This window comes from Muntiacus reevesi, chromosome 2, assembly GCF_963930625.1.
Source record: "Muntiacus reevesi chromosome 2, mMunRee1.1, whole genome shotgun sequence".
NCBI lineage: Eukaryota > Metazoa > Chordata > Mammalia > Artiodactyla > Cervidae > Muntiacus > Muntiacus reevesi.
In genome coordinates this window covers 172,224,089-172,504,125 of record NC_089250.1, presented here as the reverse complement: position 1 = coordinate 172,504,125, position 280,037 = coordinate 172,224,089, and the positions used below count along the sequence as shown (strand labels likewise).

Sequence of the window (280,037 nt, the reverse complement as noted above, 5' to 3'; positions counted from 1 at the left end):
GAAGCCCGGGGGCCGGGCGGCCCTGCCCTGCCGAGGCCAGCTGACGTCCTCCCGCCTGGCCCCGGCCCTGCAGCTCCTGGGCCCACCCTGGCTGGCGGGCCTGTGGCTTCATGCAGCCTGTTCCCGGGGCTGCAGCTGGGGGCTGGGATGAGATGGGCCTCCAGCCAGGCCCGCGTGTGGCCTGTGTGGCACAGCCCGCCCTCAGCACGCTGATAACACGTGCCCTTGGTGAGCACCGAGTCCCCCGAGGGCTCTTGCCACCCTGACTCAGGTCCAAGCGAACAGGCATGCCCCTGCCCCAGTGCAGCGCGGAGGGGCTCCAGGGGAGTGGTGAGGTCATCTCAGGCATGGGGAGGGGGGTAAGGGGAGACCCCTGGGGGGTGGCAGGAGGGTGGGAAGGGAGGAGAGGAGGGGGCCCCGAGGCCTGGCAGAGGCAGGTTCAGAGGGCCCTGGCGAGCGTTGCTCCCTTGGTGCCCACCTTGGAGACCATGGGCTTGTCTAGAAAGTTCCGCTGGGGGTTGTGGGGGGTGCTGGTGAGCACAATGGCAACTTGACAGACAGCGTGAGCTCCGCAGCCTGTCTGCCCAGTGCAGTGGGGTGTGGTCCGGCAGCCACTGCAGAGAAGGAACCCAGCGATAGCTGTGTCTGTGATAGAATCCTGACGTTGAGAAAGGGAACCAGAATGCATTGAAACAGGATGAGGGCGGCTGGCGTTGCTCTGGGGCCGCGGTGCCCACTCCCTGGACTGGCTCCCGTGATCCCTGCCCCAGCCCTGCCCGGCCCAGCCCGGGAGGAGCTCTGCCAGTGGATGAGCAGCCCAGCAGGGGCTCTGGGCCAGTTCATGCGCTCTCTTTGGGCCTGGGCTGTCCCCGCCAGCGCTGACCTTTTCGAGGGAGGTCGTGGCTACCTGCTGGCCGCCTGCAGGTGCTGGCAGGCGGTGTGGTGGGGCCGCAGGGCTGCATCTTCTGCCTCTGCCGGCCGAGGGCTCTTCAGGGGCACCAACCAGTTCATGAGTCTTTGACAGATGCTTCTTGGCAGCCAGGAGGCCTGGGGTCTGAACCCCACACCTGCTCTAAACCCCGTGACCCAGGAGCAGCACTAGGGCAGGCCCCCTGGAGCCAGAAGCCAGGCCCCCAGACTCGGCTGGGTTCAGGAGCCCGGGCAGCCCCGGAGGGCACTGAGGCCGCTCCACAGGCTGAGGTTGGCCGGCCCCTGTCTGCTGGGCCGGGTGCATGGAGCACAGGCTCCAGGAGCTGTTCTTTGGGCAGCGGCCATTGACGGGCCACGGGCGCCGTGAGTACACAGAGCCGGGAGGCAAATAGCCTCACGCATGGGGTCACAGAGCAGACGCTGGCACGGCATGCAGTGCCTGTCCGAGGGCAGATCCGACGGAGCCAGGGCCCTCTCCAAGAGACCACGCGGGCCGCGTCCACTGGCAGACTCAGACCGGGGGCCCGGCCCACCTGCGTCATCTGGGGCTCGGGGGCGGGCTGGGGCTGCCCGGGCTGGCCGACCTCACACCCGGCGGCTGTGCTGTGTGCAGGCCCAGCTGGACGTCGTGCAGAGACTGGACGTCACGCTGCAGCGGGCCGTGCGCCTGGGCGAGCCCCGGCTCGTCCACACTGTGTGCGCCAGCCAGTGGAACACATGCCTCCCGCTGCTGCAGCACAACCTGCGCCACCACCTGCGGAAGCCGCTGACCAGCATCGCAGACGTCCTGGAGCAGGCGGACAGGTGGCGGCCCGCGCTGGCCCCGGGGAGGGGGCGGAGGAGCAAGGCTCGGGGTGGGGGTGGAATCCAGCTCATCTTCCCAGAAAGAGGGCAGGAGCCCACGGCGTCCCCCAGAGGTGGCAGCTCCGGAGGCCGCCGGCCGTGGGAGGTGCCCTGGGGCTCGGGCAGGGCCCTGCGGGGCCGACGGGGACGCCCAGGTGGCACCTGCCTGAGCTCGAGAGGGGCCGAGGGGAAAGGGCTTCGTCAGGGGGTCCCTGGGCCGCGTGGCGGGTGGCGGTGGTGGGCACAGGGGCTGTGGGCGCAGGCGCGGGAGGGGAGGGGCGGGATGGGTGAGCAGGGAGGCCTCCCTGTCTTTCCTCTCCTGCCCGGGCAGGATGCCCCCGGGGGCGGGTGTGCTGCAGGACGGTCCCTGGCAGACACGGGGCCGCGAGATGGGGCTCGGCGGAGGAGAAGCGTGCAGGGCCACCTGGGAGGGCGTCCAGCCGCAGGGAGGGGCCGTGGGGGGAGCTGCCCCGCCCCCATCTGCTTCAGAGATGAGCTGTGCTGTGCGCTGAGTTGCTCAGTCGTGTCCGACTCTGTGCGACCCCGTGGACCATAGCCCGCCAGGCCCCTCTGTCATGGGATTCTCCAGCAAGAATACAGGAGTGGGTTGCCATGCCCTCCTCCAGGGGATCTTCCCGACCCAGGGATCGAACTCAGGTCTCCCGCATTGCAGGTGGATTCTTTACCGTCTGAGCACCAGGGAAGCCCTGAGATTAATCAGGGGTGAATTTTGTCGCCATCATGAGCTCTCCCTTGGAGCAGGGTTCCCAGCAGGGGAGCCAGGGACCTGTCGTCAGCCTGTGGTCTGGAGGCTGTCTGTACCCGCGCCGTTCATTTCCTGCGGGCACTTGGGGATCTCGACTGTGAAGAGTTACGTCTTTCTTCAAATCTGGGATTTTTACTCAGAAGGAGAAGTGCCTGCTGGAAACGAATGGTGCTGGTTGTATGATTCCTCCTAGCCCAGGCTCCCGGCCTCCCTGCAAAACTTCCTTGTTCACAGCCCCACCCCCTCATGTGACTCACACCAAATTCTGGAGATTTCATGCAGCCCACTAGTTCTCTTTTATTTTGCAAATTCTCTAATTTCTTCCTCTTTAGCCTATATTTTTAAATTTTAATGACATCCTCTTCCAAAAATATCTTATTGTCATATTTGTTTGGTTTTTTAAATAACACCCAGTTGCCCTCCTTTTTTTTCTCTGACAGTTGCTTTTCTGATTTACTTTATTGTGATATAATTGCGTACAGCAGAATGAACACATTGAAGTGTCCACTTGCGGTGTTGTTTCTTAACCATGGAGGGCTGATGAGTGCTTCTTTAACTATTGAAAGGAGCTCCGACGTTTCTTGTTTGATCTTTAATGCGGTAAATTATGCTGACTGGGTTTTGAGTAGTGAACCAGCCTTGCCTTCCCCGCACGGTCTTGATGCGCGTGCTTTTTCCTGTATCGCCGGGTTTGATGTCCCTTAGTGTGCCTAAGGGTTTTGCGTGTATGTTCGTGAGGATGCTGGCCTGTGATTTTCTCCTTTCATAATGCTTTTGCCAGGATTTGACCTGAAGGTCATGCCGACTTCATTAAATGATTTGGGAAGGTGGGAAGGATTCCTTCTCCTTTGCTTTCTAAAGGAGTTTGTGCAATATTGGTGTTTTCTTCCTTAGATGTTGGACAGAATCCAGTGAGACTTATCTGAGCCCATCTGAGCTGTTTCTCTTTCCATCCTTTCAGCTCTCATGCTGTGGACCTTTCGATTTAAAGTGCAGAGCACAACTCTTAACATCATGCCTTGTCAGCAGCAGGCAGCTCGGTCTTTTTTAACTTGCGTGTGGTCGTCTCTGCCTTGTGATTGGACTGTTTGGTCCCGTTGGGTTGAGTGTGACTCCCAGCTTGTCCGCAGTCTCCTCACCTGTTTCCACCTGGCCCTGTGTCCTGCGGCGGCTCTGTCCCTGCCTTCTCTGAGGCTGCTTGAAGCTGTGCCATTGTGTTTTCCCTTCGGTTGGTCGGCTCGTCTGTCCACGGCGCCCCTGGGGCGGGAGGGGCGGCGCTGTAGGGCTAGCAGGGCACGTCCCCCTTAGCCGGGGCAGTGGGGGGCAGCCCGTCTGCCTGCCCGTCGTCCACCCCACTGTCTGGCTGTCGCTTGCCTTTTACTTCTAAATGTGTGATACGTACATCTTACAGCGCTGTATTGCTCTTAGCAGCTGGGGTTGTTGTTTTTAAAGAAAATTACAGAAAAAAACAATCTCATATTTGCCACTTCCTCGGTGATCCTGCAGGCTCTCCCTTCCTGCTTACCCTCAGATCCAGGTTCCTGCCTGCAGGTATTTCAGCCGGAGCAGCTTCCTTTATTTCTTCTTGTAACGCATGATTGCTGGTGAGGAATTCTCTTGGCTTTTGTTGACCTGAAAAATGGCTTTCCCTTACCATCACCTCTGAAGGTTATTTTCACCAGTTATTGGATTCTGGGTTTGTGGATTTTTTCTCTTTAAATACTTTGAAGAGGTTGTTTTCTTCTGGCCTTCGTAGTTTCTGCTAAAAACCCAGGAGTTATTTTAAACGTGGTTCTCCTGAATGTAATATGTCTTCCCCTCCCTTCTGTTTTCAGATTTGTATCTCTTAACTTTTGCTTTCTGCATTTTGCATATTACTTTGCCGACAAAGGTCTGTCTAGTCAAAGCTATCATTTTTCCAGTAGTCATGTGTGGATATGAGAGTTGGGACTATAAAGAAAGCTGAGTGCCAAAGAACTGATGGTTTTGAACTGTGGTGTTGGAGAAGACTCTTGAGAGTCCCTTGGACCGCAAGGAGATCCAATCAGTCCATCCTAAAGGAGATCAGTCCTTTGAATCAGTCCAGTGAATATTTACTGGAAGGACTGATGCTAAAGCTGAAACTCCAATACTTTGGCCACCTGATGCGAAAAACTGAGTCATTGGGAAAGACCCTGATGCTGGGAAAGAATGAAGGCAGGAGGAGAAGGGGACAACAGAGGATGAGATGGTTGGATGGCATCACCGACTCGATGGACATGAATTTGAGCAAGCTCTGGGAGTTGGTGATGGACAGGGAAGCCTGGCGTGCTGCAGGCCATGAGTCAGTCACAAAGAGTTGGACACGACTGAGCGACTGAACGAAACTGATTCCTTAGAGCCTTTTTTAAAAAGGCTTTCTTGGGGTTTGCTGATATACTCAAATATGTAAGATGATATTTTCATCAAATTTGGGAAATTACTGGCTATTATTTTTTTAAGTATAGTTCTGCCTCATTCTTGCTCTTTGGGGAAGCATGAATTGCAACATTGAATAGTGTCTTAACTGGTCTCTAGGCTCTGCTCGTTTCCTTCCGAGATTTTTTATGTGGACCGTTGTCAGAAATCTTGTTGAATTTGTTACAGTATTTTTTCTGTTTTATGTTGTGGCTTTTTGGCCGCCAGGAGTGTTGGATTCTTAGCTCCCCAACCAGGGATCAGACCCACACCTCCTGCTTTGGAAGATGAAGTCTCAACCACTGGACTGCCTGGGAAGTCCTGGCTCTATTCATTAAAAAAAATTTTTTTTCAATATATTCTTCTGGTGGGATAATTTCTATTTACCTGACTTCAGGTTCACTGACTCTTTTTCTGCTCTCCAATCTGCTGTTAAGCTCAACCAAGAGTTTTTTCATTTCAATTATTACAGAGTTTTTGCTGTGATATTTCCTTTTTTTCTTTACTGAGATTCTGTATCTGTTCTCTCATTAGCAATGTTTTCCTTCAACTTTTTGTACATATTTATTTTTGTACTGTAATATCTGCATTAAGGACTTACCTGCTACACCTAGCATCTGGCCCATCTTGCGTCCTGACTGTGGGTTACCTTTTCCTGTTTCCTGGCATAAACTGTAGCTGTTTATCGTGTACTGAACGCTGTGGTTGCTGCACTGTGGAGTCTGTGATTCTGTGATCTTTTCAGGAAAGTGCTGGTTTTTGCTTGCTTCCGTGGGCACTTCAGTTACTGGCTGAGAGGTGGCTCCCTGTTTCCTTGGCTGTGTCTCTGGAAGGTCATGGTATTTTCCAGCCTGCACCGTGCTCCCTGCAGACTCTGATGCACGTTCTCTTTGGGTGGGTCAAGAGCGCTCTTCCTGGGCCCTCACTCCTGGGGAGAAAGCCCGTGCAGTCTCGGCTGATGTCGGGTGAGAGAGCAACACCCAGCTGTCTCCTCTCTGGTGGGCAGGCCAGCAGCAGCTGGTCCGGTTCCAGTCCCAGTTCCACTTCTCCAGCCCCGAGCAGAGGCCCGGCTCTCTGGGCTCTCTGGGCTCCCTGCCCCGGCTCCGTGGGTCCGCACTCTGCCCTAGTGCCTCAGGACACTGTCTCCAGGAGGCCGCAAGCATGGGCCTTTTCTGAGTTTCCTGCTCCAGGGCCCCAGGCTTGCGCTGCCCAGACCCGGGGCTGTTGGGTCCAGCTTTATGCCTGGCAGAGACCTGGTCACCACTGGAAGCAGAATAGCTCTGAAAATTACTCATTTCGAGTGCTCTTCGTCTGACCCCGTTGGTCCTGTTTTGGCAGGGGCGGGGCCCCTCATCTGAGTCTGCTCTGTGTACTGGCCTCATCTGCGTGGCCTCCTTGAGCTGGGGCTTTGCTGGCTTGTTTCTGGAAGGACTGCTCTGCTGTGTTGCTCTTCAGTCACTCTTGTCAGACTCTTTGTGACCCTAGGAACTGCCGCACGCCAGGCCTCCCTGTCCTTCACCATCTCCCGCAGCTTGCTCAAACTCATGTCCATTGAGTTGATGGTGCCATCGAACCATCTCATCCTGTGTCGGCCCCTTCTCCTCCTGTCCTCAATCTTTGCCAGTATCAGGGTCTTTTCCAGTGAGTTGGCTCTTCACATCAACTGGACAAAGTATTGGAGTTTCAGCTTCAGCATCAGTCCTTCAAGTGAATATCAGAGTTGATTTCCTTTAGGATTGACTGGCTGGATCTCCTTGCTGTCCAAGGGACTCTCAATCGGCTTGCCTCAGCTGGCTCCTAGGGTGGTTCAGCCCAGAACGGGTCTCACATTGCGGATTCAGGCTCAGGCTGCCTGCCCTGAGCACACCCCGTGGCCCTGGGCCGACTCCCTTCTGCGGGCCTCCTCTCTCCCTGCCCCAGAGGGAAGGGACCCATCACTGGCTACCATCCAGGCTTCCAGGCAGACGCTGTGGACCCAGTCCCCTGATGGGAGCACAGACCTCACCCTTGGCCTCACCCGGGTGCCCTCTCCTGCCCACGACGCCCAGGTGCCCTGACTGCTGCCTCCTCACCGCCGAGGCCACAGCCCCAGCCTGTGACGCTTTCGCCTTGTTTCAGTGGGGGGTCAGCCCGTGGGTCCCCTCGCACTTTAACTGGACCCAAGTTATCGGCCGTGTTGATGCTCCTGTGCAGGGCAGAGGCTATGTGGGGACTGCAGGTGCTGCTGATGTGAAGGCTTTGGGGAGACTGTTTATTGTTTTAGACGTGGGCGGCTCCAGCAGGGATGCAACAGGAACAAGCTCCAGGCAGGGCCCACAGCCCATGGACGCATGGCTGTTCTGAGCTGGGATGTGTGAGCCACGGCCGAGGAGATGGAGAGACTCAGAGCAGAGCGGAGAGGGCCCCGCCCCCCAAGGCAAAGCCTGGGCCTCAGTTCAGTTCAGTCGCTCAGTCGTGTCCAACTCTTTGCGACCCCATGGACTGCAGCATGCCAGGCCTCCCTGTCCATCACCACCTCCCGGAGCTTGCTCAAACTCATGTCCATTGAGTTGGTGATGCCATCCAACCATCTCATCCTCTGTCAGCCCCTTCTCCTCCTGCCTTCAATCTTTCCCAGCATCAGGGTCTTTTCCAATGACTCAGTTTTTCTCATCAGGTGGCTGAAGTATTGGAGTTTCAGCTTCGGCATCAGTCCTTCCAATGAACACCCAGGACTGATCTCCTTTCGATGGACTGGTTGGATCTCCTTGCAGTCCAAGGGTCTCTCAAGAGTCTTCTCCAACACCACAGTTCAAAAGCATCAATTCTTCAGTGCTCATCTTTATAGTCCAACTCTCACATCCATACATGACTACTGGAAAAATCACAACTTTGACTAGATGGACAAATTTGTCCATGACTAGATGTTGACAAAGTAATGTCTCTGCTTTTTAATATGCTGCCTAGGTTGGTCATAACTTGTCTTCTAAGGCACAAGCGTCTTTTAATTTCATGGCTGCAGTCACCATCTGCAGTGATTTTGGAGCCCCCCAAAATAAAGTCTGTCACTGTTTCCATTGTTTCCCCATCTATTTGCCATGAAGTGATGGGACCAGATGCCATGATCTTGGTTTCCTGAATGTTGAGCTTTAAACCAGCTTTTTCACTCTCCTCTTTCACTTTCATCAAGAGGCTCTTTAGTTCCTCTTCACTTTCTGCCATGAGGGTGGTGTCATCCGCATATCTGAGGTTATTGATATTTCTCCCGGCAATCTTGATTCCAGCTTGTGCTTCCTCGAGCCCAGCGTTTCTCATGATGTGCTCTGCACATAAGTTAAGCGAGCAGGGGGCAACACACAGCCTTGGCCTCGGGCGGCACTGAGCTCACTTGCTGGTGACGCTAGGAGCCCCCGCGGTGCCGGGCACCCTGGCTTTCACGCCTCGGCTGGTTCTGGCACGGACCCAGCTGGCCCACCTGCTGCTTCTCAGCCTTGGCACACCGGTGGTCTCTGAGATCTCCCAGGGTCCGCAGGGCCCCCCTCTTCGTCCCTTGTGTGGGTCCTGGCGGCAGGGCAGGCGGAAGGCGGGGCTGGAAAGCCCGGCGCCGCCCCTGACGCCATCTGCCCCCCCAGCCTTGCGGCCCAGCTTCGCTGCCAGGTGCACCTGGAGATGGCGCACATCGAGGAGGACGCGGACCGGCTGGAGCCCGCCATGGAGCACCTGAAGAAGGCCATGCTCCTGGATGGCCTGGGGCTCTACCAGGACAAGATCAAGATGGCCCTCAACCGCCTGCAGCTGTGCGCCACCTTGTACCAGGTGCCCGCACGCAACGAGGACAAGGCCACCATGGCCATCGAGCAGGTGCCGCGGGCTCGGCTCCCGGGCGGGCGGGCCCGTCAGACCCCGAGGGCTGGGCAGGAAGCCGCTCAGCACGTCGTCTCCCCTCTGCAGGCGAAGAAGGCAATGCCCAAGGACAGCGTGCGCAAGAAGCGGGCGCTGCTGGTGAATGCGGGGCTGGCCCTGGCCCCCGACACCTTCCAGGTCGTGCTCGACAGCGAGAACGAGGCCAAAGGTGCGCAGGTGCTCTCGGTGGGGGCGCCCACCCACCCAGCCTCCGCAGCCTCCTGCCCCGCTCTCCCGCCCTGACTCGTGGGGGGCAGGGGGAGCCTGTCTCCTGGGCCGCACGGCCCCGCCCAGCGGGAGGCAGTGCCACCTGTTTCCTTCCTGTCCTGCCGGGTGTGAGGGCCTCGGCCCTGAAGGGCAGGCACCCTGGGCACACGGGGCTTAGTGCGCTGCACCCAGCGAGGGCTCGGGCAGGAGAAGCGGGCTGACGGGCAAGGGGCTTCAGCGGGGTCTCCGCCAGCCAGCTCCTGAAGACGTGGCATGGGTGGCGGGCGTTGGGGGCCGACCTGGTGGCTCGTGCCGCCAGTCATTCTGCCCACCAGCTGCTCTTGGCGCCTGGAGTCCCCTCCCAGACAAGTCACATTTAGCGAGACCTAATTCTCATGAGATCCAACCAGTCCATCCTAAAGGAGATCAGTCCTGGGTGTTCATTGGAAGGACTGACTCTGAAGCCGAAACTCCAATACTTTGGCCACCTGATGCAGAGAGCTGACTCATTTGAAAAGACCCCGATGCTGGGAAAGATTGAGGGCAGGAGGAGAAGGGGACGACAGAGGATGAGATGGTGGGATTCAATCACCAACTCAATGGACATGGGTTTGGATGGACTCCGAGAGTTGGTGATGGACAAGGAGGCCTGGCATGCTGCGGTTCATGGGGTCACAAACAGTTGGACATGACTGAGCGACTGAACTGAAGTTTCATGAAAAGATAAAAAAATGTCCATGGGAGGCTCCGCCCCACCCTGTCCCGATTCCCACGTGGGCTGGTTTCGGGAGTGTTCCCGACTTGCCGCGTCAGCACCCCATCCCGCTGTCCCCCTGCAGTTTCCACCGGGAAAACCCGGGGCCGCTTCACCTACCTGTTTGCCAAGGCGCGGCACCACACGCTCAGCGTGGACAAGGCCGTGGGCCATCTGCGGCGCCTGGGCGGCCAGAATGACAAGGAGCGGTGAGCAGCCTGGGGGGACGTGGCACCAGCCCACCCTCCCCCCAACGTGGGTGACCTTGGCCAGCTCCCCGAGCAAGCTGTGGCCTGCACGTCTGTGCAGGATACACATCTGGGCAGAGCTGGCCAAGGTGGCCCGGAAGCAGAATGTGTGGGACGTGTGCCGGACGGCCAGCCGCTTCTGCCTCCTGTACGACAGCGTCAAGGTGAAGAAGCCGGCCAAGTTTAAGCGAGGTGGGTCCCTCCAGCCGCACACGGGCTCTTCCCAGGCACTGCGGGGTCACTGTGGGGTCCACCAGAGCTCAGGAAGGGGTCATGGGGCTGGAACCTCCAGGCAGAGGCTGGGCGGGAGCGGCCCTCCACTGTGAGCACAGGGTCCGGCTGAGTCTGGCCTGCAGGTCCCTGGAAGCGGTGGTCTTAGGGATGGTGAGGACACGGGGGCATGCCAGGGGCCCCACGGGGCGGAGACGTGGGTGCTGCGGGAGCGATGGGGGCTTCTTGAGGGGCAGAACAGCACATGCAAAACCAAGAGCTGAGCTGTCTGTTGGGGAATCAGCTGGAGGTTCGCTGAGGCCAAGCTGGCTTTGGGCAGCCCTCGCCACCCCTAGGGCCCTGTGCTTGGGAGGCCTCCCAGAGACGCCGCCCCTCACCCCGCCCCCCTCCTCGGGGACCATGCCATCCCTGAGAAGCACTTCAGGCTCTGACAGGTGGCACCCTGGTGTTGCAGGCAGGAAGAAGAAGGGCTGGGACGGCCCAGGGCTGGACTCCTGGGGCCACTCGGAAGCCACCCTGCAAAAGCAGGTGTCCCCCACGCGGCTGCGCAAGTTCGCGGAGGTGGGCTTCATCAGCGCCGAGGTGCGTCCCCTGTGTCTGCACAGACGTGACCCTCAGCATCCAGCCCCGCTCCCCAAGTGGCCTGTCGCTTACGAAAGTTTTCCTGCATTCTTGGGAGGTTTTCTGGAAGAAAAATATGTCAAAATGTATCCTGAGGAGTGTTGATATTAATTGTCCTTTGAAGGAGTGTGTGAACTGTGAGTCCCCAGTGATGTGGGTCCCAGGGGCTGGTTGGTACTGGACCTGGGCGTGTCCTGACCCGTGAGTAGCTTCAGTAGCACTCTGAGTCAGGTGTGAGAAAGAAACCTGGCTTCTGATGTCATCTCGGAGGCTGCTGGGCCCACAGCGAGCCTGGCACCCTCTGTGCGCACGCAGAGACCCCAGGCCAGCCAGGTGGTGGAGCGGGGGGCCTGCACGTGCACACAGTGGTGAGGCTGCTTGGGGTGGTTTCTTTTGGGGGTGAGGGAGCAACCCAGCCTAACCCAGACAGAACGCTCCCGGGCTTGGTCAGTGAGGGCCTGCGGTCACCTCCTGAGGGCCCAGCCAGTGCTGGGAGTGGGGGCAGTTGGGCGGGCCCGGGGCCCCAGGCAAGGCATCCGCCCCCATCGTCAATCCCGTCTCAGTCCTGTCGCCCTGCCCGGGGCCTCGGCTGCCTCCGGGGCGTCTGTGCACGGCCGCAGAGGGCAGCGACCGGGACTCGGTGGGCCCTGCGGCATAAGGGGCACGTTTGTCCTGGGGGGCTGCGTCTCTGAGACGCCGGTGTGTGGGGGAGGAGATGTCCCCTGGGGTAGGGAGGGTCGGGGGTTGGGAAGGCCTGTGGGCACCGTGCCAGCCTCTGCTCAGGGGCCTCTGGCCACTCCGTCCTCCGCAGGCCACCGTCCACCTGCTGCGGTCGGAAGGCGTGCAGCTGAACGACCGGCCCACGCCACCCGAGGACATGAGCCAGCACCCGATGGGCTACATACCCGAGTGCCCGGAGGACAATGCCGAGTGGATCACGTACCGGTAGGGGCGCCGCCCGCGGGGCTGGGGGCACGAGGCGGGGGCTGGGCTGAGCGCAGCGCTGAGAGGCAGGGGCCGCCGCCCGGCATGTCTCGTGGCTCACACCGGCGCCCGTGTGGCCAGTCCTTGCTTTCACTAGTGGAAACGGGGTGTGAGGGGGGTGATGGTCACGGGGGACGCTGTCCCGGGAAGTCCGTGATCAGGACGAGGGTCCTCAGGGAACCCGCAGAAGCCTCGTCCATGTGAGAGGCAAGTGCCATTCAATCAGGAGAGCGAGGTGCTGTCTAGCAACAGTATTTTGCTGTTTTCACCTGAAGTGAAGTATAAGGTGAACGTGGCAGTGAGTGACCGTCCACGGGGCTGTCCCGGGAGCCGAGGCCCTAGCTGCCCGCTGACCGCAGGGATGGGTCTGCCCCACTGGCTCCCCCGGTGGCTGGGCCCTCATATGTGCCCGCTGTGGGGAGCCTGCATGCCCTCTGCCCAGGAAGGGCTCAGGGAAGGGCCCCGACTCTGTGCAGACGGATTTGTCTGGAGGTTTCAGAGCACAGCCTGGGGCTAGGGCCAGGCTCTCCACGCCTGGAAGAGGGCCTGGGCCGCATCTGACCCACAGCTTTTGTACAGCCCGCCAACTCACAGTGGTTTTGACTTTTTTTAGTTTGTGAAACTCAATAGCAAAAACGACACAGCAGAGAAGGGACTGTGTAGCTGTCAAACCCCAGGGTGCCTGCTGCCTGGCCCTTTACGATAAAGGTTCACCAAGCCTTGGTCTGAGGCCAGCAGGTGCCCAGTGTCCACGCGGACCGAGGGGGGCGGCCTGTGTGTGACGGGCCAGAGAGGCCGGCGCAGGCAGGTGTGGAGGTGGACAGGCAGCTTGCAGGCCTTGGCTGGGGGTCCAGCCTCACAGAGGGATGGGCAGGGAGATGGGACGGCCGGGGGGGGGCCAGGCAGGTCCTGTCCTTCAGCGAAAACGACAGGCAGCCCCTGACAGGGCAGCCTTCTGAGCCCCGGCTCCAGGGACGGCTTCTGGGTGGCGTCCTAGTGCCGGCTCAGGCAGAGTCTGGCTCTCGGAGAGCCTGACGGATGCCTCCCGCAGGAACTGGATAGAGGGCCTCTCTCAGTACGCCATGAACTGCTGGCTGCGCTCTGCCGACATCGGGCAGGAGCTCCAGGAGCCGTGGATCGTGCAGAACGCCGTGGTCTACGTGCTGAATCATAACCACCACCTCCTCAAGGCCGGGCGGCAGCGGGAGCTCCTGGATGCCTTGTACCACCTGCTGGGCATCATGAAGGCCGTGGGCCACAGCGGGTGCGTGAGGCTGCCCAGGGTCCGTCCTGCCGCTGCCAGAGACCCTGGGCTTCAGGCTGGGAGCCGGGGGGCAGATGTGCATCCCCTCAGGGGAGGAGCATGTGGGGCCACCAGCACCCGGCACCTGGCAGTGATGTGGCTTCTGTCTAACTGGCTGTGTACCCCAGGCAAGACACGCACCCTCTCTGAGCCGCAGGCAGGCACGTGGGGATTGCTCGGGCGCCCTCATGCCCACACGCGGACTCCCAGCCTGTCCCAATCTGTTCCAAGCAGAGGGATTCTGGGAGAGGTTGACAGAGGCCGGGGTCTCACAGAAACAGGGCTGGAAGCTGACCTGGGTCCCTGTGTTTCCTCATCCAGCTGAGAAGCGTGAAAGCATCAAATCAGATCAAAGGTCACAGCTTTCCCTCACGATGAGCTAGCTTTTGAAGCCCTCTTTGTGTTTTCTGTTGGTTTGACTTTTAGTCTAAACACTCAGATTTAAAGGTTTTCGACAGATCCTGAAATAGGAAGGCTCGAGTGAATCAGGACCCAGAGATGTCTGCACACGAGCACACAGCCGGAACAGGCCATGGGGCAGGGGTCTGCCTGGCGCCCTCAGCTCTCCTCTGGGCACAAGACCCCGGCAGAGTCCCCGGGACCACGGGGGTTCTGGGGGGACGTGCCTCTCCTTCTCAGGGGGGTTCTGGGGGGGCGTGCCTCTCCTTCTCAGGGCGGCATCCGTGTCTCTGCTCATACAGATCAGGCGAGTTTGCCGGTTCTGACGGTTCTGGCACTGAGACCTTTCAAAGAGAAATAGGGAGGTTCTGGCCCAAGTCCGCTTACCTGGCGCCCAATGGAGGGCCTGCTGGATGGCCCAGTGGCGGGCCTGGTGGCCAGGCAGGCCTGTGCGTCCAGGCCCCGCGGACTCCTTGGGGGTCCCGCCCACGCGACACAGAGGGTGCCCCGCGGCCAGCCGGTCACAGCGCGCCCGCGGCTCCCCGGGGGCGGCCTGGCCTGGACGCGCTGGTCTTGCAGGGACTCGCTGCTGCTGGCGATGCTGTGCAGTGCGCTCGCGCGAGGCCTGATCATCCACTGGATCCCGGCCCCGGTTCCGGAGAAGGCCAGGAAGCAGGCGCGCTCCAACCCACTCCACACGCCGCTGGACCCTGAGGCCACCTCTGAAGTCAGAGCCGCTGTGGAGGTACCGCCCGGCAGGTGGGGCGGCGCGGGGAGGGCAGCTGAGGAAGTGAGGCTGGGGGCTTCTCAACCGCCCGGAAATGGGGCTTGGGGCGGGGGGCTGGGCGGGATGTGCTTTCTCTAAAAATGAGGACTCTGTAGGGTCAGGGACACCCTGCATGGCTCAGACGCAGAAAAATGCGATGGGAAGCTGCAGAGCAGGGCCGGTGCGGTTCAGAGTGGGACGCTGCAGAACGGACACAAAGTGCGGACCCCGGTCACCGGCAGGGCAGGGGCACATTTGTCCCCTGGCTTTACCTCCTGGTGACGTGGGCTGTGGGTGGCCATCCCGGTCAAGGAGGATGGATGTTGATGGCGTTGACCAGCCCAGATCAGCACCTCCTGCAGGAGTACAAAGACCACCTCTGCCGCCTGCGGCGGGCCCGGCTGTAACATAGGACGGGGAGAAAGGACAAAGGAGCCGTCGTGTCACGCTGCGGGGGCGCCTGGGCCCTGGGAAAGCCAGGCCGGCTGCATGTCTGGCAGGGATGGCAGAGCTGGGTGGAGTGGGTGAGGGCTCAAGCAGAGGGCGGAAGGCAGCCACTTGCGAGGCTCCAGGGATCCCACCAGATAGGGAGGGGTGAGCCTGGGCTGCCCTTGCTGGGGCCTGTCCTATGGCTTCCAGACCGTCCAGGAGAGCAGGGTATGAGGCACGACTGTTCTGTGGCTGGGTATCTGTCAGGAAGGGCCAGGCCAGCGTGCCCACAGAGGGCAGGTGGCTGCATCTGGGATCAACCATGCCCTCTGCTGTGGGGCCTGATGGGAAGGGGTCTTCCCAGGCAAGCCCAGGAAGCGGGGTGTCCTCTACCAGGCTGCACAGAGGAACAGCAGGGGTGGGCCTGTCAGCCCCCTGGGTTTCTGAGCTGCAGGGTCCAGAGCGGTTCACGAAAGACAGGTGTTCATGTTACACTTTAGGGGAAAAATGAAACCTCAGAAAACATGGAGCAAAATGGGGTGCATGGTTAGTGCCTGGCATGGTGGCTCCAGGGGCCAAGCCTGTGACAGGTGATGGGGTCCCACTGTCAGTGAAAGACAGGGAACCAAGGCCTTATTCATGCAGGCGGGACAGGGAGCTCAGTCCTGGCCGTGCAGCCCCCAGAACCAACATCAGCCACTGTGTCGAGGCCGGTGGGTACCTGTGGGGGGACCTGATGGCAACACCAGGGGCTGGGCTCACCGCAGGGTGAGGGCACGAGAGGACGCAGCCGCAGCCGCCGTGCCTCATCGCCTCAGGACTTGGCCTATTTGGACCACTTTGCCGGCTGGACCGAGAGCGAGGTCCACTTGTTTTTGCAGATGGGCTCTTGGCCCAGTTTCCCTGTTTGGATTCAGGTGTCGTGAACAAGAGCCCCTCCATTTCAGATCTGCGAGTTTGCCCTGAACCTGACCAACGGGATGGAGCCCGAGGAGGTGGTGCCCGTGAGTGCCCGGCAGCAGCTCATTGCCACGTGGGTGAAGGGCAAGCAGCTCCTGCAGCAGCAGATCGGGCCACGGCTGGGCACGGAGGAGCAGGTGCATCGGGCAGCCTGGGGGCGGGGCCGTGCTGGGGGCAGGGCGGGGCGGGGCCGTGCTGGGGCCGGGGCGGGGCCGTGCTGGAGGCGGGGCGGGGCGGGGCCGTGCTGGAGGCGGGGTGGGGCCGTGCTGGGAGGCTTCCCTGCAGGAGGCTCTGTCCTCGCTGTGGCTGCCACCCCTAGGGATGGGGCAGAAGGCCTCCTCGAGCTGCGTGGCCGCAGCCTCCCCTCCTTCCTCCAGCCGATGGCCGTGGTTCTAACTGTCCAGCAAGAGGGCTGGGCTTCTGGGGCACTGTTCACCCGCTGATACCTCACTTTGGCTTATCTGGAGGCGCCTCCAGGCCAGAGGAGGCGCCCCCTTGGCAGGGCCTTGCAGCCCCTGAGCCATGAGCAGAAGACCACGGGAGTGAGGGGTGGGGAGCAGCTGGGGACCCAGCAGACGGGGCTGGGACATGGATGGAGCCCACGGGAGGCTCCCTCGGCCTGGCTGGAGCCAGGACACACTGCTTTAGGTGGAAAGTGAGGCTGGTGAGAGTGTGGCCCTCAGGGAGGGGCGTCTGATCTCAGCAGGAGCAAGCGTGGATTGGAGCCGGTTCACGGGGGTGGCCCACCTGCACAGGGCTACCTCTGTGCCTGGCCAGTTGCCCTTCACATCTGGCCGGGTCAGTTAGCTGCCCAACCGCCTTAGGGCTACAGTGCCTGCTCCCGCTTATCTCATGAGATGATAACTTGGAGACAGGAAGGAAGGAAGGGAAGGGAAAGTTGCTCAGTCGTATCCCACTCTTTGTGACCCCAGGGACTATAAAGTCCATGGAATTCTCCAGGCCAGAATACTGGAGTGGGTAGCCTTTCCCTTCTCCAGGGGATCTTCCCAACCCAGAGATTGAACCCAGGTCTCCCACATTGCAGGCGGATTCTTTACCAGCTGAGCCACAAGGGGAGTCCTTGTGGCTTCCCTCATTGCCAAGTCTTTTGCTTCCCTCATAGATCAGTCGGTAAAGAATCCGCTTGCAATGCAGGAGACCCGGGTTTGATTCCTGGGTTGGGAAGATCCCCTGGAGAAGGAAATGGCAACCCACTCCAGTATTCTGGCCTGGAGAATCCTGTGGACAGAGGAGCCTGGCAGGCTCGGGGTCATAAGAGTTGGGCACAGCTTAGCGACTAAACCATCTTGGAAACAGACTTTCACGCTAACAGCTCCTGTTGTCGCTGAAAAACTGCTGTGTCTCAGGGCACATCCCCAGTATTCCAGGCTTTCCAGCGCTTGGGCCTCACGGGCCCTCTGACTTCCTCCCACCAGAGCACCAATGAAGACATCAGCTCCATGACCAGAGTTCTCGTCGCCCTGGAGATGTACTCCTGCAATGGGCTGGGCCTCATGGACTTCACTGTGCCCCCCTTAGCCCAGGTGGGTGTCCCCCCACCCTAGAGGTGCCACCTCCTCCCGCAGATGTGTCACCTCATATCCCACAGGTGTCCCCTCCCCCCCACAGGTGTCCCCTCCCCCACAGGTGTCCCCCCCCAGGTGTCCCCTCCCCCACAGCCCCCACAGGTGTCCCCTCCCCCCCAGGTGTCCCCTCCCCCCCAGGTGTCCCCTCCCCCACAGGTGTCCCCTCCCCCCCAGGTGTCCCCTCCCCCCCAGGTGTCCCCTCCCCCACAGGTGTCCCCTCCCCCCCAGGTGTCCCCTCCCCCACAGGTGTCCCCTCCCCTCACAGGTGTCCCCTCCCCCACAGGTGTCCCCTCCCCCACAGGTGTCCTCTCCCCCACAGGTGTCCCCTCCCCTCACAGTTGTCCACTCCCCCCACAGGTGTCCCCTCCCCCACAGGTGTCCCCTCCCCCACAGGTGTCCCCTCCCCCACAGGTGTCACCCCACCCCACAGGTGTCCCCTCCCCTCACAGGTGTCCCCTCCCCCCACAGGTGTCCCCTCCCCCACAGGGGTCCCCTCCCCCACAGGGGTCCCCTCCCCTCACAGCCCAGCTGTCACCTCCCCCGCAGGTGTCACCTCAGCCCCCCAGGTGTCGCCTCTCCCCACAGGTGTCACCGTCCTCTCCCCAGCCCAGGTCGGTGTCACTGGGGTCTGGTGGGCATAGCCAGGGGCTGTGCCCTGACCAGCCTACCGACTCCGGTTGGCTGTTTGCATCCTGTTGCTGAGACCAGGAACCGGGTAGAGGGCCTAGCCCTGCGGCCGGAGCCCCACCCATGTCTGAATCACAGCACGCTCCGCCTCCCAGCAGCGCCGAGGTTCCCGCAGGGCCTCCGAGTCTGGTTTCCTGAGGGCTGTGTCGGTGCTTCTCCGCACTCCGCCCAGGGCAGGGCCGCCCGTGTGGCAGGAAGGCAGTGTGGACACTGGGACGTTTGTCCCTGACCTGCCAACCCACCCGGGCTTGGCCGAGGTTGGCAGCTAGTGCTTCGCCCTCATGGGTGGCTCAGCCAAGAGCAAGTGACCAGTGGACCTGGGGGCGGTCGGCCTGCGTGCCGGCAGCAGAGACGCCCCCACTCACAGACACCCCCTCCTCCACGCGGGCAGCTGGTGAAGATGGCCTCAGAGTGCAGCTGGTCCGACCTCCTGGTGGAGCTGCAGACCCTCATGCGGCTGACCCACTTCACCTACACGGCCCGGGACCACGAGGCCACCATGGCCTGCTCAGAGAAGGCCATCCAGATGGGCATCAAGTACCTTCGGACCTTCAATCCGTGAGTCACCCCGGGCCTCACCTGTGCCCCCATGGTGAGGCGCCTCCACCGGGGCTCACCCCCCACCAGACAGGCCCACAGCCGCCCCGCGCCTCCCAGCCCCGTGTCCGCCAGGGCGACACCTCCTCCGGGGGCCCTGGGAAGCCGTGCTCAGCCGCATCCTGGGGGCAGAGAGGTGGAAACAGTCTCGCAGCTCAACCCATGACGCCAGAGAGGAAGCTACGTTTAAAGTGGTTTTGGGCTGGTGACTTAAGAGGCCAAATAAATTCAGAAGTAATTAAATGGTGATTACAGGGAAAGGAAAATGTCCCCTGCCCCCAACCTGGCTCCTCTCTACCTGGGTGCTGCCCACAGCCTGCTCTCCAGGGCCCCCATGGCATCCGGACGCTCCCTCAAAGCCGGGTCTGTGGCCCGGTGCCCCAGGCTTCCTTCAGCTCTTAGGTAGTCAGGGCACTCAAGTCTTCTCTCTTTGCTATCATGAGCACTTCTGCTGTAAACAATGTAAGGGCCGGCTCTCTCCCGGGGAAGGCAGGCAGGGTCATTCAGGGAACAGCGGAGGAACTGCACTTAGGGAAATGCAAGCTTTGGTGGATGACAGGAAATCCAGAAAAGAAGGAGGGGAGCTTACTTTGATATTGAAAAGGGGGTGTCAGGAGGGCCTGCAGTGACCGGAGTCATTGGAGGAGCTGGGGGTCTGAAGTGAAGAAGGCTTCCTTTTGGCTGGCTCTGACCGTCTCTACTGGCTGGGCTTTCAGAGAGTGGGAGGGGTGGAGGCACTTTTTCTGCCTCCTTCTGGACAGTAAGTAGAGGCATCTGTCTGGGGCGTGTGGTGGGGCGCCCTCCCATCTGGGGCGTGTGGTGGGGGCGCCCTCCCTCTGGGGGTCTGGGGCGTGTGGTGGGGCGCCCTCCCTCTGGGGGTCTGGGGCGTGTGGTGGGGCGCCCTCCCTCTGGGGGTCTGGGGCGTGTGGTGGGGCGCCCTCCCTCTGGGGCGCATAGGCAGGGCGCCTTCCTGTCTGAGGACACCGAGGTGCCTGGCCGGCATGGGACCTCCCCCACAGGCCTGGCCCAACTCAGCTGTGCTTGAGGCCTCTGTGATTCATTCCACATATTATATGATGATCTGAATGAACATTAAAAAAGTAAATAACTTCTAATATCTTGAGAAGATGTAGCATTTAAAAATTAAAATGTAGTATTGTGGAAAAGGAATAAGGAGCAAAAGGAAAAGGATTAAAGACCTCTTGAAAATTAGAAAGGTAATTTCTGAAGTTGAAAATAAAGTCAATGAAGAACTGGAAGATGAAGTGTGAGGAAATCTCTCAGAAAATACATGGAGAAGGACAGACAGAAAACATGAGAGAAAAGCCAGAGGAAGTATGGGAACCATGCTGGAGATCCAAGACCCAACTATTGGAATTACAGGATGAGGGAGGAAAGAGCTCTTAAGAAAGGAGTTTAGAAAAGAGTGGCGCAGGGGAGTTCTCCGAGCAGGGGACGTCCTCTCACGACTGACTCTCTAGCCCTTTGACCAGTGAGAAGAGTGAAGGGATGTGATAGTCAGGTCATAAGGCTATCCTATAGCTTTTAGAAGGAAGCGATCTTCAAAGAAGTAGGAAATAGAAATGCAACAGTCTTCTCAGGAATCATCAGTTGAAGCTAAAAGAAAGTGGAGTGGTCTAAGTGGAAGTAGATTTCTACATGTAATTCTAACTCACCCAAACTTGCAGGCATCTGGATAGAGAAAGTTACTTTTAAACAGAAAACGTATTTGCCATACATCTGTTTCTAGAAAGTTACTTGAGGATACAATCTGGAAAAATGAGGGAGTAAACCGAAAAAAAGACGTCGGATGGTGCAAATAAGAGATTCAATCCAGAAAAGTTGCCCAGCTTTGCTGCTGGCTGAGGGCCACCTGAGCCAGGATGTAGGGGCAGGACCAGAGGAGGAAGAAGGGAGAAAAGGCAATTGGAAATGCCAGAAAACACGAAAGTGATAGACAGCTTGACTCTTCAGTGAAACACGTTGACATTATCCTGGTGTTTATTGATATTTCTGTGTTAGGACTAGCATTTTGACAAGGAAGATTTATCCATGGTTACCCAATAAAATGGAAGGGTTACCAGTTTTGACAGCACAAAACTGCAGTGAAAGCACAGGTAACATATTTCAGCGGCGGGAAGAGGGAGAGGACAGGGGTAAGACCCGCATCTGGGGAGCTGAGGAGTGGGCCGTCACTGGAGGGTCAACAGGGTACGCCGAGGTGCAGAGATAATAAATGGGGGAAATAAAGGAATGCCAGGGCCAGGAAAAGTGCAGAAGGATGGTCTGAGGAGGCCACACTCCGTGTTTGCCCTGGTGAGACTTCTGTCGGTTATGTGTAAAATTCACAAACGGGAAACCCAGAAGGAAGCCCCTTTTGGAGAGAAAAATGTATCCACTCGGAGACAGAGCCGAAGACTGGGGTCAGTTCTTCCTGGGAAGCAGACTGGGAGCTGGGTGGAAAGTTCTTAACCACATAGTGTGCCACCTCGATAAAAATTCAGAAGCTAATTTTAAAAGGAAGGAAAAGCTGGGTGAAGCGCCAGTGCCGCATCGTCTCCCGGGGTTGATGAGGCTGACGTCCCCGCTCGGCGCAGGCACAGCAGGGCTTGTTAAGGACCAGAGCGGCACCGGCCGGCCCACCTTGGTTTCATCAGTGGTTCTTAAATTGGGCTTTATTTTGAAACAGCAGCTCCTAGCCTAGTAAAAGAGGCTATAAAGATCAGTGTTTACATATGGTAACAGAGAAAGGGCAGGCGGTATGAGACAGTTTGATTTTCGCTTAGACCTCTGAGAACGCATTAGTAGACTACTGCTGCCCTCTAGCGGCGGCCGGTGGCACTGCACTCAGTGGGGTCGCCCTTCTCGGGGCTTGACCGCGGACTAGACCTTTCTCACCCACGCAGCACCGCTGTCTCAGGCCTGCAGCTGCGCGCTGGGAGCTGGAGAGGCAGAGGCCAGGGGTCTCTTCAGGGGTGCCACACTTCACGTGGTCCTGCTGGCCGCTCAAAGCCCTATGCCTGGCCCCAGTCAGCAAGACGCACAATCAGCTTCAGCCCTGTGGCATGTGCTGCAAGTGATTCACCTTAAAAAAAAACAAACATATATATATATATGCCCACACACACATACATATATACATACATATTTCAAATTTTTATGCTATTTTTCTATTTTGCAAGTTACATAAAGAAACTTAGAGTGGAATTGGTCACAGAGTAATTTTTATGATAGCATTTCACAACAATACTGCAAATAGTTTTCAGATCTTGGTGAAAAATAGTGCAGTTACTAGTCAACTAGTATTCTCACATGGACACATGACACACAGTGGATCTCATGGTTGCGCTCTTTGAGGCCCCATGGATGGCACCCCGCCAGGCTCCTTTGTCCGTGGGACTCTCCAGGAAAGAAGACTGGAGTGTGTTGCCTGCCCTCCTCCAGGGCAAGTGTGTGATTACCAGAATCAGTTTCATGTTTATACTATTAATGCAAAATATAAACTTCACATAGATCCCTAAAGTGAACCAACATAGGTTACCTTTCTACTTTGTTTAGCATTTTTATTTAACATAATCATCATCACTGTTGGGTCTTTATAACTTGATAAAATACATGAAACGTCTGTTTCAAGACACTGACCAGCAGATGGCCCAAGGCGGCACTTCCTACAGGAAGAGACCATCAGACGTGAACCCACACACAGCCTCTGCCTGGGGTTGGGGGACAGGGAGGTGGAGGAGCCCAGACAGAAGAAACGCTCGAGGGGGCCAGAGATCAAAGCGGGGGCCTGCTGGGGCAGCTGACCCCACAGGATGCGGGGCAAGTGGAGGTTCTTGGGGAGAGAAGGCGCGATGCATGCCTGGTAGAAGCAAGTGAACGAGATGAGGGAGTCCCTGTGACTCCCGGGAGTCGGGGCGCGCCCACTGAACCTCTCCTGTTCAGGAAGAGCAGGCCTTGGGGGCAGGGCCGTTAGGGCTCTGTGAGACCTGCCCTGAGAAGCCTCACCCACGTCTCAGTCGGACAAGGATGAGCCACAGGGAAACTCACTGGCTGCCGCTGCCAGAGTGAAACCCAGGCTCCCTTTAAAGGAGGCTGTCTCAGCCACGCTCTGAACAATACAGCCCCCATCCCCAGGGCCCAGCATAGCAGCAAAGGTTGCTAGACACATGGGAAAATGAGAAAACGTGTGGCCCAGGAGAAAAAGCAGTCAGCAGACTCAGACGTGACACAGGTGTTGGAGTTAGCAGATGATGCACTTAAAACAGTGATTATAAATGCAAGGAAGAAAGGACTTTGGTAGACAAATTAGTGTATAGGTGAGGAATTTCAACCAAGAAATGGGAACTATAATAAAGAACTAGGGAAAATTCTGGAAGTGACAAGTATGATCTCTGACATGGACACCTCACTGGGAAGGCCTGAACACCGGGCAGCAGACTGGAAACCGAAGCACAGGCGGAAAGGCCCGGAAAACAGGAGCAGCGCCTTCGGGGGAGGGGCTGCCGCAGCGCAAGTGCAGGTGGGCTTTGGAGGTCAGAGGCCAGAAAGCAAGGTGGAAGTTGTTTTGAATTAAAGATATCAACACAGAGGTCGAGGATTTTCATTTTTATCCAAGCAGGATAAACATATAAAAGATAGCGCACCTATATTTACTGTAGTCAAATTGCTGGACTACACACCCAAAGGTGACAGGAAAACCCTGGAAGGAAGGTGGAAGGGAAATAGACACATCACACACAGGGATGAGACCCACGCTCTCACTGGGAGCAATGCAGCCCATGTTAACTGGTGGAAAAGAAAAAGCCGGGTTGATCTAGAATTCTATGTACACCAAAAATAGTCTTCAGTAAATGAAGGCAAAATAAAGACATTTTAGACTAATTAAAACTAAGGGAATCCATCCCCAGGAGAGCCCGCTCGGAACAGCGTGCTCAGGAGGTTCTCCTGCCTGCAGGAGGGTGGTCCCCAGTGGGGACTCCGCTTGGGAAGCAGTGACAAACGCCGAAATGGTGGACGTGCGGCTGCGCGTGCGGTTCCTCCCCCTTCAGTTCCTTAAAGGCAGTCGACCGTGAACTGTGACAAGTCGCTTCAGTCGCGTCTGACTCTGTGCGACCCCGCGGACTGCAGCCCGCCAGGCGCCCCTGTCCGTGGGATTCTGCAGGCAAGAATGCTGGAGTGGGCTGCCGTTCCCTCCTCCAGGGCATCTTCCCGACCCAGCCATCAACCCCACATCTCATATCTCCTGCATCTCTTCACCCCTAGCACCACCTGGGAAGCCCTTAAAAGGCACATGCTGTTTTAAAACAAATACATGCTGTGCTATGAGATTGTCGACAAGTGTGGAAGTAAAGTCTGTGGCGGTGACCACACAGAGGGTGGGCTTGAGAGGCGCGCGTGTGGTGGTGTCCTGCGTCCGTGCAGTGACACGACGTCAGTTAACCAGAGTGATTGGTGAAGGGTGTACCCTGTGATCACTCGAGCGAGTACTCCAAACCCAGTAAAACAAACGCGTATGATGGAAAACCCAAGGGAGAAGATAAAGTTGGATACTAAGATACTCAATTAATCCAAAAGGGGGTGGAATGAAACAGAACATATGAGACAAAAGGCAAACAGCAAAGTGGAGATCGAACCTGACCGCACCAAGAACGGTGTTAAACGTGAGCAGACCAACACGCCAGGTACAATGCAGAGGTTATCCCACTGGCCACAAAAAGCAAGCCCCAACTGAGGTCATTTTCAAGAGAGACTCTCCAGATACAAAGACAGAGGAACAGTTTAAGGGGGCAGAGGATGGACTCTGCCAGCCTCGGGTGTAAGAGCACTGGTGGGGCTGTGGGAAGTGCGATCAGAGAAAAGGTTCAACCAGCAAGAAAATGTAAAATCTCAAGTGTGCACATACTTAACAGCAGAGCTTCAAAATTCAAAAATCAAAGAATTAGACACAGTCACAATTACAGCTGTAGATTTCAGCACTCCTCTCCAGCGGCGGACAGAACAAAAGAACACTCAGCAGATCACCCAGCTGTCCCTGACCGACTCTCCAAGACCCTGTCCTGGTCTTCATGTGTCCAGGACGCCAGGGCCCACTCGGGCGGGCTCTCCCCCACCTCCTGGGGGACGGAGCCAGCTTGCCATTCATCCCGAGAGTGGACTTGACCGGGCCCTGCCGACCCTGATCCCTGCAGGCCGAGGAGCAGCCCCCTTCTCCCCTGGACTCCTGATGGACAGGGTGGCCGAGCAGCTGGCGGCTCCTGCAGTCAGGTGCCTGCCTTCGGGGTGTCCCGGGCCGTGGGGCGGTGGGTCTCCCCAGGAACCAGTGATTTTCTCCTGGAGAGAGTCTGGTGTCCCCGGGCCAAGCTGCAGGAATGCACATCATGTGAGTGCACGAGCCGCCACTCGGCTGAGAGGAGAGTGCTCTGGCCCCTGGATGTTGCAGAGTCCGAACTGTAGGCTCTCAGTTCTCAGTGCAGAGCCACGGCCGCTGAAGCAGTCATGCTCTGCGGCACTGGGGCGGGGCCCCCTTGCTCCCGCAGGGCCGGACCTCGCCTGGGGCGGGGCTGCCTCCCATTTGCATTGCCAGCAAGACACCCTACAAAGTAGGCATTCAAACATCCGTGTATGATTGTCTCATGGTTCTGCGGGTTGGCTGGACTCAGGTTAGTTCTGGTTCGGGGATGTTCACAAGCTTACTCTGGACGCCCCCAGCACCCTCCCCACCAGGCGGCTCCTGGGGCCCTCCCCTTCGCAGCGCCTTCCTCCCGCGGAGCCTCCTGTGAGTCAGGCACTTGTCTGTCCCCAGGGTGGAGGTTCAGCTGCTGGCGGAGATGCTGAGCGTGGTGGCATGCACCCAGGGCAGGAGCATCATGGAGAACCTCAAAGGGCGGAAGCAGCTGCGCCTGGCGGCGGCCAAGGCCTTCATCGAGAGCGCCAGGTGCGCCTTGGCTCTCGAGGGCCACTCGCCGTGGGTGGAGATGTGGGCCCACGGTGCATGGCGCTTCGTGGGGACTGCCCTGAGGCCCACCCCTCCCCGGGGGCCCTGTGGCCAGGGTCATCTCCCGCCCCGTGCAGTGACCCCCAGTCCACCCCCAGGGTCCCGGGCAGCATGCGTGGCTGGACTGGGATGGGCCCAAGAAGCCGGGAGCGGAGGGTGGTGCGTGGTCGCAGCGTGACTGCCAGGGAGGAGCCCGTCCGGGCCCTGCAGAGCCGACCTGGGCCCCCACCGCCAGCGCCACTCCAGGCCAGGCCTTCCCCGCAGGTTCGCAGGCATCGCCGGGAGCAGCGCCCTGGTGATGCTGGCCGCCCGGCACCTCTGGAACACCTGGCTCCCGCTGCTGTCCTCCCCCGGCAGCCGGAAGAAGTGCAAGAGCGCCACCCAGAGGGTCATCGGCATCATCAACAAGACGGAGGCCAAGAAGCAGGTGCGGGGCCGCCCCTCGTCCCGCCGCCTCCTGGGGAGAGGCGGGCGCCGCGGAGCCGGGAGCGCGGGGAGCACGGCGGCCGCCTGGGGGCGGCTGAGGCCCAGCAGGCAGGCGGCGGCCCCACGGCCTCCGCCCCCTCACCGAGAGCTCCAGTGTGAGAGAGGAGCGGAGGCAGGCTGGGGGCCCGGGCGCAGCCTCCCAGCTGCCTGCTGCTCCTGCGGGGGTGGCGTGGCCCCGGGAAGCGCCCCTGACCGGAGGCCTCAGTGACCCGCACGGAGCAGCGCGCCGGCTGCGACTGTCTCATAGCTTTACTGCGTGGCCGGCTTCCCCCCACTCCTGGTGCTCTGGGAGATGGGGTGAAGTGTTTCTGGATTTTGCCAAGTGCCTTTTCTCCATCAGTTGCGATGACCGTTGGTTTTCTCCTGTTTTCCTGTGTTGACATGATGCATTCTTTATGTGGAACTAGCCTGTGTCCCTGGGGTAGAGCTCACTTGGTCATGGCGAAGAATGTTTTACCACATTGTTGGATTCAACTTGCAATTCGGCAGCGTATTTTGTTGAGAATTCCTGCCTCTATATTCATAAAGGATATTCATATATCATTTTCTTTTCTTGTGATGTCTTTATATGGATCCCCTGTCAAAGTAATGCTGGTCTCATAGAATGAGTTAAGAGCTATTCCTTCCTCTTCAGTTTTTTGAAGAATTGAGAAGGATCAGTGTGATTCTTTTTTAAATTGTTTGGTAGAATTCACCTTTGAAGGCATCTTCTCGAAGAATTTTCTTTATTGGGAGGTTTCTGATTACTGATTCAGACTTTACTGTTAGAAGTTTGTTGAAATTTTTTATTTCTTCTTCAGTCAGCTTAGGCGATTTGAGTGTTTGGAGGGATTTCTCCATTTCTTTTATGTTATCTAGTTTGTTGGAGTAGAGTTGCTAATTGATTGATAGTCTGTTGATATGGCAGCTCTTTTTATCACTCTAGGGTAGATACTGTTATTTCCACTTTCATTTCTGGTTTTAGTTATTTGTGTCATCTTTCTTTCTCTGTCAGTCTAGCTAAAGGTTTGTCCATTTTGTTGATCCTGCATTTTTTTCCTGTTATTTTCTGTGCTCTGTATTTAATAACTGCCCCCCAACTTTGGATTTAGCTCTTTTTTTCCACATTCTTCAAGGTGTAAAGTTAGATTGTTGGTTTGAGGTCTGTCTTCTTTCTCAATGCTGGCGTTTGCAGCAATGTCTTCCCCTGAGCCCTGCTTCTGTCGTGTCCTGTAAGTTTTCCTAACGTGCCCTTCACCCTGTTGATTCAAAGCTATAAAGCTGCCTCGGATGCTTCGTGGCACTAAAAGCCATAAGCCATGTTGAGGGGCTAGTCTGTGCGTATGTGTGTGTGCCTGTGTGTGCATTGGTTCTAAGTCAGTGAACCTCGAACTGCAAAAAAATGTGATTCCACTTCTTGGGACCTAGTATTTCAGAAATTTAGCTGTGATTTCCATAATTCGATATGGAGCCAAATGAAGAGCAAACTGATGAAATAGTAAGTTGCAGCTTTGACGTCTGTGTTGTTAATCTGTTTCTACTTCAGGAGAAAGGGGCAACACTGCTCTTGCACCAGTGGCCCACAGCCGACTTCCAAAGTGGAGGCATGACGGAAGGGAATTTCCTCCCAGGTTTGTAGGCTGGGGCGTGCCCACGCTTTTAGATGCTTTTAGAGTCTCTGTAGAGCTGGCAAAGTCACGGCCATGAACACAGGTAGTGCCAGTCCAGCGCTGAACACAGGGTGGGCGCGGGGCGGGCCCTTTGCAAACAACCAGGGACCCCCGCTGTGCTCACGGGGAAACCACCCCGGATGCCACTACCCTGGGTCTCCCGGGGAAACCACCCCGGATGCCGCTACCCTGGTTCTCCCAGGGAAACCACCCCGGATGCCGCTACCCTGGGTCTCCCGGGGAAACCACCCCGGATGCCGCTACCCTGGGTCTCCCAGGCAGCCCTGCGGTCTGCTCTCTGGGTTATTCTGGCAGGTGTGGAGATACATTTCTGAGGGAAAAAGTGATCTTAAAGCAGTAAATGCTTTATAATTTATTTCTAAGACAAGACGACTGTCTGCTAAAAAATAGAGTGGCCCATCCTTGTTCGTGTAGGGGCCGAGGTGTACACTGGGAAGACTGAACACGTGGATTCGAGCAGCAGCCGCTCCCTCACGCGCTGCAGGGTCTGTGAGCGAGAAACTCTGGTCTAAAATAGTGAACGTGAATGTGACTGTGTGTAGTTATTAAGCTGAGCGCTAGACCCAGCAGCTCAGACTGTTTGCTGGTGCGGCCGGGGGAGACGCGGACGGCGGCCCAGACCCTCAGGACCTGCGAGGAGCCGGGCTGCGGGGGAGCCTGCCCCGCCCCGCACACCCACGCCCCGGCAACACTGCTCCACGTGCTGAAATGTACATCAGATGGCTACAGTGTCAGCGGCTGTAAAAATTCAAATTATAGGGAAAATGAGAAACTAGAATTGAGCAGAGCAGCGTTTTGAGGAAAGATTACTTCCTAAAGTTTAGAGTGGTCAAAAAGGCATACTTACAGATACATGAAAATTTAAATGATGAGAGAATAGTGAGAAATGCAGGAAATGAAAAGTGAACACTGGAAAGGTATTTGCATCCAGTTTGGCAGCTAAATGGCACATTTCTGTGATGCCTGAGTAGTCAGCTTAGGCAATGCCGAGCTCATAGCAAATAGCCTTGCCTGTGAGGAGCCTTCTCGGCCCAGGCATGTGGTTCCACGTTGGGCTGGCTGAGGTGTGGGGAGAACCCTCACGGTTCCTGAGTGTCAGACATTGACCACTTTATCTGGTCATGAGCCTAAATCCACCTGCTCCTGTGGATTCCGTCCCAGCACTGACGGGAGGGGGTGGGGGAAGGGGCGCACAGGAGCCCTCAGGGCCTGGGGGCGGGAGTGGCTGCTGTCCTCTTAGCCGGCAGGCGGATGACATGCTGGCAGGATCCTGGGCATGTCCTCCCCTTTGCCATAGTGATTCGAACACAGGAAAGAGAGCTACATGGTCAGTGATGTAAAACAGGACAGCCTGAGCATCTGGGACCAGCTGTGGGGACTCTGCTTCAGCGGACAGTGGGGCTGAGGCCACTTTATTGCTTTATTGACTACACCAAAGCCTTTGACTGTGTGGATCACAACAAACTGTGGATGATTCTTAAAGAGATGGGAATACCAGGCCACCTGACCTGCCTCCTGAGAAATCTGTGTGCAGGTCAAGAAGCATCAATTAGAACCGGACATGGAATAACAGACTGGTACAAAATTGGGAAAGGAGTACATCAAGGTTGTATATTGTCACCCTGCTTATTTAACTTATATGCAGAGTACATCATGAGAAACGCTGGACTGGATGAAGCACAAGCTGGAATCAAGATTGCCAGGAGAAATAGCAATAACCTCAGATATGCAGATGACACCACCCTTATGGCAGAAAACAAAGAAGAACTAAAGAGCCTCTTGATGAAAGTGAAAGAGGAGAGTGAAAAAGTTGGCTTAAAGCTCAACATTTGGAAAACTAAGATCATTGGGGAAACAATGGAAATAGTGACTTCATTTTTGGGGACTCCGAAATCGCTAAAGATGGTGACTGCAGTCGTGACTGCAGTCGTGACTTCCAAAGACTGCTCTTTGGAAGAAAAGCTATGACCAACCTAGACAGCATATTAAAAAGCAGAGACATTACTTTGCCAACAAAGGTTTGTGTAGTCAAAGCTATGATTTTTCCAGTAGTCATGTGTGGATGTGAGAGTTGGACTATAAAGAAAGCTGAGCGCCGAAGAATTGGTGCTTTTGAACTGTGGTGTTGGAGAAGACTCTTGAGAGTCCCTCAGACTACAAGGAGATCCAACCAGTCCATCCTAAAGGAAATCAGTCCTGAGTGTTCATTGGAAGCACTGATGTTGAAACTGAAACTCCAATACTTTGGCCACTTAATTCGAAGAGCTGACTCACTGGAAAAAATGATGCTGGGGAAGACTGAAGGCAGGAGGAGAAGGGGGCGACAGAGGATGAGATGGTTGGACCGCATCACTGACTTGATGGACATGAGTTTGAACAAGCTCCAGGAGTTGGTGATGGACAGGGAGGCCTGGCGTGCTGCGGTTCATGGGGTCGCAGAGTTGGACACGACTGAGCAACTGAACTGAGTTGACTGACTGACTAAACCGACCGACTGACTGACTGACTGACCGAGGGCTGAGGCCCAGGCGGCACCGTGCTGCGTGGAGTGAGCGGTGCCCAAGATCTGGGTTCCGGCCTCCACCCCAGGCCTGCAGGGGTGAGGAAGCCTGGGGAGGCAGGGCGCCAGCAGGGCGCCTGGCGGAGGAGAGGGGTGGGGGAGGGGGGCAGGGGGCACCGTGAGGACCCCTGAGTATCGCCCCCAAAAGGACTGAGGTGTTCCCCCAAGGCTGACCCCGCGGGGCAGCCCTGCGCGTGTCTGAGGCTCTGAGGCAGGCGGCCTTGGCGGCCGTGTCCCCAGTGCTTCCTGGGGCTCCTGGTCCTGTAGATTCCTGGGTGGGGGCCACCTCAAGGTGATGGAACCCCAGTCCCAGGACCCTCACCCGGTACCCTGGTGTTCCCAGGCCCCCCTGAGCCCCGTCTCCCACCACAGGGACCGAGGACGACCTAACACTGCGGGCCGCGCTCTACGGGCTGCTCTTCCACAGCCATGCCGACCAGGAAGACTGGGAGGGCGGCCTCAAGGTGCTGGATGAGGCCATGCAGGTGCTGCCGCGGACGGCGCACCGCCTGTGAGTGCCCAGCCCCCAGGGGCCGCCCCCCCCCGCAGCCCTCCCCAGGGCACCCCCTCTGCAGCCCCCCAGGGGCCGCCCCCCCCCCCGCAGCCCTCCCCAGGGCACCCCCTCTGCAGCCCCCCAGGGGCCGCCCCCCCCCCCCGCAGCCCTCCCCAGGGCACCCCCTCTGCAGCCCCCCAGGGACTGCCCCCCCCGCAGCCCTCCCCAGGGTGCCCCCCAGCCCCCCAGGGAGCCCCCCACCCTGCAGCCCCCGGGATCCTCCCATCCTGCAGCCCCCCAGGGAGTCACCGCCCCCCTGCAGCCCTCCCCAGGGTGCCTCTCCCCCCGCCCCCCAGGGTGCCCCCTCTGCAGCCCCCGGGATCTTCCCATCCTGCAGCCCCCCAGGGAGTCACTCCCCCCCCCCCCGCAGCCCTCCCCAGGGTGCCTCCCCTGTAGCCCCCACTGCAGCCCTCCCCAGGGAGTCACCGCCCCCCCACAGCCCTCCCCAGGGTGCCCCCTCTGCAGCCCCCCAGGGAGCCCCCCCCCTGCAGCCCCCGGGATCCTCCCATCCTGCAGCCCCCCAGGGAGTCACCCCCCCCCCCCCGCAGCCCTCCCCAGGGTGCCCCCTCTGCAGCCCCCCAGGGAGCCTCCCATCCTGCAGCCCCCCAGGGAGTCACCCCCCCCCCGCAGCCCTCCCCAGGGTGCCCCCCGGCCCCCCAGGGAGCCCCCCACCCTGCAGCCCCCGGGATCCTCCCATCCTGCAGCCCCCCAGGGAGTCACCCCCCCTCCGCAGCCCTCCCCAGGGTGCCTCCCCCCCACCCCCGCAGCCCTCACTCTCCCCTTTCCTCTGGTGACTTTATTTCCCTCCTAAGAACTCAGCACAAGAAGAGAAGGGATTTAACACCCAACACACACAAGTGACAAATTAACAAGACACAACACGCCATCTCCAAGATAGTCAACTTTTGTTTTGTTTTCTCTTTGTGAGTGGGAAAATGGACAAGTACGTCCGTTTGGGTGCATTCTGTATGCTTGCGGCTTTTACTGTTCAGGCATTAATTTCTCTCTGACGTCTCTTTAGTCTGATCTTCAAACACATGGTCATCGTGAAGGCCAAGCTCGGCCAGAGCTTCCTGATGGAGATCCAGAAGTTCCGGGACCAGAGCGAGGAGTACCTGGCCCGCATGTGGCAGCGCCTGGCCCTCAACTCCAAGAGCGTGCACGGCGAACTGACCTGCTACCACAACGCCATCCAGGCCTTGCAGGTTGGCGGGGTGCAGCTGGGGGCCCGCGCTGGGGTGGGGAGGCGCCCGGTGCCTTGGGAGGAGAGTGGGGCAGGGGGCAGAGCCAGGCCTGAGACGCTGTCCGCCTGTCCGAGGGACGTGGTCCCTGCAAGGCTGCGGGGGGAGGGGCGGCCAGCGGGTCAGGGAGGACACAGGACTCTGCAGGGCTTGGGGTCCTTGGGGACAGCCCGCAACCCCAGAAGTCAAGACAGAGGTTCCTCTCGATGCACTTGGAGATCTGGGGGAGGGCAGGCACCTCGATTTGAGCACTCTCGGGTTGGGGTGTCCCCCGGGAAAGGGTCCAAGCACAGGCTCCTGTGGTCAAGCAGAGGCCTGGCTCCCCAACAATGGCCATGGGCGCCCTGCACCTCGCTCCTGAAGCCAGGCCAGGGGTCTCCAGGCCGGGTTGGGGGGTGCCGCTGGCCGAGCTTTTGGTAAATTCGCAGGGCTGTGCAGCCTCCGTCACAGTCCGTCTCAGAGCACTTCGGCACCCCAGCCCCAGGCTGCTTGGCTGCCTGTCCCTCCCGGCCTCCTCCGGCCCCAGGGAGCCGGGGTCACGCGGATGGGAGCAGGCAGGCAGGGGATCCGGCCGCCCTCCCGGGGCCTTGTCTTTGAGAAATGTCAGATCCTTTACAGATTTTTTAATTTGGTTGTCTGTCCACTTATTCAATTCAGTCCAGTTCAGTCGCTCAATCGTGTCCGACTCTTTGCGACCCCATGAACTGCAGCACGCCAGGCCTCCCTGTCCATCACCAACTCCCGGAGTTTACCCAAACTCATGTCCATTGAGTCGGTGACACCATCCAGCCATCTCATCCTCTGTCGTCCCCTTCTCCTCCTGCCTTCAATCTTTCCCAGCATCAGGGTCTTTTCAAATGAGTCAGCTCTTCGCATCAGGTGGCCAAAACATTGGAGTTTCAGCTTCAACTTCAGTCGTTCCAATGAACACCCAGGACTGATTTCCTTTAGGATGGACTGGTTGGATCTCCTTGCAATCCAAGGGACTCAAGAGTCTTCTCCAACACCACAGTTCAAAAGCACCAATTCTTCAGGGCTTAACTTTCTTTATAGTCCAACTCTCACATGCATACATGACTACTGGAAAACATAGGCCTTTGTTGGCAAAGTAATGTCTCTGCTTTTTAATATGCTGTCTAGGTTGGACATAACTTTCCTTCCAAGGAGTAAACGTCTTTTAATTTCATGGCTGCAATCACCATCTGCAGTGATTTTGCAGCCCCCCAAAATAAAGTCTTTCACTGTTTCCACTGTTTCCCCATCTATTTGCCACGAAGTGATGGGACCAGATGCCATGACCTTAGTTTTCTGAATGCTGAGTTTAAGCCAACTTTTTCACTCTCCTCTTTCACTTTCATCAAGAGGCTCTGTAGTTCTTTGTTTTCTGCCATAAGGGTGGTGTCATCCGCATATCTGAGGTATTGATATTTCTCCCGGCAATCTTGATTCCAGCTTGTGCTTCATCCAGCCCAGCGTTTACTTATTGTTGGGTTGTAGATATTTTTTGTGTGTTTTGGATACAAGCCCCTCATCAGATACATGATTTGTAAGTATTTTTTGTCATTCCGTAGGTTGTCTTTTCAGCTACTTCCTCATTTTTTTAACGATGTCATTTGTAGCACAAAAGTTTATAATATTGATGAAGTCCAGTTAGTCTAGTTTTCATGCTGCTGGAGCTTGTGCCTTTAGCTTTGTATCTGAGAAACCAGAGTTCAGCGCCATGAAGGTGTCTGCATTTCCTTCCAAGGGTGTCGTGGTTGTCAGGGTTGTCAGGTTTAAGTCCTTGCTGCGTCTGGAGTTCGGCCTTGAGTCTGGTGTGACGTGCAGGCCTGCTGTGTTCCTGGGTCTGTGGTTCCCAGTCTGCCCAGCCCCACTGTTGAAACGATGACCGTGCTCTCTTCCACGCCACTTGTCCCCGTCACCTGCCTTGCACAGCTCCTGTCAAAGCTACCAGTGGCCACAAACGCCACGGCCATCCTGCGGCCCCATCTGAGCCCTTCTCTGCACTGGTGCTCACCTGTCACCTGGCTTCCAGGCCCCCCACCTCCAGGCGTCTGCCCACATGCTAATGAAGCGGAGGACCTGCTCAGGGCGTGGCATCCAGCCCCCCCCCCTCCCCGGCAGCCCTCCCCCCCTGCCCCGTGGGGGTGTCAGGCCGTGTCTTAGGCTGGTCCATCCTGCCCTTGCATCCCCCGACCCGGCCGCCTGCCCTCCGGCTCCTCGTCGTCCTAGGCGCAGGGTGTGGGGCCCAGCCTGAGGCCCAGCAGATGGGGGGCAGGCGGGCTCCTCGGGGCGGGACGGGGGTGGGGGCAGCGCCTGCCATCCTGCGGCGGTGAGTGATCACCAGTGTCGGGTCTGTGCGGCCAGGCCTTGGGCACAGCCCCTCCCCTGCCCTCCGCGCCCCGCGGGCCACGTGCTGGAGGAGCCCCAGGGCTGAGGTCAGAGCGCCTGCAGGGAGACCCTGAGGCCGCTGTTGCCCCAGGGGCGGGCGGGCCGTGGGGCATCCGCGGGGCGCGGAGGCCAGGACACTCGCCAGGCTTCGGCCCTGCTGCCCGTCGCCCGTGGCGGTCTGGCCGAGCCTGGTGGGCGCCCTCTGCCCTCGCGGGGGAGGAACACGGCGCCGCGGTGCGCCCTGCGGCACCCGCGTGGCTGCCGCGTGTTCCAGCCTTTTGTGTTGCATCCCGAAGAAGCCAGAGAGCCAGTGGCAGAAGGTGGACTCCATCATGGAGTTCAGCGAGTGGCTGTACTACAAGCAGTTCCCTCTGGAGGACGTGGCCTTCCACCTCAAGTGGGCGATCGACATCCTGCTGCGGATGCAGCCCGTGCGGAGCGTCCCTGAGCCAGCCGGCGTGGGGGCCACGGGCGCAGGGGACGCAGGTGAGGGGCGCCTCTGGCTGGGGGCAGGCCACCCGCCGCTGGGGGCTCCGCGGTCACCCCGTCCCCCTGTGGGCACGCTCCCTGTGGGCTTGGTGAGGTTAGGTGCCCGTGCAGCCGGCAGGCCCGCCCAGCACCCTGAGGGAGGCGGCGGCTGATGCGCTGAGCTGAGCTTGCTTAGGGGAGGCCGGGGTGGGGGGTGGGGGGTGGCCACTCAGCAGCTGCTCTGGGTGCCCCCCAGGGGCCAGCAGAGGGCCCCAGGGCCGCTGGCCCGCGTTCCCAGCCCCGAGGCGGCCGCTTCCTAGGGCTGCAGAGTTCAGGGTCAGAGAAGGGCCACCTCCTGTCTGCACAAGCTGAAGGCGCAAGGGCTTGTCCGCTTGGTGTCCAGGCCCTTCTGGATGTGTCCACACACCCAGCTCAGACCAGCTAGGGGTAACCATGGTGGGCGGGGGGCTCCAAGTAGACCCCAGAGCTCAGACCCCTACCCCAGCCTGGGATGTGGCCAGTGTCCCTGCAGGCGGGCCAGGGGAGCCCTGGGAGGCCTGTCCCTGAGGCCGACCTTGAGCCCTGGGAGGGGGGCGCTGTCCCCTCGGGAAGAGAACCAGCCTCAGGCTGGGGGCCGGCGGGCCCTGGGCCGGTCAGCGGGGACACCAGCAGGGCCCTGTCTTCCAGGTGAGCAGGCGTCCAGTCTGGGGGCCCTGGAGGGCCCGGGGGGCGCAGGGCCCCCCTCCCTGCAGGAGCTGCAGAGCGTGCGGCAGCTGGAGACGCTGGCCCGCGCCTACACCCTGCTGGCCCTGGTGGTGACCCCGTGCTACGCTGGCCACCAGGACTACTGCCTCATGGCCTACGCCTTCCTGCACCGCATGTGGCAGGTGAGGCCGCCTGCCGTGCTGCCATGGGTCCCGGTCTCTCCTGGGACCATGTCCGCCCCTCCTCCCCAGCGTGTCCCGCCCCGGCCAGTGCCTTTGCGCAACCAACCCCGCAGCTGCCCTTCCCACCGCACTGCCTCTGGGCTCCCAGAGCCTTCTCTGCGCCCCTCACACAGCTGCCTTCCTACCACCTGGCTAGGGGGCCCCCAGGGCAGCGCCTGGTGGCCTCGTCTTCTCAGGGACCTCCCTGGGCTGTGCTCCCCAGCAGGACAGCGCTGGCAGGACAGGCCTCCCTTCTTGGGGCACGTTCGCCCCCCACCCCCAGCCAGCAGGGCCACCGGCGTTCGGCAGCAGGAAGGCCGAGGAAGGCCATCCTCGTCTGCAGGACTCCCCAGGCCCCCCACCCCACCACGCAGTTGCAGTTCTTTTAGGAGAACCATTACAAGTCACTTGAGTGTGTTCTCCATTAAAGACATTAATTCATTTTATGGAACTGACAAACCCTTCTTAAAGGTCAGCCATGCATCTCTCCAGAGTCCTGGAGGAAGTGCCCTGAGTGCTCACAGCCTGGCCACTCCCAGCCTTAGGGTCCTCAACCCGCCCTCAGATGTGCATGGGGGGAGGGAGACCCACTTCTGTCATTATTGTTCAGTCATGTCAGACTCTTTGCTACCCCATAGCCTGTCCTTCACCATCTCCTAGAGCTTGCTCAAACTCAGTCCATCGAGTCGATGATGCCATCTAACCATCTCATCCTGTGTCATCCCCTTCTCCTACCTTCAGTCATTCCCAACTTCAGAATCTTTTCCAAGGAGTCAATTCTTTGCATCAGGTGGCCAAAGTGTTGAAGCTTCAGCTTCAGCATCAGTCCTTCCAATGAACACCCAGGACTGATCTTTAGGATGGACTGATTGAATCTCCTTGTTGTCCAAGGGACTCTCAAGAGTCTTCTCAAACACCACAGCTCAAAGGCATCAATTCTTCGGTGCTCAGCTTTCTTTATAGTCCAACTCTCACATCCATACATGACCACTGGAAAAACCATAGCCTTGTCTAGATGGACCTTTGTCGGCAAAGTAATGTCTCTGCTTTGTAATATGCTGTCCATGTTGGTCATAGCTTTTCTTCCAAGAAGCAAGCGGCTTTTAATTTCACTGTTGCAGTCAGACATTAACATTGCAAATTTGGATTTCTTTTCACAGGTTTCTTTCTCAACAGCAGGAAAATCCACTTCAGAAAGTAGAATTTCAGCAACAGCAAGCTCACACTTGTTGTTGCCTAAAAAAGAGAAAGAGAAAAGCAGAGACAGAGACAAGGACAAGATCAGAGACAAGGACAAGGGGAGGGACCCGAAGCAGGTGACCGTACCCTCCGGGTAGACAGGCTGCACCCCAGCCGCCCCTGAAGGTCCTTGTGCCAGAGGCTGGGCCGCGAAGGGCGAGGAGCGTCCCGGCTCCTCTGCCCACTTTCCTCCCCTGGGCTGTGAGGCGATCTCAGTGCCTCTGCCCCCGGTGTCAGGAGGCTGACATGGGGAAGGTCTGGCTTCTCCCTGGTGACCAGGTGCTTTCCCGGAGCCCTGGCTGTGCGGGGCAGGGCAGCACGTTCTCTGCATCCCGTGGGGGCCTGTGCATGTCACTTCGTCAGCTGGAGGGACTGCCCCCACCCTGGCCATCCCACTGGATTGGCCCCTCGGGAGACACCCCGCCTCCTTCCTGCAGCCCTGCTGAGCTGGGGTGTCCAGCTTGGGGTGGGGGGCACGTCCAAGGCACAAGCTCCGAGTGGCTGTGGGAAGTGGTGTCAGCTATCATCTGTGGCTCAGGTGTCTCCAGGGAGCCCCGCCACACCCATCCCCAGAGGTGCTGCCTGCCCGGGGCGCAGGACCTCTATTCCCACAGGGCCCCCTGGGTGTCTGCCTCCAGATCTACCTCCCAAAGCAAAGCCTGGCTTCTTGCTTTGCAGTTCCAGAGTCCTGCTCCTGGCAAATGCCTTGAAGACTTGCCCTCAAGCCTAGAAGAGTGGGCCTCCTATGCCTGCCCCGAAGAACTCGTATCTGTATTCAAACAGGATCAGAGCGACTTTACCATCAACCCGTCAACTATCCAGAAGCCGGTGGGTGGACCGAACGCCTCTCCTGCAGGCCTGCGTCCCCGTGTCCTGCCTGCTGGGCTTTCTAGTGTGAAGTGGGTCCAGAGAGTGGCCAGGCCCCAGGCCGTCCCCAGGTCCCTCCGCAGGCACCTGTGCCGCGTGTTCCCCGCGCCGACCACGCCCCCGCACCGACCACGCCCCCCGCCGACCACACCCCCGCGCCGGTCACGCCCCCGCGCCGACCCCGCCCTCCGCGCCGACCACGCCCCCCGCCGACCACGCCCCTGCGCCTGTGGTCCCGCTGCGCCCCCGGGCGTCAGGTGCTGCTGAGCGCTCTGAGCAGCGGGAGGGTCTTCCCCACAGCTCCGGAGGCACGGGTTCAAAACTTGGGATGCCGTCGTGGGGTCTGTGGTCCATACCCCGCCCCGGCGCCCGGGAGGGTCCTCCCTACCTCCCCCGGCAGCTGGGCTCCCAGGCGTGTGCCGCGTGGCCCCCGTGTCTGATCCGTGCTCACGAGGCTTCTCCTCTGTGTCCGTCTCATCTCCTAGATGATGTTGGTAACTTATCTGCAGATTCTTTTGATTTTATGTGTGTATGCAAAATCTGCATTTCATCTGCAAACCTCTTCCCTAATTTGGGATCGTTACACTGTTTCCTCGCCTCACCTGACTCGCCAGGTCACCTCCAGCTCAACACCATAAGTAGCGAGGCCTCGCGGTCTCGGCAAGACTCCGTGTGACCGATGCTTGTTGGGGGTTCATAGACATTCTTCACTGGTTAAGCGAGTTCCTTTATTTCTGTTTGCTAAGAGTTTTAAGCTTGAACAGCTATCAAAGTGAAAGTGAAAGTCGCCCAGTCGTGTCTGACTCTTTGCGACCCCATGGTCTGTACAGTCATGGAACTCTCCAGGCCAGAATGCTGGAGTGGTAACCTTTCCCTCCTCCAGGGGGTCTTCCCAACCCAGGATCGAACCCAGGTGTCCTGCATTGCAGGGGGATTCTTCACCTGCTGAGCCACAAGGGAAACCCCATAAACAGCTATAGATTCTTATCAAATATTTTTCTCCATTTATTCAAATGATAATTTTTTCTCTTTCATTCCTTCAACTTGGTTGACATGTATTATCATTTCATTTATCATCAGGTTCAACAGGCTAATGTTTTATTTGGGGTGTTTGCCTCTCTGTTGATGAGAAAAGTTGGTGTTCAGGTTTCCTTTCACACTACATGCTTGTCAGGATGGGATGAGAAGTTACACTGACTCCAAGCTGTTTTCTGCTCCCAACGCTTCTGACCCCCGCACGTGGATTTCCACACAACAGCGAGTTCTCAGCGCCCCTGTGGACACCAGCCAGGGGCCCACCCCATTGAGCTCAGCTCTGACACTTAACCGCCGGGTCAGTGTGGGCCCCAGGGATCAGGGCTCCCTCGAGGCCTGCTCCAGCAGACGCCCGTCATGAGAACCGTGTCCCCAGGCCACCACACGTCTGTCCAGTGTGGCCACCAATCGGTGTCCCAGGCTCTTCCTCAGGTTTGATATTTGATATGACGGCCCCCAGACTCGGGGAAATTTTACTTAGCAGATACACTGGTCTGTTATAAAGGATGTTGTAACAGATAACGACAGACAGCCCAATGAGGAGGTCTGTGAGGCAGGTCTGGAGGGTCCCAAACACAGGAGTGTCTGTCCCCGAGGAGCTGGGGGCCACCAGGCCCCTCCCTCGTGGCAGGTGGACGTGCTCACCTGCCCAGGAGCTCTCCATACCCCATCCCGTAGGGGGTTCACGTAGGTTCCAGGACAGGGCATGACTGGTCCTCTCGTGGCCGTTGGTCCCTAACTTGACCTCCAGCCCCTCCCCTCCCCAAGTATCGGGGGACGGGCTGAGGGTCTCACTGTCCTGCCATGTGGTTGGTCCCTCTGGCCGCCGACCTGCCTCCTGAAGGTCTGCAGGAGCGGCCAAGAGTCCCCTCGTGGGTGTGAAGTCAGGTGGGGTGAGAGGGTTCTAGGTGCTCAGTGCTGGAACCAGGAGCAGGACCAGATGCGCGGGTCGTGTTTTCTCACAGCATCACACTCACCTTTCAGTCAATTCCAAAATGTTCCTTTTTCAAGCTCTTCTTGAGAAGAATTTATATAAAATTAGCTATTGTTTCTTCCTTAAACGTTTGGAAGAATTCCCTGGTGAAGAGTTCTGGGCCTAGATCTATTTGGGAAGATATTAAATTATGGATCCACTTTATTTAATAGTTATAGAACCCTTTACATTTTTAAATTTCTTTTTTGTAGTAATTTTGGTGGGTTGTATTTTTCTAGGATGTTTCCAGTTAATATAAAATATAAGATATACTGGTATAATGTTGTTCTTAATATCCTGTTATTATCTTTTTAGTGTCTGTAGAACCTATAAATATTTCTGTCTCCCTCCACCCCCTTTCTTGAGCGGCCTCATCAGGAATTATCAGTTAGTCCCTCAAAGAGCTACGTGCTTTCCAGGCCAGTCAAACACCACTGGGTTTGAACGTGACAGGGCGTGTTTTACTTCATTTCCCTTAAGGCTCAGACACAGACTTCCGGGACCTGATGGGAGCATTTAGCCTTTGGTGGGCCCTCAGCTCCACCCGACAGGGAAGTCAGAGGCACGAGCAGGCTCTCCACTGCCTCGGCCTCAGCCAACACCCAGGTCATGGCCCCAGTGCGCTGGGTTCACACATCTGAACTCCCCTCTTCTTGCGCTATATGATAAAAAATTAGTCATTTTTTCCGAGTTGTTCACTCCTCAGTGCTTTAAGCAGATTTTTTAAATTGTTCATCCGTATTTTCCAGTTTTCCACTGAAGAATAATTGCTTTATCAAACCTAGTCCAGCATTATAAGAAGCATTAGTGCATCTCTGCCTGTGCTTAATTTTAAAGCAATTGGTGGGTACATAAAGAAAGAAAACAAAGACTCTCTAATTTGAACGAAAGCAGGTAGATTATTCTCGTGAGGAGCTTTAGCTGTGTTTGTGCTAAAAAGTCTAGGAAGTTGCACGTGACAAGGTGAAAGCTGTTGGTGAAGCAGAGGACGCAGAGAGCAAGTCACTGGTCCCCTCAGCAGACAGGAATCCGCACCGCATGTGGCTCCGGGGAGGGGGGCGGAGCTCCTGGGGAGGACCCTGGGGGCCGGGACCCATCCTCCGCGCCCCTGACCTCGCGTGTTCGCTGTGTTTTGACGCAGACGTACAGTCTGTACTACCTGGACCACTTGGTGGAGGCCCTGCAGAAGATGTTCCTTCACGAGCTGGCAATCCCGGTCCTGCAGCTGGGGGTGCTCATCGCAGCCTCCGTGGTTGAAAGCAAGAGCCTAAAGGATCTCTACCACCTCCGGTGGGTGCTCCTGCTGTATTTCAGGGAAGCTGGGGGACGTTTATGTGGCTAAAGCAAAAATTTGCCCAAAGCAATATAGAGACAAATCAGATCTTAAAACATTAATTCTGTGGTTGACTATTTATATAAATAATAAAGTGTCTAAGATTTGTAAAGCCAAATACATCAAAATACTTGAACATAAAAATGTTCTTAATTTTTTAATTTCTACTTGGTTTTTAAGAGAGTATCATTGTTTCAAGGAAATACACGCTGAAGTAGAATAAGCAGAGGAAAGGGGCATTGTGTCCTCAACCTACTCAAATAGGTCAGGAAAAAAATGTACATATATATAAAAATTTTATATATTTACCCACACATAATTTTTTATTATGTCCTGAGCTATATATAAAATTTATATATGAAGTAATTTATATACATATATTAGTATAATTTTTGTATTATTGTATATGTAGATAGAGAACCTGGACAATGAAGGATGTTCAATAATTCCTCGTAGTGTTTGTGTAACTTTTCTGGAAGCTTTCAAATCATTTCAAAATAAGAGTGTTTTGCACAAAAGTCAGAGCAGAGCTCGTTGGCTTGCAGTTGTGAAGGGGTCAGAGCCACACTGTGCCTCGTCTCCACCTCTGGAGGTGACCCTGAGACCCCGAGACTATGAATGTGTTGAGGAATCTGATTGACAGCGTCTGCTGTCTCTCCTGGTAACTTGGCTTGGCTTTAAAGATCATTGAAAAGAGCCGCAAAGTATCTGTTCCTTTTCCGTTTGCCAATCTCTGTCGCGCCTCCTGAGTCCAGGGCAGCCTGACTCAGGGCTGACACTCCTCTCGTCCCCAGACTTGCCCTGGCTTGTTCTGACTTGAGGTTGAGGGAGGCGGCCACGTACCACGAGGAGGTGGTGGGGCAGGCCTACATCTGCGACATGGAGCAGGCCAGGTGAGCTGCTGCGGCTGGCTCGGACCCCTTCCCCACTGCGGCAGGGCCCCCTGCTGTGATGCCCCCCGCCTGGGCCCCCCATATGGCACAGACCCCCTGCTGTAGCACTGACCCCCTGCCCTCTGCCTGGGCTCGATGCCGGCCCTGCTCTCAGCTGCATCTCCTCGGGAAAACTGGGAGTCATCTGTGCTGCTAAACCAGGGGAATTTTTAAAAAAGCCTTGTAAACACGAGTGGATAGTTGCCTGTTGTGGCTTTTATTTTGTATTTTTTTGATTACTGTTGAACATTTTCAGGTGCTCTGGCCGTTCTATTTCTTTTTTGGCATAATGCTCGTTTTACTTATATTAGCTGCAGAAAAGAAATTGCCTTGAAAAAGGAGAAAAATAAGGAACCTCTATTAGAAGAAAGTCTGCCAGCACTGAATGAGCTCCCCGCTTCGGCCCCGCAGGCAGAGATGAAGCCCCTCATAGCAAAGGATAAGGTAGCCTTGCTCTGCAGAAGCTGCTTGACTCCTGGTCCAGTGGGGGCGGCAACAGGCCCAGCTCCAGCCACTCCGCTTGGACCTGTCCTAGCGGCCAAGGCCTCCTGATCCTTGAGCCGGCTCCTGGGAAATCCAGAGACTGATGGGGTGTGTCCCTGCCCCTCCGGCCCTCAGGGAAGGCGAGACTGCAGGGTCTGAGCTGTGGTTCAGAGAGGACAAGCTGGGGATGGCCAGTGGGGGGCGGGGGGGGGGGCAGGAGCTCCCACACCAACGGGAAGGGGAAGGGTGATCCCTCGCAGTGGGCGCAGAGCGTCTGGGAGGCCTGAGTGCCCCCACCCTCCCCGCGCGTGTGGTGGTCTTGCCTCTAGCGCTTGCCTGTAAGGGAAATGACCGTCCCATGTGCGGTCCAAGGTCGCCTGTCACCCTGGCAGTTCCGCCCCCTGCACCCGGCGCTGCTCCGTGGCCTGGTCGTGAGCAGGGATGGGCATCCTGGGAGGACAGCCTGGCCATGGGCCCTGGAGCAGGGACTGGGCTTGGGCATGCGGGGCCGGGGGCGGCCGTGCTGACGGCGCCCGCCCTGCACCCACGCGGCCCCCGTGGGCCTGTGCATCCTACAGATCCTGAAGGTAAATGAAGAGACCGGCAGGGGCCTGGATGGAACATCCTTCCCACTGCTGTGGACCCTCAAGGCCGAAGTCCTGCTGAAGATGGAGCTGTACCAGCCTGCGCGGCTGCTACTGTCAGAGGCCTACCTGGCCTTCCAGGTGAGGCCACACCTGCCCCGCCCACTACACCTGTGGGGCCTGCTCCCCCAGAAGCAGCCCCACCCCCAGCCCCCGGCTAGGATGGCGGCTGTCTCGGAGGCAGGGACCTTCTGTGCTGAAGACTGTTCTGGAGCCTCCATCTGACTGTGGAGGTCTGTCTGCTCCTCTAGCTTCATTACAGCCCGTTTCCTGTAACTGCGGCGGGTCTGTGCTGCGGCCTCTCTTCCTCCTGGGCCGCAGAGACCGCGTGTTTCTGAGTAGGCCCCTCATGGTGCATGTGGGTCATGGGGCCCTCGAGAGGCCGAGGGCTTCGATTTGTTCTCAGAGGCAGATGGTGTCCCAGGGCCCCGACCTGCTCCGGAGCTCTGTTCTGCTTCTCCGTGTGGGCCCTGCAGGTGTCTGTGGCCACTCGGAGGTCTCCCTGGGAGTCTGGGTTTCCCTCCAGGCCCCCTTGGAAAGGCTCCCTCCAGTGTGGACACCCAGCCCTCGGCTCAGCCTCTCAGGCCCCTACCGTCTGCTGGCTTTCCTGAGGCGGCTCGGCCGCTCCCCCAGGAGGGACCTCCTGTGTCGGCTCCTGGACGCCTCAGCTCCTGCCTCCTCTCTCCAGCCTGACTGAGACCCTCTCCCTGGGCTCCGTCCCCACAAGGATGGTGCCCTGGGGAAGGCCCAGCAACGGAGCGGAGCCAACCCATGTGTCCCTCCCTCCCTGGAGGGGGTGGCTGGGCTGCAGCATCGGCAGCTCCCAGGGCCCCCAGCGGGTGGCTCCGTCTCCGGGCGATGTTCAGGATTGTTCCCTGGGAGGGGGCGGCAAGGTTGTAGAACTGTCCGAGTTGGCCCTTGCTTTGGAACAGAACCCTCGAGAGAAACATCGCTTGCTTTCTGTCTCAGGCAGGGGGACAGCGTGGCCAGGGGAGGGACTGGGACGGCCGTGCGACTGGTGGAGGGGAGCGAGCAGGACGGGCCTTGGGGTTGCGGGGGGGGGGGGACCCGGAGGGGGCGCAGGAGGTCAAGGAGGCGGGGCTGCGAGCCCGTGACCCCGTCTCCCGGCCTGCGCCTGAACGTCTGGGACCTTCCCGGTCAGCCTCCCTCAGACCCATGAAAGGGTGGTCCACATACTCTCCTCACCTCCACCCGGCGGCCACCCGGCCCTCCTGCTGCCGGGAGGGGCTTCCTAGACTCTGCGGAGCAGGTCTTCACACACACAGGCATTGAGCTCAGCGCTGGGCCCCTCGTGCTGCTGGCTCATCCCTGGACAGGCACCAGGGCCTGGACTCCGTCTCTGCCTCTCTCTCTCTGCCTCGCGGTCTCTGTCTCTGTATGCGTCTCTCTCTGTCTCTCTCGCCCACTGCCCCACCCCATCCTCCGTCCACACGCACCTCCTTTGCAGGAGCTGGGCGATCCTCTCGCACAGTCCAGGTGCCTGCACTTGCTGGCCCAGCTCGCCAACAAGGAGAAGAAGCACGGGCAGGCTCGGCAGATGGTGGAGAAGGCCCAGCGCCTGGGAGGGAGTGAGGAGTTCTGGTACCAGTCCACCCTGACCCTGGCGGACTCGCTCCTGTCCGCAGAGGGCGAGAGGCGAGAGACCCTGGTGAGGGGCCGCTGCATGCGGGGCGGGGGGCCGGCCGGTGGGGGGGGATGGCAGAGCCATGGTGACTCTGCCAGGCCTGCCCCAGGTCTGCAAGCTGTTCCAGAAGCTCATAGACACCTTCAACGTGCTCAAGAAAGAGAGGCCAAACCGAATGCCCATGTTGGAATTCATGACCACAGACCTGGAAGCCAGGTAACGTTCTGTGAGGAAGAACATTGATCACTGTGAAAGTTGTGGTGTTCTTCTTTCTGCTATTAATTGTAAGTCGTATTTCGAGCCTGTGAAGTTCAGAGACGCGCAGGACAAGGGCCTGTGTCCACAGCTGCCTCCCGCATCCCTTCCTTGGCAGGCAGCCTCTCTCCTGGGACCAGGTGGGCTGGTGGCTTGTTTGTCCCTGGAATCTCAGCTCCTCAGAGGTGGCTTGATACCCAGGAAGCCTCTAAGGCTGGAGAAGGTCCAGCCACTCCTCTCCCCACAGTCAGTGTGGGTGCCCCAGGTGGTGAGCCTTCTCCCGGGGTCTGTCAGTCTGCCTGCCGCTCTCCCCTCCAGTTTTCGGGCCGAGCGTCTGGTCCACGATCACAGCATCAAGCTCTCTGCAGAAGCCCGAGGGGCGGGAGGCCACAGGACAGACTCCAGGCAGGAACATGTGCGCTCAGACGAGTAGTCTGTCCCTGAGCCGTCCTCCCAGTTGGTCACTGGACTTCTGGAAAGCAGCCTCCCGTGGTCTCAGCTCCAGCTGCACGGGCCTCTTTCTAGGAATGCACAGAGCCGGCCCCAGGTCTGTCTGTTAAGTCAGACTTGCAGGTCCCGCCTTCACAGAACAGCTTCTGCTCCATGACCAGAGCACCGCAGCTTTTGCCTGATGGGGGTTTTCTTTACTGCCTTCCTCTCTGTTGAACTCCTCCTGTGCTGGGACAGGGCTCCTCACGGCTGTTCTGTCCCCACCTCCGAGGGGGCCCCTTGGTCCTCCCCAGCAAACGCTCATGGACCCCCAGCTGCAGGTTTGACATGTGAACAGGCTTCACTTCCACCTGGCTTTCGTCTCTTCTCCAGAGTTCTTTGAGAGGGATTTCGAGTTTCCAGAGGGATGGAGATGCCTGGGTGGGGAGATGTTAGTTGCTGACCTCGTGGCATTGTCACCAAGGGCGTGGCTTGTGGCGTCTCCAGTGCTGCCCCGAAGGTGCCCCTCCCGTCGCCCAGAGCGAGCTGGCGGCGGGCAGCGGCCGGCCCACCAGTCGCAGCGTCGCCCCGCCCCTGCTCCCGCAGGTGTCTGAGCCTTCAGATCAAAGCCGCCGAGGAGCAGCTGGGCAGAGACCCCCAGGAGAACTTGCTTCTGACGCTGGAAATAGACCGCCGCTTGCTGGAGGTGGAGGAGAAGTTTGCCAGCATCGGCCACAGGGAGAAGTGCATGGACATTCAGCTGGAGCGGGCCCGCATAAAGAGGTGGGAACCCGCTGTGCTCCCTGCCCCGGGGAAGCGAGCGTCGCTCCGCGTCTCACTCAGCCGTGGACACGCACACCTCTTCACACTCAGCCACACGCGTGTCGCCTCAGAGGCCAGGAGCTGCCCGCCCCCAGCAGTGCCGTCACCTCCCCTGCCCATCCCCCACAGCCTCCCCAGGGCCACCCCACGTGGGGGCCACGCAGGGGTTCAAAACACAGTGAGCAACCAAAGGCCGGGCTTACAAGTAGTCTCTATGAGGGAAAGGCATGCGCCACCTGGGAGCCCGCGCAGCAGGCAGCTGTGGTCACCGAAGCCGCTGGGGTGCTCGTAGGGCGTGGGCACACTCACACACGGCCGGGAAGTGAGGGGCCCGCGCAGCCCCCCGGCACTGCAGCGGCCGCAGCGCCTGCAAACGAGCTTCAGGCTGTGCACGTGCGCTCCTCCAGGTCTCCACCTCTCTTCCAAATAGGTTGAGAGGATCTTTCCAGTAACACACCCAATTATAAGATGTAAAGTGCCATTGAAATATACATTGTAATTACATGAAAATTACATGCTACACATTTTTAGTACTGACAATGTAATGCTTTGACGGTTTTGTTCTAAATGTCACTCTTCTTCTGGTAAAGGTTGTCTGCCCAAAGTGAGAAATTTGAAGAGCAGAGAACTGCATGTTACTTGGAAGCATACGACCTGGCCCAGAGAGCCGTGGCTGGAGCGGTGGACCTGTTTCTCAGTGTCCAGAGCTTACTGTCCCTTCACGACGTAAGGACGTTATATGAATTTTACCTCAATTTTAAAAAATCCCAGAAAGCTATGGGAGAGATGCCCAAATATTTGGAAAGTAAATAGCATACACCAGAATAACTGTGGGCCAGAGAAAAAATCAGAAGGGAAACTATTTTGAACTATAGTGTGTGTCTGTGTGTGTGTGTGGTGGGGAGGGGGGCACATATCAAAATGTGTGAGAGATCTCTAATGCAACACCTAGGGGAGCTTCTGTAGCACCAAATAGTTGTGTGAGAAGAGGAAAAAACCCTAAATCAGTTATTTCAACATGAAAGTAGAAAGAGCAAATCAAACTCAAAATAAGTAGAAAAGAAATTTAAGACCACAGTGCAAACCATTGAAATAGAAAACTGAAAAATGGAAAAGTCAGTAAAGCCAAATGCTATTTCTTTAAAGAGATCAATAAATTGATAAACTTCTAGTCAGACTGATTAAAGAGAGAGAAAGGATATAAATTAACAATATCAGAAATAAGAGATGTGACATCACTATAGACTCTATATGTTGAGAAGATAATAAGGGAATTTCATGAACAACTTTATGGCATATGTTTGACAATGGAGATGAAATGGAAAATTCCTTGGAAGACACAAACGACCAAAGTTCAGTCAGAAAGAAATAGATAATGTGAATAGCCCTCAGTCTATTAAATAAATTGGATTTGTAGTTAAAAGTTTTTCCATGAAGAAAATGTCAGACCCATATGCATTTACTAGAGAATACCAGCAAGCATTTAAGGGAAAAAAACAATACCAATTCTGTACAGATTCTTTGGGAAAATTGAAAAGGAGGAAATACATCCCAACTCTTCTGTAAGGCTGGTGTCAGTGTGATACCAAAGCAAGATAAAGATATTAAGAAAAACCCTATTGACAGTTCTTCTTCATGATCATAGATGTAAAAATTCTAAACAAAATTTGGGAAATTAAGTCCAACAATGTGTAAAAAGGATAATATACCAGGTTGATCCCAGGATTTGTGTAACATTCAAAAGTCAGTCAATTTGGTTCACCAGATATTTTTAAAAATTAAACATTATTGGACTTCCCTGGTAGTACAGTAGGTGAGAATCCACCCACCAGCACAGGGGATGGGGTTTGACCCCTGATCTAGGAAGATGCCGCCTGCCGTGGAGCAGCGAAACCCACGTGCACGGCTGCTGGCCTGTGTGCTGTGAAGTTTGCGCGCCCAGAGCCTCTGCAACAAGAGAAGCCCATGCACCACAACTAGAGAGTGACCCAACTCGCCACGACTAGAGAAGGCCTGTGTGCACCAGCAAAAGACCCAGAGCGACCAGAAAGAAAGACAGGTATAAGAAAAAAGCACTTAACAAGATCCAGCATCCGTTCCTGATAAAATAAAACAAAACCTCTTAGCAAACCATTCATAGAAGGGATCTTCCTCAGTCTGATTAAGGGCATCTATGAAAAAAACTAGAGCTCACATGTTGAAAGACTGAATGCTTTTTCCTTAAGATGAGGAATAAGATAGTGGTGTGTCCTCCACCACTTCAATCCAGAATGCTATTAGGCAAGACAAAGAAACTAAAGCATCCAGGTTAGAAATGAACATGTAAAACTGTCTTTGTCCACAGATGATGTGGTTGTCGGTGTAGAAAACCTTGTGCAATCTACAGAATAATACAGCTGCTGGTACTAAGGAGTGAGCTTAGTAAGGTTGCATGGTACATGAACAGTACACAAACACTAATTGTATATCTCTATACATTAATAATGATCAATTGTATATTAAATATGACAGCATACATATGAAATTTGACCCAGAAAGTGAAAACTCATACCCTGAGAACCACAAAACATTGCTAGAAAAATTAAGCAATACCTAAATAAATGGAAAGGTATATTAAGTTCATGGTTCAGGAGACATGATGTTATTAAGATGTCAATTCCCCCCTAAATTATCTACAATCCTGATCAAGATTCTGCAGAGTTTCTTTAAACAGAAATCAACAAAGTGATCTTTAAATCTATGGGGAGTTTAAAAGGCCTAACATAGCCAAAACAACTTTGAAAAAGAAGAACAAAGTTGGGGGCCTAACATTACCTGATTTTAAGACTTACTGTAAAGCTACGGTGAATAATTTAACTCAGATAACCATGATATCTACTACTGTGGGCAGGAATCCCTTAGAAGAAATGGAGTAGCCCTCACAGTCAACACAGGAGTCCAAAATGCAGTACTTGGATGCAGTCTCAAAAATGACAGAATGATCTCTGTTCGTTTCCAAGGCAAACCATTCAACATCACAGTAATCCAAGTCTATGCCCCGACCAGTAATGCTGAAGAAGCTGAAGTTGAACGGTTCTATGAAGACCTACAAGACCTTATAGAACTAACACCAGAAAAAGATGACCTTTTCATTATAGGGGACTGGAATGCAAAAGTCGGAAGTCAAGAAATATCTGGAGTAACAGGAAAATTTGGCCTTGGAGTACGGAATGAAGCAGGGCAAAGGCTAATAGAGTTTTGCCAAGAGAACGAACTGGTCATAGCAAACACCCTCTTCCAACAACACAAGAGAAGACTCTACACATGGACATCACCAGATGGTCAATACTGAAATCAGACTGATTCTGTTCTTTGCAGCCAAAGATGGAGAAGCTCTATACAGTCAGCGAAAACAAGACCAGGAGCTGACTATGGCTCAGATCATGAACTCCTTATTGCCAAATTCAGAGTTAAGTTGAAGAAAGTAGGGAAAACCACTAGAACATTCAGGTATGACCTAAATCAAACCCCTTAAGATTATACAGTGGAAATGACAAATAGACTCAAGGGATTAGATCTGATAAGAGTGCCTGAAGAAGTATGGACGGAGGAGGTTCATGACATTGTACAGGAGACAGTGATCAAGACCATCCCCAAGGAAAAGAAATGCAAAAAGGCAAAATGGTTGTCTGAAGAGGCCTTGTAAGGCCTCTATTTGTAAATAGTTGTAAAAAGAAGAGAAGCAAAAGGCAAAGGAGGAAAGGAAAGATATACCCATCTGAATGCAGAGTTCCAAAGAATTACAAAGAGAGATAAGAAAGCCGTCCTCAGTGATCAATGCAAAGAAATAGAGGAAAACAACAGAATGGGAAAGACTATAGAGATCTCTTCAAGAAAATTAGAGATACCAAGAGAACAGTTCATGCCAAGATGGGCACAATAAAGGACAGAAATAGTATGGACCTAACAGAAACAGAAGATATTAAGAAGAGGTGGCAAGAATACACAGAAAAACTATATAAAAATGATCTTCATGACTCAGATTACCACAATGGTGTGATCACTCACGTAGAGCCAGACATCCTGGAATGCGAAGGCAAGTGGGCCTTAGGAAGCATCACTATGAACAAAGCTAGTGGAGGTGATGGAATTCCAGTTGAGCTGTTTCAAATCCTAAAAGATGAAGCTGTGAAAGTGCTACACTCAGTATACCAGCAAATTTGGAAAACTCAACAGTGGCCACAGGACTGGAAAAGGTCAGTTTTCATGGAATGAAAAGAAATCCCAGAGAAAGGCAATGCCAAAGAGTGCTCACACTACCACACAATTGCACTCATCTCACACACTAGTAAAGTAATGCTCAAAATTCTCCAAGCCAGGCTTCAACAGTACATGAACCGTGAACTTCCAGATGTTCAAACTGGATTTAGAAAATGCAGGGGAACCAGAGATCAAATTGCCAACATCCGTTGGATCATTAAAAAAGCAAGAGAGTTCCAGAAAGAGATTTACTTCTGCTTTATTTACTACACCAAAGCCTTTGACCATGTGGATCACAACAAACTGTGGAAAATTCTTCAAGAGATGGGAATACTAGAACACCTGACTTGCCTCTTGAGAAACCTGTATGCAGGTCAGGAAGCAACATTTAGAACTGAACATGAAACAACAGACTGGTTCCGAATAGGGAAAGGAGTACGTCAAGGCTGTATATTGTTACCCTGTTTATTTAACTTTTATTCAGAGTACATCATGAGAAACACTGGGCTGGATGAAGCACAAACTGAAATCAAGAATCCCAGGAGGAATATCAATAACCTCACATATGCAGATGACACCACTCTATGGCAGAAAGCGAAGAAGAACTAAAGAGCCTCTTGATGAAAGTTAAAGATGAGAGTGAAAAAGTTGACTTAAAACTCAACATTCAGAAAACTAAGATCATGGCATCTGGTCCCATCACTTCATGGCAAATAGATGGGCAAACAGTGGTAACAGTGACAGACTTTATTTTTTGGGGTTCCAAAATCACTGCAGATGGTGACTGCAGCCATGAAATTAAAAGACACTTGCTCCTTGGAAGAAAAGTTTTGACCAAACTAGATAGCATATTAAAAAGCAGAGACATTACTTTGCCAACAAAGGTCCGTCTAGTCAAAGCTATGGTTTTTCCAGTAGTCATGTATGGATGTGAGAGTTGGACTATAAAGAAAGCTGAGCACCGAAAAATTGATGCTTTTGAACTGTGGTGTTGGAGAAGACTCTTGAGAGTCCCTTGGACTGCAAGGAGATCCAACCAGTCCATCCTAAAGGAAACCAACTCTGAATATTTGTTGGGAGGACTGATGCTGAAGTTGGAACTCCACTACTTTGGCCACCTGATATGAAGAACTGACTCATTGGAAAAGACCCTGATGCTGGGAAAGATTGAAGGTGGGAGGAGAAAGGTACAACAGAGGATGAGATGGTTGGATGGCGTCACTGACTCAATAGACATGAGTTTGAGTAAACTCTGGGACTTGGTGATGGACAGGGAAGCCTTGAGTGCTGCAGTCCATGAGGTCGCAAAGAGTCAGACACAGCTGAGCAACTGAACTGAACTGTAAGGCTGTGGGAATCGAGATAGTGTGGTTTTCATGTAAAATTACACATCAGTGGAACACAATAGAGAATCTAAAAACAGACACATGCATACAGAAAGAAAACTGACTTTCAGCAAAGGTGCAAAGAGAGTTCAGTGAAGAAGGGCTCACCTTTAAAACAAAGCTCCTGGAGCAACTGGACGTCCATCCTCCGGAATTACCCTCCATTCATACGTCACACCCCGTGTAAAAACCAGCTCAAGACTGGTGGGTCACAGCCCTACATGTGAGAGCTGAAACTGTGACACCTTTAGAAGAAAACATAGGAAAACGCCTCTGCAGCCTTAAAGTTTAGGAAAGGTTTCTTACCCATGACACCAAAATCATAATCCATCAAAGAAAAAAATTATAAATTGGACTCAGCTCTTCAAAAGACACCATTAAGAGAATGCAAAGACAAGTCGCAGACTGGGAGAAAATATTTACAAATCATTTATCTGACAAAGGTCTTGTATCTAGAATATATTAATGTAAAGAACTTTCAAAACAGACATAAGCAACCCAATAAAAACTGGCCAAACGTCTGAACAGACAATTCTTCAGAGAAAATACGTGGATGGTAAATAGTCACAAGAGAAGACCGCAAGTTTATTAGTGAGTCAGGGAAAAACCACCACACAACTGTTAACAGGGCTACAACTTGAAGGACCAGTTACACCAAATGTTACCAAGACGTGAGACTGGGACGCCCCTCCCACGCTGCCGGCGGGGACAGCACGAGCGACCACCTTGGGAGTGGTTCGGCGGCTTCGTGAAGAGGAAGCACGGGCCCCCGGCCCAGCCACCCCGCTCCCGGGCGCGTGCGGAGCGCTCCCAGCAAAGCTGCAGGCCGCAGCCCCAAGCTGGGCGTGCGGGAGCAGGCAGGCAGACGGCCCGGCAGAGCGCGGCTCGTCCGCGCGGAGGGACTCACGCACGCGCGCCCCGCGCTGCAGTCCGTGGGGTCGCAGAGAGTCTGACATGGCTGAGCGACGGAACGGCTCCCAGGAGGGAACAGCCTGCAGAGAGCGGGTGCTCTGCGGTTCCATCACGTAAAGTCTGAGGAACAGCAACTGATCAGCCGAGCCGGCAGAGAGGCTCGCCTAGGAGAGGCGGGCGGGGGCGGGGGCGGGGCCCGGGCGGCGGTGGGCGGGGGCGGGGCCTGGCGGCGGGCGGGGCCGGGCGGTGGGCGGGGGCGGGGCCGGGGGGGGCGGTGGGCGGGGGCGGGGCTCGGGCGGGGGCGGGGGGCGGGGCCCGGGAGGCGGGGGGCGGGGCCTGGCGGTGGCTCCCGCGCCCTGACTGCCGGCCGCACCCTGCAGGTACAGAATGTCAGCAGCCCTGTGATGCGGAAACTGCGGTACCTCAGGCTCAGCCTCGTGGAGGGCTGTCTGGACACGCTGCAGCTCACTTGGGAGGACGCCCGGCGGCGGCAGCTGGAGCAAAGCTCCACGGACAAGCTGCTGTCCGACTTCCTGCAGAGCCCCAGCGACTACACCGCCGTCGGCCTGGTAACGCCCCGGACACGCGCTGGGGGGCCTCCCCCGTGTGCCTGACCCGCCACTGGGAGCCCAGGGTCCACAAACGTCCCCTGAGATCTCTGGGCAGAGCGGCTGCCTACCCCGCAGCTCCCAGCAGCCCAGAAAGGCCCGTCTGACTGGCCAATGAGATCGGGGTCTTCCTGGGGGAGGCGCCCCTTCCCAAGGTGGGTGCTCTGACGGCGGCGTCGTCACAGGAAGGCGTCCGTAAAGGTGAACTTCAGTCTGTTAAAAAGATGTCACCTGCAGAACAGTTCTGAGGAAAACGTGTTCTGTTGTTAGACTGTTTCGGATTTCGGGAAGTGTGGACCCAATTAACTTGACGTAACTAAATAAATCAAATGAATCCTAAATGGAACTCAGTACAAACTCCGGCCCATGTCATCCTGCCCCAAACTGAGGCTCCTCAGCAGACTCTGGAACCTCCCAGCACCTGAGCGTTGGAGACCCTCGCCACACTGCAGGGCTGTTGGGGTGTGGGGCCTGGGGGGGCAGCAGCGGGGGCCCGTGTGGGGTGACTGAGGTGGTCTGTGTCCCTGAAGAAGTGGTTCAGCCTGAAGCACAGCCTGGTCCACATGGTGCTGGCACAGCTGGGGAGCCTGCAGTCGCTGAGCGCGGACTCGGAGGAGCCTCACCCGTGGTTCCTGGGCCTGGCCGGGAAGGCGCTGCACCTGCTGGCCGAGAACTGGGACCTCCTGCTCCCCGCCTGCTACTGGGAGGAGAGCCTCTGGGTGCGTTCTGGCTGGCTCCCAAACTGACCACTTAGGCCTAAAAAACATACAATTAGAGCTCACGGGATCTTAGTAAGAACTGGGGTAGAAAACAGGCCTTGAATTGTCCGGGGTCAAGAAGCGTGGTGTGGGCTGTGGAGGGAGGACAAGGTCAGCCAAAGGCCCAACCTCCGGAGGAAGAACGGGAGGGGGAGAAGGGGCGAGCAGGACAGGCCGTCCTAAGTGGGGCATCCCACCCCCGCCCCACGGGGCGTCCCCAGGCGGTGGCTTCTTGAGCCTCCTTCCACCCCAGCAGCTCTGCGCCTGAGTACCGGGTCCCCGCCCTACCCGGGGATCGGTCCTGCCCACCCCCACTACTCCCCCACTCCCCGCCCCCACCCACCCACACGGTCCAGGGAAGCCCTCCTCCTGACAGTGCGCCAGTGCACCCAGGCCCGCCCTCTTCTCTCCAGGACCCACCCCCTGCCAGGTTGCCCTGCAGGCCTGGTGCCCCTGAGGAAGCCCCTGCCCCTAGGAAGGGATTCTGGTGACAGCTGCCACCGTGGGAGCTCCTGGTCATCGTCCTAAATGCCTCTGTAGATGCCAGGAGGCACCTGCCCAGGTGCAGCCAGGCCGGCCCCAGGGACCTGGCTGGGTGTACAGCCCTGGGGTCAGCCCAGTGGCGTCTGTCCAGGCTTCCAGGCCCTCAGACGTGACTCACATGTGGGTGAACTGGTGGCATTTTGGCCCTACATTCAACCAGTGTTCACTGGGCACCTGAAAAGGTGGTTCTGGGTCAGGTAGACACGGACCAGACATGTGGCCCCTCTTGGTGCGGGCGCCCGTCTGGGAAGCTGCACTCACCACACCCCCGCTTGAAGGGGCTGCCCACCTTCGTCTCATCCCCGCAGACCCAGGGCTCCCCCCGCCTGAGTCTCCTGGGGCTGCTGCCCCCCTGGCAGGTCCCCCTGGCCTCCCGAGGACCCCTCCAGGTGCCTTGTCCTGCAGAGGAGACAAGAGGAGCCTTGTGGTGCTTTTGGCCCCTGGGCCCCTGGGGCAGACGGGCACCTGGCTCCCCCAGGCCTGGTGCTCAAGAGAGGGGATTTGCGGACCCTGAAGGGGTGTGGCACAGAAGGCCATCCACGGGCATGCCAAGGCTCCTCCCTGCGGCATCTGCCAGGTGCCGGCTTCTCTGCCAGGCCCCCACCGGTCACCTAAATCAGTGAAGGGTGGGATGCAGCGTGCCTGCCATGCCCCTTCACCCAGGGGTCCTGCAGAGATGCGCTTCCACACTGCCCTGACTGGAGATGTGTCCTCTGTAGGGGGGCGCTGAGCTGAGCAGCCTCAGGGGTCTGGAGATCAACCAGGAGGACCCGGAACATGAGGGGCCCTACAGTGAACTGCCGTCCTTCAGGGCCACCCCCGAGGAGCAGAGGAAGGGCTGGGATCAGAGGGTACACCGTCCCCCACCCAGCCCCAGGCCGCCCGGCCCGCAGAGCCCGCCTGAGTCTGAGGTCCCCCTGCAGAGGAGGGTGGTGCTGGCCCAGCAGTACCTGGCCCAGGCGTCCGAGGTGCTGCTGCAGTGCCTGCATGGGGCCCTGGGCAGCAACCTACTGGACATCGCCGCGGCCGCCAGCCTGGAGATGGTGGAGTGCGTGGGCATCCTGGAGCCCGTGACCGCCTGCCAGTTCCTCGCGCTGTCTCAGGTATGCTTTGCTCGGGGCCCCTTCTGCAAGGCCCCCCTTGGTCCCTGGGGAGAGGGAGGCCCCCCCCCCCCCCGAGGCCCAAGTGCTCCCTCTGCTGGTGGCTCCACCCACCAGGCTGCGACTGGGCTCCGCTTTAAGGATGGCGCTCATTGGAGGAGGCACCCCGGGTACCCGGAGAAGGGGGTCTGGCCCCCCATCACAGTTCCCATGGGCGCACGAGCAGCGGAAGCCCCCAAACTTGTGTTCCTGGGGCTCAGGGGAGAGCAGAGCGCTCTCCTCCCCGCGTCCCGAGCCGGCAGCCCACGGGCTCCATGGTGAAGGTGGGCTCGCCCGGCCTGTCGGCTGTGCCAGCCGCCTGGAGAAGCGCCTGGGTGCCCACCTGCCATGGGCATTGCTCGGGCACCCCCGGCAGCCTCCACCGTCTGTTTCAGAGCTGCTCGGCCTCCGAGAGGATGCGCGATGTCCTGTTCGCAGCCACGGCCAACACCAGCAGCTCACAGCTGGCAGCGCTGCTGCAGCTCCAGGACAGGCTGAGGCGTCAGGAGAGGACATCCACCAACCTCTGTGCCAGCGTGGAGCAGAGACTGGCCGCCACATCCAAGGTAACCAAGCCGAGGCCGCCCTTGAGCCTGCCCCACCCCGCAGCTCTGCAGATGCCCTCGGACCGGGTGCAGATCCCGGGCCTGCCTCCTGCTTGCTGTGTGGTTCTGGGGGGGCCACTCACCCTCTCTGAGCTGCAGCTTCTCATGGGCCCAGTGGGGAGAGCAGCACACCTTCAGCATTGGCGAGACTGCGAACTCGCAGCAGACACCCAGGCCTGCGGTGGTCACAAAGAGGAGGGGGGAGGATGGGGCTCTGAGGGGTCCGTTTCAGTTCATGCTGTGTTTTAGGAAATATTTTATATTCAGCCAAGTCTTAGAATTTAATTTTGGAAGACATTTGCAGAGCATGGTAGCTAATAGCACCTCCTCTTTTATTTGGACTAGCAAATATGAATTGGAGACTTAAAGAAATTAAACTTGATGAAATTGAATACAGAAAACAGGCCAGAATGCTCTGGTCAAGCCCACCCTCCTCCTCCATGGGGCTTCCATGACCGCTGGTATGGGCCCACCTCGTACCCCTCGGGCCAGGCTGCCTTTCTCCTTCTGACCAGTAGGGATGGGACGACACTCTGTGCGGGCCGTCCTGTGTGTGCCAGGGGTGCTAGCGGCAGCCCTGGCCTCCAGCGCCTTCCCACGTGACACCCCAAAAATGTCTCCAGGCCAAGAGCCCTGCCGTGACCCAGGGACAGGGTGGGGCCCGCCTGGAGGAGGTGAGAGGCAGTCTGTAAACCCTGGCAAGACTCATCAGTTGAAAGCCCGGCAGTGCTCTGCTGAGACGGTACTGGAGGGGACGGACCCGCGTCCCCAGCCTGTGAGCACCAGGGAGAGTTTCAAATGTGTGAACAGAGCCGACCCAGACAGGAGCCGCAGACAGATCCTCAGCTCTGTGGGGAGGCTGGACCCATTCTCAGTTGCTGGTAGAAGGAGAAGCAGCAGCAGCAGCAACCTGCAGAAGTGTGCAGAATCGTCCCCGAGTGCGGGAGGTCTGAACAGACTTGGCCTGACGTTCCGGGAACGTGGAGCCAGTCGGGAGCGGGCGCACCTGCCCTCCAGGTGTGGGCGGAGCCTTTACCAAGCGGACCATCATTGGCCACAGCATGCCTCAGCAAATGCCAAAGCACTGAGATCATTCAGTTTGTTTTCTAACCACAAGGAAATTAAAACAGAAATCAATAACTAAAAGATACATGTGAAAAAAAGCTGCAGTTTCCTTGAAATTAAACAGTATGTCTATCATCATCAATTGATCAAAGAAGAAATGATAATGGAGTTTACAAAATATTTTAAATTGACTTAAAGAATGAAAATACTATATAAGAAAACCTACGAGACTTGTCTAAAACAGAGTTTAGGGGAAAAAATACACCCCTGAGCACAAAAAGTAAACCTTACAAAAATAGTGATTTATACTTTGATTTCAAGAAGCTAGAATAAAAACATCTAAGAAAAAAGGAAAACAAATGAGAGATAGAACAACAAAAACCATGAAATTAAATCATGCCTACAGCAGAGGAAATCAATAATAGCAAGAATGGGTTCCAAGGGGAAAACTACTAATAGTTAAATTGATAAACACTTAGGAAGACCTGACAAAGAAAAGAGGGAAGACAGAAATTTCAGGATAGGTAACATGACATCATGCGATCCTTCAGACATCAAAAAACTAGTAAGAGATTGTTTTTATAACCTTAGTCTAATAAATTTGACAATTTGAATGAAATGGAAAAATTCCTCAAAAAATATAACCTACCGAAGCTGACAACAGAAAATCTGAATAACTTAATCTCTCTTAAAGAAGTGTCTTGACACTTAAACTTTAGTGTCTTAACACCGTCACAAAGAGAGTCCCAGACTCAGTTGACTTCACCAACAAATTCTGCCAAACACTGAAGGAAGAAATGATCTTTCAGGGGCTAGGAGCAAGAGGAACACTCCGTGACTGTCCTCAGAGAGGCCCCGCGAGCCTCCATACTGAAGGCCCAACGAGGACCTCACATGCGGGGAAAATCTCTTATCACCGTGGACACACAGTATCAACAAGAAGACCCGGTAACTGTGAAAGGGATAACGCAGGAGGACCAGGTGCTGTGCACCATGCAATCTGGTATTTTAACTCATTCAATATGGTCCACCGTACTAACAGGAGGAAAAGGAGAAAACCGTAAGCCCATCTTGATAGATGCAGAAAAACCGTTGGTCAAAATTCAACACCAGCCTGTGATTTCAGAAAATCAAGATAGGAGATAATTTTTTTTAATTTATTTGTTTTTAATTGAAGGGTAATTGCCTCACGGTATTGTGCTGGTTTCTACCAAGCATCAACGTGAATCAGCCGTGGTTTACCCATGTCCCCGCCCACCTCCCTCCCCATCCCACCCCTCTAGGTTGTTACCCAGCCCCGGATTGAGGTCCGAGTCACACAGCAGCTTCCATTGGCTTTCTGGCTTACATACGGCAATGTATGTTTCCATATTACTAAGAAGATAATTTCCTCAATTTGATAAAGGATGTCTTTAAAACCCTATAGCAAAGATCATACTATACATTAATTTTCAGAAAAATTCTGAAAACTTTTCTCTTAGAGTTGAAGTGACACAAGAAAGCTATCACACTTCTATTCGATAGAACAGACTAGGAAAAGGAATAAAGGGCAGAAGCATTGAAAAGGAAGAAGTAAAACTGATTATTCAGAGTCAACATGATTATGGGCCTTAAAAGTCATCATCTCTGAGACACAGCATGCAGATGGCAGATCACGACTGACGGCCGTCCCGATGACTGCATCTCTACATGCCAGTTACAAACAAGTGGCTACAGTGTCTGAATAACACCGTTATCAGTGACATCAAACCCAATCAAACACCTAAGGAAAATCTAACAAAAGACATGTGATCTCTACCCCCAAAGTCGTAAACCTCTCTAAGGGAAATTGAAAAAGAACTGACTAAGCAGAGAGGCAGCTGCGTCTGGGGGAGGAAGACTCTGTGTGAACACGTTTGCAAGGAAGTGGCAGCTTCCGAACAAGATAGCAAGACCTGCTTGAAGCGGCAGAAGAGAAGACACGACAGAAAAAGGCCAGGAACAGGTCCACCGCACACGCCTGACGCACGTCGAGGGCGACACTCAGGTGGGGAGGGGCCGGTGCAGCCCCGCCCGGGGGACGGCTCCCCCTGAGAAGGTGACGCAGTGGAGCTCGCTGAGGATGCTTTGGGAGACGAGCCTCCTCATCACCAGGAAGGAGGCACAAACTTTACTACATGCTGCTAACCCTCTGTTCATCAGACCCACAGCCCGGGAGTCAAAGGCAAACCTCAGAGGAGGTCCAGCACACACGAGTGACCGGGAGCTGGAATCCGTGTGGAGAAAGGAGGTGGCCCGCTCTCGGAAGGAGAGAGACTGACCCTCCAAGAGAGGAAATGCACATGGCTGGATTGTCACAGAAGACGCCCAAACAGCCAGTAAACCCTTAAAACGCTGCCCAGCTTCACTGGTCATCAGAGAAATGCACTACTGGACGTCCACCAGAGGGGCGGGAGCGCCCAGGTTGAAGAGGAGGGGGCCCCGGGGGGCTAGGGTCCGTCCGCACGTAGCCCCTTGGGAAGTGAGTTCAACCCAGCACCTCTCCCTGCGGGCTGTGGTCCCCAAGAACAGACGTCACAGCAGTATTTATGCCCGCTGGCCACGGACGGATGAGAGGCTGTGCCTTCCCCAACGGGACACTGCAGGCAAAGAGGGCAACAGGGTCAGCTGCCACGGGTGCCAGCCTGGAGGGACCCGGGACACTGGGGAATGCCGCTGGAGCTGAGGAGGTCTGGCCCCTGTGACCCCTCCCCCAGCTTGGGGAGCATCCTGCTTCGATCCGATCCGTCTGCTCAGCTGGAACAGGCGCTCCCCGCGCCCCCTGCAGGGGACCTGACTGTGGACGCTGGTCAGCCCCTGCAAACCTGAAGCTCATTTCATCAGAAAGCGGGGGGAGGGCGTAAGCGGCTCCTCTCTGGGGGTGGCTTGCGGGCTGCCGGCGGCTCCTGCTGCAGACCCGCAGCAAAGGGGCCGGGGCGCGGGCGGGCTGAACCGCACCACCTACCGGCTGGGAGACTGACTGCGGGCCTCGGCCTGTGTCTGCGCGGGGGCGCCGCGGGGCCGCAGGCAGCGGAGGGGCGGAGCCGCCGGGCCCTCCGCGGGGCTGGGTCCGTGCCTGGCACGGCGGTTCCGCGGCGAGGTCCGCGCGCTTCTGCTGCCCCCTGGCGGCGGCCGCCGGCCCGCACTGACCCCGAGGGTCACCCGCAGGCTTGGCAAAACCTCCGGGTCACCGAAGAGCACTTTAACCTCTTGAGTGACATTCCTCCCACCATTCGGGTCATCTTCCTGCACCACTCCAGGGACGGGTGAGGCCTTCTCCCCTGCTCCCCAGCTGCTCCCAGGGCCCTGCCCCCTGCGCCGGGGTCACTGTGGACACAGCCCGGGCCGGGGTGGGCTGCCCGTTGGGATGGGGAGGGGGGACCACCCCTCCACCACACCCGGCGCAGGCTGACGGGTGTGACGGCGGGGGCCTGGCACCGTGCCGCCTCCTGCCAGCACACAGCCCTGACCTAAAGGCACGGTGGAACCGCAGCAGACGCCCGGTCTGCCAGCCTCTCCACGCTGCAGAGCGCTGTGGGCGGCGGGCGGGCGGGTGCCGGGTGACTCGCGTCCTCACTTGGCTGAGGTTCACGGGAGGGGCTCATGTTGGGGCGGGGGGGGGGGTGGTGGTGGCACAGAGCCGGCCTCTCCAGGGTTCCCTGGGACCCCACCCCGTCCTGCCAACAGGACCCGTCTGTATGGCGCCTCCTACGACAAAACCAAGTCCGTCCCTGCAGCCAAAGGCAGAATACCCCAGGCCGGGGGTGAGTCGTGCCACAGCACCGCCCTCTGAGGGGTTGGGGCGTCCCAGGGGGGCGGGGCAGACAGAGACCCGGGCTTCTCCTCTCCCCCGACTCAGGGGCTGCCAGCCCCCATTCAGGCATCTTTGCCAGGTAGGGAGGGGGCATCAGGCGGAAGCAGCAGAGCCTGGCCCATGTGCCTCCCACTGGGGAGACCCCCCCAGCATTCCCCCTCCAGCTCCTTCCTAAGCCTCAGCGCCTCATTCCGCCTGCCCGTTCATTACAGCCACAGATGGGGAGCCGTCTGCTCTGTCCCAGCACCCCCTGGCTACTTCCTGGCGCCCCGCTCCTGAATGCCAACAGGAGTGACACCGCCCAGCCTGAGCCATGCTGGGGGCCAGACCCCCGTTCCCTGCTGAGCCCTCACGGTGCCTGCAGAGCGGCCTGGGCACATGGCAGATGCCGAGTTTCTGTCCGCCTTCCTTCCCAGCCTCTCTGGCCGTCCCCTCTCCGGGGTTCTGGCGCTGACTCTTTCTGGGGAAGGTCCCGAAGCCTTGCCCATAGTTTGCCACCCCCATCAGTCCGGCAGCGCACAGCGTTCCACCCGCAGTGCTCTCAGCCGGAAGGGCGGTCTGTGAGGCCCCGTGTGGCGACGCGCCTCTGTCTCCGCAGGCTCCTGCAAGGTGGCTCGGGTGGCCGTGAGCCCCGCTGACTTGTCCCACCTGCTGGCCGTCGTCCAGCAGTTCCGGGAGCAGGTCCAGGCTGAGGCCTACAGTGAGGACATGGCCCTGAGCGCTGGCCTGGTGAGACCCGAGTCCATGGGCGGGGCAGGGACCACCGCCCGGCACTGCCGGACCCCAGGTCAGGCTCCCCGGCCAGACCCAGCACCAACTCTGCTTTGAGTCCTTGAGCCAAGCCTGGTGCAGACGCCCCTGCCATGCCAGCAGAGGAGTACCCTGGCTCTGAGCGGGGCCTTTCCTGGGGGTCGCCTGCAGGGTCTGGCCCCTTCCTTCTCACCGCCTGGGGGCTCCAGGGGGTCCCCTTTGACACCTTCTGACCTCGGCGGTTGTTTGGGTTGAGGAGGAGTCGGAAGGCGTGCACCCGATGGGGGAGGACCGCACTCTGCTGAGGTTCGAGGTGGTCTTGAAGTCCATGGAGCAGTACCTGCAGCCAGTGTTCCCACTGCTCAGCTGCTCCCCGGAGCCCAGGTACCGCCCAGGGTCGCCTCCCAAGGGGCTCGGGCCCCTAGTTCTAGCCGGACTGCTGGAACCCTGGGGGCGGAGGGTCACGGTGTCCCTGTCCCCACAGGTGTGCACAGGTCCCAAGCAGTGTGACGCCCAGGGTGAGGGTGGGTGGGCGGGGGCTCCATGCGAAAGCCAGCTCAGCCTGCGCCCCTGAGTCCCGCGTCGAGCCGAGCGGCTGGCTGTGGGCATGGGAGGGTCAGAGCTGTGCGGCTGAGGCCACAGCCCCGGGCTTCCTTCTGCGTGGAATCGGGCCACGGACTGACCTGGAGAGAGCACGGGCCCTCGGAGACAGAAGCTGGGCTCTGCCCGCCTGCCGTCAGGGGGACGTCTGGCCCCACCCCAGACCTTTTCTGGGGGACGTCCCTGCCACGCGGACCCCCGCTGCCCTCTGATCTGGGTGTGGTGGGAGGGAAGAACCTGGCAAAGGGCCTGGCCCTATGGATCTGGGTTTGGGGGGAAGGAAGGTGGAGGGGTCAGCGCATGGACTCCCTGATTAGCCAGCAGGTCAGAGCGTCCTGATTTCAATGTGTTCACGTCCATGCCCCGTTCTCAGGAGACGGGCCCCCAGCAGGGAACGTGGGGACCTCATGCCTTGATGCTGCCCTGGTGGCACGCTGCCCCGAGGACTCACTGCCCCTTCTCAGTGGTGTTCATGGGTTTTTTTCAACCTGAATCTGTGCCTTTGCTTTCAGAGCACCGATTCCCGTGGTTGTTTCAGATTCTGGAAAAACCAAGGGCAAAGACAAGGAGAGGAAAGCGTCCCTGTCCCAGGGTGAGTGGGGCCTGGGGCCTGGCCTGCTCTGCGTGGCGCTGATCGGTGCCCTGGCGGGCCATGTGCACCCCCCCGCTGCCCACCCCACCCTCAGGCACCCTGGCGGTGCCCAGGCAGGCCGAGGGCCAGAGACCATGGCCATGTCACCGTCACCGTCAGGGGCTGACGGCCGGAGCAGCCGTGCACCCGGGCTGTGTCCAGTTCAGCCTCCTCCCTGAGTCCCTCGTGGGGTGGGGGGTGGGGGTGGTGAGGGGCAGGGGTCTGCTGCCACCAGGGGGTGGTAGCAGCTGCGTTCCCGCCCCCCCCCCGCAGTGCAGCCCGAGGTTGCAGACGACATCATCCTGATCGCGGACAGGCATCTGTTGGAGCTGCCGCTGGAAGGGCTCTCCGTGTTCGACGACGGGCTGGTCTCCTCGCTGTCGCGGGAGTTTTCTCTCCAGATGCTGTGCAATCGCCTCCGCAGAGAGGAGCCAGGTGAGAGCTGGGCAGACACCTGAAAAGCGCAGACGGCTCTCACGGTAAGAGAGCAAGCAGCTCTTGTCAAGAGGCGGTCGTCAGAGTCACCATGCTTTTCAAGGCCCTGGCGCATCTGCAGGCGCTTAGAGAGCAACTTCCATGAGCCAGAGCTCTGACAGCTCGCCAGCGTACCCCAGGCAGGACCCTAACTTCCCTCTTGACCTCACAAACGTCTGTCTCTAAGGAGGGGGCTGGTGGTCACCGGCCAGCGATACAGTTGGTCATCGATTAGATGGTGAGAGGCAGCAAGGGAGAGGGCCGGCAGGCCTGGCCTGGCCTGGGGGCAGGGGCGGGCCAGGCACGGTCACACTCTGTTTCACGAACATGCAGGGCGTGTGAACATCCTCCAGGTGGTACATTTGTGCCCTGTGGTTTCTGGCATGTATGTTTCACTATGATAAATATCAAATTACATTAAAAATAAAGAGATTGGACTTTTATTTTCACCTAAGTTGAGGTGAGAGACCAGATATGCCCTTCCAGCTGAAACAACCAAAACCCAGACAAAAATACATGAAGCACCAGTTATCAGATATTGGCAACCAGGCGGTGGGCCCAGCGATCCCCAAGAGAGGAAAACAGGCAGCTGAGCCCCAGCTTTCTGCCCGGAGAGTCTCAGGCTGCAGCAGGTGAGGGGAGGCCCAGGCAGAGCCCAGCGGTCTCCCCAAGGTGAGCAGAGCGGGGCTTGGGACACACGGCGATCCCAGGAGGAGACACACGCAGAGGGTCCCCTCCGTCCCCAGCTGCGACTGAGTCAGCGCAGGCGCGCGTGGAGACGACGCACAGAACAAAACCTCATGGCCGCCAGCATCGGGCACAGGGGCTGAGGGTGTGGCCTCTGCCCGCGGGAGCCGGCGTCAGCCCCACCGCCAGAGCTGAAATACGCCTCAAGGCATCAGACTGTTTCCAGGTAACCTAACTGTGTCTCAAAATAAGGTTTCAGATGTAAAGAATTAAAAAAAAAAAAATCCAGGACCCAACAAGGTAAAATTTGAAATGTCTGACATCCAATCAAAAAGTACTTGCCTTCAAAGACCGCTAAAGAAAAGTCAATCAAAAGCAGCAGCAGAAATGACGCAGGTGATAGAGTCAGCCAACAAACCATCCAGCAGGCCCTGGGCCTGTGGCCCACGTGTCAGGAGGTGGTGGGAGGCGGAGTGTGGTGAGCGGAGGCGTGCAAGGCGTGAAGTGGACCCGGACTGAGCTTCTGCTGAGCAGAGACACGCCCTGGGCAGCATTGCTGCAGCCGGCACGGCAGGAGGGAAGCCTCGTGAGCTTGAAGAGGTTAAAGAAACAAACTGGGGAAAAAACAGAAGCAAAAAACTGGGGGAAACAGAACAGAGCAGCAGTGAGCTGCTGGACAAGGTAAAGCATTGAGTTTGCCTGTAGAGGAGTTCTCTCGGGGGGAATATCTGAGTTCATACTGACCAGTTTTCCCCCCAGTTTCATGAAAACCGTAACCTTCCAGACCCAAGAAGTTCAATGAATCCCAAACACAAGAAACAAAAAAAACTACAAACGGACCATTGTAGTCAGAGTGATTAAAACCAGTCGTAGAGTATTTTGCAAGCAGCCAAGGGGAAAAGAGCCAAGAAGAGGTGGCAAGAATACACAGAAGAACTACACAAAAAAGATCTTCGGGACCCAGATAATCATATGATGTGATCACTCACCTAGAGCCAGACATCCTGGAGTGTGAAGTCAAGTGGGCCTTAGGAAGCATCACTAGAGGAGGTGATGGGATTCCAGTTGAGCTATTTCCAATCCTAAAAGATGATGCTGTGAAAGTGCTGCACTCAATATACCAGCAAATTTGGAAAACTCAGAAGAGGCCACAGGACTGGGAAAGGTCAGTTTTCATTCCAGTCCCTAAGAAAGGCAATGCCAAAGAATGCTCAAACTACTGCACAGTTGCACTCATCTCACATGTTAGCAAAGTAATGCTCAAAATTCTCCAAGCCAGCTTTCACCAGTATGTGAACTGTGAACTTCCAGATGTTCAAGCTGGATTTAGAGAAGACAGAGGAACCAGAGATCAAATTGCCAGCATCCATTGGATCATTGAAAAAGCAAGAGAGTTCCTTTATTGACTATGCCAAAGCCTTTGTGTGGACCACAACAAACTCTGGAAAATTCTTAAAGAGATGGGAATACCAGACCACCTGACCTGCCTCTTGAGAAATCTGTATGCAAGTTAGGAAGCAACTGTTAGAACTGGACGTGAGACACCAGACTGGTTCCAAATAGGGAAAGGAGTACGTCAAGGCTGTATATTGTCATTCTGCTTATTTAACTTATATGCAGAGTACTTCATGCGAAGTGCTGGACTGATTGAAGCACAAGCTGGAATCAAGATTGCTGGGGAAAATATCAATAACCTCAGATATGTAGATGACACCACCCTTATGGCAGAAAGTGAAAAAGAACTAAAAAATCTCTTGATGAAAGTGGAAGAGGAGAGTGAAAAAGTTGGCTTAAAACTTAACATTCAGAAAACTAAGATCATGGCATCCGGTCACATCACTTCACGGCAAATAGATGGGGAAACAGTGACAGACTTTATTTTTTTGGTCTCCAAAATCACTGCAGATGGTGACTGCAGCCATGAAATTAAAAGACGTTTGCTCCTTGGAAGAAAAGCTATGACCAACCTAGATAGCATATTAAAAAGCAGAGATGTTACTTTGCCAACAAAGGTCCGTCTAGTCAAAGCTATGGTTTTTCCAGCAGTCATGTACAGATGTGAGAGTTGGGCTATAAAGACAGCTGAGCACCGAAAAATTGATGCTTTTTGAACTGTGGTGTTGGAGAAGACTCTTGAGAGTCTCTTGGACTGCAAGGAGATCCACCCAGTCCATTCTAAAGGAAATCATTCCTGATTATTCACTGGAAGGACTGATGCTGAAGCTGAAACTCTAATACTTTAGCCACCTGATGCGAAGAGCTGACTCAATGGAAAAGACCCTGATGCTGGGAGGGATTGGGGGCAGGAGGAGACGGGGACGACAAAGGATGAGATGGCTGGATGGCATCACCGACTCAATGGACATGAGTTTGAGTAAACTCTGGGAGTTGGTGATGGACAGGGAGGCCTGGCATGCTGTGGTCCATGGGGTCGCAAAGAGTTGGACACGACTGAGCGACTGAACTGGACTGAAGGGGAAAAGACACTTTGTGTATCAAGAAGCAAACCCAAGAGGCACAGCAGGCTTCTCAGCTGAAATGACACAAGTAGTGAAGGACGGCTTTAAATTATTACAGAAATAAAAAAAAGAAATATCTATCAATGTGGATATTTTCAAAAATAACTCTCAAGAACAGTGGTGAAATTCTTTTTCAGAAACAGATGAGTTGAATTCTTCCCAGCAGGCCTGCTTACCCCACAAGGCTGAGCATGCTCTCCAGGCAGGGGAAAAAAGGGTGGGAGTCCACGTCTACACAAAGGAGTAAACACCAGAAGCTGGAAAAGGGTGGGTGGGTCATTAAAACTTTTTTCTTAATCTAAAATCTCTTTAAGAGATGTTGACATTAAAAATTAATAGCAATGTGTGGTGGGGTTTACAGCATTATATAAATGAACGTGTGGGGCAGCAAGGGCTGTGGGTGAGAGTCATGTGCTGAGCGACCAGCGGCCAGCGACCTGCGGCCAGCGCAGCAACTGGACACGGAGACAGAAACGTGCAGCTGGGACTCGATGAAGAAGAGGAGAGAGAATCATGAAACAGCAGGACTGACCAGAAGCAGCCAGGAGGAGGGGACGCAGAGCAAAGCAGAGACAGGACAGAGAGAAGTAAAACAGCAAGATGGTGTGTTTGCACCCCGGCACCCCAGTAATCAGTGCAAGGTCAAAACACCCGTATCAAAAGGCGAAGATCCCCTCCCTGAATGGACATGCAAGGCCTGGCCCCAAACATGCTTCTTTAAGGAAATCAGCTTAAATGAAATGACACCAATGGCCCAGAAATTAAGGGTGGAAGAGACCCTGGGTTCCTGGCCCACCCAGAGCAGAAGCAGGAGTGGGGTGGGTGGGTGGAGCCTGGTACTAGCCCCGCCCATTCGCACCCCTGCGGCTGGGAGTCCCACCCCTTTCACATTTTATGGGCTATTTGATGTCTTCCTTGTGAGAATCTGTTCTAGTTTTCCGCCAGTTTTTGCCTTGGGTTTTCCAGGTTTTGTTCGTTAGGTCTGCGTACATTTTCTGATCACTTGTCTGAACTGCCAATCTCCTTCTGAAGCTCATCTCTTCACTGGTACCTGGTACCTCTCCGTGAACAAAGTATTTGAATAGAGTCCAGTGTATCCATCCTCGTGCTTATGAGGCCTTTTAAAATAAAACACGCATTTTCTCACCTGGAGACCAGGAAGACACTCTGTAATGTCCTCCACGTCTCGTTTTCTTCACCTTTCATGTTTTGGTCTACCTTCCACCTGATACTGCTTTCTGTGTACAGTGTGAGTTAAGGTTTAGTTTTCTTTTTCCTGCGGGAGGCCCCAGCTGTCTGCACACCATTATTGGAGGGCCTTCCTGTCTGCACTGCTCTGCGTTGCCAGTGTTATCTGGAAGAGCAGATCATCCTGTGGGCATTCGGCGGTGATGCAGGACAACGTCCCAGAGATGTCCCTCTCCTGATCCCCAGGCCCCAAGAGGATGCGACCTGACATGACAAAAGGGCCTTCGCGGGTGTGGTTAGTGACAGATCCTGAGGTGGGGACATTGTCCTGATTGTCTGGGTGGCCCCGTGCCTTCACCAGGGTCCTGAAAACAGCAGGGGGCGGGCACGGAGGGAGTGGAATGAGCTCCTGGCGCCTCCGGGGACTGGCAAAGGCAAGGTTGCCGATCATGCTTGGAGCCTTGAGGAGGACCCAGCCCTGAGCACACCTCGGTTTTAACCCGGTGGGGCCCCTTTTGATTTCTGGCCTCTAGAACTGTTGTTTGAAGCCCCTGCATTTGTGGTAATTTGTCACACCAGCAACTCTCACCATAAAGCAGCGAGCACACTGCGTGAATGTGAGCTGTCTTTCCGAAGCAGTGTTGAGTGGGGATGAAAAGAAGGATTCTGCACACCCCCGAGGGAGGACTTCTCAGAGCCTGGAACCCTCAGGCTGGAGGAGCGCTCTCTGAATGTTAATTATTCATGGCAAACCTTTAAGGATAACCACAAAAGAAGACAGCTGGTGTATAAATTCTAAACCAGTAAAGAGGCGAAATAAGCAAGAGAAACAAGTGAACCAACACCTCAGTCAAGTAACAAGCAGCCAGTGATGGAGACCCACACACAGAACAGCGCGTCGAGGTCCCGGGACCCGTCCATCAGATCGAGAGCCAAAAAGGTGAGCGGCCCCACCTGCCAATAAGGGCAGAGTGAGCCAGAGCATGCCAATCGGCGCTGTCTGAGCGCCAGACTCCTGACCAGAGAGGAGCCACGGCAGCCGGCAAGCAGAGGAACAGACACGAGAGGTGCCCGGTGCCGCTGAAAGGGCCGCCTTCTCACTGTGCAGGGGAGCCACCTTTATCGCCTCGGGCCCCGCGGGGCAGGGCCGTCACTTGGTGACCAAGGAGCCCCAAACAGGGGAAGCACAAGTGGCAAGAACCTGGGGCGAGGCTGGGGCCCACGCTGGCGATGGGCGAGTCCAGCCCGCGGCCAGCACTGCCGGCATGAGCAGGAAGGGCACAGACAGGCTTTGAGCAACAAAGCTAACAAACAGCTTCATGGACATGCGACCTTGTGTCTAGAAATTAGAGAAGCAGGCTGAGACTGTGTGTGACTGGGTCAGATATCAATTCCCAAAAGAGGGATTTTTTTTTAAATCCCCATATTTCAGAAATTTTAAAACAGTGACTTCTGAATAGCTCAGCTCATGGGACTCAGAAGAAGTGACCACAGAAATGTCAAAAAGACTGGATTACAGCAGACTCGAGAGGAAAAGGGCTGGAGGCTTTAAGCTGGGCATCTAATTTGGGAAGGTAGAGCAAGAACAGCAAAAACAAAAAAACAAGAGAAAAAACGAAGAAAGCAAAGGAAAGCCTACAAAAAATAGAAGAACAGACACCAACAAAATTGGGAGCAAAGATAAACATTGGTTGTTTGAGAAAATAAAAAAAAAAACCTCGTAAAATAGACACATTCTTGTGAGAATGATTCAGAAAAAAATAAAGGCACAAATATACAATATTAGAAATAAAAGAGACACAAACTCTAAAGAGCATTAGAGATTTAAGATAATAGACTATTGTGAACAACTTTGTGGCAATATATTCAAAAATTTAGGCAAATTTTTTATAACATCCTCGGGAAAAAGAACTCAAGACTCAAGAAGGAAAGCCTCAGAGCCAAGAAAGAAAGATCAACAGGTTTACATCCCCCCCCCCCCAAAATACCAGTTTCACCATTTTTTTCTGTTCAATTCTACCAAAATTCCAAGAAACTGTTCTTGTCAGTCTGTACACATCTCCCAGGTAAAAGGGAAAAGTCTATTTTCTGCTGGCCGGGGGTGACCCCGACACCTGCACTGCTCAAGAATAGGAAAGAAAGAAAAATATAACATTTCTTCACCCCGTCTGACCTTAAAACCTATAGATGTCACAGGTGAAGAGAGTAAAGGGAAAATGCACCTGTAAACATCTCAGATGATGCATGTGTTCACAACAGAAGTTCTTAGCAAGCCAGGAGTGGAGTTGAACGCCTCTTCTTGATGGAAAAATTGATCTGAATCTAGAGCAGGCTGTGTGCCCCGTAAAGTCAGGCCTCGGCAGAGAGCCCCCAGGTTAGCGCTTACATCTGTGCTCACCTGGAGGCGTCCGCAGAGGTCAGTTCCCTCCACCAGGAGAGGGACGGGCAGGGAGCAGACGGTGTAAACTCTCAGGAGGCAGAGCAGCCAGCAAGCAGTGCCCCGCCCGCGGTGAGTGGGCAGGTGGCACGCACACCGGCAGGCGCCCCGCGTGGTGTGTGAATGGTCAGGCGTGCAGGCCTGGGCGCCTCTGGCAACTGTTCCTTTCTTGAGACCTCCTGGCCCAGGCCTTTCCCAGCCCTGGGAGCTTTTACATTTGAGAAATTACTGCCATTTCAGATTTACCAAAATTAAAATCAACTGTTCACAATGCTTGTTTTTACATTGAGGTGAGATTCACATAATATAAGATTAACCATTTTCAAGTGAACGATTCGGTGGTGTCTAGTGCCCTCAATCCTTGTGCCTCTGTCTAGCTCCATGACCCCACTTCCTGCTACTGTCTCAGCAGAAGGGAACATGAGGAAGGAGAGCAGAGGCAAAGACCACAAGAAGAGAGGCGCTACACGCAAGGCCAGGAAGGTCGGTGGTCCCGGCCCCGCTGAGCCCCAGGGCCTGGGAGCCTGAGGCCCGGCCCCTGGCTGGAGGGGCCAGCTCTGCCCGAAGGCCACACCCCGAGGGACTCCTGCCTGTCTTCTCAGGGCAGCATGCCCCGGATCGTCCCCTCCCACTGCGTCCTCGTCGACTCGGACAACTTCAAGTGTATCCTTTGATGCTTCACCCACCCCAGACACGGATCGTGGGGCCTAGTTCTCCTTAACCAAGGCCCAGTCGTCGTGGACCCCTATGAGGAGGCCCAAGGCCCAGGTGAGCGCTCCCGCCACGGGCCACCCCCAGCACTGGGAACATGGAGGCCTGGGTGCTGGCCTCTGAGCCTCTGCCCTGCCTCCATGTGGCCCTGGGCCAGCTCCTGCTACACCTCCCCTGGGGAAGGGGGACGGTGGCCATGTGCTCCGAGACCCGCCCGCCCTCTCGTCTGCAGCCAGGGCAGGTCAACAGCATGTGACAGGGACCCCTGAATCGGCAGGGTGCCGCCCCCAGGTGTGGACCTATGGCAGAGGGCCGGCCCCGCGGCTCTGGGACGATTCCTTGGCTCTTTGGCTGAGCTGGTTTTCAGTATCTTCACAGAGGAGGGAAGGGGCGCCACCCCTCCACTCCCCCAGGCTCCTTGCCCGTGAGGAGCCAGGCCCCAGGTGCCCGCCGCACCCTCGACGCCATCCCATTCTGGTCACCATCCCATTCTGGTTGCAGAAATGCTGACTCCTGTCTCCGTGACCCGGGAAATTTTGGAGAGATTCCGAGACACGTTCACTGGGAAATGGACGGGGCACCTGGGCAGTAAGCAGTTTCCCAGGTTGGCCTCTGGGCCCCTCCCGCCCTGACCCCCTTGTTTTCTCAGCCCCTTCCTCCCTGCCCGGAGGCGCCTAGAGTCCCAGCGCCCGGATGGACCTGGGCCCAGGGGCTGCGCTCCCACCCGCTCAGCTTCAAGGGTCTCCAGGCGGCGCCTCGTCGAGGGGCGGGGCCTGGGAGGGGCGGGGCGGGGCGGGGCCTGGGAGGGGCGGGCCAGCTGCGGGCCGGGCTCGTCCCAGCCAACGCCCTCGGGGACGTGGGCTCCCGGGCTGCAGGAAGGTCCCTCCGCTGCTTCTCAGAGTAACCGCCCCGGGGAGGGCTGGAGCGGACCGCGGCACAGGGTGCTCACGGTGGCGGCCCTGAGTCCCGTCGCCTCCCCGCCCCCGCTTCTTCTTCCTCTCCTGCCTTGGCAGCCAGGCCGAGTGGGAGCAGCTTCTGGGCAGCTGCACAGGCTTCTTCTTCTACGGGATGGAGAACTTCCTATCGCACATATTAGTGGAAAGGCTGGCCGCCATGAACTTGGAAGGTGAGACCTCGGAGGCCCGCCTCTCTGCTACACCCACCCGCACAGGGCACGCCCCCTGCGTCTTATCAGGTGTCTCCGGTCCTCCGATGCAGGGCTGGGGGCTGTAGGACCGCACGGCAGGGCCTGGGGGTGGGGCTGAGGCCGCCCCTGCCTCCGTCCCCTCCTCCATTTCTCTGAGAGCGCAGAGCTGGGGCAGGTCATCCTTTAGGACTGGGCCTTCAGAGTCCAGGAGGGCGGGGCCGGCATTTCTGGAAAGTGCTGGTCACAACCCTCCCCCGCTCCCTGTTCTTGTACTTGAACTGCAGGCTCTGGTCCCGTTTCCCATTTTCTTCACACTGCCCACTGGCACCCGCATCACCCCACCCCACCCAGGTGCCCCCATATCCCACCCCCACCCTCATCCCCAGCCAAGCCTGTGCTCACAGCTGGAGGTTTCGACTCCACTGGGGATGGCCCCCTAGGCAGGCCCACAGTCAGGCTGCTGTGGGTAAGCAGAGGTCGGCCTCGGCCGTGGGGCTTTCTCATGCCGGCACCCACGTGCTCCATTTCCGGCCCAGGCCCTGTTTCAATGGGCACAGGAGGCGGCTGCCTCGCAGGGACAGCTGGAAGCCGAGACCCCTCCTGGAGGTCGGGGAGCTGCAGCAGGCCCCCGTGTGGTCTAGAAAATGGATTAAAGTCTGAGCCTCGGGCAGAGGGGGCTGCATTTCCACGGCTGCCTGTGCCCTGGGTGACACCCCGCCCACAAGGTTCCCCCACCCGCGGGCATCCCGCCACTGAGCCCCGCCTGTGACCACAGAGTGTCAGATGGCGGTGCTGCTGGACCTGGCCCAGTCCTGCGAGAGCGTGCGGCGCCACGCGGAGTCCTCGGAGAGCAGGAGGTGCCCGGGGCCCCCTCTGGCAGCTGACGGGAGACCTGGGGGGCATGTGGGCGGTGGACGTCCATCTGGGGCATTGGCCCTGCCCCCCACAGCGGCCAGGCCACCGTGACCTGCCCCCAGATTCTGCCTTGGCAGGTCCCGGGCCGGGGGGTGGGGAGGGTTGCTGCCAGCACTGACCACAGGCCTGGCTGGAGCCTCGGGCAGCTGGGCTTGGGACCGGAGACCGAGGGGGCAGTGGGCACCTGGCCCCAGCACCCCACATCACCTGTCACACACACCCCAGGGCTGCGGGGGCTGCGGGCAGCGGGACTGCAGACCACCGTCTGCTGGGCGTTCGTCCCCTCGCCCCGCCCGCAGGGAGCCATCCAGAGATGGGCTGGTGCCCTGAGATGACTTCCTGCTAAATGGCATTTAACTGTGTGCATAGGGGGCCTGGCAGTGGGTGGGCGGGTGGGATCTGGACTTCTCAAGAAGCTCAGGGATGGTGAGTCCAGCTACCGGGCCCCACGCTTGGCGCTCTTGGGCTGTGGACGGGAGGCTCGGGCCGGCCCGCTTGTGCCGGCCCACGATCTCGGCCCCCTGCAGTGAACTCCAGCTGTCCTTGGAGGAGCCAGTTGCGACCGCCATCGTCCTGAGCCTGGTGGGGGTCGGGAGCATCGTGGTGAGCCAGTGGGCTACGGTCCTGCAGGACAACGCCATGCGGGCCCGGGTCTTGTGGGAAAGTGAGTGTTCCGGCACTGCCGCCCCGTCCTGCAGGCTCGTGGCCTCCTGGGGCCTGTTGGGGGGTGGACGGCCCATCTCAAGGCTGGTTCTTGTCTAGATCTGTTGGCGGTTGGCAGGCCGATCGGGAGAACAACCCGCCTGCTTCAGGAGGTGGGAGCCAGTGAAACTGCCTACCACGGTAACTAGAAATGGGCTCTCCTCGTCCAGTCCCTCGGGCGTGGGGTTGGGGGACTCTCACTTCTCCTGTTTCCAGGGACCCTCATCCTCCTACAGCCCACAGCCCGTGTGAAATCTGGCATCCAGTGTCTTTAGGGAGAACACACAAATGACTAGAACTTCTTTATCTTCAAAAGGCTCAAGTCCTCAAACCCTGAAAGCCCCCCAGGGTGCTCTTGGTGGGGAAACCCACCCACTCCTCCAGCACAAATGAAACCCTAATGTCCACACGTAGCAACAGCGTCCCACATGGGTTCTGGTGTGAAAAAGCCCAGTGCAGCACAAGGTAGCTTGAGCAGCACGCTGACAGGAGCATCTGCCGTAACTAAGAAGGGTTTAGCCTAGCTCATGAGATCTTCAGAGTGCAGAAGGAGCTTAAAGTTTAAAATCCCGCGGTCCACAGTGCCAGGAGGTGGTTGCCAAACAATAAACGCTTGTTGAATGAGTGAGCAAGTGAGTGCATGAGTGAGCCAAGTGTGTGTGTACATAAGTGTGTGTGTGAGTGAGCAAGTGTGGGAGTATGCGTGTGAGGGGGTGTGTGAGTGAGCATGTAGGAGCAAGCCCGTGAGGGTGTGTGAGTGAGGGAACCGTCGGGCGGGCGAGTGGTGGGGTTGGCCCGTGGCTCCACAGCGTCCACACCTGGGCAGTGCAGAAGGCAGGGCCCGCGGCACCGTCCCCTCCGCTGGGCTGGCCCCGGGTGTCGGTCCCTGTGAGCCCGCATCGCGTGCCCGTCCACTCTCCCCAGACGAGTCCTCGCACATCTGGAAGGATCGGCCTGCGGCGCTCCGGCCGCAGCTGCAGGGCCCCGAGCGGCTCCCCATCACCCTCAACACGGTGCTCTACGGGCTGCCGCACCAGGCCATCGTGTGAGGGGCGCCCGGCCCGCTCTCGGGGGTCTTCAGCCTCCTCCTGAGACCCCTGCCAGGCTGCCCAGAGGAGCCCCACCCCGTTCTGCACAGGGTGGCGCCTACCCATCTCCACTGTGAAGCCAGGGTCCCGTGGATGGAGGGGAGTCTCTGGGGGTGGGTGAGAGTACCTGGGCCCACCCACAAGGGCCCACCCTTGTTTCTCCAGGCCCTCCCTGGGGCCCCAGGCCTCCATGCCTTGGCTCCTAATGAGGACACGGTTCTGTCCACGTGCTTTAATAAAGAGCTTCATCACCTCTGAACTGTGTTTCTGTGCCCCCAAGGCAGGGACCAGCCTGGTTCTGCCCCCTGCCTGGTTGCAGACGCCAGTACCTCCAAACTCACAGGGAGAGTGTGGCTGTGTGACCTGAGCCCCCGGGCCTCCCTGCCCCAGCTTTCTGCCTGGGGGTGGGACTCACATCCCGGGTAGAGGTGACCGTGTGTTCAGGACTCCCAGGGGCCCAGCCTGACCCACTGGCCCTGTGGGGCTTTGCCAAGGAGATGGGAAGGGCTGGGATGTCCGCTGCAAATGCCTCTCGGTGGCATGGCCGGCGTGGGACTTGACAGCCCTGATGTCCCGGCCCCGTGGCAGGGGCGGCCTGGTCTGCACTCTGACGGCTCTAGGGCAGACCCAGCTCCGCAGGCCTGTGGGGACCAGGAGGGGACAGGCTGGTGGCAGGGGCAGGCAGAAGAACCACCGGGGAGACTGGGGCCAAGACCTCTTTTCCCCTGAATCGAGGGACCGGAAATGGCAAAGCAAACACGTCAGGAATCCTTGGTCTCCCATGTGTCTCTGGAAGGAATCTAAAGTGGTGCAGCCTTTCTGCAAGTTTTCATAAACTGTGTGTGCAGTTAGCACCTGAGCCAGCCTCTGCACGGATCCCAGGGAAATGGAAACTTAGGTTCACACAAACATACCTGCATGAATGTGTCTGGCAGCTTCATCCCATTAGAGCAAAAACTAGAACCAACCCAAAGGCCTCCACCTCGAGTGGTTAAGCAGACAGTGCATTTACTTGCTGGAACGCCCATGACGGAAAGGAAGCACCCGTGGCTGGACTGGACCTCAAGGGCATCGTGTTGAGCGGAGAAGCCAACACCAACAGGGTCACTCGCCGTGGTGTCGTTCAGACAACGTCCTCAGAGCGCAGAGCAGCCGAGAGGAGGACACAGCCCACGGAAGCCCTGGGGCGAAGCCGGATTCTGCACCTGGGCTGTGACCAGGCCACAGATCTACACTCGGGGGAACACTGCACCACACCCTGGCCACACACAGACGTGCACACACACACCGACACACGCAGTCACAGGGAGACACAACACAGGCATAGACACGAGCACACGCAAACAGACACACACAGAGGCACACAAACATACAGACACGGACACACACCTCACAGACGCACCCCTGTCGAGCTGACGGCGGCAGACCCAGGTCCACGCCCGATCGCAGCACCAGCCCCTGTTTGCCTGGGCTGTTTCCGCAACTTCCTGTGACTCTATAATTAATTCACCATAAGTTTTTTAAGAGCTCATCTTTGATTATATTGAAGTGATGATTCCCCTTTTGTGTTTGATTTTTTTCTTTTCTTCAAACATATACACATATTTGTTCCAGTTTTTTTTTTTTCTTTTTTTTAAAAAAAGCGCTAACTAATGACCAGGGAATAAATTCAAATGGAGCAGCGTTGGAAATACGAGCTTCCCTCTAGAAAGATGCTGGCACCCTCCCAGACAACAAGGATAAAAGCTTCTGGAAATACTTCATCCGCGCAGCGTCGCATTTTTCACCTGGAGCCGTGTCTCTCCTGTGAGAAATGTGAGTGCCGTGCTGTGTAGCCGAGGCTTCAGTCGCCCTCTGAGTTATGTCCCGGCAACATGACAAATCACAGTATCAATTAGCTGCTGTAACACAAGTGGCATTCTGTAATATATTCAAGCATGAAAAACCGCGTAGGTGAAATTTATGTAACCCTAAAAACTATAAGGAGAGAAAAGATCACTTGGAATTTATTGGTAATAATAGGAGACAATGTAATTCCAACAGTGCACGGCCCTTTGAGAAAGGGCGGCCAGGCCTGCAAGTTGTGAGTGTTCTAGAAAGGACGCAGGTGGGTGATGGGGCGCCCCGGCACAGGGGAAGGGGACAGCGTCGCCTGGAGATCCCAGCCCTGCCCCCACCCAGCCTCCCCCTTCCTGAGCAGCAGTTGGCTCAGGGCCAGGCTGAGCTCCAGAGTCCAGACAGGCTCCCCGACCTTGAGCTGGTCGTCCAGGAGTCCCGGCCTCCCCCGGACAGCGTGGCACCCAGGACGGGGCCGGGGGGGTGGGGGACGGCGGCAGGGGCTCGCAGCAGCCGGGGATGGGACCAGTCGGTTTCTGCTGGTCAATCACCCGCTTCAAAGTTCAACTTGCTTTCTGAATTTACGTCTTGGAAATAGTGGTTTCCATATTTTTAAAGTATGGAGTTTCTTTCAGCAGTATGCTTTATTATAGGAAATTTAGGGGGGAATTAAAGGGAGAAAAGCACTCAGATTTCCTGTTTTCACACAGCGAGCTCCTGGTGTTTTCACACTTGGTAAAGGCCTTGTCATTTTGAGATGTTAGTCAGAATCTTGCTCAAAGCCTTCCTACCCTCAGACAGGCTGCCTGCAAACACGACAGTTCCAGTGCCCCAGAATAAGGGTCAGTGGGTTGGGGGGGATCTCTGAATGGGTGAGGAGCCCAGGGTCCCCCACATCGCTGGGGGTCTGTGGGCTGCGGAGCTGGGCCAGCCCAGGTGGGGGTTCATGTTCCTATGATCTGCTCCAGGGGTGGTCCCAGCTCCCCCCCGGGCAGCACCCTTTTGCTCACGGAATCCCACAAAACACCATCACCAGGCAGACCAAGGTCCGTCTCCCGGGACGTGGCCCCTGCCTTCGCCTCGAGGGAGACCCAGGCTCTGTCTGTCCTGGCGCTGATCTTGGCCCCCTGCGTCAGGGCACCTGCCTTGGTCCTCTCCGGGGGGCCGGCCTACGGTTCCAGCCAGGTCCCCTGTCCCCCGGGGCCTCTGGTGCCTAGGCCAACCTTCCTCTCCCAGCAGTTAATTCCCTTTCACAGCTCAAACAGTCCTTCTGGGTTGATCAGGATTAAGAAATTAGGTGGGTTAATAAAGCTAAAATGTCCACAGACGCTTGTATATAAATTTCTATTAAGTTCCCTCATTCAACACTGGTCTCTAATAGTTTAATTTCTGTATTAAATAATTAAAACTCTATTTTCAATTGCTGTGAACAATTGTTTTCCTTAATGATCTTCCTGGAGGAGCCAGTAATTTTATATCTTGTAAAAATGATTAACTGGCATCATTATCCCATATGTCTGAAATATAACCCAGCAACTTCAAGAAAGGCCATTTGTATTCAATTAATGCTCCCTTGCATTAAGACATACAATATTACTTCACGTCCTCTCATTTTATTATGACGATGATGGAGATAGAAACAACCAGTTTCATTATCCCATTTCCAACAGAGAAATCAATTTTCAGCGCGTCTCTGCCCTTACAAAGAAGAAGGCGGCGTGGTTCCTGGGGAGCGGCTGCTGCAAACTCCCTCCGGGCGGCAGCCCAACTGCGGGGTCCTCCCCTGGACCGGGGGCTTCTCCATGGGCAGCCCTTCTGGGGCTCTGAGAGGGGCCCGTGACCTTCGCCTCCTGGGGGTTGTCCGGGACGGGAGGGGCCTGCCTGCTACTCCTCTCCCCCAGCATCAGTCTGGCCCCCGCCCCGTGGGCCCCCATGCCCAGATGGGGGTCTCCTGAGAGATAGCCCTGCTCCCGGGACCCATGCTGGCCTTGGACAGACCAGGCCCCCATGTGGAATCGGAGGGGCCAGGGGACGCCCTGCAGTGAGCAGCCCCTTTGTCAGGGTGATTCAAGGGACGCGCCCTGCCTTGCCACTCAATCAAGGGCGCTGGCGGCCAGGATAATCTAATTGTTTGACGTTTTTATCACAATTCATTGAGACCAGAGGCAGATGACTAGATTAACACCCCGTGCTGTTGGCTGATGGCCGGGAAGGAGCTGATGGGGAGCTCTTAAATTCTCTTATTACAGATTTTAATTCTCTGACACACGGTGAGAGGCGGCCGCAGGAAAATGAGATGGAGCCTCCTCGGCCCAGCGCCCTGGGATCGGCGCGCCCGCACACCCTCCCTGTTCTTCTGGGCACCTGCTCTGAGCCAGGCTCTGGGACAGGGGTTCTGGGGGCAAACAGTCTGGGGGGACCAGGGACCTTCCTATCTGAGCCCTGGGACTCCCGCACCCGGGAAACATGCTCTGACAGGTTGCTCAGCTCTCAGGCTCAGAACCGTCCCCGGAAGAAGCTGTGGCCGGAGCCCCCAGACTCAGGGCTGCTGGAGGCCATTGTCTCGGGGGCAGTTTGGGTGGAATTTCCTTGACCAGAGAGTTGACCATCTTTTCATGTATCTTGTGACTCGGAGGCCAGGTATAGAGCCAGCAGGCAGGGACCCCCCGGGGACTCTGCCGGAGCACCTGGTGAGGTGGACTTGGGGGGCCTAGGTGTCTCTCCTCCACAGGGCCAAGTGGATGTTCTACAGAGGACTTTTGGTTTACTGTTACATTTAAGTGAAAGTGAAAGTTGCTCAGTCATGTCCAGTTCTTTGCGGCCCTATGGACTATACAGTCCAAGGAATTCTCCAGGCCAGAATACTAGAGTGAGTTGCCATGTGCTTCTCTAGGGGATCTTCCCAACCCAGGGATCGAACCCAGGTCTCCCACACTGCAGGCAGACTCTTCACCAGCTGAGCCATTTAAGTCGTGCATAACATCTGACGGAGGACACTGGATGCCGGGACGGGGTGACTGCCGTCCAGGGGATCCTGGGGGCCGCCTCCAGGGGTCTGCTGGGCCGCAAAGCCCCTCCCAGAGCGGTGCAGGCCTCCGGGGGCAGCTGTGCTGGATGGGCCCAGCTGTGGGAGAGGCTCTGGGCGGGGGCTGGGACAGTGTGGACAGACTCCCCGGGCAGGCAGTGGGGGCGGGGTGTGGAGGGGGACAAGCCTGGGGAGGGGGCGTGTCTGACCTCCGCCGCTGCAGCCGGGAACCATGTCAGGATGATGTCCGTGTGGACACCAGTAGTGGTGGAAGCTGTCACACCTGACCCCTGATCCTGGGAGTGATGGGACAGTGACAGGTGATGGGGACAAGTGAGGACAGAGAGCCAGGGGTGGCCACACGTGTGGCCGTCTGCTGAGGGCTGGCATCCTGGAGCAGGCTGCCCTCCAAAGGCTCCCACCCTGGCTGCCTATCGGCCCTCCAGCCGCTCACAATAGGCTAGCTTGGATTTTCCCGAAAACTGAGCGCAGACATCATCCCTAGGGCCGAAATCTCAGGGTTTAAGTAAAAGGGGGAAGAAGATTTGTCTGCAGCCTGAACCACCTTCTGCTGGCCTGGCCATGGCCTCCAAGCCCCAGGGCTCTCAGCTCAGCATCTGAGTTTCCTGACCACCCGGGTGTCCCAGCTGCAGGGCCAGTATTATAAAGCTACAAATCGTCCCCTGACTTGCTGGAACCGGAGCCAGTTTGGATATGCAGTGAGACATTAAGATAAAAACAAATGATCTTGCCCAGACTCAGGGCTCGGATCAGCTGGAGAACAGCAGCCTGGTCCTGATCGGAGCTGCCCCAGGCAGGGCTTGGACGGGTCAGATCAAGGTGGGGCTGTCCTCCTCCCACGCACCCCCCGTCCTGCCCCCTTGCAGCCTTCTTGCCCTGCAGCCCACGACCAGGGTGCTCCCGTGCCTGCCCCTCGTGGCCTTCAGCCTACCCCTCTAGCCGAGTCTGCAATCCCCTGGAGGAGGCTCGTAGCCGCTCACATGGCACCTCCCACCGCGGGCTGGAGCTCTGCCGCTGGCCTGCAGGTCCTCCCCAGCCTCTCCCGGCACGAGCGGCAACCGAGGAGGCTATCCTGCTGCAGGGACCAGCCCCAGGTCCCGGCACGCTCCACGGACCCTAGGCAGGCCTCGCGGTGAACGTCCCGCGTCGGGGTAGCGGGGTGGAGTCTGCGGCGGATACTCAGGAGGGCCCCAGCCAAGAACGGAGAGGCTCCTCCTGCATGAGCCTGGGCTGCAGCCCAGCAGGTCTGGCCCCTGGGTCCAGTCAGGGGGGCTTGCTCAGAGCACCCGCACGTCACGGGCACCCCACGGCCAGAACCACCTCGCCCGCTGACCGTACCACGCGGACGCCCCTGGGGCTCCAGCTTCCTCTTCCCGTGTCGCTAGTTTTGTTCACAGACCCGCAGTCAACAGGGCAGAAGACGGTCCCTGAACTCAAACAGACGCAGCCCGGCCTCATCCGTCCTGACCAACGGCCAGTCAGCTCCCAGGATGTGGACCTTTGATGTTTGAGTTAATAAAAGGGATCATGGACACAGGAAACACGGGGAAACGCAGTGGACACTGCAAAAAGGAAGGCAGGCAGTATACTTCCGCTCCCTCCTCCGCAGGCCCCGCCCCTCCGCCAAGTCCCTTCCCTTCCTCCACAGGCTCCGCCCTCCTCCAAGTCCCTCCCACTTCTCCACAGGCTCCGCCCCCAGGTCCCTTCCCCTTCTCTGCAGGCTCTGCCCCTCCTCCAAGTCCCTCCCCTTCCTACACAGGCTCCACCCCTTCTCCAAGTCCCTCCCACTTCTCAGGCTCCACTTCTCCTCCAAGTCCCTCCCTCTCCTCTGCAGGCTTTGCCCCTCCTCCAAGTCCCTCCCACTTTTCCACAGGCTCCGCCCCTCTAGGTCCCATCCCCTTCTCTGCAGGCCCCGCCCCTCCTCCAAGACCCTCCCCCTCTTCACCGGCTCCTCCCCTCCCCCAACCTCTCCCTTTTCCCCAGGCCACACCCCTTCCCCGGGCTCCTCCTCTCACAAGGCTCTTCCCCCTCCCGCGCAGGCTCCTCCCCAGGGCAGCGTTTGGTGCCATGGCTACTGATGAGATTTTTTTCTGGGTAAGTGTCCATGTGTCTAACGATGAAATGACAATCTATTTAATGAAATGATGGCACATTTTCCCCAAGTGCTATTATATTAGAAAAGCTCTCAGAGAAGGCTGCCCCCATCGTGCGTGTTTTTGTGGATGTCACACTTCACACACAGCCCAGCTCCAGGTTACTGTTCACCCAGGAAACAAGCAGTCTGTTTACTTCGGTGAAACTGCTGATATCTGCTTCGTGAATAATGTGCGGTTGCTCCCGTAACTTGGTCGTGTCTCTGTTTTCAGAACAGAGAATTCAATATATTTACTAGACCCCAGCACTGATCTTTCAGCCCTCCAGTCCCCGCATCTGACTCAGGCCATCATGGATTAGGAGGGTGAGTTAAGGTTCACGACCAAAATTTGGTTTCTTTTTGTTTCTTTGTGCATTTCTGTCGTTTTTTAACTTTTAAGGATTTTGGTGCCAGGTTTCTCTTCAGAACAGCCTGTAGCTTCCACTGTTATCAACTGTGGCTTTGAGTCAGACCTCAGAGGTCTTACTGTCTGGCCACACACGTCTGTAGGTCACTCGCGGACTGCCTGTTGGCAGGGACGCGCCCACCTTCCTCACCAGGCCCTCACAGGTGTCCCTGGAGGAGCCCCTGTGTCTCCATGTTGTGTCCTGGCCAGAGGAAGACCAAGCAAGCAGAAAAGCAGACCGGATGACAAAGGGGAGAACTGGGGGAGCCACAGGTGAGAAGGGAGGCAGGACGCAGCGCGTCAGGGAACGGAAGACCAGCGGCACTGCTGGAACCACAGCTGAACTTGAGATGAGCCACACGGGATGAACTTGAGAACCTCCAGATCTGCTCAGGGGCTCAGAGGGGCTCACCCCAACACGGCCATCAGGTTCTGCACATGTGCCCCGCGGCCCTCCCGGGACAATCGCTAAAGGTGGGAAATTGGGGAAGCCGAAGGCGCTGGCATACAGACTGTGGCACACCCACAGAGCCGCTCGCGATCCTGGGTCCTGCCCGGCGGTGCCACGCGGGTGCCGGGACACAGAGGGCCTGGACTGGAGAGTGTGTGTCAGTTCTGGGTGGGGGTCTTAACAGAGAGACCGCCCACGGGTGGCGTCTTTCATCCGCTTAGGGGTCGTGCCCCCGGGGACTGGGGCAGTGCCGGCCCCACAGGCTCAGGCTGCGGTCGTCATGCAGGAGAGCGGAGCAGTGAGCGGAAATGAGGCTGGCCACACCGTGGGGTGGGCGCTGAGCCGCGGCAGACGGTTCCTTTCCTCATCGGTTCAGTGTTTCACAACTGGTGTCTGTCACCCTCATGACCATAAGAAAAGCTCTGTTTGAGACAAAATTGCTTTCCACTCAGGTCTTTGTCAACTGTCATTTATCCAAAGATATCAAGAATGCCGCCCTGGCCTGAGGCCGGCAAGGATGCCTTGACAGCAGAACCAGAATCCAAACTGCCTTCAGTCAGTCTCCACCACGGCTGGAGCCCACGGAGCCCAGGGAGCTCCCAGCCTGCCTCCCGTGAGCCTAGTGCCCTCCTTTGTGCACAGGACCCCCATCCCCGTGTGCCTGGGGCCAGGACCCACGTGTGCCCGGGACACCTGCCGCGTGTCTGGGACCCCCGTGTGCCCAGGACTCCCCCTGTGTGCCTCGGACCCCCTCCCCCATGAGCCCAGGACAACCTTTGTGTCTGGGACACCCCCTGTGTGCCCGGGACCCCCACGGGCCAGGCAGGAGGAACTCTGGCTGGGAGGGTGGATTAACTTTCTGAGGTGAATTAAATTAGGCACACCCTCTTGGGGCCCTTTGTAGGAAGAGGCAGCCAGGCCGTGAAACGCAAGCTCACAGGGTCCCACAGACCAAACTTTGTGCTGATGCCGCGGGCCACCAGCCCCTGGGGCCGCCGCACCCCTACCCCGTGGCAGAGGGGTTTGGTGGCCTGATAGCTGCAGAGTTTTGAAGTCCTGGGGGGGCTTGGGCGAGACTAGCCTCTGGGCCCAGCTCACTGCCTCCCCAGCCCTGCGAGACCCATTTCCCAGACGGGGGGTGGCCAGGCAGGGGGCAGCCTGGGCTGGGGGTCGGAAGCCCCCAGGTATTGCAGGAGGCGTGGGGTTCTCTTTGTCTCACACAGCAGACACATTCCTCAAAGTCAGGGGGACTGTTCAGAGCCTGGCTATTCCCGTTTAGGAGCCTAGAGGAGAAGTGCTAGCCTGCGGCCAACGCCAATCCTGACCTGCGCCGGTGGGAGAGGCTTTCCGTAGACCGAGGACCCCTGCCTGCCGCCCCTTCAGCCCAGAACGGGGAGGGGACCTCAATGTGTTTACCTGAAACCCCTCCTGGTCCAGCCAGCTGCCCAGTGACCCTTTAAAAGGGCGAATAGTTTCCCATCAGGGGCAGCTCCTCCGTGGAGACGACCCCCGCCTTCCGGGATGGTCCTTGGGGTGGCCCTGCCCCAGCTCCCGCCCCCTCCAGGTAGCCGCTGGGCCCCCTCAGTGACGGTGCCGGGGTCACCCTGTCAATAACGCCAACCTGTGGTGGTTGGGCTTGGTCGTTAACTGGCCTCCTGTCTGCCGCCTCCGCCCGGAGGCATTTTAATAAAGACCTGGGGATACATGGACGCTCAGGCCTGAGTGCCAGACCCCGCCCGCGGCGGATAGAACCGACGACAGCGGCGGGGCCCAGGGGTGGGGGCGGCGCTGGTCACAGCACAGCTGGACCCTCACCCGCCAGCAAGCCCCCACGGGCTCCAGAGCAGCCTGGAGCACAGCCAGACGCCCTTCCGGAAGCATCCACTTGGCCAGCGTGTCCGAGCCATCCTGGGAGCACAGCGAACAGGCTGGAGCCGATGCCCTAACACAAATCTTGCGCTCGGCGCCCAATTAGCACGTTTGGCACGCGGTCAGACCCCCGGGAGAGCAGCCCCAGAGAGAGATCATTATGAGACTGCGCGTCTGGTGCGGGGGTCCGGGGCGGGGGGCCTGGGATGAGCTTGGGGCTGATTTACGGCCGCGCTGTCTTTGTCCTTCCTTGAAGGAGACGCGAGTCTTGGGACCCCGAGGAGGGCTTCTGAGGCGCCATGCGGCTGCACCTCCTCCTCGGGGCCCCTTTGCCTGGCATAGGGTGGGGAATGATTTCCAGCTCACGTCAGAACATTCGGGGTGCGTGCCCCAGCTGGGCCCCCTCCATGGAGGGAGTGGGAGCCTCACTCTTGGAGGTTGGAGTGCCCCCCACCCCGGCCCAGCGTGGATGTGGCTGCAAGGCACTGGGGGCCACAGATCTCCAACCAAGAGCCGAGCACCACCCAGAAGCAGAAAGCGGAGCAAAATGGCAACCCCAGAAAGGTGCTCGGAGCTGGGGGGCCTGCGGGCCTGGAGGCAGGAGGGGGAGAGGTTGAGGGGCAGGTTTGTCCACGACTTTGGCCTGGTCCAGACCCGCATGGGCGGTTCCCTCCTGAACCTCCGATTCTCTCCGCCGGTGAGGCGTTCATCCAGCCAGTCCTTCACTCGAGCTCTTTGCAGCCTGGGCCCCTGGTGGGTCGGAGCCTGTCCTGGACCTAGAACCTTGCAGGACCTTGGAAACGAGGAGGCGACCCAGCCTCGGTGCCGTTGGACGTGGAACGTGTGAGGGGGTGGGTAGCCGACCTGGGGGCGGGGCCCCGGGGAGGGAGGAAGCCCAGGTGGGCGGGGCGGCAGGGTGTGGCCAGTGCCGCCCACGTTCAGGGGCCGAGAGTCTGAGGCCAGAGCCCGCCCAGCAGATGGGGCCTCCCTGCTGATCCCAGGTGCACCATCAAGGAGGTTGCAAGATGCCACCCTCTTAAGAAGATGCCTGAGAAGAGCCTGAAAACAACCGGGCCTACGTCAGCGGAGGGTGGGCGTCTGTTCGTACGGGGGCACCTCCCAGCAGGCACGAGAGGCCTGCGGCCATGTGCCCCCGGGGAGGGAGTGACCCAGAGTCGTGAGGCCAGATGACTCAGTACCGTGGGGCCCTGCACAGCCGCAGGTCCCGGGAGGCCACGTGGTCACAGTCGCCCCGTTGCTGTGGGGCGGGCGAACAGTCTCAACCTGGGTGCTTCTTTCAGGAGAAGGAAGGCGAGGTCCGCACACAGCATGGTGAGAGGCGGGGGTCTGCAGGCAGGAAGGAATAGTGTGGTTCTGTGCGCTGCTCTGGGGATGTTCCTACGGGTATCAAGACGCGTAACTTTGAAAGAAGTACAGGAGCTGGAGAAGGGGAGCTGGGCGCGGGGAGGGGCTCTGCAAGGGGGACGCCCACCTGTCCCTGGCTGGGGGCGGGGCTTCAAGCCCAGAGAAGCCCGAGCCTCGCCGCGCCCGGGGGAGGGGTGGGAGCTCCCCGGAGGTCCGGGAGCCCTGGCCCCTGTCCAGGCCGCCTCCTGCCGGGAAGGGGCGGCAGCCCGGCGGCCTCTGCTCCTGGGTCTCTGCCGCTTCCTTTACAGACCTGCTGGGCCCCTCCCACCCGCCACGGGCCCCAGCCTCCCAGGGACTGGCCAGCATCTTCCCAGGGAAGGTGCTTGGCTCAGAAAGTCCCGTTCAGGGACACCCACACGCCCATGGTGTGACACCTGAGCACAGGGGTCTCTCTGGGGGAGCCCAGGCTTTGGGAAAACCCTCTGAAGCCTGGAACTGGGTTCATGTTCATTTCTTGACCCTGCAGCATTCAGCCCCCTGGGTGCCCCAGGCATGAGGGGCCCTTGCAACCGGGAGCCGACCTGACGGCAGGTGCATCAGTGCGGAGGGGCTCAGAGCGGACCGAGCAGAGTGAACCTCAGGACGACGAGAGCCCGCGGACGGTGGTCCGGGGGGGCGGGTGGAGGGCAGGGCGGCAGCAAAGGGGCCGGTGTGGGGGTCAGAGGGGAGGGGGCCGCTGAGGGCCTGGGTCTGAGGCTCACTGGTCATCTCATGGGGATTAGACCCAAACGGATTATGAGGGGCAGGACTGGGCTTCAAGCAGGGGGGAGAGGGTGAGGTTGGGCTGGCGCCCCGCTGGGCGTCCTCTCGTGGCCACCGTCACCCCTCCCTCCCCCCCCCCCCCCGGCCCAGGCGCACCCTCAGCCCGCAGTAACCCTTCAGGCAGTCACCCTGCGGGTGGCGCTGGGGGTCAGCGGAGCGAAGCGGGCAGGGGTTCCGCCAGCTGCCTTTCCGGGGTCGGCCAGGCGAGGGCACCAGCGGGATAGGCAGGGGTCCGGTCTTTCCCGGTAGGGATGTCTGCGGGGAGGGATGGGGTTTGCGCCCACCCAGCTCCCTTCAGCGTCTGCAGAACCTGGGAGGCCCTGCAGCAGCATAGGCACCCATCAGGCGGCCTCTCCGGCTCCAGGGCCCCGGGGGCCACGCCTCCACCCCGACATCCCTGCGCCCCCAGCTGGCAGGCACTTGGTTCTCTTGACCCGCCAACCCCTGGTGAGCAGCCCCTGACTCCGCCCCCAGGTGCGGTCCCCTCCTCTTGCTCCCAAGGTCGAGGACTGATCCCACGTGGGAGGACAAAGCCAGGGTCCTTTGCCCTTTGCAGGAAGCCATCGAGGGGGCGTGCTTGGGGCAGGGGGCAGCTCCACGACTTACCAGTCAAAATGGCAAATGTTCATTGGTTTGCCAACTCCAGAGCTATCTGCGTGGTTGGAGACGGGATCCAAGCTCCCTCCAGAGACGCACCCCCTTCCTCCCCTCCGTTCCCCGGCCCCACGCCGGCCAGGCTCTGACCCAGTCCGGCCTAGGACACCGGCTGGTCCTGGCTGGCCCTCCTGAGGGACCACCTTCCCTGACCTCCCTCTTCCCAGCTATCATTGGTCCCGTTCCTCTCCTGCACGGACTTGCGGGGTTTTTGTTTATTGTTGAAGAAGAGGGCGGCAGAGGATGAGATGGTTGGATGGCATCACCCACTCGGTGGACATGAATCTGAGCAGCTGCGGGAGCCAGAGGAGGACAGCGGAGCCTGGCCTGCTGCAGCCCATGGGGCCGCAAAGAGCCCGCCGACTTGGCGACTGAACAACACCAGTCGTGCCCGCCGGGGTGCAGGGTGGCGCTCGCTGTTCACGTGGCTCGCCCAGAGCGCGCCTGACACGGAGCATGACCCGATAAATAAACGTGACTAAGTCAAGATCTCTGCCAAACCGCGAGTTCCGCGCGTGCCCGCGACGTCAACGTGAGAGCGAGGCGAGGCGCACGGCCGCCTTCCTTGGTGGGGCTTCTCCTTCGGTACCAGGAGGGGGCATTGGCAGACCCGTCCGCTCCGGCCGAATCGGCGCCGGCGGCGGGACCCGAGGCGCTCCTTCCCCGCAGAACCCTCCCTCCCCCGGCCGACCCGGAGCGGGGAGGCGTTTCCTTCGGTCCTACCCGGGGGCCGGCTCCCGGGAGCGCCGGAGGAGAAGGTGGGGCGGGGGCCGGGCGCCAGGCGGAGGCACGCAGCCCCGGAGTGCCCGGAGATGGCGGGCCGACAGGTGGAACAGGTTGAGCCTACACACCCGGAACTGGGGCGCTGGGGTCGGGGGTGGCGGTGGGGGTTGTCCCGTCCCACCGCGTCCGGAAGGGTAGGCGGGCGGGCGTTTGGGGCTTGGGAAACCCCGCGCGCGGGGCGGGAGATGGCGTGTGGAGAGGGCACCGAGACACCCCGCGCCAGAGAGCATGGAGGTGCAGCTGCCCTCACCCCTCCTACGGCGCCCCCAACCCACTCTGGCCCCTCCAAACAGCACTCCGGCCCCCCATTCCGTACCCACAGCACCTAGCTCCCTGGAGAGCCAAGCGCGCTGCGGCTGCAGGCGATGCAGCCCCACTCGCGACCCCAAGCGTTTCGGCCGCAGCCTAGGGAGGGCCCCGGGGCTCAGGGCAGCGGCTCGCCACTGTTTCCTCAGAGGGACGAAGGATGCAGAGGACCCAGCCTGGGGTTCGAGGAGCCGAGCGCGGCGCCCAGAGCGGCAGTGTTCCTCCTGCCACCGAATCAAGGTCTCAGGGAGGATAACGCGCCCTGTGGACTGTCCGGGCACGCCACGCCTGGCCCGCCAAGGGGACTTTGGCCGCAGCAATCCAGAACCTGCTCCCCGGGGCAGAGTCGGGAAAGGGAGCCGGCCCGCCCCTCACGTGGCCCCGCCCCAGTCCCTCTGGTCCCTCCCCCAAGTCCTGACCTCCCGCCCGGATCAGAGGCTTGGGAGGCCCGGCCGCCGCCTTCCAGGAGCCCAGAGGGGCCCAAACCCGGCAGAAAAGGATCCGCGGCTGCGCTTTCGGGGCACACAAACGCTGTGCCCCAAGTAAGGGGCGCAAGCCAGGCCCGGGGCGGATCTCAGGGCGCAGCCGCCATAGTGAGCGCGGAGAAACTCGGTGTCCGGGGTCTGGCTTGGCTGGTGCGGATCGCCTGCGGGGCAGCCGCACCCGGATCCCGCGAGTGCGGCCCGGTCAAGCAAGCAGGAAGGGAGAAAGTCCCTTGAGCGCGGGCTGCACCGCACACGAAGCCGGCCGGTATCACGCGCGGTGGCACGCCGCCCGGGACAGCACGGTGCGCGCCCACGCGGGCAATGGGAACCACCTAATGCCCGCCCAGCCCCGGCGGCAAGTGGCTTTCTTAGAGGCGATCTGGCGTAGGGACTTGCAGCACCACATCCGTAGAACTGCACAAAACGAAAAGAGACCCCTGGAGATCTCGGTACCAGGGGACGCTGGGTCCCCGCCCAGAGCCGAGAGGGCTGCTCTCGTCTGCGCCACCGAAATCCTGGCGGCCCGGGTGAAACGGGAAAGTCGTTGCTAACCGGCTGCACCAGGCCCGAGAGAGGGCGGCTGGCAGACACCGCTCCCTACCCGCCCCAGCCCCGGACACGAAACAGCGGCCGTCAGTTGGTACGCGTTCCCGTTACGTTCCCAACGGGCAGTGAATAATAGTAATAACCGTCACTTAATATGTGACACCACCCAAGAGAACCTAGGAGGCAACGTCCACGATTGTACTCGGCGCCTGCTCTCCGCCGGCGCTCGCAGTTTACTGCGATCGTATTTGAATCCGCACAACCATCTACAGGGTGGGAGGAGTGCTCACCCCGAGGACGACACCACGCGCCCGGCGTGCCCGTCAAAAGGCCGCGCTTCTGCCCGCGGCCCCACACGCCCCGCTCAGTCTGCCAGGGTCCCCGACCCCAGGCTACGGCCGCGCTTTGCGAGGGAGCGGCTGCACGTAAGGTCCCGCGCGGCGTCCAGGCCCGAGCTCCGGGTTCAGGTTGCCTCCCAGGAGTGAGTGCGACCGCACGACCGGGAAATATACCAACCCAGCCGAGTACAGCCCCGCGGGCCGGGAGTGGACGGGGACCCGGTCCCCATACACACCACACGCGACCCGGAGGCCCCGGGGCAGGCCTCGCCGAGGCGCCAGCCACTGGGTTGGGAAACAGAGCGGATTCTCGCGGGCCAAGTCTAACCTTCGGCCCGTGGGCGCTGACGTCCCGCTTCTCGCGCCCTCTGCATCCCGGAGCAGGAGGTTCTCGCAAACGTTCTCGGTCCTCCCTCAAACCTGGGACCGTGACCCCGGGAGTGCCTGCCGGTTCCCCGCGCCCTCCCACCGGCGCCTCTGCTCCGAACAGGGCGCACCGCGTGTGCCGAGTGGATCCTCAAATCTGCATTCTCTCGGTGATAAAATATGCTCTCGTATTTTTTCCTGATTTCCCATTAAAACCTTTGCCTAACTAAACTCCCATCCAACGGGATTTATTTCGTCCCCGGGGAGATAAATCAGGGGGCAAATTTACGGCCCGGGAGGGACCCGCCGCGCTAATGGGCGCTTCATGGAGTGCGCGGCGGGGGCGCGCGGACGGCGGGCGCTGGCCAATGGCCGGGCCGCGGGCGCCCACAGCCAATCAGCGCGCGCGCCGCGCCAGGGCCCCGCGGTTATCAGCGCGTCCGGCCCGCGCGGCGCCGCTCCGACCGGCCCCGGGGCTGCCGCCGCCGCCGCCTCCCGGAGCGCCCCCGCCACCGCCCGCCCTGCGCCGGAGCCGCCACCCGCCCTCGAGCCCGCCCTCCGCGCCGTCGGCGCCCTCGCCCGGCGCCCGCCCGGGCCGCGCGCAAACTTCCCGGGCCGGCGGGCGGCGGCGGCGGCGGCGGGGCCCGGATGGGCGCCCGGGCCGGCGGCGGCGGCGCCCATGGACGCTAACCGCCCGGGCGCGTTCGTGCTGAGCAGCGCCCCGCTGGCCGCGCTGCACAACATGGCCGAGATGAAGACGTCGCTGTTCCCATATGCGCTGCAGGGCCCGGCCGGCTTCAAGGCGCCCGCGCTGGGCGGCCTGGGCGCGCAGCTGCCGCTTGGCACCCCGCACGGCATCAGCGACATCCTGGGGAGGCCGGTGGGCGCGGCGGGCGGCGGCCTTCTGGGCGGCTTGCCCCGGCTCAACGGGCTGGCCTCGTCAGCTGGCGTCTACTTCGGGCCCGCGGCCGCCGTGGCGCGCGGCTATCCCAAGCCCCTGGCCGAGCTTCCCGGGCGCCCGCCTATCTTTTGGCCCGGAGTGGTGCAGGGCTCACCCTGGAGGGATCCTCGCCTGACCGGCCCGGGTAAGTGGCCCGCGCGCGGGTTCGGCGTGGGGCGGGCGCGGGCGGGACCGCTGGCCGCACTCACCGAGCCCCCTCTGCAGCCCAGGCCGGCGGGGTCCTGGACAAGGACGGCAAGAAGAAGCACTCGCGGCCGACCTTCTCGGGCCAGCAGATCTTCGCGCTGGAGAAGACTTTCGAGCAGACGAAGTACCTGGCGGGGCCCGAGCGTGCGCGCCTCGCCTACTCCCTGGGCATGACTGAGAGCCAGGTCAAGGTGAGGCGGCGTCGCGCGGGGCTCGCTTCGCCGCAGCCCGCTCGCTCCCCCGCGTCCTGCGAAAGGCGCGCGAGCGGCCGCGCTGTGGCCGGGGCCGGAGCGGAGGGGCAGCCTGGGGCGGGCCTCGGCGTCCGCGCGGGCGCCAGCGGCTGGCCCAGGCCGCCGAGGGGCCGAACTGCCGCCGGCGGCTGCTCCGGGAGACCCCGCGTGATGGGCGCCCTCCACCCCAGGTGTGGTTCCAGAACCGCCGGACCAAGTGGCGCAAGCGGCACGCGGCGGAGATGGCGTCGGCCAAGAAGAAGCAGGACTCGGACGCCGAGAAGCTGAAGGTGGGCGGCTCGGACGCGGAGGACGACGACGACGAGTACAACCGGCCCCTGGACCCCAACTCGGACGACGAGAAAATCACGCGGCTGCTCAAGAAGCACAAAGCCCCGAACTTGACGCTGGTCAGCCCGTGCGGTGGCGGCGCGGGGGACGCCTCGTGAGGGCGCGGGGCCGGGCCGGACAACCAGGGTACGGACGCGGGCCGGCGCCCTCGCCAGCCGCCCGCGCCGCAGTGTGTATATATATTTTTACAGAGTAAGTTATACGGCGGCCCGGCTCGGGCTCTGCATCGGGGCCGCCGGCGCCGCGCGTCCCTGGTGGAATCACTTTGTATAATCAATAAATTATTTAACATGTCCCCGTCGGAGCTGCGGCTCCGTAGGCCCTTCGCCTGTTTCTTCCCATTCGGAAAGCCGCGGGCGAGGCGGCGGCGCGGCCTCCGCTCCTGCCGGGGACACCGTGCCGGGCCGCTGTCCAGTGTCCAGGCCCGCGGGCCCGCGCCTTCGGCGGGAAGGGCGCCTGGGGCTTGCGCGGGCCGGGCTCGGCAGCGGGCCCGACGGAGGCCGGGGGTCCCGCGTTCCGGGCGCCCAGGCGGCAGCAGCTCGCAGAAGCGAGGGCGCCGAGAGGACCCGCGCGGGGAAGGCGGCCCGGCCTCGCGGGCCCTCGGACCGTCCGCAGAGAGAAGGGGCTCCCGTGCCGGGAGCCGCGAGGAGCCGGACTCCGCGGGCTGGAGCAGAGCGGACGGCGCGGGGCGGAGCAGGGAGCAGGTAGGGCCTCTTGTTCCCCGCCCCACTCCGGCCGCCCCAGGGCTAGGGGCCTCCTTTCGCGGCTCCGATGGATGAAGTTTGGGCATGTTTAAACACATTCCCGGTGCCCGCCCCACCGCGGGCGGTAGCTTTGGGTGGGTGGGGGGTCGGTGAAGGTCGCCTCTGGGCCCCGGCTCCTGCCCACCTGCTCTGGTCTGATTATGTAGTCAACCCGCCCAGCCTTAGTAGCTGCAGACTTCGGAAGTCGTGCTAAACTCAACACTGGGTGAAATAAATCAGGTTTTAAACTCATCAGCACCATAGCTGATCTGCTGCTATTATTTAGATATTTTATGGGTAGAAAGTGTGACTTAATTCAAAGGACTACAAAGATATTTTATGGGTAGAAAGTGAGATTTAATTCACAGGACTACAAAGAGAAGCCCAAAGGAATTCTGCCAGCAGCTCGTAGTTCTCTGGGGGCCCTGGGGTTTGCAGTGGAAGCATGTCTGGCAGCCTCTTGAGCTCCATCCCCCCTCCGGGGTAGCTCAGCTTGCACCCCAGGGTGCCCGCACCGGCCAGACCCCCCAGGCCCCACTGTGGAGAGGCAGGGAAGCTCTCCTCTCTGGCGTGTTCTTCACCCCCACCTCAGAGGCAAGGATTGTGGTGAACAGCCTGGATCTCTCTGCTTCACGGGAAAATCCCCCCTGCCCCCCTCCCCAGACTGGATGCTCCCCGTGGTTGCAGCTTCATGGGCATGACTGGTGTTAATTTTAAAAGTTAAATATAAAGGGTTATATTACTGTAAGATTTATCTTGGAAGTCGTTACTGGAAATGTTAAAAAGAGTAAAAGGCTGAGTTTTTTTTTTTTTTTTCCACACAACTGCATCAATTTTAAAAACAGATGCTTTCCACTGACTGGTTTTCTTTTTAAGAGAGAACTTTAAAAAATTTTTATGTGCATAAAAACTATTCTTTCAGCTCTAAGTTGGGAGCAAAGGACTTTTCCAGTTTTAAAGTTTTGAGGAAAGCAATGCATTTATGTAATTTCGTTTAAAAAATGCTGAGGGGTAAATCCCAGCAGGTACCTATTCCAAAAGACGTTCTTTCTTTTCCCCGTCACGGCTCAGCTCTGTGACAGAATCCGACAGGACATGGAGCCTGGGTCGCGGACGAGGTGACCTGGACTGCAGCCTGCAAAGGGCCCGGAGCGCCAGAGGAGGAAACACAATCAAACGTTGTTTTCACCAAAATCAATTTTATTGCTTAGGGACCGGAGCGGTCATTTCCAAAGGCCTCCAGAGTGACCAACAGCTGAAACCCTGCTACACAGAAATCACCGTGGGCCGGAGCAGCCGTGGGCACGTGGACAGAGTGACTACAGCTTGACACACACCCCGATCATTCTGTCGAGGATGCCGGAACGGCCGTGCGCACGTGGACAGAGTGACCACAGCTTGGCACACACCCCCATCATTCTGTCGAGGATGCAGACTCGGCTGGTGGACGCCAAACCGCTCGCGCCGGTAGTGATTCACCTAAAGCAAGCATCGCCCCGGCGCCCGCACCCAGCCCGGGGGTTCTGTAGTGTTAAACAGATCAATAAACGTCATTTGTGTTTCCCCCTCGGGCCGGGCGCCACCTCTGACCGCCGTGCTGGGTGTCGGGGGCAGGGACGTGCGGCAGGGTCACGGCGGGCCGTGGGAGGCGCGGCAACCGGGGACGGGTACAGTTTGTTTCTCTTAATAGTTTATATACAGCCCATGTTAAAAGCGGTTTCTATCGGAAGCAGACTAGGCTAGTTTTATTTCTCCCATGATATTATTGTTTTATGTAGAATACTTGGCACCATAGAACAGTAACAAAAGACGGACAAAACGGTTTACAAAATTCTTGAAAGGTACACCCGAGCTAGCTATAAACTTCACATTCAGTTCTTGATATTACACAGAAGGAGGCCTAGGAGTCTGACTGTGCGCGTGAGCGCCGCGGGCCGCCCGAGCCCCACCGCGCGGCCGGGAGCAGTCCCGGCTTGACAGCCGTGTTTGGGCGTGCAGGCGGCCGGCTCCCAGACTCAGTTCTACTGCTGATAGGACACTCAAGCATTCATACTGGAAAGTATATTTAGCGTAAGTTTTGGTAAGGTTTATAAATTATTTTTAAAAAGTATATATTTATATATATTTATATATATATAAATGGAAAGCAGCTGCAGTGTGACTCAGAAGCCATGTAACATGGCACCAGAGTGACGACGGGAGGGGCCTCCAGAGCGGAAGCGGGGGCCTCGTGCCCCCGGCGTGGAGCCTGGCCGCCCGCTCAGCCCCCGCTGCAGCGTGACTCTGAGCCCCGCGGGGTTTCTGCGCCCGAGAAGCTCCTCCACGCTGACAATGATTAAAAATCGAAAACCGTGACATCTAAAATACAGATCTTTTTGCTGTCTATTAGAGTTTTGGCAACAAGACTGTGACTCGTTAAAAAAAAAACCCAATGTTTCTACTTGATGCCGCATGGACAGACACGACGGTGAGGTATGTGAGGCTTGTCCGGAGCGCCGTCCGGGGCTGAAGCAGAGTGTGGGGCTGGCCGTCTGGCGGTGGCACTCGGGCGGGTCTGGACGCAGCTGTCGGAGGACGTGGGCCCTGGTTCTACGGGGGGGTCTCGCCGGGGGTCCCCTCGAGGCGCTGGCATCGCCTCCCTGCCGTGGAATCAGGCGTTGGTTACAGAGGCACACACACCGGGAAAAGCTCAGAAAGGTGAACTCGAGGGAAGGAGGCATATTTACCACCACGTCACTGCACCACACAACACTTGTGCACACGTGCGTGAGGTTTACCTGCCCCGGGCGCGATGCGGAAGGCCAGGAACACGGGCTGCGGGGGAGAAGAGAGGCCGTCAGGGCCGACCGTCCACGGCCAGCGGGCCCAGTGCCCGACCCTGTCCTGGGGAGCTGGCCCTGGGCGACCCGAGGCGGGAGGCAGAGGGCCTTCGTGCTCCATAGAGACGGCATTATTTCCACATAGAAACCGGTGTAAAAGCTCATTTCAGAGCCACGATTCAGGCCCCAAGAACACAGGGAAGGACGGAGCCTGGCCAGGGATCCAGCCGCTGGGTCACGTGGGCGGCCGGCCTGAGAAGGGGAAGCGGTGACCATCTCTCCCGGGCTGCCGGGGACACCGGACCTGTGGCCCCATGCCCCTCAGAGGGGCTGCAGGCTGGGGGCCAGGCAGAGTCACACATCCAAGGTTGGTCCCGGAACAACCGGGCGGTTGTTGGGCATTCCCTGAGGCTGGGCGGTGACACGGACGTCTCCTCCAACCCCGGCGGCAGGGGCGGAGGCCAGTAAGATGCTCGGGTGCAGGCTCGGAAACACCTCCAGAGGGACCAGGGGACACGGTCCTCTGGCAGACACGAACTCCGTCTCGTTCTGCTGTGACCCGTCTCCTGCCTTCCTGTCCACCTGCCTCACCACCCCCTATGCACCTGCTGGTGCTCTATTAAAATCAAACACAGGCGGACTCGGCCACGTCTGTGAAGCCGGACCAGGAGGCAGAGAAGGGGGTCAGGAGGAGCACCCCGACTGCCCCGCCCCCCACGCCCCCCACGCCCCCGCACCACCCGGTCACCTTGTGGTCTCCCATGCAGACATTGGGCCCGATGTGGTCGTAGGTGACGACCTTCTCCTCACTCTCCGACTGGGAAAAGCAAACAGAGGGAGAGATGTGGGAGGCAGAAGCGGGGGGCTTCCTGGGCAGCAGCAGGGACAGCCCCGGTGGCTCTGCCACCCTCCGCCACCCTGCCCGCTCCTCCCTGGGGCTCCAGCCAGCTCAGAACTGTCAGTGAGCTGCTGGCCCCCGGGAGGGAGTGGCCGGAGGCAGCACTCGGCCCCTGCTCGCAGGGGGGGAGGGCTCCAGCCTCGGGAGGGTGGCAACCTTCCTTGGGGGCTGGAGGCAACGTTCCCTGGGGGCTGGCGTGGCCTCTGCTCATGGCCATCAGGTCAGATGGCAGCTTTCCTTCCAGGTGTGTTCCTGGCACCAGAGAGTCCCACCTGGTCTCCGTTTTCCCCCTTGGCATTTGTTTTTGACCCAGAACTCCCTGTTCACAGGAGAACAGACACCCCTGAACACACAGGGCTGAGCGCTCAGACCTCCCCGCCGCCAGCCTGCGGGCACCACCCAGGACGTGCTGCTGGTGGTCAGTCCCGACTCCAGCTGGGCAGGGCTTTCACAGCCGCAGCTGAAGCCTCTGAGACCATAAACTGAATTATCCTTAATGCAGTAGGAAGTGTAAGGTCAGCTTTACTTTCCAGCATGGTCGCCTGCCAGGAACTGCGACAACAGACCCCCGCACACCCGTGGTGGCCACAGCGCCTCCCTGGAGTGGGAAGCATTCATCAAACGCAGCGTGGTAATTTACAAAGGCAGCATAAAATTGTGGATTTCCAAGTGCATAATCGTGAGACAGATAAACAGATCACAGCAGGCTCCTCACACCTCCCTGAGCATCCATCACGGCAGCCGCCCCCTCCGAGTTCGGGGCGGGAAGCAGAACCGACATGACGCTGAGCTGACCGAGCGTGGCATGATGGATGATGCCGCGGAAGCTGCGGCGAGGTGGCTGCTGGGCCGGTGACGCGCTCCACCATGGGAGCCCCCAGGGGAGGGCCCGCCGGGGACCCCCCTGGCCAGGAAGGCTCCGAGTCCTCTCCACGATGGGCCACCCAGCCAGGCTCCGTCCCCACGAGTCTGCAGCATCAAACCTCCGGCCCGAGAGCGGAGACGAGGCCACTCGCAGGTGGCCGCCTGCCGTCCGCCTTCCTGGACTCTGCAGCCCTGGGCGCCTCCCGACACCAGGCGCTCCGGCTGCCCTGGTGACTTCACTGCAAGATGCCTTTTCCCTGGAAGATGACCCTCACCTCCTCTCTGCCCCAGTGAGCCCGCTCTGGCCGCAGCTCGGGGCTCCGCTGGCCCAGTGCACTCAGAGCCGGCAGGTGTGGCCCACCGTGTCCACTGTCCACTCTGCTTCCTCTCGGCCCATCACGGAACCCGGGGGCAGGCCTGGCAGGGGGCGCGGGACTGAGTCTGAGGCCACAGGTGCGTGCAAGGTCTGTGCGGTCAGGGCCCGCCTGTCCCTTGCGGCTTACGTTGTGAAGGCTGCTCGTGGGAGGGCCCACGGCCCGTCCTCCGTGCTGGGCTCTGGGGGCCTGCCCACCAGCTGTCCAGCCAGCCCCCCGGCCCTGTCACAGCGCGCTCAATGCAGCCTCCGTGCACCCAGCGCAGTTCAGGAGGTCTCTCCCCGGGAGCTGGCTCATAGCAGGGCGTCCAGGGCTGCCCTCCCCGGAAAGGCCAGCAAGATCTTCCGTAGGGGGGCCGCCGGGCCGCTGGCGGGGGTCGGCGTGCACCTGGCTGGTCCCAGAAGCTCTGCCCTCCCGGCTGCGTCTCTGGATGAGGCTCTGGGCCCCGGAGGCAGACAGGACTCCTCAGAGTAACCGCGGGGGCCATGCAGGCTGCTGACCAGAGCCCTGGACGTCCTGGGTTGAGGTCAGGGGACCACCCGCCCCATCCTGACTGGCTGCCCACGTCACTCAGAGGCAGGACTGCTGCCCTCATGAATCAATGCACTTCATTATTGTATTTTTTCACTGATGGGGTTGACAAAACCGGTGCAGATATTGATTCTTGAGAGCAGTCCTTTTGTGTTAAACGTGGGTATTGGAAACCCCAGGAATCGAGAGGCTACAGGAGCTGGTGCCCGGCTCCGCCCCAGGCCTGCAGCAGCCTCCAGTCCCGGGCGTTCCTGTGACTCAGCTCAGATTTACAACTTAAGGAAACAGGACAACTTCACAGCTCAGGAGCTCTTTCGAGGACAAGAGCCCATTGACTTCTCCGAGCACGCAATAAACTGAAACGACTGCTGACGCCCTGGCGACCGACAGTTTACGCTGTTTTGACCCCAGAACCTGGGCTGCACCCCAGCCCGAGGACTACAGGCGGCAGGAGGGAGCCCCCAGGCCGGCCGCCCCCCAGCCCGCCCCCCGCCGGCCCTCCGGCCTCACTCACCCTGAGGATCAGCTCCTTGGCGGACGGGGACATGAGCACGCGGTCACACCAGGCGGGGCAGCGGGTGTTCATGTACTGCCGGCCCTGGCTGCAGTCCTCACTGTACGGGTAGCTGGGGACACAGGACAGGCGCCGTCAGCAGCCGCCGCTGGCCCCCTCCAGCCCCTCCTCCACGGGGGGAGGCCCGCGGGCCCGCGCCCCAGAAAGGCCCAGCCCGTCCGGGGGACAGAGAGGCGACAGGGGCTTCCAGAACCGAGTCCCGCACTTCCCTCCCAGCACTTCAGATAAATCCCCCCAAGTACGCAGCTCGTCTTCTCAACTTGACTTTGCTTCTGGACGCAGCCTAAAGCACAAACCTTCAGGATGCCTGTGGACGGCTGGCTGACCCGTTCCTTTGCCCTCAGCATGTGTCCTGTGCCCCGTGTGTGGGAGGCCTGGACCAGCGGGACAAACGTCCTGGTCCCCTCCTAAGCACCAGGCCAGGCACACAGCCTTCTTGGTCAAATATCACCATTTTCAGTTCAGTTCAGTCGTTCAGTCACGTCTGACTCTTTGTGACCCCATAAACCGCAGCACACCAGGCCTCCCTGTCCATCGCCAACTGCCGGAGTTTACCCAAACCCATGTCCATTGAGTCAGTGATGCCATCCAACCATCTGATCCTCTGTTGTCCCCTTCTCCTGCCCTCAATCACCATTTTATATTTATCATTACAGACAAGAATCTACACATGGTCCAACTCTGAATTAGGGGCCACGGAGGAGTCCAAGAAGCACTCCCTAACCTTTAACACAAAGGTGGACCTGTCCGCTGCAGGGAGGCAGCCCCTGCGGGCCTCATCTGTGCGATGCATGCTGTCCCTGTGTTAAACGCACTTTTGTTTTTCACAAAAGTGAACCCTGGAGCTTTTTCCGTAATAATTTGTCCTGTAAAAGCATCTCTCCCCACGTGGAGCACTCATCCATACTTGGGAAGGGATGAGTCCCTGTGGAGAGTTAGACACTCTGCCTGGGCGGAGCCAGAACGTGTGCGTCTGCCCAGTGTGTTGGTCACGGTCGCCCCGAGGCACACACCTGGGCACAGCCCCCCACAGGGGGCTCAGCAGCCCACTCCCAGCCAGGGCACCCGACCGCAGCCAGCTGCCCGGGACCCTGCTTCCTGTTTGCTCCCAGACCCGTTTCAGCAGCAAACATCTATCCACTCTTGGAGGCGTTTTGGTTACTTATAGGTTTGGGGAGTTCTTGGCTGTGATGGGTGGACCCCCAGGGGCCCAAGACTCTGTTGGGAGCTGGAAGGTAATCTCTGTGCTCGTGGCCACACAGACAGTGCCCCGCCCCACACCGCACAGGCAAAGCCACGGGAATGATTCCTGGACTGGATCTCGAGCCTGTGAGACCCGGTTTAGGAGTCGGTGGGAGGAGTGGGGAGCACGTGGAAGGTGGGACCCTCAGACCTCAGGGAAGGGAGGTTTGGAAGGGGCTGTCCCGAGGGCAGGGGTCAGGGCATGGCTGCGTGGGGGCGAGGAGAGCCTTCCACGTCACGGGAAGCCGCTGCCGCGCCTCGGTGGGAGAGCTCGCTAGGCTCTCTCACTCACACTTTGATCCTTGTTTGCAAGCCAATGACAGTGTGATGTGGGGTGTGTTCACTGCTGGGATGATGAGGGCAGAGGTAGAGAGGCTCTGAAAACCAGGTATGCCAGCCAGAGAATGCCACTCAGTACCCCTGCTGTCTCAGCAGCTCCTGCCTGCTGGCACCAGCAGTGCCCATGGCGCATGATTCCCTGGTTGACAGGCTGGATGCCCTGAGGTGGCCACTGTCTCTCAGGCGGACACTGTCCACCAGCCTCTGCCCCCAGGAGATGCTGAAGCTGGGCAGCCAGTGGAGCACCTGGCGTCTCCACAAACGCCAAGAGCCCACAGCCCCGGAGCCCATGAACCTCTGTCCTGACCACCTGGCCCAAGTGAGAGGAAGAACTGTTTTCACAGAACAGTCATGAGGATGATGTAGGCCTGGGGAGTGTGGAGAGGAGCCAGCACAGCCCTTCTCTGTGACTGAGGCCACGTGGACAAATCTGGATGTGGTCTCCCTCCCTGGCCAGTGCTGCTTCTGGACAGATCCCCCGGGGTTCAGCCACAACAGAACCAACAGAGCCAGGAGGTTCTGCCTTTTAACCACAGAGGGCAGCATGGTAGAGCCCGGGCCCAGGACGCCCTGAGCTGGCAGATGTGCCCGAGGACATCCCTGCACACCTGGCAGCACACCCATCGGGTACACACCCACCCAGGTACACACCCACCAGGTACACACCCACCCAGGTACACAGCCACCCAGGTACACAGCCACCCAGGTACACACCCACCCGGGTACACACCCACCCAGGTACACACCCATCACGTACACACTCACCCAGGTACACACCCACCCAGGTACACACCCATCACATACACACCCACCCAGGTACACACCCACCCAGGTACACACCCACCAGGTACACACCCACCCAGGTACACACCCATCCAGGTACACACCCATCACATACACACCCACCCAGGTACACACCCACCAGGTACACACCCACCCAGGTACACACCCACCAGGTACACACCCATCACATACACACCCACCCAGGTACACACCCATCACATACACACCCACCCAGGTACACACCCACCCAGGTACACACCCACCAGGTACACACCCACCCAGGTACACACCCACCCGGTACACACCCACCCAGGTACACAGCCATCACATACACACCCACCCAGGTACACACCCACCCGGTACACACCCACCCAGGTACACAGCCACCCAGGCACACACCCACCCAGGCACACAGCCACCCAGGCACACACCCACCCAGGCACACACCCACCCAGTACACACCCACCCGGGTACACACCCACCCGGGTACACAGCCACCCGGGTACACACCCACCCGGGTACACACCCACCCGGGTACACACCCATCACGTACACACCCACCAGGTACACACCCACCCAGGTACACACCCATCACGTACACACCCACCCAGGCACACACCCACCCAGGTACACACCCATCACGTACACACCCACCCAGGCACACACCCACCCAGGCACACACCCACCCAGGTACACACCCATCCAGGCACACACCCACCCAGGTACACACCCATCCAGGTACACACCCATCACGTACACACCCACCCAGGTACACAGCCACCCAGGTACACAGTCACCCAGGTACACACCCACCCAGGTACACACCCTAACCATACACCCAGGTAACACTCCCAGGGAATGCATACACCCAGGAAACACACATGTATACACATACACACATGAGTTTTGTACCACATGCACAAAAACTCATGAACACATCATGCACACACCCCCACATAAAAATCTACACACATGCCAATACCTGTCTGCTCATATGTGAATATACCATGTACATGTGCACATGGAGCTCATGCACACACACACTCACACCTATGCAATGCACACCTGTACACACTCATGTATTCACACGCACATACCACACACAGGCCCATGTATACATGTACCCATGCACAAGTGCATACACAACCCACACCCCACACCCACAAGACACGCTGCATACACCCCTGCACACATACCCACATATCCACAACTGTGCCTGTGTAACCATGTCTGCATACACACATGTGCATCCCCACCATGTACATACACCCACACCCGTGCACTACGGATACCATATGCACACATGCAGACCTACGCACTGCACAAAGACATGCGATTAGTCTATAACCCGGCCACATATATCCTGCACACACGTGCACTCACACCCATGCAGGGCCACATCAGGCACACGTGCTGACAGTGCACGCAGTGAATACACCCATGCACGATCCTCTGTGCACACACCCTACACGCGTGTGCACGGGAGCTCACGCCTGCACACACACAGGCAGCTCTCCTGGGATCACTTATTTTCCGGTAGTCAGAGAACACATCTGGGTACCAAGTGGCCACCGTTTCTAACCACGTCCCGCAGCTGCTTCTGCTGACTCGTTCCCAGTGTTGGGACAGCTCTCCAGACCCGGGGCTGTGAGTGCCACCCAAGGGTCAGGAACATGGTTTTAAACATGAGGGAACAAAATGAACGGGATGGTGGGGTGAAAGTGTGACCCAGGCACTGGAGGAGGGAAGGTGGGTGGTGGGGGAGGGGATGATAAGGTGGTGGGGAAGGGGGAATGACCCGGGCAGTGCGGGAGGGGTGGGTGATCTGAGCAGTGGGGGAGGGGCTGTGACCTGGGCTGTGGGGGAGGGGCTGTGAGCTGGGCTATGGGGGAGGGGCCGTGACCTGGGAAGTGAGGGAGGGGTTGATGACCTGTGCTGTGGGGTGGCGGGGGGTGGGTGGCCTGCCTTGGAGACTCGGTCCTTGCATGCAGGCTGGAGGTCAGGCGCTGTGAGCAGGGACCCTCAGCTCAGGGAGTCCACGTCTTAATCTGTAAACCGTGACCTTTCCCACCGTAGAGAACCTGAAATGCTACTTCCCAGTTAAACGGAGAAAGTCTGACCCCTTGACCGATGGGCCTCCCAGTGGCCCCTGCCCCCTGCCCCTCCCAGACCACCTCCCCTCAGGGGGCGGCCCCACCTCCAGCCAGAGAAAGGTCTCTGGCCGAGACCTGCTGGCAGGGAGGGGACACCGTCCTTGGAGAGCTGGCACGGCCCTGACATGCCGGCCAGGTCACAGGACGTCCATGGTTCCCGGACGAGGGCAGGACGTCTCAGGCTGTTCTCCTGCCGCAGGAGCCCGTCAGGCCGAGGCAGGTGAGACCCGGAGGGCAGGTGACCTCAGGGTGCCCAGAGCCCGGGCACCGCCCTCCCATGTGGGAGTTCCTCCACGTGGCACCAAAGCATCCCCACCCCCAACAATCCGACAGGATCTCACGAGCCAGGCCACGCCCCACCTGGGGGCCACACCCCTTCCCAGAGCTTACCCCTGGGGCCTGGCTGAACCCTGAGGTCTGTGCAGGCCGACGGGTCCCTCCCAGCCCTGACATGCCTCTCTGCTGCCCGGGGGATGGGGGCTCGTCGCTCGGCCACCCGAGTGGACCACAAGGTCCTGGGGCTCCTGGCTGGTCCGTCCCCCCACACCTTCTGCGCTCTGTGCCTGGCTGAGCGTCCAGGCTGCAGGGTTTGAGAAGCTCACGGACAGCCACCTGCTCGGGCTGCTTGGGACGCGGATGCCCACAGGTCCTCCTCCTGGCCGGGCCACAGCCCGTGTGCACCCTGATCAAGTGGGACAGACGCCCGGGACCCCTGCACCACCCCCGGAAGCAGGGGAAACCAGTCCCTCAGGACGGCCGTGGCTTCCAGCGGGCCTTGGCGGCATGTGTCACCACACACTGTCGTTTCAGTAGCGTTACAGCCCGGGGACGACGCGGCGGGGCAGCTCCTGGACACGCTGCTGAGGCCGCCTGCTCGGTCCCAGCTGCTGAGTCACCGGCTCCCGGGCATTGGAGCTGGGCACCCGCCAGGCGCCCGGGGGCCACATCCCTGCCTCTCTGGCCCCTGAACCTTGAACCACTGGCCTGGGTGCCGACGGTGAGCGGCAGGCGCCCAGCCACCTCAGCCAGTCTGGACTCACAGGGAGTCCTGGGTCCAGTGGACTCGTCTGACCTCTGGAGTGAGACTTGGGAAGAAGGCTGAGCTTCACGGGGAGTCCGGGAGGACCTGTGATGCAGATCTGACGTGTTTACCTCCCGCGAGACCCGGCACAGACTTGGTGGGGGCAGACGGCGCTCTCAGCCCCACCTGCAGCGGCTCCTAGCAGCCCTGCTCCCCGAGGACGATTCCCTGAACCTGCCCAAGGCCCATTTCCTCCCAAGGGGTAAGAATTCCCACTTGGAATCTGTAAAAGGACAGAGACGGAGGGGGCAGCCGTGGGGGGCGTCCGTGTCCTCCAGATAGGCCTGGGGTGGCTGAGCGGGCCAAGTGCCCTGGGCCATTTTGTAACCGGCTCTCTTCCCCACACCCCCACCCTGCCCCTCTGCGGCCCCGGGCAGGTTAGGGAGGAGCAGGCTGCTATTGTTGCGGATTTCAAAATTCTGTAAACACCAGAGCAAAACACCACAAAAGCTCACGTACCCGAGAAAGACAGAACCAACACCTGCGTCCCAATGGCCCCAGAAAGATCCAGAGCTTGGAGCTGCCTCAGCGGCCCCTCGTAGGCTCCTCTGGGAGGCTGTGTCGGCACCCAGGAGAGCAGGCTGGGAGGGGGTGGGAGGAGGCACGGGGGGCAGGGAAGCATGGACGGGAGGTTACCTGCACGCCAGCGAGTGGGCGGTCCTTACCTGGGAGGGAACGAGATGTCCAGTTCATACAGTCTGTCCTTAAACACAGACAGCTCTTTGTCGAATTCTAAGAGCTGAGGAAAAGAAAGAAGACAAGGGTCCCTTGGGCTTGCATCCCTGGGGGCGCCGGGCAGCCTGAGCAGGGACACCGTGACTTCTGACCCCGGCACCTGCCCTGCACACCACCTGGGCCGAGCGAGGGCTGCTCAGGTGTGTGGCCGGACAGTCCTGCAGGCCCCGGGGTGAGGCCCGGTGCTGACCAGCCAGGGCCGCCTCGCCCCGCTGAGCGCGCAGGGTGCGGCCACGGCCGCGTTGGAGTCGCTATGAGGTGCCCTCGCCCGAAGGCAGAGGCCAGCAGTGGGGATGCTGTTCTGCCCCAGTGGAGCCACACTCCTGAGCGCGGACCTCACCAGGAGGACTGCAAACGGCACTGGCCTGATGGGCTCCTCAGAGCCACACCCACGGGCACTGCGCCTCCAGCAGGCAGGCCCTGCGGCCACGCGTGCCCTGGGCACGTGGTCACCACTTACGCCCTCGGCAGCATGTGGGAGTGTGGCATCCCACAGGCCTGCGGTCACACGGTCCCCTCTCCTCCCGCCACCTCAGCCCTGCAATCCGCAGGCCATGTGCCCAGCAACCCTGGGAGCCAGGATCGACCTGAGCCGCCTGCCAAGCCCGCGGGCAGCAAGCCAGCCCTCAGTCGGGCCACTCCCCTCGGGTGGGTCAGAGGGAAGCAGGCCAGACACCTCCCGGCAGGAGCTCCTGGGGGTGATTACAGGGGTTGGGGGGGGACCGAGGCTCCTTCTGCACAAACAGGACGCTTCAGACACGGCCGCCTGATCCCAGTGGCCACCAAGCGCCGGCCCTGCCTGATGAGGCTGGAGGCTGGGTCCACGGCTGCCACCATGAGCCCATGTCTGCTGCTAAGAGGCACCGGTGGCAAGCCTCGCCCCACTCAGCACCCGTCATGGCCCTGCTGGGGGCCTAGGAGTGCAGGGCCAGAAGTGGGGTGCAGAGAGGTTTGGGGGACAGGGGAGGCACATGGCAGGGGCTGTGCGGGGGTGGGGGCATGGGGCCAGAGCCCCTCAGCTCCCAGGCGCAAGCAGCCGCCTGCCCCCAGCTCTAGGGAGCAGCCGGGGCCAAACAGCTCTGGAAGGTTCCGGAGTCGGTGTCTCAGGGTGCCTGGGGTGGGGAACAAGTCTCCAGGGAGGGCGAAGCATGGGCATGGGGCCTGGACCAGTTCTGGGCTCACATAGGTTTGCACACACGTGTGCCTGCAGACACCCTCACGGCATGCTCGCAGGACGCACCCCCACAGGGCGGCGGCAGGCCTGTCATCCACAGCCTCCCAAGCGTGAATGCTCGGCCTTCTCAGCTCAGGAGGAGGATGGCCCCGACCCCCGCGGAGCCTGCCAGCATCGCTGGCTCATCGCCCCCGGAGGCCCGCCGCCAGCGTCCTTCCGTGGAGGGGTCTGGCGCTGGGGTTGCTCTCAGTCTTGGCATTTGGTGTCCTGCTCGGGACGCCCCGAGCTCCTGAGGACCGCGCCTTCCACCCCCGCCAGCTCCAAGCGTCCCTCTCGTGTCCCGCCCACGACCTGCCGCACGAGCCCCATGCCCGGCGCTCCGTCCGTCCGGACACTCTGCTCCCTGGGGCAGACTCTCCCGTCCCTGGCTGCTGCGAGAGCCGCTTATGTGTCTTCATCTGCCGGGACTTTTCAGCGTATGGTGTTTATGTTTCTGATTCTTTCCTGTTTGCTTTATAGCCTCAGAATTTTTATCAAGCACTCCGTGATCCGACCTCTTGGACGCCGACTTCCATGGAGGGCTTCCTGCTCGCCGTGTCCCTGCGGCCCATGGGGCTCCCTGCCTCGGCTGCGGGAGGCCGGCACACCGCGTTTCAGGGATGATACTGCATTTCTGTTGAAATGGTAATCTGTATCTCTTTGAGATTTTTCACAGCCTGATAACCAATTTCGCATGTATCTTAAACATTCTTCTTGATTACAAAGTGAGGAACAGCGCGGGCGTGTGTGGACAATGATGAAGCGGTCGGCCGGCCGGCCGTATCTGTCAGGCGCCGTCCGGGCCGTGCACCTTTCTCTGCTGCTGCAGAGGTGCGGCGCTGATGAAGGGAAGAGGCTGGAAAATCGATGCGGCGGAGCGGAGCAGGTGCTACACACACAGAAAACATCTCTATCCAACGGGCCGAGCGCCGGGAACACTCCTGCGCCTGCCCTGGGACAGCCGTGGAGAATTTAATCTCTCCAAATCCTCACCAGGGCACTCCATCCTGCCGCCCTGACAGCCACACTTATAATTAATTATACAATTTCGATGGGAATATCGACTAAACAAAGCTATAAATCATAGAAAAAGTCAATAGGCATGGACACATTCAATCATGTCCCGGCCAATGATTACTACTCTTAAAATACAATAATTATTTTCAGAGCCAGCTTGAATTAAATTTCTGTCAGGCGGGAACAAGACCAGGGGTTGATCAAGGATGCGATGGACCCGGGACCGCAGCTGAGCTGCACATCCATCCTCGTGGGCGTCTCACCCTGAAGGTGAGAGCTTGTCCGGAGGCCCTGGGGGTTTGCACACCCGCCTCCTGCAGGGGGCCGCGGTTACCGTGGAGCCGGCCCTTCACTGGGAGGCATGAGACCTCCACCCCTGAGCTCCCTGACCCGACCAGGGGGCCCAGGGCCCCCCAGAAACCCTCGGGGAGGCCTCATCTCTGCTTCGACTCCACCACGTCCTTTCATCTTAGGGGCAGACTCAAACTTCTCCCAGATATTCAAATTAATTTTCCTCCACATTGAAAGAGCACAGTTTCACAGAATAAATTAATACGGAAATAAAAATTACGTCTAAGGTGGTGTCTACTGTTTCCAGGTTGTGACATGCTTCCCAGGCAGTAAGGGAGGCCAGCGGGGGCTCTGGGCCCAGGGGTGCCTTCCTTCTGCCCACCCCTCATGCTGTGGCACATAGGAGGAGCCCACCTCCCCGGGACCTGAGGGTCCCCAAGGAGCCAGCTGTGCACAGGCCGTGGGCCGAGTGTCCAAGGACACCAGGCGGGTGGAAGCGGCAGAGGCGGCTCGAGAGCGCCTGGGGCCGGGGTGCACCATGCAGCGGCGGAGGCGGGCTCGCAGGAGGGCAGGGCCCCCGTGTCGGGCTCAAAGCTGGGCCTGAGCGGATGGCCGTGTGACTGGGCCTGGCTGAGCTCCAAGCTGGGAGGGGGCGGAGGGGCTGGGGTGCAGGAAGGAGGCCGGGAGGAGGGGTGGGGGCTGGGGGTGCGGCAGACTCAGGTGGTGGAGAGTCCAGGCCCCAAAGCCAAAGGACAGGAGAGGTGAGGGGTCACGGCGGGTGACAGGGGTTTCCCAGGGGCGGGCGGGCAGGCAGGCAGGGCGGGGGGCTCTGTGCAGGGGCTCGAGACTGGCAGGGTCTGCCAGACAGCTGGACAGCCCCCATCCAGACAGACATGCCCTCCTCTGGGCACCTGCAGACGGTGGACCCTGCTCGGGGAGGCGCGGAGTCCCCACGGGGCCTGAGGAGACGCAACGCAGAGGTGGCGCCCAGACCCTGCAGGTGGCCCGGCCGCCCAGGGCGCCCGGAGCACGGAGGGCAGAGCCGGGGCAGAGGGACAGACAGGGCCTGAATCCCAGCACGGCTCTGGCCTCTGGGATAAAGACGTCCCTGAGAGGTCACAGTGGTCTTGGTGGGGTAACTGGGAGCTAAAAATGGGGACCGCGGTATAGCTTCACTACACACACACACACACACCGGTGTTGGTGGCACGGGATGCCCCTCAAATTCTCAAAATGGTCTCTCCTCTTTCCAAAGGAAGCCCAGGCCTCAGTGGGTGGGCCCTGAACAGAGGGTCTGCACCCAAAGCTGTCAGCCCTCTGCCTCTCACCTGGGGGGACCCCAGTGCCAAGGGCCATGCTGACCGTCAAAGACAGTGAGGCAGGCGGCTGCAGCCTGGCCAGAGGCGGGAGGCACACCAGTCAGGGCCCAGCCACGGGTGAGGGGGGGCCCGGGGTCAGCACTGCCCGGAGCAGTGGCGGGACTCACCGCAGTGCCGTTGTCGTCCCGGAAAACCTCCTGGTTGAAGTAGTCAAAGAGCTTCTTCTCTAGCTGGAGCATCACCTGTTGCAGGGGGGAGCGTCAGAGCAGGGGGCCCTCCCCAGAGTGGGGCCACGAGGGGGTGTGCGGGGGTCAGAGCAGGGGGCCCTCTCCAGGGCGGGGCCACGAGGGGGTGTGCGGGGGTCAGAGCAGGCGGGACCCTCCCCAGGCCGGGGCCACGGGAGGAGGGGGCGTCAGAGCAGGGGGCCCTCCCCAGGGCGCCTGCCGCACCCTCCGCGCTCACCTTCCGGTCGTTGTCTGACTCGCGGAATATCAGCTTCACAACTTCATTGGTGTCCGCGGCCCGCACAGTCTGCATCGTGGCCTTTGTGCAGAGAGTCTGGGAAAGACACGGAGGAACTCGGTCTGAAACCTGCCACCCGGCCGCCCGACCCGGTTCCTCTGCCCTCACTGTCCAGCTGGATTGGGGGCTCACTCCTCCCAACTGCCCGGCCGGCCCCTCTGCCCTCCGTCCAGGCTACTCTGTGGACCCAGAGGCCCAGGAGGGCCCCACGGCCACAACGGTGAAGGGCAGCCAGGCAGGACCTAGAGGGCAGCAGGGAAGCAGAGGCCATGGCGGGTGGGGGTGGGGGAAGGGAGGGGCCCGGCCTCCCAGCAGGTACACCTGGTCCCGCCCCACCCTGGGCGTGGGGCAAGGACAGGCCACAGCAGGAAGGTAAACGGGGTCCCTCCCCAAAGTCAGGACGAAGCCAGAGCCTGGCCAGGGGTTCAGAGCAGCACTGGCCAGACCCAGGTGCAGTGGAGAGAAAGAACCGCTCAGGAGGGGCTGAGCGACGGCCAGGCTCGGAGATGTGCTGGCGAGGACCCGGGGCCACGCAGCTCCCTTCGGAATTGTCCGTCCGCAGGGTCCACACAGAGAGGCCGCGGGGGCCAGGGGCCAGAACCGGGTTTTGCTCTGTGTGTAAGTTATACCTCAATGGAACTGGTTTTGTTTTGTTTTTTCCATGGTTTTTATGAAAAAGATAAAGAAGAAAGACTGCTGCAACAGAACAACTGATGTTGACTTGACGAAACCCTTTCATCCGAGGAGCCCGTGGGGTCACCTTGGGGTGGAGCGCGAGGCTCGGGCCGGGGTGGCCGGCACTGCGGGGGGGCAGGCATTGGCATTCAGGGCGCACACAGCTAATCAGGTCAAGCCCCCGAAGTGGCTTTTGGACTCATGTGTCACAAATCAGTCTGGCCGCCTTCAAACGGCCGGATTAGAACAAGGGCCCCAGCAACCCAGCCTGGACGCGCCCGCCAGCCCGCGAAGAGGCCGCGCCATCCAGATGCTAATGTGCTAAGGGGCTTAAGAGCCATGAATGGGGAGGCCCGGCAGGCAGACGGCTTACTCAGAGGAAACGCATAGTCCTCGCCCAAAGGCGGCTGCTGCAAACTTCTTAAAAAAACCGCTTTATCGCTCCCCCTCGCACGGGCTCCCAGCGGATACACATCTGCCTGGCCGGCCCCTCGCGCTCGGCCGCCCCCACATTCAGGGCGCCCAGGCCGCCCCTTTCAGCCGCAGCCGTGACTGCTCGAGCAGAAAGCCCAGGGCAGGGCCTTTCCGGCTCCCCTTACATAGGCATTTTCCTCTTTTCAAAGGAGAAAAAAATTCCCCAAAAGCTGTTTTTGAAGAACCATCTGAGGTTTATCTCGTTATCAGTAGCCGCGCGGAGGCCCCCGCGTGTCTGTCCCCGTGGGGATGTCTGACTGGCACTTGGGGCCCCGGGCTTTTTGCTTGGAATTTGGCGATGCAGCCGCTGCCGAGGATGGGTGCCATGAGGGCCCCCAGGACGGCGGGGCTGGAAAGGCAGCCTGTGGTGTTCTTCCTGTGTGGCTGGCCCGCTCCCCTTCCCTGGCACAAACGCGGCCCCCCACCCCCCGGGTCCGAATTTCAGTGCAGGCAGAGCCCCTCGGGCCCCAGGAGGTGAGCCCGTGAGTGTGGCCTTACAGAACCTGCTCTGACCTCTGTCAGACGGAGGGGGCGAGGGGTGGACAGCCAGACCCACACCCGAGGGTGGGTCAGCCAGGAGCTGGTCAGGAGCGTCCCGCTCAGAGTAAGGCCTGACCTGGGGGCTCTGTGCTCTGGGTCGTGAAGCGTCTTTTGGGAAGAGTGTGCAGTGAGCTTTGCTGTGCACAGGTCAGAGGCACAGCAGCTGTTTCCTCGCCGCGAGCGCTGAGCTTCGGGGAAAGTGGCGAGGCTCTCCTGTGTGTGCACTCCAGGAGACAGCGCGTATTAAAACAGCGTCTCAGTCTGTTTACGACGTCCTGCCAGGTTTTAGACCAGTTATGGCTGATTCCGCAGACCCTGCTTCTGTCTGCACCCAGCACGCTGGACCGCAGGAGGGGGTCCTCTGCACCCCAAGTTTCCAAAGGACCTGAAGAGGTTAGGCAGGCGGGCACCTGCGGTTGGCGTCCAGAACACACAGCATGCCCGGGGGGGCACGCCTGGGGCTGGGGGTGTTGGGGAGACCGTGACGGAGCTAACAGAGCGGGGAGCCTGGTAGGGGCCCCACGCAGGCCGAGACCAGGGCGCTCATCCCGCCCCTGGGCCCCACAGGGCCGCCCGCGAGGGGGCTGGGCTCAGAGGACGCTTTCGCCCCGACCTGTCCTGACCAGACTGGGTATTAGAGCCAGGGGCGCCCTTCCTGCAACCAGACCCCCCAGGCCCCACGTTCCCGGCTTCTGGGAGCCTCCGCGGAGCACCCGGGTCCCCGGGACGGCTGGGTACAGCCAGGCGACCAGCAGCCAAGCAGCGCCCCTCCTGGACCCCGGCGTGGGGGCACCACGGCCTCTGCACAGATTCACCCCGTGCTTCCTGACCTCAGCGCCCCCCCCAGGCCTGCGCCCGGGCATGGGGCCCTGTCAGGCCTGGGCGGCGGCCTCGGGAGAGCAAGCAGGGTCACTGTCCTGGGTCCCGGTGTGTCGGGGTGCTCAGAGGGTGGGGCAGGTTTAATCCCGACTTCTGGCAGCGAGGAGAGCCAGTCAGACCAGAGGGAGGCTGGTTCAGGCTCGGCGGGGGTGGGGGGTGGGGTGTGACTGCCCCCCCCGCCGAGGGTGCAAGTGCTCAAACGAACCAGATGAGCCCCCGAGCAGTCTGGCCCCAGAGGCAGCGCCGCTCCGGCTCCTTCCTCCTGCCTTCTCTGCTCATGCGTGACCCTGAGGACACGGTGTGCGGGGATGCTCTCACTGCGGACAGGGGCCGGGTGCCCACGGGGTCCAGCACCCTCACGGTGGGGCCCGCCTGCCACTGGTGGAGGCCTCTCCCCGTCAAGGGTGTGGGAGGTGCGCCCACAGCGTCCTCACCCCAGATCACTCAGCTTCTAAGACCTTTGGGGATTAACTTTTTTCCCATCAAATGGAAAGTAAACTGGCCTTCAAATGGAAAGCTACCAGACAGCAGCTTCCTGAAGCTGTGACGCCCAGCCCGGCAGGACCTCGGGCGCATCCCCCGGACATGGACCCGCAGGAAGGACAGCCGGCCTCCCCCTGGGAGGCCAGCCGCACTCTGCGGCCCACGGGCTGGACGCAGCTCCACCAAGCTGGGGTCCGTCCACTGCCCGAAATGGAGCCGTGTGTCCAGAGAACGCGGGCCGGGCCCGCCCCGCCCCGGCTCCAGCCCCACAGAGGGCGGACGAGCCCCTCCAGCCCGTTTCAGCCACTGAGGGACGGGTCTCCTTCTTGCTCGGGGAAGAGGAAGGAGCTGGTCTGAAGAAAGCGCAGGTCCCTGCTGCAGGCCGGCCCTTCCGGACACTTAGGTGGGGGCCAGGGCAGGGGAAGGCTGGCTGCGGGGCCTGGCTGGTGGGTGGGCTCCGTGCGCCCCGCGCCGGGGCTTTCATCCCCTGACAACCTCACGCAGGAGACATGCGGGCCCTGTGATAGCGTGAAATCGGGGACAAGGCCGGGGCACAAAGAGGCCGCCTGGCCGTGGCCGCCGTCCGCCTCCAGCAGTCAGCACGCCCCAGGGCCAGCGTGAGGGGTTGCCAGAGACAGCTCGGACAGGAAGCCCGTCCCGCGGGATCTAAACGCGGTGCCCACAGTGTGAGGATGGCCGCTGGCATCCGGGGTCCACTCTGCAGGGAGGCCCGTCCTGACCCACCTGGGGAAGGACAGCAGCCTCACTCCAGGGGCCCCACTCTGGGCAGCGTTGCAGGTGCAGGGAGTGAAGCTGGAGAGGCCCAGACCTCAGACGAGGTTCCATGTTCCTCTCGGGTCTGAGAGGCCTGGTTGCGCCCAGCCCCCACCCGCCTCGAGCCCAGGACCCGGGTGGGCACACACGGCCTCCTTGGAGGCCCCGGGCTCTGGCCGCTCACGTGGGACTGGGCTCTGGAGGACTGGTCCCCACTCCCCCACGAGACTGCCGCCCAGACCCGCCTCTCAGGGTGGAGGGCGAAGGCCACCCCTGCGCCCCACTCACAAGTCCACCTGTGGGGGCTCTGGGCCCGACGCTGGGCACGGACGCGTCATGGAGCGCAAAGCCCCAAACGCTGAGGCCAGCGGCCCCGCGGGTCAGGGAGCCGGAGCAGCCTCGCCCCCCAGGGAGGGCCCGGGTCCTGGCCGCCAGCGCCCGCGGACGTCCTTTCAGCCTCCTTCCCCATCACACGTACGCACACACGTGCACGTGGACGCAGAGCCCGGCACACGCGGACACACACAGCTTCTGGGAGGCCAGAGCCCTGGTGAGCCTGGCCCCGCTCGGGCTCTGGGCCCGCTGGGTGGCCGGGCCGGCGTGAGGCCCAGGAGGCCACCGTGCTGGTGGGGGCCGGGGCAGGGGGTCTGAGGCCAGGGGGCTGGGCCACATCGTGGTCCCGGGGCGGGGGGGACTCATGCTGTGGAGACCGGTGTCACTGGGCTGCCTCCACTGCTCAGCTGCATGAAGCGGGGCCCAGAGCAGGCACCCTGAGAGCAGGGACGCGACACCCCTGGCGGCCTCCACGCTGCAGGCTGGGGTGTGAGGCCACAGGAGGGGCCTGGCAGGGGCCCCGCCCGCGGGGATCGCCTCTGGTGACAAATCCCTGGCTATCCGAGTCCGGCGGCCTGGCCGACAGACGGAGGGTACCATCCCAGACCGGCCAGGGATGGGAGGCCGAGCAGCGTCCATGCGGGGTCCTCACCGGAGAGCACCAGGGGGGGTCGCCCTGCGCCTGGAGGGAGCCGCACCCCCTCACACCCCCACTCCATGCACTCTGACCCTCACGGTGAACACCATCTTTTCAGAGACTTTCCTGGCAGGGCCCTGGGCCCTGGGAGGAGGGACATCTCTCGAGTGCCGAGAGCCTCAGACTCGGCGGGCCCAAGGCCACAGACCCCACGGGCGGGAGCCACCGATCTGTCCCCAGAGGCCCCGCTGTGCGGCCACGCCCACGTCAGAGGCGCCTGCGCCCTCTTTGTTCTGTGTTTTCAGTTGTTCAAGACAACAATAACCCCCATAAAGACCCTTTCATCTCTGCCCCAAGATGCTCGCCGACTCCCTACCCGCCCACAGAGCGTGGACAGTGGCCGGCGGGGCAAACCAGGGGAGCGCGGCCAATCTTTCTGGAAGGAAGCAGCTCGGGCTCGTGTCCAGCAGGACTGGGCGGCTGTGGGTCTGGCCAGGAGGCCTGCCACACACCTGGTGCGGCCTTCCCCAGACAGCAGGGCTTGGGCCTGCGGAGCCGCGGGGGCAGGCAGGCTAGGCGGGAGAGCGAGACCCTCACCACCTTCTTCTGTGACCGAGCAGGATGTCCCGGGGCCTCCTGGGACTGACCGGGCCCTGTCCTCTGCCCGCCTCTCGTTTGCAGAAAAACGTCAGCCTCCTAGGCCCTCCCTGAGTTCCAGAGAATAAATTTAACCAGAGAAGTAAGAATATGCAGAGACAGGCTGGGTGGGTTCATGGGGCCTTGCAAAGGGCTAGCCTGGCTGACGACCAGGGGTGATGCCTCCTCCTGCCACGGGCAGCCCGTGTCCTCTTCCTGCCGCGGGGTGGGCTCTGCACCTTGCTGTCCCCCTCCAAGGTGGGCTCCAAGCCGTCAGCTGGGAGCCTGGCTGCCCCTGCAGCGAGGCCTGGGGCCCCAAGACGGTGAGTGCTGGGAAGGCTGCGTCCTCGGGAGGGGGGCACCTGAGCCTGTACCTGTCAGCAGCCAGCAGCCGGGTGTTAAAAACTGTAGCCAGCCTCCGAAAACGCACCCGTCCCTGGGGCTGTCAGCGGTGACGCGTGGCAGGTGGGCGCGGCCGGGCTGGCGGAGACGGGAGCGCCTGGCGCTGCTGTCTCTCTTTGTCACTGGCCGGCTGGGTGCCCAGCTGCCAGCTGCCACCACGCAAGGCATGGAACATGCCCTCTGAGCAATCTCGCCGGCAGGGCTGAGCGCCGTTAATCAGTTCGGGACGCACAGCCCATTAGTCGGTGCGTGATCACCACGTTTACTTTTGTGTATGTTTTAATTACAGCTTCGGTGGTGCCAGGCTTGATCACTGGACCATCCTCTCGGTTCTGCTCTGCGAGCTTGTTCATATTAATTTGCATCTGAGACGTGAAGCTCTAGTTCTGGGGGGACAGCCTTTCACTGTGCATGTCTTTCTGAGGCTGGTGCCCAGCAAGGTGCCTGAGAGCCCGCACTGCAGAGGGCCAGCGAGGCTCCACCTCGCCCTGGAGCCCACGGCCGGCCAGGCTTCCTAGAGGCCCTGCCCGCTGCAGCCCGGCACAACCCCCTGACTCTCCTCAGGGCTCCCCCAGGAGTTGGTGGGGTGAGCAACCAGGAGCAGGACACCCCGGGCACCCCAGGGGCCCAGGCTGGGGAGGACGCACCTGCCGCTCCGGGCCGGGGATCAGCAGTGGAAACCAGAGCCCCGGCCAGTGGCTTCTCGTCGGGCCGGCAGAGGGTGACCTGGGTTTCCCTCCTCAGGGGGGCCCCACGTCACCTCCAGGCGAGAAGATGCCGGTGGGCAGACGTCCCCTGTCCCCGTCTCCTCTGACCTGCCTGCCTGCAGGGCTGCAGTGCGGTCTGGGCCGCTCGGGGTCACCTCGGGCCCGATGCTGATCCTGGGCAATCTGAAAACTGTCTGTGGGGTGACCCGCTAGCTGCGGGCACAGGCCTCCCCAGGAACACGGGTTGGGACCAGCATGGTCTCTGCTGCCCCACGACCTGGTCTGCAGACCGGTCCCAGGCGTCTCTCGGGGTCGCCGCTGGGGCCGCTCACACCCAGGGTGTGCGGTCAGTCCCGGGCCTGGGCCCCGGGCCAAGCCCTGTGCCTGCTGTCTGGAAGCAAAGGACCGGGGCCACAATTCCTGGGCTCAGTCCTCGGAGGGGCACCCCAGCCCCGCCCCCCTTCTGGAGCCCCCCATTCCCTGGGGCCGTGTACGCCCCAAGAAGGGGCCCCCACCCCCACACGGCTCCGCGGTAACAGCCACGGCCCTGAGGCGGCGAAGTCCCGGCAGTCTCGCCTGGCACCGGGTTCTCACACTGCCCTCACGTCAGGAAGCCCTCCCTCTGCCCAGCGGCCTTTTGGGAAAACCTGGGGAAGCTTTCTCTGGTTCCTACAAGCTTCTCCAAGTGGCTTCCACAGCGAGAAATCCTTCCAGAACGGCCCGTTGGCCAGCAGACCCGTCAGTCCACGAGACGCTAACACTGCAGGTGGAAGTTGAAGATCTCAGTAGGAAAGCTGCTGAAGTTAATCCAACAGAGGAGCTTGGTTGTCTTCAGCTGACCGTTTAGATCCAGGCGTGCCCACAAGCGTGTTTTCCGAGTTACCGACGGCATCAGCTCAGGCGGGAAGAGCAAGCCCGCGCTGGCGGGAGGGCGGCACCTGCACCAGGTTCAGTGGCGGCCTCGCTGCGCACCCAGCCTTGGCAGACGTGACTGGTCACGGCCCTCCCGCCAAGCCCCCCTGGATTTGGGGCTGCCTGCGTCTGCTTGCGCTGTCCGCACACCGGCAGGGGGGCCGGCAGGCTGGGAGCCCGTGAGGACCAGCGGATGCTGAGGGGCACCGGGGCCCCTGGAGCTGAAGGGAGGGAAGGGGCCCCCGAGCTCAGAGCCCCCCAGATGTCACTGCAGGGGCCCCAGGGCCGTGCCCGGGAGGGGCCTCCAGGCAAAGCCGTGTCTTTAGCAGGAACTTCAGGACACACGTGGTCGCTGTGACATTCCTGACCGGTTGCACGTGCCTGGGGTCAAAGGCCACATGGCGACTGTATGGGACATGGGGGTGGGCCCGACATCATGCGCCACGCTGTGCATCCTCGATGCCCCACGGGACCCCTGCTTCTCCCGAGGCCAGGTCACCCGGCCTCGCGGTCTGGAACCAGGCACTGCTGCGAAGAGCTGTCGCTCAAACAACCACGTCTGGTCAGGGAACAGGGGGACCCCGACCATGCCCCCTGGGCCTTCCCTGGCCCGAAGATGGCCCCGGCCACGCCCCTCGCTGGGCGACCTTGGCCCCACCTCCCCGCGCCGGGCAGCCCCTCGGCCCCCGTGGCCCCAGACCCGTCACCGCGTGGGTCCTTCTGGGCTTCCCGGCACTGCGGACGTGCGGTCCGCAACACAGTCAGTGGGGCTTCCGATTAAGACATAACCTAACCTGGAGACCTAACCTAACCTAACCTAAGATATAACGCCTAACCTGGAGCTCACAGCTGATTCACTGCCTGTTAATTCACCTCCCGAGGAAGGGACGCGGGCACGCGGGGTGGCTACGACTCTGTTAGCGGCTGAGCTACTGCCCTGCACCTGCTCTCACGGGGTCACCCGCGGGAGAGGCAGGCAGGGTGGGGTGCTCGGCCGGCGCTGGGTCTGTCTCATGGGGCAGGGCACCAGGGTCGGGGGCAGGTACAGGGTGGCCAGCCACGGAAGCCGAGGGCGGGGAGGCCGGGGGGCCCCCGCGGGGCCAATAGGGAAGGCCTGTGCACGTGCTGCGGCCCCACCGATAACTCGGCGGCTGCTGAGAACCGTGTGCGGAGAGCAGCGCTTCAGGCGGCTCCTTGCCTAAGTCGGCCAGTCAGCTGGGAAGGCAGCCAAGAATGAAGACCCCCCAGGCCTTCTGGGAGGGAGAGGAGGAGGCTGGGGGCCCTCCTGAAACCCAGGGCCTGTGGCCTTAGAGGCCCGGGGGCTTCAGGGGCCTTCAGGACAGTGCGCTGGCCCTCAGGGTCTCTCTGCAGATGCCCAGAGCAGGCAGCCCTCTGCACACGGGGGCCCGCTACCTCCCCGCAGCGCGGCCCTCACGACCCCGCTCCAGCTGAGCCAGCTGGTCGCTGCCCCCTGTCCCTCGTGGTCAAGGACGTGGGGCCCCAACCCAATGTTCCGAGGGTGCTGGGCTGGGCAGGCCAGGCTGCCTGCTCAGGGCGAACACACAGGAGGACGAACAGCCCTGCCATGGGAAGCGCCTGCCTGGCCCCGGCCAGAGCCCCCTGCGACCCCGCCCAGAGCCCCCTGAGACCCCGCCCAGAGCCCCGAGACCCCGTCCAGAGCCCCCTGTGACCCCGCCCAGAGCCCCCTGCGACCCCGCCCAGAGCCCCCTGCGACCCCGCCCAGAGCCCCCTGAGACCCCGCCCAGAGCCCCCTGTGACCCCGTTCAGAGGCCCCTGAGACCCCGCCCAGAGCCCCCTGTGACCCCGCCCAGAGCCCCCTGTGACCCCGCCCAGAGCCCCGAGACCCCGCCCAGAGCCCCCTGAGACCCCGTCCAGAGCCCCCTGTGACCCCGTCCAGAGACCCCTGAGACCCCGGCCAGAGCCCCCTGCGACCCCGGCCAGAGGCCCCTGAGACCCCGCCCAGAGCCCCCTTTGACCCCGCCCAGAGCCCCCTGTGACCCCGTCCAGAGCCCCCTGAGACCCCGCCCAGAGCCCCCTGTGACCCCGCCCAGAGCCCCGAGACCCCGCCCAGAGCCCCCTTTGACCCCGCCCAGAGCCCCCTGTGACCCTGCCCAGAGCCCCCTGAGACCCCGCCCAGAGCCCCCTGTGACCCCGCCCAGAGCCCCGAGACCCCGCCCAGAGCCCCCTGCGACCTCGGCCAGCACCAGCCATCTGCGCGGTCCCTGTCTGGCAGTTCTTCCTCTAGGGTGACTGGCGGGGGGGGGGTCCCTGAGGTCAAGCTAAGGTCTGAAGGGGAAGAGTCAGGAGAAGGGATGCTGGGTAGACGGGTCTGGGAGGGGAGAGGGGTCGCACATTTTATGGGGGTGTGCGGTTGGCCCGGCTCCACACACATGCCCGCTCACGCCTGCACATGCCCAGGGCCGTGTCCTCCGCTTCCCGCTTGGTAAGGAAGAGGACGACACTGCAGGAGGCCCTGACTGTGCTGCCCGCCCCCCCCACACCAACCTGGCACAGCCCCTCCCCTCCAGGGGCCACGCTCCGAGCTCCCCCCCCCCGTCCCCCGCGGACACCAGAGCCCTGGGCGCCCGTGTCCCTGGGCAGCCCCGCCTGGTCCTGGAGCCGCTGCCGTTTCTGTGGCGTCTGCCCTTCTGGGGAAGAGAAGGCCACTCTGGAAACCTCCTGACTTTTCCCAGCGCGTGGCTTAGTGGCCCCCAGGCACCAACCCTGGTCTGGGCACAGCCTGGCATGGGGCCTCGGGCCAGAAGAGGGGCTGTTCCGGGCACAGCAGGCTCATCGGGCCCAAATATCGGCCAGACATGCCCTGGTTCAGGGGCTCAAGTTGGGACAATGTGGCTTTTCAATCCACGAAGAGGCTCTGCGGGTGAGGGCGCGGCTGTGGGCACCGGGGCCCGAGCCCCTCCCAGCGCCGCGTGCACACGGGCATCGCCCGGGCCTCAAAGGGGCGCGTCCGGGGCATCCGTGCCGCTGACTGAGCCAACGCGGGCTTTCACCATTTGTCTGCAAACGCCAGAGGGGTGGACAGCCGCTCGCCACACGCGCGTGCCTGCGCCCCCTGCAGTGCTCAGATTTAAGAGGAAGCCTTCTGCAAGGGGGGCGTCACTTATACCCGAGAGGCCAGAGGGAGACGATGGGGGACACGGTCACCCACACGCCCGCTCGGCGGGCCCACGCTGGGCGGGCTCTGTGTGCTGCCCCCTGCCAGGCCGGGGTCTGCGTGGACCTGCTACCCTCGGGCGGCAGGCAGAGTCCCCACCTCGAGGCCCTGTCGCCATCAGCCTGCAGCCCCATGAGTCAAATGTGGCGGCTGAGCACCAGCTCAGAGAAGCCAGCCCACGGCTCCAGCCCCCAGCTGGGACCTGACGGACCCGGGCACCTTCCGGCTGGTCTGAGCCACCTCCACCCGTGCCCGCTGCTAACTGGGTCCTCACCCAGCCCCCCGAGGGCTCAGGAGACGCTAGGGGAAGCGGAGGCACCGGGCGTGAACCGCTGACCAGGAGGTATCCTCACCGCAGCCTCCTGCCCCAGCTTCCCATGACGGGCCCCCCGTAACACCACGGCGTTCTTCACGAGGCATTTCAGCCGTAACCAAACCAGTGAGCAGGAGGGCAGGAACGTGCCCGTCGAGGAACACGGGCTCTGCTGTTTACACAACACGACCAAACGCAGGTGAGGCTCCCACGGGGCCTACCTCCACCACGGACTTGGAATCCAGCCGGAAGTTGAAATCGCCGAAGACAAAGTAGGATGCCTTCTCGAACCGCTGGTCGATGATCCTGGGAGGAGAGGAGGGAAGGAGTCACTGAGGTGTAGCCCGCCTGCCACTCCCGACCTCAGCCCTGCGCCCCAGAGGCCATTGTCCTCAGCGGAGCTGGTATGGGAGCCACGCTGGCCTTGGGGGCCGAAGGAAGCCTGCGCTGGTCACCTCTGGCTCAAAGCAGGATGAGAACTGTCGCTAACAGGACCGCCCGCAGGATGGATGTGCGCCCCAGCAGAAGGGAAGGGCGGCTCGCTGCCCAGCCGTGGCCGCATGGACTCCCCTACTGAGACGGGGCAGCGGGCCCCCGGGGCCCAGGGTGGGGGGCGCCCACTCGGCCCACGGTGGACCCTGAGAAGGCATGTGTCACAGGCAGGCAGAGCCAGGGAGCACCGCTCACCCCCGATCAACTCAGAAACCTCCACCCGGTTACCCCTGCGTGCCCCAGCGTGGAGGGCGAGAGCAGCCCCCCAGGGCGGCCTTTCCCAGGGACTCATTGGCTGAGAAGGAAGAGGTGGCCAGGAGCAGCGTCACCGCCGTTTCATGGCGCTGGATGGGGGCCCATCACCTGGTGGGGGACTCCGCCCGTCCATCCATCCATCCGTCCCCCTGTCCATCCGTCCCCCCTGTCCCCGGGAAGGCCGGCGGCCGCTCCTCTCACACGTGGGTCCACGCTCTCCCCGCCACTGCTCCTGCCTGCTTTTCTTTCTGGCTCCTTGCCTCCAGCGTTGAGTTCCAGGAGTTTCCCTGGAAAGTGCACCCTGAGCCCTGTGCTCCCGGCACTGTCCGGGCCTCGAGTTCCTCACAGGAAACACACCCACGTCCCCCTGCTGGGCCATAGGCATTCTCCCCCAGGCTGGCTCCGCTCCGGGTGGAGTCGGCGGCCTTTAATCCATCTGGAATTGCTCTGGAGGACGGGATCTGAGTCCACTGGTCTCTCCAGAGGCGACCGGTCCTAACCCTGCAGGAAACGCTCCGTCCTCCCTGCCGGAGCCTGCCGAGTCCCTGGTCGCCGGGTCTTCGGAAACTCTCCTTTCCCGCACGTGTTTGTCCCGTTCCTGTCGCTTGAAGTAACAGCACTTCATGACAGATGCGCTTCTCACTGAAATTCTTCTAAAAATCTCAGCTGTTTCCACGTTTTTCTTGCACATTAACTGCTGTATCGTGTTGCTGAATTCCACAAAAAGTCTTGTTTTCTGGTTTAACTGGGTTGATTCTCACACAGGAGTTTGAAGAGAAAGGACATATTTTAACAGATTGTTACTAACAGTGCAGATGGGCAGTAACATCGCTTCTGGGGTTAAAGTTAAATCTTCTGTGGAGGAGACACTCCCCAGGGATGAAAACTCGGGGAGGCCCCAGGGTCGGCCCGGGGGAGCCCTGCGCCTGGGACCAGCCTTGCCCCTTACCCCACCCACCCACTGGGCATCCACGGGCGGGGTCGGGGGGGATGGAGCCTCCCCACAGACTGTCGAGACCTGAGCCATCTTGAAAAAGTGAATCTTCAGAGCTGTTAAACTCTTCCAGAAGAACACGCCTCAGAGAACCTGCGTGGTGTCCCCATCAGGACGTGGGGTGCGGCCCCTGGGTCGCCCGCCTCCGGGGCCCCGAGCACAGCCCCCCTCCCCAGGAAAGGAGAGGCAGCAAAGCCCCCCAGCCCTGCCTCGACCACTGGCTGCACCACGGGGGGGGGGGGGCAGGGGAACAGGGGCTTCCCGTGCCCCCCAGCCTCACGCTGGGCGACCCCACCCCCCATGGAGAGGCCCGGAGGCCCCCAGGGTCAGCTTCTGGCCTCTGACCCCCGCCCTGCCCAGGGGGGCTGCTTCCAAAGGGAGACCTGGGGGCGGCCCTCAGTGCCCCGGGTCGGGGGCCCCAGGTCAGGGGCCCCAGGTCGGGGGACCAGCAGGAGGCCGTGACCCCCGCAGGGGCCTGGGACCACCTTCCGCCAACACAGGACCTCAAGCCACTCAAGCACCTCACTTTTCTGTTGCTCTTTGTATTTATTAACTTTTTAAGGAAAACTGAACTGAGGCAAAGCTTCCGCGTGACCTGCTGAAGGGAGGAAGCAGACACACCTTACGTGTCACACACTTACACTCCCTGTCCTCATGGTCTGTCACCCTGTTGATTAAGCCGAGGAGCAGGGTCCCCGAGAACAGCCCCGACCTCAGGCAGACCCGCTGTCCTTGGGCATCGCCCCGCCGTGGTGTCGGCTTGCGCGTCACACGTGAGCACGGCGACGGACGCGGCTCAGACGCAGGGGCACTTGGACCCTACACGTCCTCCAGCCAGAGGGTTTGTGCTCAACCTTATTTTTAAAGAACCTGCCCCATTCCCTGCGGTGGGAAAGGCCAGGGCGCCACGCTTCCTGGGACCCTCCCACCCCGCGCTCCAGAAGCGGCCTGGCGGCGCTGGGGGGCCACGGCCCTCTCCTGCTCCCGGGGGCCCGAGGCGCCGAGCAGACGACGGAAGGGCTGGAGAAGTGGGAGCCCGGCCGACGGCCCTCGTCACCGGGGGACAGATGGACCCTGAGACCACGAAGCGGGGCAAACGGCCGACACAGAACCGGGGAAGCGGACGACTATTCGGCCTGTTTTGGGGGTAATTTCCTTTTACACAAAGTAACAGACTTCAGATTTACTATCGGACTGAATCGACTTTGAGAAGCTTGGGGGTTTGCAGGGCAAGAGGCTGCGTTGGTCAGCCTTCCTGGAACCCGGCCCAGTGGCTTCTCTTGTGACGGCCATGGTGACTGGTGACGGATTTCATCACCTTGTCTCGTCGTGTAATTCCATCATTAAAACCCTAAACTTTATCATATTTCCGGGCCCTGCTCTTTCTGCCGTAATGGCCCACGCCCATCAATAACCGCAGCGTGGGCGTGAGATGGAGCGGCTGTCCGCAGAGGCAATCGCAGGAGAGCGGGCGAGGCCCGCGCTTTTAATCTCAATATAGTGCCGTTTGCACCAGCAGGAAAAAGAGTTGTTTTAAAATTAATTACCTTGTCAGTAGCTATTATGATTAAAAAGTGTGCCCACATCAATACCGTGTGCCTAATTCAGAAGCAGAGTCACAAGAAAGGCCATAAAAATCAATGGTTTAGGCCTTGAAGACGGAGGCTCTCTCTGCTGACGGGTGAGCTCACTGCGTGATGCTCAGGCCGGGCAGGCTGCTGGGCGGGGCAGTGGGGCATGGGGCCTTCTTTTGTTAGTTTTATCTGCTGAACGTGGTAGAAACCAACCTCCCAGCCTCGGGCTTGTCTCGGATCTGGGGGAGGCCACGTGCTCGGAGAGAACAACTTGATCAGCAAAGCACGGCAGCTGGAGCTTCTGACAACCAGGTTTCCCTCTGAGCTGCCGTCAACAGGCCGACCTTCCTGGAAGCCACTCTTGGGACTGCGTGCTTACGCTGCCCCATGTGGTGTGCCGGCCCCCGGCGTGGGCTAGGGGGCCGCAGACCTGCGGACGGTCCCTGGTGTGGGTTGGGGGGGCCTCAGCCCTGGGGGACGGTCCCTGGCTTGGGCTGTGGGCTGGGGGGCCGCAGCCCTGGGGACGGTCCCTGGTGTGGGCTGGGGGGGCTGCAGCCCTGGGGAGGGTCCCTGGTGTGGGTTGGGGGGGCCGCAGCCCTGGGGACGGTCCCTGGCATGGGCTGTGGGCTGGGGGGCCACAGCCCCGGGGATGGTCCCTGGTGTGGGTTCGGGGGGCCGCAGCCCTGGGGACGGTCCCTGGCATGGGCTGTGGGCTGGGGGGCCACAGCCCCGGGGACGGTCCCTGGTGTGGGTTGGGGGGGCCTCAGCCCTGGGGGACGGTCCCTGGCCTGGGCTGTGGGCTGGGGGGCCGCAGCCCTGGGAACGGTCCCTGGCGTGGGCTGTGGGCTGGGGGGCCGCAGCCCTGGGGACGGTCCCTGGTGTGGGCTGGGGGGGGCTCAGCCCTGGGGGACGGTCCCTGGTGTGCCAGCTGCTGGCACAAGGGGCCTGAGGTGGGGGCAGGGAGGGGGGCCCGGGTGACTGGGAAAGGAACCTCTTGTTGACAGAGCAGAGCCAGGCGGGTGAGCCCCCCAACACGCCCACCCCCGGGGGTCCGCCAGGTCCCTGCGATTCACAGGCCCGAGGGGCCCCAGGGACCTGCCCGCCACACCCACTCCCCCAGCCGCCGTCTCCCAGGCCGGGCGCCCCAGGACACATGATGGGTGCATGCCTCGCGCAGCGGGCGGCCAGGCCAAGCCATTGCCACAGCCCCGGGGCCTCACTCAGGGTCCTGGCACTGGAGACCCCGGGCCCCAGCCCTCACGTGGGGCGGACCCAGGGAGGCCACGGCCCAGAGCAGCAGGACAGAGAGCGCTGGGCCAGCTGCTGAGCTTCCCAGGGGCTGCACCCCACGTCGGAAACGCCCGCCCTAGTCTCAGTGGGCTGGTGGCCGGAGCTCTGCTGTTGGAACGATGCCTGAGGCCCTGCTGTGCGCTGGACTGTCACCCCAATTCGTATGTTGATGCCCAGTCCCCTCAAAATGGTACTGAAGACAATTAAGGTCAAATGGGGTCATGAAAGTGGGCCCAGATTCAACAGGACAGGTGTCCGTGAGAGAAGAGGTCTGCGGCTGCTTCTGTCCCCCGAAGACGTGGCGGGCCTCCCAGAGCCGCAGGGATGCACAGGCTGCCCCGACCACGCGGCTGCCTCGGGGGCTGCAGGCCCTTCTCGGCCAGATCCCCGCGGGGCATCCGCGTCTCCAGGGCCAGCTGCTCCAGGCCTCCCGGCGAGCTGTCCGCTCGCACTCACTCTCACTCGCCTTTTAAACAGCACGGTGAGGTCACAGCTCGGACACCTTTCTGCTTGGACGCCACCGCCGGCGAGGAGCAGAGACGTGCCCCAGCCTCCTGGGCCGCTGGGCTCCATGCGCAGCCCAGGAAAGCAGCACCGGGGCTCGGGAACGGGACCTTTCAGCCCTTCGGCGCCCACGAACGCGGGCCCTCGGGAGATGGAGGCCATCGAGCGGCTCAGCCTGGCTGAGCGCGCGGGCTGGCGGGGCCACAGTCCAGCAGTGAAGGAGGGCTCGAGCAGCCTAAACAGTGGCCAGGAAAGCGAGGCCAGCGGGCGGACGAGCACGGAGGCGCCGCCTCAAGGGGCAGTGAGCTGTGGCGTGGACGTGCTGGAGCCGGGACACGCCGCGGAGGGAGCCGTCGTGCATCGTCCACGTGGCGGTCGGGACGTTATCTAGGACGCACGTGGGATCCCGCATCCCGGGTGGGGTGGGACGACCCTGCACTGGGATGGGGAGGGCGGGACGTGGGCTCAGAGCGCGAGCGCGGGCCCTGGCAGCACCCTCAACTCCGTCTGAGCAGGGCAACACAGAAACGGCGACGCGGGCGCGCTGAGTAGAGGCCCCGACTTCGCCTCCGCTGGCGCTGCGCTCGGCTCTTGTGACGCACAGGCGCACAGCCCCGCGATGTCAGGACAGCAGCTCGTTCCTGGGCCAGCCCGGGACCTCGCACGCCCTCCCGCCCAATGCCAGGAACACGCGGGGGCCCTGCCTCTGGCCGACGAGGAGCCAGGGTGGCGAGGAGGCTGCCCGTCAGGCCTGGACGTCCGCGTCCAAGTTGGGCTCCGACACGGGGACAGCGGCCGCCCGGGGGGCCCACCGTGCAGAGCGTCCCGGCGACCCGCATCCTTAGCACGGGACCTGCCTCTGCCTGGAGACCAGAGGTTTTCTTTTCTGCAGGCTGGCTGGCGGGGCGAGCTCTGGGAACGGCCCGGAGAGAAGCCCCGGGACGCGGGCCTTTGAGCGGCTGACAGCTGACGGATGGCCGCCCGCAGGACGACAAAGGGGGCTGTGTGGCTGCCGCGTCACGCCGCAGCTCCCTGGGAACTAATTGCTCGGAGTCGCCCCGGGCAGCTTTATTTTTCTGGCAATCATTTTCTCTGAATGCCCCAAAATGAGCATGAAACAACTCTTTTGACCGGACATAAAAGTTAAATGTCCCAATGTTGACCAAATTAACTTCAGTGCTGTGACAATGGACTGTATTTGTGAGCAGACACCAGGGGACAAAGGGGCGCTTTCTACCCGGATTTCACAGTTGTGATGTAAAATCGTTCCTACGGACCTGGCCGGGCCGCGCTGCAAAGGGAGACACAAGAGCCCTGTCACTTGTGGAAAAAAACCTCATTTCACGGCCGAGAGCTTGGGAGAGGCCAGGAAGGGCTGTGTGAGCTGGTCTCTGCTGCTGGGTTGACGCCCAAAATGCTCCCCCCCTAGGGTGTAGCTGTGTGCCTCACAGGGACCCCCCACGGGTACAAAGGTGCACACAGCCCCCCAGAGACCCGGGGAGGGTCCGAGGCCCCCCAGGCGGATGGGACCCCAGCCCCACACAGAGGCCCTGACACCGCCATCCCCACATCTTTAAGCTTGGTACACTTCCCTAACTAGAGGTCTGTCTCCTTCTAACCTTTCAGAACAAGAGATTTCAAGCAAGAAATTATTGTGCAAAACATCAGTTGTTATTTGCCATAAAACCCACCCTCTAGTAACACTGGAAAGTCTATTTTCTTGCGTCTCTGGGGTGACTCCTCCCCACAGAGCCCTTCGCAGCAAGAAGTGCAGATACATCTGCAAGTTCACATACTTCAGACCAGAGTATTCCTCTTGGGTGTTTTTCTTTATAAGTTAGCTTTTCACTTGGAAATAACCTTAGAGTCACAGAACAGTTGCAAGCAGGGCACGAGGTGCCTCTCGGTCTTAACCCAGGTCCCCTGGGCCAGCCTACGGGGGCAGGACGTGGCTTGCTGGGCCTGACACCCACACCCGGGTGGAAACACGGGCCTGCGAGGCCCTCCAGGGAGATTAAGACGGGACCCCCACGCTGCCTCTCCGCGTCCATCGGCCGCAGACAGTGTTCCCAGAGGCTCCCAACGCCCTGAATGGGCCCCCTTGGTGGCAGCGTCCATTCAGGGGCCAGCGTGGCATTGTGCTCCCATCGGCAGAGCAGAATGCAGTCTGCTGGTGGCTGCCAAAAGGTTAGCAGCCCCGATGAAAGGGCGTCCGTCACTCACCGCCACAGAACAGCCCTTTGTGCGGGCGCCGGCCACACCGGGAGGTCCGGACGCGGCTGGCTGGGCACCCCACGGACGCCGTCCATGGGAACGCGGAGGCCGCTTCCCGGGGGCCGCGCAGCAGCAGTTCAGGCCCTACAAGCCCTGAGGCCACTCGCCTCTGCTGACCGACCGCAGCCTCCAAGAGCAGCCCATTCCCTGGCTGGCTCAGCGCTGCCGTGAAGGAGGCCTAGGAGGCCTGTTTGGCCACTGAGAGGGTCACCCCTCCCAGCGGGGCTGCTCCCGAGTCCGCTGTGACCGCACGCGCCCCTCCCCCTGGACCAAACAGCTTGTTCCAGCTGGGTTGCAGGCTGATGCCCCCGAGGGCTGACCGCCCGGAGCCTCAGCACCGACCTGGCCATGCTAGCGCCCGGCTACCCTGGCATCAAGCGGCAAAGGCTCGGGTCCAGCGTGCTGTCCCTGCCTCCGGTGATCGACATCCAGCTCAGGCCACGGCTGGACGCCCAGCCCCGAGGAGAGCTCGCTGTGGAGGCAGCAAGGGCAGGCAGACCTCCGTGTCCCCCACGTGCGGGGTCTCAGGGGCCGGACGGACCTCAGGGACCCTGGGAGTGAGCTGGTGACCACTGCCTCATCCCAGGGCACAGAACCCTGGCCTCCCACTCCATCCAGGGCGCGTTCTGGCCAAGCACAGCTTGGGGTCTGGGCGAGCTGGCAGGGCGCTGGGGAAACTGGAGATGCTTCCCAAGGCCAGGCGGGCCGGGCCCCCTGAGAGCGGGGGCTGTGCGGGGGTCTCGCAGATGCCAGGCTCTGGCAAACCAGGCCTAAACGGCGGATTAGCTGGGGTGAGACTGCCTCTCCCTCCCAGACGACAGCACGTGAGCGCTGACATGGCGGAGGTCACAGGAGATCACCGCGGACAGACGAGGACCAGAGGGCCCGGGTGGGGCCCTGTGCACTGGCTCCGATGGGGCCGGGTGGCCGCGAGCCGGGGCAGGAGGTGGAGGCCCGCGTCCTGAAGACCACCGAGGTGGCTCCCCTCTGGTCAGGGGCCCGAAGCTCGGACCGAGAAGCAGGGGCAGAGCGGGCAGGGGTCAGAGGGCAGGGGCCAGGGGTCAGTGGGCAGGGGGCGGGGCTTGGGCCAGGGTTTGTGCTTTATCCCCGGGCTGACATTTGTCAATTTGTATTTCTGGTAAACAGGGGAAAGCAAGCTAGGACAAGGTGGAAGCCAGCCTTGATCCTCCCCAGAGGGCGGCAGGGAGGCCCCTCAGCACCCACCTGTCGAGCACGTAGCCCAGGGCCTTGTGCCGGATCCCCGAGTACACGGAGGGGCTGGTCTCCCAGGCAACCAGGTTGGAAGCGTCATGGAAGAGATGGATGTTCACCAAGTCGAAGGCACTGCGGGGACAGATGGGACGCTCAGGACGCTGGCTGGAGCTGCTGGGTCCCCTGGGCGGCCCCTGGCCACCCCACCCCACTCCCCGGGCAGGTGCCGCCAGGCTGCCCGGGGCAAGTCCTCCTCTGACGTGTGGTCGGAGGACACGCTGGACTCACACGCGCGAGCCCTCACACAGGAAGGACCCACACATAAAGGTCACCACCAGCGGCAAAGGGGCCCAGAGAGGATGCTAGGACCGTTCCCCAAAGCAGAGGGGCGGGGAGGACGGGGAGGACGAGGAGGATGGGGAGGACAGGGAGGAATGGGGGGTGGGGGAGGATGGGGGAGGGTGGGGGAGGGTGGGGAGGAGCGGGGAGGACGGGGAGGACGGGGAGGACGGGGAGGAGTGGGGAGGGTGGGGGAGGACGGGAAGGAGCAGGGAGGACGGGGAGGACGGGGAGGGTGGGGGAGAGTGGGGAGGAGAGGGCGGGGAGGAGCTGGGCGCTTGCCCAGGCCTCAGCTCCCTACGTAGCTGGCCGTGCACCCGAAGGCCCCATGCGGGTCAGCACTCCCTGTGGAGGGTCAGGGGCACTGGAGGGTTCAGTTCACTCTGCAGAAGCAGCCGTGAGCTCACAGCCCCTGGAAAGCCTTGGGGAAAGACCACGGCCCATGTTTCCTGCGGGCCTGCAGGGGCGTGGGGAGGCTGGGTGGGCCCGTGACCGCCGGGAGCCCTGGGGCATCGCTGGGGCCTGTGTGGCTCACAGCAGAGGGGGCGGGTGGGTTCCATGTCCCCTGCGGAGTCGGGGCCACCAGGCCCTGAGACCCAGCCTGACAGCACGCCCCCCACCCCCGCCCAAGCACGTGGAGGAAGCTCCAGCTCTCTGCTCTGGCCGCGTGGTGATCACTGAGCCCGGAGCCCCTCCCTGGGCCATGGGCGGCAGTCGGGGGCCGGGTCAGGAGGCTGCGGCGGTCTCGGCTCCTCCCATCCCAGAGCTCTGGGACCCCCGCCCAGGGGATGCCCCGACTGCGTGCTGCCCCAGCAAGGGGGTCGTGTGGACATGGGGGGCGGTCCCAAGGAGGGGCCGCAGCGGTCAGCCAGCAGCAGGTGGGGCCTCCCCCAGCGGAGCACTCGCAGTGCAGACCCAGGTGGACGGGCACACGCCGCGTGGGTGGGGCGCAGGCTCCTCAAGGTGCCCTGTCCCGGCGGGGGGCGGCCCAACTTCCCGAGGGACCCCTACCCATGCTCAGAGTGCTGCTGGCCGTGCAGCCGGGGCCTCTCGGCCACGCTCGGGGTCCCAGGCATTGCAGGGCTCACCAACCCCGTCCAGCCGGGGGACGGGGGGCGCTGGCCGCAGGGGCTGTGGAGCACATACCAGTCCGCGAGGCACCACCGCGTCCGGAGGAAGCCTTTCCGCGACCACTTGCACTAGAAGGCAAAGAGGCCACACTGGTCAGTGGGGGGGTGGGGAGGGAGGCCCGCGACAGCTCTGTGATGCCGCCATGCTGGGAGCGCGGGCCACAGCAGCGTCAGCGTGACCCACACGGCCACGCGGGGCCCTTCCTGACCCCCAGGCCACAGCCTCATGCTGGCATGGCCTCCTGAAACATCTGCCCTCCCAGAACAGCCCAGTGCTGGTGCCCAGGAGGGGTGTGGGGATAGCCCGTGGGGACAGGCAGGGGGCAGGGGCGGGGGCCCATGTGGTCCCAACGCTGCGCCTGTCCAGGGAGGCAGGGGCTCTGGCCTGGCCACTGAGCGCAGACGCCCAGCCCCACGGCCTCCCTTCACCACCCCCCCAACAGGCAGACTTCACGAGGGGCTCCTCCCACACCCGCTCCAGCTGGTAGACCCCGTCCTCTGCACGGCCTGGGCAGGCCAGGTCACAGCGGCCTTGAGTCTGGACGAGTCTTTGTCAGGACCCTGCCTCACTGGCCTTCTCTCTGACCACGGTTGGTTAGAACCACCTCGCTGGTTGGTGCGGCTGCTGCAGGACCTGGGAGCCCCTAGGTTGAGAACGGCACCCAGGGTCACGTGGGCGTGGTCACCCGCAGGGGCCGGGGGGCCGGGGCAGGTCCTCGGGGGGCCCCTCGCCCTCTCCTAGCGCCAGAGCGGGAGGCGGAGCGGGTTCTCCAGGTGCACCAGGCACTGGGGCCTCCCCGCGCCAGTGGCCTCTCCAGAGAAGCAGTGACTGACCCTCCGTCCGGGACCACTGCCCCTGCAGAGAATGGGAGGTGGTCATCGCCACCCTGCTGCCCTCGGGCACGTCAAGAAACCAGAAGTCGCAGTGCAGAGCGGCCCTGCCTCAGAGGCCCGGCTTCTGGGCTCAGGGCGAGCCTTTGGAAGCAGGACCAGGGTCTGGGCCACCAGAGTGGCCTGCGGTCCGCACCCACGTGGAGGGGGCTGGGGCATCTGAGCATGAGCTCCTGGACGTAGGTGCCTGTTGCAAATGGAGGCAGGGTGCGTGGGCGGGACTGGGGTCTCCCCTGCCTCCCACTGTCCCGTCCACCCTTCTGGGCTCCCTGGCCATCGCCACCTTCTCCAGCCCCCGTGGCGTCCGGGGGTGGCCGGCTGCCCCCCGGCACCCACCCCGACTCTCAGAGAGGCCCTCGCCCCTGGAGAGGAGGCCACGGGGGTCGCGGGTGGGGGCACGCCGTTCAGCTGACAATATCAAGTCCCCGCTCAGATGCCCGTTAATAGGATTCCTTTACCAGCAGATGGATTGCGCACACAGGCGGCTTCATCTACTAAAAGACGACATAAATCTCGGTGAGAAAAGGGAGGCTGCGGGAGGTTATCAGCACACAGCCCCCGTGAAAGGCCCGCCTCGGAGCATTAGCGGAATTAATTCATCTTTCATAAGAGCTCGGAGCGGCCCCGTGATCTATGGCAACAAGCAATTTCTCACTACGGGCTTGAGGAAAAAAAAACGCCTCAGCCCCAATCGACTACACAAATCTGCTTTTTAAAAATGGTCTCGCATTATCTGAAGTGCTGCTCCCAGAGGTAGTGTTTGAAACGCATGTCGAGCCAAAAGAACCCGTAAATCAGCGGGGAGAGTTCTGTTAGTTTTAGACGCGGTGGGCTGTAATTATTTGGAATGGCATTATGCCTCCATCATGGTAATTACATTTAGATTATCCTTAAGCGGTGGTAATAAAAGAAAGAGAAATCAGTCTTACACTAATTCCCTCCCCCAAAGTGTGTCTGAACGAAGCGGCCGGGCGGGCCTGCCTGCAGAGCAGGAGCGCCTGCCGAGGGCCGGCTGACCCCACGGACCCCCGGGGGGCCTCCGGTAGACACGTGGCCCTGCCAGTGGCCCTGGGGTTGCTCACGCCCGAGAAATCCCGGACTATCCTGTTAATTCGTCAAGATGAAAGGAAAATGAACAAGTCCTGGAAACTTAGACAACGTCAGACCCAGCAGACCACACACGTGGGCGATTCTGTGGGGTGGAACGGGGGCCCCAGGCTGGCGTCACCTCGTCCCAGGACACACTGCCCTGGTGCAGATATCTGGGTCCCCACAGAGGCACCCCGCCTCCTTCCTCCAGAGACACACTCTGCCCTCTCTCTGTGGTGGGCAGGGGGGCCCCGCGGAGCCTGCAGCCTAGTCAGCCCCTCCCTCAGAGGGTGTGTGTGTGGGGGACCACGGCTGAGCCCCCAGCACGCCCACCCATCCACCTGCCCACCTTTGCCCCCATCATGCCCCTAGGGCCTGGCAGGAGAGAGACGGGGGGACCCCATGCATGCCGGGGCCTGGAGAGGGAGAGACGGGGGACCCCACGCATGCCGGGGCCTGGAGAGGGAGAGATGGGGGACCCCAGGCACGCTGGGGCCTGGAGAGACGGGGGACCCCACGCACGCCAGGGCCTGGAGAGGGAGAGACAGGGGACCCCAGGCACGCCGGGGCCTGGAGAGGGAGAGACGGGGGACCCCAGGCACGCTGGGCCTGGAGAGGGAGAGACGGGGGACCCCAGACACGCTGGGGCCTGGAGAGACGGGAGACCCCACGCACGCCGGGGCCTGGAGAGGGAGAGACGGGGGACCCTAGGCACGCTGGGCCTGGAGAGGGAGAGACGGGGGACCCCAGACACGCTGGGGCCTGGAGAGGGAGAGACGGGGGACCCCAGGCACGCTGGGGCCTGGAGAGGGAGAGACGGGGGACCCCAGGCACGCTAGGGCCTGGAGAGACGGGGGACCCCAGGCATGCCGGGGCCTGGAGAGACGGGGGACCCCAGACACGCCGGGGCCTGGAGAGGGAGAGACGGGGGACCCCAGGCATGCTAGGGCCTGGAGAGACGGGGGACCCCAGGCACGCTGGGGCCTGGAGAGACGGGGGACCCCAGGCACGCTGGGCCTGGAGAGGGCGCCCCGCAGAGCAGAGCCTGAGGGCGAGGGGTGTGGGTGCGCTCAGAAGGGGCCATGGTCCCGGGAGGGGTGCAGGCTGGAGCCACAGCGGGCGGGCTGGGGGTGGGCCGGGCTCACGGAGGCTCTGGGTCAGGTGTCGGGCCCTCCCTGCAGGGAGTGGCCTTATCCGTGGGGCTCCTCGGCCTGCCCAGGAGGACATGGTGACCCTCACGGACGACCTTCTCTGAGACTGCCACAGTCCCTGGCCAGGAGCCTCCGAGGACCCGGCTCCAAGGCCACAGGGCAGTGAGAGGACCCCAACCTCCGAGTCAGCTGCAAGCGACGGGGACGAGGGGCTCTGGGGGGTCAGCTGAGTCTCCGGGGTGATGGGGATGTCCGCTCCGGGCCGGGTCACCAAGCGTGTCCCGCCCTGGCGGGTGTGGAGTGGGACGACGTCCCGGACACCAGTCAGCACCTGGGGGCAGTGGCCGGGGCAGCGGTGCTGCGAGGGAACCGGCGGGCAGGGCTCCAGCAGAGCCTGCGGGCCGGCCCGGGTGCCTGCCAGTCCGGGTGCCTGCCGGCCCGGGTGCCTGCCCATCAGGGTGCCTGCCGGCCCGGGTGCCTGCCCATCCGGGTGCCTGCCGGCCCGGGTGCCTGCCCATCAGGGTCCCTCCGGCCCGGGTGCCTGCCCGTCCGGGTGCCTGCCGGCCCGGGTGCCTGCCCGTCCGGGTGCCTGCCGGCCCGGGTGCCTGCCCGTCAGGGTGCCTGCCGGCCCGGGTGCCTGCCCGTCAGGGTGCCTGCCGGCCCGGGTGCCAGCCACGCCCTCCCCAACCCACATGGCAGAGGGGACAGCCTCCGGGGCAGGGACTGCGGCAGGCGGGGTGGATGGGCTGGGAGGCGGCCCCTGACATCAAGTCCTTGGCGGGGACAATGGATGGGGAAGCTGTGCCTGGCGGGATGAGGGGCTCATCCTTCATGGAAGCGGCCACAATTCCTTCACCGCAGGAGCGGGTCATAAAGCAAGTTAATAAAGCCGTGGCCTTGCTGAAATCAGCTCGAGTGCTGGGTGCGGGGTGGGGGCGGGGGGGTGATGCTCCTCCAGTGTCGGAGAGGGGGTGGGGCGATGCCCAGCTCTCCACGCCCCCCCAAGCTTCACAGGGTCACGTCCTACTCTGTCCACAGGCCCCCAGGGAAGGTGATACGCCTGGTCAACCTGTGGATTTCACTGTCAGGAGGCTCTGGAGACGCTGGTTATTACAACATTCTCTAAAAGTACGGGGATCCAAAATTGTGTGTGCAGCATAATGGCTGCATAAAAATAACAAAATTGTACAAAAGCGCCTGAAACCCACAGGAACCGCCCCCAGGCTTTCTGTGTCTGAGCAGTGGTGAGAAACAACCCACACCTCCGTGTGCTTCCGGAGCTCTGGGGAGCAGGCACCCGGGGCAGGCTTTCCCTGTGGGAGCGTGGGGGCTGGTCAGCACCCTGGGGACAGGGGGAGCCCCCCGAGGGCCTGCACCCCAGTCCCAGCGCTCCCGTCCGGAGTGTCACCAGCAGACCAACACGCTCAGTGAGGTTTGCTGGGAGCCCCAAGGGACAGTCCTCCTGCACCCTTGGGGGAAGGGCCTTCTGCCTGGGAGTGACGATGCCGGCTGACATCAACCACAGGTCCTCCAGCCCTCCCCGAGGCCACCCCGCCGAGCCCACCCGGGTCGAACCTACCGCAGAGCAGGACGCCGGGGCATGGCAGCATGGGGTGCGGTGTGGACATGCTGTCGCGGAGTGTGCCGCGTTCGCGGCCCAGGCCTGCACTGGGCTGGCTGCCCCAGCGCTGACCTACCTCGGGGAAGTAGTCCTGTGGGAACTTCTCCTTCTCCAGCATGGGCGTGCTCTCCAGCGTGTCCGAGTAGATCTCCTTGCCGGTCACCTTCTTGTACTTCTTGGCTGGAAGAAGGCCCAAGGTGACTTCAGTTCTGCCCCCCACCCCCGGCTCAGGGCCACGGGGTCCACGTCCCACCTGGGCAGCCCCGTGCGGGGCAAGGGCTGCGACCCCGGGCAGGCAGCCGCTCCCAGGGACCCGGGGCCCATAAATCACCATCCCCGCGGCTGGACCCTGACCCTGGACTTCATCTCCCTCGGAGCGCCTGGCCTCAGGTTTACAGGGGCTAATTGGCTCCTGTGAGCAAACGGCTGCATTTGAAAGGGCTGGGGCGTTACCGTCCACTCGTGCTCAAGGTAAATTTATTTAATAACATTGATTTCCTCCTGCCATCACTCACAGCTAGGGAAGGGGAGTCCTTATGTGAGACTGGGTGGGGGGCGCAGGCAAGGTGGCCGGGCGCTCTGGGCCCGCTCCCCGCCCGCCCGCATCCAGCCGACCCCCGCACACAGGGCCAGTCTGCTCCTGCACACCCAGGTCAGGATCACTCCCTTCACAGACCATTGTCCCTGCAGCCGCCACGGGGCTAAACACACACTGTCACTGGGCCGGGGGCAGAAGCCTATGAGCTCCCCCCAGGCGCCGGCAGGAAGCCTGGCCGCAGGAGGGCCTGCTGAGACCACCCCGGGGAGCCCCCACCGGCTGCGGCGACATCATGCTTCCCCTGCTCCGTCGGGGCCGTGGGGAGGGCCCTGGGTGCTCAGGCGGAGGATGAGCTGCCCTGCCAGAGTGCCCCGGGTCCGGCCCCGGGTCCTACAAGCAGCCCCAGCTGGGCTCTATGGAGCAGCGCCCGCCCCGCGAGCCCAGGGAGCAGAGATGGGATGTGATGAGAGTCCCCCCGGGGCAGGGCTGCGCAGGGCCCGCCGCACCTCCAACCTTGTCCCCAAACCAGCGAGCCGGGCCCCTGCTGATGGGCACCTCTGCACCTCAACTGTCCCCCAGGTCCCCAGACTGCCGCCTCCCAAGGCCCACGAGCTGGCACCAGGGGGAGGGTAGACGGACAAGGGCCGAGAGAGGCCCAAGCCACCAGGATGGAGGGAGTCCACTCCCGAACGGGAGCATGGCGGCCAGTGCGCAGGACGAGTGGGGTCAGAGCAGGGGAGGTCAGGGAGCCCGCGGAGTAGGGCGGGGCCAAGCCGGCTGGAGGAGCCAGGGGCGGCCTGGGCCCCCGCAGCGTCTGTGGAAGGCACGGGCCACGTGGAGGTCCGGCCCTGGCAGTGCCGCCCTCTGCCCAGCCCTGGGAACACCCTCCTCCCGTGCGTCTGACCTCAGCAGTGGGAGGCGCTGCCCGCCGAGGGACCTCCGGGGGAGCAAGGCCCGCACGTCCGGGCGCCCTGCACGGGTATTTATCCCGCCTTCCGAGGATCCTCTTGGCTAACAGCCGTGGCCTGGGTTTGGCCCAGAACTGAGAATAAAGGAAGTTTTTTCTAAAGGTTTGCTCAGGACAGGGATCCTCGGAGCAAAGCTAAATCCTCGCCACAGCCAGCCCGGGGCATTGGCTTGTGTGCTGCATGGGGTGGAGGCCCCCAGAACGGACATCCTCAGGATGGACGGACGTCCTCAGGACAGACGGACATCCATGGGACAGACACCCCTGCCCTCGCGTGCCAGGCGGGCGCAGGTGTAGGACCAGCCCGGAGGCTCGCCAGGCAGGGGGCGGGGGTGGGGACCACGGCAGGGGGCAGCTCTGCTGAGATGACACCTGGGTCCCTCGAGGAAAGAGGAGTCTGGGGAGGGGTGGGAGGAGACCTTGGTCTTTCTCAAACAAATAAGATTTTATTTTTAGAGCAGCTTGGGGATTACAAAAATTGAGCTGCAAGTGGAGCGTTCCCATCCTTCTGTAGTGCAGCAGACCCAGGTTCAGTCCCTGGGTGGGGAAGATCCCCTGGAGGAGGGCACAGCAACCCACTCCAGTGTTCTCGCCGGAGAATCCCAAGGACAGAGGAGCCTGGTGGGCTACAGTTCCCGGGGGCACAGAGTCAGACACGACTGAGTGACTAACTCACTTTCATAGCTTCCCGACAGCCTGCATTGGTGGGCTCGTGCATGCTGGGGGTCCCGACAAACGCAGACATCACAGATACACCGATCCACCACTGCAGCCTCACAGAGCACTTCCTCAGCCCTGAAACCAGGCCCCACCCAACCCGGATCCGCCAGCCTCACTTCTGCTGCCTCCACTGTGGGGGGCCTTCCCCAACAGGCCACGTTCCCTCAGGAACACACGTTGGAGCTTCCTCCGTGAGTTTTGGTGTCTTGACAGTCATTTCGTTTTGCTGCTGGAAGATATTTCAAGTCTGGATGGCCCACAGTCTGTGTATTCCTTCATCTATGAAGGACACACTCTGGTTACTTCCAGTTTTTGCTAATTATGAAAAAAGATGCTATAAACATTTCTGTACAGGTCTGTGTGTTGTCATTAAGTTTTCCACTCAATTGGGTAAATCCCAAGAAATATAAGAGTGTGCCTGGCTTTGCAAGAAATCGTCGAGTTGTGAACCTCAGAGGCTGGACCGTTTTGCTTCCCCACCAGCAAAGAGGGAGGCTTCCTGATGCCCCACATCCCGCCAGCGTGTCAGCAGACTTCAGGTGTTCTCACAGGTGTGTGGGGGTTTTAACTTGCATTTCCCTGATGGCATATGATGTTGAATAGCTTTTCATCGCCCACTCCAGTGTTCTTGCCTTGAGAATCCAAGGGATGGCGGAGCCTGGTGTGCTGCCGTCTGTGGGGTTGAACAGAGTCAGACACGACTGAAGTGACTTAGCAGCACCAGCAGCTTTTCATCATATCTGTGTATCTTCTTGGGTGAGATTCTGTTCAAATCTTTTGCTGTTCAGTCGCCCACTCGTGCCTGATTCTTTGTGACCCCATGGACTGCAGCACGCCAGGCTTCCCTGTCCTTCACTATCTCCCTGAGCTTGCTACAACTCACGTCCATTGAGTCGGTGATGCCATTCAACCCTCTCATCCTCTGTCGTCCCCTTCTCCTCCCACCTTCAATCTTTCCCAGCATCACGGTCTTTTCTAATGAGTCAGTTCTTTGCATCAGGTGACCAAACTATTGGAGCTTCAGCAGCACTGGTCCTTCCAATGAATATTCAGGATTGATTTTCTTCAGGACTGACTGGTTTGATTTCCTTGCAGTCCAGGGTACTCTCAAGAGTCTTCTCCAACACCACAGTTCAAAAGCACCAATTATTTGATGTTCAGCCTTCTTTATAGTCGAACTCTCACATCCATACATGACCACTGGAAAAACCATAGCTTTGACTAGATGGACCTTTGTTGGCAAAGCAATGTCTCTGCTTTTTAATATGCTCTCTAGGTGTGTCATAGCTTTTCTTCTAAGGAGCAAGTGTCTTTTAATTTCGTGGCTGCAGTCACCATCTGCAGTGATTTGGGAGCCCAAGAAAATAATGTCTGTGACTATTTCCATTGTTTCCCCATCTATTCTCCATAAAATGATGGGGCTGGAGGCCAAGATCTTCGTTTTTTGAATGTTGAGTTTTAAGCCAGCTTTTTTACTGTCCTCTTTCACTTTCATCAAGAGGCTCTTTAGTTCTTCTTCACTTTCTGCCGTGAGGGTGAGGCTGGTGTCATCTGCATATCTGAGGTTACTGATATTTCTCCTGGCAATCTTGATTCCAGCTTGTGCTTCATCCAGCCCAGCGTTTCTCATGATGTACTCTGCATATAAGTTAAATAAGCACCCTTAATGTATTCCTTTCCAATCTGGAGCCAGTCTGTTGTTCCATGTTCTATACTAACTGTTGCTTCTTGACCTGCACACAGGTTTCTCAGGAGGCAGGTCAGGGGGTCTGGTGTTCCCGTCTCTTAAGAATTCCCCACAGTTTGTTGTGATCCACACGGTCAAAGGCATCAGTGCAGTCAATGAAGCACAAGCAGATGCTTATCTGGAACTCTCTTGCTTTTTCTGTGATTCAATGGATGGTGGCAATTTGATCTCTGGTTCCTCTGCCTTTTCTAAATCCAGCTTGAACATCTGGTAGTTCTCAGTTCACATACTGTTGAAGCCTGGCTTGGAGGATTTTGAGCATTACTTTGCTAGCGTGTGAGAAGACTGCAATTGTGCGGTAGTTTGAACATTCTTTGGCACTGCCTTCCTTTGGCTCACTTTTAAATTGTGTTGTTTTCCTATTGTTGAGTTTTAAAGAGTTCTTCTTTATTTGGATAACAGTCCTTATGTGCCTTTTCAAATGTTTTCTCCCAGTCTGTGGCTGGTCTTCTCATCCTCTTAACAGAGACAGAACATGGTTTTCACTCCAGTAAAGTCCAGCTCACAGTTTTCCCTTTCACAGAGCATGTTTTTGGTGTTGCATCTGAAGAGTCATCACTAAACCATCACTAAAACACCTACATTTTCTCCTCTGTTATCGTCCATGAGTTTTATAGTTTCACACTTTATAGATGGGTCTCTGATTCATTTTGAGTTAATATTTGTGAAAGTACAAGGTCTGTGACTAGATTCATTTTCCTTGCATATGGACAGATCCCAGCACCACTAGTTGAGAAGACTGTCTTTGCTCTATTTTACTACTCTTGCTCTTTTGTCAAAGATCAGTTGACTTTGTGTGTGAGGGTCCATTTCTGTCCTCACCATTCCGTTTGATCTATTTGTCTGTTCTTCCACCAACATCATGCTGTTTTGACTCCTGTAACTTTATAGAAAGTCTTGACGTTGAATAGGGTCAGCCCTCCAATCTTGCTCTCCTCCTTCAACACTGGGTTGGCTATTCTGGGTCTTTTGCCTCCTCTCCATATAAACTTTAGGATAAATTGGTCAGTACCCACAAGAAGACTTCCTGGGACTTAGAACAAGCTTCTGTTGAACCTATGGATCAAGTTGGGAAGAACTTGACAATCCTGAATCTTCCTATAAACGAACATGGGCCATCCCTCCACTTAGTTGGATCTTCTTTGATTCCTTTAATCAGATTTCATAGTTTCTCTCATGGAGATATTGCACATATCTTTTAAAAATAATCTAATCCATCTTTGTATGGCCGTGCTGGTCTCCACTGCTGCACGGGCTTCTCACGGCGGTGGCGTCTCTGGCCGTGGGGCGAGGGCTCTAGGGTGTGCGGGTTCCAGCAGCTGCAGTTCTCGGGCTCTGGCGCGCTGGCTCAGTAGGTGTGAAGCTTAGGCTTTGTTGCTCCGTGGCGTGTGGGATCTTCTCAGATCGGGAGTTGAACTTGTGTCTCCTGCATTGGCAGGAGGATTCTTCACCACTGAGACACCAGGAAACCCCAATGTTGTATGTATTTTGTTAGGTTTATTCCCAAGTACTTTTTGGTATGTGAGCTAATGTAAATGATATTATGTTCTTAATTTCGAGTTCCACCTGTTAAATGCTATCAGCGAAAGCCCTTGACTTACGCTTATTAACCTCACATCCTACACCCTTGCTTATTGGCACTCGTTTCTGCTGCTACTGCTGTTGATGTTAGTTCCTTAGGATTTTCTATATAAACTCCTCACCTAAGACGTAAGACAACACCTTCCTATCAATAAGACTTTTATGTCTTTTCTTGTCATATTACAATAGCCAAGATTTCCATTGTGACATGGAAGAGAAATGGTGGGAGTGGACACCCCACCTAGATACTGACTTTAGGGGAAAAGCATCTAGATCTAGTTTCTCACTATTAAGCATGACTTAGTGCAGAATCTCTGTGGCTGTTCTTTACCAAGCTGAGCAAGTTCTCCTCTATTCCTAGCTTTCTGAGTTTTTATTATAAATGGGCTTTGGATTTTCTCAAAATTTTTTTCTACATCTATTGATATAGTCATGTGATTTTCTCTTTTAGCCTATTGATGTGATGGATTACATTGATTGATTTTTGAATGGTGACTCAGGCTTACATACCTAGAATAAATCTGAATTGGCCACAGTGCATAATTTTTCTTATATGTTGCTAGTTTTGAGTTGCTAATATTGTCAGTATGTTGACAATTTTGCTTTGTATGTTCATGAGAGATACTGGCCTGTACTCTTCCTTTTGTGTAATATCTTTGTCTACTCTTGGTATCAGGGTAATGCTAGCCGTGTAGAATGAATTAGAAAGTCTTCCCTCTGCTTTTACTTTCTGGGAGAGATTCTAAAGAATCGGTATAATTTCTTCCTTGAACGTTTAGTAGAATTCACCAGTGACACCATTTGGGCCTGAGGCTTTCTTGTTTAGAAGGTTATGAAGTACTGACTGAATTTCCTTTAACAGATAATTCATATCATTTACTCCTCCTTGAATGAGTTTTGATAGACTATCTTTCAAGGAAGTGGGCCATCTAAGTCATCAAATCGACAGGCGCAGACTTGTTCACAATATCCCTATATTATCCTTTTAATGTCCACTGGATCAGTAGTGATGGCCCCTCTCTCATTTCTGATATTAATTTGTGCCGTTTATTCTTTGTTAGCCTGACTAAAGGTTTACCAATTTTACTGATTTTTTCAAACAATCAGCTCCTGGTTTCATTAATTTTCTGTTCTGAGTGTCTGTTTTCATTTTAATTGCTGTGTGCTCTGATTTTCGTTGTTTCTTCTCGTCTACTTACTTTGGATTTAACCTGCTCCTCTTGCTTGCCCAGCTGTGACAGGAACCTGAGGGGAGGCTGGGTCTGTCTCTCTCCCTCCCCGCTGGCTGGGCCTTGATCAGAGTCCTGTGGGCTGCACGCTAGTCAAGGGTTTTCCTTGAGGTCAGGCGTCTGGGAGGAACAGAACGCTCTGGGCGCTTCAGAATTGCTACTCTCCCCTCCCTTGCCAGAGGCACACAGGGGTTTCCCTTCATCTCCATCCTGAGAACCTGGAGGGGCTCTTGGAGGCAAACCCATGAAGGGGGCCCTAGGCATGACCCCGCGTGGTCTCCCCGCCGTGACCTGACTGCATGATGGTCTCTGCCCATGGCTCTGACTCTCGGGCCTGCCCGGCCATCTCCCCAGCTTGAGGGGCAGCAGTCTGTCCCGTGACCTTGCTCCTCTGAGGGGTCTACGGAGAGTCACCTATTTACAGCTGGTTTGGATCGTCTCTTCTGTGAGGCTGAACTAACTACTTCCTCACTCATCACGCGTTGGACCAGAAACTGAAACCCCTTTCATCTGTCTCATCTCAACTTTCTAAGTAGGAAAACATCTGTTAAAACCCAGGCTGTCTGTTCTTTAAAGTGTGTTCAAACTGCACAAATCTGGATTGCTTTTGCTGTAGCTCAGTTTCAGGCAGAAATGCAAGCCTTGAAGAGCAGGGGCTGGGGAGCAAGGGCCGGCGGCCACGCCTGCCCGAGACACTGGCCGCGCCCACCGCTGTGGGTCGGTAGGAACACCCGCCACGCCGCGCCAGGCTTGTCGGCTCAGGGCACGACCACAGCCCGTGTTATAACAGTTCTTGTCAATGACAACGCGCAGGTCTTGCTGGAGTCAAACGTTACATCTAAGGTACAGCTGTAAAGAGACTGTGCACTTCATGATGACTTTGATGTAGAAATACAGCATTTCTGCAAAGGCTTACTTGAAAAGGGGAGAAGCTCAATAGAGGCGGTGCCTGTCGGGCCAGAGGTGCAGGTTCCTTAGAAGCAAAGCCCTTCTGCTGCAGCTGCGCCGGGAGCCGCTGTGTCTGCATCCTTCCCCCACCTTGCTCACTGCCCTGCGGCCACGACACTCAACATCCAGTGTCTGCAAGGGCGTGGGGAGAGCAGCCCGCTCCCGCCAGGTTTGCTGGGCCGCTCTCAGCCCCTCGGTCGGGCAGCCAGGGGCTGCGTCTCAGGTGCAGAGAATCCGCAGGCAACGGCCTGGTGAAGACCTGCTGCCGGGACCCTGTTCTCAGGCTGATGGAATCACTGCTTCTCGGCCTGTGGGCGCGCTCTGTCTCCAGAGTGAGTGGAGAGGATGACTATGAACAGACTGTGAGGCAGGTCGCTCCGCAGTCCTCACCCCTGGGAGGCATCGCAGAGGCCTGTTACCCGGCTCCACGGGCCTGGTACGGCTCAGAGCGCTCAATGCTCAACATGCAGAGTTGAGCCCGCCTGCGTGGTCAGCACACACGCACCCTGCGGGCAGACGCGCGGCCTCCACGCGTGGGCACTCGGGGCCCCAGAGATGCAAAGGGCTTGCCCAGTGAACACGGGCAAGCTGTCTGCTCCGCCACAAACACGCTCTCGCCCGCTCTCTCCTAAAACACGCGGTCTGGCTGTGTTTTTCATTTTTCTCACTTTCTCACATTTGACAGACACACAGATAAAAACCGTTCCCTTCTCCTCTTAACTCTATTACAGGAAAACCAGAGTCCCCGGCCTGAGCCGTGAGGGTGGCAGGGGTGTGGCCTGGGCCAGAGGGGAAGCCGTCTGGGGCCAGAGGGGAAGGGCTGACCATTGAGGCTTCAGAGAAGACACAAAGCAGGAGTCCTCCCGAGTCCCTGCCTGTGACCTCGGAAACCCGCAATCAAACCGGACACACGGTCCTGTCGCAGGGATGCTGGGCAGAAGGGGCCGGGAGAAGCCAGACCACAGGCAGCGGGCAGGGTCCTGCAGGACAGAAAATCCCAGAGGGCGTAAAGGACAGCGGGGCGTCTTACCTTTAAAGTCAAATTGGTAGATGTTTTTTAAGGATTCATGAAGAAAGTAAAAGCTTCCTAGCGCCTGCAGAGTAAAAAGAGAAACCAAGTGAGTGGCGTGACAAGATTCTAAAGCGGTTTTGCGCAAGAAGGCGAGTCCAGCTCGTGGCGGCGTCACAGTCCCTGAGCCTCGGCGGCCAGTGTCTACACCTCCGGAGCCGGACACCCCGCACTCCGGCCTCGAGCCAGGCCCCCGCACCCGGCCCGCTGCCCGCGTCCGCTGCGGGGCCACCCTGCAGGACGGAGCTGCGGCCCCCCTGCCCCCGAGCCGCTGACCACGGGCAGCACCACCAGCCGCCCGCCGGCACCGGGAGCGGCTCTGGGCGACCAGCTCGGGCCAGTGCACCCTCGGGAGAAGGCCAAGTGCAGGCCCGGGCTGGGAGGGACGGGGCACCCGAAGCTGGAAGTCACTTGTTTACCTGGAATTCAAACTTCACTTGGGGTGTGTGAGTGCACGCGTGCGTTTGTGTCCGTGTGTGTGATGGGGACTCAGGCGTGTGGTCAGTGGCTGGGGCTCACACAGGCACAGAACAAACAGCCCACGGGCCGCTCACCCGACCCCAGCTGTTACCAGCTGCCCTGAACCCTCCCCGAGAGGAGCTGCAGCCCTCCAGGCGCACGCCTGAGGCCCGGCCTCTGCTTTCGGTTCCGACCTCAGGCAGCCCCTCCGAGAGGAGGCCTCGAGCAGCACGGGGACCCCAGGAAGCGCCAGCGAATCCTAACAGCTGCTCTGCTCACGCTGGCCTGTAAACGGGCATCCTTTCATCTCTGTGAGGAAAGCCTAAGTAAATAAAGGTGATTGCAAACATTTGAACTATTGCCTCATTGAATGCAATAAAGCTAATATAATATTAAGAAGTTTATGATAAATGGAAAGTAAATTGCCAATGTAGGAATAGAAACTGTAATTCATGGAGTCAGAAAATCCATAATTAGCTCTAATGAATATTTCAAGTCAAAGTGCCACCCAACTTTTCTGACATCTAACCGACCCCATCGATGCAGCTCAGGGCCCGTTTGTCAGCAGCTGCGAGGACGCCTGGGGGGGAGCGAGCAGGACGGGGCGCCGGCCCGCGGGTCCTCTGACCCCGCACCTGTCAGTGGTGTCCGTCTTGTCGGAGAGTACTGACTCCTTGCCTGCTTTGCTAGAAACAATTAAGATGCTTTTTACATATTTATAGACCTGACTGTCAGGAGTGCTTATTAATTCTCCACTAGTGAAACGCAGGCCAGCCGCTGCTGTGTCCACCGGAGCTCAGGCACGGGCAAGAGCCCTGACCGAGGGCAGCAGCGCGGCCTCAGGGGCAGACTCGCCCCGAGGCTACGGGGATCCAGCGGCCAGAGTTCTCGGGGCAGGGCTCTGAAGGGATGCAGCGTGAGCCTGGAGGCACGAGGAGGAGCTTCTCCCACGCCTCAGCTCACCTTCTCAGTTTTCTGTGTTATCTTTCACTAAACGGAAGCTTTTACATTCAAGGCAGTCAAACGAGTCAACATCTCCTTCACGGCTTTAGGCTCCTATGCTTTGTTTGGCGAGAGTTCTCTCTGACTCCACAAGGAGCCTCAGTGCTCCCTGATACCCGGGCTGATCAGAGGAGGCAGCGTTTCCACGGAAACCAGCAGCATCCAGCTTCACGTGAGAAGAGGCTGGCGAAGCAGGTAACGCCCGAGATGGCCGAGCATGGCTGTCCTCGGCTGGAGGCCAGCGCGGCCAGAGAGGGGGGCGACTGGAGGGCGGGGGCAGGGCCGGCTGAGAGGGAAGAGGCGTAAGGCTGCTTTTTCCAACACCAGGGGCGTATGTGTGGGCAGGCACAGGCGCCGGTGCTACTTCATCCACGCCGATCCCATCATTCCATCCATGTGGTTTCCCATCATTCACGAGAAGGCCACGCTTACATCTATCCCGGGGTCTGTTCTCTGGGCTCTCAGCTCTTCTCATCGATCTATTTCTAACAGCATTTTCCCCTAGTTTAGCTTTATAATAAGTCTTCACATTCAGTAGCATAGATAAATGTCCCGTTTTGCTTTTCTTCACAATTGCTTTCGTTATATTTGGCCGTCTGTACTTCCAAGCGAAACTCCACAACAGCTGCCAAATTGGACCCAGACATCGTGCTGGGGTCAAGGTCTCACCCACAGACTGCCCCGGGGACAATGGACATCTTCGCAGCACTCGGTCTTCCTTCCCGTAAACGCAACACGCCGTGAACCACACTCAGGTCTGCTTTATAGGTGGTTAAAGTGGAGCAGTGCTCTAAGAGGGTGCAAAAAGTCAGGCCAGCCTTGCACTCCTGGCCCCAGGCTGGCTTGATCACGACGCACGTGCTCATGCTCGCTGGGTTCTGGTGGCTGGACTGCGTCCAGGGCCTTCACCTGCTCCCGACCTGGTCCTCTTCCTCACCATCCTGTGACTTCGATGAACCGAGTCTGTGACAGCCCACCTGTGAGTCAGAGTGAGGCTTCCCGGGACCCTTGACTTCCCTGCAGCGTGGACGCCTGACCCCACAGGACACCACTCCAGGGGCCCTGCTCCGACTCCACAGGCAGCCACACAGGCCCCGTCTCCCAGCTGCCAGCTCCAGTGTGGTGCCGCCGGGGGTCAGCCTCGGGCGTGGGACATGCAGCTCCCCCACGCACGTCCCACGAACTCGGAGCCCTGCGGCATGGCCCCTCTCCCTCTGGAACCCTGGCCCTCCCTGGATGGGGAGTGCCCACCACCACGCCCTCCTGGAATGGCCCCTCCCCGTGTGACCGCCGCTCACGGCACTGCTGGCCCTCTGTCCTGGCTCCAGGGGGGCCCTGCCTCCAGCGCCGCTGTGGTCCCCGCAGGGGACTCCTGCCCCTCCGCATCCCCCACCCCTGTCTGCTGCAGGGCCGCCAGAAGCCTGGCCCTGTCCCCCTCTCTCCGGTCACCACCCTCACCACAGCCCCCCGGCTCACACAGCCCTGGCCACGCTGGCCCCTGGCCCGAGGACGGCCAAGCTCTGCCACCACAGGTGTTCCTGTTTCCCCACCTTCCTCTCGCGAGAGCCCTGATTCTGCACGGTCCCATAGAAACGCCGCCTCCTCTGAGTAGCCCTCCTGGACTGCAGCCCCTACACAGCCCCCCCTTCTGCGGTGCTGCCCACTCTGGCTGTGAGCTTATTTCCTTCTCTACCAGGAGGGGAGGGAGCTCCCTGAGGGGGCCTGGTCACCACTGAGTCCCCGGCACATGGCCTGGCATGTGGCAAGAATCACTGGACAGAGCGAGACACAGAGGCGTATCCCCCACCTCCCCAGGAGACGGTCCACGGCTCGGAGCCAGCATGCCACAGGTCTCAGAGGACACGCCAACCCCAGCCTCACAGCAGCTCCGAGAAGCCAAGCCCGATGCACCGAGTCATACGCCTTTACCAACAAGGGGAACGACCCTCTCTCTCACAAGGGGAAGCCCCCAGACTCCTGGTTTTAAAACAATTTAACAGATTGAGTAATAAATCAAAGCAAAGTTACTGCAACATTCATTAGATTATAAACAATAATAAATGAAACAAGTCTTCTGCTTCAATCAATGCAGAGCTTCATTGATCTTCTCCGGCATAATAAACTCACGGATGGCCAGCCTAATTGAATGAGGCAGCTTGACTGTCCATGCTGGCCTGCGTCACCGGAGGGCGGCCTACAGGAGAGGCTGCACACAGGTGTCACCGTCACGGCGCCCGGCCCCGAAGAGCTGGTCTGTAACCCTCGCAAACGAGAACTGACTTGTTCACAAAGTGCCGACTTTCCAGGTCAGCCCCTGGGCCGCACCCGGAGTGACGTCCAGACCCCCGCTGACCTCCACGCCCCACTCCCCGCGGCCCGCCTGCGCCAGGGACCCGTGTAATTTCATTTTGTCTCCTGCCCGACGGCCAGCATCAGAAGTTAATCAAATTGGCTGTCGATTGTATTCATCTACTTACAAAGCTAATGATATTCTGCTGCTGAATTAAAAAGCATTTTATAAAGCGTGCACCGTGCGCTGAACCCTCTCACAGCCCAGGCCTGCTGTCCCCACTCAGGCTGCCCAGAGGGGCGACAGTCACTCAGCATCTGCTGCCCCCGGCAGGCCCCTCGAGGTTAACGCGCCGTTGACATGTCTGATCACTGCGGCAAGGAGGCCGACATGTCACCAGGCCCTGCAGACACGGGCCACGGAAAGGGCACATCACGGTGTCCCCAAACTGCAGGGACACTGGTCCCAACCCGCCTGGGCCAGGACGGCCCTGCCAGGGCGCCAGCCCTGCAAACCTCCAGGGCCCCTTCGGGCAGCGAGGAGTCCAGCCTGAGAGCCTGAGGGCGGGGTGAGGCCCGGGACGGTGACCGGGACTCTGGACGGAAGCCCAGCTTCTGAGCAGGGGCACCGTCCCCGGGATGTCCTGAGAACAGACAGGGCCTGGGCGACAAGCCCAGGATTCCTGGTGGCAGCTGGAAGTGGATGCCGCCATGGCCTGAGGTGGGGATGGGCCAGAGGGAAGGCGTCCAGCTTTGGACAAGCTGAGGCTGAAATGGCCCCAAGACGCCTCCCAGGGGTGGCAGGCCTGGAGTCCAGGACAGAGGTCCGGCCCCGATGTAAATGCAGTGGTTGCCGTGTGCAGAGTCCTCAGCAAAGGTGCTGTGCTCCCGGGAGAACCAGAGTCAGGGCGAAGGGCAGGGTCGGTGAGGGCCCAGGGGTCGGGGGGCGGGCAGGGATGACGGGCGGTCCTCAGGGACACGCAGGGGTCAGCGGGGGTCAGGCACGGTGAGGAAGAGGCAGGGCAGGAGGTGTCCTGGAGCCGAGTCTGACACTGAGGGCTTGAGAAGGGGCGCTGACCCTGGGCCCAGTCGCGGGCAGGGGCGACGTGCAGCAAGTTCCAGCTCGAGGGACTCCTCGCGGCCCGTGGCCCAGGCCGGGGACCCAGGACTCCCCAGACCCAGGCGGCACCTGGGGACACCTCAGCTGTCCCGTCCATGGCCCAGCCCGCCCCCCGCAGAATCACTCGTGTCGCTTAGCACAGCATCTTGGACCTTCCTTTTCAGAAGGGAAAGGCTCCTGACTCCGCCTGACTTAACAGGTTACAGGGGCCGCCGCCCGGCCGTCGGTGGGAGAGTAAACCTGTCCACGAGAGAATTCCCTCCCTGGTGGCCGAACACTGCAGACCCGGAGCCCCTCAGCGAGCGCCCCCAGACCACCTTCAGCCCCTATCACCATCTCATCCTCTCAAGAGAAGAGTCCTTTGCAGTATGAATGCTCTTTTCGGCAATACTTTGCAAACAGAAAACTTGGATAATAAGCAAAGAAAAACATCAGACTTAAAATGCCTAGTCTTGTTTGTGAGATTCGTTGTCATATTCCCCACGTCTAAATGATAAGCAAAGCAAATCGATAAACTTTTACGCCAATTAAATTACCCAGAGAGTTTGCATCGTAATTAAAGCAGCTCTGACTTCATCTTTCGTCTTCTGAAAATCATTAGCTTTTCAATTACAATTTCGTTCTTAATGAGTGTTCTGGAGAAACAGGCTATGCGCATCAGGGACAGAGGACCGTTAAGGGAAACCGCGCCACAGGGCCCCCAGCACCTGGCTACGCTGTTACAAGACGCGTGCGTGGTGGAGACGCCTGCGCGGTAAACGCTACGAGGAAGGTTTAACCGATTCCCAAACTTCAACCCCACTGGGAAACTGCCATCTACTTCTGCTTCGAATGACCTACGCCGCCCCCACACCACAGAGATGCTACCACAGCAGCACCCGCAGAGCGCACGGCCCACGGCCCAGCCCCTCGGGGGCACCTCCATCCCCCGCTGCTAGAGGGTCTCGCGCCTCCGTCTACACCTCAGGCCGTCTCCCCAGGGCTCGCCCCGCCACGCCCGCCCTCCCGCGGCCTGCGCTCCCGGCCCCGTCCTTGCCGCCCCCAGTGTCCGCTGCCTTCTGGCGGCCTCGCCCTCCCGCGAGGAGGACACCCTTCCGGATGTGTCCCCTTGGACCTGCCCGCTGCAGCCGACTGCTCTCCGGTTGGTTTCGCCCTCCATCCTGGGCGCGGGACTCTCCGCTGGCCTCTCCCTCGAGGCGTGGCCGCAGCCGGGGCGATGGCCCTCAGCATCACGGTCACCACGGCCGCTCTCGGGGACCCGTCCTCTCCACGGCCGCTTTCCAAGGGGCCCCTTGGTCCAGGGCTCTGTTCCGTTTTGCTGTGACCTCTCTGGGCCCTGATCTGTCTCCCTGAATGTGTGTATTTGTTGCTCATCTGTTGGGAAACTGTCAGTGTTCTCTTCGGGGTGGCGTCCCCTCGGCCGCCTGGGCAGGCGCTCACCTCTGCGCGCCCCGCGTCTTTCCAGGCGCTCTCACGCTTTCTGCGGGCCTTCCGCTTTGAAGTCTCCAGCCTCGAGACTGGGCGCGCACACAGGCTCTCCCTGGTGGGGGCGCTTGGTCCAACCCGCCCTCGGAGGCCTGCGAGGGGCCGCGCACGCGTAAGGAAGGCGCACAGGGTCCTCCGCGTTCCCCTGGGGTCAGGGCGCCGCCAGCTCCCACCGCCGCGCTGCGCCTTCCGCGCCCGGGGCCGACCTGGCCCGCCTGTCCCCCGCCACACCGGGCTCAGGCCCTGCTTCCTCGCCGCCGCCTTCCGGGCGATCGGCACAGGGGGCTCAGACCTCGGTTCCAGAGCAGAAGCCCGAGCTCACCTCCTGCACCGGCTCCTCCTGTCTGGGGAGGTGGTCGCGGGGATCTGCCTCCCCCGCCCCGGGCGGAGCTGGATCAGTGCCCCCCCCCCCACCCCCCGTCGTCACCCGGGTCCCCGCCAGGGTTGGGGACAGAGGGGCCTCGCACGTTACACCGTGGCGCAGCGGGCCGGGAGGCGCTCGGCCAGGACAGGCGCCCACCCCGCTCCACCTGTGTGCGCCACGCTTGCAGGAGCTCCGCCCCTCCGCCAGGCCCCACCCAGAAAGAGGCAGACGCGGGGGCTCCCACGCACCCCACGCCCACATCACGGGGGCGGGGCGGGGCCACAACACGAAAGACAGGCCCGTCCTCCCTGCTTGCTCCTCGGGCCAGACCAGAAGGGCCCCCGACCCCGACACGGGTGGGACCTGCCGACCAAGGCTCAGGGAGGTGGTGCTGCCTACCACCTGCGCTAGGGCCCTGGCCCCACTCAGCTCCGTGTCCTTTGAGAGGGCAGTAGGAGAAGCCGTGTTTTCCTAGGGCCTGGGGGAGAGGAGGTCAGGAGCGTCTTTCCAGGAAAGAGGAAACAGCGGCCTGTGTTTGCTGATGGGGAAGGCCGGTGGTGATGGTGGGATGCTCCCTGCTGGGAGGCCGTGGGGGACACCAAGTCCCAGCCACGAGCCCAATGCCCGCGGCAGTCTGGGACAGGCACACGGGGCCCAGACGCGCCATCTCCTCGGCAACCAGGCCCACGTGTCCTGCTACCCGCTGGTCAGAGCTGACCCCCAGTGGCAGAACCACATGGGAAAGTGTCTGGAGGTGGTGGGGGGACACGGGGCCCGGGGGCCGAAGGCAGGTCAGGGAGGAGCAGCTCCAGGCCTCGGTCATGCGGTCGCGAGATTCTCAGGGGGAGGCTTGTGATCCTGCTTTGCTGGGTGGTCTGCAGGTCGGGGGACTTAGGTGCTGGAGAGACTGCAGGCAGGGAGGGAGGGGCTGCTGGGGGCTGTGAGGGCCACCTGTGCGCGCCCGGGAGCCACTAGCCGGGGTTTAGCCTGCAAACCCCACCCCCACCGCGGGAAGACACGTCGAATGTGACCAGGCGCCCGGGGCTCACGGCTAAGACCCCAGCACTGCAAGCCCGCCACCCCCACGCTGCCACATCCGAAAGTGCAGCACGCAGTCCCACCTCAGCCGGGGAGCCCTCCCCCGGCCCCCCGCCCGAGGCCGCCCCCCGACTCCTGAAGCCAGCAGGCAGGCCGGAGCATGGCCACCCGTCCCAGGAGTGTCCTCGGGCAGCGTCCTGTCAAGAATGAACCCGGGTCGCTATCCTGTCCTCTGGACGGATGCACCGGCAGATCTGAAGGCGGGAGGTTCAGAACACGTGTGACTTCCCTGCAGTCGAGTGACTAAGACTCCGTGCTCCGAGTGCAGGGGGCCGGTTCCATCCCTGGTCCGGGGTCTGGACCCCTCATGCCGCAGCACAGACCGAAGAGCCTGTGTGGTGCAACCAGGACCTGGCGCAGCCAAATGAACTAAATACTTTTCAAAAAGAACAACACACATGTGTGTTCGCTATCTTTATCGTCCACCTGCATGGCGACAGAGGGCCTCAGGTCGGGCTGTGGGGGCCGTGCCTGTGACCCTCCAGACTGCCCGCCAGGTCTGGTCACTAGTGTCTCTGGGCCTTTCTGTCCCCAGGCCCCCAGCCTTAAAGACTGGGGTCGTGGAAAGGTTTTCAAAACAACCTTGGCAAACGGCAGGTGCCCAGTGAAGGCAGCAGAGCGGGGGACACCTCAGCACGGAAATCACAGCGCTCAGCCCAGCACGTGCTGCCGTGAGGTGTGGCCTCCCGGGGGAGGACACGCGAGGCCGGCAGGACAAGCAAACCGGAGAGCAGGCTTCGAGAGCACCCCGAGGAGAGACGCCATGGCCCCCAGGCCTCGTGGAATCTGAGCCCTCCTGCTGTGGGAGCAGCATCCGTCCCCCGCCGCCATCACGCTCTGATTAACCCTGTGTCGCTGCTTACAATAAGCCATTAGGACAGCGACCGGGAATTCTATTTTTCCCTGTTGAGCCATAAAATCAATCACGCTGAGTTTTTATTACGTAACCTCCTCAGAGGGAAACGGTCCGAGGTTAAGCTATTTGAAGTGCTCCGACATGGGCCGGAGGAGTCTGTCCACATGCTCCCTCTGGAAGGGGAGGTCTCAGCTCCATTTACACATAGTCTCCCCCTGCAGCGCCTGGACAGGCGGTGGGGGCCACTCTGACTGCAGGAGAATTTGGGAGATGAACCTGAAGGAGGTAAAGGGCTGCGATTTCCCGGAAAATGGGCGAGACCCCCAGGTCCTCTCATCTAAAAGGTGCCAGTGACACCTACCCGGCCCACCCTCCCGCTGTCAGTCACCGCACAGCCTGGACGCGAGCGTGTCCCCGAAACCTGAGGCTTCTGTGGGCTGGACTGAGACATACGAAAGCAGAACACACACAAGTTACACCTGAAAGATCTCTGCTCCAACTTCTGGTCGATGCGCTCAGCCAAAAGGTCAGAGCGCGGAATTTGCTGGATAAATAAATGTTGGTGAGGCGGATGAATCACCGGAGAATTGGTGCATGGCAGCGAATGAATAACCTGCAAATGCCGCCCAAACCCCATTATTTCCACTTTTCCCGGAGCCCGAGATTCATGTCCCCGCATGCCGCCAGTTCATTACCGACCAGCATCATCCCTCTTCCGCACTCGCTGGGCAGCGTGCGGCCCCTGGGGGGCCCTTTACTGCTTAATTCCCCATCATCCGCTCCACTGAACAGCTTAATCTCTGCTTGTATGATCAATACTATATCAGTGTAAATTAAAATGACAATTTTAAAGTAATTAAGCCTGTTAATGCTCGATTCAAATGTCATTATTTGCACAAGGGATCGAGGAGAAATTACACGGTGTCCGGGGTGACAGGAAGATGTCTGAGCCGCCGCCACCCGCCGCACGGAGCCACCAGGGGCCTCAGCAAAGCGGATTAAGTGCGCCGCGCCCGGCCAGGCTACCTGCCCAATTTCTGAAGAGGATAACGCAATTTGATAAATCTAATTCCAGCGACAAACTCAATTATTGTGATAATAGATGAAAACTGGGAGGAGATTCTGTACCAGGCCCACAGTTTAGAAAATACACTTAACTCCGGAACGAGGTACAACAGTTATGATTTGATTGGATTTGTTCTCTCTCTTCAGAAAACCTTTTAGGTAATTTTGATGGTTGGAAGAAGGGCCTGCGTTTATTGAATAGCGGGGTTCTGAGCCTGGTGGGGCCACAGCCCCGCCGGGCCGGGTCACAGTGCTGCGTCTGCCGCGTGCTCGGGCCGCCCCGCTTAGACGGCACAATCAGATCACGTGTTCCCAGGTCCCGGGGCCGGTACAGAAACCTCGGCCTCGCCCAATCCTGGCAGGTCTGGGCCCAGCTCAGACAGCTGTGTCCAGCCATTGTTTTCCTGAGTGGTGGGTGGGAGTGAGAGGATTAATAGAAAATTAGACAAACAAACAACAGACCACCTTTACCGGCCGTGACCCAGAGCACTGGGTACACGGCACGGCCCGCCCGTCTGACCGAGTCTCCTGTGCAGGCACTTTTCCACTTGAGCCACTTATGGGGGGCGCACACGGGGGGCAACAGCCTCAGCCCGGGGGGCGGGGGGGGGGCTCTCCAAGGGGATGCCGGCCGGCCCTGGGCCCCGCCCCTCAGAGCAGCAGTAAAAATTGACAGCCAAGCATTAATATCAAGATGAAGAGCGAAGTGTGGCCATTTCCGCCTGAAAGACAGGTAGGCTGTGCAGCCGGTCTTCCGAGGTTCTCTGCAGAAGGCGGCCCAGGGGAGCAGGAGAGGCCCGGCCACCGTGGGGCCAGGACCGCAGGCTCCGACCGCAGTGTGCGGTCGTCGGAGTCTCACGCCTGCTGCAGAGGAGGGCCCACCGGGACCCCTAACCGGGCGAGCCCACACCGTTCCCTCCCCTCTGGCCGACGGCACTGGGACATACAGGGCGTGGCACAATGTGGACAGGTGAGTCCCACAGACGCAAATCCAGAAAGGATGTCGCACCGGGCAGAACGTGAAGACCACGGCCCCCGCCCGCGGAGTTAAAACCCACGGGCCCCACAGGGCGAGGACAGGGGGCAGGACCCGCCCGGCCACGAGAGGGGGCACACACGTGGTGCAGAGGGGAGCGCAGGGGACAGCGGAGGCTGGCCGCCAGGGCCCAGCACCAGGCCCGCTCACCGTCCAGCACTGGGCCAGCACTCGGACCGGGGACGCAGCCCTGCCCGCGCAGTGGGTAGAGGACGGCCTCCCGAGACCACACACCTACGGCCCTGTGGACGGGCCACGGACGGTCTTCAAGGCAGAGCCCGGCCACCCCATGCCGCCCCGATCTCCGCCAGGACCCCGGCCCACCGCAGAGACACAGCACCGTCCATACAGACGGCTGGCCGGGGTCCGTCGCCCAGGAAAGGCCCTCCTCAGCGCCCTTCACGGCACCCTGAGGTGCCTTCCTAAGGGAGGGGCTCTGAAGCCCGAGGTCCCCACAGCTCCTGCGTCTCCCGGCCAGCGGCCAGCGGTGGGTGGAGGAGGTGTCCGCTTGGGTTGGGGAGCTGGAAAGCTCAGGGCTAGGGGGTAGGGGTGAGGGGAACATGCCACTCAGGCCGATTGAGAGAACAGCGAGGTAAACACGAGTCTACACGGCCACTCTGCGTGCAGCACTTCACTGATTTCCTGTCAGAAATGCTAACAAGCACCAAAGTCCTTAAGAGCTTTACAATTTTTCAGTTGTTCACCGGGACGTTCCGGGGCTGCATTTGTTTCCAGGCGCGGGTGACACACGCTCCATCACATCTGTCTGCGTCTGACCGATCGCCGCTCGGCCGCACTGCCCGACAGCCTGGCCACGCCCGGCTCCCGCCCGCAGAGCTGGCCGGGGGCGCAGGAGGGGCCTCCGGGGTGGCGGCAGAGACAGGCCACGCCACCATCAGGGACCCGGGTGAGGCAGGGGGCCCCTCACCGAGCCCCCTGAACACCGCAAGCGCCACCGGAGGAGGGGGCGCGGGGAGGGCCGCCTGGGGACACACGGCGGGGGAGGGGATGGGGGAGGACACACGGCGGGGGCGGGGATGGGCGTGGGGATGGGGGAGGACACACGGGGGCGGGGATGGGCGTGGGGATGGGGGAGGACACACGGGGGCGGGGATGGGCGTGGGGATGGGGGAGGACACGGCGGGGGCGGGGATGGGCGTGGGGATGGGGAGGACACAGCGGGGGCGGGGATGGGCGTGGGGATGGGGAGGACACAGCGGGGGCGGGGATGGGGGAGGACACGGCGGGGGCGGGGATGGGCTTGGGGATGGGGAGGACACAGCGGGGGCGGGGATGGGGGAGGACACGGCGGGGGCGGGGATGGGCTTGGGGATGGGGAGGACACAGCGGGGGCGGGGATGGGGGAGGACACGGCGGGGGCGGGGATGGGCGTGGGGATGGGGAGGACACAGCGGGGGCGGGGATGGGGGAGGACACGGCGGGGGCGGGGATGGGCTTGGGGATGGGGAGGACACAGCGGGGGCGGGGATGGGGGAGGACACACGGCGGGGGCGGGGATGGGCGTGGGGATGGGGAGGACACACACGGCGGGGGTGGGATGGGGGCGGGGATGGGGGAGGACACACAGCGGGGGCGGGGATGGGGGAGGACACACGGGGGGGGATGGACGTGGGGATGGGGGAGGACACACACGGCGGGGGCGGGGATGGGCGTGGGGATGGGGGAGGACACAGCGGGGGCGGGGATGGGGGAGGACACACACGGCGGGGGTGGAATGGGGGCGGGGATGGAATGGGGGCGGGGATGGGGGAGGACACACGGCGGGGGTGGCGCGGGATCCGCCCTTGGGGACGGCGGCAGCTGCCCGTTGCCATGGGGACCCCTCCTGGCACCACATGGCTGCCAGCTCCCCCACTGCAGATCACGGCTCCAGCGCAAACGATGACCCAATGGGCTGACCGCACGCGGGAAGACCGCGGGAGAAAATGTGCTGCACAGGGAACACCAGCTAGTTGACTGAGCTGGAGCAATGCAAGACCCAGAAGGCCTCACCAAGCCTAAAGAATGCATTTCCTCCTCGGGAGCCCTGCGCAGTGACTCACGCTCTGCCGTGATTTCCTGCGGAGCGTCAGCTTTCCTGGACCGTGAGACACGCACGGCAGGCTTTACGTGGAGTCGGCGGTAAAGGCAATACTCTTGCTCAGGTACGCAATCTGAAGCGTGACTGTGTCTCGGCCACTAGCCACGTGACTGCTCACGGCGCTCTGGACGGACAGCTGACATTCACAAACCGTGGGCGCCGCGGGTGTAGGCTGACGTGGCGGGACCGCAGACGGCCTGCTCCGAGGGCGGTCTCACGCTGCGGCCCGCCACGCGCTCGCGGCGCGGCAGGCCTTCCTCTGCCTCTGCGGGAGGCCCTCAGCTGCTCCCGGAGCGGGTCCAGGCTTGCTGGCGGATGCTGGCGCGGCCCGCAGCCTGGGGGTGAGGCTGCCACAGACATCTGCACCCAGCCCCAGGGGGACGCGCGCCTTCACCCCTCTGGCGGTGGGACGGGGAGGTCTCACGGCCCGTTCCCAACTGCTCAGGCACCGCCCCGTGCGTCCTCCCCAGCGACATCTGACAGGTGCGGCTGCTCCCCGCGCCCGCCAGCACCTCGCATGGCCTGTCTTCCCGCTGCAGCCGGGACTGGACGCGCGTGGTCCTTGGCGAACAGCGTGCTCTTCCTCCGCGTCCGCCCCTGGGGGGCGCTGCTGAGCACGCGCCCACGTGCCATTCCTGCACTTCGTCTGCTGAGGAGCCTGTTCAGAAATTCAGTTGTCTGGTTAGTACCCATTTGCAATAGTTACTTACATGTAGCACTCGAGATAAATTCCTTAACCACAGGTCTCTGCAAATATTTTCTCTTGGCTGTAAACTATATTTTTGTATCTTTTGAAGAACAAGTGATTTTCATTTTGATGAAGTGCAATAGCTTAGTAATACTTTTTGCTTTTTGTGTCATATTTAAGGAATCTCTGCCAAAGCCAAAGGCCTGGAGAATTCCATGGACTCTATAGTCCATGGGGTAGCAAAGAGTTGGACACGACTGAGTGACTTTCACTTGCCAAAGCCAAAGTCAGTAAGATTTCCTCCTACGTGTCCCTACTGACGTTTTACAGTTTTGGAGTTAAATTCTCACAAGTTTTGAAGCGAGGGTCGAGGCTCTCTTGTACATAGCCGTTCCCTTACAGCACCATTTAGGGAAAGAGTGTCTTCCGTGCTGAGGTATCCCAATACCTTCATCAAAAATCAATGGTGGGTCTGTTTCTAGATTCTCACTCTGGTTCATGATCTGGTTTCAAAGCAAGACTGCACGGTCCTGAGTTCTGCAGATTTACAATAAATTCCAATCAGGCAGTGTCACTTCTCAATCTCCGTTCATTTCCAAAGTCGTTTTGGCTGTTCTAGGTTCTGAACATTTCCATGTAAATTTTGGGACCAGTTTGTCAATTTCCATAAGAAAAAGCGGCTGCCCTGGTTTTAACTGGTGCTGCACTGAATCTTTACATAGATGTAGGGAGAAATGAAATCTTAACGGCGCTGAGCCTTTCCATCCATGAACATGGTCTACTTTTCCACATCTTCTTTAACTTCTCTGAGCAGTATGTTGTAGTGACCCTCTCTTTGGCCTAAGTTAAATGTTTCATCTTTTGGTGCTATTATAAATGGCAATGTCATTTAAATTTCATTTTCCACCTAAATCATTTACAAATTGACAGCTTACAAGCTGTAACTACATGACTAGATTTTAAATACTTTACATTAGCAAAGCAGAAGTAGTGACCTGCTTTGATTTTACTTTCTTAGCAAATCCAAAGTGACTGATCATGAAAGCACTTCGTTTTGTATCATTTTTCCCTAAAAAAGACATTGTTCCCATTACATTCAATGCAGTCATTTTTAGTAAAGTTGATCTGGAACCTCAAACAATTTGCCCTTGGCTTTGGACTGTGTTTTCAAAGCTACAGCACAGAGGGGCTGATACACACATATGGAGGAGCAGCTTGACTTGGCTGGAGTGAAGTGCGTGTGGCGGGGACGGGTTGGGGCGGGGGGGGTAAGCTGTGCTCCAGGACTGGTCACATCCTGCCTTCCTCATCCCGGGAGACGCAGCCTACACTGTCTTCACCTTCTGGGTTCAGCCCATTTCTCCTCAATGTTCACCAGGGGACGTGCCCTGGACGGCACGGGCTCAGAGCAAAGACGGCACAGAGGCGGAGAATGAATCAAAGTGGGCCACTGCTTCCGGTCCAGTCTGTGCACCGACTTCAACCAGAACTTGGCTGATATGCCTTCACATTCCAGACAACCCGTCTGTCCCTTCTCTGCCCCTCTGGTGGCCTCACCTCTTTCCCCAGAACTGTTCACATTCACATGCAAACCCCTCTCCTGATGCTGAGGACTCTTCGGGACCCCAGCCTCCTCCCTCGCTGCAGTCTCTTACCAGCCTGTGCTCAGAGAGCCGGGACACGGGACGACCTCCCTGCGGCCACCGCCGCCTTCTCTCTGCACCAGGGCACAGAGACCCACGTGCCACCTCCACTGCCCACCGCTGCCTTCACGAGCCAACACACAGCCCCAGGTGCCACCACTTCTCACAGCTGCCTCCACGCCCCAGACCCGCGCGCCAGCTCCCTGCCACCACTGCCCAAACACCACCTCTCCACTGCATGTCTTCTCTGAGGTCACCATCAAGGGAGGGAATCTCTTCCTGCTATTTTTTTTTTTAAAGTTTGTCTGAAAAGTTACAGTTATGCACGGCTTATTATGGAAAAATAGCAGTGCCCTGATAATTTCAATGTTCTACTCCCCAGAGGCCATTACTTTCTTTTAATTGTTTTCTTTTGGTATTTACCTCCATGCTGCTAAAGCTTACAATGCTACTTCTTGATTTCCTAGTCTTCAATATTAACTATTGATTTCTCTGCTGTGGAAAACAAGGATTTAATCCCTTCATACCACCTTCCTTCACTCACATGCCTGACACACGGACACACAGACACACACACACTATCCCCGAGCCCCATCCCCGGGATAAAAACACATATTTATTTAAACTAATAATCAGCTTTACATCATTATAACTTTAGAATGCTCCTCACAATAGAACCACTTTCTGCATTACAACTGCTTTTCCTCTCTTGAACAGCTCTTTGTTTTCCCTGGAGTTCATTACTGCCTCCTTTTTGTTAATTGAGATCTTTAAGATGCATTTGTCACGCTTCATTCACACACTGTCTAAACCTCATCCCAGTGTTTCTGCACATCAGTCTCACCTTCCAGGAGACGCTCAGAAACTCAGCCAGCTGCCTGTTCCCACAGGGCACACGGCTCTCCCCCGGAGCACTTTCACCATGGACCTGGGGGCTCCTTTGAGAGCAGAGAGGCAGGTCTGGTACAGGGGCGCACATATCAGTGTCTGCAGAGCTGAAGGCAAGGACACCTGCTCTTCACACCCAGGGAGCCGGGTACAGCCTCTGCAAAGGGCCTGGCAGACACCCGGTCCAGCTGGAGGCACCCACTAACCATGTCCGGGCCCTGCCCCCACCTCCAGGGAGCCGGCTGCTCAAAACCCGGGGTCCCATGCTTTCTGGATTTTGTGCAGAGTACCAGAGCTTCCTGACCCAGGCACCAGGGACATACCATAAACGCCTGACGCATCTGCAACACAATTCTCATTTTTTCCTACCTGCAGTTCACAGGCTGCTGGGTGGGACTCTGGATGGGAATTCTAGCGTGCCAGAGCTTGAGGTCTGTCTTCTGCCTCTTGGTGTGGCCTCAGGAAGTGGGTGCTGCCAGGGCCCTGCCCCTGGCCCGTTCCTCTCCTCCCTCAGAGTCACTCCCATGAGGCCTCCGTGCTGGGTCTTCATACCCTCACCCCTCAGTCACTGGGGTGGGCTCCCCGGGCAGGACATGGCTCAGGGCCGGCAGGCGGGCAGGTCATCCAGGACCATGTGCCCACAGCCAGCAGCGTGCCACCCCCAGCAGAGCCCGGGGCCCATCTCCATGTCTGCCGTGGCCCCGCGCAAACATGACCACCTGCCCGCTGCCCTTTCCCCTTCCCCCGCCCACCCCCGCACGCCCTCCTGGCCCCACTACGCATGGCCTCCTCAGAGCAGTCTGGTCTCCACTCCCATCTCCAAGAGGCCTGCGGGTGGTACAGGGCAGCAGACACGTTCGCACCAGCTCTTTCAATCTTGTAACCACACAGCATGGGCTTGACCCTGGACTCTGCAAGCCCCACTAGGGCACAGAGGGAGGGTGTCCGGTCACATGTAGGTAGGGGCCGCATGCAGTGTGTCTGCGTCATGTACAGGGGTCACACGCAGCATGTCTGGGTCACATGCAGGCTGAGTGTCGTGTGTTTGCACGTGTGCTCACTGGAGTGTGCATGCTCCAGAGGGCAGAGAGTGTGAGTGCTGTGGTGGCCTGTGGCCTGTGTCTCTGCATTTGTGGCACCTGCAGCAGGCCCAGCACGCGGAGCACAAGACGCGTGTTCTGTGGCCACATGGACGGCTTCACGGCACCGTGGTGCCTGGGACGCTGGACCACGCCCCGCTGATAACAGCCGACCCTGCTCTCGGGAGGCGGTACTTGTGACCTGGACTCCGGGGCTACGGCAGCCAGTATGGGCCCTTGTGCAACTGCCTGGGCAAGTCCTCTGATGGGAAATGGAGGGCCGCAACCCAGAGTTTCTTCCTTCAGCCAGCAAGCCTTCCGGGCACACCTTCTGGGCATACCAGCCTCTGAGACACGCGCTCTCGTCTGAAACCTGGCTTCTCAGGGGAGGTGGTGCCCAAGGCAAGGGGCGGGTACTGGTGATCCAGGAGAGGGCATCAGCTGGAAAATACGACCCAGGGCTGGACACTCAGGGGTGGGTGGCATGAAGACAAGTGCCCTGCGGAGGAGGGGTCGTCCCAGCCTCCCAGGAGCTGGCCTCATGTCCAGGGTGGCTAGGCTCCGCCTGCCTCCCACCCAAACCCCGGCAGGCCACTGTTGCACTGGTGCCCTGTCCCTCCCACGTGGGTGCAGCGGCCACTGCTGCAGCCCCCTTACTCCACAGCCTCCAAACCATGGAGGAGAAAAGCAGCCCCTCCCTCCCAACAAGCCCACCAGACCCCCGCGGGCTCTGGCCTCTGTCGAGGGGCCACTGACCCCCCGGCGCCCCAGCCAGTGGCCCTCCTGCCCCCCAGCCAGCACGCCGGCCATGCTGGGAACATCTGCCCACCCTCCCAATTTGGCCTGGCCTGGGTGGGGAGGACCCTGGGCACTCGGGCCAGGCTCTGAAGCAGCCTGTCGGTCGGGGTTCAAGTCTAGGTGAGGCAGAGGTGTCCTCCATCCACTCAGGGCGCCCGTGGGCCAGTGAGGGAGCTGGGAGGCGCCTTCCTGGAGGACCTGAGGGGCAGACACAGCCCCGCACACGTGGCTCCCGTGTATCTGCAGTGTCAGCAACACTGCGGCACAGTCCGAGGACCTCCGGCCCCTGCTTCCCCCGGCACGGGGAGGTGCGAGGGGCACTCTGGGCACTGCGTGGCGGCTGCGAGAACACGCAGCGTGGGGTGGGCGGCGCCAGCCCCCCAGAGCCCCCAGGGCCGCGCCTTCTCCCTGCCCCCGCCCCGGCCCAGCCCAGGGAGCTTCCCTGCCTGGCGGCGTCCCATCCCGGGCTCCAGACGGTCGCGGCCACTGGCTCTCGGGGCAGCCGGACATGCCGCCGGCCAGGTGCCCTGTTGGAAGTCCCAGGTCTTCCCAGGCGTGGACTCACTCCACAACGGCCACGCAGAAGGTGCCACACAGCACCTCCTGTCCGTCCCAGGCACCGCCCCCCCACCTTCCGGCCAGGCCCAGGGTCCGGGCTGCATGGTGACCCGGACGCACCCAAGGTTCGGGGCCTCTGCAGCGGCAGCCCAGGGCCGGCGTCTCCCGGGGACCACGGCATTGCAGACTCGCACGCACAGTCACAGGCGGCTCTCTGACCCCCAGGTCACCCCCTGTGCTCAAGGGGGTGCTCAGAGGCCAGGGAGGGCTCAGCCCTGCCACGAGCCTGGGGCCAGGACACGCACAGCTCCGCGGGACGCCAGCTGGAGACAAACCAACCCGGTGGCAACTGTCCTCCCCGCCAGCTAGCCCAACACGGCTCGTCCGCTAGACGGAAATAAAAAAGTCGAGCTTAAATGCATAAAAAATTATGACGGAGGCCCTAAATAAGGCCAGGCCCGCATGCTTATTGAGTCAAAAATCAATCAATCAATGAGGAGTGGATTAGCCGCACCTTATAAGCCCCAAAGAAACGATTTGCCCAAACACTGGGATTTAACAGCAGAGGACCAGATTCCAACACTTTTAGGAAGTAAATAATGAAAAATCAATTTAAAGAAAAAACAGATCAAGAACCCTGGACTCTGACACGCGGACACATTTACTGCCAAGTGCCGTCTCTCGGCTGACCCGAAAACTTCGGAAGGTGTTTATTTACTTCCAGCACCTTCCAGAGATCAATATTTTTAATTTGGACCCAAGTTATTATTTTTCACATCACAGCAGCGGGGAGCAGAGTAAAGTGGCTCATATTTTAGTGCTAAAAAGATCGATATGACAGTTTCACCTTCCCTCAGCCCTGCCGCTGCCGGGCTGCACATCACCGCGTCCCGCGGGGCCGCTGGGCCGCAGGGGGAGCGGCCGCCCCCGCCCCCGAGGCCGGCAGCCGTGATTTAGCTGAGCGCCGAGGGCCCCGCGCCCTCGGAAAACCAATCTTGCTTCCCTCACTTCATCAGGCCTGTCTGGACCCGCGGGCGGGGCAGGAGGCGGGGCTGGAGGGGCTACCGCAGGTCATTCTGAACCCCAGGACGGTGCCTCCCTGCCCATCCTCGGACCAAAGGACTGCAGCCAACGCCATGAACTCTCCGTAAATTTCCCCTGAAGTCTTACCCAGGAGAGCAGACAGGAGGAGGCCGCGGAGCAGGGTGGCCCCTTGGAAGGAGCGGGCATCAGGTCAGGGGGCAGGGTCGGAGCGGGAGAGAGCCGGTGCCACCCCACCCCCTCCAGGTGCCCGGGCTGGAGGACGGGCCCAGCTCCTGCTGAAGGAGACCACAGGGCCAGTGCACCCCCAGTGAGGAGCGGAAGGAGCCCCAGACATGGCGCCGAGGGGAGAGGAAGGAGCCGGTTTCCTGGTGGCCTGCTGCCCAGACGTCCTGGGCCCAGGAGCCACCTGACTGGACAGAAGCCAGCAGGGGGAGCACAGCAGGCCCCCCAGGGCAGGAAGGGATCCCTCGGTGCGGACAGACCCCCAACCCGGGTGTCAGGGTCTGCCCTGGTCGGGTCTGACCACGAGGGAGAAACAGGCCGTGGGGGCTCCTCGCCCGGTGACCGGGGGCGGCGGGCTTGCAGAGCACAGCTTCGGCAGGGAGGGAGGGGGCTTCCGGGGGGACTGAGACGGCCCTTCTCCCAACGTCCACGGCGCCCCCCACCCCCGCCAACAGGGCCCAGTCCCAGGAGACCCTCGTGACCCGTGAGTCCATGTCAGTGGGACTTGGCCTGGCCGCACTCTCACCCACCCGCGAAGCCCAGGAGGGAGCCTCTTTCCAGGATCCAGGTCAGTGGGGACGGTGGAGGCTGGTGGGGAGAGCAGGGGCCGGCAGGGCCACAGGCAGCAACGCCTCCATCTTCTAGGCGGCCCAGGGAGTCGGGAGGCAGATGCCGGCACACTGACCTGCCTGTCCAGATGGAACCCACTTCCAGAGCTTTGAGGGGAAGTCAGAACCTCCACGGGTTAGGGCAACACTGGGTTCGCCAAAGCCGGGCGCAGAGCCCCTGGGAGTCTGTCCTCGGTGCCTCCACTGGGCGCAGCCACAACGCGGCATCTCCACAGGCCAGGAGGGTCGGCCCCGCCCACCCCATCTCCTGCATTTGCCAATGCCTTGCAGGCGCAGGTGAGGACCAGCCAGGCGTGTGGCCACTGGCTTCACCCCGCGCCTCATGGCCCCCACCAGGCTTGTGCCCGGCAGGTGGAACCGGGGACGGCCTGGGAGCCGCCCCAGGAGGGGCTCTGGGAGCAGGGAGTGGGCGGGCGGGCCTCAGGGCCCCCCGTCACACTGCAAGGGGCTCCTGGGCCCCCTCTTCCGGCCACTCCCGCCCCAGTGAGCACGGCGCGCCTGGCGTGGCAGGGAGAGAGTCAGCATCTGAGCCTCACGGGGGACGAAGACTGGGCCATCCTGGCTCTTATGGACAAACACAAAACCACCAGGGGCGTCAGGTGTGGAAGTCGGCCAGGAAACCCAGGGCGCTTTCCACTGCACCACGGAAAACGCTGGGTGAAGCCGACCTGGACGGGGTCAGTGACACAGCCCCCTCCCCGCCCAGAGCAGCACCCTGTCCAGAACCCTGGGCACGGAGACGCCCACGTCCGCTCAGGGAGACCCGGGCGGGGATCAGGGCCGGGAAGGGCAGGCACCTGAGGGGCAGCCCCTTCCTTCTGGGGTCTTACTTCACTGCCCATGGCTTCCAGCTCACCCGGCCCCCACCTCCCCAACTACGCATGAGCCTTCCGTCTCCCCAACTCCAAAGTGGAGGCCCCCGGCTCAGAGCCCCTGCACCGGGGAAACCCACCCAACCCATGGTCTTCGAGGCACGCAAAGCCCGACCACTGGGATCTGGGCCCCCTGCCCCAGACCCCGCCCACCTGCTCAGACAGTCTGCCGAGCAGCCGGCAGGCGCTGAAGCAGGCCCAGGCCCGGGTCGCTCAGGGACGGATTCGCTGCTCCCGGACTCTGGATCCAAGGGGCAGACACAGAGGGCAGAAGGCTGACAATGAGCGCATCAGGGTGGCCACGGCCCGAGGCGAGAATCCAGGGGCCAGAGGGCTGGGCCAGCCCGCGAGCTCCAGCCAGCCCACCCAGTTCAAGTGTGGCTGTGTCCGCCCCGAGGCCGGGCCGTCAGCCCGTGAGGGCAGTCAGCGAGTTCCCAGGAGCAGGACGGGGGATGGGAGGCTGGGGCACAGAAGGAGCAGATCTCCCAGAAGAAAGCAGGAGTCAGGGGACTGGCCAGCGGGCAGGTCAGAGGGGGCAGGGTCAGAGGGGACAGGGTCAGAGGGGGCAGAGCCGCCCAGGAGGGCCCGTGGGGGATGCTCTGTCTCCTTAGGCCCGAGTCAACCACACGAGCCACTTGCTTCAGTGAGCGGCCACTCAGGATGGTCTTCGGGAGCAGACAGTATTTGGCGTTATCATTTTAAGTCTAAAAATCTGAGCTTCCAGCAGCTCCGGCTGGGATGGGAGGTGCTGCTCTGGCGCCACCTCCTGGTGAAGGCCGGGACCTGCAGGCCCCTGCTGAGCGGCTGCACCCCCCAACCGAGCCCCGCCGCCCAGAGGCTCCCCACGCAGGGCCAGCTCCCCCAAGCTGCAGACCCCCCTTCCTGCTGCTGAGGGCTCTGGGGCCCCCACCTTGTGTTCATCACCAGCAGGGGGGCAGGGGGGCAGCTGCAGGTTCGCCCCCTTTCTGGGAATAGGCTACTATTTTCTGATCCCTATTAATACCTGTGACAGCATTTATGTACAAGATAAATTCATTTCAATTTCCTTTTTCAATTAATGGCCTATTATTTGAACCACACTCAGCTAAAAATATTACTCCAACGCCATTAATCTTGTAAAAATTAAATTTCTCTCCCTCTGACAGGCAGAGGCCAGCAGGCTGGGGCGAGGGGGTGGCCACATGGCTGCCGAGTTCTGCCCAGAACCGCAGGGGCGCAGAGGTCCCTCCGCCAGGATGGCCAGACGGTCTGGCAAAGGTGGCTCCAGGCACAGCCCCGAGGGGGCAGCGGACAGGCACGCAGGGCCGGGGCCAGGCAGGCCTTCATCTCAGGTCGTTCCTGTATCGGGGGAGATGCTGACAAATGCACGCCTCCCCTGATGCAGAGCGTCTGGAGCGAGGTCCGGACCTGGGGTGTGGAGCTCTGCGGGCATTCTCGCCTGGGAGACGCAGCCACGCAGGACGGCGTCTGCAGGCAGCAGCGCTGGGCAGGAGTAGGCCACGACCCACAGGGTGAGGGAGGCAGGGAGCGGGGCCCCCACGCACCTCGGGCAGGTCTGGCCTCCAGCCTCATCTCCAGACCCTGTCGAGTCCTGCGGACCCTGGGAGACAGAGCCTCGGGGACCTCAGACCCGGGCTGTCCCCACGTCCGAGCTGGCATCCAGTGTGGGGTCAGGCTTGCCCAAGAAGGCGCCACCCCGAGTGCCTTCCCGGGCTGAAACCGAGCAGGACGGCCCTGTGGCCATCGGCGTACTCGACAGGAGAGGGAAGGGCTGGCGGCTCTGATAGAGACGCCGCGGGTGTGAGGGGCCGAGACTCCGGTGGTCCCTGGTCCAGAAGAGCAGGAGGGGCGAGGCCTCAACGCCCAAAGATGGCAGGGTCCTCCGTGTGCGTCACCTGCAGCGGCTGCAGATTATTCCCAGGCGGCTCGCCCACAGTGTGAAAATGTCTAATTCTGCGTACTTAGAATAACTTCCAGTTTTCACTGGCAAATAATTTTTGATAACCTTCCTTACACACGACTGTCTGCACAACAGTCCTTCCTCCAGGGAAGCCGCTGAGTGACGGGGATGCTCTGCTCAGGTTCCTGTCTTCCATTGCAAATGGAGAAAGCCCTCTTTGAGATAAACCTCCAGGGATGAGGCCCCCAGGCGCCTGCACCGTGAACCATTCCTCACCCCGCCAAGCACCAGGCTGGAGGAGGAGGGCAGCTATTGCATCAGCAGGGCATGACAGGTGCCTCTGAGCAGAGCAGAGAGCTTGGGAACTGGCGTTTCCAGGAACTACGGAGACCTCCAAAGGCTGTGAGACAGACAGGTGGACGGGCGGCGGGCACTCCCGGCCTTCCTGCGGCCACGGCCTCTGTGCCCGAGAACCAAGGCCCCGTCCACCGACGAGCTGATTGACGCCACTCTTCACAAGACGGGGACCCTCAGGGCGGTGACAGCCACCCAGAGCTGCCCACCCATCCCCGCACCCAGCACACCCCTGGCCGTCACGCCAGCGGGGGCTGCTGTCCGTGGTCCCCCCGCCGTCACGTGGAACTCACGCACGGCCCAGGTCCGGGGCAGGGCAGCCCGCCGTGTAGGGGACGGCAGGGCCCACGGGCCCTCGCGCTGAGGAGGAGCATGCTCACCGTGAAGTGCTCCTGGGACTTGTAGTTCTCGTCCAGGTAGACCCGCGCCCGATTGTACTCCTTCATCGCGTCGCTGGAGAGCAGCTCCCTGGAAGGAAGAGGGACGTCTTTACACACGTCACGCAGGCAGCTCCTGGTCCCATAGGAGCGCTTACGGGGGCAGGAATGGCCACCTGGAAACCATGGGGCGCGGGGGAGCGGGGAAGGAAGTGGGGAAGGCCCATCTCTAAGACGTGGCTGGAGTGCAGCCGCCACGCACCCCCGGGGTCTGCGATGGCTCTGGACAGATGGGGGTGCCTGACCCCCTGAGGGCTGAGCCCCAACACCGCCCGGCAAGGGGAGGGGACACGAGTGCCCCACTAGCCTTCCACCCGGGGCGGGGAGTAGAGGGCTCCAGCTCTGAGAGGTGAAGGCCAGCAGGTAGGAAGGAGCGGGGAGGAGGGCTGGGAGGATGAGCCTTGAGCGGGCCAAACTAGTGCCCGAGCCCCGGCTGCCTGCCGGACAAGCCCCAGTGTGCCCGCGGGCAGAGGCAGGGTGTGGGCACGACACCGTGCCGAGAAGCGGCAAACAGGACCCGTGCCCCACAAGAAAGTCAACAGAAACAGACCCTGAAAGGACAAAAGCGATGCAATTCACCGAAAAGAGACTTGAAAGAGCTACTATAAAAATAACCAAAGATTTAAAGGGAAACGTGGACAGAGTAGTAAGGAAAATATGCACGCAAATGGTACTTCTAGAGCTAAAATTACAGTACCAGAAGTAAATCCACTGGATGGACCTCAGAGCAGATTAAAATGTAAAAAAAAAGGATAGGTTAGTGACTAAAAGACAGGACTATTCAAACTGAAGCAAAGAAGAAAAATATGAACTGAAAAAATCTGAAAGAGCTAAACTGTGTGACGGTCTAGCATCAGAAGTGGGAGTCTGAGAACAAAGAGAAAGGAAGCAACAACCAAACGCTTTCCTGAAATTTCAGTAAAATTATGAACCTACAGGTTGGAAAAGCTCAAAGAACTCCAAACAAAAGAAACACAAAGAAAATCAAACTAAAGCAAAACAATCAAGTTGCTACACATGAGCTAGAAAGACAAACTTCGAGTCAGGGGGAAAAAGACACAGTATATACAGAAGATGAAGACCAGAACAACAGCCAATTCTGCTCAGGAACAAGGCCGCACAGAGGACAATGGAACAATATCCTTAAAGTACTGAAGGGGAAAATGGACAAGCTAGAATTCTGTTTACAACAGAAACATCTTTCAAAGACGAAGACAAAGACTTTCTTCAGACAAACAAAAGCTGAGATAATTGATCAGCAGCAACTTGCGTTGAGATAAACGTTAACGTTCTCAGGCCGGAGGAAGATGGTGTGGCGAGAAAGCTGACAAGGCCGGGCCCCGGGGGCGGCAGGTGGCCACACAGGGAACACGTTCCTGCACTTTTTAACCTCTGAGAAAGGTAGCCAACTGCTTCAGAGCAAAAACGGCTGTGTTGCGCACAACTTGGGCAGGAATAAAGCGCCTCTAACAGCAGGAGGACGATGGCAGGGGACAGGAGCGTGTGCTGGCGTGGGCACGGAGGTGAGACCCTGCAGCCACGTCTGCTCATCTCTGAAACGCCCGGCATCCCCAAAAGTGTCCTCTTCTCGTTGACTGACTAGAGTTCTTCAGGTATGTAAATACTGGCAATTTTTGTCAGTCAAGTACATTGCAGATATCTTTTCCCAAGTGTGGCTAAACTGTGACTTGTTTATCGTGTCTCTGGATGAAGACTTCAACGTCACCACAGTCCAACGTGTCCGTCTTCCCTCTGCTGGACCTGCACACCTTCTGAAGGAGCCTCTGCCGGGATGCTCTCCTGCACGTCACCCTCGGGCCATCGGACGGGCCACCCTGAGGCCTCCTGCCCCGGCTCTGGCACAACTGGAACTCAGCCCGGGGAGGGGGACAGGACAGGCGGGGGGACCAGCTCATGGCTTCCTAGCCCAGGGCCCCCAGTGCCCTCCCGACCCAGCTGCCGCTGGCCACACCCGGGGGCGACGCGGGGGCCCTGCACAGCCCACCAGGTGTCACCCCGTCCCCACACACGGGGGGCTCGGGGCCGGGCAGCAAGGACGCCGCCTCACTCTGCTGCCGGACTACTGGGGCGAGCCCTGGCCCTCTGCTCCTCTACGCTGACTCTAGTATTAGTTTCGGCGCTAAGGAAACATTTTGATTGAAATTGCTTTAAGTTATAGGTTATCTGGGGAAAACTTGGAAGTTTTTAAACATCTGTCTTTTAACAAATAAGCCACAATGTGACAGCTGAAAACATGGATGACTTGTGTCCACCCACAGGGGACTGAGGCCGGTGACGGCTGCTGGGCTCGGCCTCGGGCTGGGGCCAGGCTGGACCCCAGGTTGGACACCGCCCACAGCTGCCTCGGAGGCGTCACCTCCCCCTCCACCAGCGGGAGCCGCCACAGCGCCTGGAGTCCAGGTCACGCACAGCAGACAGGGCACCTGCCGTCCGGCCCGCTCCTGCCCACCCCCGCGTCCAGCTCCCAGGTCCGCGTCCCTGTTCCCAGGCGGCACCACGCGGCTCTGGGTAGGCCTGACCCCCACAGAGCCACAAGGCACGCCTCCCACGGACAGCGGCGCTCTGTGCCCGCCCCACTGCGACCAGCGAGCTGTGAGCTTCTGAGTGGACACCCGGCCCATCCGTCCACCTGTCCTCAGCAGCAGCAGCCACACAGCCGTCAGGCCACAGGACGGAATCTCAGCCTGGACCTGGGGCTGACATTTCTGAGCCCAGAGGTGCCACTGCCTGGAACCCCCGGGGGTGCAGCCACCCCGTCGCTACCCGGGTGACCCACCGTGACACCCGGGTCACGCCCCCTCTTGGGCAAGGCACCCCAACCCGGGCCTGGCCCTCAGTGGGGCGTGCCCCTCGCCCCCAGCCACACCCACCCCGCCCCAGGAGGAGGTGGAGGCCAGGCAGCTGCCGCCAGACTTACTTGACGAATTTGTCCACGTGTGACATGGACGCTTCATAGTTCTTCCCTCCGAACTCCTGGCAGTGCAGGGCCAGGAAGTGTGGCCTGTGAGCATGGACGACCTGTGGAAGAGAGGCAGGCGTCAGGGCAGCCCCTGACCCCAGGGCGTGGCCCCCAGGGAGCTCCCCATCTCTCAGGAATGCTGGCATCTCCCCCACCCCGACTGGAGGTCCCGCGTCGGCCACAGAGCAGGGGGCAGGGCCAGGAGGACAGCCGTCCTGACGCTGCCGTGGCCCCGCGGGGATGCGAGTGCACGCGTGTCGTATGCGTGTGTCGGCGCTGTGCACACACGTGTGCATGTGTCCCACCATCTAGGAGGGAGCAGGGCTTCCCCGGTGGCTCAGACAGTGAAGAATCCGCCTGCAACTCGGGAGACCTGGGTTCAATCCCTGGGTTGGGCAGACGCCCTGGAGAAGCGAATGGCGACCCACCCCAGTGTTCTTGCCTGGAGAATCCATGGACGCAGGAGCCTGGCGGGCTACAGTCCATGGGGTCACAGACAGTCAGACACGACTGAGCGACGGGCACGCACAGGAGGAGCAGAGCTGGCCGCAAGGGCAGGCGCTGAATCACACCCGGCTGCCCGACTCGCCCTCGAGCCCCAGCCCACCCCCTGGGGAGGTGGGCGCGGCTGCGGCGGTCAGCGGTCAGCGGGACTGGGTGCAGCGGGACTGGCAGAGCCGGCGGGCCCACTCCTCCGGGCGCAGCTCGCCCCCCAGCCCCTGAGGCCAGGCCCACAGCGTCTCCCTGGTCACCAGGGTCCCCCCGGGCTCCAGCCAGACTGGCCCCAAGGCGGCACCCAGCCGGGCCTCCCTCCTGTCACTTGAACTTGACCACGGAGTTCTCCTTGGAGCTGCGGCCATGCAGCCTGGCGGCTCTGCGGGGAGCATGAGAGGGCGGTCCTGAGGGGGAGCCGACCTCAGGGGGAGCCATCCTGCGGGGGAGAGAGCCGTCCTGAGGGAGAGCCGACCTCAGGGGGTACCATCCTGAGGGGGAGAGAGCCGTCCTGGGGGGGAGCCGTCCTGAGGGGGAGAGAGCCGTCCTGAGGGAGAGAGCCGTCCTGGGGGGGAGCCATCCTGGGGAGGGGGGAGCCGTCCTGAGGGGGAGAGAGCCGTCCTGAGGGAGAGAGCCGTCCTGGGGGGGAGCCGTCCTGGGGGGGGGGGGGCCGTCCTGAGGGGGAGAGAGCCAGTCCTGAGGGAGAGAACAGTCCTGAGGGGGAGAGAGCCGTCCTGAGGGGGAGAGAGCTGTCCTGAGGGGGAAAGCCGTCCTGAGAAAGCCGTCCTGAGAGAGCCGTCCTGAGGGGGAGAGCTGTCCTGAGGGGGAGAAGAACAGTCCTGAGGGGGAGCCATCCTGAGGGGGAGAGAGCCGTCCTGAGGGGGAAAGAGTCGTCCTGAGGGGGAGAGAGTCGTCCTGAGGGGAGAGCCGTCCTGAGGAGGAGCTGTCCTGAAGGGGAGAGAGCCGTCCTGAGGGGGAGAGAGTCGTCCTGAGGGGGAAAGCCGTCCTGAGAGAGCCATCCTGAGGGGGAGAGCTGTCCTGAGGGGGAGAAGAACAGTCCTGAGGGGGAGCCATCCTGAGGGGGAGAGAGCCATCCTGAAGGGGAGAGAGCCGTCCTGAGGGGGAAAGAGTCGTCCTGAGGGGAGAGCCGTCCTGAGGAGGAGCTGTCCTGAAGGGGAGAGAGTCGTCCTGAGGGGGAGAGAGTCGTCCTGAGGGGGAAAGCCGTCCTGAGGGGACAGCCGTCCTGAGGAGGAGCTGTCCTGAAGGGGAGAGAGCCGTCCGGAGGGAGAGAACAGTCCTGAGGGAGAGAGAGCCATCCTGAGGGAGAGAGAGCCGTCCTGAGGGGGAGAGCCATCCTGAGAGAGCCGTCCTGAGGGGGAGAGAGCCGTCCTGAGGGGGAGAGAGTCGTCCTGAGGGGAGAGCCGTCCTGAGGAGGAGCTGTCCTGAAGGGGAGAGAGCCGTCCTGAGGGGGAGAGAGTCGTCCTGAGGGGGAAAGCCGTCCTGAGAGAGCCATCCTGAGGGGGAGAGCTGTCCTGAGGGGGATAAGAACAGTCCTGAGGGGGAGCCATCCTGAGAGGGAGAGAGCCATCCTGAGGGGGAGAGAGCCGTCCTGAGGGGGAAAGAGTCGTCCTGAGGGGAGAGCCGTCCTGAGGAGGAGCTGTCCTGAAGGGGAGAGAGTCGTCCTGAGGGGGAGAGAGCCGTCCTGAGGGGGAAAGAGTCGTCCTGAGGGGACAGCCGTCCTGAGGAGGAGCTGTCCTGAAGGGGAGAGAGCCGTCCGGAGGGAGAGAACAGTCCTGAGGGAGAGAGAGCCATCCTGAGGGAGAGAGAGCCGTCCTGAGGGGGAGAGCCATCCTGAGAGAGCCGTCCTGAGGGGGAGAGAGCCGTCCTGAGGGGGAGAGAGTCGTCCTGAGGGGAGAGCCGTCCTGAGGAGGAGCTGTCCTGAAGGGGAGAGAGCCGTCCTGAGGGGGAGAGAGTCGTCCTGAGGGGGAAAGCCGTCCTGAGAGAGCCATCCTGAGGGGGAGAGCTGTCCTGAGGGGGATAAGAACAGTCCTGAGGGGGAGCCATCCTGAGAGGGAGAGAGCCATCCTGAGGGGGAGAGAGCCGTCCTGAGGGGGAAAGAGTCGTCCTGAGGGGAGAGCCGTCCTGAGGAGGAGCTGTCCTGAAGGGGAGAGAGCCGTCCGGAGGGAGAGAACAGTCCTGAGGGAGAGAGAGCCATCCTGAGGGAGAGAACAGTCCTGAGGGAGAGAGAGCCATCCTGAGGGAGAGAGAGCCGTCCTGAGGGGGAGAGCCATCCTGAGAGAGCCGTCCTGAGGGGGAGAGAGCCGTCCTGAGGGAGAGAGAGCCGTCCTGAGGGAGAGCCGACCTCAGGGGGTACCATCCTGAGGAGAAGAGAGCCGTCCTGAGGGGGAGAGAGCCGTCCTGAGGGAGAGAGCCGTCCTGGGGCGGGGGGGGGGGGAGCCGTCCTGAGGGGGAGAGAGCCAGTCCTGAGGGAGAGAACAGTCCTGAGGGGGAGAGAGCTGTCCTGAGGGGGAAAGCCGTCCTGAGAAAGCCGTCCTGAGAGAGCCGTCCTGAGGGGGAGAGCCATCCTGAGAGAGCCGTCCTGAGGGGGAGAGAGCCGTCCTGAGGGGGAGAGAGTCGTCCTGAGGGGAGAGCCGTCCTGAGGAGGAGCTGTCCTGAAGGGGAGAGAGCCGTCCTGAGGGGGAGAGAGTCGTCCTGAGGGGGAAAGCCGTCCTGAGAGAGCCATCCTGAGGGGGAGAGCTGTCCTGAGGGGGATAAGAACAGTCCTGAGGGGGAGCCATCCTGAGAGGGAGAGAGCCATCCTGAGGGGGAGAGAGCCGTCCTGAGGGGGAAAGAGTCGTCCTGAGGGGAGAGCCGTCCTGAGGAGGAGCTGTCCTGAAGGGGAGAGAGTCGTCCTGAGGGGGAGAGAGCCGTCCTGAGGGGGAAAGAGTCGTCCTGAGGGGACAGCCGTCCTGAGGAGGAGCTGTCCTGAAGGGGAGAGAGCCGTCCGGAGGGAGAGAACAGTCCTGAGGGAGAGAGAGCCATCCTGAGGGAGAGAGAGCCGTCCTGAGGGGGAGAGCCATCCTGAGAGAGCCGTCCTGAGGGGGAGAGAGCCGTCCTGAGGGGGAGAGAGTCGTCCTGAGGGGAGAGCCGTCCTGAGGAGGAGCTGTCCTGAAGGGGAGAGAGCCGTCCTGAGGGGGAGAGAGTCGTCCTGAGGGGGAAAGCCGTCCTGAGAGAGCCATCCTGAGGGGGAGAGCTGTCCTGAGGGGGATAAGAACAGTCCTGAGGGGGAGCCATCCTGAGAGGGAGAGAGCCATCCTGAGGGGGAGAGAGCCGTCCTGAGGGGGAAAGAGTCGTCCTGAGGGGAGAGCCGTCCTGAGGAGGAGCTGTCCTGAAGGGGAGAGAGCCGTCCGGAGGGAGAGAACAGTCCTGAGGGAGAGAGAGCCATCCTGAGGGAGAGAACAGTCCTGAGGGAGAGAGAGCCATCCTGAGGGAGAGAGAGCCGTCCTGAGGGGGAGAGCCATCCTGAGAGAGCCGTCCTGAGGGGGAGAGAGCCGTCCTGAGGGAGAGAGAGCCGTCCTGAGGGAGAGCCGACCTCAGGGGGTACCATCCTGAGGAGAAGAGAGCCGTCCTGAGGGGGAGAGAGCCGTCCTGAGGGAGAGAGCCGTCCTGGGGCGGGGGGGGGGGGAGCCGTCCTGAGGGGGAGAGAGCCAGTCCTGAGGGAGAGAACAGTCCTGAGGGGGAGAGAGCTGTCCTGAGGGGGAAAGCCGTCCTGAGAAAGCCGTCCTGAGAGAGCCGTCCTGAGGGGGAGAGCTGTCCTGAGGGGGAGAAGAACAGTCCTGAGGGGGAGCCATCCTGAGGGGGAGAGAGCCGTCCTGAGGGGGAGAGAGCCGTCCTGAGGGGGAGAGAGTCGTCCTGAGGGGAGAGCCGTCCTGAGGAGGAGCTGTCCTGAAGGGGAGAGAGCCGTCCTGAAGGGGAGAGAGTCGTCCTGAGGGGGAAAGCCGTCCTGAGAGAGCCATCCTGAGGGGGAGAGCTGTCCTGAGGGGGAGAAGAACAGTCCTGAGGGGGAGCCATCCTGAGAGGGAGAGAGCCATCCTGAGGGGGAGAGAGCCGTCCTGAGGGGGAAAGAGTCGTCCTGAGGGGAGAGCCGTCCTGAGGAGGAGCTGTCCTGAAGGGGAGAGAGCCGTCCGGAGGGAGAGAACAGTCCTGAGGGAGAGAGAGCCATCCTGAGGGAGAGAACAGTCCTGAGGGAGAGAGAGCCATCCTGAGGGAGAGAGAGCCGTCCTGAGGGGGAGAGCCATCCTGAGAGAGCTGTCCTAAGGGGGAGCCGTCCTGAGGGGGAGCTGTCCTGAGGGAGAGAGCCGTCCTGAGGGGGAGAGACCCGTCCTGAGGGAGAGAGACCCGTCCTGAGGGGGATAGAGCCGTCCTGAGAGAGCCGTCCTGAGGGAGAGAGCTGTCCTGAGGGGGAGAGAGCCGTCCTGAGGGGGAGAGAGTCGTCCTGAGGGAGAGAGAGCTGTCCTGAGGGGAGCCGTCCTGAGAGGCAGAGCCATCCAGCGGCCGGACGCCCTGCAGCCCTCCCTACATGGGGTCCTGACACGGGCAACGGCCCGGACCCGCGTCTCCCCTGGGCCCTGAAACAGGCTGGGCATCGGGAGCGACCCTCGGGTCACCCGGGCAGGTGTGGACCCACACGGCTTACGAGGGGACCCGGAGGCCGCGGCCCCACACCCCGGGGCGCCCACAGCTGGGGGCGCGGGCAGCGGTGCCAGGACGTTCACAGCAGGGGTGGTCGCCAGGGTGAGGCCCCCAGGAGATGGCCAGGGCAGGGTGGCCGGCACGGACAGCGAGGGCGGCGCTGGAGCCGCAGCGGGGCCCCGGCCGTCCACACCCGCGCCCCACCCGTCCTCCGCTCTGCGCCTCCCTTGGCGCGGTGACACGGCCGGCCCTGCAGAGCCCACCCTGGCTTCCCCCGCCCACCATCCCAGAGGCGGGCGACCCACGCGCAGGGCCACAGTGTCGCTTCCCACGCCGCCTGCACCCGGCCTCAGCCACCGTGTCCTGCCCAGAGGTCAGTGAGCCGTGGGTGGCTGAGACACGGCTCCTCTGGGCACAAGGGCAGTGAGGTGCCCGATGGGAAGGGGCTGCATCTGGGGCTCAGCCAGCTGACCAGAGAGACGTGGACCAGGCCCTGGAGCGGAGCGCAGAGCGCCAGGCGGGCAGGAGGGAGCCTCGCTCAGCGGCAGCCGCCCCTGACCCAAGATGGCGGGCGGCACGTCCAGCTTCAGGGAGGGTGCCTGGACCCGGCCGTGCCCTCAGGGAAGGGCACGCAGTGACACCCGGCTCGCCCCTGCACTCCGCCTGAGCAGGGTACAAGATGCTCACCAGCGCGCTTTCACTGCCCCCTCAACACTGGCCCAGACCCCCGTTCCTGGACTCCAGCCTCAGGGCTCAGGCCTCCCAGCGGGCGCCTCACCCAACACCGCACAGCCGGGCAGGGCCCAGGCAATCGGGCAGCAGATCACCTCCACAACCAGGGCAGGCTGCAGGCTGCAAAGGGCACCAGGGGCCCCGGTCAGAAGCGGCTCCGGGCGGCCTGGCCTCGGCCCGGGAACAAGCGACACCACAGGCGGCGTGATGTGTGCGGCTGTCCCCGCGCGTCTGGGACCCGGGACAACACACAAAGCCAGACCTTCGCGAGGGGCCCAGGGCTCCACCCGGGCGGCTCCTCCCGGGATGCCGGGAGCAACATAGGCCGGGAGGGGCGCGGACAGGCGCAGGTCGTCCGAGGAAGCTGGCGGCTCACGACCCTGCTCAGGGCTGCGTCCTCTGGGCCCAGTCCCCCTTGTCCAGCAGCTCAGGCCCAGCTCCAGTCCGGGGGCGGGAAGGGCAGAAGGCATCCCGGAGACGGGCAGGGGACTCGTGTGGGCTCCTGCTGGTCACACCGCCACGCCGTGTGCAGAGGCTGTGGGTCCCCAGAGTGTGGCAGGGACCATGCCCAAGTCCCCAGCGAGGGCCGAGCGGAGCGGCTTTCCAGGGACACCCCGCCGGTGACTCAGGGAGGCCAGGACCTGACGCCCCAAGCAGCCGCCTCAGGCCGGGCGGGTCCCTCTGGGCAGGGCCTTGCTGCCGCCTTCACACCCACACGCGTCTTCCTCACGAGACCACTCACTCTGTCATGGTCTGAACTAAAGCGGCCTTTTAAGGCACAGAATTCACTCTTCACGTCACATCAAACTCCTCAAACACTTGACTCTGATCCCACAAGTCTCGAAAAAATGAAGGATCCAAAAATAGCCCACCCACGTCCCCCCACACGTCGGGGAGCCCCCGGTGGCCTGCAGACCCAGCCCACCCGCCGCAGGGCCCGGTGGGGAGGCCCCTCCACATGGAGGACAGGAGAGGACGCTTCAAAAGCCACGATGAGGTGCCGGGACGAGCTCACGCGGGACTGGATGGGAGGAGACAAAGGCACGTCTCGCGTGAGAACAAAGGTGCTGAAATGACGGGTGCTCATCATGAAGCGTCTGGGGAGGAACGTGACAGACGCCTGCAGGAAGGGCCCCACGCGCCGGGAAAGCGGCCCCTGCGCCCCTCTCCGCAGACTGCAGACCACGCGCCCCCCATGCCAGAGGCCACACGGGGTCCACGGAGGCTCTCCCTGGGCAGCCCAGGGACGAACGCACAGCCGGGAACAGGGCTTAGGGGAGGGAGCAGGTTCAGAGGAGCTTGGCCCCCGCAAGGAGCATCGGGATGGGGGGTTTGGGGGGTTTGGGGGGCCCTGCAGGAAGTGGGAGAGGAGCCTGACGCTACATCGGAGTTTAACCAGCACTCCCCCTCCACCCAGGACAGGCCACACATACACACTCTTACATCCATGAGCTCATGATGATGCTAAACCCCCCCATGCCAGTCAGCGTGGAGTCAGGACACCCCTCTGAAAACCGGTGGATGAAATGAACGAAGCCTTCCTTCCCTCCTGCGTCTCTGGGGAAACGGGAGGGCGAGCCCCCCTCAGGGAAACGTCAAGCCAAGAAATGGAGGCGAGGCGCCGGGACCAGACGGCGCACGGCCACACGGGAACCCAGGGCTTCCGGCTGAGACGGGAGGCGGGTGCAGAGAGACCCCCGCGTGAAAACCCAAACCAACTTTCAACCCAGGTGGAATCGCAGCAGCCAGACTCGGAGGCACAGAGTAGAAAGGGTGAGGGGGCGGGGGACAGGTCACCGGGCTCACAGCTTCTGGGTCTAACGGGCAGCCAGGCGACCAGCTCACACAGCTCAGTCACACCCAGCCCTGGGCAGGGACGGCCCGAGGCGGCTGCAGACAGCAGGAGACGTTTGGCCCGGCAGGTCCGCGGACCGGCTGCAGGGCGCCAGGAAGCCCCGCTTCTGCAGAGCAGGGCCGCAGGGAGGGCGGACGGACTGCAGCGGGAATGTGAGTGGGGGAGCAGGGGCAGGCGGGCGCTCTGAGACGGAGGGCAGGCACCCCGTTGCCCACAGCAGGCAGCACAGCTCTGCCGGACTTTGCCAGACGGACAGAAGAGGGTGCTGTGAGGCCAGGAATGCGGCGGGCAGAGGAAGGGCAGGTCTCCGCAGGGCTGCGGCCCGCAGGAAAGCGCACCCCCAGGAAGAGGCCCGCCCTCGACAGAGGCACAGAGCAGCCCAGAGCTGCGAGCCCCCTGCAGACAGAGCTAAACATCCAGACAGGCGCCGAGGGGAGGAGAAACGCTTGGAAACAGAACGAAATTAGAAACGGACTCGAAAGAGAGACAGGATCAACCTCAGGACAGAAATAGGGAAAAGGACAAAATCGTCACAGGAAAGAAGGGCACGTTACAGAGCGCCTGAGGGAGAACCGACTTCGAGGAAAGTTCAGCAGGGGCCACACAGGCCGGAAAAACCCAGAAAGTGAAGAGAGCGTCAGCAAGAGGGCAGGGGGGAGCCCCTGCACCCCGGGGAGCTGCCCTCCCCGGGGAGAGGGCGAGGCAGGGAACTCGGGGCCCAGGGAAGCCTCCCAAGGCAGGGGGAGCTGAACTCACACTGAGGGGCATCTGAGCACCCGAGACACCATCACCCCAGAGCAACGGACTCCCAGACACATCCCAGCGAAACACACAGTCCTCCAGGCCCCCAGGAAACCGAACCAGAGATCCACACCAGAGCCAGAGACCCCCACCAGTCAGAGACCCCCACCAGAACCACCGACACCCACACCAGAACCGCCGTGCAGGTGGAGCAGTGGCAGAACCACCTTTTATAAAAATCCTCAGTGCGACCAAGCATGCATGAGCCAAGAATCACACAGCTCAGTCAACCGTCCTTTAAACGTCAAAGCCAGAGAGGGCATCTTCATGAGTAAACTTGGGTGGGCTCTGTCCCTGTGAACCTGTGCGGAACTCCACTAGAACAGGCTGGGCAGACGCTGACCGGGACCCAGGGCAGACTCAGGCCCGGCAGCCAGCAGCCTCGGGGCAACACCCCTGGGAAGATGTGGAGGCCGCCCCTGGGAACCTGACCCCAAGCCAGGCGGCAAGTCGGACCAGCTAGGGTGGGGAGCGGGGATGGGGTGCTAACCCTTGATTTGAAGTGGCAATTGTAAGTCACAGTTTACAGCCACTGTAACCCGCCGGCTGGAGTCCCCAGTGTAGGCGGATGGACAGCACATGCTGCTCGGAAACCTGCGCAGTCCCAGCGTGTCCAGGCGGCACAGGAAGGAGCAGGGTGTCAACCAGAGGCAGGCGGACTCAAAACCCACAGAGGCCAGGAAGACACTTCATGAAAGGCAAGGCGCCAGTAAACAACTTCAAACGGAATGCGAAAGAAAAAGAGAAACAATCCAAAAGAAAGCAGAAATGGGGAAATAAAGGGAAACAAACCAGAAGGTGTAAACATAAAACAGACAATACAATGGCAGGTCCCAAACCTACCGTGTCGATGGTCACACTGAATGCTCACGGTCTGGACCGCACTGAACGGTAGGGCTGCCTGACTGCCGCAGACAGTGGCGGCTGTGGACAGTGACCCCCACGGACAGTGATGGCCGTGGACAGTGACCCCCGCGGACAGTGGCCCCTGCGGACAGTGACCCCCGCGGACAGTGGCGGCCGCGGACAGTGACCCCCGCGGACAGTGGCGGCCGCGGACACTGACCCCCGCAGACAGTGAGACCCGCGGACAGTGAGCCCCGTGGACAGTGACAGCCACGGACAGTGAGCCCCGCGGACAGTGACGGCCACGGACAGTGAGCCCCGCGGACAGTGACGGCCACGGACAGTGACGGCCACGGACAGTGACCCCTGCGGACAGCACAGAACAGAGCGTCCACCACAGAGGGCTCCGCGAAACAAGGCCACGCTGGTGCCTGAGCCCCAGGGGCCGGGAGGTGCCTCAGTGAGCGGCAGGGGCTTCAGAGGACGACCACAGAGGGCTCGGAAAGAAGACGCACACGTGTGCACGGCCAGGGAACGCACACACGCGCGTGCGGACACCGCCCTGACAGGCAGCCCAGGACAGCCCAGGACACGGCCGCGGGGCGTACCCTCTCCCGTGGCCCACTCGGCAGGAAGGGCCGTCGCTGGGCCACGGAACAAACCATAGGCTGCTGCCCAGCCTTTCAGGGATCACAGTCAAAGATGGAGAAGCTCCACACGGTCAGCAAAGACAAGACCGGGAGCTCACTAGGGCTCAGATCATCAGCTCCTTAATGCAAAATTTAGGCTTCAATTAAACAAAGTAGGGAAAACCACTAGGCCATTCAGGTATGACCTAAATCAAATCCCTTATGTTTATACACTGGAGATGACAAATAGATTCAAGGGATTAGATGTGGTAGACATGGTGCCTGAAGAACTGTGGATGGTGCTTGTAACACTTACAGGAGGTGGCCAAAACCATCCCCAAGAAAAAGAAATGCATGAAAACAAAACGGTTGTCTGAGGACGCTTCACAAATAGCTGAGGAAAGAAGAGAAATGAAAGGCAAAGGCGATGCACTCATACCCATCTGAATGCAGAGTTCCAAAGAACAGCAAGCAGAGATAAGAAAGTCTTTCTCGGTGATCAAAGCAAAGAAACAGAGGAAAACAATGGGAAACACCAGCTTCTTCAAGAAAACTGGAGATATCAAGTGAATTTTTCATGTAAGAATAGGCACAATAAAGGAAAGAAACAGGAAGGACCTAACAGCAGCGGAAGATATTAAGAAGAGGTGGCAAGAATACACAGAAGAACCATACAAGAAAGGTCTTAATGACCTGGATAACCATGATAAGTGTGGTTATTCATCTAGAGCCAGACAACCTGGAGTGTGAAGTCAAGTGGGCCTTAGGAAGCATCACTAGAACAAAGCTAGTGGATGTGATAGAATTCTAGCTGAGCTGTTTAAAATCCCAAAAGATGAAGCTGTGAAAGTGCTGCACTCAATATGCCAGCAAATTTGGAAAACTCAGCTGTGGCCACAGGTTTAGAAAAGGTCAATTTTCATTTCAATGCCAAAGAAAGGCAATGCCAAAGAATGTTCAAACCACTGTATAATTGCACTCATTTCACACACTAGTAAGGTCACACTAAAAATCCTTCAAGCTTGGCTTTAACAGTATGTGAACTGAGAACTTCCAGATGTTCAAGCTGGGTTTTGAAGAGGCAGAGGGACCAGAGATCAAATTCCCAACATTCACTGGATCATGGAGAAAGCAAGGGAATTCCAGAAAAACATCTACTTCGGCTTCACTGATGACGCTAAAGGCTTTGACTGTGTATATCACAACAAACTGTGGGAAATTCTTAAAGAGATGGAGTACCAGACCACCTTACCTGTTTCCTGAGAAACCTGTATGCAGGTCAGGAAGTAATGATTAGAACCAGACGTGGGACAACTTAGTAGTTCAAAACTGGGGAAGGAGAACAAGAAGACTGTGTGTTGACACCCTGCTTATTTAACCTGTGCAGAGCACGTCACGTGAAGTGCCAGGCAGGATGAAGCACAAACTGGAACCAAGATTGCCGGGAGAGATACCAAAAACCTCAGACATGCAGATGACACCACTTTAATGGAAGAAAGTGAAGAGGAACTAAAGAACATCTTGAAGAAGGTGAAAGAGGAGGTTTAAAAAAGCTGGCTTGAAACTCAACACTCAAAAATCTAAGATCATGGCATCTGATCCCATCACTTCATGGTAAATAGAAAGGTGGAACGTGGAAGCAGTGACAGATTTTGCTTTTGTGGGCTCCAGAATCACTATGGATACTGACTGTAGCCATGAAATTAAAAGACGCTTGCTCCTTGGAAGAAAAGCTATGACAAACCTAGACATTGTACTAAAAAGCAAAGGCATCATTTTGCCAACAAAGGTCTGTCTGGTTAAAGCTATGGTTTTCCCATTGGTCATGTATGGATGTGAGAGCTGGACCATAAAGAAAGCTGAGCACTGAAGAACTGATGCTTTCAATTGTGGTGTTGGAGAAGACTCCTGAGAGTCCCTTAGACAGCACGGAGATCAAACCAGTCCATCCTAAAGGAAATCAGTCCTGAATATTCATTGGAAGGACTGATGCTGAAGCTGAAACTCCAACACTTTGGCCCCCTAAGGGGAAGAGCTGACTCACTGGAAAAGACCCTGATGCTGGGAGGGATTAAAGGCAGGAGGAGAAGGGGACGACAGAGGATGAGATGGTGGGATGGCATCACCGACTTGATGGACATGAGTTTGAATAAACTCCGGGAGCTGGTGATGGACACGGAGGCCTGGTGTGCTGTAGTCCATGGGGTCGCAAAGAGTAGACACGACTTTGCTGCTGAACAACAACCTAGTTGTTGTTTTCCCAGGCTCTCTGAGTGTCCCCTTCCTCACGTGCCTGCCTTGTTCAGTCACTGTGCTCAAGACAGACACACAGCAAGCACCGGATGGCGTGTCCGTTCAACACCGTCACAAATGCCGCGGGGGCAGAACCAGCTGTCACCCGGGGGACCCCGGGACTAGGAGTGAAAGTGCCGGCCCGGAGCTCTCTGGGCCACTGAGGTCAGAGCTGCAGGCCTCCCCCTGCCTCCAGGAAGGAGCCTAGACAGAGAGCCCTTCGAGGAGGATGGCATAGCTGTCTTGAGGGTGGATGGGAAAGTTCCTCCAAGATGTGGGCAGCAAGGTCAGGCCACGACTGATGGGGAGGAGCTCAGAGAAGCAGGAGCTGGACGGGCAGGGGGCTCCTGGCCCTGGAGAGTCAGGGTCGGGGCCTCCGCTGCGTGGGCTCTAACTGGCCCCCGCCCTGCCCACCTGGGACAGGGTGGCTGCTCACATCTGCACATGCGCTGGGCCAACATTCTTTACCAAAAAAAGGAGCTTCTGCGAACTCTAGGGGGGAAACGTAGGCAACTGATAGAAATACACGGGTTCTTTCATAGGAAGGCTCAAGAAAAATACTTTGGAAAAGAGTGAATTAGAGATTTTGGCAAGGAAGAGCTGAGGGAATTAAAAATAAAAACAAAAACACACCACCCAGCCAAACAAAACCAGACCCTGTCCTGACGTTGTACAGGTGGCGAAGAGAGGGCGGCTCTGGTCTGCAGGACACGCAGAGCCGCCCGGCCCCGCTAAAAATAGCAGCAGCCAGGCCTTGTTAGGCCTGCTCCAAAGAGGAGTATCTGAGTTACCTAAAAAGGAATTACATCCTACAAACAACCCAGTGCAGGCCGGACAGCAGAGATAAGGAGCCGAAAAGCGACAAAGGAATTTCTCCAGAGGCAAGATTGCTATTTACCAGCTACGCCTGAGAACACCCTGCGAGGATGTCTATGACCCTCGGCCCCGGAGGCAGGGGTCCTCTGGACGCCCAGCCACCCACCCTCCGCCCCAGGGCTGCGTCGGGAAGGTGTCGGGGAGGCAGGGGCCTGCCCCCCGAGAAGGAAGGCCCAGACTCAGCTCCTGGCAGCCCTGACCGGACGCGCTCCCAGAGCCCAGGCCCCACACCGCTGCCGGCCGGCAACGAGGACAGAACGAGGCTCTGCGAGCTCGCCAGCAGGCGGGGGGCCTGGCCGTCTGAGCAGCGAGGGCGGCTCCCAGCCCCCGTGTGGGCAGGAGGGCCGCTCCGAGCCCTTGGGGCTGGAGGGGTCCTAGTGTGGCTGTTGGCCCTGGGCACCCACAGGCCTGCATGACCGCCGGCCGCAAAGCTGAAGCAGCGTCCGGGGGTGAACCGTGGCTTTACCCCAGATCTGGACAGACAGACACGAGGCTATGCCTTTCAAGGGGGCAGAAATACGGAGTTTCCTGGGCCTTCAGAGGTCTCTAAGAACGACTTGATTTTCATTCAAGAAGCACCTTCCCTGACAAGGGGCAAGCAGGATGGAAGCAGGTCCTGAGCCGACAGGGTGCCCCTGCCGCCTGGCTCTCCCTGCGGACCCCGGGGCCAGCTGACGGCCACAGCTTCCTGGTCTCAGCCTGGAACCTCCTCGAAGCCGCCCGATTCCTCAGGGTGGTTTCCAGTGCACGGGGACACACACAGTGACCACGGGCTAAGAGGCTGCACAGAGCACCCCCTGCAGCCTCTGACCACAGCAGCCCCACGGGTATGAGTGAGCCCCCCAACTATCCACCTTGGGGGGCCCATGGGCGTGAGCGAGCTCCCCAATATCCACTTCAGGGGGCCCATGGGTGTGAGAGAGCCCCCCAACTATCCACGTTGGGGGGCCCACGGGTGTGAGCGAGCCCTCCCCAGCATCCACCTTGGGGGGCCCATGGGCATGAGAGAGCCTCCCAACTATCCACCTCAGGGGGCCCACGGGTGTGAGAGAACCCCCTCAGTATCCACCTCGGGGGGGCCCATGGGTGTGAGAGAGCCTCCCCAGCATCCACCTCGGGGGCCCAATGGATGTGAGACAACCCCCCAACTATCCACCTCGGGGGCCCATGGGTGTGAGACAGCCCCTCAACTATCCACCTCGGGGGCCCAAGGGTGTGAGACAGCCCCCCAACTATCCACCTCGGGGGCCCATGGGTGTGAGACAGCCCCCCAACTATCCACCTCGGGGGCCCACGGGTGTGAGACAGCCCCCCAACTATCCACCTCAGGGGCCCATGGGTGTGAGTGAGCCTCCCAACTATCCACCTCGGGGGGGCCATGGTGTGAGAGAGCCCCCCACTATCCATCTCGGAGGGCCCATGGTGTGAGAGAGCCCCCCACTATCCATCTCGGGGGCCCATGGGTGTGTGTGAGCCCCCCAGCATCCACCTTGGGGGGCCCGCCTCTCTCCGTACCAGAGGCAGACAGGAAGCCGCGACTCTGGCTTGGGGTGGATGGGGTCCGAGGACCCGGGTGTGATGCTCATGTGTGCCAGGCACTTACAGGGGCAACTCAGGGCGTGTGGGGCAGACGGCACACCCGATCCCCGCCCGGCTGAGCTGCTAGATGCGACCGCGCTGACCCGGCAATCCAGCAGCTCTTCAAGGCCAATGAGGATTGTCATCGGGCCCCTGTGGCTCCCTGGGAAGTGTGCCCTCTTCACGCGCCACGAGGGCGGGCCCTGCGGGCACAGCCCAGACTAGCGGCATCAGCAGCCCGTTGAAGGCTCGGCAGGTCTGCAGGGAGGACCTCGCACCCCAACACGGAGGAGGCTGGGCACTGGGGGCAGCTGCAGACTCAGGCCGAGCCCAGAGCAGAGAGCGGCAGGCGCGGAGGGGCCCCACTGCCTGTGCCCCTGCCCCCTGGCCCCCATCCTGCAGGAACGCACCCTTCCTGTCCCCATGCCCCACACCAGCAGACTAGGGCATGAGCCTGGCTTCTCAGAGGTTGACAAAGAAAGCAGTGGGGACCCCACCTCTGGCCTCCTTGGAGAGGGACACCTCCCTGCTTCCTCGGGACTTTCCTGAACTGCTCTCATCGCTGCACAGACGTTCAGCTCACTTCAATCGCTCAGTCGTGTCCGACTCTGCGACTCCATGGCTGCAGCACGCCAGGCCTCCCTGTCCATCATCAACTCCTGGAGTTTACTCAAACTCATGTCCATTGCGTTGGTGATGCCATCCAACCACCTCATCCTGTCAGCCCCTTCTCCTGCTGCCCTCAGTCTTTCCCAGCATCAGGCTCTTTTCCAAGGAGTCAGTTCTTCGCATCCGGTGGCCAAAGTATTGGAGTTTCAGCTTTAGCATCAGTCCCTCCAATGAACACACAGGACTGATCTCCTTTAGGATGGACTGGATGGATCTCCTTGCAGTCCAAGGGACTCTCAGGAGTCTTCTCCAACACGACAGTTCAAAAGCATCAATTCTTTGGTGCTCAGCTTTCTTCACAGTCCAACTTTCACTTCCATACATGACCACTGGAAAAACCATAGCCTTGACTAGATGGACCTTTGTTGACAAAGTAATGTCTCTGCTTTTTAATATGCTGCCAAGGTTTGTCATAGCTTTGCTTCCGAGGAGTGTCTTTTACTTTCACGGCTGCAGTCACCATCTGCAGTGATTTTGGACCCCAAAAAAATAAAGTCTGACACTGTTTCCACTGTCTCCTCATCTATTTGCCATAAACTGATGGGACCAGATGCCATGATCTTAGTTTTCTGAATGTTGAGCTTTAAGCCAACTTTTTCATTCTCCTCTTTCACTTTCATCAAGAGGCTCTTTATTTCTTCTTCACTTTCTGCCATAAGGGTGGTGTCATCTGCATTTCTGAGGTTATTGGTATTTCTCCCGGTTATCTTGATTCCAGTTTGTGCTTCTTCCAGCCCAGCGTTTCTCATGATGTACTCTGCATATAAGTTAAATAAGCAGGGTGACAATATACAGTCTTGATGTACTCCTTTTCCTATTTGGAACCAGTCTGTTGTTCCATGTCCAGTTCTAACTGCTGCTTCCTGACCTGCATACAGGTTTCTCAGGAGGCAGGTCAAGTGGTCTGGTATTCCCATCTCTTTCAGAATTTTCCACAGTTTGTTGTGATCCACACAGTCAAAGGCTTTGGCATAGTCAATAAAGCAGAAATAGATGTTTTTCTGGAACTCTCGTTTTTTCGATGATCCAGCGGAGGTTGGCAATTTGGTCTCTGGTTCCTCTGCCTTTTCTACATCCAGCTTGAGCGCAGCCATTAACATGTTTCATCAGATGTGTGGCCACTGCTTCATTTCGGTGCTACCACGCATGCTCACATCTAACATAAAAGACGTCCTCAGGGTGCCCTGTGTGCTGCACGCTCACCACACTCACTGACAGTAGTTAGCAGCCACATTTCTGCACATCCCTCACCGCTTCCTGAACAGCCCGCCACACCTTCTGCCCAGGCGCAGGCCAGCTCCCTCCCTTCAGTCTGTAGGACTCTACTTCCTCTCTGGCCAGAGACTCCAGACTCCAGCGAGGACCTTCACCGCCCAGTAGAACGCGGGCAGGCCCTGCGCCACCCCACTCCAGGGTCCCGGCAAGAAAGCATCTCGTCCCCCGGGAACTGTGCCGTCAGGCTCAGGGCGTGAGTGCTCGTTACAGAAGCTCCTTCCACTCAGCTTGCCGGAACCTTTCATCAGAAATGGTTACAGAATTTCAGCAAATGCTTTTCCTGCATCTGCAGAGACGATCGTGTGTTTTTTCTTCACAGTCGGTTGACGTGGGTGATCTTATTTATTAATTTTCGAATGTTAAGCCAGGCCTGCACGGCTTGGTGCTCACGCATAACTTTTTGATACGCCGCTGTTTGTATGCGTGTGTGTGAGTGAGTGTACTACATGCATTGTTACACATGTAAGCAGTTGTACATGCTTGATTTGCTGAAGCTCCTTGAACTTGGGAGTTTATTCCACGCAGGAGGCCGACCTGTGTTTTCAGAGGCGACTCTGGCTTTGTGTCACAGCATCACGTGCCTCAACCTTCCCGAAATGCTCGACAGAAACGTCAGTGTGTGTTGCTCAGACGTTTGACAGAACTTTTCAGTGTTGAGCAAAACTTAAATAAAGAGCTCGTTTATTTCTTCTCGACTTAGCTTCCTTTGCTTTTCCAAAAACATCTTCCTTTCATGTAAGTGTCCAGATTTATTGGCAAATAGTTGTTCATGATAATTCCCTTACTATCTTTTTATTGTCCCCAGGATCTTCAGTGAACATTCCCCAGTGTCAAATTTCTGAAATTGATCATTCTTATCTTCTACTTTCAGAAATTACATATAGAAGAGCAAATTAAGTGGAAAGTAATCAAGAAAAAGGAAAAAAATAGAGAGCAGAAAACAGTGAAGAAGAAATCAGAAAACAATTGGCAGAATAAAATCAAAAGCAGGTGTGCCGAGGCCAATACAACTGGTATGCCTCTAACCGTGCCGTTGACAGAAGGGCCCGATGCCCCTGCATCTGTGCCTGCCTGCTCATTTTTTATTGGTTGTAAACATCAAATTCTGCATTCCAGCTCCCTGGACACTAGCCTGGGCATCCTCAAGGGCTTTAACTGTGGCCAGTGCAGCCTGGCCTCTGATCCCACAGCCACACTGTCCTGCCCTGCCCACTGCCTGAGGTCGGAAAACCAGCATGTCTCATACGTTTTCTGGTTTTAATTTGGTACCTGTTTTTGTGTGTACCCAGGTTCGATCTCTAGGTTGGGAAGCCCTGGAGAAGGGAGGGGCTACCCACTCCAGTGTTCTTGCCTGGAGAAGCCCATGGACAGCGGAGCCGGGCGGGCTACAGTCCACAGGGTCGCAAAGAGTCGCAAAGAGTCGGACACAAATGAGCGATGTTCACTTTCTCCGTGCTAGCTGGAAGCAGATATTACTCATCACATTATTTTTTTAAATGATTCTCAGGGAAAATTGTGAAAGGCTTTCAAATGGGCATAACAGATTGGAGGCGCCCTGTCCCTCTGGGGGTTCTCTCAACCTTAGTGACCCCCGAGCCGTTGTACCGTCCCGTGAACTCTGAACTCCAGCAGAAACGCAAGGATTCAGGGCTGCAGGACACCAGCGTCCAGCGCAGCACAGCTCGCGTGGCCGGTCCGGCACCCGTGGACGTGGGCTCCCCTCAGCGTCGCTGACAGGAGAGGCCGGTGTTCCCCTCTGGACTCTTCTTTGAACCGGTTCTAACACCTTAGTGGTTCTCTCGTTAGTAAATAACAAACATCTGTTATCTCAATAAAAGTCGTCACCACTTGCTCATTTGTCATGTCTGTGTGTGAGCCAGCGCCCCGCGTGCCGTCAACACGCGCGCGCGGTCCTATGACCGGCTGAGGGCAGCACCTCCTCCCTGGGACATGCAGACGTCGGGCAGGAGGCTCTGACGTCAAACTCGAGGCAGAATTGCTCATCTCTCTGCGCGGTTCCTCACTCTCATCCAACCGAGAGCTGAGCACCCCATGTGCACACACTCCTGGGTGCTGGACGCGGCCGCAGGATGGGCCCACCCCACGCACACACAGTCCCGGACGCTGGACGCAGCCGCGGGACAGGCCTGGTCACGTGTGTCCCGCCTGTTACAGCCGACTCCGCCCACCTGGCTCAGTCTGGAGAACGAGGCTTGGGGACCGCCAGAGGCCTCAGGTCTGGTGCCAGCCTCCTCCAGGGCCCAGCCCCCCGGCCCAGCGCAGTCTGTCTGCAGCAATGGAGGCCCCCGAGGGCGTGTCCGGCCCACTCCCCCCGCTGAGCAGCGCCTGCATGTGGCGGGCACCTCCCGAGCCTCGTCTGTCCACGCGAGGAACTCACCCCACGGGCCCCCGGGACCTCAGCTGCCCCTCAGCCCCAGAAAGGCCCCAGCCAGGCACCTCATGAGGACGGGCTGCAGCACATGAGCAGGGGCACGCAGACGCCCAGGCCGGGCGTCTGGAGCCTGCACCTCCAGAATGCGCGTTCAGGCAGAGGCAGCCACCGAGCAAGACGAGGCCGGGAGGGCGCCGACAGGGCCTCTCGAGGGGCAGCAACCTCTGGGACCAGGAGGGGGCAGGCGGCATGGAGGGAGCAAGTGCAGAAGGAGGCAGGGAGGCCCCGCGCGGACCCCCGGCCCTCAGCCCCTGAGACAGGAGGCGGAAGGGTGGCAGGACCCGGGCTCCCTTTGCAGGGCGTGCCGCTGCTCTCAGAGGACGGAGGGGGTGAGGCGGCCGGGGAGGTTCCGGGGGGGCCGTGAAGGGCCCGGGAAGACTGCCGCTGGCCCAGAGGAGGGTGAGGCGGGGGCTAGGCCTGCGGCTGCGCTGGGCCCAGGAGTTGGATGCCCAGGGGAGGCCAGGACCGGGACACATGTGGGGGGCAGCTGGGATGACGCCAGGCTCTGCACCTTCTGGAAGGCGGCCCACTCTCCATGGTGCCGGGACCATGCTCGGATGGAACACGTGAGAACCGCAGCTCAGAGCCGAGGACGGGAACACGGACCACGTTTTCTCCGGCTCCTACATTTTCACAGGATCAAGTTTTACAAAAACGGCAAAAATCATTCCAAGGATTCTAGGAAAATGAAGGTTCTATCCAGTTCTGTTTGTAAAAGCAGGTAAAGCTTCCTTTGAGAAATATTAGAACTGCATAATAGAAACTCCAGGATTAAAACAAGGTCAGTCCCCAGCCCCCTCCCCTGGACCACCGGTCACCTTGCTCTGGGCGAGGCCGCTCCAGCCCAGTCCCACAGCTGCTGGGCCGCGGGCGGCGGGGATCACCCCCCTGACCGGGTCAGCCCAGGAAGTGAGGGGGCCTGTGCTGCTGAGGCTTCTTCCTCCAAGAGAGGCTGCGCCTGCTGCCCAGGGGCTCTCCGCCCGCCACACGCGCTGGTTCCCGGGACCGAGGTACGTGTTCCGGGAAGGAGGCGGGCATCCGGACACTGACTTGGAGGAAAACGCCTGCCCAGCCCCTGGGCTCCGCTTCAGGGAACAGCTGCTGCGTGTGCGGCTGGGAGGCTGAGAAGGGGCGCCCCTGTGGCCTGCGAGTCCTGGGCTCAGAGCCGGGAGGAGAGGGGCTGCCTGGCTCTGAACTCCGCCCCGGAGCAGCAGCCACTGAGTGTCCTGAGCCAATGGCGATTCCAGGTCATCAGTAAAACGCAGGCAAAGGAGGTTGGGCGTGAACCCCATGCCTCCAGCCTGCTTCCCGACCGCCCCAGGGGCTCTCGCAGACGGCAGCCCCAAGGGACCCTCTTGGAGGGCGGCCCCCACGGGCTCTCAGGGATGGCGGCCCCTGGGGACCCACTTGGAGGGCGGCCCCCACGGGCTCTCAGAGGGCAGCCCTCTGGGGCTGTCGGGGACGTGGCCCGCGCCTTCATAGGCCTCCCGCCTGCTCCCGTGCGGCCGTGACCGCCAGGACCCCTCTGAGCCTGGATCCAGGCCCGCCACCCACCACCACCCCCGATGTGCTCCCACCGCGTCTCACACCCGCCGGGGCCGGCTGTGAAAAGCAGACAGACACCCAAGAGCAGCGGTTCTGGCTGAAACCGATGGAGTGGCTGCTGACAGAGAGCGGGGAGCAGACATCGGGGACGGGGCTCCACATGCCAGGGCCTCTCACTCCACACTCAGGCCGGGCCGCTGCTGGGGCCTGAGCACGCCTCAGAGGTCACCCTCCCCGGGAAAGGGGCCTCGCCCGCCCCACTGGGCCAGCTGCCTGCCGGGAGCTGACCCCACAGCTCAGCCGGGCTTTGGCTGGGGGCCCTAAGGCTGCTGCCCACCTGGGAAGGTAAAATCGGGGAAGGACGGGTTCAGAACCCCCTGTGATGGGAACCAGGCCCATGCCCCACCAGACGCTCCCCTGGCACCTCGCGCCCCCCACCCTCCTGGGCCTTGGGTGGGAACCCGTCCCCCTTGGCCGAGACTACCGACCCTCCGACGGCCCAGGCCCTTCCTGCCGGACCCTGGGCCTCTCGATTCCAGAGAGGCCCTGCTACCCAGCCCAGCCCCTCGCCAGTGGCTGGAGCGTCTGGGGGATGTGGACTGCCCACACCAGCAGACTTGACAAGCAGCTGCCCCCAGCGCCAGCTTGGATGGCAGGAGTCGGGGGACAGCCGGACAGACGGCCCCCGAGTGGATCTGCCGTGGGGCCAGCTCCCAGCCCCAGGGCCTCAGCGGCCCGGGGCCACCCAACTCCTGCACCTCCTCCTGCCCTCAAAGCACCTGCGCCCGCCCCACAGACCTGTCGCAGAAGTGCCCCGCGCCGTCGGCCATGCGTTCCCTACCCGGCTCCCTGGTCTGCGACCACGCCAGCCTCCAGGGGCCAAAGTCACTGGGCAGCTCTGGCCAAGCAGGACGCTGTTCACCCACCAGTTCCCAGAGGCCTCTCAGATGCCCCGCCGGGGTCCCATGTGAGCCACCCACCCGGGACCACAGGCTCCAGGAGCAGAGCCCTCTGTTGACCCTGCAGAGCTGACCCTGACATCCAGGAGAGAGCTGAGCACAGATGCAGGGCCCCATGGGGGGCCGGGAAGGGCAGCTGGCCTGACAGGCCTCGCCTGGAGCCTCTGGCCAGAGTCCAGCCCCCGTCACCACCATGCATCCTGCCCAGACCTGGGGGCACACACAGGCTTCACTGCCTCCATCCTGCACCCAGGTCCTCGTGAAGGTCCCCGCTGACAGGCAGAGCCCCAGCCAGGGGGGCATCTGAGAAGGGAGGGGCCTCCGAGGAGGAACCAGGAAATGGGAAGCATTCCCCTCCCCCCTCCCCCCAGTGGGGTCCCCCTCCTCCCTCCCCATGCCGGGGGGACGCCCCCACCCCCCGAGGACAGCGGGGCCGCAGGACAAACCCGGCCTCCCTCATGTGGGCCGGCTGCCGCCCGGCTCTTACCTGATAAAACTCCCGAAGCCAGTTCTTCTGGAGGTTTTCTGGCTGTAAATTAAAGAGAAAAAAGAAGACGGTCAGGCCCGTGACACAGCCCAGCAGCCGTGAGCAGAGGCGACTGTGACGGCCCATCTTCGTGCTCACTGCAGCCTGGGGCACGACGGGGCGGGGAGGGGGGTCCTCCTGGGGCACGACGCTCCAGGTCCTGGTCCGCCACTCAGTGGGGTGAGGGGCGGGCACTGGAGCCTGGACCCACAGCCAGCCCCAGGCCTGCAGGGGAGTGTCCCAGGCGGGGCGTCGGGCAGGACCCAGCGGCGTGGGGTCCCAGGACTGGCCTGAGATCGGACAAAGAGCTGTGTGGCCCCAAGGGTTGACTTCGGGCCTGCAGATCCCAGGGGAGAGCCAGCACAGGGTCCCTGAGAAAATGGGGGTGTGCCTCTTCCCACACATCCTGCCAGGCTCCTGGACCCCCAGGCCAGCCAGCCGAGCAGGGCACGCAGCCCGACCCAAGCCAGCATGGTCCAGGCACTGAGATGGGGACAGGAGACACACGGGGACCCTCATCGGGCGGTGCAGAGCTTCAGACTGGGAGCCGAGCAGCCCCCAGGAGCTGGTGACACCAGCGCCAGTGGCCGACGCCACTGGGCCACACTTAGCAACAGGGAGAAGCCGAATCTGACAGCGCCGGTCACCCGCCACAGCTCAGCACAGACAACCCAGCACCCCTTGGACACACACCCCGGATCCAAGCGGGGCTCTGGGCACCCAGGCTGTGGGCGGAGCCAGGGGCCGGGCTGACCACCGCCGGGCCCAACACAGCAGCAGCAGCGCCACAGGCAGCAGCTGCCGCCCGCGGAGGTTTCCACGTGTCCCGAAAAGCAAGAAGACTGGACTGTGGACAAATAATGAACAAAGAGAAAAGACGGCTGCAGACCCAGAGTCTCACAGACCGCAGAGCAGGGGGCGGAGGACGTCCCAGGCACCTGCCGGATAAAGACGGTGGCCCAAGTCCAGCCAGGTGTGGGGTCTTCCGGTCCCCAAGGCCAGGTTCGGGAGCCAGGCCCCCAGCCCCACGTCTGAGCAGCGACGGGGCACACCCTGCCCCCTCGAGCGCCCTCACAGGCGAGCAAAGAGATGGCAGCAGGAGACCGGCGGCCGGAGCAGCCCCAGCAGAGGCTGAACGTTGATCACTGGGCTTCAGGGAATTGCACGCCCAAGCGAGAGAGAGTCCACCCTACGTCGTCAGGAGGCTGACAGCAGAGAACAGCGAGCGCAGAAGCGGACCCCCAGACACGGCTGGGGGTGCAGGCGCCGTGGGAAACAGCGTGCACTTGCCATGTGGCCCGGCGATGTGTCCACGAGACACAAACACTCATCCACAGAGACAGAGCCACGAGCACTCGCAGCGGCTGACCAGGAGCCGGAAGGCAGGAACCACCCAGAGACCCAGCAGCTCACGGACGGAGGTAAAACATGTGGTCACACACCACGCCACAGGAGCCACTGACAGGCCACACACGGACAGGCCTCAGAAACACCACGCTCAGTGGAAGAGGCTGGACTCCAGCTTACCCAGCGCCCAGAACTGGCAGGTCCACAGACGGGGCAGACCGATGCCAGCCCCGGTGTCCGAGGGCTGGAGCTGGTCTGCGCTGACCATGGGGAGGGCGGCCCCGCTTTGAGAGCAGGGACAGCACTAAAGTGTGCGCCCCTCTCCTACAGACCCTGCTGACCCCCACCTGAGCCAGGGACGCAGCACACCCCACACCGGGGCCGGCACAGGGGCAGGGACCATGGTCAGTTGGCCTCAGGTCCCGAGGCGATCAAAGAAAGAGGACTTTCAGTGCAAGGCCCACAGTTCCACCTCCAGTCCTGACTGAGGACAGAGGGCCTGGTCTGGTGGTGCAGCAGGCCCCACCAGCATTTCAGCAACCTTTTCACACCAGCGCCCATGGGCTCAGCCTGGAGACAGAGGAAGAAGAGATTTGGTCCAGAGTCCTGGCGTCCAGGGGCACGACCTAACATGAGGCCCCTAACCCTGCACTCTAGCCTGTGGCCCCGCCCGACACACACATGTCCCTGACATCCTCGCAAAAACCCTGCAAGAAGCGGCCCTTAGTAGGAGACGGGAGGCCTTAGGACCAGCTGAACTGCTGCCGCTGCAGGCCCCTCACCACATTCCCAACTGACCCTCAGGACAGGCATGACCGGGACCCTCCATCCTGTCCCCGGCCCCGGACCCAACCTGCGTGACTCCCCAGGTGGGCCGGCGAAGTCTCCAAGGGCGAGGACCACCCACCTTCCTAAACCTGAGCTTCCCACCTAGGGCACCCGGGGCTCACTCCCTCCAGGAGGCGTCCAGGAGTTGACCCAGAGCTGCTACACAGGGGGCATGAGCCTGGAGCCAGAGGGGAGACCTGGGTGGGCACAGAGCGGGGCGTCAGGCCCCGACAGCAGGCGCGACGCCCCCATGTTTGAACCAAGGGTCCTGCACGAGGAAGGGCTGAGTGAAGCGCGAGGGCCGAAGGGCCTCCCTCTCCCGAGACAGGCTGGACGCTGGCCGCAGGCAGGGCACTCTCCCAGTGGGTCCCCAGGGGAACACGGCATGTGGGCGAAGCAGGCTGCCCTGCGTGATTCTGGACGGCGCGGACTGGAATCAACACAGTGACAGAGGCTCGCCATGTCCCCTGTAATGGAAACCACACGCACAGGCCCCGGGGCTGAGACAACAGATTTCTCCGCATGGCCTGGGCTCGGTCCCCAGCGCCGCCACCTGGTTCTCAGGCCTCCGCTCCTACCATTCCTACCGGACACTCGGAACCTGGGCCAGGTCCTCCACGGCCATGCACACACACGTGTACACAGACCACACATGCACACTGGGAGCACATACACTCCCACACGTGCACACACATGAGTGCACACACCCGCACGCACACGCACCCACATGTGCACACATGAGTGCACACACCCGCATGCACACGCACCCACATGTGCACACATGAGTGCACACACCCGCATGCACACGCACCCACATGTGCACATGCGTGCCCATGAGTGCACACCCAGACATGCACACACACGTGTACACACACCACACATGCACACCGAGAGCACATACACTCCCACACGTGCACACGCCCACATGTGCACACCCACACATGCACACACATGTGCACACACCTACACATGCAGACACATTAGTGCACACACACGTGCGTGTGTACACATACCACCACCTGGCCCTGGCCCTGTGGGGACGGAGAGCGCGGCTCATGACCCAACCTCCCCCGTCACAGACCTGCACAGCCTCCTGTAAGTGGTGCACAGCCTCCTGTAAGGGGGCACACGGCTGCCTGTTAGTGGCGCGCGGCCTCCTGTTAGTGGCGCACGGCCTCGTGTAAGTGGGTGCACAAGCCTCCTGTAAGGGGGCGCCCACTCTGCCACCACCCAGAAGGCCCGGGCCACACTGACCAGAGCCAGACCAGTGGCTCACGAGGCCCACCTGCTCCGGGGGCCCTTGGCCCCAAGCAGCTTGTAAGTCATCTGGGCGCCCTGCTGTGGCCTGTGAAACGGAGCACAACCCTCCGAGGGGGTCGGGCCCACGGCCTGGGGGCGGTTCAGCCAAGTCAACGGCCTAAGAGCAGCACAGGGACGCTCCGCAGGGCGGCCATGTCGGGATGGGGCGGCAGCACCTGATGCTCCTCTAGTCGGACTCCGGGTCACCAGCTCGCTTAGGTCTCCAGTATGAAACCAGTATGACTCTCAGCCCAGGCGGCTGGGGGTTCCCCGAAACCATTACTAATGAAAGTGCTTTAAACAAAGACACACCCGTGTTTATGTTTAGAGAGGCCTCCAGAGGCTGTGGGATAATTAAAGGGCAGCTCTAAACAGAAAACAGGGGGACCAAAATTACTCTGAAACAGAAGAAATCCACTGGCTGGGGACGAGAGCGTCCAGAGAGCCCAGTCCACCTGCTCATCAGGGCCACGCTGACCCCCTCGGTGACCCGACCCGGGCACTCTTCCTGGCCAGCATCTCACTGCCCAGCCGACTGCTGGCCTCTCAGCCCCTCCGGGTCCCTGTGGGCTGTCCGCTCACCCCTGACCTCCACACGGGGACGTCGCTCTCCTTCACAAGCACTCCTCACGGCCTCGCCCAACTCCAGAGACCCCAGCCTGAACCCTGAGTGCTGAGGGGGCAGCACCACGACCCCAGGCCACCAGACCTCGGGCTCCTCTGCCCTCCCTGCTCACACTCACGCACACACATTCACGCAGACACACTCTCAACAGACACACACACATGCTCACACACTCACACATGCGGACACACAGAGATACACACATGCCCACACACATGTTCACATGAGGACACACGGCTCACAAACTCACATGTGCACCTGTGGGGACACACATGCAAACACACACAGATACACACATGCTCACACGCATACACACATGTGCGCATGTGGGCACACACATTCTCACACATACACCTACTCTCACACTCACACACATGCACACACACAAAAATACACTCACATGCTCACACACATGTGCACATGCAGACACACACATGCAGGGACACACAGAGATACATATACATGCTCACACTCATAAACACATGTGCACATGTGGGCAGACACATGCTCACACACGTGCACATGTGGGCAGACATACACACAAAGATACACACACACAAGCTCACACACTCACACACAGAGATACACACTCACATGCTCCCACACACATGTGCACATGCACACACACATGCACACACAGATACACACATGCTCGCATACACATGGACATGCAGACACACACATGCAAACAGACGTGCACATGTGGACACACACATGCAGACACACAGATACTCACAGGCTAACACACTCCCATGATGACACACATGCTCACACACTCCCATGTGCACATGTGCACACACACACACAGATACACACTCACAAGCTCACAAACGTGCGCATGCAGACACACATGCTCACACCCATAGACAGTCACATATGCTGACACACGCATGCTCTCCTCACACACGCCTGCGCCCCCCGGCCCTCCCCAGCTCCTCCATCCATCTGTCCTTTGCCTCTGCCCCAGGAGCCGCTCTTGGCCAGGCCTGGAGGCCTCCTCATAGTTGCAGCCCATATTTAGCTAATGCAGTTATTTTTAAAACCACTAAAGTAAGAATAAAACATAAACACACACACTAGTTCTTAAAGAAATATTCTCATCTCAGCCCAAAGTGTGGGCCAGGCCGGCTCTGTAAGCTCTGAGAACGTACACGCCACCCTGAGCTTTCATGTACCCTGTCTGCAGAGCAGATTCTCAAAACATGCTGGGAAACGTTAAAAATACTCCTTCTTCCCAAATGCGAAATTCTATTTCTGGAAGTCAATCCTAGAATAAAGTAATCCTAAACAACAAAAATGCTCTGCACACAAACAAGTTCAAGATGGCATTGTTTATAAGAGTTACAGTTAAGAATACCACAGAGAGTTCACTGATAAAGAAAGTCACGTGGGCCGTCTACGGAAAGGAAGGAGGCGGCAACAGAAAGAAATTCCTGAAATGGTAAATAAGTCTTGAGTGTAAACATGCTGGGAAAGACTGAAGGCAGGAGAAGGGGACGAGGGAGGATGAGGTGGTTGGATGGCATCACCGACAAGATGGACATGAGTTTGAGTGAGCTCCGGGAGTTGGTGATGGACAGGGAAGCCTGGCGTGCTGCAGGGCATGGGGTCGCAAAGAGTCGGACACGACTGAGCGACGGAACTGAACTGATAAACCTGGTGCTGCTCACACAACACGGCAAACGGGATGGAACGCCGTTACAGAGGCTAAAAGGGTGAGGTGTGTTTTATTTTAAAAAATACGCAACATCTGACGAGCACACACGAACACGGAAGCAGTTCATACCTTAATGGAGATGGAAGGAGCACACGTGATTCACGTCCACGTACAAGCCCCACAGCAAGGACCAGGCCAGCACCCAGCACACCCCCCTGCTGAGAAGCCCCTGCAGACCTGGCCGCCCACGCGCACCACACCCTTCCCCCGGCCCAGGTGGTCCACAGAGGGAGAGGGGCTGAGTGGGAGGCGGGCGTGGGCAGGAAGCGCGTGGGTGTGGGTGTGGGCGTGGGCATGGGTGTAGGTGTGGGCATGGGTGTGGTCGTGGGCAGGAAGCTCGTGGGCGTGGGCGTGGCTGTGGGCGTGGCTGTGGGCGTGGGCAGGAAGCATGTGGGCGTGCTCTGGCCAGCTCCCGCTTTAAACTCTGCACCGGGGCAATAAAAAAAGACTGAGCAAAGAGCGCCAAGACTGAGTAGTTGTATTTCTTTCTTTTTTTCTTTTATTTTCTCCATTTTAATGCTCATAATTACATTACGCTCATATCTTTAACTCTTAATTTTAAAACCTCGAGGAAGAGAAAAACAAAGAAAGCTCTCAGAATACTTTAGCAACATTTGAAACAACTGCTATTCCCTACAAACAATAAAAAAAAAAGGCAAATGACAAACAGGGAAAAGTATTTTCAGGTTATATGAAAAGTACTGGGCTCATCTGCTTATTACTGCACAAAAACAAGTCAGAAAATCAACAACTCATACACCACACCACAAACATGGACACACACTCCACATACATACACATCCCACACACTACACCACAAACACACACAGACACCACACATCACACAAACCACATACAACAACACAAGCACACACCACAAATACAAACCTGCTCACAGCCACCTGTGGCCAGTGACCACTGGCCTGGATGGAGCAGATTTCAGAACGTTTCCATCAACACAGGAAACTTCTCTGACTCAAGACCAGTGCTGTCCAATCGCTGTATGCGATGATAAGAACGTTCTCTATTTGCACCAGCTGAATTTCCACTTGAAATGGGCTACTGTGACTAAATAACTGAATTTAAATTTTTATTTAACTTTGATTAAATCAGTATGAGTCACATATAATTAGCCATTACTAGACAGTACAGCTCCGTATAACAGAAAAGGAAGAAAAACTTTGCGGCCTAACATGAAAAAAACATAATATTGACTGACAGAGAAAGGAGAGAAAGACAGCATACAAAAGAGGGGGAACTTCAAGCCAATCTCACAGCACAGTGCAAACGCCCCACGTTACAGAATGCAGCAGCAGGTAGAAAATTCACAATCAGTCTATGCAATAAACCATGAGGGAACGGACGGTTCAACATGAGGAAAGCCTCTAATGCAACTGACCAACAAAATGAAGAAAAGAAATGATTATCTCTACAGGGACCGAGAAGTTAACCAGAAACATGGCAGAGGAAAGGCTTGGCCGGGGCTCCGCCTCCTGTGGACAGACGTGTCCCCTGTCAGCCTTCCCATCTCGCTCCAGGGATGGGGGTGGGGGAGACGGGACACGTGAGGGTCACAGCCCAGCGGCAGAGGCCCCCAGCAGATAGAGAAGTCACCACAGACTGCAGATCACCTTGCCCCCTCCTTACCCCACACGAGGAGGCTCCAGGGCAACAGTAATGGACTCCAGATGCGAGAGGGCAAGACACAGGGGCCCCCAAACCAGGACACGGGAGGCAAACCCGAGACACAGGGGCCCCCAAACCAGGACACAGGGGGCAAACCCGAGACACAGGGGCCCCCAAACCAGGACACGGGGGGCAAACCCGAGACACAGGGGCCCCCAAACCAGGACACGGGGGGCAAACCCGAGACACAGGGGCCCCCAAACCAGGACACGGGGGGCAAACCCTCTGACATCACAGCCTCAGCTGACAGTAAACACAGCTCCACCCCCGTCCCACACTGCAGGCCTCAGTCCCTATGACCCAACTCATCACGTGCAGATTTCAACAAAAATCACAAGGCAAGAGAAAATCAGTCTAAACATGATTGACTGATCGATTTATATTTATCGATTGGCTGCACCACGCAGCTTGTGGATCTTAGTTCCCCGGCCGGGGACAGGACCTGGGCCACTCCCCGGCCGGGGACAGGACCTGGGCCACTCGCCGGCCGGGGACAGGGCCTGGGCCACTCGCCGGCCGGGGACAGGGCCTGGGCCCCCGGCAGCTGGACGCTCAGAGTCCTGGTCACCAGCACGTGCGCATGCTCAGCCGCTTCAGTCGTGTGACTCCTTGCGACCCCATGAACTATAGCCCGCCAGGCTCCTCTCTCCATGGGATTCTCCAGGCAAGAGTACTGGAGTCGGTTGTCATGCTCTCCTCCGCGGATCTTCCTGACCCAGGGACTGAACCTGAGACTCCTGCATCACAGGCAGATTCTTTAACCACTGAGCCATCAGGAAAGCCCCCTAATCACCGGACCTACAGGGAATTCCCTAAAGACATTTTTTAAAATGCATCAGAATCAGACTCAATTATGACACAGATTTTGGAATTATCAGAAAGGGAATTTAAAATAACTGTGACAGAAAAAGTGGACAATTTTCAGCAACAGATGGGTAACATAAGCAGCGTGATGGAAACTCTGAGAACCAAAAGGAAACACTAGAAATCAGAAACACTAACAAAAATGAAGTCTGCCTTTGATGGCTCATGAACAGATTAGACATAGCCAAGGAAATAGTAAGCTTGAAGATGTGGCAAAAGAAGCTTCTAAAACTGAAATGCAGAGATTATAAAAACAAAAAAAATTACAGAACATCCAAGAATTGTAATACAACTTCAAAAGATAAAATGTACATAAAACAGCAACGTCAGGAGAAAGAGAGAAGAGGGCAGGTGAAAAGTGTGAAGAAACAACGGCCAAGAACTCTGCAAAGTTACGACCAAACTGCAGATCCCCAAGGCTTACAGAACACCAAGTAGGATAAACACCAAAACATCTAAACCTCATCTTAGACATTCAGACACAGCTGCTGAAAGCTAAAGATGAGGAGAAACCTTGAGAGAAGGAAGGAATCAAACGCACCTCATCTATAGGGGAACAAGGACAAGAATTACCGTGAACTTGACAAAAGCTACACGAGCGAGGGGAGAGTGAATCAAATGTTTCATGTGGGTGGAAAAACCCCAAAACACCAACCCAGATTTACGTGTCCAGCAAAATTATCTTCCAAAAGTAAAGGGGAAATGGACTTAACTTTGGACAAAGAAAAGTGAGGAGACTCACAACCAGTATACGTGAACCCGAAAGTGATGGCTTCAGAAGCTTTTCAGGGAGAAAGAAGATTATATAGGGGACGTAAAATAAGGGGGCTTAAACAAGGGGAAGAAATAAACCAAGGTTAAAAGAATTAACTGAAAAGTTCTTCAATAGAAGCAACATTTATGATAAAATCATAATCAGCCAGGATTTGGTCAGTCTTCCTGGGCGGGCAGAATTCCAACAAGCCTCCAGGCGCCCCACCTGGGCGCTCCCGCCCCAGGCGGGAGTGACTGTAAGATGCCACTCCCCCACCTGGCTGACACCCGGCCAAGATGAAAGGGATTCTGCAGAAGTAATGACATTCCAAAATTAGCAGATCCTAAGTTAATCAACAGGGGGATTATCTCAGGGAGGTCTGACCTTACCTGGTATCAGGTGAGTCATTTTAAAGGGCTAAAGGTCAGAGTCTGGAAGCAAAGGATCTCGCTCTCCTTTGCTGCCCGCTCTCCTTTGCTACCCCGACTCATCGAGACGCCGCAAGCTATAGAGCCTGGGGAGCTGACCCGCAGCCTGTCCCCCTGGGGGCTCCAGACAAGAAGGCGGACCCCGAGAAGGGGACACCCCCCACCCCGCAGAGGAGTGACCTGCGAGGGGCTGAGTCTCTGAAGGCCTGTTCACAGCAGAGCCCATCGCCTCCGTGATGCTACAAACACAAGGGTGTGTGTGCAGTAAAATGAGAGGCGTGTTGCTTTAAACGTTTTCCCCCACTCTGATTTTACGTGGTGTAATGTGAGGATCTAATTTACAACGTTATCCAGATGGTTAAACCGAACGAGTAACCGTCGCCCCCGGTTGCTGCTGCGTGCCCAGTCTGTCTGCGCCTCCCTCCCGCTTTCCTTCCAATAAGCAGCCTTATCAAATATTTATTTCACTTACACATTCAAATAAACAACTCAACGTTTCCTTAGTTTACTGCTTTCCTGGCCTTTTCCTGTTTCTTATTCAGTAATGTTTGGATTTATGTTTATCCTTCCCACGTTCCTTCAGTTTATGGCAGAGTTCTGTATCTTATTTTGACTAAAGTGTTTTCTTTAATTTTATTACTATCACAACTTTGACAATCACAGAGTATATTTATCAGAAGAACGCCACAGCATGCACACCTCTGCTCCTCATCCTAATGCTAGTCCCTTCTTCCTGCGGACAGGCCAGCCAGGCCAGCCCCTCCGGGAAAGTTCAGGCACCTGGCAGGCTGCCCACCATTCCCACGTCCACGCCACCACGTGAGAAGCAGCCACAGGCTGCTGGCATCACGGAGGACACGGTGCATCTGGGGACCCCACGGAGCTGGTGGTGAAACTCAAACAACAAAAGAATTCGGGGGTGGGGAGGGGGGGCAAGATAAAAAAAATTAACATACAAAACCCAACAGCGGTCACAAATACAAACAACAGCCAGCGAGAAGGTTCAAGGGGAAAGGAAGCCCCGTTTATCACAGCAGCACAAGGAAAGGGGCCAGTGGGGAGTGAACTTTAAAATGTGACAATTTTACAAGAGAAAAGTGTTAAGACACTCCTGGCAGAGACGAGAGTCAGACATGAGTCACCGGAGCGCCTCCTGGTCCTCAGCCCGACTCCGGTGGAGCGTCAGGGCTGATCCCCACTGAGCCACCCACCCCACCCAGCTCCACCAGATAAGCGGTTCTAAAGTTCACACGGAGAAACGAGCCATGACTCAAAGTTCGAGTGCCATTTTTAAAGAGAATCATGTGTTCAACTACAAGTTTTTAAAAATTGCAAAAAATAAAAAAAATAAAAATCACATGGCAAAAAAAATAGTAAAATCAAAAACTGCGAAACTGATAGAAAATATCTGTGATACAGATCAGCAGCAAAGAGCTTACCTTCCTAATGTTTGAAGAAGAATTTAAAGTCCAGGGGAAAAAGGCAAAATATGAAAAAACCCAAACAGCATCACAGAAAAGACATCTGACTAACTTCTTGTGGGAGAGAGGTCGCCTGCTTCCTAGACGGGAGGGGCCGGGCTCCCAAGGTGGGGCAGGGGGCACCTGGGCCCCAAAGTCCAACCGGAAACCAAAGCGGGCGCACATGGGGACCCAACCTGCAGTCACCCTGCAGGACAGCGGCCTCCAGGATGGTCATAGGCAGAAGGATCAGGGATGGGGGCGGGACTGGAAGAGAGAACCGTGACCCCAGGCCCACGGAGACCCCACCACGGAGAAACCGTGGAAAGCAACGCGTGGAAGAGACCGGGCTTTGTGGCAGCAGAGCCCGCAGTGGTCAGACAGGCACTGCTTGGAGGCAGGCTGCTTGCCGCCTCCTCCCTAGGCAGACTCCACCCCGGCCCACAGCCCCTCTGCACGCAGGAGGGGCCTGGCTGTGGACGGCGGCCAGACCGGGAAGGTGCAGGCGGGCAGGAGCGGGGCGTGTGGGCCCGGAGGGCAGAGCTGTCAGCGGGCCTCCAGAGCCGCCCCACTCTGACCCCCAGTGCTCACTGAGGGCTCCCCGCCTGGCCAGCCTGGAGGACAGCGCTTGTCTCTGACTCACCCTGCCCACAGCGGTCAGCGGCCCGAGCAGCTTCCCCTCAGCACCCAAGGAGGGACCTCTGCTTCTAGCTTGTTGTTGCTATTCAGACCCTCAGTCGTGTCCAAATCTTTGTGACCCCGTGAGCTGCAGCTTGCCAGGCTTCCCTGTCCTTCACCATTACTTTGATCCCAGAGTTTACCCAAACTCATGTCCATTGAGTCGGTGATGCCATCCAACCATCTCATCCTCTGTCGTCCCCTTCTCCTCCTGCCCTCAATCTTTCCCAGCATCAGGGTCTTTTCTTATGAGTCAACTCTTCACATCAGGTGGCCAAAGTACTGGGGCTTCAGCTTCAGCATTCATCCTTCCAATTAATATTCAGGGTTGATCTCCTTTAGGATTGACTGGTTTGATCTCCTTGCAGTCAAAGGGACTCTCAAGAGTCTTCTCCAGTACCACAGTTCGAAAATATTAATTCTTTGGCACTCAGCCTTCTTTACAGTACAACTCTCACATCTGTACATGACTACTGGAAAAACCGTAGCTTTGACTATACCAACTTTTGTCGGTAAAGTGATGTCTCTGCCTTTTAATACGTTGTCTACATTTGTCATATCTTTTCTTCCAAGGAGTAAAGCAGTGTCTTTTAATTTCATGGCTGCAGTCACTGTCCACAGAGATTCTGAAGCCCCAGAAAATAAAATCTGTCACCGTTCTACTTTTTCCCCATCTATTTGCTACGAAGTGATGGGACTGGATGTCATGATCTTCATTTTTTGAATGCTGAGTTTCAAGTCAGCTTTTTCACTCTCCTCTTTCACTTTCGTCAAGAGGATCTTTAGTTTCTCTCTGCTTTCTGCCATTAAAGTGGTGTCATCTGCATATCTGAGGTTGTTGATATTTCTCCCAGTAGTCTTGATTCCAGTTTGTGATTCATCCAGCCTGGCACTTTGCATGATGTACTCTGCAAAGAAGTTAAATAAGCAGGGTAACAATATACAAACTTAACACTTCTTTTTCAACTTGGAACCAGTCTGTTGTTCCATGTCCAGTTCTAACTGTTGCTTCCTGACCTGCATACAGGTTTCTCAGGAGGCAGATCAGGTGGTCTGGTATTCCCATCTCTTGAAGAATTTTCCACAGTTTGTTGCGATCCGTACAGTCAAAGGCTTTAGTGTAGTCAGTGAAGCAAAAGTAGGTGTTTTTCTGGAATTCCCTTGCTTTCTCCATGATCCATCAAATGCTGGCAATTTGATCTCTGGTTCCTCTGCCTTTTCTAAGTTCAGTTTGTACATTGAGAACAAGAAGTTCTCAGTTCACGTACTGCTAAAGCTGAGCTTGAAGGATTTTGAGCATAATCTTGATAGCATATGAAATGAATGCAACTGTATGGTAATTTGAACATTCTTTGGCATTGCCTTTCTTTGGGATCAGAGTGAAAATTGACCTTTTCCAGTCCTGTGACCACTGCTGAGTTTTCCAAATATGCTAACATATTGAGTGCAGCACTTTAACAGCATCATCTTTTAGGATTTTTAAATAGCTCAGCTGGAATTCCATCACCTTCACTAGCTTTTGTTCATAATAATGTTTCCTAAAGCCCACTTGACTTCACACTCAAGGATGTATGGCTGTAGGAGAGTGACCGCACTATTGTGGTTCCAGGTCATTAAGAACCTTTTTTTGTATAGTTCTTCTTCTGTGTATTCTTGCCACCTCTTCTTAATCTCTTCTGCTTCTGTTAGATCCTTGCTGTTTCTGTCCTTTTTTGTGCCCATTTTTGCATAAAATGTTCCCTTGGTATCTCCAGTTTTCTTAGGAGATCTCTAGTCTTTCCCATTCTATTGTTTTCCTTTATTTCTTTGCACTGTTCACTGAAGGCTTTCTTATCTCTTCATGATATTCTCTGGAGCTCTGCATTCAGCCGAGTATGTCTCTCCCTTTCTCCTCTAACTTTTGCTTCTCTTCTCAGCTGTTTGTGAGGCCTCCTTGGACGAGCACTTTGCCTTCTCGCATTTTTCTTGGGGATGGTTTTCGTCACCGCCTCCTGTTCAATGCTCTTAACCTCCATCCTTAGTTCTTCAGGCACTCTGTCTACCAGATCTAATCCCTTGAATCTATTTATCACCTCCACAGTATAATCATAAGATATTTGGGAAGTGGCAACCCACTCCAGTATTCTTGTCTGTAGAATTCCATGGACGAAGGAGCCTGGCAGGTTACACAGTCCATGGGGTCGCAGAGTCGGACACAACTGAGCAACTATCACTCACTCATACCTGTATGGCCTAGTGGTTTTGCCTACTTTCCTCAATTTAAAGCCTGAATTTTGCAATAAGGAGCTCATGATCTGAGCGACAGTCAGCTCTAGGTCTTGTTTTAGCTGACTGTATAGAACTTCTCCATCATTGGCTGCAAAGAATATAATCAATATGATTTTGGTACAGACGGTCTGGTGATGTCCATGTGCAGGCATCTCTTGTGTTGTTGCAAAAGGGTGTCTGCTATAACCAGTGTGTTCTCTTGGAAACTCAGCTGGTAAAGAACCTGCCTGCAATGCAGGAGACCCCAGTTCTATTCCTGGGTTGGGAGAAGGGAAAGGCTACCCACTCAGTATTCTTAGGCTTCCCTTGTGGCTCAGATGGTAAAGAATCCGCCTGCAATGTGGGAGACCTGGGTTCGATCCCTGGGTTGGAAAGATCCCCTGGAGAAGGCAAAGGCTACCCACTCCAGTATTCTGGCCTGGAGAATTCCATGGACAAAGTCCATGGGGTCACAAAGAGTTGGACACGACTGAGCGACTTTCACTTTCACTTCACTTTTTCTTGGCAAAACTCTGTTAGCTTTTGCTCTGGTTCATTTTGTACTCCAAGGGAAACGTGGCTGCCTCCCACTGGCCCATGCCAAACTTCTGTTCCCTGTGGGCCAGGGCCCCGTTTCTCGGAGGTAACCAGACTGTGAGCAGGAGAGGGTACTTGAGACATGGCACCTGGGGAGCCAGGGGCCGACAGCAACTCTCCCTGCAGGGCCCCAGGACGGCACGGCCCCCCAGCCAGGGTCCCCGCCGGGAAAGGAGCGAGGCCACCTCTTCCTAAAGGTCAGACTCAGGCCCCACAAGACGGCCACCAGTGCTGGAACGGCTGCTCAGCACGTCACACTCCCCCCAGTGATGAGCATCCCTTTCACACACCCAAGGGGCCACTGTGTCAGCCGCTCCCTAAGGTTTCAAACTTTGAAGCCTAGTCTGAATTCAGAGGCTAAAAACGTGGAAAATGTGCTTTTAGCACCTGTGGAAGGTGGCGCTGGGACTGAGGGAGCTGCCCTGGGACACGGCCAGGCGCCCAGCGGCCTCGTGGCCTGGAGCCTGGGCTTGGGGCGACGCGGAGTCAGGGTCTTCAAAGCCCCAGGGTCCTGGAGGCAGAAACCCGGCCCCCAGGGAGGTGACTGCACCCGCCTTCCAGGCCAACAGTGACAACGCATGACTGTGAACACCAGGACGTGCACGCGTCTTTCTCAAATACGTCCAAAAATTTCCAAGGGCAGGTCACTAGAAACGAACAGTGCCCTGCGCTCCCCACTCTGCGCCTGCAGCGAGGCCTCCGGGCACTGAGCCGCCCCGGTTCCTCAGGAAATCCTGCCCCGCGCTGCACGCTTATCCCTCTGGAAAACCGTTTCCTTTCCCGAGAAAGGAAATCTTGCCTCTGGAGGCACGAATGCGGAGGCTAAGAATAGCTCTACAGAGGAAGTGCCGGTGGGCTGGCCACCAATCGACGGGACACGCAGCGTGGCGGGCAGGGAGCGTGCCCTGAGGCACGCCTGTCCTCTCTGCATGTTAGGCCTTTAGATAAACCCGGCAGAGCTTAAAAAGGAAAGCATGAAAGGAAAAAAATGAAAATAAGGAAAAAAATGACGATAAGGAAAAAGGTGAAAATAAGAAGAGCGAGGGAGGCTTTCCCACGACAGATGACCCAGCAGCACCCTCCTCTTTAGTGAGGAACAAGACAGAGCCAGCTCGCATCTACAAATGCTGCCAGAGCCCCTCACAGAGGCCTGGGACTTGAGGACCTGCCTCACCGGGATGCAGGGCCTGGCAGAGCTTAGACAAAATAGACATCTGCCCCTAAAGAGTGCCCTGGACATCATGTATTTAAGTGACAACCTATCCCAGGTGGTGCAATTGGTAAAAAATTCACCTGTCAATGCAGGAGACACGGGTGACACAGGCCTGATCCCTGGGTCGGGAAGATCCCCTGGAGGAGGGCGTGGCAACCCACTCCAGTCTTCTCGCCTGGAGGATCCCATGGACAGAGGAGCCTGGTGGGCTACAGTCCATGGGGTCACAGAGAGTCGGACACGACCGAGCACACACAAGGACAGACGCTTCATCTAACAGGGTCAGATTCTAGGAAACAAAGCAAGCTTAACCTAGCAAACATAGTCTATGAGAACTGAGATGATCCACCTCCAGGGCAGCCACCAGCACTAAGGCCAGGAGCGAGCCCGCTGCTCAGCCGGGCCTGTCCAGCTGGACCGTCGCGCCAGGTGCAGAAGGACACAGGCTGGCAGGTGGCCACCGTCGCAGGCAGGCGTACCGTCAGCGGGGAAACGCGCCGGGTCTCCCGATCCGAGCGTGTCAGCACCGCGGACCTCAGTGTGGGCGCTCCTCCCAGGACCCAGGTTTCCCTCTGGGACCCCAGGTCCTGCCATGACCTCGCTTCGGGATAGAACAGCACATGGGGTGTGCCAGGACGCCCGCCCAGCCCCGGGGTGGCAGAGAAGGGGTGGGCTCCACCTCAGGCCCCACGCCACCCCGCCCCACAGGTCTGCCTCCGTCCTGCCCCATCGCAGGCGCCCGCCGGGGTGGGGGTGGGGGGAGACCCACCTGAGCCTCCGCCCAGCGTCCCCGCCCGTCCTCCAGACCCCGCCAACACAGCGCACTTGCTCTCTTCCTCACACCGATCCTGCGGGAAGGCGGAGAAACAAGAGGAGAGCAGGCCGCACGTCTGGGCTGAGGACACTGTGCGTGTGGGGCCTCGGTCCCCAGGACTGCAGTTCACGGGAGCCCCAGGCCCCAGAAACACGGGAGGGCGCCTGGGAAGCATGAGCTGGGGCACCGATGCGTTTCTGTCCGACTTATAAAGACGCTTCTTGAGCAGCAGTGAGCTACCATTGGGCAGTGTGGCAGGCAGGTAATGTCGGGAGGTCCCGGCCAGGGTGCCGACTGGGGACGTGACTGCAGTGCGGGCCTTCGGATTTGAGCAAAGAAGGAAGACGTTAGAAAGATGATAGCTGAGACTGACAAAGAAGGAAGTGACACCATCAGTTTTGAAGACTGTTTTGCCACGGTGGTGGTACAGTCGCTAAGTCGTGTCCAACTCTTGCAACCCCATGGACTGTAGCCCACCAGCCTCCTCTGCCCACGGGCTTCTCCAGGCAAGAGTACTGGAGTGGGTTGCCATGCCCTCCTCCAGGGGATAATAAGTGTAAAAATGAATGAGAAGCATGAAAAAGAACTATTGGAGGCTTTCACATTATTTGATGATGATGATGCAGGAAGTGTATCACTGAACATCAAGTGGGTTGCTAAGAAACTAGGGGAAGGGTTAACAGAGGAAGAATTTCAGGAAATGCTTGATGACGCTGATAATGATGGGGATGGAGAAACAAGGGAGGAAGAATGTTTGAAAATGGTGCAGAAGACCACTCTTTATTAACACTGTTTTTTTTTTTTTCCCTTCTGGAAAGTTAACAAGTTTGTATTTGTTCCAAGTTCCGTAATAGCTGAATGCATGCATTTTCAGCGTTTAAGTTTATATACACAAACTGCTTTCGATGTCTAACCCATGTGAGAAGTTACATGTTTCTATCCATATGTCGTTAAATCTACAGCATCAAGAAATAAAATGTAGTGACTTCCTTAAACCATGAATCCCGAGAACAGTGTTAATTCCAAGTGCTATTTTTAGAGCTCCAGGTGCTAAAACTCAGATCTTTTTTTTAATTTAAGGAAATTGGCCTCACATCCCATGAATCTGGCCAGCCAGCCATTACTTTCCCTATTTGTACACCTCTAAAAATGATGAACATGTCCTTTTTAACGAATTATTCAGATATGTGTAAAGTCTTAAATAAAACTGGCGACTTCAAAGAAAAATTAAAAGGAGGTTTCTTTTCAAAAGAGAATCACACTCGTTTCAAAAATTGGGGGAAATTCAGCAAGAGGGGGCCCAGAAATACAATCAAGCTGCTGCCCTCTGGGGCCCCCGCCCTCCCAGCTGCCCGTGCACCGGAGCCGCTCTGTCAGCGGCCTCCCAACCCCAGGGGACAGGTGCCCGGCCCGGCAGGGCTGGGAGGGCCCCGTGGGGCTCGGGGTGCGGGGGGCGCAGGGCCACGAGCAGACGGGGGCCTCTTCCTGCGGGGCGAGCAGGGACCTCTCACGTCCGGGCGACCGCGCCAGGGTGGGAGTCCGCAGCGGCCGTCTGGCCGGAGTGCCCCGCGCCCCCGAGGGTGGGCCAGGTCAGCGAGAGGCGGAGACGCGCAGGAAGGCGAGCCCTGCACGCGATGGCGCCGCCCACCTTCAGGGCCCCGCGCAGCCGCCCACCTCTGCGGGAGAGCCCCGAGGGGCTCGCCCGGCCGCTTGCGACACAGCCCCCCATCCACACACCGCCGTCTGCGGGGCAGGGCCGACGCCGGCCGCCCACAGCGGGAGGAGCGCGGTCCCAGGAGCACTCCAAAACGGAGCACTCCAAAACGCTGCGCTCCAGGGCGGGCAGCGCAGCCGGGACCGCGGGAAGCGCGAGGAGAGAGCGCGCCCGCCCACCAGCCCCCCTGACGGCTCAGGCCGCCGCAGTGCAGACAGACGCTGGCACGGACGCAGGACAGCCCCGGGAGCGACCCCAGGTGGGCGGGCAGGGAGGCCAGGGGCGCAGGGCCAGCACTGGACTCGCTCTGGCTTGTGAACACGCCGCCCCTCACACTGCGAACACTAAAGCGGGGCCAGGACCCTCCGCTTCCACCTGCTCAGGCGTGGCAAGCCCACGGAGTCCTGGGCGGGAGTCCTGGGCGGACGAGCTGCCCCCCGGCGCCCTGGGCCAGGGCGGCCACTGCCACCCTCGGCCGGGGCTGCAGGGAGAGACTGCCAACCCTGACTAAGGCCTGGGCAGAGGGGCAGGAAGAGGACAGAGGATCAGTGCCAGAACCAGGAAGGGGCTGTCAGCAGAGACGTGCGCGAAATGGTAAGGGTGTCAACGCCACACCAGCCAGCGCCTTACAAGTAAAGCAACCCGGGATGAAACAATAGCTTCATCTCCTACAGAGTCCGCTGTGCACCAAACCCTTCCCACGAAGCGCAGATGGCCGCGCTCGTGAGCTCCATTGATCACTTCAGGAAGAAACACTCCCGTCTCACTCAGCTCTTTGAAAATAGAGAACACGTTCCAGTTTCTTCTAAGAAGCCAACGCAACGCTAAGGCCCAAAGCCCTTAATGGCACAGCAGAGGAAGAAAATTACAGACCCGTGTCTCTTATGAATGCATACAGAAACCAAATGCAGAAATACATAAAAAAAGAATATAACTTGACCAAGCAGCCCAGGAATGCAATCGTTTGGTTTAGCATTTGAAAAACTGGCATAATCCACCAAATTTACAGACAAGAAAGAAAAACTATAGGATCATTTCAATAGATTCAGAAAAAGCATTTAACTGCATCCAACATTATTTCATGGCTAAACAAACAAAGAAAACAACCTCTCGGAAAAATAAGAAATAGAAACTTCCTCAGTTTGACAAAGGGCAACTGAAAAAAGAAGAAAAGTAGCCCCCCAGCTGCCAGCATCGTTACTGACGAGCTGGTCAGTACTTGGCCTAAGGCAGCAGGACGGCAGCCTGCACTCACTACCTGATTCCCGCGGCGCGGCCGGCCCTGAGCGGGCAGGGAGGCAGAGAGCGGGGTGGACAGCAGGCCTGCCTGCAGACGCTGCAGAGTCCTGTCCTCTCTGAGCAGCTACGTTTAGCAAGGTCACGGGACACCAGCTTAATACACAAACTGCACATGCATTTCTATTTAACAACAGCAAACAACTGGAAAATGAAATGTTTAAAAATACCATTTACAGCAGCATCCAAAAAACGCAAATTACACGGGAACACATTTAGCAAAAGCCACGCAAGCCTCTACACTGGGAACCACAAGACGCTGTGGGGAGAATTAAAGACCTAAATGAAGGAAGCGACGCCTTGTCCAAAAGCAAGGCCATGAGATCGCCGAAACGTCAGCTCTCCCCACACTGGCCGTCATCTCACAGACCATCTGCAGAAACTGACTGACCCCAAGACGTGCCTGGAGATGCAGCAGGCCTAGAGTGCCTAGGGTAAGAGCAACAGTGGGAGGCCCTCCCCCGACACCAAGGCCGACAATCAGGCTACGGCCGTCCAGACAGGAGGTCCTGGAGCAAACCTCACTGGGAGACCAACGGGCAGGACAGGGTCCATCCAGAAAGAGCCACACGGACAGTGATTTTCAACAAAGGTGCCAACGCGAAGCCTGGGGAGGCAAACTCACAACAGGAGGCGGTGGGCCTCACACGGCAACCCCAGCTCACCGCACACACAAAACTCGCCTGCGAAGGACGGAACCCCGAAATGTCGACGGGGAAACCCAAGAGCTCCTCAAAGGAGCGAGAAGTCCGTCTTCACGAGGGGGTGGTGGGCAAATACTCCTTAGGGCACAGAAACTGAGGATGGTGCAGGGGCCCCGGGCGAGAGCTCCTGGGGCTCGAGTGGGACTTGGCTGGTGGCCCAGTCGTTAAGACTCTGCCTGCCAACACAAGGGACGCGGGTTCGATGGCCGTTCCCGTAAGATCCCATGTACCAAAGGCACTGCGGCGCTCGGGACACTGGGCAGGGCAGCTGCCGCCACGGCGGGGAAGGACGGCCCTCAGCCAACGTCAAGACCCTCCCCGGTGGGCTGAGGCCGACAAGGCAGGGACACAGGTGGGATCCCCAACGGGGCGTCCCAGGTCAGGCAGAACTCACTGCAAGCGGTCAATCAGAGCCCGGGGCCTGGCGGGGGCAGCCAGGGAAATGGAAGGAGAGCCTTCTGGGGTGACAGTCAGGTTCTCTGTGACGATAACAGTTTGGGTTGAACAGAAGCATTCATGAAAACTCAGCAAATGTATGCCTAAATGTGTACATTTCACTGTACATAAATTTTGTCTCAGAGAAAGAACTAAACCAATACTGAACTCTAGCCAATGACATTCCTACTGAAATATTCAGAGGGCGGCTTCCCTCATAGCTCACTTGGTAAAGAATCCAGCAACGCAGGAGACCTGCATTTGATCCCTGGGTTGTGAAGATCCCCTGGAGGAGGAAATGGCTACCCACTCCAGTACTCTTGCCTGGAGAATCCCATGGACAGAGGAGCCTGGTGGGCTATAGTCCATGGGTCGCAAAGAGTCAGACACGACTTAGTCACTAAACCACCACCACCCCCTGACGGCTGCAACTGGCTGTGAAACGCATGGAAGACAAGAACGACCGATGGTGAGCAGGTGGGCGGACGTGATGAAAGCCTGGTGACTCAGTTGTGACAGCGTCTAGATGGCTGACACACAAGTGCTGACCATAAAATTCTTTCAACAGGATTCTATTCTTGGAACTTTTATCATAAAATGTTGGGAAAGAGTTTAAAAGAAAAAGCAAAGGGTTGAAGCTGACGGTCTCTGAGGTCCTTTCTGTGACTTCCGCCACGAAGCAGAGTTTGCTTTCCTTTTTTCCAAGCAGAATTCCTCTCTGCTCCAAGCAGGCAGGCAGACCTGCTGTCCCCAGAACCTCTGGGCAGGCCACTGCATTAAGCTGACCCAGCCCAAACCCTGGAGCCACGGAGTCTCTGCGGGAGAGAACACCACGGTGGGGGGAGGCCTTTCCAGCCAGGGGGCCCCCCACAGTCCAGGCTGGGGGAGAGAGGAAGCGGCCCTTAGAGCCTCGACAGCGGGGACTGAGCAGGAGACGGGAGGCAGGAGCCACGGAAAGCCCGTCAGGGTCACGGAGCAGTGAAGCAGAGCATCCTGCCTCCATCAGACATGCTAATTCTGCGTCTCGGGAGACTTCTGAAAAATGTAAAACTCAAGTCCAGAATAACTGAAGTCTAAAAATAGGGCCCCTGCAAAGTAAACACACTGGAAATCTTTCCAGCTTCTCCTCTCCTCACTGGCATCCGTAAGGGAGCCAGTGCCTGAGCGGAGTCAGGCGTCACAGCACCCCCCAAGCTCGCGGGTCCCCGGCCCTGGAGAGGGTCCCCCAAGGCCCCTAGCGCGGGCAGGTCTGGCTGTCACACACACACACACACCACACACACACACAGAGGCAGGGCTGGCTCACACACACACACACACACACACACAGAGGCAGGGCTGGCTCACACACACACACACAGGCAGGTCTGGCTCACACACACACACACACACACACACACAGAGGCAGGGCTGGCTCACATACACACATACACACACACGCACATGCACGGGCGCGGCAGGCAGTGATCAGGGCGCAGGGCCGGGGGGCCTGGCTGAGGCCATGGCAGGGTGGGCGCCAGCAGTGTGCCCAAGGAAGACAGAGCCTGGAGGGCGGCCCACCCCGGAGGCCAAGGGCCCCACCCTCCCCCTGTCCCGGGCCCCCCTGTGAGGGAGCTGGAGCCCCAAGTGCCTCGTGGGCCCCGTGCCCCTGCCCTGCCTGCAGCCGGAGCCACGGCGCCCGGGGGCCCTCAGCACTTGGTGGACAGACCTCCAGCCCATACGCGGCTGCCCGTGGCCGAGAGAGACTCCCACTGCCCCCCGCACGCGTGCCCGCTGCTGACCAGGGCGGGGGGGCCAGCCAGGAGTCTGAGGCCTGGCGAGGACGAGGCCATGTCCCCGGCATGCGGGCTGGGCTTCCCAGTCTCCAGCAGCCCGACCCGCGGGGCTCCCGAGCGTGCGGGAGGCCCTGTCTCTGCTCGTGTCATCCTCGCGGAGGGCGGCGGCCCCGGCCTCCAGTGCGCTGCGACACAGCAGCAGCGAGCAGCCCCGAGCACGTGACTTCCCCCCCGTCCGGCTCTGAACGCAGGTCTGGAAAACAGTCTGTGCTTTCCCCAAATCACGGTGTCGTTCCCAAAGAAATCAGACAGTCAATACACAGCAGGGCCCCTCACGACCCCCAACCATCGAGCGCCGCCCTCTGCTTCCTGCCACCTGACTTCCCGGACAGTTCTGCTTGTGAACAGCGACCTCCCCCACTATTTTCCGCGCGCCTGCAGAAGACCCTGCCCCTCCAGGCCTGCTGACCGCGCCCCCCAGGAGGACGCGTGACCTCCAGTGACCTGGCCCCAGCCCCGAAGGGTCCCTCGCCTTAGCAAGCCCCCGTCCTCCCCGAGGTCACCTGGAGGCCACTTGACCCCCGGGTGCCCTCTCCGGAGACTCCCTTCCCACCAGCTCGCTCCAGAGCGACCCTTCCACACCCCACCGTCACACTCACACCAAAGACCCCCACAGGTCCCGCGGCTCTCGGGCTCCTCCGTGGCCTTGGAGACCCTCCCCGCAGCCGCGCCCCCGTGCTGGGCCAGTCCCCCACCGCCTGTGGCCGTCCTCCTGACCCCCACTGCCACCCACCCTCGCAAAGCCTGCTGTCCAACCCTCTGCACACCTCCCAGGGCGGCGGCGGACAGGCTGCACCCTGCCGCAGCAGGCCCCTCCGCCGGGTCTCACTCCCTGCGGCGTCCAGAGGCCAGCGGGGGACCAGTGTCGCCCGTGCTCCCTGCGGACCCCGCACATGCACCTTCAGGAGGTTCTGTCTGTGCTGCGAAACCCACCCTAACAGTGTGCAGCGGCGGAGTTCAGGCGGGAGGGCTCCCGTGCCCCCAAGCCAAAGACAGACAAAAGGTCAGAGGGCCCTGCTGTCCAGCACGGCCGAGTGTGAGTGTGAGTGTGAATGTGGGTGTGGGCCTGTTCTGCCGCGGGCCTAACCAGACCCCGAGGGGTACAAGGCTCTTCCCTCCTATTTACTCTGAGGGTTCTAGTTTCTCCTTTTGATGCAAGTTCAACATTGAGTCTAATCTCAAAACAGATGCTGAGGTCAGACTGCTGACTTTCAGCAAATGTCCCCACAACTAAAATAACCCAGAAACCTCAACATCTCAGCCGCTTGCCGCCCACCCTGCGGAGCTCTCCTGGGGAGCAGCCCCAGAGCTCCTAAAGGCCTGAAAGCCCATGCTTCTCTCCCAAGTCAAGAGCTCGACGGCTACTCAGGAAGCAGAGAGAGGGGAGCCTGAGAGGGACAGAGGAGGATGGAGAGCCGCCCAGCGTTTGCCCATGGGGGACGGAGGGGGACAGAGAGGGGGGCGGAGAGCCGCCCAGCGTCCGGGATATGTGCTAGGAATGCTGCCCTGCCCCCAGGGACAGGACCTCTGAGACCAGCTGGGGAGTGCCGTCCACCTTCTGGCTGGGCCAGGCCCTGGGCTTACAGAGCGGACAGCATGCACTCCGGGCAGCAAGAGCGGGGCTCAGGCCCGTCAAGTGGGCCCCTTGACTCAAGAGCAAACACAGCTCTTGGAAGCAACGCGGACGGTCTGAGCTAACGTCCCAACACGCGCACTGCCGGCCCGCAGAGTGGAAGGCAGGTGTCCACGTCGTGCAGTGTGGGCTTGGGGCTCAGCTAGGAGCCGGGGGGGGGGTGGAATGGAGGGGCAGGAGGAGGAGGCTGCCCAGGGGACTCCCGATCACCCCAGGACTAGGTCCTAGAAACATCTGTCCCCCCACCCTGAGCCCACCCTTCACCCTGCAAACAGAAGCCAAACCCTACAAACCCAGAGCTCTGTCCACCATGACCAGCATAGCAGGGCAGGTCCTCGGGAGGGACCGCTGCTGCGTCAGGGCCATGCACGTGGCCGAGGGCGAGCAGGGGGCAGAGGTCGGCCGGTGCGGGGCCTCGCAGGGGAGGTGGGGCAGGGAGAGTCGTTTTCCTGCAGTCCCCCATCCAGGAGCAGGCAGGAGCCATGGCATCCTCTCCCTCGGATGGCCGCCCGAGGCCAGCACGGGAACAAGAAGAGGAGAACCCCCCAGGACCCGGGTACAGGCGTGGGAGCACCGGGCGGGGAGCACTGGGCGCGGGCGAGACTGTGGGGAGCACTGTGCAGGGAGCACCAGTCTGGAGCACCAGGTGGGGAGCATTGTGCGGGGAGCACCGGGTGCGGGCGGGGCTGTGGGGAGCACCAGGGGGAGCACCGTAAGGGGAGCACTGGGCGGGGAGCACGGAGCGCGGGCGGGGCTGCGGGGAGCACTATGTGGGGAGCACCGGGCGGTGAGCACTGTGCAGGGAGCACCGAGCACAGGCAGGGCTGCGGGGAGCACTATGCGGGGAGCACCAGGCAGGAGAACTGGGCGGGGAGCACTGGGCAGGGAGCACGGAGCGCGGGCGGGGCTGCGGGGAGCACTATGCGGGGAGCACCAGGCAGGAGCACCGGGCGGTGAGCACTGTGCAGGGAGCACCGAGCACAGGCAGGGCTGCGGGGAGCACTATACAGGGGAGCACCAGGCAGGAGAACTGGGCGGGGAGCACTGGGCGGGGAGCACGGAGCGCGGGTGGGGCTGCGGGGAGCACTATGCGGGGAGCACCAGGCAGGAGCACCGGGAGGTGAGCACTGGGCGGGGAGCACGGAGCGCGGGCGGGGCTGCGGGGAGCACTATGCGGGGAGCACCAGGCAGGAGCACCGGGCGGGGAGCACTGGGCAGGGAGCACTGAGCACAGACAGGGCTGGGGGAGGGCCGCTCTGACGGCCGACGGCAGAGGCCCCTGCAAGCCACGGGCTCGAGTTCACTCTTGATCGCTCCTCGCCAGTGTAAACACAGCTTTCAGAATTTCAAATAAACGGATTTCTGCAGGAAAAAGCCTAGAAGTAAATACACGCCCGCTGTGGTCTGCTGAGGAAGTGGACGGCGCGGTCTTTCCATTTCTCGCTGGTTCCACGTGACTGGATGTGGTTACTTGCCTGAGCGTCCAGCCCCCAGACGCACCAACGGTGGGTCTGCGGAGAGCGCCGCTCACTCTTGCCTGTGTACCCCACCTGCTCTGACCCCGGGGAGCTCACAGGGAAGGCATCTGGGAGGTGGTCGTCCACAGGCGTCTGCAGGGGGTCCAGGGGTCAGGGAGAAGCACCAACACTGAGGCAGAGAGCAGGCACTGTGCACACACACGGCCAGGCAGGCAGGCAAGCGTTAGGCAGTCCTGGAGAGATGTGCAGGCCCCAGGCGGCAGGGAGACCACGGGCCTTCACATGAGGCATGGAAGAGCCCAGACGGCTGCGGTGAGCTCGAGACCCCCTCGCGAGTTAACACGAAAACCACCCCACAGAGCAGACCTCTTCTGCACCGGACGTGCTGGAGAGAAAAGGCCCGGGTCAAATGGAGACGGCATCGGTGCCTGTCCACGGACCGAGCCCCAAGTCATGCTCTGCACTGGTCATCGTCACTTGGCTGCGAGGCTTCCAGACAGGAGGCTCCCCCCCAGGAAACCACGGCGGCCCGCCTGCCACCGCCCTCGAGCCCGCAGCTTCGAGCGCAGTGGACAGAAGCCGCCTTCACAGCCCCCTTTAAATCAGAGGGGAGCACAGCCCCCCCAGGCCACGTCCACCAGGACCTGGCCAGCGTCCTCACGGGCCCGCGCGCGCCACGTCCACCAGCACCGTCTGCGGAGAGCCGCGCACAGACACTCAGCTGGGCTGACACAGGCCTCCACTGATCCAGGAAGTGACCCAGGTCCCCACGCGGCCACCCTCAGCAGAGCAGGGGGCGCCTCGGCCCCCGCCTGCTGAGAGGGAGGGGGACGCCCCCGAGGTCGCGGGCACCGCTGTGCAAGTCACCCCCCGCCTCTGCTGTCCCGAGAGCTGAGTCAGTCGGCCTCCCTCAGTCCCGCGTCCACGCCCCACTCCACAGTCACTGCCCTTCCCGATGGTCCGGCCTCGGCTTCCCTGTTAGTGCCCGGGAGTGGGGGAAACGCAAGGATGTCGGCACTCAGAAAGACAAGGACGTGTAAGAGTGTGAAATGCAAACACCCAAGATGCCTGGGGCGGGGTCTGAGGAGCCCCAGGGGGACCTCCCTCTCCCCGTCTCGCCCTGCAGCCGGCAACACCGCCCAGAAGCACGGGACACCACGCAGGGTCTATGAACAGGATCTGGAGGGACCCCCCTCCAGGGACCCCACTCCCCAAGCTCGTGCCGAGGGCCAGGGGCACAGGGGGCGTCCTGCCGCCCCGGTCCCGGGGGGTCCAGGCTGCCACAGCTCACTGCACTGGTGCAGATGGGGCTCACCAACAAGGAGACTTTACAAGACTATCCTAAGTCAGCCTCATAAAATAAGATATTTAAGTAAACTCAGCTGAGCTATTTCAAACCCTAAAGGATGATGCTAGGAAAGTGCTGCACTCAATATGCCAGCAAATTTGGAAAACTCAGCAGTGGCCACAGGACTGGGAAAGGTCAATTTTCATTCCAATCCCAAAGAAAGGCAATGCCAAAGAATGTTCAAACTACCACACAATTGCCCTCATCTCACACGCTAGCAAAGTGATGCTCAAAATTCTCCAAGCCAGGCTTCAGCAATACATCAACCGAGAACTTCCACATGTTCAAGCTGGATTTAGAAAAGGCAGAGGAACCAGAGATCAAATTGCCAACATCCGCTGGATCATCGAAAAAGCAAAAAAATTCAAGAAAAACATCTACTTCTGCTTCATTGACTACACTAAAAAGCCTTTGACTGTGTGGGTCACAACTGGAAAATTCTTTAAGAGACGGGAATACCAGACCACCTGACCTGCCTCCTGAGAAATCTGTATGAAGGTCAAGAAGCAACAGTTAGAACTGAACACAAAACAATGGACTGGTTCCAAATTCGGAAAGGAGTACGTCAAGGCTGTATATTGTCACCCTGCTTATTTAACTTATATGCAGAGTACATCATGAGAAACGCTGGGCTGGAAGAAGCATAAGCTGGAATCAAGATTGCCAGGAGAAATATCAATAACCTCAGACATGCAGATGATACCACCTTTATGGCAAAAAGTGAAGAACTGAAGAGCCTCTTGATGAAAGTGAAAGAGGAGAGTGAAAAAGTTGGCTTAAAACTCAACATTCAAAAAACTAAGATCATGGCATCTGGTCCCATCACTTCATGGCAAATAGATAAGGAAACAATGGAAACAGTGACAGACTTTATTTTTTTGGGGTCCAAAATCACTGCAGATGGTGACTGCAGCCGTGAAATTAAAAAACACTTGCTCTTTGGAAGAAAAGCTACTTACCAACCTAGACAGCATATTAAAAAGCAGAGACATTAGTTTGCCAACAAAGGTCCATCTAGTCAAAGCTATGGTTTTTCCAGTGGTCATGTATGGATGTTGAGAGTTGGACCATAAAGAAAGCTGAGCGCCAAAGAATTGATGCTTTTGAACTGTGGTGTTGGAGAAGACTCTTGAGAGTCCCTTGGACTGCAAGGAGATCAAGCCAGTCCATCCTAAAGGAAATCAGTCCTGAATATTCATTGGAAGGACTGATGCTGCTGTAACTTCAATATTTTAGCTACCTGATACGAAGAACTGATTCCTTGGAAAAGAGCCTGATGCTGGGAAAGATTGAAGGCAGGAGGAGAAGGGGAAGACAGAGGATGAAATGGTTGGATGGCATCACCAACCTGATGGACATGAATTTGAATAAATTCCAGGAGTTGGTGATGGACAGGGAAGCCTGGCGTGCTGCAGTCCATGGGTCGCAAAGAGTCAGACACGACTGAGAAACTGGACTGAACTGAACTAAGTGAAACTCAAATTGTTTTTAACCTCAAAGAGTCAATGATAATCTGAAAGAAAAAGATGCAGTGTCAGAATTAACACTGTTTATTGCGTGACCAGAATTCATCAGACATTTCTGGATGTCCACTGTTGAAAACAATATTCAAAACATACACATATTAAAAAAAAACAAAAAATACACATATCACTTGCGATCTACATTTTTTTTGGAAATATATGTCATGAATTCACATTTACTGTTTTTGGCAATAAAATTTCAATCTTTATTAACTAAACTTCCATTGTTTCACAAAATTCATAATGATTTGCTTGAAATGGAAAGCTCGAGGGTTAATTAAAATCGTTTGAAAAGCCTGTTGATCTCAAGGGGCTGCCAGACACACTTCTGAACTTCCAGGACAGACCTCCCAATCAGCGCCAACGAAAGTGGTCTTTGCAAGTGTCTGCATGGAAAACCTCATCTGGACCTCACACAAGAAGAGCAAACACAAGGAAGAATGGCTGAACTTTCACCAAAATTTATGGAAATGTTTTCCAGATGTTGTCATTGAACACTAAGCTATCGTGTGATGACAAAAAAGTTGGGAGTATAATTCACATTACAATAAGCTTTGTATTTAGAGAAAATTAATAACGTATTATCAATAATCAGGCACTGAAATAACAATGGGGGACGGTCAGCTGGGCCTTGGGGCAGACAGCAGGGCCAAGGGAGCAGGCGTGGCTGTGAGAAGCACGCCAAGTGGCGCAGGCCCCTCGCGAGGCCGCCTTACGTGGACGCGAACACTCTGCACGTGAATGTCAGTAAGACACCGGCCGGAAGGCAAGCCACTCGGATACATGGGCTATCCGCTCTGTCCTGCTCACCAGCTTCTCCCCAGAGCCCAGAGCGAGGCTGGAGCAGGACGGACAGGCCAACATGGTAGGACGAACACACTGACCTTTGCGAAGATGGCTGTGGATTCTGTGCGTGTGTGTATACGAGCGTGTGTGTGCACAAGTGCGTGTGTGCCGGCATGTACATGTGTGCATATGCTACTCAGAAAGGTCTTTTCTAGGCCTGGATTTTTTAAGACTCGCTTTGGTACTTTCCCTGATAGCTCAGTTGGTTAAGAATCCACCTGCAATTCAGGAGACCCTGGTTCGATCCTTGGGTCGGGAAGATCCCCCGGAGAAGAGACAGGCTACCCACTCCAGTATTCTTGGGCTTCCCTTGTGGCTCAGCTGGTGAAGAATCCGCCTGCAATGTGGGAGACCTGGGTTCAATCCCTGGGTTGGGAAGATCCCCTGGAGAAGGCAAAGGCTGCCCACTGCAGTGTTCTGGCCTGGAGAGTTCCATGGACTGTATGGTCCCTGGGGTTGCAAAGAGTCGGACACGACTGAGCGACTTTCGATTTCTTTCACTTCCTTGGTACTTTCCCGTGTCTCATCTGCTCAGCGTGCGGCTTCAGCGCCCTGCCCAGAGAGGGCACGGCTGGGACCCTCCGCCGTGGTTTCCTGGGCCCTTCCTGAGAACTCGGTGCAGAAGGTGAAGGTGCCCCACCCCAGCGACGCTCTCGGGTGTGGGGACGGCAGTTGGTCTCACTCAGCTCTGCTCTTCACGGGCCACCGGGTCGCTACGGACACCCCAGAGCCCTGCCGGCTCGGAGGGCAAGCTTGCAGGTACTGCTGGGTCTTTCTGGTTCTTCGTGGCCCCCTGATCTCATCCCCAGCTTCTCTGAGACACACCTGACGCCGCACGTCACACGCGTTTTCAGCTGTACAAAGTGAGGACTTAACACCTGTCTAAGGAGCAGGACAGTCACCGCAGCAGGAGCGCCACCAGCTCACCTCCCAGGGTCACGGCTCTCCCCTTGAGATGAGAAAGCCTAACCTCTGCACCGAGACTCTCGTGGCAGCGTTCAAGTCTCCAGCACGGCCGTGTGAACTGGGGTCACCTGACCGCCCGACAGAGGTTCCAGAGTGCCAGAGCCCCTGGCGGGAGCCCACTGTACCAGCGGCTGATTGCCTGCTCATCCCTCTCAGACCTGTGCTGGCTCCACTGCTAGGGCCTCCCCTGGAGATCTGCCAGCAGAGCTGGTGGTCTAGGGAAATCGTGCCCACTCGGGGCAGCCCTGGGCCCCGTAAGCAGGCTGGCTGGATGAGACCGGGGGCCCTGGGGGCCTCCCAGGCAGGCTGTCTGTGACAGGGGGTCTCCCGTGACCCCCCAGGAATAAGCACCCAGACCCTGTCTGCAAGCAAAGAGCCAGACTCTGGAGAAGTGGCCGACTCCAGGGCTGGGCAGGGAAAGCCCAAGACGAGCTGCTGAGAGCACCATGTCGGGCCCAAATTCAGGAAGCGCTCAGAAAACAGTGGGATGGGCATGAATGTGGAGCCAGCTGCAAGACTCCCCACAGCCGGCGCCGATCACCTGCACCCCTACGTGCAACAGTGACGGCTATGACTCAGGAGCAGGATGAAAGTCCATGAGTCCACGCTGAAAGACAGCTGAACGAATGAACAAACAGGAAGAACTAGGAGAGACTCAGACACAACACGTGGATGCCCCGGGAGTGGGGGGCACCCGGTGACCAGCACGGCAGTATGGGACGGCGGGGAGACGCCAGCACCAGCTTACCCGGAGACGGGGATCAGCATCACGGTACCAAGTCCTGCTGGGGCCAGCCCCTACATGAAGTTCCTTGGGGAGCAGCCCCAGGGCACGAGGCCCCCGGGGTCGGCCCCTGCGTGAAGCTCCTTGGGGAGTAGCCCCAGGGCACGAGGCCCCCGGGGTCGGCCCCTGCGTGAAGTTCCTTGGGGAGCAGCACCAGGGCACGAGGCCCCCGGGGTCGGCCCCTGCGTGAAGCTCCTTGGGGAGCAGCACCAGGGCACGAGGCCCCCGGGGTCGGCCCCTGCGTGAAGTTCCTTGGGGAGCAGCCCCAGGGCACGAGGCCCCCGGGGTCGGCCCCTGCGTGAAGTTCCTTGGGGAGCAGCCCCAGGGCACGAGGCCCCCGGGGTCGGCCCCTGCGTGGCAGGTCATTCCCATGTGACTCCTTGCCATACACAGGGTGCCCTCTGCGTCCTGTCTGGATGCGTGGAAGGCATTAAGCCCACTGCTAAGCGCTTTTATTCTGCACTGCAGGTTTTCAGGGATCCCCCCGCGCTCCACACTGCCGCGTGTGACTGTCCACACTGCCGCTGCCGCAGCAGTATCCTCAGCAGCAGCGCTCTCATTCGTCTGCTGATGACACGTGTGACTGTCCACACTGCCGCTGCCGCAGCAGTATCCTCAGCAGCAGCGCTCTCATTCGTCTGCTGATGACACGAGCCAGCGCTTCCCGAACATACTGAACAACCGTGTTTGTGGGTGTGCGTGTGTTCAGTCATGTTCGACTCTGGAGCCCATGGACGGAAGCCCGCCAGGCTCCTCTGTCCACAGGATTCTCCAGGCAAGAATACTGGGGTGGGTTGCCACGCCGTCCTCCAGGGGATCCTCCTGACCCAGGGATCAAACCCACATCTCTTGTGTCTCCTGCACTGCAGGCAGACTCTACCACTAGTGCCGCCTGGAAGCCCCAAATAATCATGTTTACATCAAATATCTTTGTCTTATCCCTGAACCCAGTGGAGATGTTTGACTTCCATGTTTTAAAATCTTATTAAGGATACAGCTACTAGTTTCAATTTTATCAAGAGCCATCATTTTTAATCAAGAGATGCTGAACTTTATCAAATATAGCTTTAGCATACATGGAGACAACCCAGTGAGGGATTTCCTACTGATAACTTATTAACTCTATGTGGAGAAAAGGGAACCGTCTTACACTGTTGGTGGGAATGCAAACTAGCACAGCCACTATGGAAAACAGTGTGGAGATTCCTTAAAAAACTGGAAATAGAACTGCCACATGACCCAGCAATCCCACTGCTGGGCATCCACACCAAGGAAACCAGATCTGAAAGAGACACGTGACCCCAATGTTCATCGCAGCACTGTTTATAATAGCCAGGACATGGAAGCAACCTAGATGCCCATCAGCAGACAAATGGATAAGGAAGCTGTGGTACATATACACCATGGAATATTACTCAGCCGTTAAAAAGAATACATTTGAATCAATTCTGATGAGATGGATGAAACTGGAGCCCATTATACAGAGTGAAGTAAGTCAGAAAGAGAAACACCAGTACAGTCTACTAACACGTATATATGGAATTGAGAAAGATGGTCATGATGACTCTATACATGCGGGACAGCAAAAGAGACAGATGTAAAGAACAGACTGTTGGACTCTGGGAGAAGGCGAGGGTGGGATGCTTTGAGAGAACAGCATTGAAACATGTGTATCACCATGTGTGAAATATACGACCGGTGCAAGTGTGATGCATGAAGCCAGGCATACAAGGCCAGCGCCCTGGGACGACCCAGCGGGATGGGATGGGGAGGAAGGTGGGAGGGGGTTCAGCATGGGGACACGTGTACACCTGTGACCAATCATGTTGATGTGTGGCAAAAACCACCACAGTACTGTAATTACCCTCCAGTTAAAATAAGTACAGTAATTTAATAAAACCAGGAACTCTAATACACGTGGCCGCCCAGCCAGGCCCTTCTGGGTCTGACCTTCCTGATCTGCTGCTGACCCCCGGGGCCGTCTTGCGGCGGTCTGGTGCTGCCTCCGCGGCCCCGGGAGGCAGCTCAGACAGAACTGCAGGCGGGGCCCCCAGAGCGTCCGGGGGGGCCCACTCTGGGACACCTGCAGCCAGAGCCTCCTGGGGCCGGGCCCTCACAAACCTGCTGACCTCTCTGCTCAAATGACTGGCCGGTTCCGCTTTTCTCTCTTCTCTAGGGTCAGCGTGCTCATGTATATTTTGCTACAAAACTATCCCTTTCATCAACTTTTTCAAAGTTACTTGAACACGTTTGAATAAATTAACACCTTAAAGATGTTTTCCTTTTGATAGGGCCCTCGGGGAATCCAAGGGGTCACTGCAGGTGGGCAAATGACAGGCACACCAAGAGTGCTCCCAGCGGCCGGCTGGGATGACGGGGCCTCACTGCCCTCGAAGCGGTGACTGCCTTGTCCCTTTGCTAAGACCCTGTCGAAGTCTCCACGACACAGGCCCAAACTCAGCCTCGTAACGAGGAAGGAGAGCTGTAGACGGGTAGGTGGAGAGTCTAGGCCAGAACGGACGCTCCAGCCCTGACCGCGCCCCCGTCCAACTCTCGAGTCCAGGAGCCCATCGGATCACGGTAGACCCCGAACACCTTGCATGTCGTCCACACCAGCGGGCTGGATGCCGAAGATGGAGAGATGAAAGATGAAACGTGCCTAAGGAAAAGCCTGGCTTGTTTCTTAAATATTTAGATTTGGAGTGAAAATAAGTCTTCAAACAATCAGCAGGTGACACAAACGCGTGGGGACAGTCACACTCGGCTGAGGCTGCAGGGCATGCCGTGGGGGCGGGCGTGTCCACGCTGTTCCCCAGAGCAGGCACGGGGCGGGGGACTGCCCGCCAGGCTCGGCCAGCTGGGTCTCCGAGCATGGCTCGCCCACCGGCACCGTCCCCCGGGCCGTGCAGGGCCAGGCACACGGCGGGCACATGGCACACACACACGCCACGGGAGTCAACCCCAAGGGAGCCCCTCGCAGGCCGGAACGCCCGGGTCCCGAGGGGAGTCACCCACCGCAAGCTGTGCTGGGCACCCAGAAACCACACCGTGCCCTGTTCACCCTGCCCATCCTCGGCTGACTTTGTTAACTTCCTCGTTCTTATTTTATTTACTTATTCATTATTTTGGCCGCGCTGGGTCTCTGTGGCTGTGGGGGCTTTCTTTGGCTGCAGTTCACGGCTTCCAGGGCGCCGGCTGAAGGGTCCTGGTGCATGGCAGAGGAGCCCGCAGGGGCAGCGGGGGGCCTGCTGCTGTGCCCAGCCAGCCCGCCGGCTCTCCAGGCGGGGTCTGCGGGCCTGTGCTGGGGGCCCCGGCTGGCAAGCTTCGTGGGGACGGATGTCCTTGCCGCCCGAAACATGGAGTGAGGAGGACCGGGTACCTGAAGCCCGCGGGTCAGGCCTGAGCAGCAGTCACGCAATGCCACACAGCCAGCCCGCCTGCTGGGGGTTTGGGCTCGTCTCCCTCTTGCCGCTCCTTTCTCTGTGGCCTCTTTCGAGGGACACCCCCTCACACTTTGCTTTTCAGCAGCGCCGCTGAGAAAAGAATGCCTTTGATCTTAAAGTCACTCGTCATGCAGTGTGTGATGAGGACCCTCTCAGATCGCGGGTGTCTGCCGTCGCTTTCCCTACCCAGGCACGTTTTACACGCACTCACTAACACACGACACCTGAGCCTTCCTGTAAAGCTCGCCAACACGATCACGCGCCTGCTTAATTTCTGTCTTAAATACGAAGCCAGTATCTGCACCAGAGAGCCCTCATCCTCCAGGAAAGATGGAGCCAGCCCCGCAGGGAGAGCCTGACTTCGGGCCTCACAGGGGGTCCCGGGCCGCTCCCCCGGTGGAAACCCCAGAACCAGAAGCCTGGTCCAGGATCGGGGGGTCAGGGGCCAGCCGGGAGGCAGTGAGGAGACCCCGGTACCAGGTCCAACCCCGAGACCAGCTCTGGGCCCGGGCTTCATGGCCTGGACTCTGACCAAGCTCAGGCTGCTGCCTGGTCCTGCCCAGGCTCCCAATTCAGACAATAGCCCATGTCATCCCTGAACCTACGGCCCCGTCACCCATGAACCTACGGCCCCCGTCACCCCGGAGCCTACGGCCCCCGTCACCCCTGAACCTACGGCCCCCGTCACCCCCAAACTTACGACCCCCATCACCCCGGAGCCTACGGCCCCCGTCACCCCTGAACCTACGGCCCCGTCAAACCTGAACCTACGGCCCCCGTCACCCCTGAACCTACGGCCCCCGTCACCCCCAAACTTATGACCCCCATCACCCCTGCTCCTACGGCCCCCGTCACCCCTGAACCTACGGCCCCGTCACCCCTGAACTTACGACCCCCATCACCCCTGCTCCTACGGCCAAAGCAGGTCCAGAGAGAAAACACGCAGAGGCCACAAGGACACAGACCCCCACCGTCGCGGCCGGGGGTCTGAGACGCCCCCGCGCCCCCAGCCCTGCTTCAGCCCCACCCAGGCAGGGCAGGGAGCCTCCGCCGCACAGCCCCGTGTCCATGGGTGCCGGGGACGGGGGACACTGACTGCCTAGGACGGCCCTGGAGGCTCGGGCCCCCTGGCCGATGACAGCATTGCCAGGGCCTCCCCAGCACTCACGCAGGCACCTCGGTGCCAGGCCCACAGGGCCAGCCCGCAGGTGGGTGCCCTCATAGCTGAGAAAGGCCCAGGGCGGCCGGCAGCGGGTCAGCCTCGGCGGGCCCCAGAGGAGCCATGCACTGTGGCCGGGAAAGCCCCGCGGGGCCCCTTCCTCAGGGACATCACCCCTCGTCCCCTTCTGGTCAGGGGGTCTCTGCCCTTTGCGTCAAGGGTGGGCGGCGGACCAGCCAGGCTGGCCAGCACACACAGCGGGATGAGCCCGATTCCCTCTTGTGGTGTCTAAGCCGCCGAGGGCCACCCGACGTCCCGACACGCGGGGAGGCGTCTCGGGCTCAAGGACTGGAGGGCCCCGAGGCGTGGGGCGAGGGGCTGGGAGCCACGTCTGCAGCGGTCCCGGGGGGGGGGGGCAGGGCACAGGGCCGGTCCTGCGGGGCCTCGCTGCGCCTAGAGACCCTGACCAGCATGGGGGCCTCCCTCTTCCTTCCGGGTCAGGGGCCTGGGCAAACGTCCAAGAGCGTGCCACTCAGCGACAGCCCCCGGGCTGCGTCTGAACCCAGGACGGGGTCCGTGAGACCCTGGCCAGCAGCTCCTCCGCATGGTTCAGACGCAGGAAGGGGGGCCCTGCGTGGCCAACGCCCTCCCTAAAGTCAACAGAGACCACAGCACTCGCTGCTCGTGTGTTTCTAAAATCCAGTGTTTGCGAAGGAGCAATAAGCGGAAGGTAGTTTGTGTTACGACAACGCCTGTCTACATACAGACACGTTAAATCTACACACACACCCACGTGGTCTCCATCTCAGAGCCATAAACATCCAGCAAGGGCCATTTTTTTAAAAATCTCCAGGAAAGCAGACACAAACATGCCGTGTCCCATCGCAGACTGCTTTCAAGCGGCTCGGATGGCAGAGGAGGCAGGCAGGCAGCCCACACTTGGGCCCTGCAAGGCCCTGATGGCCCCGGCCCCGAGCACCCAGCCCTGCACCCGCCCAGGGCCGCCGGCTCAGGCGCAGCCGCGAGCAAGGAGCCACGAACAGCATTCCCTCTGCTGACGCTCTTGTCCCGTCACTGAGCCGCGTCCAACTCCGCGACCCCACGGGCTGCAGTGCTCCAGGCTTTCCTGCCCTTCCCTCTATTAATAGCTCTTCCTTTTCTGTTTTAGACTAAAACAGCTGTTTTTAGGCTGCTAATGACAAGCTGCTGGAAAAGAATATTTTAGGCCAAAGTATTGCTGTTCATAGTGACCAGAATTTCACGCGGGCCGTGTGAAGACCTACCGGCCGGCGTGCCCAGCGGGGGTCACGCAGCCTCAGGGTGATGGCGCCCCGGCCAGGCAGGGCCCCCACGGAGCCCAGAGGAGCCACCTGCTTGTTAAACTTCCCTTTCCGCTCAGACAAGCAAGACCAGCTCTGCCTCCAGCGCCAGAGCCCGGGGCTGACGGCGGGTAACCCGGCTGTGGTCCCCTGCCACCAACGGCGGGGCTCAGACCCGGGTCAGTGCAGTCATGCCACCTCTAGAGTGGCCTCCGCCCCCGGGAGGGCCCGGCGCTCGCCTCCGACAGAGCCCAGGACAGAGCTCGGGCTCTGCGGGGATGGAAGAGACTCCGTGGGCTCCTAAGGACCCCGAGCACTGGGTGTGGGTGCCAGGCCGAGCACTCAGGCCGAGGCGGGCCTCTTCCCGCTCAGGCAGGGTCTGAAGTGTGGTCAGCGAGTCAGCCCAGCGCTCCAGCCAGCCCCAGAGCTGAGACTTGCTCGGGTCCCCCCGAAGCGACTCTGTGCTGGGAGCCGGGCCCTTGACCTTTAGGGCTCCTGGCAACTGTGAGGTGGCTGAGTGGCAGCAGGGGGAGCGGGGCGGTGCGTCCCACAGGAAGCTGTTTCCCGAGGACTCCTGTCAACCCGCTGCTCACATTGATGACGCCAGACCCGCCAGACCCGCCAGACCCGCCTGGCTGTGAGAAGCCGCTTCCCTCCTGGGACACGGGGCAATGATGGCGGGGCTCGAGGCCACCTCTGGTCCTCATGGGTGCCAGGAAGCCGCCCGAGGTGGAGAGCATCCACACTCACAGGGGCAGCCCCCAGAGCCAGCTGCGTGGGCTCCTCCGGGGCGGAGATCTCCTCGGGCCACCAGGAGGCTGGACAGAGTCCCCTGGGGTCGACTCGAACGACCCTAGACACACTGTGCCTGCCTGTGTCAGAGGGACCCCGCCAAGAACGGAGCCCGTGACACCCGTGACAACCCTCAGGGGCTCGGAGCCGCCAGCGTGGGGCCCGGGACGCCAGAGCGTGCAGGGGGCCCTGCTCTGCGTTCATTCAAGCAGCCGGCTCAGCCAGCAAAGTGCAGTGAGGGCCGTGTGCCTGGGGCTGGGCACAGGGGAAAACTGCCCAAAGCTCTTCATGCAGGAAGAGGACCCGAAGTCAGAGCCACCAGCCACCATCAGAATGCCAGCTGAGGGACGAGCGAAGCCCAGAATTCACGTGGAAACGCAGAGACCCAGGGCAGACATAGAAGCTTGAAAAAGAAGAAGCTGGAGGACATATGCCCCCTATTTCAACACTCGCTACGAACTCAGTTACCAAGACCCTTGGTCCTGGCACACGGACAGACAAGCGATGAAGAAAACAGAAATGAGAGGCCAGAAGAAAGTCGATACATCTACGGTCAATTAAGGCGGGTAATTACATTGAGCCAACAAGGCGGCTCAACGAGAAGAACCGTCTTTCCAACAAACAGTGCTGGGGCAGCCAGACACGCACACGCCCAAGAACGAGGGCGCGCCCCAGCTCACGCCAGGCACGAAACCCGAGTCAGGATGAATCTAGGGACTGCATGCTCCGTGTGCCTAGCCACGTCCGACTCTTTGCAACCCCAGACTGTAGCCTGCCAGGCTCCTCTGCCCACGGGATTCTCCAGATGAGAAGACTGGAGTGGGCTGCCATGCCCTCCTCCAGGGGACCTTACCAACCCAGGGATCAAACCCAGGTCTCCCACGTTGCAGGCAGATTCTTTACTATCAGAGCCACCTAAGTCAAGGTGAATCTAGAATCTGCATGGAAGAGCTAAAACTATTAGCTTTAGAAGAAAGACAGGAATAAATCTTCATGACCTTGGATTGGCAATGGGTTCTCCTCTCTGCTGTCTCTCTCCCTCTTGTTTTCCCTGTATTTTTTAAATCGAAGTATAGCTGATTTACAAAGTCTCAGGTGTATAGCAAAATGATTCAGTCGTCTGCGTGTATGTTAATCGCTCAGCCACGTCCAACTCTTTGCGACCCCATGGGCTATATCGCACCAGGCTCCTCTGTCTATGGAATTCTCCAGGCAAAAATACTGAAGTGGGTAGTCATTCCCTTCATCAGGGGATCCTCCGGACCCAGGGATTGAACCTAGGGGCCTCCTACTTTGCAGGCAGATTCTTTGCTATCTGGGCTTCCCTTGTGACTCAGCTGGTGAGGAATCCGCCTGCAATGTGGGAGACCCAGGTTCGATCCCTGGGTTGGGAAGGTCCCCTGGAGAAGGGAAAGGCTGCCCACTCCGGTATTCTGGCCTGGAGAAGTCCACGGACTGTACAGTCCATGGGGTCATGAAGAGTCGGACGTGACTGAGCGACTTCCATGTTCACGCTTCCACTTTCTTTACCATCTGAGCCACGAGGGAAGCCCGTGTGTGTGTGTGTGTACATACGTGCATGTATGTGTACACATGTTCTTTTTCAGGTCCTATTCCATTACAGGTTATGATAAGACACTGAATACAGTCCACAGCGCTACACAGCGGGACCTCGTTGTTTTATCTGTTCTTATATTCGGTACTGCATACTCAGTCACTTCAGTCGTGTCTGACTCTGTGCGACCCTATGGCCTGTAGCCCACCAGGCTCCTCTGTCCATGGGATTTCTCCAGGCAGGAATACATGAGTGGGTTGCCATGCCCTCCTCCAGGGGATCTTCCTGACCCAGGGATCAAACCCCCATCTCCTGCGTCTCCTGCACTGCAGGCGGGCTCCTCACCACTGAGCCACTGGGAAGCCTGGCATTCGGTACTGTGCGGCTGTTAATCCCGAATTCCCCAGTTACCCGCCCGCCGCCCCTTTGTGACCCGTAACTTTGCTTTCTGTGTCTGTGAGTCTATTTCTGCTGCATAGGTAGGTTCGTTTGCACCCCACTGTAGAGTTCACGTGTAAGTGATGTATGTGTTTGTTTTCCTCTGACTTATTTCACTCAGCATGGTCATCTCTAGGTCCAGCCATGCTGCTACAAACGGGATTAGTGCATTCACTTTTGCGGCCGAGCAGCATCCCAGGCATGTATGTGCCACGTCCTCCGAATCTGTCCATCTGTCTGTGCACGCGTGGGCTGCCTCCGTGTCTGGGCTGTGAGCACTGCCGCTACGAATGGCATCAGGGCGCAGGCCTCTGCCCGCATCAGCCCTTCTCTTTTCCAGGTACGTGTCCAGGAGTGGGCCTGAAGGGCCCTAGGGGGCGCTATTTCTAACTGATAAGGAGCCTCATGCTGCTCCCCACAGGGGTGGACCAGTTCACGCTCCCCCCAGCGGCGGAGAAGGGCTGGCCACGGCTTCCTAGATGTGACATCTGAAGCACAGCCAAAGAAAAACAAACAAACTGGACTTCATCAGTGTTCAGGACGCTAGTGCTTCAAAAAGACACTGTCAAGGGTGTGAGAGGAAAGCACAGAGGATGAGAACAAACACTTGCGAGTCGTGTGTGTGGCCAGAATCCACACCCAGACGTACAAAGAAAACTTCAACAGTTAAAAAAATTTTTTAAACGGGCAAAAAATTTAAATAAACGCTTTTCCAAAGTAGGTAAACAAATAAACAAATACCCAAGGAGCACAGGGCAGGGTGAGCGGGGACACTCGGGGTCCTCGGTTGTCAGGGAAACGCAGATCAACGCGCCGCACACCCAGCGGGGCGGCTAGACTCAAACGGACGAATAATAAGTGTTGTCTCCCCACGTGGAAAAACCGGAATCCTTGTGCGTTGCTGGTGGGAATTCAAAATGGTGCAGACGCTTCGGAAAACAGTCTGGCAGTTCCTCGAGAAGTTATACACAGCTATCCTATGACTCAGCAATTCCACGCCTAGATACATACCCAAGGGAATCTAAAACATGTTCGCACAAAAACCTAAACGCAAATGTTCACAGCCGCACGATTCGTCAACGCCAAACGCCCATCAGCTGCTGGGCGGACGGAGTGCGGTCTACACTTCCATGAGGTGGGCGCAGTCGTGAACAGGGCGGGTTCTGATACACGCACACGCGGATGAGCCCTGACCACAGGATGAGAAAGAGGAGTCAGGTCAGGTGTCTGATGGCACACGCAGGCAGCATCCGGAACAGGCCGATCCCCAGACATGGGGTGAACCCGTGGAGGCTGGGGTCCAGCGAGGGTGGGGGGAGTGACCGCCGACGGAGCATCTCCCGGGGAGTGACACCCAAGGGCGGGGCAGCGTGCTGGCTGCTCAGCCTGGAGAACACGGGAAAACTCTGGGCGGTAGGCCCAGGAGAGCGAAGCCCACAGTGTCTGAAGCTTGTCTCAACGACTAGATGATAATGTGTGTGTGTGTGAGTCACTCAGTCGTGTCCGACTCTCTGGGACCCCCACGGACTGTAGCCTGTTCGGCCCTTTGTCCATGGGATTCTCCAGGCAGGAATCCTGGAGTGGGCAGCCATGTCCTTCTCCAGAGATAATAACAAATGAATGCAGGCAGTGCAGACCTCCCAGTGGAATGACGGACCCTCCACTGTGGGAAACCTTTGCAACAGCAGGCCGCAGCCGGGGGGCGAAACCGGATGCGGGTCCAGGCCTAAGCGGCCACGCAGGAGGGAGCCACCGCGTGGCCCGCCTGACAGCGCCCCAGGCGTGCTGAGCGGGCTTCCTCTGGAGCCAGGAGGGACCCCACCTCCTGCTCTGGCTCAGCAGCACCTCACCAGGTCCTTTCCAGGGACCCCGAGGCGAGGAGGGGCCCCTCGGGGGCCCGAGGGCGCCAGGCTGGGGCTGAAGGGGCAGCAAGCGGAGGCTCGCATCAGCGATGCTGAGTGCCTGCTCCCCGCGAGGTCATGCAGCCGTGGGCCCTGGCATCTCCTGGGAGTGGGGACCCCAGGAGGACAGGCAGAGCCTCGGCCGGGGCCCTGGTGGGGCTGGACCTTGAAGGAAGCCCGTGAGTGCCCAGAACTCTGCCGACAGAGGGCGCCGGACTGCAGGGACGTGCCATCTGGGCCCCTCTGCCTCCTAACAGTCGAGAAGTCCAGGCCCAGAGACTCAGCAGCCCGTTTGCAACAAGGCAGGACTGGCCTGGAGGTGCCTCTGCCCAAGCTCCACTCTCAGGACACATGGACGGACACGCAGCCAGGCTCTGGACGGGGCACCACGCCCGCCCGCCCCGCTCCAGAGAAGCAGACCCAGCACAGGGGCCCACTTCTGCGGCCCCAGCGGGCGGGCTCCGCCCAGCGGTTAGGGCCCCATCCTCCTACTAGTCGCCAGAACCCCGCTTTGCGTCCACAGCACAGGTCTGTGACACAGCAGCTGCCAAAAACACTGAAGTCTCCCCGGGGCCCGCCTGGGCCGCTGGCTCGAAGGCAGCGCCCTGCAGAAAGCAGAGGAGGCGCTTTGGGGGCCTCCAGGGCTTGTCACATGGCTGTCCTTAAGGAAAACAAGCTCTCAGGGTCATCATGGTGCACAGACGTCAATCTCCTCCTGGAAACTAGGATGAATTCTCAACTCTCTGAGTGGAGAGGCCACACACTGGTGCTTCTGCTTTGCCACCCTGGGCGCCTCGGGCAGCCCTCCGGAGTGACCGCCCTCGAGGGCCCCCCTGCACCTGGCACACCGCTAGGGGCCAGCGGTCTCCAGCGGCACCCCCGAGGGGTCAGAGCATGCGCCCTCCCGGCCCTGAGTCCCCACATCCTCCCCTTCCGCACCGACTCTTATCAGCTGTTACACAGGCAGACGGGTCACAGGCAGCTCCCTGGAAGAGGCAGCTGACCGTCCACACCGAGGCCTGGCCCCCACGCGTCCCCTGCAGGGCCTGGGGCCCAGGACCAGGCTCCGGCATGATCAGGCGCACAAGCCGTTCTGCAGCACCGGTTTTCAGCTCACCGCCCACGCAGGTCGGGTCAGGCCACGCCAGCCACACCACCCGCCACCCATGCGGGCCACGTGGCCTCCCCAGCAGGCCCGGCTGCCCGCTTCTTGCACCGCTCCCGCCCACGATGGCCCCAGCAGCCACCCTGCCCGAGCTCGCCGGCCGACTCCCATGTCCCAGACCCAGGATCTGGCCCTGCGTCGGCCCAGGAGGCCCTCCGTGGTCTCCGGGCGTCACCTGAGCGAGTCACTGCCGAGGTCCCTGATGGTCTCCGGCTTGCACTCAGTGACCAGGGCGGCCTGGGACCACACACAAACCGTGAGCCGGGGGTCTGGGGCAGCGGTCCCTCTGCCCTGTAAGCAAAGGGCAACGCCCGGGGGACGTGCTGGCCCCGCAGGCCACGTGCAGGCAGACCTGCGGGCTCCCAGAGCCTCCCGGACTCTGAGCCTCGGGACCCCCAGCAACCTCCTCTCCAAACACTCCCCCCACTCCCAGAACACCCCTCCCAGACCACGCCCCACCGGGCCCCACCTGCCTGGCCTCTCCCTGGGCTGCAGACCACTGCTCCATCAGCCAAGGACGGCTGGGACAGGCGCTGGGGGCGTCGGGCTGGGAGCAGCACACGGGAAGCCGCCAGTTCAGAGACGCGGGTTGGTGGGAAGGTGGCATCGGCAGGGGGACCTGGGCACCGCCTCCAGGCTCAGGCCCTGGGGGAGGGTCCCACCTGCAGGGCTCCCACCGAGCTCCCCTGGGTGGGCAGCTGCGCTAACCGCCCTCAAACAGGAGCCTCTGCGGCGCGGGTGTCACTGCGTACCTGCGCTCGGCGGAGGCAGGCCCTGAGGATGCGGCAGGGCCCTGGGCCACCCACACCTCCTGCCCTGGGCCCCCAGCACCCGCCATGTCCCCGGGGCCACGCGCACAGGCCGAGGTCCCAGGGGCCGCTGCTCAGCCACTGAGGCGAGCCGCCACCTGCTCTGCTGAGACAGCCCCGCGTCCACCCCGCCGGCCCGCTCCTGCAGCGCCCGCGTCCTGCCAGCTGCTCTGATGACCACGACCCCCGCCCCCGCGGCCTGCCGCCCCCTGCCTGGGCCGTTCACCCTGCGGGCGGCTGGGAGGGAAGCAACCACGCCTCAGTAAAAACAGGAAGTTACAACAGATCTGCAAACCGTGGCGGGGACGCAGGAGAAAACAAAAGCAAAACAGCTGTCCCCAAAACTTGCTGGTTACTTGGACAGACGTCGTTCTTAACAGTGAATCCAACCGAAAGGAAAGCCCACATCACCGTGAATTCCAGCACAGCCACGACACGGGGTGGTCTGCTCTGCAGCATGGGGTAGACAGCCCTGCACCGGACCGGGCGCGTGCCCCCGAGATGCCCCAGCCAAGCCCTGCGCAGAAGAGACACAGCGGGGAGAGCGCCCGGGACACCAGCAGGCAAACCGGGACGGGTGGGCCTGCCCCGGCCCTTCGTGGTGGCCTCCCGGAGCAGGGGCCCCAGGGGAGCTGCGGGAGGAGCCTGCGAGGGTGTTGGCAGCGCTGACGGCTGGAGCCGGGGCTGCCCCCCACGCCCGGGGTCACCACGGGGCCAGAGCACCCCCGCCCAGCTCTCCACCACCCACACGGACGCTGCCCCAAAGCCCCTGAAGGCAGGACGGGTGCTCGGAGCGGGAGTCTCAGGCCTCTGGCCCAGCCCAGGTGGACCCCAGAGCAGCCCCACCGGGAGGACCGCAGGGTCCTGAGCCCCCTCCCCAGGGACGCAGGCCCGAGCAGGGACCGCCGTACCCCACAGACCTCTGCAGAGGCCCAACATGCAGAAATGAGCACCGCATCGGACACAGACGGCAAGAGGCTGGCTGCGCTGGGGGCAGGCCTCTCGGAGCCTGAGCACCTGCCACCCACACGGGGACCAGAGGCAGACGCTCTCCCGAGAGGGCGCACAGGCCGCAGGGCCACTCTTGCTCTTCCAGCACCAAGTGGCCGGAAGCACGGGCATCTGACCGCGGCCTGCTGCCCTGCGCAACACCGCCCTCCCGGCCCTGGAGCCCGAACGGGCACGGCCACTGCCTGCGGGAGGCCACACGCCCGCGGGGCTGCCCCTGGGGTAGCTTCCCAGGGACCCTGCGCCCGGGCGGCAGGCGAGGCACCCGCAGGCCGCTCGGAGCTGACCTGAGGCCACGCTGGGCTCATAGCCCCTCTGCCGGGAGAGAAGGCAGCGGGGTGGGCATGGAGATCAGACTGAGGAGGAGCTTAACCTGGGGAGGCGCGCCCTGCGTTGGGGTCAGCAGGAGGGGGCGCGCCTGAGGCTTCCCCTCGCACAGACTGAGCAGCCCGCCCCGGGGCAGGGCGCGGGACTTGGCCGGCACACCAGCCCTGCAGGGAGGGAAGCTGATGTCCACCCCTGGCCCCGGCAGAGCCCCCACAAGACACTGCTCAGGGGGGCGCCCCAGTCATAACCCCTTCTGTCCAGGCAAAGCAGGCCTCTCGTGGGGGATTCCAGCTCCCTCTGCCCCCCACCAGGGAGGGAGGAGGGCGACCCCCAAGGAGCCACTGCCGTCCACACAGTCAGCAGTTTGCAAAAACCATCAGTGAAACATGGCAAACTGCCCCCCTGCGTGGGATGCCGGCTGGTCTGTCTCCCCAGCAGAGTAGCGCTCAGCAGGAGGGCCCCCGAGCCGTGGGACCCGCAGTGAGCAGGGGGTGAGCAGCTGGGGGCTGAGCCCTGCAGACGGCCAGGAGGGCAGGGCTTCGGGCTGGACGGTGGGGACGGCTGCGCGGCGGCCAAGCTTTGTTCTCGGACCCGGGGCGAGCCGCCCGAGATGCGAGTCCCGCCTCCCCCGATGGCCACACCTGTGCACCGACCGCCGGGGACAGCTCTGACACGGCCCCGGCGCCCGCAAGGTGCCAGGCGGGGTCGCGCGCCTTCCCCAGCGCAGCCCCCACCCAGCTCTGGCGGGGTCCAGCAGGCCGGCGGGCTGGCTGCAAGGCCGGGTCCACGGCCATCAGGGCAGGACCCCCAATCCTGGCCCCGCACGGCTGGTCAGAGGACAGCATGCCCGATCACCCCGAAACATGACAAAAGCCTAGAGCTTGTAATTAATGGGGGGGCGGAGAAGGCAGCACAGAGCTGGGCACAGTGCCCTGTGCCGGGAGGGGGAGCATCTGCCGCCCAGGGGCCGGGACTCCTGGCCTGACGCCAGAGCACCGAGACGGGAGAGCGAGCCCCGCCGGTGGAGGGGAGGTGTAGCTGCAGGCGCTCGCGGGGCCAGGCCAGGGTCATCGGGGCCCCTGGGAAGGAGCCCGTGAGCGTGGCTGGGCCGTCCTGCTGGCCACACCCACGGTGAGGAAGCGTGAGCACGCCCGGCTCGGGACATGGGCTAGGACGAGGCTGCAGTCCTCCGAGGCCTCGTGGGGACGGACGGGACAGGTCGGCCAGCCCCAGGGCCCCACGCCCGCCGGGGCGCCCGTCTCGCCACGACCCCCGGTGGCCACCACGCCGCTGTCCCTCCTTCCTGCCTAATGCGGAGACGGTCCAGGGTCACGAGGACCCACGCTGACCCATGGCCGTGCTCCCAGAGACGGGCCGGGCTTCTTACCCGAGAGGAAAGCAAAGCTCCGTGAGCCTGCGCAGCGCTGCATGCGTCCCTGACAATCAAGACCTCTCGCCACGTGTGGGGATGGTCAGGACCCCTCACCGAGTGCTTCCCTGACAGTCAGACCCCCTCGCCATGTGCACGGCCGCCCACCCAGGCCCGCTCCGGGAGCTCGGGGTCTGGCGCTGAGCAGGCGGCATTCCAGGTCAGGTGCAGGGCGTCCCTACAACCCACGGCCCTCGCTGCTCAGCCCACTCGCCTCCTCCCGCACACACGCCGCCCAGTCCCCGCACACACGGTGACCTGAGGGGACCCCTGCCCCAGCGCCACGTCCATCTCTCAAACAAACCTGCTGCACTCACGGTTTCAGTTTTAGAAAATAGGTCTCATCACCAGACCTAAGCGGATGCAGGGACCATGACTGAAAAAGAGTCTGGAAGACCCCAGGAAGTCCGGGATGCTCCACAGACAGAGACCCACGTGTGCCCAGCCTCAGCCAGATGGGCAAAGGAAGGGTGCTCCCACAGGAACCCCACAAGGGGTTCCTACCCTCCAACCCAAGTTGCAGAAACCAGCCCAGCAGCAGCACTGGTGACGCCTCTCGTCCCCTCGACAGTCAGGGGCCTGTGCCGACCCCGCGTCTCAGCCGCACCAGGAGCTGCCCTTCACCCGCACGCACCACCGAGGGCGAGCCCCCCAGTGTCCCCCCGTGAGCTCAGAGCCCGTGTTCCCCGGGGTGGGCTGTCCTGTGAGCTCAGAGCCTTTCTGGGGGCACACCGCCCACCCGTCCGGCATAAGAGCTCACATCTAGTCACCCCTTGGGCTCATCGGCAGAGCGCCCCACACCCCGATTAACTGAAGCAGCCACCTCTGTGTCCACTAGGGAACATACCACGGTCTCCCCCTCCCGCTCCCCGGGCCCACGACCACCCCCCTGAAACTCACTCACATGGGAAGGGGCCCCCACCCTGCAGACACGGAGCGAGCAGGGCCATGGCCCAGGAGACACAGAGGACGGGGGGGTGCTGAGACATCCCTCAGACCCTCTGCTGCCTTTCGGACGAGCCTCCCAGCCCCGCGCTGACCCCCACCCACGGGACCCCATTCCTGGACCGAGCCCACCCCTAGCAGATGCTGCCGCTCCGCTCCCCGCCCCCTGCCCACCGGGGCAGGCACTGGGGGGTCCACATTGAAGGAGCCGTCCTGCCCTAGTTCCAGGCAGCCTCCCTGCTGCCCCCTCCCTACTCCTGGGTCAGAAGGCGGGCTCCATAAAGGAGGCCCGTCTCCTGGGAGGCAGGCCTGGTCCGAGTTCTGTAACTTCCGAATCAGACCTGACACATCGTGGAATCGCCCCCAACGGCGGCTCCCTTCCCAGAGGCGAATGCCCACGGGAGACAACCCTGTCAGCAGCAGCAGCCCCTCTTCCCCCAGAAGGCTCAGTCCACGTGCCGATGGAGTGCACGACGCAGGCCCAGAGCCTGACCGCGCAGAGGGACAGGTCTGAGAGGCAGCGGGCATGAACGCGCCCCGGGACCCCATCCTTCAGGGCTCTCCCCGGCTGTCCCACAGGACTCACGCCACTGGGTTCAAAACACGCAAAACACCTGAGACGTTAAAGCTGAGCAGTGTCTCCGCCACAGCAGCCTCCGCCCTCCCCCAGCGTCTGCAGCGCTGATCAAGCAGGAAAGGCTGCAGGTGACCACGCGCAGCGGTGGCCAGTCGAGCTAGGGGTCGGCGATGGATGGACGGGGCAGGGACGTCTGAGATAGACGACGGGCTGCAGACCCCGGGTGCACCGCGGCGGTGGGACGGTGGCTTGCTGCAGCCACGAGGAGGTGTGCGGGTGCGGGCGCGGCCTCCTGACCTGGGGGAGCAACCCCGAAACCCCTCCAGGCTGACCCCACCACCCCGGAGCCGGGTGGGACCCCATCTACAGAGAGACCCAAACTCGGGCACACAGACCAAATTCCCACAGGGGAAGTACGTGGAGGTCCCAGGTCAGAGGCAGTGAAGCCAGAAGGACGCGGGGACACCTTCCCGCTGGCCGTCTCTCCTCCACGGCCGTCCCCACGCTGCTGGGGGGCTGGGAGAGTTCTGCAGAGGCCCCGGGGCTCAGCCTCACCACGGCCCACGCGGCAGCCCTCAGGGGCCTCGGGGGCCTCGGGGCTGAGGAGACAGTGCAGGAAGCACCGCCTCTGAAACTGAGACCATTCTCAAGGAGACCTGGCCACCGGTCCTCGGCTCTGGCCGAATGCTCCGGACCTTCCCTGGGGTCGGGGTCTCCTCCTGCCTCCTGGGCGTCCGTGTAGAGACCTCGTTAAAGACCAGGGTCCAGAGAGACGAGTTCCCGTGAGGTGGGCATGCGATCCTAGGAGGCAGGGGAGAGGCCCAGCACAAGACTTTGAGAAAAGACAGGTAACGCTGGGCGCTGGAGGATGTGGAGAAATCGGAGCTCTCGAGCTGAGCTGGAGAGGATGCAGAGCAGGCGATGCTGCAGAATGGTCGGCAGTTCCTCAAAAGACTCAACGCAAGTCACCACGGGCCCGGCCGACCCTCCTCCCAGGAGCGGGCCCAGGAGAAGCAGAATGGGCACGGCAGGCCGGCGCTGCTGGCCACCCAGACACCCAGCGCCAGCAGTGGACAGACACGGCCGGGCGGTAGAACGGTCCTCGGCCACCAGAGTGAGTGCACTGACATTCAACACGCTGAGCTCTGGAAACACCCAGCCAGCTGCTTTTACAAACTCACGTGAGCACCCAGGACAGGCTGACGCACAGAGACAGGAAGCAGGCAGGTGGTGACCAGGGGCTGGGGGGCTTCTGGGGGACAGACGGAGTTAGCGAGAGAGGGCAGCTAAGGCGTACGGAGTGTCCTTCCCAGGTAGAAAACAAGCTTACACTGGCGGTGGGGACAGTCACACAGCTGTGTGACACCAGACACCGCCGGGCTGCACGCCTTACAGGAGTGAGGTCCGTGTGTGTGAAGGGCGCCGTGGTGAAGCCATCGCCAAAGGCAACTCCTTCAAGAAGCGCGGGGACTTCCCCCGTCAGAGCAAGCGAGCGGGCCAGGACCAGGCCGGCCCCGCACGAGGCCACCGCGGTCCCCCCGCGCCCTGGGCTGGGGAGGGGGAGACAGAGCTGGGGGGGGACCCAGGGCAGGGCGCTTTCAGGACGGAGTGGGAACGGGGCTTCAGGGCAAGCGGGCGCTGCTGGAGGGAGACGCAAAGTGTCTGAGGTGCCCAGCCCAGCGCAGGGGCTCCCAGACCCCGAAGCACAGCTGGCGCCAGCCCCAGGTCCGGCTGCAGAGAGGGCTGCTCCTGAGCAGACCGGGGGAAACGGGAATCGGCTCAGGGCTGATGCGGCCAGGAAGGCAGGGCAGGACCCGCGCTCCAGGCAGACACCCAAGAGTGAGCCGCACTCTCAGAACCCCGCTGTTGGCTTCATCTCCTTCCCAAGAAGCAGCCTTACCATGTAAGGGTGGGACTGAGCTCTGAAGCCACAGCTGCAAGAATCCACCTTCCCAGCTAACTTCTAGCAAAAAAAAAAAAAAAGGCCTACCACGTAAAGAACCAAAAGCTAGAAACCTCACTTGTCTAAAAGCCAGCCATCTCCAGCAAAGTGGTCAGGTGAGGAGCACTTGCCAGAAAACGGCTGGGGACCGCAGGAATCTGACTGGCGACTGTGGAGAGCCCCGGGCTCCCCGGGGGCACCCAGAACAGGCGGGCAGCGCAGCTGATGCCAGGCCCCAGCCAGGACGGAGGCCCTGGGGGCCAGGGGAGCGGTAGGTCCCAGCTTTGTCCACAGCAGGACAACACAAGGGCTCAGGCTCCGTCCCACCATCTCCCATGGCAGGGCCTGCCAGGGCTGTGATGTGCGAGGACACCTTCCTTCCAAGAGCACCTGCAGGGGTCTGTTTCCAGCGTCCTCAGTCTTTCTGGACTGTAGGTTACGATCAACCTGACCGAGGACTCTTCAGGTGCTCCATAATTAAGCGGGAAAAGTTTGCAAACCACTGTACCGTGGACTCTGACAACCCCCTGGTGTATAGCGTCACACAGTGAGAAGCAACCTGAGGGCCCTGTGGGGGACAAGGTGCCGAGCCATCCCAGACCTGGCGGAGCCCAGGGGGCAGGCAAGAACACAGCCGGCCACAGACAGGACGCTCTGCGGGTCGCAGGGGGTTGGGGCCAAGCCACGTGGAAGTCCACATCCAGCGCTCCACCGGGTCACTGCAGGACGGGGAGGGGTGCCAGCAGAGCCCACAGTGCTGCACAAGCAAGCACAGTCACCTGTCGCTCGAGCACGAAAGGAGAATGTGCCCACCCCAGCAGGGCCATCCTCCCGGAGGGGGCCGACGTCGCCCACCGCGTGCCCAGCCACACAGCGGAGCTTGGTTTCCAGATGATGTAACTGGGCCGTCTGAGAGCATCAGTGCGCAGGGTGCACGCCACACAAGAGAGTCACAGAGCAGCCCTCCTGAGGCCGCCTACGAACCGAAGGGTCAAAGCATCGGCTGCTTTCCCCGGCCAGGCTCCAGGGGACCGGCCCACACCCACCCCTGCTTCTCCAGGCCACTGAGGAGGGACAGTCCCCAGCCAAACTGCGCACATTAAGAAAGATGTGGGTGAGGACAGATACGTCTTTCCCGGCCCTTGAGTCAAAAGCCACCGAGCAGAATTAACCTGTGCGCTGCTTACCAAAACAATGCTTCCTTCGTGATACAAACAAGATGCAGCACTCCACACAGCCTTTCAGAAGAATGGAAAATCAGAGAGAGTCTGATGCTAACCAAAAGGAAACCAAGTGATCCACTTTAACATCCACGGAGGGAAGCGTGTGTATACAGCTGAAACACAACAAAAACGCTAGAACTCGGAATCAAAAAATCACTGGGAAGAAAGTCTGCACAGCAGAATTCTCTTCCCTTTGAGACTGAAACGCCCACCGTGCTTAACTTTCCTGACATTTCTGAGGCTCTGAAGCCACAGCGCACGGATCTGAATCATCTGAGTAAAACCATGTTAGAGTGGATGTTACTGGAAAACCAAGAATAGAATGCTAAATATACAGACACACACCCAGACCAGGCACTTTTGTAGAAAATGATCAAACGTGAAACTAGATGAAGCTGTCCTGTCTATGCCAGAGAGCAAGCAGCTCACCTCCAGCAGGGAAGTATAAAACACTGCGCCTGGAAGCTAAAACAAGAAATAGCGCCTACCTTTGATCAATAAAATCACTCCTCGCCTGTGCATGAACTTAGCCTAAGAAACACCTCTGATGCTCACTGCCAGCCAGCAAAGGAAGGCAGGGGTGGAAGGCATGTTTGCCCGAAGGCCGGCTTGGTCAAGGGGCCGCCCCACCGCTCACCTCCGGGGGGGTGGGGGGTGTCGTGTGGGGCTGCCTGGGGCTCCATCTGGGCCATCACCCTCTTTTCTGAAACAAGCACGCCACTTGGAGCCGCGTTCTGCTTTATTTGGGTTGGCAGTGTAAGTATCAACAGCGGGGTGGCACCACGGCTGCAGCGCGAACTAGGTCAGCCTGGGCCTGTCTCCGGAGCTGGGGGAGCACCAGGCCTCGGCTGACTCTTCTCCTGGTGGCCTCGGGTGCCGGGTGGGAGGCCCCAGAAGGTAAAGGCCTTGGACAGTCAGCATCCTTTTTCTGGCCTTGAAAAGCTTCTCACATCTTTCTCTTTAACAGGCAAGAAAGATAAAGTCCTCAGGGCTTTCAACAGAAGCCCCTTGTTTGAGAACTAGAGAGATACTAAGTTACAAGGTAAAATGAGGGCGCGCACACTTGGGGGCAGCCACTGGCGGCTAGGCAGGGAGACAGGCAGACCAGCAAAGGGCAGGGCCATGGACTGGAGAGGTGGGAGTCAATAGCCAGAAGTCAGGGGTAGGGGCCCAGGAGACACGGGCTGGGGTCTGGGAACCAGGGTTCAGGGTCAAGCTTCCTGGGTCAACACTGGGTACCAGGGCGTGGGGCCCTCGAACTGGGGTGCTGGGGTCAGGATCTGGGGACCCTGGACAGGGATCAGGACTAGGATTCAGGGACTTGGGTTCAGGGACTGGCCTCAGGGTTCAACCCATGGAGTTTGAAGGCTCGACCTGGAGACCAGGATTCCAGGGGCTGGGCTAGGCTCCCGGGTCTAGCGCTCAAGTCTGTGCCTGGGTGCCAGGGATCCGGCCCGGGTCCCGGGGCTCAGGATTCGGGGTCTGGGTCCTGGGACTTCGGGCTTCGGGACCGAGATCCTGGTCCCCGGGCTCAGGGTCCGCGGTCTGGGGGTCCCGGATCCCGGGTCCGGCGCCAAACTTACGTCGTCGAAGAGCGAGCCCACGTTGGCCGTGACCAGCAGCACCGCGGTGCCCGGGGCGGCCGCCTTGCCCGCCATCGCGGCCTGGGCCGGGGCAGCCGCTCTCCGGAGCCGGCCGGCCGGGGTCTCCGCGCGCCGCGGCGTCAGCTGCGCCGAGGGCCGGTCCCGGGGCGCATCGCGGGCTCGGCCGGTCGGGCCGGGCCGGGCCGGGGTCCGGCCGCGCTCGCTCTCGATCTCCGCGGTCCCGCGCCCGTCGTTCTCCGCCCGCGATCACCGCGGCCCGGGCGCAGCCATTAGAATCGCAGCCGCCGGAGCTCCCGCAGCGCCGCCGCCGCCGAAAGCAGAGGCGAGGCCCGCCCGGGTCGGGGGCGGGGCGAGCGCGGGGCGGGGCGAGCGCGGGGCGGGGCCTGCTGAAGTGGAACGGGGAATACGAGGGGGCGGGGCTCTTGGGGGCGGGGCCAGAGGGCGGTAGAACAGGGGTACTAGGGGCGGGGCGGGACCTGTGGGGGGCGGGGCGGCACTGTGGAGGGGAGGGGCGAAGACTGGGGAGGGGAGGGGCGGGGCGTGGAAGGGGCGGGGACTGCGCGGAGGGCGGGGAGGCCATGGGAGGGGACGGGCTTGGAACGGGGCGGGGCCAGAAGGGCGGGGTCTGAGCGGAGCGCTCGGGCGTTAGCCTCCGGCGTGCTCCTGTCCGTCAGCGGCCGCCCCGCCTTCCCCAGAGCTGCGGCTGCGCACAGACTCCTCCCGCGCCCCATGACGTCACGGCCCTGCTCTCACAGGGCGCGTCTTAAAGGGGCCGTGCGCTGCTCTCGGCTGCTGCCGGGCGCGACCCCCTGGCCCTCAGGCGCGGGTTGCGGCGGGCGCGCGTGGCCCCGTGCGAACTGCGCCGGACCCACATAGAGGAGGGCGACGAGGCCAGACCGCCGGCGTGCTGGGCCAGTGGTGTCCCCCAGCCCACGCCGCGCGCCCGGCGGTCCGCGGAGGGACTGGACGCGGGAAAAGGCGACAAGGGGCCGCGCTGAAGCTGGCGCTGGGCGCCGTCCGCGGGCCGATGCGGGTCCCACGTGGTTCCCGGGGCTCTGAAGGCGCCTGCCAGCGCGACCGCCTCCCCGCGTCGGTGGGGTCCGGGGCGTGTCCAGGGAGACTGTCGGGGGGACAGTGTCCAGGGGCGTGTCCAGGGGGCAGCAGGGCGGGCGCAGCCCTGCGGGGAAGGCGTCCGCTCCTGCCCGCAGAGAGCCCATCTAATCCCCGCGGCAGCTGGCTGTGGACTGAACGTGTTCCCAGAGTCCCCAGGTGAGGTCCACTCCCACCGCTTGTGTGACCTGCCTCTGGAGGTTAATTTAAGTTACAGGCGGTGATGAGGATGGGACTCTTTCTCAGCAGCCTTGATTCTGTAAGAAAAGACCCAGCGCGCTCGCTTCCCCCCACCAGCTCCCACTTTGGACAGAAAGCAATGGGAACACAGCCTGACGGTGGCCGTCCACAAAGCAGAAACAGAACTGGAAGAAAAGAAACTGCTGTTGCTTAGGCGCGGGGCTGTGGTGTTCAGGCTCGGCAGCGTGAGCTAACTGACGCTGGGTCTCTTACTTTTTGAAAGGAGCAGCCTGGGCCGAGGGCACCCTCACAGAAGCTGGTCCGGAGGCCTTGCTGCCGCCCAGAGCCTGTTTCCTGGGCAGAGGCATCGCCCCCTACCCCGGCTTTTTTCTCCCTCCTGCCCCAGTTCATTGTAGTCCAGGAGCAAGCCCCACTGCACACGTGCACACCTGCACACACACGCGTTCTCTCTGAGACTGTGCCTCGGTTAGGGAAAACTAGAGAGACTCACCCCGTGCCCCCAGCCAGCATCGCACCGACCTCAGGGATGTCTACGCTGAACACCAGGCCTCTGCCCGCTCCTGCCCCATCACCCCAAGATGGCACCCGTTCCCCTCCCGCTCCAGGCCATCAGCAGGTCCTCCCACCCAGGGATGCCCTGACCCCTCAGCAGGGGAGGATTTGTAGTCAGAGGTGTTCCTGCTGGCTCAGCAGCCCTCTGGCACCTGTTCCTCCTCCCTCTGGCCACCCCGTCCGCGTGGTCCCGCCAGCTCTGCAGCCATCATTTCCCTCCCTCTGTCTGCTCCCTTGGCTGCAGACCCTGTCCTTAGAGTCAGGCCATCTCTCCCCAGGGCCAGTGGGGTGCTCCCTCCCAGGCCCTCGGAGCACACTGGGGATCCTCGCTGTGATCCCAGTCTCCTGATTCAGCCATGCACCCGGGCGCCTCACTGGACTGGGCCATCTCAGACCCAGCGCGTGGCCACAGACTGCTGATTCCTGCTGTTTCGAACCTGCAGCCACAGCAGGGTTCAGACCATGTGCCCCAGGGGGGACTCAACCAGCTTCTTCTGGCTGGTCAGGCTTCTCAGTGCCCCTGGTTCCATCAGACCCCTCTGACCCTTGCCACCACCCCACTGACCCCTGCTGCCGCACCCCTCTGACCCCTGCCGCCACACCCCACGCATCCATGTCACAGCATCCATGTCAGCATGGAAACCAGACTCTCCAGTCCCCTCAGCCTGTCGACTGCCTCCCCTCCCACACCACATGGGCACCGCCTGTCACAGAGAAACACTCCAGAAACATGTATGCATGTTTTGCGTGAGTCGATGACACGCAGGAGTCATCTCCGTGCCCGGGGCCAGGGCTGCCCAACCTTCAGAGTGAAACTGAATGTTGACCACTTGTGTTAGAAGCCACGTTCATGAAATCATTTTCCCCTGATGCCCTTCTTTGACTTTTGAATATTGTTCCATGTTTGTTACCTTTGCAATAATAATGAAAAGGAGGAGCAGAAAGAAGTTCTGCAAAGTTTCAGGAGAGGACTGTCCTGCCTGCCTTTGCTTCCTGCCTTTGAACATCTACATAGAAAATACTCAACAATCTACAAAACATGCCCCTGAAAAACTGAATTTAACAAGTTCACGGAATTCAAGTCAGTATTCAAAAATCAGTAGTATAGCTATATATCAGAAATGAACATTGGAAGAATAAAATTTTAAATCATTTCTATTTATAATAGTGAGAAAGTGAAAATGTGTAGGAATAAATGTAACAAAAGGTGAACAAGAAACCTACAAAACACGAAGAATTAAAAGTAAAGGAGATCTGAGGACTGCCCTGGTGGTCCAGTGGTTAAAACTCTGCTTTCCAATAAACGCAGGGGGTGAGCGTTCGATCCCTAGCTCAGAACCTAAGATCCCATGCACCTCGCAACCAAAAAACCAAAACATGAAACAGAAGCAACACTGTAATAAATTCAACAAAGACTCTAAAAATGACCCACATCAAAAAAAATTTAAAGAACATCTAAGTAAATGGAGAGATACACCATATTCCTGAGTTGAAAAATTCTGAGAAGTGAAAATGTCAGTTTTCTTCACCTGATGCATAGATTTCATACAATCCCACTCTAACCTCAGAAAGCTTCTTTTGTTTGATTTTCTTTAGAAATTAACAGGTCGATTTTAAAATATATATGGAAAAAAATATATATATATGGAAAATATATATATATATATATACATATATATATATGGAAAGGTAAAATACATAGAGTAGTTAGGAGAGCTGTGAAAAAGAACAAAGCTGGGGTCCTCACATTGCCTGGTTCAAGCCTAACCATGAAGCCACAGACACGAAGACAGTTCCGTCGGCAGAAGGACAGACACGTGGATCAGGGGGCAGGGCAGAGAACCTTTACCTGTGTGGTCATCAGTTTAGACAAAGGACCAAATCAATGGGGAAAGGATTGTCTTTTCAACTGATGGTTCTGGGATCCGTTGGACATCCATATGAAGCAAAATACACCCTGATGCACAACAGCTAAAGTTTCTAGGATCAAGTTTCTAGGGACACTTGAGGGTATTTCTGGGACTTGGAGCTGCAGAGGCTTTCTTAGAGAGGACACCAAACATGCTGCTTGTAAAAGAAAGAGAAAAAGAAAAAAATGTATTTTATCGAAATTTTAAAACTGTGTTCTTTGAGAAACAATGTTAATAAAGTGGAAAGAGCCACCCTTTTAATGCTGCAGCATCCATCAAAGAATGGGCAGAGTAAGAATCCTGGTGCCCACACACGACGGAATAATGCTCAGTAACAGAAACAACACAGGCCAGGCTCAGGTGCACCAGACACAAACGTGCGCAGACGGCACCACTGTTTCTGTGAGTTCTGAAAAGGGCACCTCTGTCCCCCATGGCAGAGGGGACCAGTGGCTGCGGGACCCTGGGTGGGGCAGGGTTGCGTGCCAGGGGCAGAGGAGGGAGCTTGCTGGGAGAAGGAAACATCCCTGATGTTGGCTGTGGTGGTGGTGATAGGCGCTGCATACGTTTGTTGAAACTCACAGAACTGTCCACTGAACACGTGTGCTTTTGACTGTAAGAAAACTTCAATAAGGTGAATCTGAACCATTTGGAAAGGAAAATAGACTAACCATTATGATTGTGCACATCTACAATTTCTTTTTTAAAGATTTTGACTCCTTAATTTTCTATTAACTTACTGATTTTTGGCTTCCCTGGGTCTTCGCTGCTGCAGGCAGGCTGTCTGTAGCTGTGGCGAGCAGGGGCTTCTCTTACTGCAGAGCGTGGGCTCTCAGGCAAACGGGCTCAGTTGGCCCTCGGCATGTGGAATCTTCCCAGACCAGGGGTCAAACCCTTGTCTCCTGCTTCAGCAGGTGGATTCCTAACTTCCAGGCAAGTCCCATCTGCAATTTCTTACGCACGATAACATAAACCCAAATCCTCTAAAACTGGGACGTTCTTCTTTAATTTGTTTATTGGCATAACCTGGAAGGTACAGCAACCTGGAGTCTTCCCAGCCCAAGAATCCCTCTGTGTGTCTGCCCTGCGGACGTGGGTCCCCCGACCCCTGCTCTGTGGGCTGCGCGGTATGTGCGGTGTGCAGAAATCTAAATCTTTCTAAAATCTGCACCTAAATTCCATCTGGTCCCACGGGTTTCAGGTGAGAGATATGGAACTTGAATTGTGACCGTGCCCGAGAAGACAGACCAGTTCAGACCTGCACTTTCATCCTTAGAAAATGTACTCCAGCCTCTGGAAAAGGAACAGCAAGAGGCTGTCTCCGTCCACCAGCCCCATCCCCCCAGCCTCACCTCCCCGGGTTCTGATCAGATCAGAGCCCGAGGAGCTGCAGGCACCTGGGGGTGGGGGGCGGAGGGGCGCCTGACTGAGAGGCTGGCCTGGGGCACAGCTCCGCTGAAGAAAGGGAACCTCCGAGCGAGCGAGGGGTCACTGACCCGGGCTCCGGCATCGCTGGACGCACCGTCCAGGGCTGGGAGGAGGCTCCAGGACGCCTGTCCTGACTTCAGAGGCCCTCGACAGCTCCTCCTTTTGGTTTGCTCTTGTCTGCTCTGTAAGATTAATAGCGCCATCACCGTTCCCAAACTTCTAAGGTTTGGGCAACCTGCTGGCCTGGGCCTCGCAGTCTGGACCCTTTGGCCACTCACCTCCAAATGCTGACCCATCCTGACCTTCCCCTTGCGGCCTGACCTAGGGGTGAGCCTGGCACTTGACTTCAGGGAGAATCAGAGTGAACCGTGGCTCGTCAAGGCAGTCTCAGCGAGACCTGCTGTCTGGGGAGGGTGGTTAAACTCCACCCCCTTGGCAGAAACACTGCTGACAGGGCCAAGTTATTTACATGAAATTATGCAGACAGAAATGCTGGCCTTTCCGCGATTCCGGCAGGCAAGCGCTCACACCCCCGTCGGGCGGGCTCCCGGGGTGGCGCTGCCCAGGCCACGGCACCGCCAGCCGGGGTTAATTAACCCTCTGTAGCCACAAGGACAAGTGGGTTCCAGAATCGCTGAGTCCTGGCTGATAACTGAGACAAAGTGCTAACACTGTACGAGGAAGATCTGTGTCAGCGCTGGCAACGCTCTTTTAAAGTTGTCAGAGCTCCAGGCGCGCCGGCTCCTCTTGAGGGTAAAGAGAGAGGCTGTTCTTTCTCCCGCTGACCGGGCGCTGAAGACGGCAGACTCCCCCTCGGATCGTCTGCACCGCTCAGAAGGGCCATTCACGGCCACGACTTTTTAAGGATCTCAGCCCAACTGTAACTTCTGTTTTGCAGCTTTGTATTTATGAAATCAGCTTTATGAAGATTCATCTCCATTTTCCCTTCAAAAATACCCTAACTTTATGAGAAAAAACCCTCCACTATTATCTAAGCCCTTAATCAACAGCAGTCTGTGAGCACACATCTCTTCGTTTCTTTTTTTCCTTCTCCCGTTTTCTTCTGAGCTTTGTGTAAAGAGGGTCCTGTTGGTTTTATTTGTCAACGTGGAAACAGGGTCCTGTGTGGATGTGAAAGCTGCCGTTAGTCGCTCAGCCGCGTCTGACTCTGTGACCTCGTGGACCACACCCCGCCAGGCTCCCTGTCCATGGACTCTCCCCAGCAGGGATACTGGAGTGGGGGGCCGTTTCCTCCTCCAGGGTGTCTTCCCAACCAAGGGATGGAATTCACGTTTCCCGCACTGGCAGGTGGGTCCTCTACCAGCTGAACCACCAGGGAAGCCCGTGGAAGTGAATAGATGGTGAATAAGCAGGCAAACGCAGGAATAAAGGGCCCACTAGGAGGGACTGGGTTGATGAGAAGATAGCATCCTATTAAATGTTGCCATCATTTTGAGTTGTGGCCTGGTCCTCGTCAAACCTCACTACTTACGTGGGTTACATGTTTCTAATAAAATGAGCTGCTGGGTGATTTGTTTTTGCCAGCCCACTGCATCTTTGCTCGGCAGACCCTCCGTAATCCCTTCCTGTGCTATTTGCTGTGTTTTTGAGGAAAATGGTAGGAAGCGCAGGGCAGCCCCTCCACCAGCCCTCCGGTCGGGGGAAAGTGTTCTACGCAGGCCGGCATCACGGGGCTGCACTCTAGAACTAGTTTTTCTGAGTTAAAAAGAGGAAGGGAGGAAAGAAGGAAGAAAAAGAAAAAGAGTGGGTCACCACAACCCCTGAAAGAGTTTTCCACACGTTCAGGACAGTTCACTGACCTCAGACTCTGCCTCCTCAAGGCTGAGGGTCACTGCTGTCCTCCTAGTGCAAGTGGTCCTTTTAGGGTGACGCCAGCCACTGGCCTCACCTCTGTTACAAAGGCCGTGTGTCTTCAAGTCTTCTTTCATTTAAAGTATTTGCTTATTTATAGCTGGTAATATTGAAACAGCTTCACGCCTAATAACAGGGTTGTCTGGATATTAGTATAATTAAGGCAGGCATACCTCCCGGATCATTGCATGGCCACTTGTTCATATCTTAGGGAAACTCAAGTCTAAGAAGAAAAATTAGTAAAGATCAAATATTTCATTTTCCTGTTATATGTATTTATGTTTTCTTGGTTCCTCTATTAAACAAATATATCATTAGTAATATTAAGAGTATTCTGATATTATACAATGTATTGCTTTATTTGGTAAAAGTTTTTAATATCGTCTTAATTATTAATTTAACCCCAGTTAAAATATGTCAATATAAAAAACAAGCTTTTCTATTAATGCAAGGATTCGTATATATCCTTTGTATAACTTCCTTTTTTAAATTTTTGCGTCATGCATACTTCTTAAATTCATTCCTGGGTATTTTAATCTTCTGCATTGTCGTTAAGAATGTGACAGCCTCATTCATGTGGTCAGACTGGTGTGGTTTGCAAACAGAAACATTAACTAGCCTAAATATATATTTAAAAATTTAAAGTGTTGCTTCTGCTTTTCTCTCTTTAGTTATTTATTAGACATTCTCTTGGATTTTTCAGGCAGGCAGTCACATGAACAGATTTGAAATGATGGCATTAATGCTATTTAAAGCTAAATTAAGATATTCCCCAAGGATGGAAAATACAAGACAGATAGTTTTCCAAACCATAAATAGACTCAATTAAACTGTTTATTTTTTGAAATGAGCCTAGTGAAATATTTACTTTACAACGTGTCCTACCATAACGTGTTAAATGTCCTTCCTTGAGTAATAAACCATTCCGAGCAGTTCTTTCAGAAGAAAGATCTTGCTGGCACGGCCCGCTGGCCCGGCGGGGCTGGAGGGGAGGGGGTGCGGGGTGGGGCGGGGTCCGGCCTGAGGCCTGGCTCGCCCGCGCTCAGCTCAGTAGCCACCTTCTGCGGGTGGCCTCTGAGCCGGCAGGGGAAACTGCCCCAAACTTAGCAGAGTGCAGAGGGCATGCCTACCCCAGGCACCCTCACCCTCCAGCTTTGACAGTGAGTCCAGGGCCAGCTCGTGGAAGAGTCATGCTAGTTACAAGATTCATTCAGAACGGAAAGCCTGCTGAAACATGGCTTATTCCGCCTGTTCCAGCCAAGGTCCAGGAAACACAGGCGCCCCGAGACTCTGGGGAAACAGAGGACGCCCACCCTGACCCCTTGTGGCTCTGGGGCAGCGGTCCCCACCCTGTTCGGGGGGAGGCCCAGCGCCCCCGGTCCCCCCATCTGGGCACTGGGACCGGGGGTGCTGCGGGGAGGCCTACAGGAGCGGGTCACACCCAGGGCTGTCCCAGAGGACACAGACTGTGGGTAGGCGGGCTTCTGATCATTCGGGCCGCTTCGTGGGGGGTGGCAGGGGTTCCTCCCAGGGCTGAGTCTGACCCTGTGGAGAGTGAGACCCGCTGCGGTAACACGCATGCAGTTCAGAGAACCCGAGTCCTGGTATCAGACACCACCGTGTCTCGGGCAGGACTCTCAGACCTGGTTCCCGCTTTGAGGCGCAGACCACGGCCGATTCCCAGCCTCTGAGGGCGCTGAGAGAGAGGGCACCCTGGCCTTGGTGGCACCCACGGGGCCCGGCCTGGGGAGGGGGGGGATAGGGAAGCAGCCTCGGGACCCTCTGTCCGTCATCCTTCAGAATCCACTGGCTCCTTGCAGCTTCTCCCAGTGGGCCTGGGAAGCCCCCTACCCTTCCTGGCTGACTTCTGAACAGCATGGCTTCCAAGGGGCGCGAATCGGGGCAGGACCCCTCCACGGTCCCCTGGGCACCCTGCTTGCTCTTGGTTTGCAGGACGGAGCCCGCTCCCTTCACGCGTCCCCTCGAGGCCGGCAGGACTCAGGCTCTGCCAGCTCCCTCCCCTGGGGGGACCCTTCTCCTGTTCTGCTGGCGCCGAGGACTGGGCTTGTCCTCTCATGGGGGTGCAGGGTCCAGGGGCTCCACGTCCCCAGACGGGAGGACGAGATGGACCAGAGCCGCTTCTGCAAACTTCCCCATGACAGAGAGGAAGGCAGGAGCCCACAGACGGACAGGCCGACGGAGCCCAGGACGGGGAGAGCCTCAGACGCAGAGGCAAGCATCGCCAGGCGGGGCTGGGCCCCGATCACCCGCCAGCAGCACCCAGACCGGGAGGCGCTGTCCAGCGAGGCGCCCGCCATGGTCAGCCTCGTCCCAACCCCCTCGGAGGACCCCTCCCCGGGCAGTGCCTCGGGGTGACCTTCAGCACATCGGGGCCCTCCTGCACGTCCGGGGCAGGGACGAGACCCCCAACCTCTGGCCCGAGTGACAGTGAGGCTTCTCCTGGTGACCAAAAGCAGGGCCAGAAGGGCTGGGCGGTGGTGCCAATCGAGGAGCCGCACAATTCCTCCTGTCTGGAAGCAAAGGGCAATGCTAACTAAGCTTGGAATGAAATATTCATACGAGCAGAGAGGAACCTTCATGAGAACGGAATCAGAGTCGCGGGAGGAGACCTGCTCACGGGATGAGCCACGTTTGTGCCAACGCACAGGCCATGTAGCTGGGGTCTCAGCTCAGGTCCCCCAGGAAGCCCTCAAGCCTGGGCACAGAAGGTGACTGGTTCTGCAGGGAGAGAGGAGGAGGCGGCCAGGCAGAGCCCAGGGTCCACCTGCAGGGCAGTGGGCCCACAGCCCCGGGTGAGAAGGGTGGGCAGAGAGAAGGGCCCTGTTGTCTCCCAGGGCGGCCCTCGGGCTGGCTGCAGGCAGAGGTCTGCGGGCAGGCCTCTGTTCAGGCTCTGAGCCTCTGAGCCACAGCAGAGAGGGAAGATGGGGACTGAGCGTCCCCTCCTGCCCCAAGGTCCTTCATAAGCTCTCTCTAGCCCCCCAGTTTGAGCAGAGGGGAGACACCCACAGCCCAGGTTTGCACCCCGCATCCTCCGGCTCAGCGGCCAGGCCTCACTGGCTGGGGGCCCTCCAGTCCCCAGGGGGTCCCCCCTGAGCGGCTCTGGGGGAATGGGCTCTCCCGCTGGGCAGGCTTCCTCCCTGGGGCGGACTCACATTCCCTTTCACATGACAACAGGTCAAACTCCCAGAGCCAGTTTCCAAGCTTTATTTCCCTACAGACCCTCAATTAGGAGGCCACCCGCACCTGCCGTGGGGCACGCCCAGGCCCAGAGCCTGGGACCCGCCCTCAGGGTCCCGGCTCAGCCGGCAGCAACGTGCCAGAGGCCAGGCCCCTTCCGTAGGGACCCTCGAGGTCCTTCGTTGCTGTGACCTGGGTTCCGGGGCTGCCGCACTCCCGTGGTCTCCCAGTGATCCTCTGACATCACGGCTCTTGGGGCTCTGCTCAGCGGCGCCTGGCCCCCCGAGACGGGCAGGAAAGATACCCCCGGGCCCCACTCCACACCGCGTCTCCTCCTTCCTGGCAGGTCGGGCTCTCTGCCCGCCGAAGGGGGCCCTAGGCAGCGGGGTGAGCCAGCACAGGGGGCCAGCCCCGGGGCAGAGCAAGGGGAGACAGAGGGCGGGCCCTGCGAGGTCTGCAGCTGCCAGCACCACCAGCTGAGCTGCAGCGCTTGGGGGGACAAGGCCCGGAGACGGCCTGGAAAGACCTGGGTGCGGTCAGCCCAGGGCCACGGGGAGGGCAGGAAGGAAAGGGAAGTGGACGGGCGGGGAGGGGCCACGGAGCCTCCTGCCTCCAGCCGGGGGTGGGGGGGCCCTGGGTGGACACTCAGGCGCCATGAAGCGATTCTCAGCCTTTGTGGTTGGCGGCACGGAGCTGCTGGTTGGGCCTGATCCCACCTTCACAGGCGCCCCGCGCCACCCTGCCCGGCGGAGCACCTGCTTAGTTTAAACTGGGCCTCGGGCGTCCCCCAGCTCCAGGCCTGGAGAGTCTCCTTGGCATCCAGCAGGGCTGGGACTGGGGCTCACATTGCCCCGAGGGGGCAGCTCACCGGCCACTGCCCCTGCAGAGCCTTCTGGGCTGCCCAGGTTGGGTGTAGCCTGAGGGGCACCAGGGTGCTCTGCTGGGCTCCCCTTGGAGCCCCCGGATGGGGGGAGCCCGGCGGCGCCCTGTGGGCAGCCTGCTTCTCCAGGGTCGATGGGGAGACCTGCGCCCTCCCCGAAAGAGGAGGCGTAGCTTGGCGGCCCCCTGGGACATCCCCACAGAGACATGGTCCTGTTTGGGCCAGGAGGGTACGGGCCTCCAGGTGTCTTCCTCAGCCCCCGAGTGACCTTGGCAAAGAGCAGAGAAGCCCCAACCGCCGCAAGGATGTGATGGCAGGTGAGGGCCTGGCCAGCCCCCCGCCCGGGCGCCAGGCCGAGTGTGGGTCCATCCTTGGTCCGAGCTGGAAAAGCGTGTGGGAGAAGCAGCCTCCGCCCCAGCCCCTGCCCCGCGCAGCCCTCTGTCCACATCAAAGAAAGTGACCTGCCAACCAGACCCACTTTCGGAAGCGTTACGGCCGCGAGCCACAGGAGAAGGAGAAGGCCTCCCCGCAACAGACAGCTTTTCACCTCCAAGAGGGGCCCGATCCAGGCTATTTTAAGCATAGGCCTAAAAGTAAAAGCAGCTGCAGCGTGAGTGGTTTGAGGAACACGTCCGTTTCCTGGGGCGGCGGAGCCACGGGCCGTCCAACAGCCGAGCGGCCCAGCGTCCAAGCTCTGCGGCGGCCCCGCTAGGTGTGGCACGGCCCGATGCCGGCAGGCAGCCTGGCTTGGCAGGCCCGTCAGCGCCAAGGGGCAGGGGCTCATCGTGGGGGCGCTGGACAGAGGCTGGGCCGAGTGTGGCCAGCGGGGCCCCCCTCCCCAGGACTCAGGAAAGTGAACACAGCCCTGCCCCGACCCTCTGCGGGCCGGCGGGCGGCGCCCCTGTGGCTGCATCTTCCCCTGGACCAGGCCTCGGGCTGCAGCCGCTGTCCCCAGTGGGGCCTGTGAACCCTTCCTGCCTCCTTCCCCTGCCAGATGCCTGCATCCTGGGCTGCCTGCCCCCTCTGTGTCCCCCACACCCCTGCAGGGTCCCCACTGGCCACGTCTCGCCTGGCGTGTTTGGGGCTGGACACCTCGACGCAGACCGCGGGTCTGGGAGGTGAGGCCTTAGGAACTGCTGGTCCCAAGACCACCCTTCTCCCGTGTCCAGGCCTAGGTTGGTGCCAAGGTCCCATCTCTGGGCCCCACTCAGCTGTGCTCCCCGAGGGGCTCGGGGCCGGTGGGACCTCCACCACAGGTGGTCAATCTCTCCCAGGCCAGGGGTCTCCCAGGCACTGGACTCCTCCCCCTCTTGGGGCCTGACTGCCAGCCTCTCGCCTCCCCAGGGGAAGCAGCTCTTTGCTGAGTAACCCCCCGCTCCACCCCAGCTTGAGCCCCAGGGCCCGGCCACCCCTGCTCCGAGGATCGGGCCCCCTGCTGGGGGGACGCTGGGCTCCCCGCTCAGTGGGCGGCCGCCTGTCCTGCTCCATCTCCTCCCAGGCTTTCCCACGGCCCCCCATGGCCCCAGGGTCTGCCGGTCTCAGCCTCTCATGCCCACCCCCCCACCCCAGGCCTCTGGGCTCTGCCTGGCCTCTCCTAGAGGTGGGGGGAATTCCCACACTCTGGAAGGGGGAGGAGAGGGGAGGGGGAGGTGAGAGGGAGGAGGAGGAGGAAGAGGGCCCGGATGGAAGCGGGGAGAAAGCGGCCCTCCCGGAGTCCATCTGCAAGCGGGATTTCTAAAACAGAATCCAGCACTGGGAGGGGCAAAGCCCATGATCAGGCAGCCCCAGCTCTCAGGTCAGCGGGGCGAAGACCCTCCCCTGCAGCTTGAGGAGAAGCCCACCCCCACCCGCTACCCGTCCTCCTCCTCCTCCGGGAGGAGGCCCAGCCCTTGCACTCAGCTCTCCCCTCCCCGCGACTGAATAGCGAGACAGGGCCGGTGGACCCCAGGGCTGGACGCACGGTGGCAGGTGGTGGCCAAGCAGCAGGCCACGTGCATGGACGACACTCTTGCTGGGCATGTGGCGGGTGTCAGGACCACCCACGAGGCCCTCAGCCCCCCGGGGCTCCCAGCTCCTGTGGGCAGGTGGCCCTGGCCCCGTCCTGCTCTCTTTCATCTCCACGGCCTCCCTTTGCTGGGCCAAGACCTTGACCTCGGTGGGGATGTCCCACCTGCCCCCTGATCAGGCCTCGCTTCCCCTGAAGTCTCCCATCCAAGGACAGTGCTTATTACTCTGAGCAAATAGGTGGGTTGATGTGGATGTTCAGTCTTTCCTCAAGGCTTGTGGGCAGGTGGGCAAGACGTCCCCTTGCCCCAGCCGCCCACCCCTCCTTCACCCCGGGCTCAGGACCCACCACCCGTGGTCCCGGAAGAGTGGGCGTGGGCAGGTCTGCATCCTGACCCGGGCTCCAGCACCGCGGGCCCTGCAGCCCGGGGCGCTGGCTTTGCGGGTTCTGATGCGGTGCCGCTCACGCAGGGCAGTCTCCATGGCCGGGTCCCCCACCTGTAGGGTCTCTGCTGCCACGGGTCCCCGCCCAGGCTGAGACCTGGGGGAACACGGGACGCTGGGTGGGGCCGGACGCATGGGAGGCTGGCCCCGTCTGGGCACCGGCTGGAAGCCAGGGGTGGGCTCCCGTGTCCCCTCCGCCTCTGGGAAGACACGCTGCGGTTGGTGATGCTGGGGGGACGTCAGACGCTCGCAGGTGGGTGCCCCCGCCCTTGGCGGCCCTGTTCTCATCCCAGCCACTCTGACCCATCGCCTCACGAGCCCAGGCGGGGCGTGGACAGTGACCTTTGCTGCCAGAGCAGCAGCTGCACCCCCAGGAGTCCCTGCCAAGGATGGGGGCTAGCTAGGCTGGGGGCTAGACAGCCGCCCCGCGCATGCACTGCTCATGGCTTGGTGGAAGGACGGCAGCAGGCGGGTGGGCGAGGGGCAGCTCGCATCCCCTCTCAGGCTGTAAATTACTTTTTCAGGAGGAGAAGCCTCACATTTGCCAGAAGGTCTGGGAGGCAAGCATGGAAACGCTCGCTTCTTCTAAAAGGTCGAAGGAACCACAGGCTCGATGGGAGGCTCCACTGTGGGTCAGGGGTGAGCACGGGAATGGGGAGAGGACGGTCCCAGCACGGGGGCCCACCTCGCCCTCAGCCTCTGGCGTCTTGCCCCCGGGGTAGCCATGGGCACTGGGGGATGACCGGGGCTATCCCGGGCTCCCTGGAGGCTGCCTCCCTGGGAGTGGCCTGAGCCCCTCTCCGGCAGCCTGACTGAGGGGCTCCCCTTGTCAGCATCTGTAAGTCACAGCAAGCCCCGCCAGGACCCAAGATCCCTGGGTCCCCCACCAGCCCCTTGGACCTCATGCCTCTTCTCTCTGGAAACGGAGCATGGGGCTGTGCCCCCCGCTGTCAGCTCCGCCCTCCTGAGTCCAGGGGTCCGCTCTGAGCACGAGCACTTTTCTGCACTGTTGCTTGGGGGCAGCGTTAGCCCCCAGGATAACCGTGTGGGCGGGACAGGGCAGGCCTGCTGGGGGCAAGGCCAGAGTCCAGCCCTGGGCGTGGGCGCCCCTCCCAGAGGCCCCAGGATTGGCGGTGAGGTGGCTGAGTTTGCACTGGGGTTTTCTCAGTCACCCAAGCCTCCGGTTACAAAAGTGCCAGGTCAGACGGTGGGTGACTGAGGGAGGAGGGAGCGGCCGGAGCCCGGGGGTGGTCCTCTGGCCCAGCAGTGGCCGGCAGGCAGGAGGCCGGGTGAGCCTGCCCTCAGGTCAGCCCCCTGTCTCGGGGCTCAGCCCACAAGCTTCAGGGAGGGGCACAGCCTGGAGCACAGCCTTCCACTCTGGGGTCTGCCCGCGTCGGGGGATCCCTGCTCCTGCACTGGTGGACATGGCCACTCCGAGGTCCGTGGGCTCACACCAACAGCTCGGGGCCCAAGAGGTGCTACCAAGGAGCTGCTTTTCCTGTGGAAACAACGGCAGCTGGGGCGTTTGGGACCCCCCACCCTCGGTGGGGTAACAAGCTGTGGCCGGGGGCTTCCAGACCCCTCCCGCCCCCGAGTGACCACAGCTGGGGCAGCTCCTTGGCTCTGGGCTCTCTCCGAGATCCCTGATCATCTGAACGAGGGGCTTCCCCGTCTGCAGGTTCATAGGGGCACTCTGAGCTTTGAGAGCACCCTCAGGGTGTGCTGTGGGGTTAGGGGGAGAAGAGAGTGTTGGGGGAGTTCAGGTGAAGGAGCTGCAAGCCTTGGCGGTCAGGCTCGAGTGTACATGGTGGGACGGCCAGCAGCTCGGCCTCCCTGGCCAAGGCCGCAGCTCTTCCGGCCCCTAGAAGGGAGGCCCCCCGGGAGGAGGGGCTCTGTCCCAGCCTATTAATAACTCCTGCGCTGGCCCGGCCATCAGGCTATTTTTAGAGTCCCTAACGCAGACCCGTGTGACTCAGCAAGGCCCAGGCTGGGATGAGAAAGTCGCACGCTGGCCAATGGCCGGGATGCGCCAGGCAGCTGAGCGTGGGCAGCCGAGGCCTGGGCACAGTCAGGCTGGGGTCAGCGGAGCCCTCGGGCCTTGAGCTCTGGGTGCCTGGCAGCCTCCGGGCCCCTGCCCGCCCTGTTCCGCCAGCTGTTCCCGCCCAGCACTGCCAGCTCCTCCCCCAAGCAGAGCATGGAAAATCTGATGTCAGAATTCCAGCCTCAGCAAAGAACATGACCTGACATTCACCTCCTGCGGAGCTGCGTGGAGCCCCACGGGGGCCAGGCCTGAGTTCCCCCTCCCTGCAGGCCTGCAGGAGCCCTGGGGGCCCCCCACCCCTCAGCCCTCCCCGACCTCAGGGCAGCCCTAGCCTCTGGTAATCTCTGCCTGGCACTGAGTGCCCGAGTTACCTCCTGGGTGTCTCAGGCTGGTCCTGCCCCCAGCAGCCCAGTTCCTGGGTGCGACTGGCAGGCCGGGAGGTTTGTGACGGGAAGGGCTTCTGGAGCAGGTCACCTGGCTGGAGTGGAGCAGGGAGGCCTCCTCCTGTCCCCACACGTGTCACTGGAATGCCTGGCTGGTGTGGAGGTGCATCCCCTCCCCTTCTGGGGGACTTGCGTGCGGAATGGGGGGAGGAGACTGGGCGCGCACGTGTGTGTGCTCATGTGCTCATGTGTACATGCTCACTCTTGTGTGTGTATACACTGTGAGCTCACTCATGTGTATATGCTGCACACGCGTGTACATGCTCACTCTTGTGTATGTATACTGTACACACAACATGCATATGCTCCTGGGCATATGCACACATGCTCACTCGTGTGTATATGCACTGTGCACACGTGTATGTGCTCACTCGTGTGTATATACACTGTGCACACGTGTGTGTGCTCATTCATGTGTGTACTGTGACATGTGCGTGTGCTCCTGTGCACACACGTGTGTGCTCACTCGTGTAGATGCACTGTGCTCACGTGTACACGCTCACTCATGTGTCTATACAGCGTGCGCACGTGTGTGTGCTCCTGTGCGCGTGTGCATGCTCACTCGTATGGGTATACATTGTGCACACACATGTACGTGCTCACTCGTGTGTATGTATGCACTGTGCACACGTGTGTGCGTATACACTGTGCGCATGTGTGTGTGCTCATGTGCTCATGTGTACATGCTCACTCTTGTGTGTGTATACACTGTGAGCTCACTCATGTGTATATGCTGCACACACGTGTACATGCTCACTCTTGTGTATGTATACTGTACACACAACATGCATATGCTCCTGGGCATATGCGCACATGCTCACTCGTGTGTATATGCACTGTGCACACGTGTATGTGCTCATTCGTGTGTATATTGTGACATGTGCGTGTGCTCCTGTGCACACGTGTGTGCTCACTCGTGTAGAGGCACTGTGCTCATGTGTACACGCTCACTCATGTGTCTATACAGCGTGCGCACGTGTGTGTGCTCCTGTGCGCGTGGCATGCTCACTCATATGGGTATGCATTGTGCACACACATGTACGTGCTCACTCGTGTGTATGTATGCACTGTGCACACGTGTGTGCGTACACATTATGCACATGTGTGTGTGCTCATGTGCTCAAGTGTACGTGCTCACTCGTGTGTGTGGGTGCTTTGGTCCTTTGGCATGAACTGCCATTTCTTCAGCATCTTCTGGTCCGGGGGAAACAGCCTGAAGTCATCCCCTTGCAGGCACGTCCCACACAGCAGGTTCGCACAGCCAGTACTCCGGTGACCAGGCCTCCCAGCGCCCCTGGGCTGGGAGGGGAGGAGCAGGACCCCTTGAAGCCGGGGCCTGTGTGGGGCGGGAGCAGCAGTCCTATGGGAGCATGAGGCCCGGCCGTGGGGGGCGTGAGGCGACTCTGTGGTGGGCGGGGCCTGGGCCGACGGCCACTTGGAGCTGCGGGTGCACGTGGACGTGGAGAGCCCGACCGAGACCCCAGAGCCCTCTGGCCGGGAAGCGCAGTTCTCACAAGCCCTGACTCTGAAACTTCCCAGCAGTTCCTTGTGGTTTTGGCCGCCTCCGCCTCAGCAAACACGAACAGCAGACGCCAGGAGACGGAGGCCCTGCCCCCGCCTGGCCGGCCTGCTGGGTCCCCCCCGCCCAGGGCTGTCCAGCTGCAGGCGTGCGGGCCTGTGTTTCCCAGAATGAGGTCAGCAAGAGACGGTCCTGCTGTTTCTGACCTCGGACTCACAGCCCTCGCCTGGTCTGTGGATTGTTTTCTCTGCTTCAAGTGTTAGGATGCTATTATATTTAGGGAGGAAATTACTCCTAAAGATGGATAACGACAGGAAATTACACCTTGTTGATGCTGCATCTTTTTTTTTATTCCTAAGTGTGTGTTTCATGAAGCAACAGAAAATAAGAAGATTTATGAAAGCCATTTTCTAGAATGAAAGCACTGTGTTGTTTTTCATTAACTTCAAGATCACTTGGAAAAAAGGCTTCCATTAAAAATATCTGGCTGCCACTCACTGCCCCAGGTGTCCTCTTAAACTTCCCAGTAAGAGACCCCCGAAGACAGGCAGGAACACAAAACCCCACGGCACCTGGTGGGTCCCCCCACCCAACACAACACACACACACACCGTCACACACCACTGACAACGCGCACAGACACACGTCATGGAGCTCACATCATAGCCCTGAATAAGGAGACACAATGTCATCATTCTGATGACTCAGAAGAACAAATCTTTGCAGTCAAAAGACTTGCAGGTAGTCGGGGAGGCCGTAAGCTCCGGGGTGGGAGTGGGTCCTGGTTTCCAAGAAGGAGGAAGAGCTGGCAAGGTGAGTGGAGACAGGATGTAACAGAACGTGGTGGAGCATGAAGGCAGGAAGCCTTGGGTTTGAACAACATATCAAGTAGGACAGAAGACACTCGGGGTGCTGAGGTCCATTTGTTCTGGGAGATAACGCCACTGAGGGAGATTAAGATTTAAATAACGAAGTAGAAGTAATTGTTCCACCAAATGCCATGTGTCATATAAAGAGCAGATCTGTTTGCAAGCACATGTTAGAGCTTTCTAAAATTTGTTCGTATACTGTGTGTGTGCGCTCAGTCGCTTATTCATGTCCAACTTTGTGTGACCCCCACGGATGGTGGCCCACCAGGCTGCTCAGTCCACGGGATTCTTCAGGCAAGAATACTGGAGTGGGTTGTCACGCCCTCCGCCGGGGCATCTCTTTGACCCAGGGATCGAGCTTGCATCTCATGTCTCCTTCATTGGCAGGTGGGTTCTTTACAACCAGTGCCTCCTGGCAGACCTCAGTAATTCCAAACAGAACTTTTTACAGACACCACGGATTTTCACTGCAATGAAATGAACTAGGCGTGGCGGACAACTTCACGACTGCCCTGAAGTAGCTGAAGCTCGTGCACTGGGGCCGGGCGGCAGGTGTGTGGACCCCCACTTCTGAGAAGGGACCCTCAGTGCCCCCCACCCCCAGGAGAAGAGACGGAGGGACCCTGCTGCAGACCAGAGCCACCCAAGGATGAAAGGGAGCTGGGCTTGGAGCCCTCCTCCCTGCTGGACTGGGCCACCCCGACAGCTTACACGGAGACCCCCGGCAGCTGGAAATTAAAGAGAATCCCCCAAAACAGCTCTTGGGCCAACAAGACCAGCAAAACCGCAACCCCAGGGTGTGCAAAACACAGTGAAGTGGAGAACGCTACTTGTCACAGTTCTGGGAGGTGCCAACAGCTACCCGCGGGATTAACGGATGGACCTAAACCTCTCCATTCTAAATGAGACTGAAGATCTAGAATCAGTAAAATAAACTAAAAAAAAAACTTGGGGGGAGAACAGATCACTCCAGAAGGAAAGACTACGAAATTAGAAAAAAAAAATCAACCGTGGTCCTCCGAGCTCCCTGCGGCCCCGAGAGCAGGGCATGGAACCTGTGTCTGGAGCTGCTGCTCCCAGCAGGAGTGGGTCTGCCCCGTGCACGCCCCCGGCGTCCTACCCCCACAGCGGGTGAGGCGTGGGGACAGAACTGTCCCGGGGGCTCCAGAAGGGAGGTCAGTTCCACATGGAGGAGAGCTATCGACCGAATCCCTGTTTGTCAACCAGAGTCTGGAGCCCCGAAGCCCCAGGGGTCTGAAGGCTGACCACCTTCAGGGTCAGGCAGGGCTGCGAACGTGACTCAGGGGAGGGGCGTGCCCGCAGACCCCCGGTCATCCGGTGGGGATGCCCCTTCCCTGTTTGACCCACCAGCCTCCACGGCCAGGGCAGCAGGTCCAGGCTCTGCTGGGCCCTGTGCGGGTCTTGCTGGGGACTCAGCTCGCTTCCCGTGGAGGGGGCTGGGGCTGTCCCCTCACGTCCCCAAGGACACCCCAAGGGCACGCCCCGCCTCAGCCCTTAGGCTCCAGGAAGTGAACGTGGACCGCGTTGGTTTCTGCCCCCTGCTGACCCGGGTGTGGTCAGTCGCTGCCTAGAGCCTGACCTCTTCCGGTCCACCAGGAGGCCCGTCAGTCTGGTGGCCACGGTCCCCTCGCATGCCGACTCGGGACACTGCTGACGGTTCTGAGTGCTTCCAAGGGTTTCTTCCTGGTTTGCATAGCAAACTATAAACTCATGTCGGCCAGGACTGGCAGGTGCCAAGCTGGGCCAGCTGGTTCTGACCTCTGGGCCTGGGGCGAGCCTCCCCAGGACCACCTGGGGCTGCTGGGCGGAGACGGGACTGGCTCTGTGGTGTCAGCTCCAGGCACGTACACAAGATGGGTTCTCGGGGTGCTGGGCCTAGAACTGGCCGCTGAGAATCCAGCGGCTGATGAGGCCTGAGCCATGGGTACCTGCCAGATGGCCTGCATGACACCTGGAGCCTTGAGCTCCCGTCCGCCCTGCCGTACTCAGCCCGGGGACCCGAGAGGCTGCTGGCCGCTCACAGGGCCCGGAGCTCTGGCGTGGTCAAGGCGTGGGCACCTGCTTCAGTTTGCGAGGTGTCCAGCTTCTCAAGTACGAGGGCCCCTTCATAGAGGTGCTAATGCTGGGGTCCCCCCGGAGCGGCAAGGCCTAGACTCGGGACTTCTCAATCTCCTGGGAGAACCCCCCTTCTCTGATAAAGCCCAGGAACCATGATGACAGTTGAGAGAAGGTTCACACACGCCCGTGTGGACCCTCACGCCTTCCCGTCCAGCCCCAGACATGGGGCCCCAGGAGCCCAACCACTGGCTGACGTCAGGGCCCCCTTGCCATGGCCCACCTCACTGTGACCCTTCGGGTCCCCCTAAACTTCCTGGGGTCACTCCACACCCCAGTTCACTCAACTCAAATGGTGCAGTGTCATCAGGAGAGGACAGGAGGTCCTCCAGCTGCCCACCACCCTCGCCCCGGGCAGGCCCAGGGCCTCCATTTCTAGGTGACGGCTGGTGCTGGCCTGGAGCGAGGTGCCGGCTGGAAGGTCGAGGTCCAGGTGGGTCTCTGGGGACATGGGGCTGCACCGTCCATGAGGCGAGGGCCACAGGCCACTCTGGGGAGGGGCGTGGGGAGGCTGCTCTCACTCCTATCCCGCTGGGAGATCCCAGCGGGAGCGCAGGCTTCACGCCCCTCTTGCTGCCTTGCCGCAGCCTGCAGGGCCCTGAACGGCCTTCCTGGGTGTGCAGAGCATGGCCTGCACCCCCAGAGCCGCCTGCCCAACCAGAGGAGACCCCCGCGGCCCCCTTTCTGAGGGTTTCCTCGGAGCCCCAACTCCTCTGCCCAGCCTCCGGCAGCCTCCTCTGGGACGTTTTATAATATTCTTGCCAAATTGAAATGTGAGCCACCTACTTACAATCAGGACAGTCTTGCCCGGGACACGCCCCCTGCTCCGTGGAAGGACTGCTCCCTGGACGGCACAGCCACCTCCACGTCACGAGGGGCTCAGTGGTCACGCCGGGAGCGCTGACCTCGCGCGTCAGTTCTTGCTGGGGCCAGGCCCACTGTCTGCTGTGACTGGCCCACTCTGGGTGTGGCCCACAGGGACCCAGGGCACCGAGCCCCAGGTTAACGTGGGGGCGGGGGCCCTCCGTCCGGTCCTGGCCTGGCCTGGCATGCAGAGAGACTGGGCCTGGGGGGCATGGGAGCGCCAAGGGCCGGGGGCTTCAGCAAGACACCCCGGGGCTCAGCTCAGCTCAAGGGACTCGTCCCGGCCTGAGCCCTCAGGGCCCCGACCCCCTCCTCATGGACATGAGCCCCTCTGGGGTCAGGCGTGTGTACACGCACAGCTGAGGACGGCCCCTCCGGCTCAGGATGACCAGCGCAGGGGTCAGGCTTACCTGGGGTGGAGGTGGCACTTTGCAGGGCGGTCACCACGTGGCCGCACAGGCCCAGCCCGGGTCGGAAGGAGGCAGCCGGGCTGCCGGGGGTGGGTGGCTGTGAACCGGGGCTGCCCTCTAGGCTCCCGGCTCCAGCTGCCATGCTCACCAGCCTGAACATAACAGCTCACCTTGCGTTTGGTGATTCAGAGAATGTCCACCAAGAACAAGCTCCCACCGTCTCCAAAAGCAGAGACTACACCCAGGAGAGGCGCAGCCCCTGAACCCGCTCACTATCCGTGAAAAGGGCCCCACCGCCGTGAGCCGTGCAGCTCACGTCCAGCCCACAGGGCGGCTCCCAGGACCCCCGCTCTGGGAGAGGAGGGGCCTGGGCAGAGCGTTCCGCGGGCAACCAGCCTCGGTCAGCCCTGGGGAAGCCCGGGGCCACCAGGGCCTGTGGGGGTGTCGCTGCGTCTCGGACAGGCCCGAGCCTCTGCGCCTTGCACTGACCGGGCCCTGGACAGGGGTGGCACACTCCCCGGAAACAAGCTTGGCGGTGGCTGCTCTCAGGCCGGGCCTGCAATCAGAACCGGGCGAGGGGGGCACGACTTGGGGGAGGTCAGCTTCTGTGTCTTCCACAGGGCAATAGCACCCTTTGACTTGAGCAGCTCCCAGAGCTGGTTGGGCCAGCACGTGGGACGCCCCCTGTGTCCGCACACCTGAGTTGGGCCAGGCCCTTCCCGGGGGGAGTGTGTGCAGGGCCAGGCAAGCCCCCAGACCATGGGGTGTCCCCAGGAAGGGATGCCGAGAAATAAAGGGCTGGTCTCCAAGGTCCCAACAAGGACCCCCAGGAATGCTGGCAGGCTCCATGCTGGAGCCCACCTGGAGGGTCAGTGGTCTTGGAGACTCCCTCCCCGGAGGTCCAGCCAGGAGCTGCCCCCTCCCAGGGAAGTGTACACAGACAGGCAGCCCTGTATCCAAAGTGCCGCTGTGGGAGAGGCTGCTTTCTGGAACCTTCCAGGCCCTCCTGGCAGGAAAATCAGAACCCTCGGAATTATTACTGAAGACTCTTTTTAACAATGAAAGATGAGCGCCACTCCCAACACACACACACTCCCTCCCAGTCCTCACATGGAGGCTGAGAACAAGCTCACTCTGAGTGAGGAGTCATAAAAACGTTATCTGCGCAGATCCTTAACAATGGCCCTTTCAAGTCATCCTTAGGAGGGATGAAGCTAAAAAAAGGTTTCCTTTGCCTTTGAGTCATCTTGGCCTAAATATCGTGGGAAATTTCCATGACCGCTCGTGTCGTGCACACGCGGAATCCACAGACTCCCACACGCGCGGAGCAGGAGCCTGCCTGCTCCACGCAGGCCTGTCTGCAACAGGCTCGGCAGTGGAAGGCCAGGCCGGCGAGGACGCGGTGGGCTAGGTCAGCCTCCCCGCACCGGGGTGCCAGGGCTGGGTCTTGGCCTGGGATCCTGTTCTCACAGTGCCAGCCCTTAGAAACATCTGCTGAGAAAATTCTGTTGGAACGCTGTCTTCAAAGTAAAGAAATGAATAAAACAGCTTTTCGGGACCATAACTCACAGCGCACACACTTCATGTATCTGAAGCATACAGCTCGATCGTTTTGGTGTGTTCACAGATATGTACAACCATCACCTTGGTCCTTTTCAGAACATTTCGTTACCCAGAAAAGGAACGCCTGCCCTTGGGGGATCACCCACCCTAAACAGCCCCTGACCGGCTGTCTCTGCAGCCCTGGCTCCGGACGTCGCCGGGACGGCAGACCTCCTCTGGCCTCCTCCCTGAACAGCCCCCGACCCTGCACCCAGGACGTGTGTACACTTGCTTCATCCTTGTTCGAGTTCCAAGAACTCAAGTTCCGGGAGCTCCTGGCTTCCAGCGGGAGTCCCCCTCGGGCCCTGCTGTGTGTGGGGCCAGACACGGCCAGGGCGCAGCCCACATCCCCAAGGGGGCCCTGGGCTGGGAGGAGGCAGCCAGGCCTGCTGGGGGCATCTGGGCAGGTTCCCCACCCACACGGAGGAAGCAGGGCTCCCCGAGTGACAGTCTGTGGCTGCTCCAGCCGTTTGCGCAGCAGGACTGCCTGGCTCCTAAGGGTGCCTGTGGGAAAGCAGAGCCGACCCGGGGCCTGGACCCACCACAGAGCTCACTCCGAGGGCGCCTGCTCCAGCCCGGGCCGTCTGTCCTGGAGGAGACGGGCCCCAGATGGCATGTGGCCTTGGGGAGGGCAGGAGGATGAGCACCTTCCTCCCAGCCTGACCCTCTCAGGTTCTCTGGGCGAAGATGCTCCCAGACACCCTCAGAAACCAGACCAGCCAGATGGGACCAGCTCCACACCTGTCCCCACCACAGGGCATGTCCCCACCACAGGGCATGTCCCCACTGCAGGGGACTCTCCGAGGGGCGGGGGGGATGTGACTGGCTGGGAGTCTGCAAGGCCTTTCTGAAGAAGCAACAATTGAGGGGTGACCCAAAAGGTGTCCCCTCCCTGGGTCTCCAGGTCCACGAATCCCCAGGAGTGGATTCCTCAGTGCCTCCCTTGAATCAATCCACCACCCTATTCCCGAAGCCCTGGAAACACGCGAGCCCGTCACGAGGTGCCAGGGTCAGTGCTCGGAATGCCTCCCTCTGTGTGTCCTGGGGGGGCGGGGGTCCTGGGGGGCAAGTCACTTCCGGGGTCTCCGGGGCGGCCAGCCAAGTCCTACTTTGACTGGGGTGATTGTTCTAAGGATGCCCAGTTGACGCGCACTCAACCTCATGTCTTCCTGGTATGGTTTTCTGTATCTGTTAATTTAGCATAAAGAGGTGGGCAAAGGAGATGTCGAGCGGTGGGCATCCCCGCTCTGTGCCCGGCCCCCCAACCAAAGCAGGTTCCTGAGGTGGGTGAGCCTCAGTCTCTGCAGAGATGCCCAGCACCCACCCGCTCTCAGACTGACACGCTCGTGTGGGAGGCTCTTGATGGCTGGCAGGAAGAGATCAGGGCTCAGTACCGTCAAGAGCTTCAGGTCACCCTGCAGAGGCAGCCCCAAGCCTGCCCGGGCCCCGGGGGAGGGTCAGCGGATGGACCTGGATCTGACGGAGCCACAGGCTGGCAGGAGCTGGGGGACCAGGGTGGGGGTGCCAGGGGAAGCGACGGTCACAGCCCAGAGCCATGTGGTGGGAAGGAGGCGGGGCAGAGGGCCTGTACCGAGGAGGAGGAGGCTCTGTGGCCCCCTCACCTCGGGGTGGGCTGTCGGTGGGCTGGCCAGCCCTAGCAGAGGGAGGGTCTCAGGGGATCACAGGGAAAGAGTGTAACACAGGAGACGGGGCGTCATTCTGCAGATGAGAAGCAGGAAGAAAACTGAGATTCACAGCGGGATGTGGGAGGCCCAGCCCCGCCCGAGGTGGGAGACGCCTTCCAGAAGCGGGTTCGGAGGCTTCAGCGGAAAACCTCGGTGTGGAGGGCAGGCCGGCGGGGCAGGGGACAAGCATGCTCAGCCAGGAAGTCCCTGCGTGTGAAGAGCAGACCCAGGGACCTTTCCAGGGCCGGCAATCAGTCCAGGGGCAAGACTTGGGACAAAGCGTCTGGCATCTGAGGCGCCAAACCCACTGCCCGCAGCGAAGTGGGAGCAGACGTCTAGGCGCTCTGCTGGGGGGAGGACGCCTGCCGCGGCCCCTGGAGAAGACGCTGGGCAGCACAGGGGTAACACAACTCCTGATCCAGTTTGCCTCGAAACGCTGCAAATACCAAGCTGCTGCCCATCAAACTAGTGGCGCTAGTGGTAAGGAACCTGCCTGCCAATGCAGGAGACATAAGAGATGCGGCTTGATCCCTGGGTCAGGAAGATCCCCTGGAGGAGGGCATGGCAACCCACTCCAGTGTTCTTGTCTGGAGAATCCCATGGACAGAGGAGCCTGGCGGGCTACAGGCCATGGGGTCGCAGAGAATCAGACACAACTGAAGTGACCATGCATGCAAGCACACCCATCAAATATGCAAACAGCTATTACACTATCCCTAAAGAAGAAAACAATATAGTAACATTTATTATTGATAAAACCACATGCATTTTACTTATCAGTATAGGCAGGGCACTGATAAGGATTGTGATAAGGTTTGTAACACTGTCCAAGCATCCCTGAAGACAGGTTTTGGCCAAATGACAAATGAATCGGCGTGTTCCCCGCGCCCCCAGACTCTGCAGCCAGAGCCAGGCTGCGCGGCGCCCGCTCCCGCCCCTGGCCTGGCCCAGCTCTGCGGGTGTGCTTCTGCACCTCACCCCCTGCCCTCACCCCCACCCTCTGCCTTTGGACCCCAGGGCTCAGGGCCAGCCTGTCTGTCCCAGCTCCGGCAGGACCTTTCCCGCGGTTGAGACCCTGGCGGCAGAAGCACCGCACAAGCCCACGGCCCCCTCCCAGGTCGGGCTGTGCCCAGGGCCCTGCCCCTGCAGAGGCTGTGAGCTGGGAAGGACCGGCCTTGCACAGAGCCTCTTGCTGAAGCGCGCGTTTATTTTCACTCACAGAGAATAGAAGGCCACGACCGCGGGCTCCTGACACCCAGCTCCTCGTTTTCCCCACTCTGGGACGTGGCTATGTTCACGCTCATCTGGCCAAGGGGCTGACCTCGAGCAGAGCCCCTGAGACGACCCCAGAAAATGCGTGTGGACGCAGGACCGAGCCGGGGCTCCAGGGCAGCGCCGGGTTCCCGCTTGGCTCGTTCCCGGGGCGTCCGGCCTTCTGGAACGTGCGTGTGTCCCCTTCACGACCAAAGGAGACGCTGTCAGCTGGTGCATTCAGCGCCGTCTGCACACTCTGCCCCCTCGGGTGACAACACGTGTTCACTGCCCGTGGGCCGCGGGCACGTGTTTTCTTCCTTCTGGCTTATGAACTGACCAAATTTTTATCATAAAGTGGCATTCCTTTGAAAGCAAGTCATTTCAGTTAAAAAATTAGAAACGGATAAAGGCAAGTGAGGGACGACCCGTCTAAGGAAGCAGTGGCCTGATGACCAGCAGGGGGAGGGGTTTCAGCTGTTCACAGACAGGACACAGTCCAGCCCCGCGGTGGGCGTGAAAACACGGCCTGCTGGCCAGAGGAGGGCCCTCGGCAGCAGAGGGTGGGGCGGCCGTGAGCTGCTGGAACTGCTCCCCAAGCACCCGGCCCCAGTCCCCAGCCCCCCATTTGGCTCCAGGGGAGGCTGGGGGCCTGGAAGCCACAAGCCCCCAGGTTCTAACAGGACAGGAGAGCCGGCTTCTGCTTCTGTTCCCAGTGGGACCTGCTGGGTCGCATGCTGGAGCCTGGGGATGCCCCATGGGCTTGACACCACCAGGAACCAGCCCTGGGGTGGAGGTGGGGGTATCCTGCTTCGTTGGGGGTGGGCCTTGCTGGGTGGGCTCAAGAAACTTCAGCAGGCCCTGGGGACCAACAGGAGCTGACCCCGGAGCCCAGGGGCCCTCAGGGAGCAGCTGTTCTTTTCCCACAGTGCCCACCTCTGCCGGGCGCCGTGCAGGGCCCCGCGGAAGGGACAAGAGGGGCCACCAGCAGCCATTGCCATCGTGAAGCAGTGGGGGACACCCACCAGAGGTGCAGGGCCCTGAGCTGGGGCGGGAGCGGACACACGGCCAGGGACACATGCGAGGCCTGGATCCTGCGGCAATCCCAGGACTGTGGCTTCTGCCCACCCTGGGCGCCCTGGGAGTGGAGGACAGGCCCACAGCCCCACAGAGGGACTCCAGTCCAGCTCCACCAGCCCTTGCTGCTCCCAGAGCCAGGGGTGGGGGGCAGAGAAGGGTCTGCTCCACTCTGAGGGAGTGGAGGCTACTGCCTGAAAAAACAATGCACAATGTGAGAGCTGGCAGTTAGGTTTTATTTGGAGCAAAATGAAGACTGCAGTCCAGGAGATAGCTCTGAGAGCCTGCTCCAAAAAGGCAGGGGAAAGGTCAGTGCAAACATGACTCTGGTGAAAGGGGGTACGTGCAGCCAGGCTCACATTTTTGCAGGTTTCAGCTGGTCTTGTGATGCTTCTGTGAGTCACGAGGAGCAGTCGTCACCGGGAAGGATTTTAGTGCTTTCTTAGATCTGAGGAGATATGAGTCGGGCTCATAAAGTCGGCTCCTGAACATACCTCACCATCCGAGGCCTGTTCTGCATTTCCCACCGCCTCCACCCCCGCCCAGGCCCTCATTCCTGCTCGATTCCTGAGTTCCTTCAGGGGCTGTCAAAGGTCAGAGGCCACAGCGGCCCACAGTTTAATTCACGTAGAGGTGGATCGCAAGCGCCAACGTGTGAACATGTGGGTGACAAGGCCACGCGGGCCTGGGCTCCTGCTGCTTTCAGCTGTCCAGCACCCCCTCCAGGAAGGCCCATGGAGTGGTCCTCATTTGAACATATGCAGAGACTATCTGGGCTGTGGTCCCCCCTCCAGCGGGGCTGTGCTCCCCCCTCCAGCTGGGCTGTGCTCCCTCCTCCAGCTGGGCTGTGCTCCCCCCTCTCCAGGCAGGCTGTGCCCCCTCCTCCAGCTGGGCTGTGCTCCCCCTTCCAGGCGGGCTGTGCTCCCCCCTCCAGCTGGGCTGTGCTCCCCCTCCAGCTGGGCTGAGCTCCCCCCTCTCCAGGCGGGCTGTGCTCCCCCCTCCAGCGGGGCTGTGCTCCCCCCTCCAGCTGGGCTGTGCTCCCCCCTCCAGGCGGGCTGTGCCCCCTCCTCCAGCTGGGCTGTGCTCCCCCTTCCAGCTGGGCTGTGCTCCCCTCTCCAGGTGGGTTGTGCCCCCTCCTCCAGCTGGGCTGTGCTCCCCTCTCCAGGTGGGTTGTGCCCCATCTCCAGGCGGGCTGTGCTCCTTCCTCCAGCTGGGCTGTGCTCCCCCCTCTCCAGGCGGGCTGTGCTCCCCCCTCCAGCGGGGCTGTGCTCCCCCCTCCAGCTGGGCTGTGCTCCCCCCTCCAGGCGGGCTGTGCCCCCTCCTCCAGCTGGGCTGTGCTCCCCCTTCCAGCTGGGCTGTGCTCCCCTCTCCAGGTGGGTTGTGCCCCCTCCTCCAGCTGGGCTGTGCTCCCCTCTCCAGGTGGGTTGTGCCCCATCTCCAGGCGGGCTGTGCTCCTTCCTCCAGCTGGGCTGTGCTCCCCCCTCTCCAGGCGGGCTGTGCTCCCCCCTCCAGCTGGGCTGTGCTCCCCCCTCTCCAGGCGGGCTGTGCCCCCTCCTCCAGCGGGGCTGTGCTCCCCCTTCCAGCTGGGCTGTGCTCCCCCCTCTCCAGGCGGGCTGTGCTCCCCCCTCCAGCTGGGCTGTGCTCCCCTCTCCAGGTGGGCTGTGCCCCCTCCTTCAGGCAGGCAGCCAGGGGGTCCAGAGGAGCCTGAGGAGGGCGGTGTGAGGAGGACCATGCTCACTGGACCAGGCTCAGTGTCTCCCATTTAGGAAGCAACATGTTCCCACCAGCAGGAGCTCGTGCCCTCTGGACAGGCTGGGATGCCCAGGTGCCCCCACCAGCCCACTCTGGGCAGTAATCTCATTGGCCGCAGGCTCCAGGCCTCTGATGTGATTCTCTCTGCTGCAAAACGGGCCCTGCCGCTCTAAATAGGCCCCTTGATTTGATTCTGGGTCCTCTGCTGGCCTGCCCAGGCCCCGGGGCCCCTACCAGGCCCCGCTAACTCATTTAGCCATTTGTTGACCAAGTGAGCTTTTTGGAGGCCAGTGGCTCCGTCTCCAGGGGCTGTCACTTCTCCTTAGAGACAGAACATGAGGCCCCTCAGGCACGTTCCCCCATCCCGCCTGCCCCCAGCACTGCGCCCGCGGTCGCAGACATCCAAGGAGGGCCAGCGTCACCTGGGAGTTCGTGAGAATGCAGAGCCTCAGGCCATCCAGGGCTCCATGTAAGGCTCGCCTGCCAACAAGAGCCCACGGGACCCAGTGTCCCTGGCGGGCCCAAGGCGCCCTTTTGGAAGGACCACTCTGCCCTCCTCAGACTTCGCCCCGGCCCACGGAGGAGGCATCCACGCACAGCCACGGCCCTCCTCCGGAACACGTGCCAGGAGCCCAGGACCCCAAACGCCCGCCCCATGGTCCCGAGCCCACCTCCAGGGCCTGCGGGAGCCCCTGCCTCAGGCCTGTCTGCAGGGGTGCACCGCTGTCTGCCGGAGATGTGGAAGGCCCCTCACCGAGGATGGTACAGAACTCCGAAGGCTTAGACACATGTGTGAGGGGGCACCAGGGGTAAACAACCCGCCTGCCGAGGCAGGAGACATAAGAGACACAGGTTCGATCCCTGGGTGGGGAAGATCCCCTGGAGGAGGGCACGGCAACCCACTCCAGCATCCTTGCCTGGAGAATCCCAGGGACAGAGGAGCCTGGCGGGCTCAGACAGTCCACAGGGTCACAGACAGTCGGACACGACCGAAGCGACTCAGCACACATAGCACCAGGCCCTGAAAGGCTGGGCGTGCCTGCCACGGGCGGCTCATCCCTCCACCTGCACCTTCACTCCTTTGTTCTCCCAACACGTGCTGGGTGTCTAGAATGTGCCGGGCACTGCCCTGGGCTCAGAGCACTGCAAGAGCGCGGCAGAACACCCTACCCCACGGAGCCGCCTCCTGGAGGAGGCAGCAGACAAAGGAAGGAGGCCCGGGAGTGCTGGCTGGTGAGAGCATGAAGACAGCCGGCACGGGAGGTGCCAGAAGCCCTGCTGAGAAGGGGCCTGGCAGAGAAAGGCCTGGGGAAGGCGGCCCTGGCGCCCGAGGAGCTGCGTGTGTCCGGGAGTCAAGTCTGCAGGGTCAAAGCTGCGTGAATGTTCAACTGGACAGGAAAAGAGCGACATGCTTCCTGAGCAGGCCGGGCCTGCATGCACACCCAGCCCTGCTCTGGGAGAGCTCTTTTTGGAACAGGGCCTTCCATCTCCATCTGGCCAGACTCCCCAACTTTCGCTAGTTCGCATTTCCCACAGGACAGTGAAAAAGGCCCTTCCTCTTCGTAGTCTGGGGTCACTGTTTCCCTCTCTGCTCCTCAGCTACTCAGGCCTTTCGCCCATTTTTATATTGGGCCATTTGCTTTTCCTCACACGTATTGATACATAAGTATGTATGCATATATTGTAATGTACCCTGAAAATTGCTAAATAATCATCATTTGAAATTTATGTACATTGCAAGCGTCTTTATGGGGCTTTCCCAGTGGCTCAGCAGGGGAAGAATCTGCCCGCAGTGCAGCAGACACAGGAGACACAGATTTGATCCCTGGGTCAGGAAGATCCCCTGGAGGAGGAAAGGGCCGCCCACTCCAGGATTCTTGCCTGGGGAATCCCACGGACAGAGAAGCCTGGCGGGCCACAGTCCACGGGGTCGAAGAGTCAGACACGACCGAGCGACTAGCACACGCATGTGAGGTGATGGATATCAGTGAAACTTGTGGCCATGATTTCACAATATGTACATACATTAAATCACTGTTATACACCTTAAATTTGAGCAATGTCATATGTCAGTATATTTCAATAAAACTAGAAACACACCAAGATCTTTCTCTGGTGAGCGGCTTGTGTTTCCACATGGTGCTTTCTAATGAATGAAAGTTATGAATTCTGATATAGTCACTCTATGAAATATTTTCCACTACGGTTAATCTTTGTATGTCTGACCTAAATCTGGCCTTTTTATGTCGTAATGTCTGCCTTATGACAAGGTCAGAAAAATTGTCAGGTATTTTCATCTAAGATGGTATCTCGTATTATTTCACACCCTCACATTCCTGGGATAAACCCAACTTGGTCATGAGTGTCACCCCTTTTTAAAAATATACGTTTACAGGATGCAGTTTGCTAATAATTTGTTTAGGATTTTATATCCTTTCTTAAGAGACTGGACTAAAATGTGCTTCTTGAACTATTCTCGTCTGGTTTTGTTTTAAAAGTTGTGCTGGCTCCAGAATAATTTGGGGAGGTTTCCCCCTTTGTATCAGTCTGAAAAAATCATTCATTAGAAGTTTGGTAGAATATATCTGAATAATCCCAGAACTCTTGCAGGACAATTTTCAGCTAATGGTCAAATGTCCTTAAATGTCATAGAAACATTTGGTCTTCTCTTTTCTCTTGAATCAATTTTTTAAAGTCATAATTCCCTGGGAATTTGTTCAGTTGGAATAAGATTTCAAATTGAGTGGTTCACGATATTTTTATCTTTTAAAGCTTCCGAGTGAGCCGGTCTCCCCTTTACATTCCTGGTGTCAGTTTGCCCTTATCGCTCATCCTCCCCACCGCCACCCCCGCAACCCCGCTTTCCTCTTCCCAGTCACCCGCTTTTGTCTTCGATTCTCCGGCTTTCATTTCCCATTGCATTAACTGCTGTGCCTTTCATTTTGTTTTATTAATTTCTGCCTTTTCCTCCTCCTTTTTTTAATTTAGCCCTTACTGTTTTTCTGATTTAAGTTGGACGCTTGCCTATTTTCTTTTTTTCTTTTCGTCTTCTAAGGCGACACAGCTTCCCCTGACCCACCTGGCACTGCCCCACACGCGTGTCGCACACACGCATGTCGCACACACGCGTGTCACACACAAAACCTCGCACGGAGGACCTCCATCACAGTCCAGTTCTGTTTCCAGTTTCCATGACGCTTCATGCTTTGACTCAGGCATCGTTTGGAAGTGTTTGATTCTTGATTTGTCAAATAAATGGAGATTCTAAAAGACTATTTTTACAGTTTGAAATCATTAAGAGAATCTTCTAAATATTGTTTTCACTTCTGTGAAAACAATTAATTGTGCTTTGATCCGAAAACGCGGTTCGTTCGGCGTCACTTCACGGAGACAGGTGTGCTCCGTGAGCAGATCCTTTCTGCCCCTTCCGTGCGCACCGGGGCCGGAGGGCCGCTCTGGGGTCCGTGTGCCCGACGGCGGGGGTGTGGGGGTGTCCACTCTCACTGGGCAGCGAAGCCTGCAGGCCAGGCGGGAGTGGGGGACGGACCCCGCCTGCCCACCGCCGGGGCCTGGCCCAGCCCCTCCCAGCCCTGCGAGGGCCCTGTGCGACCCCAGGGTGGGCGTCTCCGTGGGGAGGGTCTCCCTGTTCTCGGCCCCCGCCCCCACTGGCTCAGGGTCCGGGGGTGGGGGGGGGCCTCTTCCTCAGGCGGGTTGCAGGGGGCCATTGCCTGAGACTCGAGCCCCACCCTCACCCGGGGCTCTGCAAGCCCCCCGCAGCCAGGGAGGCCCCCACCCACCAGCCCGGCCGCTCGCCCGGGGGCGGGGCAGGGAAGCCCAGTGGGTCTGAGTCTGCGGCTCGGCTTTTGGTTGGAGGAGTAACTGCTGGTTAGGGCCCAGGGGGCTCCTGCCTCGCCCCCGTCCCCGGGGTTCCTCCTGCCCCGCCCCTCGCGCCCTCCCGCGGCTTCAGGATGGGCCCCCCACACCCTGTGTTCCGGGTGAGGGTGAACTCGGGGCTCCAGGCGGCTCTGCTTTCTGACGCTGCTTCTCTCCGCCCCGTCCCTGGGGGTCAGGCACTGTGCTCAGTCTTAGCTGATCTAGGGCGGGGACCCAGCCTGGACCTGGGCGG

The 280,037-nt window shown here is 59.7% G+C and overlaps 3 protein-coding genes across 22 annotated transcripts in view; 2 read left to right on the top strand and 1 right to left on the bottom strand.

Moving 5' to 3' along the window:
• Positions 1–75,760, top strand: part of CFAP46 (cilia and flagella associated protein 46) — a 96,728-nt gene extending 20,968 nt beyond the window's left edge. Inside the window, exons 11-58 of one of the 19 annotated variants that reach the window (XM_065923596.1) lie at positions 1,544–1,734; positions 8,587–8,815; positions 8,906–9,026; positions 9,904–10,027; positions 10,128–10,258; positions 10,752–10,879; positions 11,730–11,863; positions 12,954–13,166; positions 14,184–14,349; positions 15,747–15,896; positions 17,196–17,303; positions 18,424–18,590; positions 25,435–25,566; positions 25,891–26,053; positions 27,638–27,722; positions 30,715–30,853; positions 31,917–32,100; positions 34,824–35,013; positions 35,683–35,882; positions 37,082–37,237; positions 37,839–37,988; positions 41,177–41,325; positions 42,163–42,261; positions 42,612–42,744; positions 43,362–43,508; positions 44,896–45,096; positions 45,182–45,288; positions 46,363–46,539; positions 47,169–47,304; positions 53,495–53,683; positions 54,253–54,441; positions 55,947–56,126; positions 56,558–56,728; positions 61,019–61,116; positions 61,538–61,614; positions 62,263–62,393; positions 62,671–62,798; positions 63,527–63,606; positions 63,919–64,080; positions 71,360–71,433; positions 71,553–71,613; positions 71,683–71,718; positions 72,163–72,265; positions 72,675–72,787; positions 73,584–73,665; positions 74,251–74,387; positions 74,486–74,566; positions 75,350–75,760. In XM_065923596.1, the coding sequence (XP_065779668.1) occupies positions 1,544–1,734; positions 8,587–8,815; positions 8,906–9,026; positions 9,904–10,027; positions 10,128–10,258; positions 10,752–10,879; positions 11,730–11,863; positions 12,954–13,166; positions 14,184–14,349; positions 15,747–15,896; positions 17,196–17,303; positions 18,424–18,590; positions 25,435–25,566; positions 25,891–26,053; positions 27,638–27,722; positions 30,715–30,853; positions 31,917–32,100; positions 34,824–35,013; positions 35,683–35,882; positions 37,082–37,237; positions 37,839–37,988; positions 41,177–41,325; positions 42,163–42,261; positions 42,612–42,744; positions 43,362–43,508; positions 44,896–45,096; positions 45,182–45,288; positions 46,363–46,539; positions 47,169–47,304; positions 53,495–53,683; positions 54,253–54,441; positions 55,947–56,126; positions 56,558–56,728; positions 61,019–61,116; positions 61,538–61,614; positions 62,263–62,393; positions 62,671–62,798; positions 63,527–63,606; positions 63,919–64,080; positions 71,360–71,433; positions 71,553–71,613; positions 71,683–71,718; positions 72,163–72,265; positions 72,675–72,787; positions 73,584–73,665; positions 74,251–74,387; positions 74,486–74,566; positions 75,350–75,474 (6,627 nt within the window). In that variant the 3' untranslated portion in view covers positions 75,475–75,760. The other 18 variants (XM_065923606.1, XM_065923594.1, XM_065923593.1 and 15 more) reach the window with 18 other exon arrangements.
• A 15,839-nt stretch (positions 75,761–91,599) lies between these two features.
• NKX6-2 (NK6 homeobox 2) lies at positions 91,600–92,746 on the top strand. The gene is made up of 3 exons (XM_065919234.1): positions 91,600–92,005; positions 92,086–92,258; positions 92,489–92,746. Exons 1-3 carry the CDS (start codon positions 91,600–91,602, stop codon positions 92,744–92,746), a joined length of 837 nt encoding a protein of 278 aa, XP_065775306.1.
• Positions 92,747–94,570: 1,824 nt separating this feature from the next.
• INPP5A (inositol polyphosphate-5-phosphatase A) lies at positions 94,571–246,993 on the bottom strand. 2 transcript variants are annotated; one of them, XM_065923591.1, is made up of 16 exons: positions 246,643–246,993; positions 193,870–193,911; positions 171,648–171,748; positions 168,653–168,740; positions 144,684–144,747; positions 136,000–136,103; positions 131,188–131,240; positions 129,715–129,834; positions 121,329–121,413; positions 110,087–110,182; positions 109,792–109,866; positions 105,715–105,788; positions 99,392–99,503; positions 96,959–97,027; positions 96,118–96,205; positions 94,571–96,030 (listed from the first exon to the last, which is right to left on the bottom strand). In XM_065923591.1, the coding sequence occupies exons 1-15, from the start codon at positions 246,715–246,717 to the stop codon at positions 96,125–96,127; spliced, it is 1,239 nt and encodes a 412-aa protein (XP_065779663.1). In that variant the 5' UTR covers positions 246,718–246,993; the 3' UTR covers positions 94,571–96,030; positions 96,118–96,124. The 2 variants fall into 2 exon arrangements, with proteins under 2 accessions (XP_065779663.1, XP_065779662.1); XM_065923590.1 differs by having other exon boundaries at positions 96,169–96,205.
• Positions 246,994–280,037: the final 33,044 nt, after the last annotated feature.

Excerpts from the sequence above, each read along its gene's own strand:
- INPP5A (XM_065923590.1), bottom strand. The coding sequence starts at position 246,717 with ATGGCGGGCAAGGCGGCCGCCCCGGGCACCGCGGTGCTGCTGGTCACG. Across the intron at positions 136,104-144,683 it reads CTACCAATTTGACTTTAAAG|CCAAGAAGTACAAGAAGGTG; the intron begins GTAAGACGCCCC and ends GCCTTCTTCCAG. Across the intron at positions 121,414-129,714 it reads CTGGGCTACGTGCTCGACAG|GATCATCGACCAGCGGTTCG; the intron begins GTGGGTGCTGAG and ends CTCTCCTCCCAG.
- NKX6-2 (XM_065919234.1), top strand. The coding sequence starts at position 91,600 with ATGGACGCTAACCGCCCGGGCGCGTTCGTGCTGAGCAGCGCCCCGCTG. Across the intron at positions 92,006-92,085 it reads TCCTCGCCTGACCGGCCCGG|CCCAGGCCGGCGGGGTCCTG; the intron begins GTAAGTGGCCCG and ends CCCCCTCTGCAG. Across the intron at positions 92,259-92,488 it reads TGACTGAGAGCCAGGTCAAG|GTGTGGTTCCAGAACCGCCG; the intron begins GTGAGGCGGCGT and ends CCTCCACCCCAG.